Source organism: Plecotus auritus (genome assembly GCF_963455305.1).
Source record: "Plecotus auritus genome assembly, chromosome: 2".
NCBI lineage: Eukaryota > Metazoa > Chordata > Mammalia > Chiroptera > Vespertilionidae > Plecotus > Plecotus auritus.
In genome coordinates, this window is record NC_137771.1 from 66,873,953 (window position 1) to 67,162,310 (window position 288,358).

The 288,358-nt window shown below is 41.1% G+C and overlaps 2 protein-coding genes and 1 pseudogene across 4 annotated transcripts; 1 reads left to right on the plus strand and 2 right to left on the minus strand.

Moving 5' to 3' along the window:
• Nucleotides 1–15,021: 15,021 nt before the first annotated feature.
• Nucleotides 15,022–53,562, minus strand: SELENOF (selenoprotein F). The gene is made up of 5 exons (XM_080658361.1): nt 53,174–53,562; nt 45,981–46,148; nt 24,559–24,622; nt 16,756–16,805; nt 15,022–15,893 (listed from the first exon to the last, which is right to left on the minus strand). Exons 1-5 carry the CDS (start codon nt 53,246–53,248, stop codon nt 15,762–15,764), a joined length of 489 nt encoding a protein of 162 aa, XP_080514487.1. The 5' UTR covers nt 53,249–53,562; the 3' UTR covers nt 15,022–15,761.
• A 224-nt stretch (nt 53,563–53,786) lies between these two features.
• On the plus strand, nt 53,787–221,075 carry HS2ST1 (heparan sulfate 2-O-sulfotransferase 1). 2 transcript variants are annotated; one of them, XM_080658359.1, is made up of 7 exons: nt 53,787–54,327; nt 184,343–184,581; nt 195,693–195,778; nt 205,244–205,382; nt 216,947–217,044; nt 218,833–218,990; nt 219,946–221,075. In XM_080658359.1, the coding sequence occupies exons 1-7, from the start codon at nt 54,204–54,206 to the stop codon at nt 220,173–220,175; spliced, it is 1,074 nt and encodes a 357-aa protein (XP_080514485.1). In that variant the 5' UTR covers nt 53,787–54,203; the 3' UTR covers nt 220,176–221,075. The 2 variants fall into 2 exon arrangements, with proteins under 2 accessions (XP_080514485.1, XP_080514486.1); XM_080658360.1 differs by having other exon boundaries at nt 219,949–221,075.
• Nucleotides 131,207–145,601, minus strand: LOC308242582 (E3 ubiquitin-protein ligase RNF212B-like; annotated as a pseudogene). The gene is made up of 2 exons: nt 145,521–145,601; nt 131,207–132,066 (listed from the first exon to the last, which is right to left on the minus strand). The product of its transcript is annotated as an E3 ubiquitin-protein ligase RNF212B-like (transcript).
• Nucleotides 221,076–288,358: the final 67,283 nt, after the last annotated feature.

The window sequence follows — 288,358 nt, forward strand, 5'->3', positions numbered from 1 at the left end:
CTACAATTGAACCTTTGTAGCCTGGAGTGGAGCCAAGCCTTCTGCTTGCTCAGTGGCGGCAGCCATTTCTGTTGGGATTTATGTATCTTCTATAATTGAAACTTTGTAGCCTTAAGCGGAGGCCTGGGCCGGCCAGGGTGTGCGGAAAGCTTGGTTTCCTCCAACCATAGCCTCCTGCTCTTTCCAGCTCCATGGCTGCCCCCATTTCTGTTTGGGTTTATGTATCTTCTATCATGGAAACTTTGTAGCCTTGAGTGGAGGCCTAGGCCGGCAAGGGCAGGCGGAAAGCTTGGCTTCCTCCATCGCCAGGGAAACCCAAGCCTCCCTCCTGCTTTCTGTGGCCGTAGCCATCTTGGTTGGGTTTATTTGCATATTCGCTCCTGATTGGCTGGTGGGCGTGGCTGGTGGGCATGGCTGGTGGGTGTAGCGGAGTGATGGCTAATTTGCATATTACTCTTTTATTAGATAGGACTAGAGGCCTGGTGCACAAAATTCGTGCATGGGGGTGTGTGTCGCTCAACCCAGCCTGCACCCTCTCCAATCTGGGACCCCTCGAGGGATGTCCGACTGCCCGTTTGGGACCGAATCCTGTGGAATTGGGCCCAAACGAGCATTCGGACATCCCTCTCACAATCCAGGACTGCTGGCTCCCAACTGCTTGCCTGCCTGCCTTCCTGATTGCCCCTAACCACTTCTGCTTGCCAGCCTGATCACCCCCTAACCACTCCCCTGCCAGCCTGATTGATGCCTAACTGCTCCCCTGCCAGCCTGTTTGCCCCTAACGGCCCTCCCCTGTAGGCCTGGTCCCCCCCAACTGCTCTCCCCTGCAGGCCTGGGTCCCCCCCAACTGCCCTTCCCTGCAGGCCCGGTCACCCCCAACTTCCCTCCTCTGCCGGCCTGGTCACCCCTAACTGCCCTCCCCTGCAGGCTTGATCTCCCCCAACTGCCCTCCCTTGCAGGCCTGGTCCCTCCCAACTGCCCTCCCCTGCTGGCCATCTTGTGGTGGCCATCTTGTGTCCACATGGGGGCAGGATCTTTGACCACATGGGGGCAACCAACTTGTGTGTTGGAGTGATGGTCAATCTGCATATTACTCTTTTATTAGATAGAATAGAAGCCTGGTGCATGGGTGGGGGCCAGCTGGTTTGCCCTGAAGGGTGTCCCAGATCAGGGTTGGGGTTCCCTTGGGGCATGGGGGGGCTTGGGCGAGGGGCCTGTGGTAGTTTGCAGGCGACCCAAACAGAGGCCCTGGTATCTGGGATTTATTTATCTTCTACAATTGAAACTTTGTAGCCTGGAGCAGAGCCAAGCCTCCTGCTCACTCAGTGGTGGCAGCCATTTCTGTTGGGATTAATTTATCTTCTATAACTGAATCTTTGTATCCTGGCATGGAGGCCTGGGCTGGCCAGGGTGTGCGGAAAGCTTGGCTTCCTCCATCGCTGGGGAAACCCAAGCCTCCCTCCTGCTCTCTCTGTGGCTGCAGCCATCTTGGTTGGGTTAATTTGCATACTTGCTCCTGATTGGCTGGTGGGCGTGGCTGGTGGGCATGGGTTATGGGTGTAGTGGAGTGATGGTTAATTTGCATATTACTCTTTTATTAGATAGGATACTAGAGGCCTAATGCACAAAATTTGTGCAGGGGAGGGGAGAACCTCAGCCTGATTTGCGAGCGGTCTCACAAATCAGGACCGCTTGGAGGATGTCTGATTGCAGGTTTAGGCCCTCTCACAATCTGGGATCCCTCACTCCTAACCACCCACTTGCTTGCTCCTTACCACTTGGTTTGCTGATCCTTAGTGCTGCTGTATAGGTGGGAGAGGCTCCCACCACCACCACTACACTTGCCAGCCATGAGCCCGGCTTCTGGCTGAGTGGCGCACCCGCTGTGGGAGCTCACTGACCACCAGGAGGCCGCTCCTGTGTTGAGCGTCTGCTCGCTGGTGGTCAGTGCACATCATAGTGAGCAGTCATTCTGGTCATTCCCCTGTAAGGGTCGCTGGGCTTTTATTATATGTGCCTCGCCAGCACAGTCAAGGGTTCGGCAAGCCTGAGGGGTCCCGGCAAAGGATAAAGAAAAGACAAAGAGAATAAGCTGGGTCTAGAGGATCTTCTGTGCCTGGCTGAGACCACAGAAAAGATCCAGACTGAAAGCTGAGCCTTTATTTTATAGTCGAGGTAAACAAGGTAATTTACAATGTTCTTTAAGTTTCACTTGTTTTGGCAGCACTTGCTGCATCTCCCACAGCCCATTAGCTACCCAGGAAAGATCTAGGGAGCGTCATAAGATCAAGCTTAATTATGCTAAGAGGTCTGTGCCCTCTAAGCCAGCCGTGGGCAAACTATGGCCCACAGGCCGGATCTGGCCCGTTCGGCTGTTCTATCCCGCCCGCGGAGCCTAAAGAGCGGAGGGTTCTCTTGCTCTCCCCTCCGCTCCTTTACTTTGAATTTATATTAGTTCACACAAACACTTCATCCATGCTTTTGTTCCGGCCCTCCGGTCCAGTTTAAGAACCCATTGTGGCCCTCGAGTCAAAAAGTTTGCCCACCCCTGCTCTAAGCTGATACTTGTTTTTGGCTTTGCCAACAGGTCAGTCTGAGGCTTAACCCTATAACCACTCCCTACAATTATATAGATAGATGATGTTCCCTCTTGAGTTCTGCTCAGGTGTCAGATGTAACAGTGTAGGTAATTGCTGGGCGGGTGACGAGAAAGAGACCCTCAGGATGCATGCAGTAATACTTCTAAGTTAGAGAAATAGAAAAGGGCCCTTTGAAACATGTAAGATATAAATGAGGTGCCTTCTACTTAGTAAAATGTTGTTTGCCGCATGTTAAAAAACAAATATAAGTGAGCCACTAGGGAAGCCTGCTTTACAGATTAAAAGTAAACCAGGTTGGATGACTTACCCAAGGAACTGGAACTAAGTCAGAAACGATTGCTGTTTATTATGCAGAGTTCCGCCTATCCTTGAAGTCCTGGACAGGAAGACCTGGTTTCTGAGAACAGCCTGTCACTAAACAGCTATACAGCCCAATCCAATTGATGAAAGGGTTTTGGTCAAGATAGTGTTTTAAAATGTTCACTTGCATATGGAGTATGCATTCTATCTTTGCCAGAGTTCTTATCACTCATTGTTAATTTAGATATGACCTTCAGGTTACCTGCTTGGCCTGGCCCCTGATGCTATTTGAATTTCTGACACTTGACAGAGAGAGAAGGGGCAATAAGGGACAACTTGAATATCTGTGGGGTAGGCAGAGGAAAAGTAACTGATGAAGGATAGAAGAGAACTAGCAAAAAGTGGTGTGCTAGAAGCAAAAGGTATCTCTAACAGATGTGAAACTGATACAGAAAGTTCAAATCGAATGAGATCAAGGGATTAGCAATCAGATTACTGTTCTAAGATGGGAGTGAAACCAGATTATAATTGGATTAAGCAATGCAAGAAATTGAACTAGGATTGATAGCTATATATGATTGAGGCTTGAAATCATCACTGTACTTATATGTTGCTAAAGAAAATAGACTCTGATTCATGAATATTAGCTACAATGTCATACTGACTCTGAGGCTGATGGAAGGACCTTAACTAAGATCATGTATGGGAAGCAACCGATCAATTTTCTCTCCTCTCTCTCTCTGTTTCTTTCTCTCTCTCTCTCTCTCTCTCTCTCTCTCTCTCTCTCTCTCTCTCATCAATAAAGGCACATATCCTCTGGGTGAGGATTAAAAAAAAAAGATCATTTCAGAATATGAAAGAGATGCCAAGTAGAACACAGGTCAATTTCTTGGCACAAGGAAGCATGAGGTCTTCTAGCAGCCACTAATGCATTTTCCTTGATTGCTTAATTTCAGGAAATCTTGACTCACTGCCCCTATCAAGTAAAAAGCAAAGGCTGGTCTCAATTTACAATCCTATAAACCAGCTTTGAGTAGAGCAGAGATTATTCTTGGCAGAAATATATCTGTTCAGTGCCTAATTTAATTTTCAATGTTTTGATATGTGTATGTTTTATTTCCTTTGAGAGAAGACAGGCTTTATTTGGGATGTTCTGGAAGTAGTTAACACTAAATGGGCAAAGTAACACCTCTAGGCTTAATTTTTGAATGGGAAATGGGAATACCATTATAAATCTATATAATCAGACAGACAGCCCTTGATAAATGGCCCAGGTGAAGCTTGGATAAAGAAAAATGAGAAGTTAAAAATGAGGAGTAAGTTTAGAACTAGTTTGCTAAACTAGGGTAATAGTGTTGGGTAATGTAAGAACCAGAATGCTGCTAATAATGTCACTGATAATGTAACCATTAATTTTTTAATTTTTTTATTGATTTGAGAAAGAGAGAGAAACATCAATTCATTGTTTCATCCATTTATGTATTCATTGCTTGATTCTTGCATGTGCCCTGACCATGGATCAAACCCCCAACCTTGGCATATCGGAATGATGGTCTAACCAACTGAGCTACCTGGCCATTTTAATTTTCACAATAATGTGGAGTGTTCAGAGTAGCTATTATTAACCCTGTTTAATCAATGGGGATAACATGAAAAAGAATCTACCTAATAAAAGAGTAACATGCCAATTGACCATACCTTCACAACATCCACCAGCCAATAAGGAGTAAATATGCAAATTAACCCAACAAAGATGGTGGGTTAATTTGCATACACAGGCTGCTCCAGGCCTCTGGGCAGCATGGGAAGGCAGAAAGGCGGCTCTGGCCAGAGCGAAGGTGGTGCCGGCAGCCAGGGAAAGGAAGGCTCATTCTTGCAAAAAAAATCTTTGTGCATTGGGCTTCTAGTAATTAGATAATGTAGCCAAAGTCACAGAGTAGGCTAGTGAAGATCTAGGGTTAAACTCAACTAGAAAGATCAGTGTCACTCCATATCTGTCCTCCAGTGACTTCCTCTTCTCTTTCCTCAGCAATCATGCCAAACCTTTACAAATCCATTACTCAATCCTTTGTCTGCTTTCTCAAATACTGATGAATGACCTTGTCTCCTAAAAAAGCTGAGGTACCTAAAGTTTTTTTAAAAAAATAAATCTTTATTGTTGAAAGTATTATATATGTTAAACTTTCCATATTATCTTCCTGTTATGTTGTCTATGCTCTGGCTCATCATTATCGTTTGCCTTCTAGGATCTCCCTTCTGGTTGAAGCCAAGTCTCACCACATGTGTATTTAACTCACTGCCTCTCTCCCTCATTTTACTCCTTCTTCACTGGCATCTCCTCCATTGTTTATAAACACTCTCAAGTGGCTCTCAGGTTGAAATAAGAACTCCTCCTTTAACTCTCAAATCCAATCTAGCTCTTTCCTGTCTTATTCAAGTTTCTCCAAAAATTTGTCTCTACTTTCCATCTCCCAATTTCTCTTCAACTTACTCCTCTCCTCGCATCCCTGAAACCAGGTTTCTGGCAGTGTTAGGTCAACCATGTCTCCCCAAATTTTTATGTTGAAGTCCTAACCTCTGTGCCTCCAACTGTGATGAGAGCACAGAAGAAACAAAGGTCCAGTGCACCCAAGGTTCATCAGAAAAATCAACGTGGTGCCAAATATGGAGAGAGAGGGCAGAGGGACTACCTTCATAGGTAACTGGCACCTGGGAGTGTGAGACGGAAGCAAATGTGTAGTCTATTCCAAGAGAAGTCATAGGGAGGGGAAACAGAAAAGTCAAATGCCAATGGAAAAATGACAGGGAGTGAGAGAATCCCCCATTGTCAGTCTTCCCCCATCACCCTTGGCTACTCACTGCCAGATCCCATGATTCAGCAAGTCAGATCATAGTGGAAACCTGAAGATGCCACTTGCTTTGCCCTATGTTGATATAGAGCTATCTATACTAATAAAAGGGTAATATGCTAATTAGACTGTGAGAACTCCCCGGAGACCTTCCAGACGTCCTTCTGGACAAAGCCATGGTGACGGGGCTGAGGCAGAGGCGGTTAGGGGCGATTAGGCCAGGAGGGGAGGGCTGTTGGGGGTGAGCAGGCAGAGTGGTTAGGGGCGATCAGGCAGGCAGGCAGGTGAGTGCTTAGGAGCCAGCAGTCCCCGATGGGATTGGGCTTAAACTGGCAGTCAGACATCCCCAGAGGGGTCCCAGATTGGAGAGGGTGCAGGCCAGGCTGAGGGACACCTCCTCCCACCCCATGCACGCATTTTGTGTACCAGGCCACTAGTTGAAAATAACTGAGAACAAGTACTTCAGCATCCTCAAATGCACCCACTTAAGAACTGAGATGTTAGATCATATTTTTTTCTATTTTACAAATAACTATGTAATGTCAGACAGGATAAAATATCTGGCTACATTGAGTATAGATTACACCCATCATTTCTCCCTGTTCTGGCAGGCCAATAACTCCGCCAAAAAAGATTACATTAATTTGACAAGAGGTATTTCTTCCAGAGCTTTGCTAGTAGCTTTCCACTTGTTTGCAAATCAATCACAAAACATATTGTTCCCACTATTGTTCTGCCTTTCAGAAACTTCTGAACCAATTGACATCATTGTTTACATTCAGAAGACGACTTTTTTTCTTTTTTTACATCTGTTAAGTCTTTTCTTATAAACAATGTTAAACAACTCATTTAACAAGCTTTGATGGTATACACTCTATACAGTCAAACATAAACACAACCCCATATGTTACTGCTGATGAAGAAAACACCACCACTTGACAAAGACATTTTGGCTAAGTGGCTATGAGGAGAAACCTGTCAAAATTCTGTTAAAACATAAATTATCAGTCTGACAATCTCTGAACATAAAGAGCCTAGAATAGTCTAGACTTATGTTGATCCTTTTCTTGCTGAAAGGAGTTTTAGGGATAAAATAGGCAGGTTTAGGGGAGTTTTAGGAATAAAGAGGGTCCACGGGGGAGGAAGGCATAGGTGAGGGCTTGGAGCCACCAGAAGGCATACATTCAGAGAGAGAGAGAGAGAGAGAGAGAGAGAGAGAGAGAAAGGTGCTACAGGATAAGGAGAGAGGAAGACATCCATTCATAGAAGATAGGGAAAAGCCACAAATGGGAGAAAGAGGAAACAAACTTTCATAGAGGAAGAGAAATGCCCACAAATGGGAGAAAGAGGAAAAACGATTTTCATAGGAGATGGGCTTTGAAGCTGATACTCTACCAATTGGAAGGCAGTATGAAGAGACAAAAGAACTGCAGCCTTTATAAACCTTAGCAAAAAAGAGCTTGGTGGGTTACCCCCTTAGGGCCCCCGCCCCCACATGGGAGTCTGTACTTGCTTCCAATAAATGTCCACCCCTTTCATCTACCACCTTTTGTTTATGGCTTCATTCTTCGAATCCATCTGGACAAGAACCGAGGAAAGAAATCACCCTTGCATTTTGCTCAGGAAAAGCAGCCAGACTCATTGCAAATCTTTGTAAGTGAAAGTTAATCATTAATGCACAGAATATTGCAAGTGGTATATTAGTCAGCTTCTCTAGAGAAACAGAACCCATAGAATCTATTTTGTTTGTATAGAGATATATAAATATTTAGATAAATACACCTATCATCTATCAATCTATCTGTTATCTATGTATATTAAGAAATATACATGAGATTGTGCATTCTGGGAAGTCTGAAATCTAGGGCAGTACTGCAAGCTGGAAATTCAGGTTGAGTCTGAAATCAATAGGGAAGGCCAGCAGACTGAAAACTCGGGCAAGGTTTCTGTGTTGCACTCTTGAGGCATAAATCCTTTGACTTCAGGAAACCTCAGTCTTTGTTCTTAAGGCCATCAACTGATTGAATGAAATCCACCCATATTATAAAATAATCTGCTTTACTTAGTCTACTTAATATAATTACTAATTGCATCTAAAAAGTACCTTTATCTCAACATCTAGACCAGTGTTTGACTAAACAACTGGGTATCATAACCTCGCTAACTTGACACATCACGAAGGGAATATTAACTATTTAAAACAAATCATTGTACTCATGAATATGTTTATTTATACCAATTACAAATAAGGGGACCATATATACAGAATTACTGACTAGAGAGTGGGAGAGTGGGAAGATGTCCTACATATGCTCTGCTTTAAGGTTAGGAGGGTCTTGCCTACTGGTGTGGCTCAGTGGTTGAGTGTCGACCTATGAACCAGGAGGTCATGGTTCGATTCCCGATCAGGGCACATGCCCGGATTGCAGGCTCGATCCCCAGTGTGGGGTGTGTAGGAGGCAGCCAATCAATGATTCTCTCTCATCATTGATGTTTCTATCTCTCTCCCTCTCTCTTCCTCTCTGAAATCAGATAAAAATATATTTTAAAATATTTTACTAAATAAAAATATATTAAAAAAATAAAATTAGAAAGCTTTTATGTGAAGTGAATTTAGAGATAGATGTTCAGATGTTCACATTGCTTTGAAAATTAACATACAAAACTGACAAAATTGCTTTGCTCTATTAGAAGTCTGATAGGCAAGTTTTTTCCTAATAAAATCACTGGGAATGCCTGATTAACAGATAGACTTAAAGCCACATGTGGCAACTGAGAATTTCTCAAACAGCACTAAAAGCAAATCTGAAGAAAAGTATCCAGTAAGGAAAAAGGGAAATGCACTTAAAAAATGCACTTAAAATGAATATCACTCAAATGCATTGGGCTGCAAATGAATAAGTGTGGAGGTTTCAAAACATCCTATATAATAAAAGCCTAATATGCTAAGTGTCTGGTCATCTGCTCAACCAATCAAAGTGTAATATGCTAATGATATGCTAAGGCCGCTCAACCACTAGCTATGACATGCACTGACCACCAGGGGGCGGAAGCTCTGACTAGTAACTTAGCTTGCTGCTGGTGTCTGGCCGATCGGGATTGAGCAAGATGGGCTGGACATGCCCTGGAGGCCTCCCGCGGCCTCTCCCTGGCTGGCCAACCTCTCATGTCCCTCCCCGGCCCTGATTGTGCACTGGTGGGGTCCCTTGGCCTGGCCTGCACCCTCTTGCAATCCAGGACCTCTCGGGGGATGTTGGAGAGCCAGTTTTGGCCTGATCCCACAGGCCAGGCCGAGGGACCCCGCAGGTGCACAAATTTGTGCACTGGGCCTCTAGTGGCTCTATAATTCTTTTGACACTTCCATTAAATTTATGTCTTCTTCCTCTGAATCTGGACTGTGTGACTGCTTGACCCATAGAATATGGTGGAAGCGATGCTGTGCCATTTCCAGGCGTAGGCCTTAAGAAAGGGGCAGTTTCTATTTCCTGCTTGTTAGGCTGTTTGCTTTTGGAACCTAGTCACCACACTGTAAGGAAGCTTAAGCTGCCTAATGGGAAGGAATTGACAGCTGGTGCCGGTTTGCCAGATGTGTAAATGGTCCATCTTGAATCCACTTGCCCTAGCTGAGTGGGTTCAGCTGACACCTGTAGAGCAGAGGTGAGCTGTCCTCACTGAGCCTTGTCTAAAGTACACAACTGTGAGCAAAATCAATAATCATTGTTTTAAATACTTAAATCATTAAGTTTTGGGGTGGTTTGTTTTGCAGTGATAAAAACGAGACTAGAAGATGCCTGGCTGGGATCTGGGCTGGGCCTGTAGGGTACGTAAGAGCTAGCTGATACTGAGTGGATAGACAAAGTGTAGAGGCAGACAAGATTTCATTCCACATGGGGAAGAGCTGAAGAGTCCTGTATTGTTGGACTAAGATGAAGAGGTAAGATATATGGATTTAAAGGAGATGAGTTAGTCATTCATTGTTCATAGGATCAGGTTAGGTAGAAAAACAGAGTTTGGGCTCTAGGTCAGTATCCAGATGTTCAAGCCAAGAAAGGAGAAATGCAAACACAATTCAGGCCAGGAAAGTAGATTTCAAAATCTGGAATTGCAAATAGGGTGTTCCAGCTGGGTCATATAGTCATTCCTGATGTGGGAAATAAGGCAACAGAAACTAAGGACTTAGGTCTTTAGTCTGAGTATAGGAGGAGGCAAAACCAGTCAGAACACTGGGACTAGTTACAGTGTTGGTGGCAAAAAGGAAGTGTCATAGAGATGGAGTCAAATAGTTTCAAGGCTGGAACTCCACCGCCATTCATGGGAGCTAGAATTGAGATTAGTGCTCAGCTCAAAGATGGGCGAGGAGGAATGCTGGCGTGGTTTGAACTAATAGGCACTTCCGTTAGCTCACGTAACTGAGTGAATATTCTAAAAATCCTTTGAGTATATATACAGATGAACATTGGAATCTCAAAAAATTTAACATTTATACTTAGGCTTGTCTTTTTTGTTCTCAAAGCAAGTTGACTAGTACCTTTAAAAAGCAAATTGTATACTAGAGGGTCCTAAAGAGGTTATTAATAATTAGTGAAAGCACTAGATAAAGCATGTTGTTTACATAGGCATTATTGGATATTTGCTGATTGCTCATGATGTTTAGAGTTGGTCTTATTGGATTTTGTCATTTTGTTTTTTTCCTTTTCTGGTTTTATTCTAAAAGCAATTTAGAATACAGCTAAATTCTTAAGATGGAGTGAACTGGATCCTCCTTGCCTACCTTTCCCAACCCCATTTGCTACCATTCTTCCCTCTGCTTATTAGTTTCCAGACACATTGGCCTCCGTTCAGGTATGTGAAGGGTACTAACCTGACTTGCTACTAAGTCAGGTTCTTGGCACATGTTCTTCCTTCTCAGTGGAAGGCATTTCAATCCACTTTCCCCTAGGTAGCTTCCGTTTAGGTTAAATCTCACATCCTTCAGAGATCCCTAAACTCATTAGTCACCTTTGTAATTATCTTCTAGTAACTTTTTCTTATCATTGCACTTACCATAACTACAATTACATATATGTACTTTTATGTAATGGTTGCCTGTCCCACTAGCATGTGATCACTATCAGATGTGGGGACATTCTAGGTATGGTTTTTATGACTGAAGCTGGGGAAGAGAAAAATGAGTTAAAATTCAGTAAAGTGATAGGAGGCAGAAGAGGCAGGTAAAGTTGAGAATAAAACATGCCATTCAAAGAATTAAAAAAGAATTGCAGTCTGAAGACCACTTAGTGGAGGGCAAAGTGCTTAACACACGTCAATGGGCCCTGATAATAGATGTAAAATGAGTACTCTTAATGAGAGATCAAGAAATTTACACCCTAAGCGGTTTGGCTCAGTGGATAGAGCGTCGGCCTACGGACTGAAGGGTCCCAGGTTCAATTCCTGTCAAGGACATGTACCTTGGTTGTGGGCACATCCCGAGTATGTGCAGGAGGCAGCTAATTGATGTTTCTCTCTCATCGATGTTTCTAACTCTCTATCCCTCTCCCTTCCTCTCTGTAAAAAATCAATAAAATATATTTTTTAAAAAAAGAAATTTAGGATGTGCAGAAATTAGAACCCATGTACATTGGTGGTGGGAATGTAAAATGGTATCTTTGGAAAAGTTTGGCAGTTCCTCAAAGAGTTAAACATAGACAGTATTCCATTTCTAGATATTATATCTAAGAGAAATGAAAACATTTCCACACAAAAACTTGTATATGAATGCGTATTATTCATATTACTCATAATAAAAGTGGAAACTCAAATGTCTACCCAATAATGAGTGAAATGTGGTATATTCATAAAAAAGGAATATTATTCAGCCACAAAAAGGAACGGAGTACTGATACACGTTGGAATATGAACCTTGAAGACACAAAATAAAAGAAGCCAGACACAAAAGGCCACGTTTTGTATGATTTCCTTTAAATGAAATGTTTAGAATATACAAATTCATATGGAAATCAGATTAGTGGTTGTCTAGGACTAGGAGTATAAGGTGTCTAGTGACTGCCAGAGGGTATAGGATTTTTGAGGGGGAGTGATGAAAATGTTCTAAATTTAGACTGTGGTTTTGGTGGCACAACTCTGAATATACTAAACAATTGATTTGAATACTCTGGGTGAATTTTAAATGTCAATTATATCTCCATAAAAAATGTTTTAATATAGTCAATTCTTAGTACTCATGGTAGTGAATTATGTTCTATAAAGTTGCTGCAAACACTGAATTAGCAAATATTGAACCGTTGCTCTTAGGGGAATTATAAGGTTAGTTTCCTGGAAGTCTCTGGTCACAACAGTATTGTCAACTTATTCATACATGCCCTTGTTTTATGTACTTCTATTTAAAGATACTTTATTTAATATATGCTAGAGGCCCAATGCACAAAATTCATGCAAGGGGCTCGGCCCTCACAGCCCCGGCTGCCTCGGGCCTTGCAGCCCCGGCTTCGTCTGGAAGGTCATCCGGACAGTCATTCTGCTGTTCGATCTAATTGGCATATTAGCTCTTTATTATATAGGATTGTTGATTCATTAACATTGAACTCATGGACAATAACACTGTCACTCATTCCTGAACAAAACTTATCTAAACCATGTATCTTTCCGTAAGGCACATCACAGCGTTCTTGCACTTAAAGAACACTAGATAGCATTTTAGCACTAGGCTTGGGGATCATATTAAACAGCTACCTCACTAACAAAAAGCACAAAAATGCCAGAAATGTGGCACTAAATAGACTGAAAAGGTTACCTATAGCATGAGCTGAAACAAGGCAATGTCACCTTGTTTGGACTTGGCTGGGAATGTATGGGTGTGCCTCAGGTACTGCAGTTGTGGGGTTACAATTACATTTTAGTGGTTCAATAGGTGAATATGTAAATATGGAATTCACCAATAAGGATCAGCTATAGTTTAATTTTTCTACCACAAAGGTTTTTTTTAAAAATATATTTTATTGATTTTTTACAGAGAGGAAGGGTGAGGGATAGAGAGTCAGACACATCAATCAGCTGCGTCCTGCACACTCCCTACTGGGTATGTGCCCGCAACCACGGTACATGCCCTTGACCGGAATCGAACCTGGGACCCTTGAGTCCGCAGGCCAACGCTCTATCCACTGAGCCAAACCGGTTAGGACTCCACAAAGGTTTTTAAAAAAGTTTTGAATTTTAAGGTCTAAACTTCAATGTGGTCATAATGCTGAATAGATAAAATGCTGAACTGAAGTATGTTTCAAGAGTGGTTAACAGGAAAGAGTGGTGAAAGGAAAGTTTTAGAGGCTTCACACAATTATTTTTAGTTTAATTTCCTCAGTATTTTTAAACAACCATATTTCATGCTACTGATTCTTGGGCCAAAACTTTGAAAGCAAATGTTTATATTTAATTAGCAAAGGTTTGTTTTGAATTTTTGAGCACAAATGCAGACTCTCCTCCTAGAAAAAGTCCTTTGTCACCACAGAATTTAATTAAAAGGTACTTCAATTTTCAGGTAAAAGAAATACTTACCTACTTGTACTGATATCTGGATTCTGTACTCCTACTTTCCATGTATTTGTAGACATGCTTTCACATACTAGCTACTGCCAATTTTAATTTCCAAAGTTTTGCAGTATTTGCTTTCAAAAGTATTTTCTACACTTTATTAACTTTTAGACTAGCTTTCAAGTCTCCAACCCCCTAAAACAGGAAATGTCAGTTCTTGCTCATAGTTTCTTATAAGAGGCTTTTGCCAAATTCAGAAATTTCGAGATAAATTAACTGTTTTAGGTTATAAGTAACAATTTTGGCAGGGGGAGCACATGTATAAATATCAAGTGACTATTACATACCTATATTTGTGAGCTTGACTAAGTGTAATCTAATGTTAGAATTTGGCTACAAAATGGTACTTTTTGGATCAATACTTATACCCCCTTTTTGGTAATCAAGATTTCTTTAAAAAGCTTTTTGCTGTTCTTTAATTGAAATTGGTGAGAGTTGGAATTGCCTGATTAACTCAAACCTCCCAATTAAAATAGTGAAGCTTGGTAGTTACACATTTATTCAAGAATTTCAAGCTTTAAGATACTGTGGGGTTCTTTAGCCTCTTTTGATCTCTCATAATAAATTGAATAGACATTTTAGGCTTCTCTTCACTTTTTTTTTTTTTTTTAAATTCCAGTGCCAGATACTCATTTAACAAGCTCTTCCTGCCTGCAGACCAGTCCAATTAGTTTTCTATGCCAATCCCATAACTTTTGCAGTTTTATCCCTTCTATCTCACTATTCTTCTGTATGTGGTGGCAACTCCTCTCTCGGTATTTTTCCACTGTCCATGATTGGCTTCATTTCCCTCTTGTTCTGATGTAATAACCACCATTAGATATTAGTGCCAATTTATCCAGTGCCCTGTATTATCAAAGTAACGGCCCTCTCCATTACTGATGATCAAAAGTAGACCATAATCTGTTTGCTAGGACTTCTCATAGTATTTTATTTTGACTTAACAAATTGCCCAGGTTGTATTCATTCTCTTGCTGACTTTAAAGACATACTTCTTAATTTTAAATATAACATGACACAAAATTCTAGTAAAGATTAATAACTGATCTCAGTTAAAAATAAACATTATATAAACATTTTCTAGTAGAGTTGTCTTTAAGGACTTCCAAATATTCTTCACTAAGATGGTTTAATTCAAAATAAAAAATTAAGAAAGTTTCCAGATTATAAGAATTTAATCTGACATTAAAATGACAGAATAGGATTTTTGAACAATTTCTAGTAGGCAGATGAAAAGATGTAAAGTCATTTGGATGAATGTTCTTAGTGAACTACTTTTTATGAAGTGAAGTCACTTTCACCAGATAGAGGGTTAAGGGAAAAAAAAAAAAACATCATTAAAAAAAATTATCATGAAAGAGTTTGAGTCAAACTGACAACATATGCCAGGGAGCAAGATGTCAAATATTCCTGAAACATCATCATTTTTAACAGCTCATAAACATTCTATAATTTGAGATACTTCTTATGCAAGATAAAAATGTGTTCATAAATGAAAGCACTTTGAAAAATAAAATTGCCAGCCAAATATGAAGCACTATTATCCACAATAAGAAGTTATAAGTTTTAAACAGTACAACCATTTTACATTTTGGCTAAAGAAAATAAAGGCTTATATGAAAAGAAAAGTATACAGAGAAAGGTATTATTTTTAAACATGAAAGGACAAATCAGAAGAAAATTTCAAATTCAGATTTTTGAAACTTTTAATTTATATTTTGGTCTTACAAATAATCATCTTTAAATGACTTTTCTGTAAGAATGTAAAGCACAAGAATTTGCTAAATATCAGATCTACACAAATCCTGAAAAAGGTTTTCTGTGTAGTCTTCATTAACGCAAATCTGTGAATATTTCATTCTTACAGTAGATCTTGAATCTGTTTTACAATAACAAAGCCATAAAGTTTTTATGCAGTTCATTCATTATATACTATAGCGATTCTATTATAAGGAAAGCTGGGGAATATAAAAATATGGGAAAATCTGAGGATCAAGCAATCTGTTGAGGCTCGGTCTATCTTATTTGCTTTGTAGTTTACTGTCATTACTTTCAAAGAGCACACAGCGCATGAGGCACAGTGTAATCATCTCCCTTATTAACCTCCCTAATTTAAAAATCTGTAGTTTGTAAAACTGGACCAATTATCATAAACTATCATTTGCATAATTAGCCACAAGTCTATTACAAAGCACTCTGTTAGTGGTACCAACAAATGTAGGAGGCTAGAAATTTATAAAACATGAATTTGTGAAACTTGCCAAGTCCTTAGTTATCCTGTGCTGTGCTGCCACTTCAACTTTTAATTAGATGTTTACTGCCTCACAGTAAAAGATTGATCAAAGGATGGAAGCAAAACTAAATTATTTTCTAGGTGTTCTAACATTTGATAAGGTAACAAAAGGATAGGACAAAATTTAATCAAGATTTATATGCGTTCCAACTTTTCACTCAGAAATTCTTCGACACTGTCTGTGTTCCATTTGAGGATGCTTAGTTCTTCAGCAATGTTCCCATTGTCATCCAAAAGCTTTAGTACAGGGTCTGAACCACGAACATACTACAAAAAAAAAGAGAGATATCATTATTTTACCTGCTTAGAAGGTCGTCTTTGCCTCAACTAAAATCAAAACCAATGCAATCCAGCTTAACTGAATTTAATAGTAATACAAAAAAGCTTTAGACATATCACAACAGGATTCAAAGGAAATCTTTTGGGAAAGAACTGAATAAAATTTCATAAAAGAGGGCAATCTAAAAACTTATAGTTCATCTCTAAAGAGAAAAATTCTTGTTAGTATCAATGTAGTTTATTTGGAATTTAAGCTTATTATTGACTATAACAAATATTTACTGCATACATGATATTCTCTCACTCTCAAAAGAATTTAAAATATAATGGAGGAAGCAGATAAGTTCAAAATAATTAATGAGAGAGAATGACTATAAGAGCAATGCTAAAATAGGCTGTGCATACAAATTATCAGATAGAATTCTGCACTGGACTTTGAATTTTCTTTGGTTTAAGAAACCTAACAATTTTACTGTAATTAGTTTATAATTAAGCTGGATTTCTGAAACTTCCAACCCACTAGTTGGGTCCAATATTTCACCAGAGATCTGTGAGAAATCCTAACTCTGGGTAAATGTGACAACAAACATGACCTCAATCTTCAAGAAAGAAATAAGTTAATGCTGGAAAAAAGGGATTCCATTAAAATCACCTTACCTTGGGAAGTGGGTTGGACAGGAAGAGATTAACCAAAGAACATATATGCATAGCTCATAGACGCAGACAATAATAAGGTGGAGGCTTAGGGTGGGATGGGGACTGGGTGGAAGGGGGCAAAGTGGGGAATATGGGGAACATCTGTAATATTCTCAACAATAAATAAATAAAAAGAAAGAAAAAATCACCTTACCTTGATTTGCAGTCCTCTGAATAGTTTGGGTTTATCACTTCTGACAAAAGCTTAAGAGAAAAGGTAGAAATAAACTCAATAAGTAAAAGATTAGATCCTATATGAAAAAACTAAGGTGATTCAAACAGATATAAAAATGTAAAGACATATCATACACTTTAATGGGAAAAGTACTCTTATAAATTATTAAGAAAATATTTTAAGGTGTTAATTGTTTTAAATTAATTAAAACCCCAAATTCCAATGGGATCCTGAGCCCTTGACAAAATGATAGGTCAGCTAGAAGAGTAAATGTGTGAGGATAGTCACAATTTAGAAAAAATAAAATATGGAAGGAAAATTTGTTCAACTGCTTTTTAATGTAGGATACTGATACCAGAATAGATAAATCTAGAGATACAAATATCTGTAGGAATTTTTTAATACGGTTAAACTATCAAATCAGAGAGAGGGAGGCAGGAAGGGAGACACCGATTATAGGTGTTTGCGTCTGGGGTATGTGAGTGAATTAGTCAATACATACTTTTAAGAAAACTGCCAAACTATTTGAGGAAAAAAAAAAACCATAGAAAAATAGTCGGGTGCCTATATCATATCTTATATCTAAATAAATTTAGATGGATTAACATTTTAAATTTATTCAACAAATATTTATGGAATACCTACTGCATGTTGCACAACAGAGATAAAGCTATATAAAACAGACATCAGGAAAATACATGACCAGGAGAAACCAAGATGGCGGCATAGGTAAACACCTGAAATTGCTGTCTCACACAACAATTTCAAAACTACAACTAAAAGACAAAATGGACATCATCCAGAACCACAGGAAGGCTGACTAAGTGGAAATTCTACAACTAGAAGGGAAGAGAAAAGCACACTGAGACTCAGAGGAGCTGCGGAAGTAAAGTGCAGAGGTACAGAGGCGCACGCACAGAGAGGGCTGGCAACTGAGTACACGGCTGTCTTTTTCAAGTGGGAAGGAGACAAAAGCTCCCGACTGCTCTGAACTCCAGTTCTGGGCGAGACTCTGGGGACCCAGACTCATACGGGGAGAAAATGGACTATCTGGCAGTGGGCGGAACTCGAGGGCGGCTTTCTCTCAGAGGTGCTTGCAGCGATTCCCAAGGGACACTGAGATCTGGGGGCCTCTTAGGGCAGAGCTGAAGGGAAGCCATTGCTGTTTACTCCACCCTGAGACTCCGCCCCATCCAAGCTGTGCGCAGAGGCTTTTGCATATGAATGGCCTGGTCCTTTGAAATCTAAACTTACCTAACAAACTGTAGCTGAGTCAGTGAGACCCAGAACATCCAAAAGAAGGCCCAAGGCCCTGCAGCAGCTTGCATTGCTTCACAGCTGGGCCTCATCTGGGCATCTCCAAAACCCAAACAAAGAGGAATCTGAAGATCTCTCCATAGCTCCTGCTGGGTGGCCTCAGGCAGAGGATAAATTAGCACCTCCTTGGAGATCCAAGAGCCAGTGTACCCAGGGGTCAGAGTAGGACCATCCAGATTACAACTCCTCAGATCCATAAGAGACACACTCAGGGGGCAGACTCAGTGAGCACCAAAGCCCCACTGAACCAACTCTTGCCTCATAAAGGTGTCTCCATCACAGAAGTTCTCCCAGCGTAGACACAGATGATCCTCACAGCCAATTGGCTTGGAGGTCAATTCCTCCCAGTGATACCAACAATAATCAAGGCTTAACTACAACAAGACTGTGCACACAGCCCACAAAGGGGTGCACCAAGAGTGTCCACCTCAGGTAACTGGGGAGGCTGAGCCACTGGGCCCTATAGGACACCTACCACACAAAGCCACTCTATCAACTCAGGGAAGCAACCAAAATGCAGAGACAAAGAAACAAGTCACAAATCACAGAAATGGAGGAAAGCAAACTACTAGATACAGAGTTCAAAACCACGGTTATAAGGTTTTTCAAGAATTTTCTAGAAAAGGCCAATAAATTTAGTGAGACCCTCGAGGATATGAGAAAGGACCAACTAGAAATTAAGCATACACTGACTGAAATAAAAAATAATATACAGAGATCCAACAGCAGACTAGACGATCACAAGAATCAAGTCAAAGATTTGAAATATGAAGAAGCAAAAAACACTCAACTGGGAAAGCAAAAAGGAAAAAGAATCCAAAATTATGAAGATAGTGTAAGGAGCCTCTGGGACAACTTTAAGCGTACCAACATCCGAATTATGGGGGTGCCAGAAGAAGAGAGAGAGCAAGATACTGAAAACCTATTTGAAGAAATAATGACAGAAAAATTCCCCCGCCTGATGAAAGAAATAGACTTACAAGTCCAGGAAGTGCAGAGAACCCCAAACAAAAGGAATCCAAAGAGGACCATCATAATTAAAATGCCAAGAGCAAAAGACAAAGGGAGAATATTAAAAGCAACAAGAGAAAAACAGTTACCTACAAGGGAGCACCCATACGATTGTCAGTTGATTTCTCAACAGAAACTATGCAGGCAAGACGGGAGTGGCAAGAAATATACAAAGAGATGAATAGCAAGAACCTACAACCAAGATTACTCTACCCAGCAAAGCTATCATTCAGAATTGAAGGGCAGATAAAGAGCTTCACAGACAAGAAAAAGCTAAAGGAGTTCATCACCGCCAAACCAGTTTTATATGAAATGCTGAAAGGTATTCTTTAAGAAGAGGAAGAAGAAGAAAAAGGTAAAGATAAAAATTATGAACAACAAATACATATCTATCAACAAGTGAATCTAAAAATCAAGTGCATAAAAAATCTGATGAACAGAATAAACTGGTGAATATAATAGAATCAGGGGCATAGAAAGGGAGTGGATTGATAATTCTCAGGGGGAAAGTGGTGTGGGTGGTGCAGAAAGAGACTGGACAAAAATCGTATACCTATGGATGAGGACAGTGGTGTGGGGGGGGTAAGGGCAGAGGGTGGGGTGGGAACCAGGTGGAGGGGAGCTCTGGGGTGAAAAAAGAGGAACAATTGTAATAATCTGAACAATAAAGACTTATTAAAAAAATAAAACAGACATCATTTCTGATCTTAAGGATTTTACATTCTGGAGGGAAAGAAAGAAAATGAACAAGTAATCACATAACAAATACATTTAGTTAAAAAAAAAAAAAAGAGAGAGAGGTTAAGAATACTCTCCACAGAATTTAATACAGACAACTTGAATATGGAATACAAAATTCTTCTCCTAAGCATGACATTAAAAGAGATACTCTATAGATATGCCTACATAAAAGTGGAAATTTCAAGACAGTAAAACAGCATCATTAACAAAATAAAAAGTGAAACAACATATGGTAGAAAAATCATCTCTACCATATAATTTATAAAAGTGCTCTTGTAAATTATTAAAAAAAATACTAGGCAGAAAAATGAACTAAGGACAGGAATATGTCATGTGCAAATAGGTAGATGGTAAACAAATATTTGAAATAAATGTCCAGCCTAATAATCAAAGAAGTGTCAAGTAAAACAATGAGATACCTTTATGTAGAGCGACAAAAATGAAAAAGAAAATTTAAGGTTAGAGAGAAGAATTTTGCTGGGGATTAGTTGTGGGAAAAATATGAATGGACACATCCTTCCTGAAGATTATTTAGCCAAATTAATCAAAAGTCTTAAAGTGTACATACTCTTTAAATCTGCAAGTCCCCTTCTAGGAATTTCTTTACTCTAAAGATATAATTACATGATGATGCAAAAATATGTTATAAAGCCTAAGCGACTGGCCGGTAGCTATGATGCGCACTGACCACGGGGGCAGGGGGAGAAGGGAGGAAAGGGCGGGGGTGCGCAGACGCACAATGCAGAAGCTGCCCCCTGGTGGTCAGTGAGAGCTGCTCAACTAATAGATGGGGGCCAGATGCCAGGCTGATGGCTGGCGAGCGCTGCTGCGGTGGCACAAGCCTCTCCTGCGGACACTCGCCCTGCATGCCCAAGAGTGGCTGCGACAGCAGGTGCAATGGGGCCAGGATGAGCAGGAGCAGTGTGGTGCCCAGCCCAGCCTCGGGATCCTCACTGGTGCACGGATTGCACCAGGCCTCTAGTGTTATATAAAGTACTGCTAACCAAGTCTGGAAATTTGGAAATTATCTAAATGTGTAAAGGCTATTGGTTAACTAAATTAGTATGAACCACACTATTGAATGCATCAAATTATTAAAAATTACATTAATCTACTAGTGGCCTGATGTACGAATTCGTGCACATTGAAAGGAAATCAATTAGAAGAAATATTTTAATATCACTATTCTCCCTTTCTCTATAATAGAATGTCAACCAAATTCATGATCAACAATGACAGATGGAAACACATGTGTGCGACTGGAGCCAGCGAGAGCTTTATATGCATTGCGCATGCGCAAGTCAACTTAGCCTTTTATTTTTTATTTTTTAAAAAATATATTTTATTGATTTTTTACAGAGAGGAAGGGAGAGGGATAGAGAGTTAGAAACATCGATGAGAGAGAAACATCAATCAGCTGCCTCCTGCATACTCCCTACTGGGTATGTGCCTGGCTATAAAGCAAGTCGTGTTTCTGGGCTAAAGAAACCAAGGTACATGCCCTTGACTGGAATCAAACCTGGGATCCTTGAGTCCGCAGGCCAATGCTCTAGCCAAACCAGTTAGGGCTAGCCTTTTTATATATATATATATATATATATATATATATAGAATAAACTTGCTTAATTAGACCTGCTTTTTGATGTAGCTAAACTTTTTCCAGCCCAGTGAAGCACCCCAACTTCTCTTTCAGGTAATTGTCAACACAGCAGTAAATATCAACATGAAGCAGATTACTGTTGTAGAGCACACAGGGAGTTCAAAGGATAAAATATTTAACTGCAGCAGTGTTTGACTATATTCTGTGCAGTGACAAAACCTGAAGTCATTTTCAAGGTCCACCATTTCTTACTTCTTTTCAGCCAGGTCAAGTTTCTAAGCTTTCTAAATCTCTGTTTTCCGGCTAATGAAAAGAAAATAGGATTCCACCGAGTCTCCTGTCTACCTACTCCAGGACTTCTGTGAGGATCAAATGAAATGAGGCATGCGAAAATGATTCATATACATTTGGTTACAATGTAAAATGTTCACACCTGGCTATAAAGCAAGTCGTGTTCCTGGGCTAAAGAAACTCTAAGGAGGCTAGTCACTAGGGAGAGGAAGCCAGGCGTTGCTACATGATGTCACTACCTGGATGGACACTTAGCATATTAGCCTTTTATATATATAGATACTAGTGATATAGAAGGAAACACAAATATAAAAAGCAGATTATAGATCAATTTGTTTCCTATGGTTGTTAAAAAAGATGGATAAATATTATTTTTATACATTTATGTTCATATTTACATATAGTTATCCATAAATATAGTCAGAGGGATAGTGAAAATGCAGCATTTACAAAGGAAAAAAAAGCCCAGAAGCACTAAGTAAAATCTTTATAAAAATTAAGTGAGAAAATATAAAATACTTAGCACAATAAATGTAACAAAAAATGCTTACTATTATTTTAATAGGAGGGGTCATATCTAAAGTATATGGTTTGGGAAGTTTTAAATGGATAATTTTCCTTTTTGGGGTTTTTGTTAATCTACATTTTAGCAATATTTTAAGTAATGATTATGTCTAATAGTCTAAGTTAAAAAGTTTAGAATACATCTTTCTAAAATAAAAACAAATGAGATGTTTCACTTGGATATCTGATAGTTCCTAATACCAGTTCTATTACCATTTACATCATTCTTTCAGAACTTATTTTTTAAACTGAGAATTAACTAGCAATAGTGCTATATACATGTTCCATTATGAAAGTCTTTATATACTTGCATTTAGGACAATACAAAATTTAATAAATGGGTTTTCTTTTTCTTTAAAGGTTTTTTGGACTTGTACGAAAATAGTTTATATCCCATCTAAATTTCCCCTACAAAATTTAGTTCAAAATAAAACTGATTGTTATTCTGGCTTATTATAATATCTTCTCTATTAATTTTATCCTTTAGAATTTGTCCAAATACTCTGCAGACTCCTGAATCCGCAAGCAAAACTGATATTATGAAATGCTGTTGCATTTTCACTATCCCTCTGACTATATGCATAGCTGTGCAAAACACCATTAGATCCACAGTATGTTCCCTACTATATAAGAAACCTCTCGGGTGAAAAAGGATTATTCTTATATCTGCTGTATCCATCTATAACAGAGCCTCGCACATGTAATAACTCATTCATTCAACAGATTTTGAACAGGCTGAAATGCATGAACAAATTTAAAAGAAATATTAAGAAGAGTCACTAAATGACTATTTTCATCAGTTCTCTAAGCATAGATTCATAAGCCTTCTAATTTTGAATGAAGAGAGTATCTGTTAAATGCCCTGTAGTAGCAAATCACATTTTACAGGCAGTAAATTAACCATTTAACAGATATTTGAGTACTTATTACATACACATTGCACTAGGTGGTGAACAGGGCTCCAATTTAAAAACAGAACCTAGCTGCCATTTCTAAACAAGCCTCTCATGCAAATCAGGGTTAAGGGAGAAGCCTGCATTAAGCTGCCTGCCTGAACTGCCTGCTTGCAGTTTTCCCATCAACTGAGCCCACCCTTATAAAGGAGTTCCTGGAATCCTATTTTAACCAATAGGACTGAGACTTTCCCTGCTCAATCAGAGCTATTCAGCTATATCTCCACCAGCATCTTCACTGACCAGAGTGGTTCCATTCTGACCAATCGGCACAGTGCCTTTTGGACCAATCAAACCATGAGGGCTTGGAGTTTTCATTTGCATGAATATGGTCCAGTCAGGCACCAGGGGAGGCACTACTCTCTCTATAAGTCAGCTCCCCTTTGGCTCAGAGAACGAAGACTGTTTCCCTGGCTGGAGCTGAAACACTAAAGACCTTTTGCTGGAGCAGAGCAGATAGAGTGGAGTGGACCAGAGAAGGGCAGAGTAGAGTAGAGCTGTCTGTATCAAAATTGAGTTGTTTGCTCTGAACAAAGTTTTCTTCTTCACTGCACCCCAAACTGGGATTCCTTTTGGCACTGTACTGGTACCAACAACCATATTGATTGATACCTCAGAAAAGTTCAGTTTAATAAAACTGATTTTCAAGTGACATACAGGAACAGAATAGAAAAAGCCTTAGCCCAAGTATTTTTGGAGCTGCAAAGCTCCTCTATTGTTTGCTTATTCAACCAAAAGAATAAATACACTTTTATAATTATCCTTTCATATATTTCTCCTTAAAATTTCCTGTGGACACATACAGCATGTATTACTTCCTCTCTTCTGCACCTCAGGTTTTATGGTAATTAATTCTATTCTTGACAATTTGTCATTTAGGACAGGTCTAGTCTCACTAATGTAATTGTTCCTTAGGAGTTTTACATAAATCAATTTACATTTAAAATATACTCCAATGAAATGCTATTTAAAGGGATGACATTTACATCTGGTAAAAAAAAAAAAAAGTTCTTGTAAAATTTATACTTGGTAAACGAAAGACTCCTTTGAAAAAAATAACCATGTCATCATGTCTTGTATTTAAATCTAAATTTCATATATTATGCTTACTTAAAGTAACCTAGTATTCAACAATTACTATAAAACTTTACCTCTATGAAGAAAATTGTGGTAGAAATTCATAACCTATTGAGAAAGTATCATCCTAAAAGTTTTTATTTGTGGGACTATTTAATAAAATTATTCTTGTGAAATGCTGATTTTAAATTATTAAACTGAGAATTTACTAGAGTTAATTTTACATACCTTGGACTTGTGGGAACCTCCCCAATTTTCATCCACAGACTTCAAGAATAGCTCCTGCGTATAGCTACAAAAGAAAAAAAAACAAACACACAGAAAATTTAAAAAACTGCTATAAATTTTAAAATGTAGTTCTAAAATATAACAGTTAAGCAGACATATAGATCATACAAATGTTAAAGTTGGATAGAACTATCTAGTTCCAGTCCAACAGAAAAGGAAACAGAGGCCCAAGACATTAAATGGTAGTAGTTTAAGTCCTATTTGGAGTATTATAAACCTAGCCAAAAAGAAGAAGATATGGAGACTTGACAATGAAATGAATAGTAAGATGTTCTAGAAAGTTCTTCACATACTCTCAAAAGATTTCCTACAGTTTTTTAGGATGCTAAATTGAACACAGGCATGTATTCACCTATCCACATAAATACTTAATGAGAATATATTGTGGTTGCTTTTAAAATTAAGTGATCATTGTGTTAAATTTAAACAAAACAAAAAACACATATCTTTAAAATGTAAATACAGTATGTACTATGTAAAGATACTATAGGAAAATCAGTAAAATCTCATTATAAAAAAAGTAAATATTTTCCCTTTAGGAATTTAAGTTGACATGAATTCAGTGGTAAATATTGCTTTTGTAGCTATAGAACCTGCACTCTCTTTATAGTAAAAGCTCATTATAAAAAGCTCAAACACAAACACAAATATTTTATTGCAATTAACTCAGTTGAAATGGATTCAATGATAAACTTTCTCTCTCTCCCTCTCCCTCTCTCCCTCTCTCTCCCTCCCTTCCTTCCTTCCTTCCTTCCTTCCTTCCTTCCTTCCTTCCTTCCTTCCTTCCTTCCTTCCTTCCTTCCTTCCTTCCTTCCTTTCTTTCTTTCTTCTATTTTTGTAGCCATAGAGCCTGCCCATTCTTTTTGTAGGGACTTGGGAATGCTGTGATTCTGAGAAGGCAGGCAGTGATAAGAAAATGCTATAATCAGCATTATGCTAAGCGAAATAAGCCAGTCAGAGAAAGATAAATATCACATGATCTCTCTCAGATGTGGGATATAATGATCAACATAATTTGATGAACAAGAATAGATCCAGAGACAAATGGTGGTGGTGGTGGGGGGCGGTTAGAAAGCAACCAAAGGACTTGTATGCATGCAGATTAGCATAACCAATGGACACAGACACTGGGGTGGTGGGGGCTTGCCCAGGATGGGAATGCCCGGGGGGTGGTGGTTAATCGGGGAAAAAGGAGACATATGTAAAACTTTAGACAATAATAATAATAATAATAATAATAATAATAATAATAATAGAAAACGCTATAATCATTTTATGTATTCTTAGCATTTAGACTTTTTTAAAAAATTGTACACTCAAGAGCTAAAGATAGATTTTAACTTTTAAATTCTAAAATAGCATGAATCACGTGAACATTAATGGTTATTTTTGGTACTTTGAAAAATATAGAAAAGCAGAGTAGAAATTTAAAAATTATGCTAATTCTACCTATCAGAAACATAGTGACTTTTTCACATTTTGGTGTTTCTGGGCTGTATCAGTATATTCTTAAGATTTTTAAGGCTCTAAAATACTTTTGAGAATCTGATGGAATTATGTTTTAATTCAGGCTATTCATGGACTCTCTGGAATCACTGATGGATCTCAGATTGAAAACTGTGAGGATCTCTAAGATTCTTTGTACCAGCAAAAATTTAAGATTAGGCTGACCTAATTCTATAAAATAAGTTGCTTTTGAGTAAGAGTTGGTGAATCTTCATTAGACCAGTCTCCCCAACCACAAATATCTTTAAAAATATCAGGCCATATTACCAAAAAGTTCATAAGATGTTCAACAAATCACTAATCATTAGAGAAATGCAGATTAAAATCACAATGAGATACCACTTCATATTTATTAGGATGGCTATTATAAAAAACAAACAAAACAGAAAACAAGTGATGGCGAGGATGTGGATAATTTTGAACCCTTGTGAATTGCTGCAGAAATGTAAAGTGGTGTGGTCACGATGAAAAATAGAATGGTAATTCCTTAAAAAAAAAAAAAAAAAAAAAAAAAGAATTGTATGATCCAGGAATTCTACTTCTAGGTATATACCTAAAAGAACTGAAAGCAGAGGTGTGAACAGATATTTGTATACCAATTATTCACAATAGCCAAAAGGTGAAGCCAACCTAAATGTCTAAGACAGATAAAATGTTATTACACATACTAGAGGCCCGGTGCACGAAATTCGTGAATGGGGGGGAGGTGTCCCTCAGCCCAGCCTGCACCCTCTCCAATCTGGGACCCCTCGAGGGATGTCTGACTGCCCTTAAACGGGCAGTCAGACATCCCTCTCACAATCCAGGACTGCTGGCTCCCAACTGCTCGCCTGCCTGCCTTCCTGATTGCCCATAACCGCTTCTGCCTGCCAGCCAGATCACCCCTTAACCACTCCCATGCCAGCCTGATTGATGCCTAACTGCTCCCTTGCCAGCCTGTTTTCCCCTAACTGCCCTCCCCTGCAGGCCTGGTCACCCCTAACTGCCCTCCCCTGCAGGCCTGGTCACCCCCAATTGCTCTCCCCTGCAGGCCTGGGTCCCTCCCAACTTCCCTCCTCTGCTGGCTTGGTCACCCCTAACTGCCCTCCCCTGCAGGCTTGATTGCCCCCAACTGCCCTCCCTTGCAGGCCTGGACCCTCCCAACTGCCCTCCCTTGCAGGCCTGGTCCCTCCCAACTGCCCTCCCCTGCTGGCCATCTTGTGTCCACATGGGGGCAGGATCTTTGACCACATGGGGGCAGCCATCTTGTGTGTTGGAGTGATGGTCAATCTGCATATTACTCTTTTAGTAGATAGGATAGAGGCCTGCTGCACGGGTGGGGGCCAGGTGGTTTGCCCTGAAGGGTGTCCCGGATCAGGGTGGGGGTTCCCTTGGGGCATGGGGCGGCCTGGGCGAGGGGCCTGTGGTGGTTTGCAGGCCAGCCACGCCCCCCCCCCCCAAGTGACCCAAGCAGAGGCCCTGGTATCTGGGGTTTATTTATCTTCTACAATTGAAACTTTGTAGCCTGGAGTAGAGCCAAGCCTTTTGCTTGCTCCGTGGCGGCAGCCATTTCTTTTGGGATTTATGTATCTTCTATAATTGAAACTTTGTAGCCTTAAGCGGAGGCCTGGGCTGGCCAGGGTGTGCGGAAAGCTTGGCTTCCTCCATCACTGGGGGCAACCCTAGCCTCCTGCTCTTTCCAGCTCCGTGGCTGCCGCCATTTCTGTTTGGGTTTATGCATCTTCTATCATTGAAACTTTGTAGCCTTGAGTGGAGGCCTAGGCCGGCAAGGGCAGGTGGAAAGCTTGGCTTCCTCCATTGCTGGGGAAACCCAAGCCTCCCTTCTGCTCTCTGTGGCCGTAGCCATCTTGGTTGGGTTTATTTGCATATTTGCTCCTGATTGGCTGGTGGGCATGGCTTGTGGGTGTAGCAGAGTGATGGTTAATTTGAATATTACTCTTTTATTAGATAGGATAATGAAATATTATTCAGCCTTAAGAAGGAAGGAAATTATGACACATACTCTAACATGGATGAATCTTGAAGACATTAAGCTATGTGAAATAAAGCAGTTACAAAAGGATAAGTACTATATAGGTAATTCCACTTCTATGAGGTTGTCAAATTCAGAGACAGAAAGTAGAATTGTGGTTGCCAGGGACTGGGGGAAGGAAGAACAAAGTGGAGGGTGTTACTGTTTAATGAGTATAGCGTTTCAGTTTGGGAAGATGAAAAAGTCCTGTTGATAGACGGTTAAGATATTGCACAACAATGTGAATATATTTAATGTCACGGAATTGTACACTTAAAAATGGTTAAAATGGTGAATTTTGTTGTGTGTACTAGTATTTTATCAGAATTAATTTAAGAAAATAAAAAAAATAAGCCATTTAAAAATTTGGTTATTATATTTATCTTTTATTTGCAAGTTTGTAACCCCTTGTAATCTCTAGTGGAGATTCTATTACCTTATATAACAGCATTTCTCTACACCACTATTTTCCAATATTCTTCATATCATCACAAGGGAAAATGGCAACAACCGTATGGAGATTGGGATAAAAGGAGGAGGCTGTTATAGCTGGGGTTTCTGCTCACTTAGTTCCTCCCCATTTGGTTGTCTGAGGACTGAAGGACTCAGTATCCTAGCATACCTGTAACCCAGGCATGGAAAGCACTTATCTACATCATAAAACACCAAATGATTAAATACAAATACTAGAAACACAATCTCAAATGAACAGCAGCTCAGATGTGACCTTCAGGAAAACTATCATTGGTCTTCTACTCTCAATTGCGGAATTTTCGCAGAGTTCTTGTCCTCATCATTATGAACTATAAATAGTCTATAACTTCACTGTGGACAGGAAATGTCTTATTTATCATAATTCCCCCAGACCTGGATACAAAGCTGCTCAATGTATGTGTGCTGAATGGAATTATTCATATAACAGAATTAAACGTTTCTTTTTTCATCATGTAACTTTCAAAATATTTCAAGTTCCTTTGACACACTTTGTAGATTGTGCTTAGTTACAGTCTGGGTAAACAAAAAGAAAATGTAACTCAAAGCTGCATAACATTATTCAAGTCAAATACTAAAAAAATTAATTTGTGATGCTAAATTGGCATTTTACTTATGAATTTGTAGTGTTCATACAAAAACATTTGTTTTTCATGATGAATAAATAAATTAACTACAAATTATGGTAAGTTTTCAATGCCTTATAAAGTACTCATAGGCATCTTTGATATCACACGAATTCACACAAAAGGAAATAAAAACTATGTATAATAGGAATTCTCAAGGGCATAAAGTATGAAAGGAGTACAAAAGGCTAAAACTTTCAACTCCTTGACTTTCACCCTTATCATTTTTACCTGTTTTGAAAAGAAAAAAAAAATTTAGAGAGGGAGCAGATGGCTGGGAGGGGGAGAGAAAAACATTGATATGAGAGAGATACATCGATTGGTTGCTTCTCACACATGCCCCGACTGGGGATTGAACCCGAAACCTAGGAATGTGCCCTGACTGGGAACTGAGCCTGAGACCTTCCAGTGCATAGGACAACACCCAACTAACTGAGCCATACCAGCCAGGGCTCATTTTTACCTTTTTAACTAACATCACTGGCATACAAAAATGCTTACCTTCAAACATTTATGCAAAAAATACCAATAGAAGATAAATCAAAGAAGCAAGTTATAAAACTTTTATATAGAAAGCTTATATTTTTTATAGCAAGTTGGTGGGCCTCTTTTCTATATGCATTAGAGAAGCCTTATTTGTATAGAAAATCTAACTCTAGGCACTATAGGTTATTAGTCCATTGGGCTTCTATAGTACTAGCCAAATAATTTAAATGGAACTACACAGACACCTTTAGAAAAATACAAAAATGATACCCAAGTAACAACTTTTCCTTTTGGAGTCTATACCTATTTCCATATTACTTGCAATTGCTAGGTTTTCATGAACTTCTAATAGAATCCTCTAGGTCAGTGGTTCTCAACCTTCCTAATGCCGCGACCCTTTAATACAGTTCCTCATGTTGTGGTGACCCCCAACCATAAAATTATTTTCGTTGCTACTTCATAACTGTAATTTTGCTACTGTTATGAATCGTAATGTAAATATCTGTGTTTTCCGATGGTCTTAGGCTCTACAGCAGCGGTTCTCAACCTGTGGGTCGCAGCCCACAGGTTGAGAACTGCTAGCAGGGTCGCCAAAGACCATCGGAAAACACAGGTATTTACATTACGATTCATAACAGTAGCAAAATTACAGTTATGAAGTAGCAACGAAAATAATTTTATGGTTGGGGGTCACCACAACATGAGGAACTGTATTAAAGGGTCGCGTCATTAGGAAGGTTGAGAACCACTGCTCTAGGCTGTAAGTAGAAATATCTAACTATTGCAGCTCTATGATTCATTTATCTTATTTGTAACATGACTTTTATATGTATTAATATCCTCTCATTTAAAAATAAGTGATTTTTATTATTCTTAAACTAAATTTCAACTTTGTGGTTAGCTCATTTTCCCCCGATTTAAATATACTTTCAGTACAATAAAGATTTATTTGTATGTATATCAATTTTAGATTCTGTACATTTCATATATTTTCATTGTAGAAAGATTTTCCTGATAAATTACTGTTGGAATATAATAACTCCTCCTCCAGTAAGAGCTTATAATGAGGTTTTCATATACAGGAAAAAAGCCAAGAAAATATTTTGTGGTGGTAACTTTTCTGTAAGTAAAGTTTAACTGTGTTGCTACAAAATAGTTCAGATTAACAGCAAGACAAAAAAATGGCCTATGCTATTTCTCATATTGCTAGATTCCAAAATAAGTTAATTCATAACACTGAACAAAGGGAACACTTGTGAATTATGTACATTTTCTGAATTAAAAAAAATGTTGCATTTAATTTTTACTGCTGTCATCACATCGCCAACACAAATCTATATACCTGGTCCAAGTCAGAAATATTCTACTTTCCAACACTAAGCATCTAAAGACCAGTCAGCCATTCAACCAATCAAAGTGTGATATGCTAACGAAATGCTAAGGCTGCTCAACTGCTCACTATGACATGCACTGACCACCGGGGGTCAGACAGTCGACCAGTCACTATGACATGGACTGACCACCAGAGGCAGACAGTCGACTGGTTGACCAGTCGCTATGACGTGCACTGACCAACAGGGGGCAGATGCTCCAAAAGGTAGGTTAACTTGCTGCTGGGGTCTAGCCGATTGGGACTGAGTGAGACGGGCCGGACATGCTCTGGAGTCCTCCCATGGTCCCTCCCCAGCTGGCCAACCTACTGTGTCTTGGCCCCAATCATGCACCAGTGGGGTCCCTCAGCCTGGCCTGCGTCCTCTCGCAATCCAGGACCCCTTGGAGGATGTTGGGAGAGTTGGTTTTGGCCTGATCCCACAGGCCAGGCCAAGGGATCCCACTGGTGCATGAATTCGTGCACTGGGCCTCTAGTTTAATATACTTGTGTTGGTGATGATATCCGTGACTCTAAAGAAACGTGACAGTAAGAAAATCTTGAAATAAACTAAGTCAAACTAAATATCAAAATTTTCATATAGCATGGTACTGTTACATTAACAAGGAGGCCATTACACTGGGTTGGTTCTAAGGCATTAGCAGCCTATGTAAGCAAACCAAAACCTAAGCCTGTAAAATGCTTCAAAGTTAAGAAAACCAAAACCTAAGACAATCAGATACAGCCAACTAGTCTTTCCCAAATAAGGCAACTGCTTAAGCTATAGACAATCAAATAATTTCCTTGCTTTGCTTCTGCATTTTCTCTATAACGAAAGTCTTGCCCCTAACTTCTGTTGGTGGGATGCTTCTACCATTTCTATCTGAAGCTGCTGGAATTGAGTTGATTTCTGCTCAAACTATTAAAATTTTTAATATGCCCCAGGTTTATCTTTTATCAGTACAGGGAAAGGATCTCAAGTTATAAAATAAAATGTGTATATAGTCTAATTCTGGCTCCACCATTTATAAGCATGTCCCCTTGGATAAGTCACTCTCGTTGAGCTTCAGTTTACCGTTTGAACAAAATATATTCACTATCTCCTGGAGCAGCTATAAGGAGTTAACAAAAAAGCAAAAATCCTGGATTTTTTAGATGCTCAATAAGTAACAATAGCTATTATGATAATACTTTTATACTGATGGTTAAGTTTAACCATTTTCATAGTTAATAGTTTTTTCTGTTCTGGGACTATGCAGGGCTGTCATCCATTATTCTTCTGTAATCAGAATGGCCACTCCAAAAATTTCTCAAGCTTTCAAATTCAAATTATGTTAGAGCAGTGTTTTCAACCTTGACTGTACACTTGAATTAGTTGGAAAGATTTTGAAAATTACTGATCCCTGGAACCTACCCCAGTCCAATTAATTTAGTATATTTGTTGGTGAGATCCAGCCATCAGTATTTTAATTCGTGTTACTTCTTTAAAAACTACCCAAGTGATTGCAATGGGCAGCCAGGGATGAGAGTAGAATCATTGCCTTGGACTATAGTCAATTATTATGAGGCAAAAATTACAAAACAATCAAACAGTAGGCTTTTGCTCAACAGACTAAACAAATTCTAAAAGGTAAATCAGGTAAGGATTGCTTTGTAAATTAAAAGTTAACTTCCTTAATTTTTTTTAATGTTATTGGACATGCATTTATTTAAAATATCCTAAATATTTACAAAAGTAAATAAAGTATCACTTCTGTTTTTCAAGTGTCAAAGTCAACTACTTCTTCACAGTGTATAGGTTCACAATAAGAAGGCATGCATACAACCATATACACAGATTTTGCATAGGAATGGTTCTAAATATACATGTAAAGAACCTAACACTGAAGTATTATGCCTTACTAGCCACTCCATAGTGCCAGATGTGCCACTATACAGAAACAGATGTAAATGGACAAGCATTATCTAACATACAAATTAGTGCTCATTATCCAAGATGACATCTTCATGAGGGATGCCCAGTTTAATGTTTCTAGACAAGATAGTAATTCTTAGTCTATGTAAATCATTAGTTCAGCAGCCTTATTCATTGAAAATACACAGTGAACTTAAAATATTTTTCAATAAATTAAAAAACTTTCTTAATTGTTAAATCTTTTTATTAGTCCTTAGATTTCTTTAAATTGTAAAGTACCCTGGAAAGATCATTTATATTATTCAAATAAAACTGAATTAGTGAGATCTCTGTTTGGGGATGAGTAAAATAATGGTGGCATCTCTATGTTTCCTTTTAATATTCTTTCACTTCTACATAGTGAGGTGTTAACATACATTTAAGGATTAACAGTTTGTAAAGCTTTCAGACAGTAATTGTATCTTCTCATTATTAGGAAATAAAAGTTTATTTCTAACACTAAGTACAGTTTTATAGTTCTAAAGCAGGGGTGGGCAAACTTTTTGACTCGAGGGCCACAATGGGTTCTTAAACTGGACCGGAGGGCCGGAACAAAAGCATGGATGGAGTGTTTGTGTGAACTAATATAAATTCAAAGTAAAGGAGCGGAGGGGAGAGCAAGAGAACCCTCCGCTCTTTCGGTTCCGCGGGCCGTAGTTTGCCCACGGCTGTTCTAAAGAAAAATAGCCCTAGCCAGCTTGGCTCAGTGGATAGAGCATCAGCCCGTGGACTGAAGGGTCCCAGGTTCGATTCCAGCCAAGGGCACATGCCTGGGTTGCAGGCTTGATCCCCAGTAGGGGGTGTGCAGGAAGCAGCCGATCAACGATTCTCTCTCATCATTGATGTTTCTATCTCTCTCTCCCTCTCCCTTCCTCTCTGAAATCAATAAAGAAATATTTAAAAAAAAAAATAAAGAAAAATAAGCAGAAAAGCTTTAAAAATTTTAGTATTCAACCATAATTTAATACTTGATTTCTCGGTTGTCAACCTGAAATTTCCAGTGTTCCAAAATTGGTTTTCAAGTCTTCTGTGTTTTTCATTTTCTTGTTTCAAATATATCAATAATATAGTTTAGTGTTTAGGAGATTTCCATAATAGGTTAGTCGTTTTGCCTGAAAATAAAGTTTAAACAAGGTAACACGGGACTTAGTTTAGTAGCACCCTTCCCCCTTGTTTTTTGTTGTTGTTGTTGTTTTGTTTAATTTTTTTTTGGTTTTTGATGGGATAAATTGCTGAATGAATCTGTATGAGTCATCCTCTCATCTTTAAGCTATTATTCTTTTTTTTTTATATATTTTATTGATTTTTTACAGAGAGGAAGGGAGAGGGATAGAGAGTTAGAAACATCAATGAGAGAGAAACATCGATCAGCTGCCTCCTGCACACCCCACACTGGGGACGTGCCCGCAACCAAGGTACATGCCCTTGACCGGAATCGAACCCGGGACCCCTCAGTCCGCAGGCCGACGCTCTATCCACTGAGCCAAACCGGTTTTGGCTAAGCTATTATTCTATCGTTTTCCAAGGTCTGTGCACTGTTCAACCAATAGTTATTATTTCCCAATACACAAAACTTCAAGGATTGAATAACAAGGGGTGTTCTATAATAAACAATTTTTACGACACACACTCCCTTATAATTAAAAGGCAGTTGAAAGGTTCTGCCCTTTGACTGAAATCAGATGTGCCTAAACTATAAACTAAGTGCATATAAAAGTATTTTTACTTACTGCTCTTTCTCAGTAGTATTTTTAATCTAACACTTGATAACAGATTTCAGAGGGTTAAGAAAGTTTTAGAAAAGAAAAACTTAAAAGTGTTTTTTTTTTTTTTTTTTTTAACTCCACAAATTGAGAAGAGATTTCTTTTATTTGAATTTTGGAACATCTTGGTCTCATTCACAGAATACCACTAGAAGCCTAGGCTACAGATCCCCAAATTATACCATAACTGGTTCTGGAAAATAGCCCAATAGTTCAGGTATTTGCCATAGGGCTTTTTCTTTCTTTCTTTTTTCACTTAAAAATCTACTTTACAGATAATACTAAAACATAATAAAAGTATTCTCAATAATTATTATAATTCACTAGAGGCCCGGTGCATGAAATTTGTGCACGGGGGGGGGGGGGGGGTGTCCTTAAGACCAGCCTGCATCCTCTCCAATCTGGGACCCCTTGAGGGATGTCTGACGGCCCATTTAGGCCCGATCCCACCGGACTGCTGGCTCCCAACCGCTTGCCTGCCTCTGCCTGATTGCCCCTAACCACTTCTGCCTGCCAGCCTGATCACCCCCTAACCACTCTCCTGCCAGCCTGATCGACACCTAACTGCTCCCTGGCCAACCCAATTGCCCCTAACTGCCCTCCCCTGCCATCCTGGTCACCCCTAACTGCCCTTCCCTGCCAGTCTGGTCGCCCCTAACTGTCCTCCCCTGCAGGCCTGGTCTCCCCCAACTGCCCTCCCCTGCTGGCCTGGTCACCCCTAACTGCCCTCCCCTGCTGGCCTGGTCGCCCTCAACTGCCCTCCCCTGCAGGCCTGGCCCCCCAACTGCACTCCCCTGTAGGCCTGGTCCACCCCAACTGCCCTCTCCTGCTGGCCTGGGTCCCCCCACCCCCCAACTGTCATCCCCTGCAGGCCTGGTCACTCCCAACTGCCTTCCTCAGATGGCCCGGTTACCCCTAACTGCCCTCCCTGCTGGCCTGATCGCCCACAACTGCCCTTGCTTCAGGCCTGGTCCCCCACAACTGCCCTCCCCTGCAGGACTGGTCCCCCCCCCCAACTGCCCTCCCCTGCAGTCCTGGTCACCCCCAAGTACCCTCCCCTGCAGGCCTGACACCCCCAACTGCACTCCCCTGCAGTCCTGGTCACCCCCAAGTGCCCTCCCCTGCTGACCTGATCTCCCCCAACAGCCCTCCTCTGCTGGCCTGGTCACCCCTAACCACCCACAACTGCCCTCCCTGCTTGCCTGATCACTCAAAACTGCCCTCCCCTTCAGGCCTGGTACCCCCCAACTGCCCTCCCCTGCAGGCCTGGGTCCCCCGCAACTGTCCTCCATTGCTGGCCTGGTCTCCCCTAACTGCCCTCCTCTGCTGGCCTGGTCACCCCTAACTGCCCACAACTGCCCTCCCCTGCAGGCCATCTTGTGGTGGCCATCTTGTGTCCACATGGGGGCAGCAATCTTTGACCACATGGGGGCGGCTATCTTGTGTCTTGGAGTGATGGTCAATTTGCATATTACTCTTTTATTAGATAGGATTAGATTTAAATAAATGGACCTAAATACATAGGGCATAAAATAATTTTAAGAATATAGTCAGATCCTCTCCACTTCTTATCCTGTTACCTAGTCGGAGTTAGACTAATGCTAATTGGCCAGTTTTATATAGTAGCATTCCCATTTTCTAAGTGTATCATATTCTGCCTTCACATATACCTGCACTCTAAGCAAGCCAGAGAGTACAGAGGTAATATTATCATGTGGATAGTGCAGTGGAAGTTTATCCCTTTCTCTCCTTTTATAAGAGTTTTTGAAGAGTTCCATTTTCATCTCAGCTTCCTTGCTTACTAGCTTTGTGACTTCTAGCCAGCAAATCATTCCAGGATTTTCAGTTGTGTTGTAATAATTACATTATCTCATATTTCAGTGTTTCTTTTACCTTGGATATGTGTTATCTACTTAATCCTCACAATGAACTATAATGTAAATACTATTATCTATCTATATAATGTAAAAGGCTAATATGCAAAGTGTCCCCTCAGGAGTTTGATCGCTTGCTATGACATGCACTAACCACCAGGGGGTGCTGGCTAGCAACCAGAAGGCCCCGATCGGCCCTGATCACCGGCCAGGCCTAGGGACCCTACCTGTTCATGAATTTCGTGCACCAGGACTCTAGTTCCTATATAACAGAAGAGAAAACTAGGGTATAATCTGCCCAAAGTTACCCAACAATTGGGTGCCACAACTTGGCTTTATCTCAGGTCTATTTGACTTTAGAGCCCCAAGCTATTAAACCTCTACACTATTTTGCCTCTCATCTTGAAAATGTTAATAGTAACTGTAAAAAAATGAATGAGTTAAATGGAAAACACCAGATTGGCTCTCTGAAGGTCAGCATTTATAGTTCATTTTGTTAACCTAATTCCTTCACTACTTCCTATTTAAAATTATCAGATACTTTTTTGGGGGGTGGGGGGGTCACTGGGGAAAAAAGGGAGGGGGAACATCTGTAAAAAATAAAAAAATTTTTTAAAATAAGTCATGTAACTTTTCTCAATTCTGGTAAAAGAATCAAAACATTTACTTACTTTCAGTTTACTTGGAAATTCTGTAGCCAATTTAAGAGTAATTTAGAAGTCAGCTTAAATAGCATTATTCAAGATAGTAGCAAATTTTAAGCTTTAGCCTATCAGAAATAGAATGCTATTAGTGTATAAAACATAGAATGAAATGAAAGTTAAGCTAACTATGCATGAAATTGTAGCCACTAAAGAAATTTCACAGTTGTTAAAATAGCTGCACTTTATTTTATTGTCTGTAGTATCAATACATGAACTGATTTCTTCAAAGGAAACTAAATATAAATGTCTTCAACAGATTATTCTAATTATAATATAAAAACATTCTCAAAGAAGCTTTTTTTATCTAAATAATGTTTGGCAACAGTTCAAATTCAGTTTAAAAATCACTAAGGCTCCTGAGTAGCAACAATAGTAAATAGTGACACAAATATTTACTTAATAATAGCCACTAACATTCATTAAGTGCTTATTATATGAAGGTGCTGTTCCAAGCACATTATATAAATTAATTTATGTAACCCTTATAACAACTCTGTAAGGTAAATACCATTATTATTCCCATTTCATAGTTGAGTCTACTGTAAATATATGTATCATATATTTGTGTAACAAGTTTTAAAGTTTGTTTTGTACAGTTATTTATTTAATTGAACTGAAAATATTATTTAAATATTTTGTTTTCTAAGTGTGACATTTAATCTGGCTTTTTAAAAAAAATGTATTTTTATTGATTTCAGAAAGGAAGGGAGAGGGAGAGGGAGATAGAAACATCAATGATGAGAGAGAATCATCGATCGACTGCCTCCTGCACACCCCACCCTGGGGATCAAGCCCACAACCCAGGCATGTACCCTTGACCAGAATCAAACCCAGGACCCTTCAGTCTGCAGGCGGATGCTCTATCCACTAAGCCAAACCAGCTAGGGCATCTGGCTTTAATATGAACAATATGTAGTCAATTTTTTTAGGTATTTACAAATTAGGACCAGCTTCTATCTAAGCATATTAAAACATTCTGTCACATTTGCATATTATATTTAACAAGGACATAAACCCTTAAAGTAATTCATTATTTATCCTTAGGTTATTTTACAACTACATTTTCTAGACATACCTACCTCAGAGCCAAAATAAACTTCCCACACTAAATATATCTTCTTAGTAGAGGCTCTGAGAATGCCAAAATAAGAATAGTCATATTCCTTGAAAAGTAGAAGAAATAGGGAAAATGGACTACTAGAATGTACTTAGCAGCATATTCTCTTGAGCTAAAACCTAATATCCAGTGTTATAAAGGTAACCACTAAAAGAATAAGAAATAAAAGTTGGAAGAATGGAAGAATGAATAAATCTCTTAAAGTTGATATATTGAGAACTATAGATATAACTATGTTAATCATTATGGAAGTGACCAACAAAAGAAGTAATAATAAACTGTTTAAAATTTATTAAGTGGGGGATGGGAGGCAGAGGAAAAATTTTACTTATTTTATACCCTTCTGTACTTTTTTTTTTTAGTTGTTATTATTTACAGATGCATTGATTTCTTTAAAGAATTCAGTGGAAAAAAAGATGGAAAATTGTATGTTTTTCATCATCATAATAAAAAAAAGAATTCAGTGAGATGTGTACTGTAAACACAAAAGATTCCTGTGCTATGAAAACACACAGAAGGTCCCTGGCCAGTGTAGCTCATTGGTTGGAGCATCCTCCCTTATACCAGAAAGTGGCGGGTTTGGTTCCAGTCGGGGCACATACCTGGGCTGCTGATTTTATCCCTGGTCAGTACGGGAGGCAACCCATCAATGTTTCTTTCTCTCTCTCTTCCTTTCTCTCTGCCTCCCTCCCTCCCTCTTCATCCTCTCTCCCTCCCCTTTCCTCTCTTTAAAGTCAATTAAAAGAAAACACAGAAAGAAGGTTATAACCATTTTACAGGTCAGGTAAATATTACCACCTGTCTATATAGAAGTTGATGCCTATGATAAGTTAGAAAAATAACAGGGGAATGATCATAAGGTCATCTCTGGCAGAAGAAAAAGTTGATGAAAAGGCAGTCATGAGAAAGATGGCCATCTAAGATAAATCAGATAACTTGATTATGATGAGAGATGGTGACTACTAAGTAGGACCTATGTACCTTGCTCAATAAATTTGAACTCTATCCTATAGGCAGCGAAGAAAATTAAAGAATTTTAAAAACAATGAACTGGCATCAGATTCAGAATTTAATAACTTTAGTTGTGGGTGTAAACCATAGTTGATAGGGCAGAGGGGAATACTGTTGCTGGAAAAATAATATATAGCAGGATATAGGGGCTTAAGCCAACATATTGGCAGTAAAGATGGAGAAGGAACAGTTCTAAAAAAGATTTAGGCAAAAAATAAAACTTAAAGGATTTATTTACTTAACTGGATTGGAGGGGGAAGGGATGAGTGAGAATGCTTGCCAGTGTTCTTACTTGAGAAACCTATCACCCCAACACAAGAAAGCTATAATGGACTTCAACTAATTACAAGGTAGCCCCTTAAGGCAGTGGTGGATGGGAGAAGGGGCCGCAACAGAGGGTAACTTTTCTTTTTTAAAATTCTTTATTGTTTAAAGTATTACATAAGTTTCCTTTTTCCCCCTTTGACCTCTACCCAGCTGCCCCCACTCCCCAGCACATGCCCTCACCCCTCTACTGTCTGTGTCCATTGGTTATGCTCATATACATGCATACAAGTCCTTTGGTTGATCTCTTACCCTCTCGCCCCCACCTTCCCTCATAGTCTAAACTTTTTTAAAAATGTATTATTATTGATTTCAGAGAACAAGGGAGAGGAAGAGAGAGATAGAAACATCAGTGATAAGAGAGAATCATTGATCGGCTGCCTCCTGCACGCCCCCCTACTGGGGATCAAGCCCTCAATCTGGGCATGTGCCCTGACCAGGAATCTAACCATGACCTCAACCACTGAACAACACTGGCCGGGCCAGAGGGTAACTTTTAATAAAGCACACTTCTTAGCAACAAACTGCCTTTGCAGTTTACATTTTGAAGAAATGTGTTAAAAGTTTTAATTTAGAAGGCCATGAATTCTAAAATTGATAGTATACTTATCAAACAGTAGGCAAAAAACAAAAATGTGTGTAATGGCCTAGTCTTTTGTTCAAATTTTATATTGTTGCTCTTAAATTTTGAATAATACTGTTAAGGGTTTTGGATTATTATAGGCTTGTTTTTGTATCTGTTCTTTTTTGTTTAATCCTCTCCTGAGGACATGTTCATTGATTCTGAGAGAGAGAGAAAGAGAAAAACATCCCTGTGAGAAACATCAGTCGGTTGCCTCCCCCACACACCCTGACTGGGCCTGGAGATCAAACCCAAAACCCAGGCATGTGCCTTGGCAGGGAATCAAACCCTTTTCCTTTCGGTGTACAGGACAACATTCCAACCAAATGAGCCACACTGGCCAGGGCTGTATCTGTTCTTAAACTTAGAATATCTTAAGTGATTATTATCTGTAAAGATGATCATAATTGCCTCTTCTTATGACAAATTTTTCTCTTTTTTTTGGTTAACGGTTTAGTCAGAGTCTCTAGTCCCGTGACCTTTTCCTCTTTTCATTTTTCCCTTGTGGATGATGTTGACAGTGTTTTGTCTAAGTCAGTGGTCGGCAAACTCATTAGTCAACAGAGCCAAATATCAACAGTACAACGATTGAAATTTCTTTTGAGAGCCAAATTTTTTAAACTTCTTCTAACGCCACTTCTTCAAAATAGACTTGCCTAGGCTGTGGTATTTTGTGGAAGAGCCACACTCAAGAGGCCAAAGAGCCGCATGTGGCTCGCAAGCCGCAGTTTGCCAACCACTGGTCTAAGTGGTTGGGAATAATCCAGTGTTGGTAACATTTTTAAAATTTTTATTTTTTATTTTTTTAAAGAGAGAGAATGAATGACAGAGAGAGAAACATCAATTTGTTGTTCCATTTATTTTGTGAATTCATTGGTTGCTTCTTATAAGTGCCCTGACTGGGAGTCAAATCTGCAACCTTGGTGTATCAGGACAACGAACGCTCGTCTAACCAAATGAGCTACCCATGAGGGTCAATTTTTTTCACTAATGGAGTGGTAATAGCAACACTAACACAAATGTGTTCTCCTTTGAAAAGCAGCTTTTGCTACCATATATAGAACCTTCATGTTCCGTTGATGAGTCTGTTGAAAGTTTGGATGTTGAACCATATTTTGTCTGGATCTCAGTTTTTCAAATTAACAGGAAATAGGTTGTATTTTTTTAAAACACTTAGGAGCAAAAAAAAAAAAAAAATTAATTTTTTTTGATTAAATACTCCATACTAAACAGTATGCCATTTTCTAAAATATTTTTACTTATTATGAAGAGGCCTAGTGGTTTTATTAAAAACAGCTAGAGGCCCGGTGCACGAAATTCGTGCACGGGGGTGTGTGTCCCTCAGCACCCTCTCCAATCTGGGACCCCTCAAGGGATGTCCGACTGCCCGTTTAGGCCCGATGGGATCAGGCCTAAACGGGCAGTCGGACATCCCTCTCACAATCCAGGACTGCTGTCTCCCAACTGATTGCCTGCTTGCCTTCCTGATTGCCCCTAACCGCTTCTGCCTGCCAGCCTGATCACCCTCTAACCACTCCCCTGACAGCCTGATTGATGCCTAACTGCTCCGCTGCCAGCCTGATTGCCCCTAACTGCCCTCCACTGCAGGCCTGGTCACCCCTAACTGCCCTCCCTGAAGGCCTGGTCACCCATAACTGCCCTCCCCTGCAGGCCTGGTCCCCCCAAACTGCTCTCCCCTGCAGGCCTGGGTTCCCCCCAACTTCCCTCCTCTGCTGGCCTGGTCACCCCTAACTGCCCTCCCCTGCAGGCTTGATCACCCCCAACTGCCCTCCCTTGCAGGCCTGGTCCCTCCCAACTGCCCTCCCCTGCTGGCCTGATGGTCCACAACTGCCCTCCCTTGCAGACCTGGTCCCTCCCAACAGCCCTCCCCTGCTGGCCATCTTGTGGTGGCCATCTTGTGTCCACATGGGGGCAGCCATTTTGTGTGTTGGAGTGATGGTCAATTTGCATATTACTCTTTTATTAGATAGGATAGAGGCCTGCTGCACAGGTGGGAGCCAGCTGGTTTGCCCTGAAGGGTGTCCCAGATCAGGGTGGGGGTTCCCTTGGGGCATGGGGCGGCCTGGGCGAGGAGCCTGTGGTGGTTTTGCAGGCTGACCATGCCCCCCCGGTGACCCAAGCAGAGGCTCTGGGATCTGGGATTTACTTATCTACTATAATTGAAACTTTGTAGCCTTGAGTGTAGGCCTGGGCTGACCAGGGTGGCAGGGAAGCTTGGCTTCCTCCATTGCCAGGGAAACCCAAGCCTCCTGCTTGCTGCAGCTCCATGGCCGCATCCATCTTGGTTGGGTTAATTTGCATACTCACTCCTGATTGGCTGGTGGGCGTGGCTTGTTGGTGTAGTGTAGATATGGTCAATTTGCATATTACTCTTTTATTAGATAGGATTTACTATGATATTTAAGCTTAGACTCATTTTTACCAAATCTTTGGATAATTTGACCTAGTGATGTGTCAAGTTATTTCCTTCAATTGTATATTTCCTAAGTATCTGCAGAATTGAATGCATTGTTCCCAAGTGATGAAGTGGATTATTCATACTTGCACCTGAAGTATGTATAAAGATATGTCTTTATCTGTGGGTTGTTTTGTTTCTAGCTGAAAATCTAATCAAACATCCTCAACTCTACTGATGAAATTGTTTTAGGTGCATGTACAAATTCTATTCCATTTCACAGAACTGAAAGAAACCTTTTTTTTTTATTCCTCAGATTTTAGAGTTTGAATGTTCTAATTTAGAATGGAGTAATGTCAAAAAAAGATTTTTTTAAATTTTATTTTATTTTTGTACATTTTCATTGAGCTTTCTTAGTGGAACAGTGATTATATGTTCATGGAACGATTCCCCCAGTGTATTCTTATCTTCCTTAGAGCCTAATTTGAGTTAGGTAAATGTTACCTTGATTATTTTGTATAGCTTTCTCTATCTTAAGGCAAAAACTAAAGATACAAAAAGGAATAGCATTTTAATAATGTAATAGAATAAGTTTTCAACTTAAGGAACTTCCTTAGGTACTATAATAATAAAAGCATGATATGCAAATCAACCAGAACAGTAGAACGACCATTTACATGACCATGCTATGACACGCGCTGGCACCAAGCCAGCCAAGGTGGGTGCAATGCGATTGGTCATTGGGCTCCGCCATCACCCCGCAGAGGGAGGCCCAGGCCACCGGCTGGTGGGGCGATCGATCGAGGGAAAAGGGTGGGGCATGGCGGCGGACACAGGCAGCATCAGGCCAAGAAGCCCAGGTGCCAGCAGCTGGAGGGAAGCCCGGGTCCTGGGTGCTGGAGGGAAGCTGGTGCCGGCAGCCAGGGGAAGGAAGGCCTACCCTTGAACGAATTTCGTGCATCGGGCCTCTAGTAGTGATACATTGCTTTATATTTTTTGAGTTGAGTAGATTTATTTTTTTTGAGAGTTCAGCAGACAGCACCTAAAAATGAATCTCAGGGGTATAATATAGAATTCTATTTTCTAACTTGGTTTGCTAAAAGATAAAACTTAAATATATTTGCCTAATCCTCCATATTCATTCATTATTCCTATGTAAGAATGCCCTTAGAGTGTGTATGGATGTGTCAACAGGTACACCATTTGCCTTATATATCTGCTGCTTCAGTGACTTAAAGTGAAATCTTGACAAAAGCTTGCTATTAGATCACAAAAGAATTATTACCCTAATCATTTGTCCTTGTGTAATTATAGCATATTGTTTCCAGCACTCCAGGCATGTTTTAAAACATCAGAAAATATGGAATGATTTGATGATGAATAATGAATTAAAACTTAAAACATCATTAAAAAAAAAACACAAAAAACTTAAAACATCAGAAGATCACTAACCATGTGGCTTTGGTGAAAACATTTTCCCTGAAAATTAACTGGCCAAATTTTGCTAAAAATCTGCATGTTTGAGAGGAGTAATACTGATTTTGAGAAATTACACTGAATAAAATTAATGTTTAAAGAGTGACTCACTTGTATATTTGAGTGTAACATAATTGTCTTTCATTTAAGTCTAACTATACTCAGCTTTTGTCATGTTAGAGTTATATTTCCTTATTTTTAAGTTCCTACATTTTATTCAAGGGCAAGCCTTCAGTAGACCTATAAAATAGTTACCCCTCAGATCTGAATTCTGATCAGTAGTTAAAATTTTCCTTTTGTTTCACCTATTAGAGCATTTTCTTCATATTGCAACTTGTGCCTGGAAATACTAGCAATGTGTGTGTAAATTAACAGATCATATTCTTTATTAACCAGATTAAAAATTGTAATTTCTTTTCTATAATTTTGTGCCAGGTAATGGGTGTTTTGTTTTCATCCAAAATTTCATTATAAAACTGATTTTTGAATAAAAGCATTCTGATCAATTATTTCTTTGACTTAAATGTGGCCATCTTTTGGAAAGAATGCGGAGCTTCAGGATCCATGCTATAATAATTCTGCTCCCCCTCTGCAAGACAACATTATAGCATGGGGTCTTGGCATGTAATCGTACTTTTCCTTCCTGTTTGTTTTGATCTAATGGGACAGGAAAGAAATCCATTTGAGTTTCTAAAACTACAAAATGTATAAGCCGAAGACTTCTTTATATACACTGAGTGGCCATATTATTATGACCACCCCATCAGTACTTCGTTGGGCCACCTTTTGCCGTCAATACTGCAGCGATTCTTCTTGGCATTGACTCCACGAGATGTTGAAAGGTGATGCGAGGAATCTGACATGATGCCTGATGAATAGCACTGTTCAGTTCTGTGAGATTTGATGGTTGTGGAACCAGCTGCCTGATGGCTCTTTTAACTTCGTCCCACAAATGCTCAATTGGATTGAGATCTGGTGATTGTGGGGGCCACCTAAGCAAGGTAAAGTCTCCCTCATGTTCTTGAAACCACTCCTGCACAATACGAGCACCGTGGCATGGCACATTGTCTTATTGGAAGAAGCCATTTCCTTTGGGATACGCCATCAACATGATAGGATGAACTTGATCAGCAACGATACTTAGGTATGTTGTGCTATTCAGACGTTGTTCCACACGAATTAAAGGGCCCAAGTCATGTCAGGAAAACATGCCCAAACCATAACACTGCCCCCACCAACTTGAAAGGTTGTACTCATGCATGTTGGGTGCATGCTTTCATGCTGTTTCCGCAAAATTCTCACTGCCATCTGCATGATGCAACTGGAAATGTGATTCATTGGACCACATGACTTTTTTCCAATGCTCGACTGTTTAACCTTGTGTTCCTGTGCGAATTGGAGACGTTTTATCTTGGTAACTGCAGACAGCAAAGGTGTTCGAACAGGCCTTCGGCTTCCATATCCCATACGATGCACTGTATGGCTAATTTGCCTACAAACGTCAGATGGTCATAATAATTTGGCCACTCAGTGTATAATTTAAGCTGATGTAGTATTTTACCTTATCTTAACTAAAACATCTAATGGGAGAGAGATACTAGAAAACAATACCTTTTTGGTTTCAAATTGTGCTTCTTCCTGACAGCATCCTCTACAGTCAGGATCCAGCTGAAGCAGGTTGAACTGTCCAAGAAGATCACAGGAGCTGCAGAGCAAGTTGCTGGAGAAGCCTAACTCTCTGCAAGCCTCTGATGAAAACTCTGCCCCGAAGGCAGACATCTGAAAATAAAAAATAGAAATAAAACTTAATTCCATATTTACATTATAAAGTTTCCCAAAAGAGAGAAACCAGGATTGTCAAAATCTAACACACTGGAGATAAGTTACTCCATCATAACCTTATATGAGTCTTTGTTCCCCCCTACTCATCCCCATATAACTTTTTTTTTCTTAAAAATGTGTCATCAGTCACATTTAGCTAAAATATGGATTAAAAGATATATTATCTCTTTAGATATGTATGTTGCATATAATATCTTTTATTAAATATTCAAGTTTTTAAAAACTAATTTCCATTAACTAATCCCTCTACCTGTGCTTCAGATTCTAGCCTTTGCCATCTTCATAGGGACTTAATTTTACCAGTAATGATAATTCTTTGGTGTATTCAAGCCCTACATTCTAATTGTTCTCCCCACATTCCACCATTCCTACAATGTTACTCTAGTCTGGTTTCTGATTTTACCACTCCACTAAACTTGCCCACAATCACTAATTCAAAACTGTTCTCCTCCAGTTGCCCCTTCCATGGGCTTGTCCCCCTCCTCCTTCCTCTTCTATGCATTTCTTAAATGTTATTGTTTGCCATTTCTATTTTCGGTTCTCTCTTTGGTGTATATACTTTCACAAGCAACTTTTTCTCCCCATGGCTTTAAATACTGATTTACTGAAAACTCCCAAGTCTTTTTCTTGAATGGCAAGCTTCCAACGCCAACAGCCTACTTGATGTCTCATTTAGATGTTGCAAAGGCACTGCAAATTAAAAAACTCCAACAGTGAAAAAACAAACAAAAAAACAAAGCAACCCCTCCCCCCAAATATCCAACAGTGAAACTTACCCTTTTCTCCTTAAATCTATTCCTACCCAATGTAATTCAGTAAAAATGGTACCATTTTCCCTGACCAGGAAGTTGACCAGGTCAGTCATTCCAGACTGCACACTTTTCACCATTCTTACAACCAATTAGTTGACAAGTTTTGGTAATTTTGTTTCTTATAGAGCTCTCAAATCTTTTCCTGCCTCAGTGGCTTTTAAATGGTCACTGGCAGTTGTACCTCTAATTACTTCTCCAATCCCATTACACTTTTCAGCTATAATGAATTCCTCAAATGAATAATCATGCTATCGTACTACTTGATTTTATTCTTACATTTATTGAGCACCTACTGACAGGTGGCATGAATATACAAAATATGTAATATAAGTCTGACAACATCTTGATTTAAATCCAGCACAGAGCAACCTTACTTTTTAGTTTCTGAATAGAAATCTCACAGAGATTTGACGAGGGAAAGAGAAAAAGCACAGAGTGGGTACTTAATGTTAGCATTATTCCCACCTTCCACTGTGAAAGTACACTTAATAACTACAAATCAGTATTTATGGGTTGATTAAAGCATTGTTCTCTGCACCGAAGGGTTGTGAGTTCGATTCCGAGTCAGGGTGAGTCCTGGAGGCAGCCAATTGATTCTCTCCTCTCTCTCTCTCTCTCTCTCTCTCTCTTTCTCCCTTCCTCTTTCTGTAGAATCAATGAAAAACATATCCACGAGTGAGGGTAAAAAAAAACCTACTTATGTTTTAATCATTGTTTAGACATAGGATAGAGGATAAGTATATGGGAGATACAATGTATCTTGAGTTTCATGAGTGAAAATTTTTTTCTGGTTCTTCTACCATTGGTTTGGCAAATTCAAGCTTTGAATCTGAGGACATTAGAACATATTTTTAAGCACTTCAAGATAAACACTAAATGCTAAAATTACAGAAGAGGAGTTCAAAATTATGCCTATTCATTTTTTATTACCAAAAAGTAACTAAACAGCATTTAAATGTGCACATTAAGGTCAAATATTAAATTTTAAAATAAGTAGCCACACCTGTAAAAAAGACGTAGATTCTAAGGATAAGGTAGGATAACCCTGATTGGGTTAACCATTTAACCAGTTAACAGCCATGATATTTTGAATTTAATTAAAAAAAGGTCCGCCGCTTGCGTCTATAGATGCTTATGGCATACAAATGGTTACCAGTTTAACTTTCCCCAATTCAAAGTAGGACTGACATGCTAAGAGACTCCATTCTCTCCTCCATGCATTGTACATTGCTACTGGCCTTTACTCTATGAAAAATAATAGGCTTCTCACATTATTTCAAAAAGATTGCAAATTTGAGACTAAATAAATGAACCCCATGAAAATGAATGCAAGAAACATCAAGCTCTTATACCACTTACTAAGCACTTCACATCATCATTTTATTTAATCTTAACTACCCTAAGAAGAAGGTATTATCTCCATTTTACAGAGAAGTAAACAGAGGCTTAGGACAGTTAAAGTAATTTGTCTAAGACAGTGGTCGGCAAACTGCAGCTCGCAAGCCACATGCGGCTCTCTGGCCCCTTGAGTGTGGCTCTTCCACAAAATACCACGGCCTGGGCGAATCTATTTTTTTTTATATATATTTTATTGATTTTTTTTTATAGAGAGGAAGGGAGAGGGATAGAGAGTTAGAAACATCGATGAGAGAGAAACATCGATCAGTTGCCTCCTGCACACCTCCCACTGGGGATGTGCCCGCAACCAAGGTACATGCCCTTGACCGGAATCGAACCCGGGACCCTTCAGTCCGCAGGCCGACGCTCTATCCACTGAGCCAAACCGATCAGGGCTGGGCGAATCTATTTTGAAGAAGTGGCATTAGAAGAAGTTTAAGTTTAAAAAATTTGGCTCTCAAAAGAAATTTCAGTCGTTGTACTGTTGATATTTGGCTCTGTTGACTAATGAGTTTGCCGACCACTGGTCTAAGACAACACCGCAAACAATAGGTGGCAGCATCAAGATTCTAATCCTGGCCTGCCTGCAAAACCCTTAACCACTGTTATTAACTACTATGATTCCCAGAATCCATGATGCACCATTATTGTATGGACCACTAAGAATAACAGCAGCCCTGACCGGTTTGGCTCAGTGGATAGAGCGTCGGCCTGCGGACTGAAAGGTCCCAGGTTCGATTCCGGTCAAAGGCATGTACCTTGGTTGCGGGCACATCCCCAATAGGAGGTGTGCAAGAGGCAGCTGATCGATGTTTCTCTCCCATCGATGTTTCTAACTCTCTATCCCTCTTCCTTCCTCTCTGTAACAAATCAATAAAATATATTAAAAAAAAAAAAAGAATAACAGCAAAAATGCTGACAATTATAACTGTGTTACCCACTGAAATAAGACTGATCCAGATGTTAACTTTTGAAGAAAAGGAGTGGGGGAACCAATGACACACAGTATCATCTATACTGCTGTCAGTAAGTGCCTTTCTGAATGTAGAAAATTATATATGAGCTGAATGAAGAATTGAATACCACTTAGTTCTGGGGCACTCTAGAAACAGATCCCTTAGGCCATACTAAAATATTACTTTTCTATTGCTTAATCATACTCAGAATGTATTTTCATATTAAATCACTTTCTATTCTCTCAGTTGTTACCTCATTGAAATGCTGATAACCACGACTGCTTTAAATTAGAGCTATTCAGAGGCATAGACAGTGATAAAAACTCAACTTGTCTAGTGGAAGGACTCAGAGGTGTGAATTAAAGTAGGAACTAAATTCTCTATTCATTTCATTAGCTCAACCTCAAGGAGCTGAGATATTCTTATTCTCTTTTTATTCAATGTCAGGTTAACAGATATTTGGTTCATTTTTATTACTGAAAACTACTTATTCCACCTGGTCTTTTTCACTCCCTCAGGCTAAATGTGAAATGCAGTTTTTCTAACCTCTGTTTTTCAACAATCCTCCACACACACCTCCCTTTTCATTTTCAAGGATTTTATTGCCGTCTTTTCTTAAAAACACTAGTCATTAAAGAAGAGACAGGAATAAATCTTAGGGAAGTCAAAACAGTTCAACAAGGGGGGACTGCTCAGGACTCCCTTTGTATTTTCAGAGTCATTTTGTATTTGTAGGAGTCGGGGATCATTACCACTCTACACAAACTACAGATATCCTGATGACTTTAATAGCAAGGAACAAATAACTAGGAAGCTAGTCATACTTCAGAGGGATTTAAATGAACAAGTACATGTAAGGCACTATATAAAACAGTCCCTGTATTCCCTTCAGCTGCATTCTAATTACCATGGGAGCAGAGAGAGTGGAGTACAGACACATACACAGAGCCATATGGTGCAGTTAAGATTGGGGGTCTGTGTAATACAGCATAAAGTTTGATGATAGAGGAAAGAGTACTGTATATCTGCTTTTGCAAATCTGGAAATGGATGATAAGTTAAGTCTTGTATTTTTTAAACACCTTACTTTAGGCTTGGTCACGGAGAACACCTCTACATTTTTGCACTCCCCAAAGAGGTAAACACTGGGAATTAAGTCTAGATAGACAAGTATCAGGTCAACAGGCCTTGTTAAGGAAAGTGAAGGAGGACAGACCATCTTAAAAACAATCTGGGTACATGCCTATGCCTTTCCCTTTCTCTCCCTTTACCTCTATAACTTATTTCCTAAGCCCATTTATTTTAGGAATTACTTTTTCTACCTCTAATTTACCCAATAAATGTTCTCTTCCAAAAAAAAAAAAAAAAAAAAGCAGCAGAGAGCCATAGAAGAATTTTAATAAGGAAAGCTAAGTTCCAGAAAGATGACTTTGGATGCATTGTGGAGACTGGATTGAAAAGGGAGGAAAGAGATGAGGAGACCAGTTAAGGAAGCTGGTGTGGTAATTCCAGGCAAGCAGAGATGGTGGCTTGAATTTAGGTAGTACCTAAGTGGAGAATAGATTAAGTGGATTGGCTTGGAGATTTTTAAGGGTTTGATGACTAACTGGATTCAGAGAGTGAGAGAAGAAATTAAAAAAAAAAATATATATTTTTATTGATTTCAGAGAGGAAGGGAGAAGGAGAGAGAAACATCAATGATGAGAGAGAATCATGAATCAGCTGCCTCCTGCATGCCCCCTACTGGGGATCAAGCCCACAACCTGGTCATGTGCCCTGACCAGGAATCGAACTGTGACCTCCTGGTTCATAGGTCCACGCTCAACCACTGAGGCACCCAGGCCAGGCAAGAGAATAATTTAAAATGAGTAATTTCTGGTTTAGGCTATTGGGAAGCCAAAGCCAACCATTTAAATTCTGATAATTCAAAGGGTGAACCAAAAGGCTATTTCTAAGGAGGGAGATGATGGTAGCCTGAATAAGGGGTTAAGAAAAAGTGGATGGATTTGAGAGAAATTTAGTAAGTAAAACCAATTACACCCAAGTTTCTGGCTTAAATTCTGTGTGGATGATCACTGTGGTAGATTGTTTAATGGGCATAAATTCCTTTTATCCTGGTATGTACCCTTCTCTGCAATGTGATTATGTCACTCCTCGCATGTAGAGATGGAGTCTATTTCCCCATCCTTGAAATCTAGATGGCTCTTGTGACTTGCTTTGACAAATATTGGGACTTGAAGTGATTTCCAAGGTTAGGCTTTAGGGCGCATTGCAGCTTTTGCTCTTTAGGAGTGCTGCCCTGAGACCACCAGGAAAAGAAGTGGTCTGGCCTCCTGGAGGATGAGAGGTGACATGGAGGAGAACCAAGTGGCCTCAGCTGACAGTAAGCCCAACTAAAAATGAAGCCATCTCAGATCTTTCAGTCCAGCTGACCTACTAGCACAGGACAGCTGCATAAATGAGGCCAGAGGAAATCAACAAAGGAACTGCTCAGAATCATGAGAAATCATTACTTTAAGCCATTAAGTTTTGAGATGATTATACAGCCATAGATAATGAAACAGTCAGAGATAGGAAAATAAAGAGAAGGCAACTTGGAATGTTATTGAACTGAAATCGCCTAACATTTGCAAAAAAAAAAAAAAAGTCTTGAGTAGAAAGTTTAGAGTGGGGTTCACCCGGTAATTTCTAAGGCACCAAAAACCTGAATAATGAGTATTGTAATGCTAACTACAAAAGGAAATAATTCACCTCTACCTATGGTTGCAAAAGCAAACAGGCAGGATCCTCAAACCCCTTGGTAAAAGAAAGGCAGAGGCATTTACTGAGGCCTTCGATTGGCCCTAATTCCTCCAGGTCTCCTAGGAAAAAACTCAGCAGGCTCATAAGAATACTTGAAGAATTAAGCTGATAAAAGAAATGGGTGATCGCAGCACAGTGCCTATTAAAAAAGTTTTACTCACACAGCAAAACACGGATTGCAAACTTTTTAAGAGGAATTAACCAATATTAAGTTGTTCGTGGTGAATAGGAAAATGAGTAAAAACTAGCCTTTCCTTAAAGATTAAGAACGCATCTGTTCTGTTGAAGAAAAATGAAGTTAAAAAAAAACAAACCTTGGGTAATACTACCCGATTTTAAACGAGATTAACACTATCATTTTAGAAAATCCATTTAAAAAATAAGTTATGCTTTAGTATAGAGTAGCTGCTTTTATTGCAACAATGTTGTTTAAAACCACACACACACACACACACACACACACACACACACCACCCCTGAAGTGCATCCAGGTATGTGAATGTCAGAGAACGGAGATAAAGGCTGTCTATGAATTAAGGGAACACTGAAAATTGAGAGAAAGAAGCAAATAGGAAGTAGTACACCCTGTACCAAAGACTTTCGGGCTTTTCTCTTAAGATTTGGGAACCTTGTCATAAAGAACGGTTTTATTTCCTCCCGTTAAAAAGCAATTTCCATTGCTTTCCAAGATTCATTGCCATTCTCCCCGTTGGTGTGATCTACAGATTGTTTTTAGCAGGAACTCTGCAAGAGAAGATAAATACTCAAGATAGTCTGAAGCCAGGAGAAAGAACCGTTAGGAACCCCGAGCCGGGAAGGATAAGCATCAAATGAGGAAACAGCCACGTCGCACTCCGGCCGCAGCAGTGGCTAAGGAAACCCGGTCCTTCCACCCTTTTCAAGTGTGACTCCCAAACGTGAACCAAGGACCCGTCTTCCTCAGCGCAGCCCCTCCCACTCGCTAGGGGGCTGCCGTGGAGGCGATCTCCACTCACCGCTTGAAGCACAGCCGCCAACAGCAACCTCAGCCCAAACGCCGGCCCAAGCCATCCACTTGGTCCAGCCGCCATCGCTACCACCTCCCTCGGTCTCCGGCTGCCCAAAGGTCCCCTCAGCCAGGGGAGTCCACTCCAGAGCCTGACTTAAAACAGGCTGTTTAAGAGCGGTTGCCATCAAATCTGTCAATCTGCAGAGAGGATTACCCGAGGGCATAGGGAAGCTTAAAGGTGATCAAATATCTTTACATTTGATATACATATAAAATCGTGGGTCCTTTCGATAACCCATATCAGGCACTTTCCTAAACTCCCCAAATCTGTGCTTCTCTAAGGGTTCCTTCGTTTCATTCACGACATTGCCTAATCAGCCAAGAAGCTCCGCCCTCGTCAGTTTCGGCCAGCCCTCCTTCTCCAAATCTACCCAATCGAATGCCGCTTTGCTTGACGCCTATCGCAAAGGAAACCAACCGTAACATGAACCGAGAGCGAAGCGCTGGGGTTCTGCGGTCCAATAAGCACAACCGAGCGGGAGCAGAGGGTGGAGCCTCTGGTTGCCAAGCAGCGTACGTGGGTGCGTGCGCCTGGTGGCGGCGGGGGGTGGGCAGGGGGCGGGGCCGGGGGCGGCGCAGCCGCAGCCGCAGCGCTGGCGGAGGAGCGCGCGGCCGCGAGCAAAGGAGGGAGGGAAGGAAGGAAGGGAGCAAGGGGCAGGCAGGCGCGGGGATCGGTGACTGAGGCAGTAGAGGGAGGCGAGAGCTCGGCAGCCGCTTCGCGCTGTGTTGCAGCGCGGGCTTTTGGAGGGGGCAGCCGTCGAGTCGTCCGAGAAGAAGCGGGCACCGGCGGCGTTGGTGCTGGCGCCTGGGGGCGGGGGACTGGGAGGCAGAGAGGGGGGTCGCTGCGGTGGTGCTCTCGCTGTCGCGCTCTCCTTGCCTTTTTGCCGGCTCGGTGGGCTCCTCCCGGCGTCTTCCTTGCCTCCGGGGCTGTGCTCCCCGCCCCCCGCGGTATGTCTTGATCCCGAGCAGCGGGTTTCATGGGGCTCCTCAGGATTATGATGCCGCCCAAGTTGCAGCTGCTGGCGGTGGTGGCCTTCGCGGTGGCGATGCTCTTCTTGGAGAACCAGATCCAGAAACTGGAGGAGTCCCGATCGAAGCTAGGTGAGGAGCAGAGCCACTCCGGGCTGAATGTGTGGTGTGGAAGGGGGGCCGGGCCAGGGAGGCGTTGCAACCCGAGCAAGCGGGCGTTCGCCTAACCTGGGGTCTGGTTTGGCGGCTAGAGGCTGAAAAGGGTTGCAGTGAGAGCTGGGGACATCGAGAGCACAAGCTCCAAGAATAGTGTGAATAAAGCTTGAGTGCTGTGCTGGGCTCTCGAGGTCACGGGACAGAGGTAGCGAGGTCGGGCTTCCTAGAGCCAAAACCTTACCCCAAAGTAGGCATTCCACGGGGAGACAGCAAGACAAATCCTAACTCGGTGGGGACAGAAACGTGCAGCCTGTGTGTTCTCTTAGAAGTCGTCCAGAAAGCCTGGGCAATGTCAGGCGAGGGGTACTCTAATTTGAGATGTGGGCACCTGGATACAGAATCTTGAGGATGGGGAGGTACACTTGGGGATAGATGCGCAGAAATGGAGGGAGATATTGGGCGTGATGGTGAGTAAAAGAAATGCACTGTCGTGAGTTGCACTCTTGTGCTGGGGGCAGCAAGGGACCACACAACTGACGGGAGAAATAAGCTGTCCAGGTAGGACAGGAAAGCAAATAAAGCGCTTCAACGAGAGATACTGAAACGAGGCATCCTGGCTTTTAAATTGATTTTTAGTAGTGCCAAACTGATTAATATTTTGGGCTTAAGATAGGAATATGTATCTGTACATTGCCTCGTGGCAATGTTTATGACTTTAGAGGAGGGGACGCTGAATTACTGAGATTTAAGTTCATGAAGGGAAAAGCAGGATTATGCAAAAAGTTAATCATATAGTTAAGTACCTTACGGAGCTAACAGTGCTTACTTTAATGGGTGAGGAGGTCTGAAATACAAAAAGTTGGACAGTAAAGTGAAAGACCAGAAAAATACACAGATTTAATAAGTACTTTCAGAGTAGAAGGGAACTTTGGCATTTGGGAGGAGCACGGAATGGGCAGGGGTTGTTAAAAGAATGTGAGGTACATTTTGATTTAAAAATGTACTTGGCACTTAAAAATCAGCTCAAGAGGCCATACTTTGAATATGGAAAAGTAATATGAAGTGTCTTATGCATACATTTTCACCTCAGTGTCGTTTTAAATACTTTTTGAGAAGCAAGCAATAAAATACCAGCAGCAGTATAATTTAGACTTAGAAGTAGATGCTGCTGTGGGTGATGATTAGTATTTGAGACAAATGTATCAGGAAATAATTGTAATATTGTCAATAGTAGCTGACTATTTGTTGTTTTGGTAGAATTTGCAAAAAGCCTTGGAGATATTATAAAGAGCAGTCTATCAAAGAGCATCAAATCCAATTGAAGTGCAACTAAAGTTGAAGAGGAGTTAAGGATAATTCCAGTCCTCAACTCAAGGGTAAAACTTACCCTTTACAGTTTTGAAGAGATATCGAGTTTATTTACTGTGATTTTATTAATGAATCCTGTATGATGGGAAAATATTCACTTTAAGTATTGAATGTTGGTCAATACACTTTTTCTTTTGTTTGGATCCGTTTAGCAGCATCCACGGTCATATTCTGGCCTCATTAATGATCCAGCTTTACAGAAAAAAAAATGACTTAGAGAAATTGGACACGTTAAATTAAAGTTTGTATTTATTCTTTGTTGAATGGCTATATTCTTGGACACATTACAGTGGGTTAGGATAACTTCAAGTTTTTATTTTCTCTCCTTGCCTAACATTTTTTTCATAATACCTGAAAGTGGTTTTCATAGACACAACCTGAATGATTTTAAAAAGAGAGTTATCTGAAGATGTAGCGATCCACAGCTAGAAAATAATGTGGTGGGTTGTTTTGTTTTTTTGTGTGATTTTTTTTTTTTTTTTTTTGACAAGAAAGAAAATTTTAGCTTGGCCAGCATGGCTCAGTGGTTGACTGTCAACTTATGAACCAGGAGGTCACAGTTCAATTCCCTGTCAGGGAACATGCCCAGGTTGTGGGCTTGATTCCTAATGTGGGATGTGCAGGAGGCAGCTGATCAATGTTTCTATCTCACGCTCTCCCTTCCTCTCTGAAATCAATACAATATAATTTTAAAAAAAGAGAGAAAATTTAAATTCCAATAAATATGGATCAAACGAAATCATTCTAAAAAAGTGAGCCAAATACAAGACACTTGAATTTATACTCCAGAGATGCAAAAATAAGGCAAATAAAATGTATTGCTTTATATCAGTAATCTTTTAATTTAAAAAGTCTTATAAAAGGCAGTACTAAAACAGATGTTGCCAGTTAGTAATCTTCCTTAGGAAAGGAAGGCAGAAGAAGGCATAGTTTGACAACCAGACTCAGTGCTAGGCATGTATATATGTGATATTTTTATTTAATCTTTCAAGAACACTATAGAAAGCCATTTTTATAAATGCAGGAACAGTCTGAAAGATTATATAACTTGACCACATAGCTAGTAAGTATTAGAACCAGTGTTGGAACACAGGTTATATCTGATTTCAAATCAAGTGTGTTCCTTTAATTATACCAGGCTGCTTCGGACTTTATATTAACACTAGTGGCCCAGTGCATGAAATTCATGCACATTAAAAGGGAATTAATTAGAGGAAATATTTTAATATTGCTATTTGTCCTTTCTCTATAATAGAAGTGTCAGAGATGAAAGAAAATTAGTAAAATGCATATGAAAATCTTCCTTCTGTCAGAGTCTAGGGCACGCTGTGGGACCCAGAGTCAAGTCCCCGCCCACCCGTGCGTGCCTCGAAATTGTGCCAGACCCAAACCTGGCCAGCCCCACCCCCATTGGGTGAGACCCACACCTGGCCGGCCCCACCCCCGTCAAGCCCTGTTGGGTGGGGGAGGCGCAGCCTCAGGTCCCCTGTCAAGCCCCGCCAGGTGGGGGGCACAGCCTCAGGTCCCCGGGCCCAGGGCGAAGGGTGCGGCCTGAGGTCTCCCGGCCTAGCACTGGGGTGGGTGGCGCACCTTGAGGTACCCCATCAAGCCCTGCTGGGTGGGGGGGCGCGGCCTGAGGTACCCCGTCAAGCTCTGCTGGGCGCGGGGCGCGTCCTGAGGTCCCCCAGCTTGGGCCGGGGCGGGGGGGGGGTGCAGCCTCAGGTCCCCTGCCCTGGCCGATCTCCTTGCAGCCTCAGGTCCCTGCTGATTGCTCCTTAAGGCTTGTTAAAGGAACTCAGCCACTGCTGTGGGTGCAGCCATCTTTTGTTACAGAAACCCTGCCTCCGCTGTGGGTATAGCCATCTTGTGTTACAGAAACCCCGCCTCCGCTGTGGGTGCCGCCACCTTTGTGATGGCGTGATGATCAATTTGCATATTTGCTCTTTATTAGATAGGATCATACTAAGATTTAGCAATTTGAATAGAATTTTTAAAATGTAATATCATGTTAATTGCATTTATTGTGAAGAATGAATATAATTTTGAGAAAATCCAATTTCTGACACAAAGGAATTGGTTTAGTGTAATGTCTGGCTCTTGTTTATATCTGTATAATGAACATAATTATATTACCCAATGAAGCAACTGAAATAGCTTATTTCTGCTACAGGAAAAAAAATGTGTGGTGTTTTTCTGTAAGTGTAAAATCACAATATTAAAAAGCATTTTTATTTTGGCATTAGAAAAACTATTAAACACTTTTGCTCTTAAAAGTAGTTTTTATTATTTATCTTTTCTGTTGTGTTGTAAAAGATTCCAAAAGATTGTGTTGTCTGGTAGTGCTTTATGTACTTTGATTTAAGAGTATTTTGTTGGCGAAACCCTAACAGAGCAATAAATGTGCTCAAAACTTAGCTGTATTCATTGACTACTTGGAAAATTAACTATATAAACAGGAATTCATTAAAAAAAAACAATATCACATAATATAGGTCTGGTTTTTTTTTTAACAAATATGGGGTTATGGTATACATGTTACCCTATACTTTGCTTTTTTTTCAGTTAATACCATAGACAGCTTTCCAGGTCCGTATATACAAGTTTGACTTACTCATTTTGATAACTGTATAATATTGCATGTATCATAAATTATTAAGCCGTTATGCCAATAATGACCATTAAGCCCCCAGCCTATTTTTGCTTTTTTATAATTTCTTTTCTTGGTATAATAAACAATGTAACAAGAAACATCCTTATATGTCCATTTAACTCCTTGTGTGTTGATATCATTTTCACTAGGATAAATTCTCCTGTTTATGGGATTGCTGGGACAGGATATATGCATTTTATAATATAAGAGATTTTAAAATTTACTTTCCAAAAAACTAGTTTTCCAAAGGTTACAGTAATCGACACTGCTAAAACACATTCACAAACACTGAATTCTGTAAGCGTTTAATTTTTGTCAGTCTGAAGCTGTGAAATATGTTGTTCCATTAATTTACATTTCCTCAACTTCTCTAGGCTAAATGTTGTTTAGTTGTTAGCTCATTTTCATTTTTCTATTGGGTAGTTTATCTTACCAATTTTTAGGTTTTTGTTTTAAGTATTATAATTAGTAATCTTTTATCTGTCATATGTTTTACATCTGTTTTTTCCAAGTCTGTCATTTGCCCTTTGACTTAATGGTGCATTTTGCTTATAAAGAAATTACAATTACACAGTTTCTTATTCTTGTTTAAGAAGACTTCCCCCAATCGAGATTATGTACATTCTCTATATTTTGTTATTGTATTTTATAATTTTTAGTTTTTTACATTTAGCTCATTAAAGCATTCATATGTTTATAGAGATTTATTGTAATATCTCAATGAATAGCCAATTATGGCAAATATTATGTTAATAATCCATTTTTCTCACTATATGTTATAGCTCTTTTATTTATATACTAGTGGCCCAGTGCACGAAATTCGTGCATGGGGGGGTGTCCCTCAGCCCAGCCTGCACACTCTCCAATCTGAGAGCCCTTGGGGCATGTCCGACAGCCAGTTTAGGCCCTATCCCAAACTGGCAGTCGGACATCCCTCTAGCAATCCGGGACCGCTGGCTCCTAACCGCTCACCTGTGTGCCTGCCTGATCTCCCCATACCACTCTGCCTGCTGGCCTGATCACCCCTAAATGCCCCCTCCCCCGCCGGCCTGCTCACCCCCAACTGCCCCCTCCACCGGCCAGCTCGCCCCCACTGCCCCCCCCTCGCCGGCCTGCTCTCCACCAACTGCCCCTACTGCCAGCCTGCTAGCCCCCAACTGTCCCCCCCTGCCTGCCTATCGCCCCTAACCGCCTCTGCCTCGGCCCCACCACCATGGCTTTGTCCAGAAGGACTTCCGGAAGGTCTCCCGATCTAATTAGCGTATTACCCTTTTATTAGTATAAATTACGTTTTTGTATGTTCTTGGATCAGTTTTGGACTCCATTCTTTTCCACTAATCAGTATTATTTAAACGTTATGGACCCATTAGTAGGTTTCAAGGCATCCATGAATTTCCCAAAATTATTTGCATAGCTTTCATCAGATTTGCAAAGAAGTATGAGATCCTGTTAATGGTAAGAATCACTGATTTGTAATAGATAGTTCATATTTAATGGAGTATGTGTTTTGTTTGTTTATAATAGTAGCATATTACAACATGAAACTTCTGAGTTACATTTTGGATATAAACATATAAATTAAGAAAAAATTTCTTTGGTTGTTACACTGAAAAAAACTTCAGTTTATTAAAATGTTTACTTAATTTTCCTAATGAGATATGGAGGATGACATGGAGTCCAAATGAAAAGTTATGTAGTTTACTACTTAGTTGTTTACTTAGAACTGTGTGTGTCAGAAATTGTTGCTTTATTTTTTACAAAGGAGTCCTTTCTGAATCTCAAGAACACACCTGTTGCTAATGCTGACTGTGGAGCAGTGCAATGAAACTTTGTTACCCAAATGTTAGAATTATATGCTTGATAATTTTTATTTTCTATAGGGCCTAAGAATTTAAGATAATATTTGTTGTTCATATGCTTAAAATACCACTACATAAGTTTATAAATGCTTTAGGTTATGATATTTTCAATAAGGGCAGTAATTCAGAATGGATTACGTAGTCATTTTTATTGGTGAAGTTTGTTACTCACTGTTCTTAAGAACTGCTAAATTAATGAACTAATAATTCCAGGGCCAAGGTTGGACTGCTCTTTGGAATTGGGTAGTTTTTACAAGTGCTTGAAACCATACAACACCTTTAAAATGTTCCCAAGAATGCTAGATTTCTCTACTTCTGAAATTGTTTGAAAACCTCACAGAAGTGACTGTTTAGAGCAGTGGTTCTCAACCTTCAGTTCCTCATGTTGTGGTGACCCCCAACCATAAAATTATTTTCGTTGCTACTTCACAACTGTAATTTTGCTACTGTTAATGAATTGTAATGTATATATCTGTGTTTTCTGATGGTCTTGGGCTCTACAGCAGCGGTTCTCAACCTGTGGGTCCCACAGGCTGAGAACCACTAGCAGGGTCGCCTAAGACCATCGGAAAACACAGATATTTACATTACGATTCATTAACAGTAGCAAAATTACAGTTGTGAAGTAGCAACGAAAATAATTTTATGGTTGGGGTCACCACAACATGAGGAACTGTATTAAAGGGTCGCGGCATTAGAAAGATTCAGAAGTGTAACAACCATGGAATGCAGTTATTCTAGAATTGCTCATTGGTGCCTAACTTATGAGTCCTAAATACAATGTCTAGTGCCCTGGAGTAGTCGCCTGAAACAGTTGATCATTTTGGGATGATTTTCCTCTGCACGAGTGATTCAGGGTCTTTGGGTACCTTCTGTATATAGTTCTGCCATCCCCCCAGACTTCAGAGTTCTCTGCTGTCAGCCAGAGAAGAAACAAGACAGGGTGAAGGGTGAGCAAGTCCCCCTCTCTAAACTTCTTTGGTCTCTTTTATTCTCCGTTTATTGACATGGACTAATCACCATCTACATGCGAGGGTGGAGGCTGGGAAATAGGGTTTTTAGCTGACAGTCATTTACCAATTAAAATTGGATACTATGGAAAGGGGGAGCATATACATATTTGAATTTTCTGAATCCTTTTGGATATATATATATATATATATATATATATATATATATATATATATATATATAAAGTCTAAGTGACCTGCTGACCAGCTGGTAGCTGTGACACGCACTGACCACCAGGGGGCAGACGCTCAACGCAGGAGCGGAAACCACAGGCATGGAAACATGGAACAGACTGAGGAATCTCAGAGGGAAGGGGAGGGGAGAGGACAGGAAGAGATTAACCAAAGATCTTATATGCATACTAGAGGCCCAAATGCACAGATTCATGCACTGGTAGGGTCCCTCGGCCTGGCCTGCGGGGATTGGGCCGAAACCAGCTCTCTGACATCCCCTGAGGTGGTCCCAGATTGCAAGAGGGTGCAGGCCAGGCCAGGGGACTGGGCCTCTAGTATTTTATAAAAGATAGTTAGGCTTGTTTTATGACTCAGAATATAAACTGTTGGTAAATGTTCTGTGTGAATGTGAAAAATGTATATTCTATTGTTATTGGGGGGAGTGTGTGGTAAATGTCAATGAGGTTCTGTTGGTTGGGAAAATTGTTTTGGTTCTTTCTGCCTACTTGTTCCTTTAATTATAGAGAGAGCAGTTTTGAAGTCTCTGGTGATAATAGTGGATTTATCTATTTCTCCTTGAAGTTCTGTTGTTCTTTGCTTCATGTATTTTGAAGTACTGTTCATGAACGTTTAGGACTAGCATGTCTTCTTGGTTAATTCATCCCTTTTTCATTATGAGACCCTCTTCATTCTTGGTAATATTCTTTGCTCTGAAACTTGGTCTGATACTAATATAACCATTTTTGACTAGCATCAGCATAGGGTATCTTATCTCATTTTAAAAATATTAACTTGTTTGTATTTTTTAATTTAAAGTAGATTTCTTATAGGCAATATGTATTCGGAGCTTCCATTTAATTTTACAATTTCCCTTGGAAATAGGGGTACTTAGAACATTTTCTTTTTTGAATGTAAGCAGAGTTTATTGGAGCTGTGAAATTACAATGTATACACAAAACTAGAATTCAGAAACACTTTACAGTTATTATCTACATTTTCATTTGTTCATACAACAGTTCTCTTGCTATTGAAGCAAAATGAAAAAAAAAATAAAATGAGAAAAATCTTCCTCCTATCCTATATAATAAAGAGGTAATATGCAAATTAACTCTCATGCCCTCACAAGATGACTGCCTACAACCAGGCCGGCAGGGGGGTTAGTGAGGGACGACCAAATGACTGAACAAGCAGGCTGTGTGGGGCGACCAGGCCAGCAGGGGGGTTAGTGAGGGACGACCAAACGATTGAACAAGCAGGCTGCATGGGGCAACCAGGCTAGCAGGGGGGTTAGTGAGGGATGACCAAATGACTGAACAGCAGGCTGCATGGGGCGACCAGGCTGGCGGGGGGTTATTGAGGGGCCACCAAGCCGGCAGGGGGGGTAGTTGGGGGCAACCAGGATGGAAGGGGAGGGGAGTTGGGGGCAATTAGGCTGGCAAGGGGGGTAGTGAGGGGCGACTAGGCTGGCGGGGGAGAAGTTGGTGGGGGACCAGGCTGGCAGGGGGGGCAGTTAGGGGCAACCAGGCCGGCGGGGGGGGGGGGGAGTTGGGGGTAGCTGGCCGGCAGCGGGGGGCAGTTAGGGGTGACCAGGCTGGCAGGGGGGCAGTTAGGGGCGACTAGGCAGGCAGGCAGGTGAGCGATTAGGAGCCAGTGGTCCAGGATTGTGAGAGGGATGTCCGACTGCCAGTTTAGGCCCGATCCCCGGCAGTCGGATATCCCCCAAGGGGTCCCGGATTGGAGAGGGTGCAGGCTGGGCTGAGGGGACCCCCCTCCCCCATGCATGAATTTTGTGCACCGGGCCCCTAGTTCAAGTCATAGAAGAATTTTAAAAAGATTGGTGCTAATTTCACTGATTGTTGTGCAAAATTCTACATAAATTACAGGAAGAAAATAAAGTCACAGTTCATCCTTCATCTCATACAAGCATTTAATGTAATTATTGATATGGTTAGGTTTATATATGAGTTTTTTAAAATATATTTTTATTGATTTCAGAGAGAAGAGAGAGAGAGAGAAACATTTTATTGATTTCAGAGAGAAAGGGAGAGTGTGAGAGAGATAGAAACATCAATGATGAGAGAGAATCATTGATCTGCTGCCTCCTACACTCCCACAATGGGGATCGAGCCTGCAACCCGGGCATATGCCCTGACTGGGAATCTAACCATGACCTCCTGGTTCATAGGTTGATGCTCAACCACTGAGCCACGCTGGCTGGGATATACATATATACTAATATATATATGTTATACTTGAACTACTTTTAAGATTGTCACTAGGTTTTAAGTAATTTAATTACAATGGGCCTTGCTGTAGTTTTTTTATGTCTCGTGTGTTTTGGTTTGGTCGAATTTCTTAGACTTGTGGTTTTATAGTTTTCATTAACTTTGGAATATTTTGGCAATTTTTGCTCAAAAATTTTTATGTATCTTCCTCTCCTTTGGGAACTCAATTTCTAAGGTATGATATAAAGGGACAATATCTTAAGTATTCAATGATAAGACATGTAATATTTTGAATATAGGGAGGAATGTTGGAGCTTTGGGTTAATTGAGTTGTTGGATTAAAGTAAAATCAGTAGAATCCTCCTTCAGACTTGTAATTGACTGTTGGTTATGTTCAGTCCATGTCAAACTGAAACTAGTTTAGCCATCAGTTTTGACACAGATGCTTGATCTAATAGGACTAAGAAATTTGTGGTTATTTTGTATTTGGATTTAGGAAGCTGCCTCTAATTGCCAGTCTTTAAAAATATTTCACCATAGTTTTATTGCTTTTTAACAAAATACACCCATTTCTTTAATAAAGTTTTATTGCTTTTTAACAAAACACACCCATCTTAATTGTTGCGTGTTCCTGGTGTGTTACATACTGCTAACAGAAAATCAACTTAGCTCAGTAGATTCCTCCATAGAAGAGCTGATTAGAAAGACTGGCTAAACATGATCTTAAGGTATATTTTGATAGACAGTTTCTTTGTTTTGTTAAATAGGATAGAATAAAAAGCATTCACTATTGTCCTCTAGAATAAATTTATCTTCCCTTCATTTTTTGAAGGTTAAAAAAAAAAAAAAAGCAGCCTGGCTGGTTTGGCTCAGTGGATAGAGCGTCAGCCTGTGGACCGAAGGGTCCCAGGTTCGATTCTGGTCAAGGACACATGCCTGGGTTGCAGGCTCGGTCCAACATGCAGGAGGCAGCCAATCAATGATTCCCTCTCATCACTGATGTTTCTATTTCTCTCTTCCTCTCCCTTCCTCTCTGAAATCAATAAAAATATATTTAAAAAAAAAAAGCAAACAAACTTCTGTGATATTTTAGTGTCTCAAAATAGGTTTCTCAGTGAGGAGAATTAGGGCTGTGTGTGATTTTTGCTCCTGAACCTGGGCATTATTAGTGGTAGTCTCTGACTAGACATGAGCCTGTTCAGGAATGTCTGTTGATGAGATGCCATTGTGTACCCTTTTCCTGTTGTCCTAGGTTGGAACTCTGACTAATTAAACCTGTGACTAGTTATAGACTAGTTCTTCCTCATGACTACTTTGACTTCCCTCGGGTCTTTTATTTACTTGTTTAGAATATTTTCCTTCTTTACCCATGTTTCTTATATGGTATTTTGCTTTTCCCACCAAGGGCACTCCATCATAACTTCTAAAAATTCCTCAGAAAGTTATTGGGAAAATCAAATGATCTTCAAAAGATAATGAATATGAAAATGTAAACTATAAAAACTACAATTATAAGTTGTTGATAGTGATAATAATGTATCTGCTTTCTCTTTGGTGGTGTTGCCTTTTTGGTTTAATGGAGTTTAGAGTTTGCATTTCTTGCTGCTTTCCCCAGTGCCTCACCTCGTAGGATCACACTTGTCTGATAATTGTTCAGGTAAATCAAATGATGTTACATGAGTTATAGATTTGACATTATGATAGCTATTTCTTTCCTTTCTTAGGAAAGAGTAAAAGTCACTGGTGATGAATATTATTATTTGCTCCTAAAGATAGAGATCTATTTACTTTTATGTAAATTATCAAAAAGCTCTGGCTTTTTATTTTTATTGACTAGAGGCCCAGCACGCGAAATTGTGTGAGACCCAGAGTCTTGCCTGCCGCCGCGGGACCCATAGTCCCTCCCACTGCCACCGTGGTACCCAGAGTCCCTCCCGCCGCCGCCACGGGACCCATCAATGCACCTCCTGGTGACCAGTCATTTGGTCGTTCCAGCGTTACAGCCACTGGCCTTTTATAATATAGATTTTAGAGAGGAAGGCAGCAGGAGACAGAGATAGAAACATCAATGGTGAGAGAGGATTTTAAGGGCTGCCTCCTGCACACCCCCTACTGGGGATTGAGCTCTCAATCTAGGTATGTGCTCTGACCCTGACCCGGAATCATGCCATGACCTCCTGGTTCATATGTCGGTGCTCAATCACTGAGCCACACCAGTGGCTTTTTAACATGCCTGAACTTTCTTCACTCTTTCCAACTAATCTTTGCCAACTTGGCATTTTAAGGATAGACTTTTATAAAATGCAAATTAAGTTTGAATTGTGATGGGGAATTTCTGTGCATATGCATACATGTGTAAAATAACTCCTTAGCTTCTAAATATTTTTTAAAGCACTGGCGATAGTCAAATTAGTGAGGAAAGAGGAACCCAAGCTTATTTCTATACTATGGAAAAAGTTTTATGTGTTAGTTCCTTTACTGTCAGTTTTCCCACAATGATTCATTGTCATATTCTCAAACAGAGGGGGAAAAATATGTTCTGTGTCCTTCATTTTAATTTATGAATTTCAACTTTAAATAAATTTAAACTATATAGAATAGGTTGTACTTTTACAATTATTCCTAGAATTGTAAGTATCCCAAAGAATCTTTGGGACACAGGTTCAAAGGCTTTTAAATCAGGTTAACAGTTATTTGCCATTCTGCAATCACAAAATTTGGTAGGCCAGAATGATAGAGACTATGTTGTGATCACCTCTTTCATCATATATTATTGCTACTTCTTTATTTCCTGCAGTATAGCATTATTCTTAACTACTGGTCAACCTGTGAAGTTGATATACACAGTTTCATGAATAGAGCAGTGATTTGATTTGCATATTACAATAATTTTTTATGTTTGTGGGTAACTCTTGGTTTTTCTAATTAGCAATGAAAACATTTTTAATGAGATGCGGATTTGTTGGGAGCTCCATTTACTTTTATTTCAATGGTGCCTTCAAGACTTTTCTTAATTCATTTCTTAGTGATTTTACTGATCCAGAATTGAGGATGACAGAATTAAAGAACTCCATGAATCTTTGACCCATCCTTCCTTTATCCTCATATGAAGTATTAGTACCCCATAACTGGAGACTATGTCTTAATTTTCATTTGGGTTACACAGATTTAAGCATATGTTAGTAGGCCTTGAAGAATTACCATCTAGAAGAAAATTATCAAGAGAACCTATAATTTCCTACGTAGATTTTATTCTGAATTTATAATAAAACTAGAGGCCCGGTGCACGAGATTCATGTACTGGGTGTGTGTGGGGGGGCATCCCTCAGCCCAGCCTGCACCCCAAGCTGGCGGTAGGACATCCTTAGTGCTGCCCCTGAGGCGGGAGAGGCTCCCACCACCTCCACTGCGCTCGCCATGAGCCCGGCTTCTGGCTGAGCGGCGCTCCCGCTATGGGAGCACACTGACCACCAGGAGCAGCTTCTGCATTGAGCATCTGCCCCCTGGTGGTCAGTGCGCGTCATAGCGACCAGTCGTTCTGCCGTTGGGTTGATTTTCATATTAGCTTTTTATTGTATATGATTGGGAGAATGGGCTTTATTTTGCTTAATTTTGTTGTCTATTTAAGCAATGTCTTAGGACACCATTCTCTTCCACTGTCCTCCACCTTGAATTATCAGTTTAATTTGAAAACTTTTACCTGCCTGCCTAATTGAGTATGCAAGATTTTGTATGTTCTTACATGTCTACTTAGGTGCATGTAGTAACATTGGCTCTTATAGGAGAAATGCTAAAAGAGATGAGGCAAAGAGGTAAGGAAGAGAGCTTTTTCAGACATTAAAATAAATGATTAAAGTAAAGCTTACAGTATGTTGAATGAATGCTTTGGAATGACCAGTTAATGGGGGAAAATAATGTTCTTTGAGATAAGAGGTAGTTCTAAAATTTACTTAGTGAAAATAGTAGGTTATTTTATAGTCTCCAAAAATGGAGTTCTATGTGATGTGTGTTATAGCCGGTTTTCTTACTTTTTTTTTTTTTTTAAATATATTTTATTGATTTTTTACAGAGAGGAAGGGAGAGGGATAGAGAGTTAGAAACATCGATGAGAGAGAAACATCGATCAGCTGCCTCCTGCACACCCCCTACTGGGGATGTGCCCGCAACCAAGGTACATGCCCTGGACTGGATTCGAACCTGGGACCCTTCAGTCTGCAGGCCGACGCTCCATCCACTGAGCCAAACCGGTCAGGGCAGAATTTTTACTTACTTAAATGGTGGTCATTGTAGTTAAAAGTTTCCAGTTGATTTCCTAATTTGAATTATACATTTTTTCATGTTTATCATGCATTTTAATCCTGTCTTTCCTGAAAAATTGTTGAGATTTACAATGTACCTCTAATATGGAATGCATGAAAAAGGCAGAATGAGGTAGGAAAAGAGTTAAATATTTGTGTAGATATTAAATAATTGCCATCTTAAAATTTTTAGCCCATTTTCTTTTCTTTTAGTGGGCATTGAGGTATTAAAACACTAAAGAGATGGCTATAGATTACCTTTCCAACTGCAATGAAAAATAACACTTCAAGTTCTGAGATAAATTTTGGAGTGATAGCGTATTTGTTGTCTTTTATTTATGGAGCCAGGGAAAGCACATTCCATACTTGCATTTTGGTCCAGAATAAAAGTGAAGTGGGAAAGTCTTGTTAATTTAAATTTAACATGAAATCTAAAATAAAATTGCCGAAGCTTAAATATAGTTTTGAGGAAAGCTGTTGCTTTTATTTTTTTTTCTTCTTCTACCATTGCTCTGGTTGTTTATGGTATAGTACATAAAATTCACAAAGTTAATGTAATGTACCCATTTATTTTATAGTCAAAGCAGTAACAGCCTAAATCTTGCCTGGTGATTTAAAAAATTCCTGAATAAATAAAGTGATGCACAAAAGTCATATAACATTTTATTTTAGGCCATGATCAAACATATTCACTTATGATTATAAAATTAAAATTACTGATTTAATCAATAGTAATAGCTGTCAGTCTTTTCCACTTTCTGTATAGAACAGCATTAGTAATAGAAAATAAGAAGGATAGGTATTAAAAGCACATGCACTGTCAGACATATGAATTGGGAGTTGTTTTAAAGGGAGGAGATAGAAGAAGGCAGGAAAAGTGCAACAATCTAGTTTAAGTTTATATTCTTTCAGTGCTCCTGAGAATAGTTATAACATAATTATAGTGTGCTCATAAAATATGGGACAAAAATATATTATTTGTCAAAGTAGTTGCCTTAAAAAGTTATACATTACAAATTCAGTTGCACCCTGTCCAGTTTTGCTAAGTGGTTAGCGTCAACCCTCAGACTGAAGGGTTGCAGGTTTCATTCGGTCAAGGGCACAAGAGGCTCAGTCCCTGGCCTCGATATATTCTATAATTTTTATAGTAACTTGTATGTTTCAGAACATTTTGAATTGGACTACAATGAAAGATTCCAATCCAGAATGAATTTGACTTTATTCTGCTTTCTTCCTGGTTTTCATCCAGAGCTGATCTAGCTTTTGTAAGGGTTCAAGCTTTTATAATTAAGGCGTCCTTTTAAAGAATATAAAATCATGTCTAATACTTTTGGAAGGTCCCATGCCAACTGTATGGCCCTAAAAGTTGAATTTTACTAGCTTCACATTATAAATCTACCCCTGATTTTATCCTTCTGATGCCTCAAGATACTCAGTGTCCCAGGGGGAATATTCTCTTCAATGTGCTGAATCTTTTTTACCTTAAAACAAATTATCTGTACTTATCTCTCCATCTATATATTTCTTTCTATATATCTACATTCTAGCCCTCTTAATGTGAATACTTGGTTTGGGAAACATTTAGATGAAGTTATAAAACATGGCTAATACTGAAGATAACTGCTTGGGTCTGGGAAGCAGATAATTGATACCGCCCCCCGAATTCTGTACCAGTTGAGTAAATATATAAGGGAATCAGATGGAGATCACAATTTTGGTTGGGTAAAGCTTAATTGGAAAAATTGGCTTAGATGTGTACCCACAATGGCCCTCCCAATACTTTATCTCTGATTAAGATTTATCTAATCAGCCACTGCACTGGACAACTGGAGGCCTCTTTACAGAGCCAGAATGTGGTCTTTTAAGTGTACAGCACAGAGCAGCAGAATTTTGGGCATCTGCAGATAAGACTGGCTGTAAATGAGAAAGAGTCTATGAGACCCTGAACAAAGCATGCCTGGTTTCATCTCCCAAATTCACTAGTCAGAGAAGTCAACCCTTTACTCTCCCACTCCCCAAACTGTGGATGATTAAAAAACCAACAAAACCCAATATATTAAGACTATTAATTATTTGTCATAAATTTTTCTAGAGAGTAGCTAGCTTTTCAATTTGGTTTATGGTATTTTTATGTGTGCTGTAGATTTTGATTTTGATACAGTCAAAATCAGTTATCCTTTAGGCTTTTTTCCTTTGGTAAAATACATATTTAAGTAAAGATACACACACACACACACACACAATTTTATAATGGTATTTTACCTTCATTTATTTCTGTAAGGGCATTCCTTTCTTTATATAAATCTAGTTTCTGACATGTATCACTTTCATATCTGTGAAGAATTTAACATTTCTTGCAGGGCAGGTCTATTAGTACGGATGATAAGTTCCCTCAATTTTTGTTTTTCCTGGAAAATCTTGACTTGTCCTTCACCTTTGTAGGGTCATTTTGCAGGATACAGAATTCTAGGTTGGAGGTATTTTTTTCTTTCAACACTTTTTTTTCTTTCCACACTATTTCCCTTCAGTGTCTTCTTCTTTGTACTGTTTCTGAAGCAAAGTCCTATGCAATTCTTAAGGTTGTTCCTCTTACATAAGATATTTTTCCCTCTGGCTTCTTTCAAGACTTTCTCTTTCATTGATTTTCTGTAGCTTTAATATGATATGCCTAAGTGTAGTTTTTTTCCAGTGGGTATCCTGCTTGATCGTCTCTGTTCTTCATGGATCTGTGGTTTGGTGTCTCTCATTTATTTTGAAATATTCTTAGCCATTATTGCTTTAGACATTTCTTCAGTTCTTTTCTCCTGATATTCCCATTATACATGTATACACATGCTATATCTTTTGTAATTGTCCCACAGTTCTTGGATAGTCTCTGGGGTTTTTTTGTTTTGTTTTGTTTTAAATTATTTTTCCTTCTTGCTTTTCAGTTTGGGAAGTTTCTATGGACATATCTTAGAGCTCACTGATTTTTTTCTCCATTGTGTCCATTCTACTGATGAAATCAAAGGCATTTCTGTTACAGTGTTACTGATTTTTGTCATTTTCTTTTGATTCTTTCTTAGGGTTTCCATGTCTATGCTTACATTGCTTACATTATCCACCTATTTTTGCATGGTGTCCACTTTTTCCATCAAAGCCCTTAGCATATTAATCATAGTTTTTGAATTCTCAGTGTGGTAATTGTGAAAATCTTTGTCATATATGAGTCTGATTCTCATGCTTGCTTTGTCTCTTCAGAAGAGACATGGGGATTTTTTTTTTTTTCATTTTAGCATAGATTGTAATTATTTTGTTGATAGTTGGACATGATGTGTTGAGTAAATGGAACTCGGCAAATAGGTCTTTAGTGAGGGTTTTATGTTATCTGGTTAGGGGCTAGGCTGTGTTTGCGGATTGTTGTAACTGTGGTGTCAGAGGCTAAAATTACCTGTAGTGTGCTTGTTGTCTTTCAGTTTCCTTAGCTAGTTCCTGGGGCTCATAGTTTTTTCAGCTGTACCCTCTTGTTATATAGGAGACTTATTGATAGTAGGTAAGATGTGGAGGAAGAGGAAGCATTCTATAATCCTACTAGAGGCCCAGTGCATGAAATTCTGGATGGGTAGGGTCCCTAGCAGCTGCAGGCTGTCAGTTGGGGCCTTCCTTTGTTCTGCACCACCCCCTGCTGGTCAGCGCACATCATAGCGAGTGATAGAACTCCCAGTCAGTCGAACTCCCGAGGGGACACTTTGCATATTAGGCTTTTATATATATAGATATATAGATGATTAGCTCTCTGTCTTTTAGTGAGCCTGTGTCCCATGGCTGTGACTTTCCTGAGTCCTTCTTAGTCCCCTTCCCCCACAACACTTACTTAGGTGAGACAGGAAGGATAGAGAGGACCAAAGTTAGGTATTTCCTTAACCAGATTGGTTAACCTTTGGGAAAACAATTTCCTTTGAGGGCAGGACTTGGCTATGGAAAACAGAGAGAGCTCCCGGCTATTTCAAAATGGTTACTTCCTCCCATTCCCACACCTCTTTGTTGGAAGTATGAGGGGATTTTCTCAGATCTTCTTAGTGTGAACCTGTTGGTACATCTGAATATAAAACCCAGGAAAGTCTCCCTCCCCAAGACTGCCCATTTTCTGAGCTAGTCCACACTTAGCTTTCAGTAATTCATCAATTATAGTTTAAGTGGTCTTAGGGGCACTGGAGTCAACTGTGAATTTTTGCTTCTTGTAAGCTGTGATTCCCTGTATTCGCCCATCACTCCAGTTCTCAGGCTAGCAGTTTTTCTTAGACCTCAGTTCTCTGATGGATTTGTTAATTTTCAGTTCAGCTTTTTTCTTATTGTGAGGATGGTAACAATGACCTCTATATTCTTACATTAAGACCAGAAACCCTTAATAATATTTTATAAGTTGTCACATAATTTTATTGTTACTTTTATTTTTCAGTTCATCTGGAATTTAGGTTTGTAGGGATATTGGTAATAGGGTATGTTCTGGGCCATCCTGTTGCACTGCTTTGTCTAACAATTCTTGTGTTAGGATTACACTAACTTTCAATTCTTATAGTGTTACTAGAGGCCTGGTGCATGAAATTTGTGCACTCGGTCGGCGGGGGGCGGGGGAAGGTGGTCCCTCAGCCTGGCCTGTACCCTCTTGTAATCCGGGGGCCTACAGTACCTAAGACAGTAGTTCTTAAATTCTAAAAGATTTTCAAGTGCTTTTGTTGAAATTTTTAGGAACATACTCTCATTTACTATTATTTTTGTTTCTTCCTATACCATATTGTATTGCATTGGCTAGATTTCAAAATTATACTTATTTTCTGCTGGATTTTTACATTGGGCTTCACTGGTAAGAGGAAAATTAGCTACAAGTGTGTGTGTGTGTGTGTGTGTGTGTGTGTGTCCTATATAATAAAAGCCCAATATGCTAAGTTTCCGGTCATCCATTCAATCAATCAAAGCATAATATGCTAATGGTATGCTAAGGCCGCTCAACCACTCGCTATGATGTTCACTGACCATCAGAGGGCAGGCAGGCGACTGGTTGACCAGTTGCTATGACGTGCACTGACCACCAGGGGCAGGTGCTCCAATGGTAGGTTAGCTTGCTGCTGGGGTCCAGCTGATCGGGACTGAATGAGACGGGCTGGACACGCCCTGGAGCCCTCCCCTGGTCCCTCCCTGGCTGGCCAAACTCCCGCATCCCTCCCTGGCCCTGATCGTGCACAGGTGGGGTCCCTTGGCCTGGCCTGCACCCTCTCACAATTTGCGACCCCTTGGGGGATGTCAGAGAGCCGGTTTCGGCCCGATCTCGCAGGCCACGCCAGGCCAAATTCGTGCACTGGGCCTCTAGTATATATATATATTATACATAGACGTATATATGTATGTGTGTGTATGTGTATATATATTCATATTTGACTTCTCTAATTTATGGTATCAAAATTAATCATTGACATGTAATGAGTGTTTTTACCATGTTTTGGGAATTTTAGTCAGTATAAATGAATCATCTCACTTAATCTCCACAACCTCCTAAGACAGTTGTCAGTGTTATCTCTTTTTATAGATGAGTGGTAAATTGTCTTAGGCTAAATAATTTGCTTGCTTAAGGTCACATAGCTTAGGAAGTAGCTCAAACCTAAGTTTTTAAAATTTTGCATTTTGCATTTAACCTTTCTTTTATATTACCTCCTATAGCAGTGCTGCGACCCTTTAATACAGTTCCTCATGTTGTGGTGACCCCCAACCATAAAATTATTTTTGTTGCTACTTCATAACTGTAATTTTGCTACTGTTATGAATCGTAATGTAAATATCTGTGTTTTCCGATGGTCTTAGGCGACCCTGTGGGTTGACCCACAAGTTGAGAACTGCAACAAAAATAATTTTATGGTTGGGGGTCACCACAACATGAGGAACTGTATTGAAGGGTCGCGGCATTGGAAAGGTTGAGAACCACTGTCCTATAGCAATAGAAAAGATGAACTTTAAGCTACTCAGATGAATTTGATTCTAGGGTGTGCATTTATACCAAGGAAGTGTCACTCTAGAATTGAATAGATTAATACCATAAAATTCAGATTGAACTTTTTTGCAAACTGATATTTCATTGTTTAAGTAGACTTATCAAAACTGTATGTTTGTTTTTAAAGGAGGCAATATTAAGCCTGCTCTTACCTCCCTTTCTCTCTTCTTTTCACGGGTATTTATTAGGAGTTATAGTCACTATTGAATATCTAAATGTGTCAAAAATTTTTAAGTGAGATATATATGGAATTAATTGTGGGGGTACAAAGAAGTTAATATTTGATTGTGAAGAACAATGTATAGTTAGCTTTTTGAAGAACTTCAGGTGTTAACTCCTCTGTAGTTTAAGTTTAGTATTCATTCTTTCTTATTTCTGATGACTTTCATGACTTTAAGATGATGTCAGTTTTACTGTGACTTAAAGAGAATGAATAATAAAATAATAGAATATTTTATTTGAAAGGAGTCTTGAAGGATATTTTACTTAGGTTCCCTCCCAACGTAGGAATATTTTCCTCTCTGACAGTTTTTAGCATGCTATTTGTGGAGAAAGGGTTCATTTTTTATTCCTAGCCACAGTCTTTCATGGTTTTCTTAACTCGGCATTACTCTTATATATTTCTTGTCAGATTTCCTTTCCTTCTATCTTGGGTATATATATCCCTTTCAAATCTGAGCCAATCAATTTTAGTATTGTTATATTGTTTACTTTGGGTATCTTTATCTTCTGCATTGGTACCTTCTCTTCCACCTGTCTTACACTTATTTCAGTAACTTAAGTAAAAACTATAAATCCACACTTACACTTTAGATATTAACTATGTAGTAATTCCTTTAAAATGTTATTTTATTTTTGTCATTGTCCTTTGTTACATGTGAATTCAAACTGTTGCAGAATTTACCAGGCGACTGAAAAACACACAACAGGTACTCAGAAGATTCAGGAAAAACCCTTTATTTGCAGATGTACTAGTATGGTGACTCAGGGGAGTCCGTTTCCAAAGCCTGAGTGGTGAATATGGATGAAGCTTTCCCTTTATACCCTTAGTTTCTTTGTCCTCCAAATATGGATCAGGCTTCTGGACTTTTCGTGGGCTTTGCAGCGCCCCCCTCCCGCCCCCACGAGTTGGGATGGGGGAAGTAAGATTTCACTCAGAGGCTTGGCCTGTCTGGTGCCAGTGCTGCCAACCCCCCTCGGGGGATTATGTATGGTTCATGGTTTATGGCCTCTGTAAAATGGGAGAATTCCGGAAACAGGTTCTACAAGGCAGGATAGGCATCACAGATAAGAATGGAGTTAACTATGAGCTAGCAAGAGTGTGCATCAGAATGCAGGTTACAGGCACAGATTCAGATAGCTAGTCCCCCCCAAATGTCTTATTTTCCCTTTTAAAACAACAATCATTCTCTGATATCTAATTAGATGACTTGTTAAATGTTTTTAGCTTTGATGCCTTGCTCTGTGAAGTTACTGTAACATTAATACTCTGAAATCCTCTGGAAGGAAAGATAAGGTTGATTTCTTCTGGTCAAAAGAAAGATGCATTGGTAGAACGGTATATAAAGTATATTCTGTTTTATGTTTGAAGATGGATTGTATCTAGAGACATATTTTTTCAGGAGTTCTGTTCTAAGTTAATGAGAAGTTGGGCGGGCTTATTTTCTTTCAGAAGTAAACAGCCTGAAAATTTGAAATTAAAGTGTACATAGACTTTTCTGTATGAGAATGGAGTTATTTTCTAGACTCAATTAAAGCATTGTTGCTTAATATTTTAATTAGAATCTTCTTTCCCAATACTTAACATATCAATCACTTTTAATTAAGTTGCTATGAATAGTTCCTTCTGCCCATTCATCTTCAGCTTTTTTATTCTCTTCCCAATTGAGGTTTCTATATTGGTTCTCTTTGACAGTGTTTTTTTAGGGCTGGGGAAACAAGGACTTCCTGCATAGCTTTTGTGATAGCCCAGTTATGAAAAACAGTGGGATAAATGTTCACATGTTTTAACTTTCTTTTATCGCCTGGGGTGGGGCGGATTAGTTTAAAAAAAACACACAAACCCAAAATGGTGAATGTTGGCAAGTGTTCACTTATTTCTTTGGTCTCATTCACCTTGGCTCAGTTCAGTAACTGCTTATGAGTAAGCTTTTCACAGTCTTAGAAATAAGGCGTTGAGAATAATGTGTGGGTTGGATTAGTATCCACCTCACAGAGGTGTTGGATGGATTAATTGATTCTTAGAGAGCCTAGGAAATGTCAAAACAGTATAAATGCAAGCTACTATTATGATAAAGTAAAAGCTGCTTTTAAGAAAAAAAGTAATTCAAGCTGGTAGGAGAAACTTCCTTTAAGGGAAAGACTGGATTTGAGTTTCTATATGGTCTTTCATTAGTACTTGAACACATGTATAACTTAAGTGTGTTTTTTTTAAATAAATATAGTTGTAAAGTGTTTATGCAAAGGAATTCAATTTAAATTTCTTGCCATATAAAATGTGTAGGAGGGCTCTTAAAGTTTGCTTTAAAACTTGATCTTTTCTTATTGATAGGATGAACAATTTTCATTATCATTTGGACATTTATTTCCATTAAGGACAAGAATTAAATGTAAGTATTTAGGAAAAATAAATGTTTCTTCTCACACTTATTTCAGGCTACAGACTAGTTGCAGCTACCAGTATGTACAATAATCAGTTATAAAAAGGTGTTTCCATTCCTTCCAGTTCTGTGGCCTATCTCTTTTACCTCATCAGTTTGCTTTTGTGGTGGGAAATTTAATTTGTTTGAGCTGAAGAATGTCAGGATGACTTAGAGAATAGTTAGGTTGTGTTGTCCCACAATAAAAGCAGACTACTTAATTTTTTTTACTCCATATCATGTATGTGTTTATGTTTTCTCTTCGTGGAATACTGACTCAGATTTATACTGTTAGGATCTTTAGAGCCAGGGTTCTCAATCTTAGTTATTGTTGGCATCACCTCTGAAGCTTTCAAAAATGCTGTGTCTGGATCCCATGTTCTAAACATTGATTTGGGGTGTGGCTGGGGCCTCAGTTCCCTACGTGATTCATTTGTGCAGCTAAGGTTGAAATCCTTGGTTATAGAGATTTAGACTGAACCTACACAGATCAAATGCACATTAACATTTTCTTATTAGCTCCTGAAATTTATGGTGATAGTTACAAGAGTAATATATCGTGAGTATTTTAAATTATGTTTTTTAGTTTACCATGGTCACTATAAAACAAGCATCGTTAATGATACTATATTTTAAAGTTTTGTTTTTTTTTTTACCAAATTTGTTCAGAAGACCAATTATTAAAAGGCTTAATAATTCACTGTCTTTAATGGTGAGCTGTTATTTTCTTCAAAATATAAAAAATTACGGGGCGGGGGCGGTGAGTGGAGGTGGAGAAGCGTATAGAGGAAATAAATGGTGATGGGGAAAAAATAAAGCAAAGAAAAAAATATAAGAAATAACAATGTGGGTACAGAAATACTATTTTTTTGGTTAGCTACATCACATATAATTCAGGGGCTGAATAAAGTATCATCCATTTCCTACTGAAAATATTTTCTTCACAAGATGTTTTACAAATCCATTTGCATTCTAGTCATTTTTCTCCACATTCTTAAAACTGGACCAGAGATTTTTGAAGTTGCATATGCAAATATTATTAAAATAGATTCATTACTCTAATAATTACTATTTACAAAGCTGCATGTTCAATAGCTTCTTTAGGTGACATCACATGTTATTCTTAAATTCAGAAGGCTGTGGTGGGAAGTTCAATTAGATTTAAACTGATATTTAATGTTCTAAGAGTAATTGATGTCACTTGGAGAAAGGCTGGTTACTATATGTATTTCAGCATAATTGGGTATGAAAAATTAAACCAAAATTCTCATGACTTAAGAATACATTGTAAGTTAAAAAAGCTGCTCACATACCAACCGAGAACACATGTATAACTTAAGTGTGTTTTTTTTAAATAAACACACTTGTGGCCCAAGTGTCTGTAATAAGCTGTAGAACTGAAAAAGAAAAAAAAAAAGATATTAAGGATAATTTTTAGAAGCATCTCCATGGACAGTTGACTGATCCAGGCTGATTCTTGGCAAAATCATAATCATCGTTTGTATTTGGTGCAGGCGAGTGTTTGGAATCTTTCCTACTCAGTCTCTAGTGCTATGACACTGTTCCTCTCATTTACCTTCTAGAAAGTACCCGGATTTGCCTTCCAATGATATGTATAATATTTCTAAACTATTTTTTTTCTCCTCTTGACCAAAATTTTTCTTTGCCATAGAGCTTTCATTGTGAGTAGGATGTGGGGCTTGGTGAGTTGAGAGACTGACAAAGCAATTTATACCATATCTTCCCTAACCATATACTTACCATATAGCTTGAGGTGTCATTAAATATTAATATTCCACATTTATAATAACACAGATACATCAAAGCCTCTGGTACTTCTCACTGGACTCACTTTCACCCTTTCACAGGTAACTGTTGTTTATCTTTTCCAGGAATTTTTTCACGAACCAAATCAATCTCTTAAGTAATAAATAAAAATGAGTGAAATTGGGGAAGGAAGTGTTTATGAACAGAAACTTGATACACCACTTAGAGGTATGAGAAGTAATAAAACCAATTCTGCATCTAGGTTTTTTTCATCCTCCTATATCTGAATGTTCAGTAATGATTGTTCAAAGACTTTCCTGTTAAAAATTGTTAAAAGCTTCCAAACCTAGGCTATAAGGGGACACAAAGGATCAATTCTACTTTGTTAAAATCTATTAAGGTGGGTCAAAATGTGATTATGGTTTGTTGACAAGGAACCATTGGATGAACAGGATTCAGTGTTTATGGGACTAGGTTGTGGGCAGGAACAGTGAACAGTGCCAGCACCACCGAAACCAGCCAACTCTTTTATCTTTTAGTAATCCTCTGTCAAATAAGAGATCAATCTCTTTAAATTTTAGATAATGAATAGAATTCAGCTAGACTTTAATTTACAATGCACAGCTAAAATAGGTTATTGTTGATTAGATTACTGTGGTTCTTGATGCTATTTGGTTCACATGAAAAGTGCTTAAGTAATGCCAAAGAGGGTGGAACAAAGATTGTAAGTCATAAATCTTTTTAGAGTAAAAAATAGAAATAAAATTATTTCAGAAATAATGAAATATTTTGTATTATTTCTAAGAAAAATCAAGTGTTTGGGGGACTGTTCTTCTGGGGCATTACTTTAGTTATTTATCTGTGGAAAATGAAAAAGGATTTATGAATGGGGTGGACACAGAGAATTCCTACTTAAAGCTGAGGCAATGAGTAACCTGCTTTCCTCTCCACTCCTACCCACCTCCCCCATCTCTCTAAGAAGAAATAAGCTTTCCTTCATTGATAAGGTAAGGTAAGGTGTTAGTGTCATACTCAGTATATTTTAAGCAACAACAAAACAACCTTTTTCTTACTCCACTCTTCTGCCTTCAAAATTAGTTTCCCTCTGTCAGTGACTCCTTAATATTTCCCTATCTCTTAGGCTTGAAAACTCTAAGAGTCATCCTGGATTCTTTTTTTCTTTATATATAGTCAATCACCAGACTCTCTAGGTTCTACCTTTTGTTTCTTCTAGGCTTCTTTTAAGTTCTTAGTTTATTAATCCTCTCATGAAAAATCTGTACAGTCACCACAGATAAAGTCACGGAAGGATCTTTACTCCTATTGTCCAGTCTCCAGCTCGCTTTTTGGCAGCATGAACCTTGGCCTTTGCCGGACCCCTCACTTTCTTTGTTCTGTTCTTGCCTTCCTTTCTATTTTTTTGAGGTCTTCTTCTCATGCGGCCATGTTTTGCAAGTCTGTGTTTGTGTTCATTTTTCTTTGTATAATCCAAGGAATCATAAATCATGCAAAGCCAGTTGTGTTGTCACCACCAAAGTGGGTTCTGAATCCAAACACAAAGATGACATCTGGTGTGGCCTTATACATTTTGTCTAGTTTTTCCTGAATTTCTGTCTTAGGTACTGTTGTCTTCCCAGGGTGAAGGACATCAATGACCACATATTTCCACTGAAGTAGTCTGTTGGTCATGAACTTCCTGGACAGTTACTGTATCAGTGAAGCTAAGCTTTACATTTTGTAACAAGCATGAGATATTGAAGGTTTCTTCCAGCTTTAAAATACTATGATGACCTTTAAGATCTAAAATTAAATGTAATGTTAAAGTCTTGTTGAAGAACTATAAACAATAAATTTTTAACAAAAAGTACTGATCAGATTCATCAAACTAAAAAGATTCTAGCCCGGCTGGTGTGGCTCAGTGGTTGAATGTCAATCTATGAATCAGGAGGTCAGAGTTTGATTCCTGGTCAGGGCACATGCCCAGGTTCTAGGCCTGATCCCCAGTGTGGGGGCATGCAGAAAGCAGCCGATCAATGATTCTCTCTCATCATTGATGTTCCTGTCTCTCTCTCCCTCTCCTTTCCTCTCTGAAATGAATAAAAATATAAAAAATAAAAATAAGATCTTATTAGATTCTAAAAATTCAGAAAAATACATTAAGAACTTTGTATTTAGTGTAGTCTTAGTATTAATATTACATATGCATCACTGAATATTAATGTGGTTTAAATGTGCAGGTCTTTCTGAAGAAAGAACTTTGGGTTCTTAGTGAAGAAAGAAGAGAAAATTTATCATCTTATCAACCAGTATCTGGGCAAGTGGGATCCTTCAGCTCCTGAACCTGGTCCCCAAAGATAAAAATTTTAATTCCTAATTTTATTTCTGAAGTCTTCTTAGAAAGGATTCAGAAGTTACCTTCAAAGATTTTCTGTTATTTATTTCCTTTGGGGATCATAAATTGTGAAGAGAGACTCTATAGCTTGGTCTCACGCAAATACTGTAAAATTAAGAAAAAATTATTTGATAGTGGAAAAAGATGTCTGGGAGAGTGGATAAGCATAAACAAAGTTTTGAGGACAGATAGCTTTTGAGGTAAAGTGAGAGGTAAGTTTGAGTATATAAATTAGAAAATATTAAGTGCCAGAATGATATAAAAGTATTTGACCTAATGATTTAAAAAATGAAGTTTAGTGAAAATTGACATGTTTTTCTAAATGACATCTTGATATTTAGGTGTGTGTTTTTTTTTGTTTTTTTGTTTTTTTGTTTTTTTTTTTAATGGTGAAAAGCATAATTGCTTGAAGGCTAGACAGGGTATGGTGAGCCTTCAAATGTTAAAAGGCTTTATTTTTTTCCCCTACAACCATTAACTCAAAAATAGTCATGAAACAACAACTGTGTATATTGGACATTCTGCTATCTTTGTGTTGCTTTCAGTATAAGTTTAGCTTCGAAAATGAAGATTTATTCCTTTGGCCTATTTCCAGCATTCACACTGCTAGTTTCCACTTTCTATGAAGCCAGCACCTGTTATCTCTTATAGCCTTCTAAATTTTTATGTAAGTTAATAATTTGTTTCCCTTGAGCACCAGCTGCAAGCACCAGGGGTCTGACTAACTTTCTGAAAGGAGTACATATTTGAAGTTCTCTTGAGGGAGAATGAATTTGATCAAGAATTTTAAGAATGGGGGAGAAACCAAGATGGCGGCATAGGTAAACACCTAAACTGCTGCCTCGCACAACAGTTTCAAAACTACAACTAAAAGACAGAACGGACACCATCCAGAACCACAGGAAAGCTGGCTGAGTGAAAATTCTACAACTAGAAGGAAAGAGAAAAGCTCACAGAGAATTGGAGGTACGGCAAAGGGTCTTTGTGCGCGCAGAGAGGAAGGGCAGCTGAGAGCCTGGCTGACTTTCTCTGGCGGAAGGGGGAAGGAAGCCCCCGACCGCACTGAACCCCAGTTCTGACTGCACTGAACCCCAGTTCCAGGCGAGCCCCTGGGGACCCACGCTCTTGTGGGGGGAGTCTGGACTCTTGGGCGGAGACTCGGGAGCCGGGGAAGGCGGAGGACTGAAGGCACGCACGTGCGCGCAAGGGCAAGGCTGACGGGAAGCCAAGACTGAGACTCCACCCCATCCAAGCTGAGCACAGAGGCTATTGCAATTTGGCAAGTCTAATCCTATAAGGCTGTCTCCAGCACCGAACTTCTCCCAGCATAGACACAGCTGATCCTTACAGCCAACTGGCCTGGAGGTCAATTCTTCCCAGTGATACCAACAACAATAAAGACTTAATTACAACAAGGCTGTACACACAGTCCACAAAGGGGTGCACCAAGAGTGTCCACCTCAGGTTAACTGGGGAGGCAGACCCACTGGGCCATATTGGAAACCTAGCACACAAATCTACCATACCAACTCAGGGAAGCAGTGAAAATGCGGCGTCAAAGAATCAGATCACAAACGAAAGAAATGGAGGAAAACAAACGACTGGATATAGAATTCAAAACCACGGTTATAAAGCTTTTTAAGAATATCCTAGAAAAGGCCAATAAATATAAAGAGACCCTTGAAGATATGAAAAAGGACCAACTAGAAATTAAACATACACTGACTGAAATAAAAAATACTATACAGAGACCCAAAAACAGACAAGAGGAACACAAAAATCAAGTCAAAGAATTGAAATACAAAGAAGCAAAAAACACTCAACCGAAAAAGCAAAAAGCAAAAAAAAAAAAAATCCAAAAAGTTGAAGATAATGTAAGAAGACTCTGGGACAACTTCAAGCGTACCAACATCAGAATTATGGGGGTGCCAGGAGAAGAGAGAGAGCAAGATACTGAAAACCTATTTGAAGAAATAATGACCGAAAACTTCTAGTCACATTTCAAGTGCTTAATAGCTGCACGTGGCTAGTAGCAACTGTTGATGGGGTAGAACATTTTCATTGTTGCCGTGTTATATTAGACAATGCTGCTCTATGGTAGTGGTTTTCAGTATTTATCCCCCAATTAGTAGAAACCGTTAGTCGTGAAATTTTAAACTAAAAGGTAGTAAGATGCAGAGATGTTCTTCAGGAGACCCACAAATCACTCTACTTAACCTTCCCATGGCCCTCAGAACATAGGGCCTTTATATCCAAAGTTGGGAAGTGGCCATTACTTTTCTTTTAAACCAACTAATAATTATAGAAAGAATTATAGCAATAGCAAAATCTATAAATAGGATAAGCACCACAGAAATATTTGATTGAGATAGATGCTGAAACCATTGAGTGAAAGATTTTAAATAGGATATGGAGAAATTTTATCCAAATGATCAAACAACTTTATAGGATGAGCTAATATTATTTTTCTTGATGTGATGTATCACAAAGAATAGTACAACTTCACTTAAGTTGTACTTCTGCCAGTTTAAAAAAAAAATTTAATCTAGACACAACCAAAGTCAGATAGGAAATCTGCAAAACATTTGGCTTGGAACCTTAAAAAATACAGGTATCTTGAAAGACTAAGTAAATAGTCAAGAAAATTAAAAGAGACTAAAGAGACATGGCAATTAACTGTTTTGTGCTAGTTTCTTCATTGGGTCTTAGATTGGAGGTGAAACATATAAATGACATTGCTGGAATGGTTGAAGAAATTGAGAACGGATGGTATAAATAACAACAGCAACAACAACAACAATAGATTTTCTGAGTGTGATCATTGTATTGTGACTATAGAGGAAAATATCCAGGCTCTTCGGTCGGCACATGCTGATATATTTAAGGAGACAAATGTCAGGATGCTGCAAGTAACTTTCACGTGGTTCAATCCAAAAAAACCCCATACCCTCTGTGTGTATGTGTGTGTGTGTGTGTGTGTGCGCGCGTGCGCGTGCGCGCGTATATGTGTGTGTGTGTGTGTGTGAAGAGAGAAAGCAAATGTGGCAAACTGTTAACAGTAAGTCAGTCTAGGTCCCCCCCCCTTTTTTTTTGTAATGTCTAAGATTTTTTCACTCCCCTCCAAGAACCAGTTTTGCCCCACTGAAATGGAATGAGCTAGATGCAGGATGTAAGGGTTTTATTGTAGTTTCTTTCAACTTTCTTTGAACTTTGAAAATTTCCAAAAATAAAAAGTTGGAGTAAAAGATGTGACTCCTTATTCCATCGTCCTAGTAGACAATTCCAGGAAATACCCCTTCATCTTTTCTTCTATATGACTGCAGTGGAATGGATTTGTCAAGTTTCTGTAGCCCTTTCAAAAGAAGATGTTGAGCTGAACCTTGGATAAGGAGTTGTATGTAAGTGACTGAACCAACTACCGTAGTAGGAGGACAGGAATTTCAGACAAAGGAAACAACATAATAAAAGCATTTTAGTAGTTTACTAGTATATGTTTTAATATTTATTTCATCCAGACTTTATTCACAGTGGATTATTCAGATTCATTCTTTCCTTTTATGGCAAATTGGAATGCATATTAAAAATATTTGCATATATCAGTTCTCTTAATAGCACTTGTCACTGATAGATGCTCTGAGTATCTCAGCAGGTAGTTGCCTGTGTCTGCCTTTAAAAAATTTTTTTATTGTTGACAGCATTACAGATGTCCCTCATTTTCTCCCCCTTTGCCTCCATCCACACAGCTCCTGCACCACCCTAGGCCCTCACCACTCTATTGTCTATGTCCATGGGCTATGCATATATGCATCTAAGTTCTTTGATTAATCTCCTTCCATCATCCCCTCCCCTATGAGATCCTTCAGTCTGTTCCATGCATCCATGCCTCTGGACCTGTTTTGTTCGTCACTTTATTTTGTTCATTAGATTCCACATTTAAGTGAGGTCATGTTTTATTTGTCTTTCTCAGACTGGGTTATTTCTCTTAGCATAATAATCTCTAGGTTCATCCATGCTGTTGCAAAGGATAAGAGATCCTTCTTTTTGTTAATCCTCACCTAAGGATATTTTTTCCATTGATATTTTAGAGAGAGTGGAAGAGAAGGAGAGAGAAAGAGAGATACACACACATTGATGGGAGAGAGACACATCTATTGGTTGCCTCCTGTAGGCACCCCAACTGTGGCAGGGATTAATCCTGTAATTCAGGTATGTGCCCTTGACCGGGAAGTAAATCCCAGACCCTTTGGTGCATGGGTCAACCCTAACCACTAAGCCACATTGGTCAGGGGGAGAGACTTTTAAAAAAAATACATATATATATTTTTATTTCAGAGAGGAAGAAAGAGAGAAATATCAGTGATGAGAGAAAATCATCAATTGGCTGCCTCCTGCACACCGCACACTGGGGATTGAGCCTGCAACCCAGACATGTTCCCTGACTGGGAATCGAACCGTGACCTCCTGGTTCATAGGTCAGTGCTCAACCATTGAGCCATGCTGGCTGGATGAGAGCCTTATTTTTTACAGCTGCATAATATTCCATTGTGGAAATGGACCACAGCTTTTTAATACACTCACCTACCGATGGGCGCTTGGGTTGTTTCCAGATCCTTGGTATTGTAAATAACGTTGCTATGAACATAGGAGTGCATATATTCTTTCTGATTCTGGATTCTTAGGTTATATTCCCAGGAGTAGGATTTACTGGGTCAAATGGCAGTTCCATTTTTAATTGTTTGTCTTCTTGGTGTTGAGTTGTATGAGTTCTTTATATATTTTGGAAGTTAACCCCTTATCAGATGTATCATTGGCGAATATGTTCTCCCATACAGTGGGTTCCCTTTTCATTTTGAAGATGATTTCTTTTGCTGTTCAGAAGATTTTTAGTTTGATGTAGTCCCATTTGCTTGTTTTTTCCCTTTGTTTTTTCTTTCCCTAGGAGATGTATGAGTGAAAATTCTGCTATGTGAGGTGTCTGAGATTTTACAGCCTATGTTTTCTTCTAGGCTTTTTATGGTTTCATGACTTATATTTAAATATTTTTTTATCCATTTTGAGTTTATTCTTGCGTATGGTGTCAGTTGGTGGTCTAGTTTCATTTTTTTTGCATGTACCTATCTAATTTTCCCAACACCATTTATTGAAGAGACTGTCTTTATTTCATTGTATGCTCTTGCCTTCTTTGTCAGATATTAATTGACCATAATGGCATAGGTTGATTTCTGGGGTCTCCGTTCTGTTCCATTGATCTTTATGCCCGTTCTTGTGCCAGTGCCAGGCTGTTTTGATTACAATGGCTTTTTACTATAGTTTGATACCCAGTATTGTGATCCCTCCAACTTGTTTCTTTTTTTTCAAGATGGTGTGGCTATGCAGGGTCCGTTTGGGTTCCACATAAATTTTTGGAGTATTTGTTCTAGATCTGTGGATATTTTAATGATGATAATTTTTCTAGTACATGAACACAGTATATGCTTCCACTTGTTTGTATTTTCCTCTATTTCCTTTTCAATGTTCTGTAGTTTTTAAAGTACATGTCTTTTATTTCCTTGGTTAAGTTTATTCCTAGGTATCTATTTTTTTTGTTGTTGTTGCAATAGTGAATAGGATTTTTGGTTTATTTAGTTTCTCTTTCTGAGATTTCATTATTGGTGTATAAAAATGCCATTGATTTCTGGATGTTAATTTTGTATACTGCTACTTTGCTGATTTCATTATTAAATCTAGTAATTTTTTGGTGGTGCCTTTAGAGTTTTCTATGTACAGTATCATGTCATATGTGAATAATGAGAGTTTTACTTCCTCCTTTCCAATTTAAATGCCTTTTATCTCTTCTTGTCTGATTGCTGTGGCTTGGACTTCCAGTACCATGTTGGATAATAGTAGTAAAAGCTGACAACCTTTCTTGTTCCTCTTAAGGGAAATGCTTTTCGTTTTTGCCCATTGAATATGATGTTGACTGTAGGTTTGTCATATATGGCCTTTGTTATGTTAATCCTTCCATTCCCATTTTACTGAGACTTTTTATCAAAAATGGGTCCTGGATTTTGTTGAATGCTTTTTCTGCATCTATTGATATGATCATGAGATTTTTATCCTTCATTTTGTTTATGTGGGGTAAATCACATTTACTCATTTGCGAATATTGTACCAGCCTTGCATCCCTAGAATAAATCCCACTTGCTCATGGTTTATGGTCTTTTTAATATTTTGTTGAGAATATTAGTATCTATGTTCATCAGGGATTTTCTTTCTTTGTAATATCTGTATCTGGTTTTGGAATTAGGATAATGTTAGTGTCATAAAAAAAAAAGAGCATGGAAATCTTTCTTCCTCTTGAATTTTCTGGAATAGTTTGAGGAGAATAGGTGTTAGTTCTTCTTTGAATGTTTGGCAAAACTCAAGTCGTCCAGTCCAGGACTTTTGTTTGCTGGGTGTTTTCTGATTACTGCCTCAGTTTAATTAGTTGCTACCAGTCTTTTCAAGTTTTCTTATTCTTCCTACGTTTTGGAAGGTTGTATATTTCTAGGAATTTGTCCATTTTTCTCAGGTTGTCCAATTTGTTGGCATGTAGTTGTTCATACTGTTTCTGCCTTTTTAACATTTTAGTGAGCACTTAGAGTAAGCTATATCTAGCAAGTAAGATTTTAAGTTTCTTGAATTGGAATTTTAAGATAAAAAACATTTATTTGACATAATGTCACCATGCACAATATAAATACATTGCTTATAGGCTTATCAAATTATTTAATTACACATTATTCAACTAATTTTAAATATACTATATACTATAAACAACCAGCTTGAATTTCATTTTTCTCTCTAGGGAACTGATGATAATTCACTAGTCAGGATTGGCTATATCAAAGTTCCAGCCTATTTTGTTCTGCTTTCTTCTCCTATATGTTACAAGGGCATTTTTAGATTTTCACTGTGATCATCTCAGTGGAAAACAAAATAGATGAAAGAGGAGAAAGTTTTAGGATCAGGGTAAAATATATAAATTAGAATAGAGTGTGAAGACTATAGGGACAGTGAGATGAGTGTATATATATATATATATATATATATATATATATATATACACACATATATATGTGTCTATCTATCTATCTATCTATCATCTATCTATCATCTATCTATCTATCTATCTATCTATCTATCTATCTATATGCTATCTTAGAGTCCTTAATCATTTACCAAGGTTGAGCTGAAAAGTTTTTTTTGTTTGAGTTGTAATTTACCTACAGTAAAATGTGTAAATGCTAGGTGTACAGCTTAATTAATTTGAGCTTGGAACTTGGTATTGAATAATGTAGTGGGTTTCACAAAGCTGTTTTCTTACAGTATCCTCAGTGTAAGCTGAGGGAGTTAAGGATGGGGAGCTAAATAATAGTCTTTATCCAAAAATATACCTATAGTATATCAAGAAATGGTTGACTGGTATAGCCTTCAAATAAAAGTTCTATCTATCTATCTATCTACTTATACACACATACATATAAATTTCATATATAACATACATTTATAAATTATATATGTGTAAATATGTTTATTGTATATATATATTACATATATATAGTATATATATACATATATACATATACATATACATATATATATATATATATATATATATATATATATATATATATATTACTAGAGGCCTGGTGCACAGGATTTGTGCACTGGTGGGGGGCATAACCTGTGGGGATCAGCCCACTGTGGGAGTGCTGCTGATCCTGGTCAGCCGAGTGGCTGTGGACCCGCCCTCTGAGTGGCTGCTCCTGCTGTGGGAGCGCTGCTCATCCCAGTCAGCTGATCAGCGCTCGCACTGTGGGATTGCACTGACCACCAGGGGGCAGCTCCTGCGTTGAGTGTCTGCCCCCTGGTGGTCAGTGCGCATCATAGCGATTGGTCGACTGGTCATTCTGCCATTCGGTCACTAGGCTTTTATTATATAGGATATGTGTGTATATTACATGTGCACATATATAATTTTGTTAAATCTCTTTTCTTGATAAAATGTGGGCAGAGAAGGCTTGAACAGCAGTTATTTGGGGTTATCAACTAGGAGTTGACCTATTGCCTTAAGGAATAAATATGTAAGTGATAATTTCCTGTTCTGAAAATTCAGGATTTAAAAAACATTTTCCTTTTGAATCCAAGGTGTTCCACATTCAGAGGAAAGTAGGCCAACAGAGAACCTGCAGGTAAAGCCAGAGTTTTCTGAAGGAACATTTCTATGTTAGATTCAATGCTGAAAAGGAATCAGTTAAGTCCTCAAAGTTCTTTGAAACATAACATGGCCTACATAATTTTAACTGAAAGGTAATTTTAAACAAATATTCTCAACTGGCCATGTGACTGTAGAAAAATATCAGTAATGTTCTCATTAAAATTGGTTCTGAGTAATGTGAACCTGCTCCAAAGGACCTGATGGATGGTAAAAGGAACTTTCCCCCTTTCAGATTATCACCCTGTGATGCCTTTACTTTCAGTCAGTTTCTGTGATCTGACTTTTTGTTCAGCTCTTGAGTTGTGATTTTAAAAAGGAAAACCTATAGTTTGATAGAAAGGATTGGCTTCTTTAAAGGGTGACACTAAGATTTTCCTACCAGGAAAAATGTCTCCTTACTCTATGGTGCTTGATACATCTCCATTGTAAATTATCATTCATTTAGAAAGATTCACACTGCTACATGATTTTCTCTCTTTAGACTTTGATTAACATTTTCCTGTTAATTATATACAGATTTATGCTAGTGGAAGTTAAGAAATTTGGGTGTGTATTCAGAAACTATAAAATAGAACTTCTCATTACTGAATCTTTGGATGGTAAAAATGCATTGTATTTAACATTGAAATCATTTACAGTTTTGTCATTTGAAATTACAGATGGTAATGTGTAAAGATCTGCCACATTTTGCTCCCTATCCTTGGATTCAAATATTAACCTAAATTAGCAAGAGAGTTCTGGACTTAAATTATCAGTATGCACAGAGTGAATTTTAGGTAATTAGCAAATTTCTGAACATTATGGTCTAAGTCTTTAAAATAAATTTTGTCATCTTAAAAAGCAGTGACAAATTATTTAAAAATATATGCAATTTACTTAAGTTCTTTACATACAGTAGGCTATTTAATTTGATAATTTAGTCCTTATAAGAACATTTGAAGGGCAAATAATCATGCCGTTTTACAGAGGAGGAAACATAGCTCCCATAGGAAAAATGGCCCAGAGTCACACTTGTAGGAAGTGATGGAAGTAAGATTTAAGCCTGGGCAGTCTTACTTTTAACCACTATGTTATGCTTCTCAAAATGTATGGAATAAACAGTTTTGTGTCATGTTACCTCCCATTATGCTCCTAAAACTGAAGTTTCAAGGTTTTTGCTCTTTCATTCCCTTTACTTCTCTTTTTTGCTTTCTAACTCCCCACTTCTTTTGTATGTGTGTGTTAAAATAATAATAAAATCTAGAGGAAATAGAAGAAATGTTGAGTTAAATACACTTAGGTTAAAATACCAAATCTATATATACTAGCTGTGTTACCGTGGGCAAGGTACTTAATTTGAGGTCTTTTTAAAGAAATTGTATTAAGGGACTAATAAAGGAATTAATATCTCATAAGTTTGTTAAAAAGATTACCAAATCTATGTATACTAGCTGTGTTACTGTGGGCAAGGTACTTAATTTGAGGGTTTTTTTTTTAAAAAGAAATTGTATTGAGGGACTAATAAAGGAATTAATATCTCATAAGTTTGTTAAAAAGATTATAAAGATAATATTTTTAAAGTATTAGAACCAATGCCTTGAAGATATTAGGAGTTTAAAAATATTCAACCACTATTGCCTCCTCATTTCTGCCTGAAAAGCTAAATGTTTTATTTTTTTTAATGCTCTTGATTTAATTAAACATTTAAGGAAAAATTTACCAATTATCTATAATCTCTTCTAGAAAAGAGAAGCAGAGGGAATACTTCCTTACTTATTCTATGATGCTAGCATTCCCTAATCAAACCAGAGACAATGTAAGAAAGGAAAACTATAGATTAGTATCTCTTATGAATATACATGCAAAAATCCTCAATATTTGCAAATTGAATTGAAAAATGTATAAAAAGAATTATATAGTAAGACCAAGTGTGATTTATTCTGGGTATGCAAGGCTGGCTCAGCATTTATAAAAACAGTGTAATCCATTACTATTAACAGGCAAATTAAGAAAAAATTATATGATCATATCAATAGACACAGAAACAGCATTGGACAACAATCTAACTCCCATATATGATAAAAACTCTGGAAAATAAGAATAAGGGAAACTTCTTCAACTTGTTAAAGTACATCTACAAAAAAACTAGAGCTAAAATTATACTTATTGGTGAGAAAGTAGATGCTTTCCTATTAAGATCAGGAAAAAAGACAATGATTTCCCCTTTGATTACTTCTATTCTACATCATCCTGGAACTCTGGGCTAATAAAATAGAACAAGAAAAGGAAATAAAAGATACACAAATTGGAAAGGAAAAAATAAACCTTTGCTTATAAATGACATGATGATTTATGTAGAAAATCCCAAAGAATCAATAAAAAGTCTTCTGGAACTAATAAGTTCTTGCAGTGAGGTTGCAAGATACAAAGTTAATGTACAGAAGTCCATTGTTTTCCTATAAAGTGGTAATGAACAACTGAAATTTTATATTAAAAGCATAATGCCATTTACATTTGCATAAAATTAAATAGATATAAATCTAGTAGTTGGAATTTGAAATTTGAAATCGAAGTGTGAACACCACTTATATTAGCACCAAAAAATTTAAAATCCTTGATATAAATCTAACAACTTGTGTAAAAGATGTATGTATATTAGGAAAATAACAAAATTTTGATGAAAAAAATCAAAGGAGATTTAAGTAAACAGAAAGATATTCAATGTTCAAGGATGGGAAGACTCAATATGGTTTAGATGTCATTTCTTTCCAACTTAATTTATCGATTCAAGGTAATCGATTCAAGGTAATCCTAATATAAAGAGCTAGGTGGCATCATGACCAAACGGGCGACCAGTCACCATGAAGTGCATGGAGCACCTCTTGGTCCCCCCTCTCCCCCAGTCCCCGAGCCTCTCACCATTGGGGGGGCTGGTGGTGGGGCAGGACTGGGGACTGTTGAGCAGCAGTGGCGGGCTGCTTCGCGGGGTGGCTGTCAGCTTAGCGGAGCAGTCACCCAGGCGGCAGTGAGTTTCGCGAAGCAGTCGCAGGGTGGGGGGAGCCTCGCGGAGCAGTCGAGGGGCCACTAGCATCGTGGAGCGTCCCGGGCCGGGGAGCTTCACGTAGCATCACAGGGCAGCAGAGGCCATGTGATGGAGGCCAGGCTAGGGCTAGGGACTCTAACCGTGCACAATTTCATGCGCGCTGGGCCTCTAGTCTCAATATAAATCCCAGGAAGTTATTTTGTGTATATTGACAAACTGATTCTAAGTTTATGTGGAGAGGTAAAAGATCAGAAATAGTCAACATAGTATCAAAGAAGAACAAAGTCAGAGGACTGATACTACTGGACTCTAAGACTTACTCTGAAATGACAGTAATTAAGACAGTGTGGTATTGATGAAAAAAACAAAACTTGTAGATCAGTGAAACAAAATAGCCCAGAAATATACCCATATAAATATAGTCAACTGATCTTTGACAAAGGAGCCACAGCAGTTCAATGGGAAAGCATAGTCTTTCCAACATATGGTGCTGGAACAAGAGGATTCTCATGCCCCCCCCCCCAAAAAAAAAAAAAAAAAAACCCACAAGAATCTACACAGAGATTTTACATCTTTCACAAAAATTATCTCAATGTGGTAATGTTAAAACTATATAAGTTAACATGGGAGAAAATCTAGATAATCATAGGTTTGACACTGAATTTTTAGACACAATGCCAAAAACAATCTGTGAAAGAAAAAAAAATTGATAAGTTGGACTGCACTAAAATGAAAACCTAATGCTCTGTAAAAGACACTGTTAAGAGATTAAAAAGACAAGACACAGACTGGGAGAAATTTTTGAAAAAAACATGTTAAAGAACTGGTATCCAAAATATACTACAAACCCATAAAACTCAACAATAAGAAGACAATCTAATTTTAAAAATGAGCAAATTATCTGAATGGACACCTCACTGAAGAAGACATAAAGATGGCAAATAAGCATATGAAAAGATGCTCAATATATATGGCATTAGAGAATTTAAAAAACAATGGGATATCACCGTACACCTGTTAGAATGGTAAAAATCTAAAACACTGACAGGGTAAAAATCCAAAACACTGACAACACCAAATGCTGAGGAACTTTCATTCATTCCTGGTGGGAATGCTATAAATGGTACAGCCATTTTAAAGGACACTTTGTCAGTTTCTTACAAAATTAAATTTATTCTTATCATATGATCTAGCAATCTCTTTGGTATTTACCCAAAAGAGTTGAAAACTTAATGTCCATAATAAAACTCTGCACATGAATGTTTGTAACACATCATTGCCAAAAGTTTGGAGTAAACAAGATGTTCTTCTATAGGTGAATGGATAAAACTCACTGGTACAGTCTATACAATGGAGCATTACTCACCATAAAGAGAAGTAAGCTCTCAAATCATGAAAAGACATGGAGGAACCTCAAATGCATAAAATCTTTTAATTAAAAACACTCTCTCAACTATCTATAATAATAAAAGGGTAGCCCTAACCAATTTGGCTCAGTGGATAGAGCATTGGCCTGCAGACTGAAGGGTCCCAGGTTCCATTCCGGTCAAGGGCATGTATCTGCGTTGCAGGCACATCTCCAGTAGGGGGTGTGCAGGAGGCAGCTGATTGATGTTTCTCTCTTATCAATGTTTCTAACTCTCTATCCTTCTCCCTTCCTCTCTGTAAAAAATTAATAAAATATTTTTTAAAATAATAAAAGTAATATGCTAATTAGACCAGACATCTTCCAGACGTCATTACGGATGTCCTTCCTGATGAAGCCGGGGCCAGAGGGAAGCCATCCCGGGTCCTGGGTGCCTGTGGGTGGCCCGGGGGAAGCCAGCCCGGGTCCTGGGTGCCTGTGGGTGGCCCGGGGGAAGCCAGCATGGGTCCCGGGTTCCTGCTGGCAGCAGGAGGAGGGAAGCCCAGGTCCCGTGTGCCAGAGGGAAGCCGGTCTTGGCAGCCGGGGGAAGGAAAGCCTACTCTTGCATGAATTTTTGTGCATCGGGCCTCTAGTATAAGCAATAAAACGAACTATAGGTACACCCAACAAGGTAGACAAGACTTACAAATGTTGAGTGTAAGAAAATAGGCTAAAGAATTCATACAGTATGATGAAATTGTACTGTGCTCTTTAAGGATGGGGAGGCAGATGATAAAAATACAAAGAAAAGCTAGGAAATGATTACTAAAAATCAGGATAATTTCTATGTGGAAAAGGGACAATCCAGAAAGAACACTTGGGAGGTTTCTGGGGTACTGGAAGAGTTCTGTTTCCTTCCCATTTTGGTGGTGGGTTGTGTAGGTGTTTATAACTTTAAATTGTGCATATAGTTTTTCTTAAAATATATATTTATTGAAATGAAATTTACATAGTATATAATTAATCATACAATTTAGTCATATTTATGTATTTATAATATTGTGCAACTAACAGTTCTCTCTAGTTTCAATATTTATCACCCCATATCCATTAGGTGATCACTCTTCATTCTCCCCTTAACCATAGTCCTCTTGTAACCTTGAATCTGATTTTTGTCTCTATGGAATTACCCATTCTGAATATATGATAAAAGGAATCATATACTAGGTGTACCAGTTAATAATGAGGATTTTTTCAATAGATGGAGTTACACATATATTGATATATATGAGATTTGATATGTATGCTATTTTGTTGTACTGACAGCAAGCGTCAAAACTTCATATGTCAAATTTGCTGAAGGTGTTAACATCATAGATATTTTTACGCTTAAAAATGTCGAATTTCGTGCCAAAAAAAGAGCATTTGCGGGAAGTTTTAATTCATTATTTTGAAGAAAAGTGCGGCTGAAAGTTATTGTATACTTCGGGAAGCTTATGGTGAACATGCTCCATCTCAAGATACTTGTGAATGCTGCTTTAAATGCGTTAAAAGTGATGATTTCGATATGAAAGACAAAGAACGTCCAGGTCAACCAAAAAAGTTTGAAGACCAACAATTACAAGCATTATTGGATGAAGATGCGTGTCAAACTCAAAAAACAACTTGCAGAAAGATTAAATGTTGCTCAGCAAACAATTTCTGATCGTTTACAAGCAATGGGAAAGATTTTAAAAGAAGGAAAATGGGTGCCACATCAACTAAACAGAAGACAAATGGAAAACTGAAAAGACATCAGTAAAATGTTGCTTCAATGGCACAATAGAAAGTCTTTTTTGCATTGAATTGTGACTGGTGATGAAAAGTGGATTTATTTTGAGAATCCCAAGCCCACAAAATCATGGGTTGATCCAGGTCAACCATCAATATTGACTGCAAGGCCAAATCGCTTGGGAAAGAAGACAATGCTCTGCATTTGGTGGGATCAGGAAGGTGTGGTGTATTATGAGCTTATAAAACCAGGTAAAACTGTTAATACTGATCGCTACCGACAACAAATAATCAGTTTGAACCATGCTTTGATTGTAAAACAACCAGAATGGGCCAGAAGACATGGCAAAAAGAATTTTGCTTCATGATAACGCACCATCACACACTTCAAAACCAGTTAAAGACACGTTAAAATATCTTGCCTGGGAAGTATTAACCCACCACCATATTCACCAGACCTTGCTCCTTCAGATTACCACTTGTTCTGATCGATGGCACACACACTTTCTGAGCAGCACTTCAAAACGTACAAAGAAGGGAAAATTGGGTCTCTGAATGGTTTGCCTCAAAACAAGAAAAGTTCTATTGGGACGGTATCCATATATTACCTAAAGATGGGAGAAACGTGTAGCTAGAGATGGACATTACTTTGAATAAAGCATTTTTGATGTTTCTCTTGAAATTATCGTGTTTTCTTTGATCACAAAATCTGTATTAACCGGTACACCTAGTAGTATGTGACCTTTTCTGTCTGACTTCTTTCACTTAGCATAATGTTTCTGAGATTTATCCAAGTTGTGGCATAAATTAGCGCTTTGTTCCTTTATATAACTGAATCATGTTCCATTATGTGTACATACCACAATTTGTTTATCCATTTTTCCATTGAGAAATATCTGGGTTTCCACCTTTTGGGAATTATGAATAATTCTGCTATAAACATTCTCTACATTTTTATGTAATGTATTAACTATAATGTGTGTAAGATATATATCACAATGAAAAGAGAAGGAAAAACGATCTCTTTGGGACAATATTTATTATCAGCAATGGCATTGTGCTAAATTTTGGGAGATACAAAGATGAGTTACGTATGGTTCTTACTCCTAAGAAATAAATCTATAATAATAAAAGTGTAATATGCTAGTTAGACCGGACAGCCGAACGACCTTCTGGATGTCCTTCCTGACAAAGCCATGGCGGCGGGGGCTGAGGCAGAGGCGGTTAGGGGCGATCAGGCAGGCAGGCAAGCAGTTAGGGGCAATCAGGCAGGTGAGCAGTTAGGGGCAATCAGGCAGAGGTGGTTAGGGGCGATCAGGCAGGCAGGCGAGCGATTAGGGGCGATCAGGCAGGATTGGGTCTAAACCAGCAGTCGAACATCCCTGAGGGGTCCCGGATTGCAAGAGGGTGCAGGCCAGGGTGAGGGACTCTGCCGCCCCCATGCATGAATTTCATGCACTGGGCCTCTAGTCTATACTAATAAAAGGGTAATGTGCTAATTAGACCGGGTCAACCGGACATCTTCCAGATGTCCAACTTCCTTCTGGACAGTTAGGGAGCAGCCAGGCCGGCAGGGGACCAGTTAGGGGGTGATCAGGCCAGCAAGCAGAGGCAATTAGGGGTTATCAGGCAGGCAGACAGAGGGGTTAGGGGCAATCAGGCAGGCAGGCAGGCGAGCAGTTAGTAGCCAGCGGTCCCGGATTGCAAGAGGGATGTCTGACTACCAGTTTAGGCCCCATCCTGCAGGGATCATGCCTAAACCGGTAGCCGGACATCCCCCGAGGGGTCCTGGATTGGATAGTTTGCAGGCCAGGCTGAGGGACCCCCATCCCCTCATGCACGAATTTTGTGCATCAGGCTTCTAGTATATATATAAAAGCCAAGCTACTGGAATGACTAGAATGACCAGAATGGCCAGTCTCTGCGATGCGCACTGACAATCGCCTGATCGGGGCCCCAATCGCCCCCCTCCCCAACCTCCCGTGGCCCCTCCTGGCCTGGCCCCCTATCGTCCCCCCCATATCCCAATCAGGGGTGGGGCCAGCCGGCCAACTGCCTGTAGCCCCTTCCCCCCCGCTGGCCTGGCCCTGAACAGCCCCTATGGGGCAGGTCAGCCAGACCCCACGTGTGCACAAATTTGTGCACTGGGCCTCTAGTTTAATCATAATTCAGCATGCAGAATTTTATTATGGTATTACAAAAGCAGTCAATTAGCAGTGCACTTTTTAAAGGGCCTCAACATAGAGTTAGGATATGATTGGTTAGAATATTAAGCTCACCTGGGTGCTGTGGTCAGCTAGGCACTTGTGATTACAAGTGAAACTCTCTGATTGATTTCTTCTCTAACAAGGCTGTGATTCCCCTCTACTCCACAGCCCCTAGGAAAAGGTAGTGATGTAGAAAGAGGTGGTTTTGTTGTATTTTATTTTTGAATAAACTAAAAGGTAGAAGCCAAAATTTTAGCTTAAAACAAAAATTCCTGAGACACTTTGGGTATCTTTCTGTATTTTCTGTCAAAAAGTCAGAAAAATTGGGTTAATTGAATATTAAAGCTAAAATATTTTCAAAATACTCTAACAAAATAATTCTTTGTAATTAAAAAAAAAAAAAGGAACAAAAAATGAACAAGGGACTGTTGGTTTGGTGCCAGTAAAGGTATACTTGTTGAGTTCCATTGTTTTTATTATGTGGTTAATAGCAGAGATATTAGTTGTAAAGGTATATTGTCTTAATATATAAAGAATGACAGAAAGTGTTATGTGCTTAGAGCTGTTTTTTTTAGTAGTCATGATGGATTTGTATTGGTATATTCACACTAGATCCCTTTTGAACATCATGTATTTGTAGTATTACTGATAGTGCTTACTGTCATCTGATAGTAAAGGGTAGATGACTATGGGTCATATTTTAATTGATTTCTTTAATCTAAGTGTCATTTCAAAAAGGATTTTACACATTTTTCAGTGATGCAATAAGACAAAGGAAATAGCTAAGGAAATCAAGATGACTGGAAAATGAGCACAAGCAAGATGGATCATTAATGATAATATTAATACACAGAGACTATTAAAAGTTTTGAGTTTCCTAATGGCTTTCAAAAAGAGGGATTAGTCTGTAAAATAAGAGATGTGGTTTTTTATCTTTTTGCCAAGATACATAGAGTTTATAAATAGTTTTAGATAAGTGCCTGAATTGGAACATCTAGTTTTTTATTTTTTTCAAGCATTCTGTAGAAGAGGAAAAGAAGTCATAAATCCATTGGTAAAGGTAGTAAGTTCTGTAGTTTCAGTTTTAATATTTATTGTGGATCACTGTGACATCTCATATTGGTTCTTTACATTATGCTGTTCAATATTTTTTAGGCTGTTTTATGCTAAAGCTGTATTTTTGTGAATTCCAGAACCCCATCTCGAGAGTCACACTACCTCACTAGTTCAGCCAGGATTATTGTTGTGGAAGCTGGAGGAAGGCTTCAGGAAACTGTTCTAAATTCTGCCTTCTTATTTTGGAGAATTACCTTCTGCTTGCTTGTGACTCTAATCTTAGGCTCTTCATCCATTGAGTGGTCTTTTTTTGTAGCAGGCACTTCTTTGACATTCACCAGCTCTCTCCTTTCCTTCAACTCAGTCTGATAGCATATCTCTCTGCTTTGTTTCTTACCATTCACGAACTCCCACTTGAGGCATGGCATTTCTCCCAGAACACACAAATCTCCACGGGTCTTTCCCTGAGGACAGTTCCTTACTTAGCACGTTATTTTTCCATTTGTGGCCTTCCACAATGGTTCCTTGCTGCCCTCTTCTGGCTGTGACAGTAGAGGGTCATTAATCATATTTTAGTTTTTAATCCTTAGAATTCTAGTAACATCTTGGATAGACCAGTGGTTTTCAAGCCTCATTGCACATTTGAGTGACTTTGGAAGATTTTAAAGAAACTACCAGTGACTGGGCTCCACTTGAGGATTCTGATATAATTGGTGTGGGGGTATGGTTTTTTTTGTTTTGTTTTGTTTTTTATTAACTCCTTAGGTGACTCAAATCTCTAGCCGGTGATTAAAATAACCATCAGGACACATGACCCTTGGAATCGTATAGAGCTTGAACTACTTAGATATAGTCCTCATATTATTAGGTATCAAAAATAACATTAAAGAATATAGGACTATTTCTACCCTCTTCAGGAAAGTTTAGACAAGGATATAATATGAATAAGTGATTAAATATAAGGTCTATATAATACCTATTAATACCAGAAGAGATTTTTGGGTATGTTCTGTACAATCATTTGCCTGTTTGTTTTTAGATTCATTTTTCTATTTTCACTTCCTTCTTTCTATCTCAGAGGCTGAGCCCATAGGCTTCTGCCTGGAATTTGTCATTGGAAGACACTCATGCTAATGAGTATGGGAGGATACTCATACTAAAATTATTTCTTAGTTGCATTAGATACCTGATGGGAAATATATCTTTATCATGAACTATTTAAATAACATTTGTTGTTAAATAACACTTGTAATCATATTTTAAATAATACTTCTTGTTCATTATTTTTTAAGAATATTGTTATAACTGCTTTTCATTTTACATTTTAACCCATGGTACAAATCTCTCTTACTAAACTTTAATTTGGATTATTAAAAAATAGAATGTATTCCTTTCTTTAGAGATTAAGGATTAGAAGTCTGGTGCACAGGGAGTTACTTAAACAGGACCTCTATTTTCCTTTTGAAAGGAAAATTATACTAAACTATATTGGCTTACTTGTTAGAGCATATTAACTGAGAATTTATCTAACTGATTCTCTTGATTAAAGAAAAACTATGAGGGATCTTGGGGATATAATACTAACTAGTTCATTAATATATGACCATTTCACTGTATTTCTTTTGCTGTGGGATTTATTTATTCAGATATAGGCTTTTCATGATATCCAAAACATATATAAGTATTTGGTAACAGAGTTATTGAAGTTTTGACAAAAACATAATGGGCTGTAGTTGTTGTCATCTTTGGAATACTTATTTCTCCAAGTGTTTGAAACATAAATGTTTCCTAACCTCTTCTATTTCCCTCCTTTATGAACTGTTTAAAAGTTTTAGTTTGATTTAATAAATTTCATGTTGCTAGATTTTAAAATTTAACCATTTGTAAGCTTTTTTAATTAAATTCAAAATATCATGGCAGTTAACTGGTTAAGATATCAAATCATATATTTGGAAGTTTAATTTCAACCCTGTTAAAATAAATGTAAACTAATTTTATTTCTTGTTTGCATGAAGACATTAATATGAAGTCATTACTACTATTCAACTGAGTAGTGTAGAAAACTGGATCTTTTGCTGAAGGAGTGGAATAAAGTTATTTTCATCAAATTTTTATTTGTACCAGTTCAGTGTAAGTAAGGTGTTCCAAATATATGATTTCCTTTAAGTAGAAACATCTATTTCTCCTTTTGTTCTTTATTTGCCCCATGACATCATCATTCCACTTCCCTTCATGATTATAAACTTCTGTCCTCCAATCACATAGCTTCAACTTATTCCAAAAGTAGGCATATACTTCCTAGGTACTACCAGAACCTACATATCCAACCCCATTTCCTAATCCAGTTCATAGGATGTTTCTAAGGAGAAAAGAGACTCTTGGTACATGAGCAACTGAGAAAAAGATTTCCTGATATTGAAACTCTAAAACATTTTCCCTTAGGAAAAAATTAGTACTTTATCATTGCAACTTACAATTCTCAGGTGAAATAAGTTTTTATGGAGTGGACTGGGAATCTGATCTATCTACCATAAGTAACTTAATTTCTTTGCATTTTAAGATCTAAACAGCAAGTTTACAGATGAGCTTTTAAAATGTTTCCTTTGAAGATGTATTATTATCGTTTTCAGCTTTTTATAAAAAACTAGAGGACTGGTGCATGAAATTCATGCACGGCGGGCGGTGGGGGGGGGGGGGGGGAGGTCCCTCAGCCCAGCCTGCATTCTCTCGCAATCCAGGACATCCCTCTCACAATCCAGGACCGCTGGCTCCTAACCACTCGCCTGCCTGCCTGCCTCATCGCCCCTAACCACTCTACCTGCCTGCCTGATCGCCCCTAAACCCTCTGCCTGCCTGCCTGATGCCCCTTACTGCTTGCCTGCCTGCCTGATCACCCCTAACTGCCTCTGTCTGCCTGCCTGATCACCCCTAACCACTTGCCTGATTGCTCCTAACCCCTCTGCCTGCCTGCCTGCCTGCCTGATTGCCCCTAACTGCTCACCTGCCTGCCTGTTTGTTTGCCCCTAACCACTCTGCATGCCTTCCTAATCACCCCTAACCACTTGCCTGATTGCCCCTAACCCCTCTGCCTGCCTTCCTGCCTGATTGCCCCTAACTGCTTGCCTGCCTGCCTGGTCGTCCCTAACCATTTTGCATGCCTGCCTGATTGCCCCTAACTGCTCACCTGCCTGCCTGATCACCCCTAACCGCCTCTGCCTCGGCCCCCACCGCTGTGGCTTCATTGGAAGCACATCTGGAATGATGTCCAGAAGGTCGTTTGGCTGTCCGGTCTAATTAGCATATTATGCCTTTATCATTATAGAATATTATAGATACTGTGTTTGGGGGTGGAGAGAGATGGACCACAGATCCTTATATCTTGTGTGCTTTTGGGAGTTTGGTATAATTTGGGATTTTTAATTCTTTAATCTTTTTTATGTAGTTGTTTTGAACTAAGATGATGGAACTTAAAAGATTTTTTTTTTCACTTCTGGAACTGATACATCTTTCTCTACCTCCTTCACCTTCATTTCCCTTCCTTTCTCTCTTTTTTTTACTTTCATATACCCCAGCCTGATTTCTTTACAGGCATACCTTGGAGATATTGCAGGTTTGGTTCCAGACCACCACAATAATGTGAGTCAATCTTTTAGATGGTGGAGGGTCTTGCTTTCAATTTGTAAAAGATGCAATATTTGTGAACTACAATAAAGTGCAATATGCCTGTGTTTTTTTTTTTCTTGACTTCTGGACAATATATAGCCATTATCTCTTCAAATATTGACTCTGCCTCATAATCTCTTTTTATTCCTTTGAACTTCTTTTAAATTCATACTAGAGGTCTGATGCATGAAATTCATGCACTGGGGGTAGGAGGGGGTAGGTCCCTCAGCCTGGCCTGTGCCCTCTCCCAGTCCAGGAGTCCTCGGGGGGATGTCTGCCTGATGGCTTAGGACATCCTTAGTGCTGAGAGGCAGGAGAGTCTCCCGCCACTGCTGCTGTGCTCGCCAGCTGTGAGCCTGGCTTCTGGCTGAGTGGTGCTCCCCCTGTGGGAGTGTACTGACCATCAGGGGGCAGCTCCTGCATTGAGCATCTGCCCCCTGGTGATCAGTGCGCATCATAGCAACCGGTCGTTTTGCCATTCGGTTGATTTGCATATTAGCCTTTTATTATATAGAATTACTCTGTTTTCTCTCTATCTCATTTGTAATTTCATTATTATCTGTCTCTGCTTCTTTCAGCATAGTTTCTTTTGACCTTTTAGGTCAGTAACTCTTCAGATGTATTTAATTTACTGTTTAATTCATCCATCAAATTCTTCACTTTAGTTATTATGTTTTTTCATTGTAGAATTTCTAGTTCTTTTCAAATCTGCTTAGCTGCTTTTTAGAGTTTTCCAGTTTTCTGCCAAGTTTTCCAGTATTTTCAAAAAACTCCTAGCATAGTTGTTTTACAATTAGTGACAGACAATTCCAATATCTGGAGTCCTGGTAGGCTGTTTTGGGTGCTTTTTTTTTCACTCCCTGTTGTTGGTCCTTGTTAGGTAGTCTTGTCTTCTTTGGCTGTATATTGGGCTTTGTGTTTAAAAATTATTTATAGAGATCATTTGAAGCCTTGGACGTTATTACTTTCCTCCAGGGAGGGTTTTCCTGTTTCCTCAGGTCAAGCACCTGGAGGTTTTAGCAATTACAATAACCTTCAGTTTGGGAACTTGAGATTTCCTAGGCAGGTAGACGACTTAAAGCCAGGCAGGCTGCTGCAGTCTGTACAAGGAGTATTTTCTTTCTGATTCACCTGGTTACTTTTCAGGTGCAGCCCTTTGTAGTCCTAGTCCAAGGTACTGACCCCTTTTCTAAAGTGCTCTTTCAGAATTTAAGTTTTTCTGAAGTCAGGTTCAGGGGCATTCCATTTTAAATTTATACCAACAATCAGCCAGCACCCCCAAAAGGAACTCCAGCATCTCAGCTTGCTCTTATCCAAAGGATAGAGCTCTGATCTTTGACCTTAGAATAGCTGCTTCATGGACCTTACCACCTTACTACTACTTTTAATCTCATGACCTTGGTTGGTTCTAATACTTGATCCCAAAGTCTTATTTTTCCAGAGTTTCCCTTACCTAACCTGTTTACTAATATGATTCTCAGTTACTGGCAGAAACTGCTGAAAATTCATGTAAATTATCTCCCCTGACCCTCAAACCCTCACTATTTAAAGCCATGATGATCAACCCTGTTTCTACCTTGAATTACCCGAAGAATTAAGAAATATATGTATGCCTAAGTCTCATTCTCAGAGATTCTGGTATAATTGGACCAGGATAAGGATGGCTGTTAAACTGGAACTCTGGGGTTGGGGCCTTGGTATTGGTATGTTTTAAAAGCTTTCCAGGTAACTCTTTAATATTTATCCAAGATTAATAACCATTGTTGACCATATCGAAGTTCTATGAAAAATCTATATATTATCTTTTTGTTTTGTTTTGAGTGAACATATGGAGTAAGTGTCACAAGTTAAGATTAAAAACAAAACAAAAGCTCTTCAAAAGTACTGACTGTATAAGATATAGCCCAATCCAATCAAGATAGTAACCTACTTTTTTGCAATGTTATTTACATATTCTACTGGTTAAAAGCATTGGTCCTGGAACTACATGGGTTCAAATCTTGGTTTGTTCCCTCTCTAGCCATTTAATTTAGGGTGAGATATTTTATCACTTCGACTCTCAAATGGAGAACTTAAATTATCACCCTTATTGAGTTGTAGATTAAGTGAATTAATATATATAAAGCATAGAATAGTGCCAGGAAATTAGTAATCATTTAAAAATTGTTAACCATGATGATTTTGTTGTTAGTGGTGATGAGAGTCATTAATTGCTATTTTACCCAGTCCTCCACTATTAAGACATTTTATAGTATTTCCAGTTTTCAATATAAGTAATGCTATGATAAACAGCCATTTACATACTTTTTAATAAATCTCTTCAGTTCTTAGAAGTGATATTAGTTTATCAATTTTATTTGAAAAATTAGGGTTAAAAGGAGTTAGGACCACCTCCCATGAGGATTAATCTGTTAGGTTGAGTGGTTACTGTTAATCCAGGTTTGAGCTTTATATGGGGACAGCTAATTGGTCCTTTAAAAAATGCCACAACAGTGTCCTTATGTAAAAGTAAAAAATTCCGCTTATTTTGTCAACTAAAAAAGTAACACTAGCTGATATTGAGGACTATGTCCAAACACAGTTCCAAGCAGTTTGCATGAATTATCACATCAATATTTACAACAAACCTTTGAGGTGCTTACAGATGAAGAAACTGAGACATAGGGAAGCTAAATAATTTACTCTAGGTTATATAGCTAATACAAGGTCAACCAGAACCTGAAGGCAATTTGATTTCAAATTTTATGCTCCAAAATCCTAAGTATAAAGGGCTATTTCTCTTACCTTACAATAAATTTACTTTGTCATCCTACAAGGAATATATATATTTAGAGAGGAAAGGAGAGAGAGAGAGATAGAAACATCAATGATGAGAGAATCATTGATCTGCTGCCTCCTGTACACCCCACACTGGAGATCGAGCCCACAACCTGGGCATATGTCCTGACCAGAAATCAAACTGTGATCTCCTGGTTCATAGGTCCACGCTCAACCACTGAGCCATGCCAGCTGGGCAAGGGTTCTTTCTTAAAAGTCTGCATAAACAAAGTTACATTAATTATTCATCTTTAAAATTGCCTTTCAGGTTTAAAATTTTATTTCCTAATTCTGTACCCAGTTGCAAGTGTCTACGTAGGTTTTTCTGAAACCTCAATTAGGATTTCTTTAAGGATTAAATTTTGTCTGTGCCTTTTCTTTCTGAAACAAATATTTAACTTGTCTAATGGAGATCATTTCTCTAATTTTAACTTGTTGAAGTAGCTTTATAAACAATTGTGCATGTGTACAAAGATGTGTGGGTTGAGGGGAGCTTGCAGCTGCAAATTATTCCATCTCAGTTAATTTCATATAATTTTTCTCAATTTGAAGTTTAGAATGATTTAATGGTTTTCTTTGCTAAAGGCTATAATTTTATACTAATCTACACTAATAAAAGAGTAAGATACAAATAGACTGTACCTTCATGACGCCCACCAGCCAATCATGAGTGAGTATGCAAATTAACCCAACAAAGATGGTGGGTTAATTTGCATACACAGGCGCTGAGCGGCCAGGGACGTGGTGGGACACTTGCGCCATGGCGACGATGCAGGTGTTCTGCACCGCCCCAGCCGCTCAGGGCCCCTGGGCAGCGTGGGAAGGCGGAAAGGTGGCTGTGGCCAGAGTGAAGGCGGTGCCGGCAGTCAAGGGAAGGAAGACCCATTCTTGCATGAATCTTCGTGCATTGGGCCTCTAGTATATTATAAAACATTATAAACAGGTACTTGTATAGGTATTACCAAAATTTAGAATTATGATTCAATGAAGTAGAGGACTAATTTTATAAATTTATAAACACAATTTAATAAATGGTTCTTTTCTTAGTTATCTTTTTATAGAAATATCAATGATGAGAGAGAATCATTGGTCGGTTGCCTCCTGCATGTCCCCACTGGGGATCAAGCCCGCAACCTGGGCATGTGCCCTTGACCGGAATTGAACCTGGGACCCTTCAGTCCACAGGCCCACGCTCTATCCACTGAGTCAGACCAGCTAGGGCTCCACTAATGCCCTTATAAATTCATGATCCAATTTGATTTAGTTGCTATTTCATATTTATTCTCCTGCAGTCTGTAATAGTTCTTCAGACATTCTTTGTCTTTTATGACCCTGATGATAGACTGCTTAAAGGCAAGGGTAGAGCTTTTGACTCACAGGTGGTTGGTGTTTAGTAAAATTTTGTTGATTTCAAGATGACCTTGAACTGTGCTGGATAAATCACAAATGTGTGTTCTATTTAAATCTGAAGTAAAAAACCAAGATTGGTTTTTTACCTCAGATTTAGGTTCATTTTAAGGCACTCTATATTTCATACTCTCTGTCAAATAATATGTTACTCATTTAAATGTAACTGATGGCATTAAGTAAATCTATCTATAGTCTTTATATATATGTGTACATATATGTATTTAAAAGCATATTGATAGAGAAGTCTTATACATTTTGTTCTCAATTATATTCCATTTGGAACCTAATAATTTTAAGTGGGGTACAAGGGCTAATACCTAAAAATATAATCTTTTACCAGCAGGCTATACATTTTGACCAAATCCTTTGGAGGATTTAAATAGTTCTCATGAGATCCAGCTTTACAAACCCAAACTTAAAATGCTGAGGCAAATGTATCTTGAAGATTTTTTAAATCCGAATTTTCTAGAATAAAACCAATATACACTTTTATTAAGTACCTGATAAAGATTAGTCTCAAATGCTGCAATTTAGATATCTGTAGTGAAGCATAGTTTGGAAAGGTACATTTTCAGCTTCTGTTTCTGTTCAGTATCGGATACTGTTACACATTATATTCTAAGTTAGAAACCTTCATGGTGATAGATTTTGATTGAGAACTTGTCAGTCATTACAGCAGCTGCTTGAGACCACATTTATATTTAAATAGGAGAAAGTGATCTGTTTAGAATTTTAAAAGTTGTTGCCATGGCAAAGTAACTTGCTATCTCATCTTTTATCTTTGCCATTGAGCTGATCTGGCTGCTTATTCCCATGAGTGGGAAGGATGACCTGTATGCTGTTGGAAAGCTTTCATTAGGACAATGCTGAATGCCTCTTAATGAAATATAAGTTAGAGAGACTGAAGCTTTCTGAAACCATTGGCTTTGGTTAGGTATAATTAGAATTGATTCTTCTCAATTAAAAACAGACAAGATAAAGCAAGAACATTTTTAAATAAGAAAAATAGCCTAATTTAACATTAATTTTGGCTATTCTATGAATAATATCTAAATTATATGTTATTAAAAGAATTTTCTTTTATTTGAATGAGTATTATTTCTAGAGTTTAGATAATGTATAAATTGATCTTCAAAGACAAAATTGTATGTCCTTGTTTTTAAAAGAACATAACAGTGCCTCCTGTGCCCACAGCCCCTTATTTTCCCACTTCTGTAGAAAACCATACTATCTAATAAAAGAGTAATATGCAAATTAACCATCACTCTGCTACACCCACCAGCCACGCCCACCAGCCAACCAGGAGCAAGTATGCAAATTAACCCAACCAAGATGGCTGCAGCCACAGAGCGAGCAGGAGGCTTGGATTTCCCGGGTAATGAAGGAAGCCAAGCTTTCAGCACACCCTGGAAGGCCTAGGCCTCCACTCAAGGCTACAAAGTTTCAATTATAGAAGATAAATAAATCCCAGATCCCAGGGCCTCTGCTTGGGTCGCCAGGGGGCGTGGCTGGCCTGCAAACCACCACAGGCCCCTTGTCCAGGCTGCCCCACTCCCCAAGGGGACCCCATCCTGATCTGGGACACCCTTCAGGGCAAACCAGCTGGCCCCCACCCATGCACCAGGCCTCTATCCTACCTAATAAAAGAGTAATAAGCAAATTGACCATCACTCCAACACACAAGATGACTGCCCCCATGTGGTCAAAGATGACTGCCCCCATATAAACACAAGATGGCCAACAGGGGAGGGCAGTTGGGAGGGACTAGGTCTGCAAGGGAGGGCAGTTGTGGGTGATCAGGCCAGCGGGGGGAGGGGACAGTTGGGGGGGACCCAGGCCTGCAGGGGAGAGCAGTTGGGGGGTACCAGGCCTGCAGGGGAGGGCAGTTAGGGGTGACCAGGCCTGCAGGGGAGGGCAGTTAGGGGCAAACAGGCTGGCAGGGGAGCAATTAGGCATCAATCAGGCTGTCAGGGGAGTGGTTAGGGGGTGATCAGGCTGTCAGGCAGAAGCAGTTAGGGGCAATCAGGAAGGCAGGCAGGCAATCAGTTGGGATCCAGCAGTCCTGGATTGTGAGAGGGATGTCTGACTGCCCGTTTAGGCCCCATCCTACTGGGATGGGGCCTAAACAGGCTGTCAAACATCCTTCGAGAGGTCCCAGATTGGAGAGGGTGCAGGCTGGGCTAAGGGCCCCCCCACCCCCGTGCACAAATTTCATGCCCTGGGCATCTAGTCCTATATAATAAAAGCCCAGCGACCGAACGGCGGAACGACCAGTCGCTATGACGCACTGACCACCAGGGGGCAGACACTCAACGCAGGAGCTTCCCCCCTGGTGGTCAGTGCGCTCCCACAGCGGGAGCAGCCGCTCAGAGGGTGGGTCCACAGCTGCTGAGCTGACCGGAATGAGCGGCATTCCCACAGTGGGCCAATCCCCGCAGGCCACGTCCCCCACCAGTGCACAAATCCCGTGCACCCGGCCTCTAGTGACATCATAATCTGGTTGGTATAAGTGATTTTTGAAGACTAACTGAATATTTTGTTTTACATTAACTTTTTTTTTTAATAGGAAGAATAGTAATTGAACTCTTCTCAGACTAATACTGATCTACTAGTAGTAATTCAGTTCTTCTCAGACTAATATTGATGGCTATTCATTCTAAACTAAAACTTAGTCTTCATTTGATTTTTGTTATCAGAATTACTAGGGAGAATCTTCTTACTGCATGCGTGTGCCTCTGAAAGTAATATTCTTTTATTTGGTAGGCCTTTGTTAGCATATGACTACTTGTTAGTACTATTACTCTCAATTTTTGTGATTTTTGACTCAATATACATGCAGTATCAGAGTTTATTATAAGGCTAACAGACATTTCTTTGATTAATTTGAGGTATTTTGTATCATATTGGCTTGACGGCTTTAAGACATACTATATCTAAGTTAGTATGTAATGTCATGTCCTGAGATAATGCAGCTATTGTGACATTTATTGAGACAGAATTGATTACTTGGTCATCTGAGCATGAGAAAGACCATCTAATAAAATATCAAAAGTCTCGTATTTAAATGAGACTACTCACTACTTAAATAGCCTTTCAAATAGGAAAGGCCTTTAAGAATTTAGAAAATTTTAAGGATTTATCTACTATTATATATCTGGCATGCTCTAGGCAATAAATTATACTTAGCAGTGTCAAAAGGTAGACCAAAGTAAAATGTATCTGCACTAGACAAGTTTTACTCTAAAGGGTAGGAATACCTGATATTAAAGTTTTCTATTCTGTTTTTTAGGCCTAGAGTATCAGTTTTGAAGTCCTTGAGAAATGTTCTTTTCCTTGAAATCTATATCCTTATTCATGTATGGTAAAGAGTCAGACTCACTGTAGTTAAAAAGACTAGCTCTAAATTATCAGATGATAATGTAGTTGAATGTTAATAAATTTCTGGTTGTATAATTTGGTATCTTGTAGAAGATTTGAACATTGAAAATATCTGCTTTGTCATAATTCCATTCTTAACTGAATAATTATATGTGTACAATAATAGAGATGAATTTATTTTTAATTGAGAGTATAATATACTAGAGGCCTGGTGCACGGATTTGCCCTCTCATAATCTGGTACCCCTTGAGGGATGTCGGACTGTGGGGATCAGGCCAAAACCCTCAGTCTGAAATTCCCTGAGGGATGTAGTAGTGCGTGAAGTGGCAGGTGGCCAGGGAGGATCCTGAGCCCTGGCCGGGCACTGCACCGCTTCCGCTCATCCTGGCCCCACTGCGCCTGCCCCTGCCCTTGGTAGCACTGCCGCGGAGGCGGGAGAGGCTCGCACCGCTGTCATTCAGCTGAGTGCTCCCTCTGTGGGAGCGCACTGACTGCCAGGGAGCAGCCCCTGCGTTGAGTGTCTGCCCCTGGTGGTCAGTGCTCATTGGTCGCTTAGGCTTTTATATATATAGATTGATAGTGGTGAAATAGCTATTGAACTGTATCTTATTTCCTTTTAACAGTGCTTTATAAAATCTTTTAACTAAAAAATACTGATTCCTAGGGTTGTTTTTTTAACTAGGAATTTTTATCATTTTTTTATTGTGATAAAATATACATGACAAAAGTTTACCATTTTAACCTTTTAAAATATATGTATATTTTATTGATTTCAGAGAGGAAGGGAAGGGAAAAAGATAGAAGCATCAATGATCAGAATCATTGATTGGCTGCCTCCTGCATGCCCTCTGGGGATCGAGCCTGCAACCCACAACCAGTGTGCCCTCACTGGGAATCAAACCGTAACCTCCTGATTCCTAGGTTGATGCTCAACCACTGAGCCATGCTGGCTGGGCTTTTTAAACCATTTTTAAGTGTACAGTTCAGTGGCATTAAATAGTTGCACATTATGTGCAGCCTATTAAGTATCCTATTTGAATTTTCAGGAAATTAAAAGATGCTGAAAATTCTCTAAATGTTGATATCCATTCATTTTTGTTTTACTCTTTCATTACTAGCATCTGCTAATTATCAGTTAAATACATTTTATATTACATACTAGAGGCCCGGTGCACGAAATTCGTGCATGGGGGTGTGTGTCCCTCAGCCCAGCCTGAACCCTCTCACAATCCAGGACTGCTGGCTCCCAACTGATTGCCTGCTTGCCTTCCTGATTGCCCCTAACCGCTTCTGCCTGCCAGCCTGATCACCCCCTAACCACTCCCCTGACAGCCTGATTGATGCCTAACTGCTCCCCTTCCAGCCTGTTTGCCCCTAACTGCCCTCCCCTGCAGGCCTGGTCACCCCTAACTGCCCTCCCCTGCTAACCTGGTCACCCCTAACTGCTCTCCCCTGCAGGCCTGGGTCCTCCCCCCCTCCCCCAACTGCCCTTCCCTGCAAGCCAGGTTGCCCCCAACTTCCCTCCTCTGCCAGCCTGGTCACCCCTAACTGCCCTCCCCTGCAGGCTTGATCTCCCCCAACTGCCCTCCCTTGCAGGCCTGGTCCCTCCCAACTGCACCCCCCCTGCTGGCCTGATCACCCACAACTGCCCTCCCTTGCAGACCTAGTTTCAACTGCCCTCCCCTGCTGGCCATCTTGTGGTGGCCATCTTGTGTTTATATGGGGGCAGTCATCTTTGACCACATGGGGGAAGCCATCTTGTGTGTTGGAGTGATGGTCAATTTGCATATTACTCTTTTAATAGATAGGAGGATTAGATAGGATAGAGGCCTGGTGCATGGGTGGGGGCCAGCTGGTTTGCCCTGAAGGGTGTCCCGGATCAGGGTGGGGGTTCCCTTGGGGTGTGGGATGGCCTGGGTGAGGGGCCTGTGGTGTTTTGCAGGCTGGCCACACCCCCTGATGACCCAAGCAGAGGCCCTGGGATCTTCTATAATTGAAACTTTGTAGCCTTGAGTGGAGCCAAGCCTCCTGCTTGCTCTGTGGCCACAGCCATTTTTGTTGGGATTTATTTATCTTCTGTAATTGAAACTTTGTACCCTTCAGCGGAGGCCAAGGCAGGCCAGGGCTTCGGAAACTTGGCTTCCTCCATCGCCGGGGGCAACTCAAGTCTCCTGCTCTCTCCAGCTCTGTGGCTGCCACCATTTTTGTTGGGATTTATTTATCTTCTATAATTGAAACTTTGTAGCCTTGAGTGGAGGCCTAGGCCGGCCAGGGTGTGCAGAAAGCTTGGCTTCCTCCATTGCCGGGAAAACCCAAGCCTCCTGCTCTCTCTGTGGCTGCAGCCATCTTGGTTGGGTTAATTTGCATACTCGCTCCTGATTGGCTGGTGGGCATGGCTTGTGGGTGTAGCGGAGGTATGGTCAATTTGCATATTACTCTTATTAGATAGGATAAATTATATTTATATGTGTTATATGGAGCTGCCTATTGAAATGGTTATTGAAAGAGAGGGATAGAGACTCCCTGTCTTGGCTTTGTCCATTAATTAATACTGCAAAGTGGTTTTCTGGTTTATAAATCAGGTGCCTCTGTGTTTATTTAATATGAATTAGTTCTTCAGAATTATTTGTAAATATATGTAAAGCCAGTTCTTGGTTAATATTAAGTCAATAATGTTTTGCTCCAGTGCTGTTCAGATAAAAGTGTTGGAATTTAATTTAAACCTATTCTACAGTGTTGTTTCTGGTGTTTGTGGTCAAGTAGTTTCTAAAAGTATATATATTACTTATTTATTTTTTATTTTTTTATTTTTTGTGATAGCATGGATGGACATGAAGAACATTATGCTAAGTGAAATAAGCTAGTCAGAGAAAGACAAGTACCATATGATTTCACTCAGATGTGGAAGCTAATAGACTAACAAGAAAAATAGACAGACTCAGAGAGAGCAGGATGACAGCTCTCAGGGTGGGTGGAGCTGGGGGAGCGATTGAACAAAAAAGAAAAAAAATGAGAAAGAACTCTTGAACAGGGACAACAGTGTGGTGATTGCTGGGGGGAGGTGGAGGAGGGTATAGGGGGAATAAATGGTGATGGCCGAAGACTTGACTTGGGATGGTGAACACAATACAGTGTATAGGTGATGTGTTGTTATAGACTTGTGCACCTGAAATATATATATTATTAACCAATGTCTTCCCAATAAATTTAATAAAAAGGAAAAATAAATAAATATTCCTAACAGAATAATCGCAATTTCAATCTTGGTACATATTTACAATTGATTTTTTAAACGTGTTTGAGGTTAATTTTCTCAAAAAATGAAAATCCTACATTGTTTGCTTGAGAAAATATCTGATTCTCTGTCTCATATTCTAGGGTGATTTTATCTGTAAGATAAACATATTTTCAAGGCCAAGAGCTTCTAAACTTTTACAGTATTTTACTGCATGCTTGTTCTCCCTCACTTCTACCTTAATTCATACTACTACTAATTTTTTAACAACCATCACCATACATAATGACACATTTTTGTCTTAGGATAACTTTTAAGATCTACTCTCAGCAACTTTCTAATAAACAAAACAGTAGTGTTCACTGTAGTCAACATGCTGTACATTACATCCCCAGGACACTTAATCATTTTATAACGGGAAGTTTGTACCTTTAGGCTACTTTCGCCCATTTCACACGCCCCTACACCTAATAATTTTAAATTATATCAACCATACAAAGGAAACCAATCATTTTTGTTCACCTGGAAAGCAGGAATTGACACCTAGTTTTTTCAAAAGTAACACAAATTCTTCTTTTATAAAATCATCTTAAGTTTATGGCATGTTAAGGTATTTATTACCTGTTTGTAATGCATTAATGAGCTTGGCTTTATTAAAAAAATTTTAAAAAGCCTCCCAGATTTTTCAGAATAGCCCAATTACATGCATTCAAGGATTATTATCTCTGATGTATTTGCTAAATACTATTTAACTTCTACATTTATTTTATTGAAATGATTCATAATATGTGACAAGGTTTATATCACCAGGTGGGTTTTTAATATTTACATGTATATTAAACAAAACAAAAAACCTTTCCTGGACCATGATTGTTACAGTTACCTTAGTTGCATACTTTGTTTACTTCAGGGTTGAATTAGTTCCACTAGTTTGGTATCTGCTAAACATTGTCCTATCTTAAGTACCCTATTGCCCAGCCAATCTTCTGATGCTCTTGCCTGTGGTAAGTATAATAATGGCCACCCAAGAATGTCTATGTCTAAGTCCTTGAAATTTATGAATACTGTATTTTTTTTTTACATGGCAAAGGGAATTCATGTAGTAAATGATTGATTTAAAGCTACCAGCTCACTTTAAAATAGGGAGATTATCTTTGCTTGTCTGGGTGGGCCCAGTGTGGAGAAGGAGGTGAGAGTGTCAATGTCAGAATGAGTTGACATGTGAGAAAGAGTAGACTGGCCATTGTTAGCTTTCAAGATAGAAGATGGGCATGAGACAAGGAACTGGGGGCACCTTCTAGAAGCTGGCAAAGGCAAGAAAATGAGGTATTCTCTGGAGACACCAGGAGAAACGCAGCCCTGCTATCACCTTGATTTTTGCCCAGTGACACCTGTTGTGGACTTCTCATCGTCAGAATTGTAAGAGAATACATTTGTGTTTTAAGCTACTCAATTTATGACATCTGTAGAAAAATAATACACTAACTAACTCTCATGACCTTTACTTTTTGTTTTTCACTCTAGGAGGCCTAGTTAGATACTCTATTCAGCCTAGAACTGCTTTTTTCCCTGCTGACTACAGACCTCTATTATTAGGGTTCTATTGGCCAGGGTACTGAGTTGCAGACAGAAGAATCCACTGTAGCTAGTTTTAGCACAAAGGGATTTTGAAAGGTTTCATAGCATAGAGAATTGTTGGGAGGGCTAAAGAAAGAGGCTGAGCCTTCCAGGAAGGGCTCTCAAAACCACACTGAAGAACTAGACAGGCTAAGGAGCTTCTACCGCTGCTTTGATCTGGAAGCCACAGAATCAGGAAGTTGCTACCACAGCTGCTGGCTCCAGATCATTTTGCCTCTTCCATGACCTAAATCTTACTGTTATCCACATTGCCTCAAACTGTCTGGCTCTGCCATTACCTTTCTCACCTTATCTCCTTTTATTTTGTCCCTATTCATTTTGGTCTAGAAACATTGTCTTCTTGCTGTTCTATATCTTATCAGGCATGTTCCTGCTATAGGGCGTTTATTAACATTTGCTGTGCTTTTTACTGACATAATTTGCCATCTGAAACCCTTTAATTTGATAACTGGATAATTTACTTCCTCACCTTTAACCCTTGGGTTAAAAAAACGCTATTAAAAAAAACCCACAAAAACAAAAAACAAAAAAACACAACAAAAATAAAAACAAAACAAAACAAAACAAAACACTCTTCCAGTAAAAGACCTGACCTACCCTGCTCTCCTGTTCCAAATTGCAATCCTAACCTATCTGAATATATTCAATCCTCTTAGCTTTATTTTTCTTATTATTATTTATCACCCTTTAATATACTATGTAATTTACTCATCTGCCTCATTCCACGAGGGGAATTATTTTTCTTTGTTGATATATCTCTAATGCCTATAACAGTGTCAAAACATTGTGGGTGCTCAGTAAATATTTATTGAAGAAATGAGTACATATTTCCTGAAAATGGTTTGGTTTTTCAAGCATTGGAAAGACTGCATGACCCATTCTGTTATTTTTAGTCTCTTGAGATTCTTTTATTCTAAATAAGAATTCCATTGAATGTGGCTTTAGTAATCTTTAATATCTAGATTAAATGAATATTATTGCAAAGTATCAATAGCTTTCCATGGTGTTCTTTTGTGCTAGAGGAATTACTTTTAATTTTACTACTTTATTTACTGCCATGTGCCATACATATCTAAATCTCTCAATTTAACAGAATATGAGGTCACTTTTCTATCTTTGCACACAGCTTTTCATTATATAAATTCTAGTGTTCATTTATGGTAGAATGGGAATGTTACTAACTTAATTTGTCTAAAAATATAGTAGAGCAGTTGAATATAAATTTCAAAAAGTGCCTTTATTTTTGATTTTGCAAAAGGACCATTATTATTAGATGCAAATTAAAAAATTTATTTGCTTACCTTGGAGGAAAAAAGTAAACAATACTGACATTTATTTCATAGTACACATATGTAGTGAACTCATTGTTTATTCAAAGACTGATTATTCAAATCATAAACTTTTTAAAAAGTAGAACTCTTTCTTATTCTTATTACCTGTCTTTATGTGCTTATTAACATTTCAGAGGTTAGCAGTGAATGGTAGTAAAACATAAATCAGTCTTATAACATACTAGAGGCCTGGTGCATGAATTCATCTATGAGTGGGGTCCGGCCAGCCTGCCCCGATGGGGGCCCATCGGGCGGGGCCAGCGTGAGGGTCTAATGCTGGAAGCTATAGCTTTCCCCCAGCTGGATCTAATTATTTACTTTAAGGATGGCCAAAAGAAAACCCACAATAGAATGTTCTGCATTTCATGTGCCATGAGATGAAGATGTTTATGTGTTGTTTGCAAATGTATATCAAGATGGGTGATGGCCCTTTAATGATTTTTGCATTCTTCCCAGGGCTCTGCCCTCAGTTTCCCAATATGATCTTCATGTCTGTTTGTTTTAAAAGTTTTTCTGTTTTTGAATGTGCCTACCCTTTGCTGTTGCTCCTGGCAGCCTGTGGATCCTCTTCGTCACCCCTTTTAAAGAGAGATTGAAAGCTCACTTAATCTGCAAGGCACTGCAATTTCACAAAATCCCCTCCCAGCCTTTCTACATTCCTCAGCAAAGGGCCCCCATCCCGTTAATGCTCAGGTCACCTTTTTGGCTAACTTGGAAGGTCTCCTGGGACTGCGGGCCATGGAGGGAGAATTCCAGACGTTGGCTACAGAATTAGCAGAGCCCTCTGGAGACTCTGGTCGGGCACAGAAGGGACTGATTATTTTCTTGTGCTTTCACTAAATGTACATGCACCAGGGACCCAGGCAGTGATTTAGGGCTGTTGGGGGCCGATGGGCGGTGGGGCCAGCTGGGGGTGGGGTGGGGGAGGGCAGCTCCCTCTGTGGTTGGTGTGATTCTCTTAATTTGACCTCTACTTTCTGAGACTGAACCTGGGTTTTCCCATCACTCCTTGACTTCATTCATGCACTTTTGATTTGGGCGTGGTAACCTCACTCAGACGTTTAGGGCTCCTGTCTTTGAGCTCCTATGTCAGTTACCGCCTCCTTTCCCCGCCCCTTCCTCCTTCCCACCCACTTCCTCCTGCCAGGTTTACTGAGTCAGTAGGTGACTCAATCTGAATGTTGACTCACTAATCAAATCAGTGGGCATTTATTAATTTGACTCACAAAAAAGCTGGCAACAAAGGTATTGGGGGCCAAGCTGGCCAGGAGGGTGGGGCTGATCAGGGCAATCAGGCTGGTTGGCTGCCGCAGTGCCTGTCATAGCCACCGGTAGTTCTGGTTGTTCTGCTGTAATGGTCTCTGGGCTTTTATATATACAGATAGATTAGCACCTGAAGAAAGTTTGTGATTGCTAAATTAGAAGATAATGGTCATAATTAGAGGGTTTTGTTTATCTGTATTTTAATTTTTCAATTATATTGAACTCTGTTACCATGGATCATGGAGTAGGTTGCAAGAAATTTTTACTTACGCTTTCTCCTTAGTTTCATATTAAAGGTCTCTCAACTCTTTGCCCTTTATACGTATTCTCTCTAAAAGGAACACTGCTTTATCCTAAATATTGCTTGCCTTGTAAGTGATGTTGATTTGTGTAAACCAGAATTAATGGTAGTGAACAGCTTTGCACATTTCTGTAACCTACCCACATCGATAAAAAAGTAAGCATTCACTATCAAGAGCTATTTATTTCCTATACTAGTCAGAAAAGGAAAGAGCACCAACTCTCCTTTCCCTTGTTCCCAACACTGATTACAAGACTAGATAATATTTACCTCAAGATTATTTTCTTTATAGATGTGGCTGATGATGGCTATATTGTTAAGAAATGTTGATCCATGATTTGACTGTATCAAGGCTCTTGTGAGGGATCAGGGTGGATTGCAGCCATAATTTATTCATAAAATAAATATTCAAAATTAATAGACATACTTCATATTACTTGCAGTCCATACACTAACCTTGCTCTCCTTACTTTATTTTCCCAGATAGATATTTTCAAACAGAACTCTGAGAAATTTCACAAAACAGATGTTGTTTTTTAAGAGCAAATACTGTTTACGTGTAACATCTAAGAGTAATTGTTGACCTGTATATATTCTTTCCTTTTCTGTTGAGACATTTCAAGTCATTCTTTTTTTCCTGGAATATTTTCAGGCTACTCACGATGCTCTTCTACTAAGTCTTAAGATTGTGCTCAAGAATATATACTATAGCTGCTGCATAGTAACAGGTATTCATTTGCTTAACATGTAAGAGAAATCACATGATCATTTAGCCAAGCACACACACCTACTTCTTTCAAATTTATAGCATTTTTTCTTTGCCTTTTGTTAACTCCTACAATCTCTCTTTTTGCTTTTTTGGGTCTTTGGCTACTCCGTCACGCTCCCCCCCCCCCCCCCCCCCCCGCCCATTACAATTCAGGTTTCCAGGATGAGAAACACATCCCTTGCTGATCCAAATAAGGGTTGCTCATCTCTCACACTTCAGCTTCATTTGCAGGGGAGATGAAGGTCTAAGTGAAGATCAAAAGCTTTCCTTCTGAGGTCACATCTAGAAGATGGAAAGTAAGATTAAAATAAAAAATCTTTTAAATCTAATTACTGTGATTAGAAGTAAAGGTGATGAAGCATGGTGGCAGGGTTGATAGGAAATGTCATTGTGGCTGTAGTTCAGGACTTTTTTCCTGCCTTACCTATTCCTGTGGGAAGAAGAAATTGTAGGTCAGCTCTAAAGCAAACATTTCGAAAGGCCAGAATGAAAATGCCAACATAACACATCTCAGTAAGTATTTAGTCTCTGCTTTCCTCTCTGTGTTGTGTTTCTTCTATAGGATCGTTTTTTTCTTTCTTCTTCTTTTTTTTTTTTTTTTTTGGTCCTTAACCTCTAGGGAGTTTTTATTTCCTTGTGTGAGAGCTTCCTCCTCCTATGGCTTTTTAGCACTTTAAAAAGTCTCCTTTAAAAAAATATAATTCATTTTGCTATTCCTTTGATTTTTAAAAAATTTATTTTCTCTTTTATGCTCTTTGTTTCCCCCTTATTCCCAGTCTTCCTAGATATGAGTTACTACTCACTTTATTTTGTTCTATAATCAAGTTAATAAATCAATCCTAATTCTCTTGGAGTGGGGAATTCAGAAGGACATGGTCCATTGTCTTAAAGACATTTGCAGTTTATTTTATATCACAAATATATTTTACCTTTTGTTTACACTAAGAAATGTAAGAAAACGAGAATGCAACATAACTCCTATTTTCTGCTCTTTCAAGATTTTGACTCTTAGTGTATAGCGGGCCTACCTTGGCTTCTGAAGCTCTTTGTATTTGCATGTTAATAGGTTTTCTTTTTAATCTGGTGAACAACTTATTTTAAAAAGAACTTGTAATTGTAGTTAAACATGCTTAAGTGTAAATCCCAAGTGTGCCACTTCCTTTCTCAAGAAATTTAACCTTTTTCTTATCTGCAAAATAGAGCTAAAATCTGTGTTATAGAGTTGTTATGTGGATTAAATCAGAAAATGTATAAAAATATCCATCATAGTTTAGCCAGCTCTTTGATGCCTATATTAATGTAATGTCGGGTAGAAAAAATAATTGCCCCTCTACTCTTCAGAGTTTTTAACTGAGGCCTCTATAATAAAAAGCAGATTAATGAGAAAAACAAACAGAAGCTTCTTGACATGTATGCTTCATGTAGACCTAGGGAAAAATGAGTAATTCCCTGGGGTAGCTTAGAATTAAACCTAAATACCATCATCATGAGGGGATGTAGGCCTTTTAGGAGAGAATAATTGGTTTTTAGGAAAGATGAATGGTCTCTTGGAAGTATAGATGGGAGGTATGATAATTTATGACAAAGTTTGTTGTGTGTGGTGTGGACTTACAGTTCCCTCTCCTGTGATACAAGTCAGTAATCCCTGGTTGATGAAACTCCAGGCAAGGGCATTTATGACAGTTGAGTTCCTTTTGGAGGATTTGTCTTTAGGCAGGTGAGGGAAGTTCAGAGAAAGCCTCACCCAGCATCAGCTCTTTTTCAAGTGCCTATAGCTCAAAATAATAACTAAGGCAAAACATATTTAGGGCGTGTCCTGAACTCCTAGTCATAGTTTGGGGTGGCATTCTCGGCTATTCTTGATTATCAAGAGGATAAATTATGTGCAAAATACTCTTAGAAGGAAGATATATTTTAGAAACCAAAATTATTGAATATACCTGCGTTAATGGTGGGGAGTGCTCCTTGTCCCCACCTGGTGGAAGTGGGCTTCTTGCAATGTCACAAGAAAAAGAATTTTCTGAAACTCACACTGGAGAAAGAATGGCACTTATTTGTGTGGGATTATACCCCTGAGTTTCCAAGGTCCCATTTCCCTTCATCATGCCAAGGAAGGAAGTCCAGCTGTGTCTTTAGCAGGGCTAGGGTTAAAGCCATTGCCCAGAGTTTCCATTCCTTGTTGGCACAGTCCAATCCAGCTTCAAGCTAGCTTAGTTTGTGTTTCCAGCTGCAGTCCATCAGTCCATTGCTTTTGTGGTCCACAGGGTTACATGTCTATGGAAGGAACATAGGCAGGAACAAAACCAGAGAAACAGAGAGCCAAGAACCAAGAGAGAGAATTCCTATTTTAGTATTATGTATCCCCAAATTTTCACAAGTCTGTAGTGGCCTCACTTCCTCTGGCCAATCCATGGTTCCCCAGGCTAGACTAACAGGCATCTTCCCTACGTCACTCCTACTTTGCTGGGCATGCTTCCATCTCCTCTTTGGACCCCTTTCCCCAGTGGTCTGCAAGGAATGGACCAGTGGTTCCCTGGGGAGTGTAAAGTTGCAGCTTCCTGGTGAAGCTGCCCAGATGGCCATGCTTATAATGTCTGGCCTCCCTTTTGTTACTTTCCTATCGTATCTAATAAAAGAGTAATATGCAAATTGACCGTCACTCCAACACACAAGATGGCTGCCCCATGTGGACACAAGATGGCTGCCCCCATGTGGACACAAGATGGCCGCCACAAGATGGCCAGCAGGGGAGGGCAGTGGGGAGGAACCAGGCCTGCAAGAGAGGGCAGTTGTGGGCGATCAGGCCAGCAGGGGAGGGCAGTTGGGAGGGACCAGGCCTGCAAGGGAGGGCAGTTGTGGGCAATCAGGCCTGCAGGGGAGGGCAGTTACGGGTGACCAAGCCTGCAGGGGAGGGCAGTTAGGGGTGATGAGGCTGGCAGGGGAGGGCAGTTAGGGGTAATCAGGCTGGCAGGGGAGTGGTTAGGCATCAATCAGGCTGGCAGGGGAGTGGTTAGGGGGTGATCAGGCTGGCAGGCAGAAGCGGTTAGGGCCAATCAGGAAGGCAGGCAGGCGAGCAGTTGGGAGCCAGCAGTCCTGGATTGTGAGAGGGATGTCCGACTGCCCATTTAAATCCCTCGAGGGGTCCCAGATTGGAGAGGGTGCAGACTGGGCTGAGGGACAACCCCCCATGCACGAATTTCGTGCACCGGGTCTCTAGTTATTAATAACTAGCTAATTACAATGGTATTATTAGATTTTAACTATCTAGAAAACTTTCCTATTTTGAGTAACTTATACTCTGAAAGTTACTTGGAGTTTTGTAATAATTTAATTTTATGTTCCTTTATATGTACTGATTTTATTTCAAAAACTGTTTGATCTTCTATGATAAAAGGTCCTGTTGGTAATTTATGCAACCATATTTAGAAATCTAAAACCGACAGGAGTATATGAGGGGTGGGAAATTGGCCCTATATCTACTACACAGGCTTATATATTATTTCGATCAAAATTGTTTTCCCTTTGCAAAAAGATAGCACTGGTATATTTTGCTCCTATTTACATGTCTGTCAGAGCATGCTATTTTAAAGTTTTGTTGTCTTTCTAGATAAGTAAAAATTGGTTATATGCCCTCTTCTTAGGGGCTTATAAATGAAGTTGTATCACTAAGATATGTGTATATGCTTACTCTTTGACTCATTTAGCTTCTATATAGATCATGTCTTTGTATCTTAACAGTATTTAAAAAAAAAAAAAACACAGGTGCCTCGGCTGGTGACTCAGTTGGTTGGATTGTACAACAAATGGCTGCAAATTTGATTCCTGGTCAAGACACATACCTGGGTTGGCGGTTCAATTCTTGGTCGGGGCCCATATGGGAAGCAACTTATTGATGTTTCTCTCTCATGTCCATGTTTCTCTTTCTCTCAAAGCAAAAATGTAAGTTAAAAAACGCAAAACTAGATTGATACATACAGTTTACATATGTAGTGTTTTAAGAAATATGTTAATGCAGGACCTCAGTCCCATTTCTGTGTAAATTACATACTTAAGAAGCATTATTGCACATTTACATAAATTCACATTTGCCAAATTACACCAAGAGGGAAATCTTAATATAATTATTTCATAAATCACATAATTTGATCAACATGATTACATTTTTTTCTGATGCAGTTTGGTAAACTGGTGTTTGTATAGATGCAAAGTAATGTCCACAGAATATGCAGTTTTATACATTTTGATTTTCAGTGTTTTTCAATGGTGTATGTATGTGGTGTGAAGAGAAATTGGATGAGAATGTTTTCTCTTAACTTCATTATAGGCAACAAAATTCCTTTGCTTTGTTACAGCTTACTAGTTCTCATAGTAAAAACAACTCCAAATTGACTGTTAGCTAATTCAAGAGTATTAAAGTGCTTGTGATAAAAGCTGTAATGTAAGATTAAAATTTTTAACCCAAAGATGTCCCTCTACCCTTGGTTGGGATTCAGTTTCTTTAAAAATCTATAATAATAAAAGCATAATATGCTAATTAGACTGGATGTTCTTCTGGACAACCTTCTGGACGAAGCCGGGGCTGCGAAGGAAGCCCGGGTCCCGGGTGTCAGAGGGAAGCCAGTGCCCGCAGCCAGGGGAAGGAAGGCCTACTCTTGCACACATTTTGTGCATCGGGCCTCTAGTATTAAATAAAATTTTCAGAAGGAAAGTGTGAAAATACTGGGACAAGTAAAGCTAATGTTTTAGGATCTGTCTTTTCTTATAAAATGGAAGCTGTATTGTTTATTGAAGAATTAAACCAAAAAGGCATGCTTATTGCTTAACAACTGGTTTGCAGTACTTTCCCCATGTATTTTCAAATAACAGAAAATAAGTTATTTTATTAATTAAGTTTTCTGGAATTTTGTTACATGCGTAAGGGTACTTAGAATAGGAATGTGAATATTTCAAATTTCTAATTATTATTTTCTTTTGACAAAACTTGCTTTGTAGCATTAACAATACTAATTCAGAATAAAGAATAAAGTTAGTTATTGCTTGTATAAAATTTTTTGACATAAATAGTGCTATATGTGTTAAATATAAAAAGTTTCAACTTTATAAAGTTGTAGGGAGTTTTTTTCTCTTATTGTCCTTGAGATGAAAGAGTTCACACCAGCATGGTTATTTAATTGTTGGATTTATTGTTTCTCAACTGGAAAATTAAAACAAAAATTTACAGTTAATTTTATAATTGACCTGTTTGTTTTCAGAAGTATATATTCAAATATAAAAATTTAAATGTATTGTAAACCATTTACCCTAAGCATTAACATATCTGTGTAAATATAGCTACTCTTATTACATGTATAATTACCGTGGTGTTTAAGTGTTCTGATGAGCTTTAATGTACTTACCAGAATATTATCTACAGTCATTTCCATGGTCTGAAACTTGAAAGCTCTTAAAAATACCAACATTACATTTTATTTCTTCCTGCACTTAGCAGTTCCTAGGTAACATAGAGATGACATGAAGAGTAAGATAGAGGGGATTAAATTTGGTCACTTGGAACTGAGCTATTAGAATTGGAGATTTGTCTAAAGAGAGAAATAAAATGAAAGGTCTCTTCCCAGGGCTTACTGGTTTATTTGGAAATCTCAGGTTTGTTATCTAGTTATTGAACTAACATATTCCTTTAACATATATTGGAACAAATACACTATGTCAGAAACTGTGCTAGATAAATTTTGGGGATATACTACTAAACACAATAGACAGTTTTCCTGATTCATTCGAGTTTCATTGGAGTTCCCATTCTATTCAGGGATACCAAAAAATAAGTTAGAGTAGCCAGTGCTATGAAGGAAACAATGGAAGAGAGAGTGTTAAAGAGTGATTGGGGAGCTATTTTATTTTAGATTCAGTGCTCAGGGAAAGTCTGTCTAAAAAGGGGTTCATTAAGATGATGAGAGGACAACAGTGGTGTCTGGTTTCTTAAAATGGAAAGCTAATTATTCAGATAAACTTTTTCACTGAAGTTAAATAATTACCCTATATAATAAAAGGCTAATATGCAAATTGTCACCTCGATCGGGAGTTCAACCAGGGGGCATGGCTGAATGGCCCACTGCCTGTGGCCCCTCCCCCCCCCCAGCCAGCACTGCCCCCGATTGACCTTCCCCCACCCAATTGGGGCCAGGGCTGGCCTACCAACCGCCTTCAGCCCCACACCCTGGCCAGCCCCACCCTCATCGGCCCTCCCACCTCAATTGGGGTTAGGGCTGACCGGCCAACTTCTTATGGCCCCCCCACCCCCCCCAGCTGGCCCAGCCTGGTCAGCCCTGATAAGGCCAGGCCAGCCGGACCCCACCTGTGCATGAATTCATGCACTGGGCCTCTAGTATTAAATAATTGTATTAACTACATTTTTAAATGCTTAAAAATACTTAAGCTCTGAAAAGATAGTCACTTGTTAAATAACAGCCTGTAACCAGATTTGGACTGAAAGAGAGGAATGTTTGAATGCTGAGCAGAATAGGAGAATAAAATGGAAAGATACTTTTTAAAAAAGTAACTGAGAAGTATGACCAGAGACTGCCCTTCATACATATTTCTGTCACAAGTACATGTAGCCCAACTTGGCTGGAGATGGTCTAATCTGATAGTATTCCCCAAAGCAAATGTAAGCTGCTATAGATGAAGCACATTGTCTTACAGTGAACACCTTCAAATACATTTTCAAGCAAGTAGTCAAAGGCATGAGTAAAAACAAGATAATTGAACAAGAATCAGCAAGAATAAACAATTGGAACCCCATGGATTTCAGATATTAAAATTATTAGACACAGACTTAAAACAATTGAGTTTACAAATTATACATGAAAATATCTGCAAAGAAACCATAAAACAACATAGCAGATTTGAAAAGGAACCAGATTAAGTTATTAGAAATGAAAAACCCAATAATAAAGTTACAGAGCTTTCTGGTTCAGGCTGTGCTGATTAGCTTGTATCAAGTGAACCTCCTACTTAATTAAACCTATTAAATAAGTTGGGCTATACATATAAAACAACTAGTTACAGGCCTTGGAGGGCAACCAGTCTAAGCTGGAATTGAGGGGCTATGATTCTCAAGAGTAGGAAAGCTCATAAAGTGATCTCCATATTTATTCTGCTTTTTTCTTGAGGAAATTTTTTGGTTCTCAATGCCAAATAGAGCTCAAGCAGAAAGCAGCAGTTCTACTGGACTAAGGGTCCATATATGTATACTAGGGGCTGTGGGCCGCGAGGCTGCAGTGGGCACAGGGGCGGGTCTTGGCCCATCCTCAGCACCCCCGCCTGGACCTTCCCGCCGTGGCCCCCGGTCCCCTGTCTGCTGGCAGCCCCGCTCCTGCTGCCGCTCCCATGTGCTGGTGTGCTGGCCCCAGTGAATGCGATTGGGGCCAGTGCCAGCAGCGTATGTGAGCGGGGCCAGAGCCGTCAGCAGGTGCGAGTGGTGGCTCCAGTGCCAGATGCACGTGCTAGTGGGGCCAGCGTGGGCAGTGGGTGTGAGAGGCAGCTGCCGGCCCCAATCACCCCTCAGGAGCAGGGGGAGGTGGAGAAGTCCTGAGGGGTCATCAGGGCTGGCAGCTGCCTCTCGCACCCATTGACAGCGCCGAGCGATCGGGGCTAGCACCGGGTGTGGGCAGCGGGTGGAAGTGGGGCTGGTGCCGGCAGCAGGTGCGAGCGCCCAGCAGGACCACAGCGCATGGGAGCAAAGAATTTTCAGTAACCACCAGAGACTCGCCCCAATGACAGCAACCAGCACCCTGCCTTGGTCTGGCGCCCCCACTCACCTGCTCCACTATCCCTTCGCGGCCCATGCCCGCCATGTTCCGCGCACGCCCCCTGATGGTCAGCGCACATCATAGCAACTAGTTGTTTGGTTGTTCTGCCGTTGGGTCTATTTGCATATTAGGGTTTTATATATATAGATAATACATATAACCTCTTCCTCAAGTATAATCTATATATATAAAAAGTTAATATGCTAAGTGTCCCTCCAACCAGTCACTATGACATGCACTGACCACCAGGGTGCAGATGCTCAATGCAAGAGCTGCTGTGACGTGCACTGGCCATTTACAGAGAAATGGTGCCGCAGACCTGGCATCCACAAAGCAACACTTGGCTTCCCCCAAGTGGGACACAGGCCCCACCACCACCCCATAGCAACAGCCCACCAAATCGCAGCTGATGCTGCCGAGCCCGGAAATGTAGCAATTCCCAGCTTCTTCTCCCTAGTGACAGGCCATTTAACAATAAACCGTACTGCAGACCTGGCACCCACAAAGCAACACTCGGCTTCCTCCAAGTGTGACCCAGGCCCCACCACCACCCCAGAATGACACCCCACCAAATCACAGCCATCACTGCCGAGACTCCATGATGCAAAATGTGGCCCACAGCCCAGCCCAGCCCAGCCCAGAAATGATTGCTGTGGGCTACAGGTAATGACATCACATAGCAACGCCCGGCTTCCTCTCCCTAGCAACTAGCCTTCTTGGAGTTTCTTCAGCCCAGGAACATGATTTGCTTTATAACCAGGTGCAAACATTTCACACTTTAACCAAATGTCTGTGAAGCGTTTTCCCATGCCTCATCTCATTTGATCCTCACAGAAGTCCTGGAGTAGGTAGATAGGAGACTCAATGGAATCCTATTTTCTTTTCATTAGCTGGGAAACAGAGATTTAGATAGCTTAGAAACTTGGCCTGACTGAAAAGAAGTAAGAAATGGTGGGCCTTGAAAATGACTTCAGGTTTTCTCACTGCACAGAATATTCTCAAACACTGCTGCAGTTAAATATTTTACCCTTTCTCCCCGCATGATCTACAATAATAATCGGCTTTGTGTTGATATTTACTGCTGTGTTGCTGATGATTACCTGAAAGAGAAGTTGAGGTGCATCACTGGGCTGGAAAAAGTTTAGCTACATCAGAAAGCAGGTCTAATTAAGCAAGTTTATTATATATATATATATATATATATATATATATTAGGCTAAGTTGACCCGTGCATGCGCAATACATATAAAGCTCTCACTGGCACCAATTGCATGCGTGTATTTCCATCTGTAATTAGCAATTGTGAATTTGGTTGACACTTCTATTATAGAGAAAGGGCGAATAGAGATATTAAAATATTTATTCTAATTAATTTCCTTTCAATGTGCACGAATTTGTGCACTGGGCCACTAGTAGTTTAATAACTATCAACCCCAGAGCTGGATTTGGAAACTCATCAGATAATACTGACTTTGAAGCTAAAGAGATGAGCAGAAATTTCATCAACCTTGGGGGATACAAGATCATTCAAGTCAATCAAACACTAGTACATGGCAAACTTAAGCCATTATCTAAAAAATATATACCCACTGATATATTCACCTGTGTATTGTTACTTTGTTTTTAAGAGCTTTTAAAGAGGAAAGAAAAATCTGTTTAAAGAAATTAATAATAGGCCAGATACTGTGATCTTTTATAAAATATAGAAGAGTTAGTCTGTGTCTCAAATGCAACTATTGCTTGAGTTTTTAGAGATTAAACTAAAATAATATATCTTTGGGTCATAACTGTACATTCTATGGACAAAGCAACATATGATCCTTACTAATGTTTCATTTATCTACCTGATTGCTACAGGAGGTCAGAAGTACTGAGAGGTCAAGGTTACCCTTGTGTTGATCTATACATAATACTTGAAGTCATTTTTAAGAATCTAGCTAAGTTTTTAATTTATATTTGTTGAGATATATATAACCAACTTCTTAAGGCGTAGGGAAATTTGATGTAAGCACTAAAATGTCCTTAAGATGGACCAACATAGTTAATACATGACCAAGTACATTCAGTGTTTACAGGAACATACAGCACTCAGGAGCCTGTGTTTTACAGGTCAAGGAATTTTCTACAGAGCTATTGCTGAGAATTATTTTTAAAGTACCTTCTCAAATGTGCTTGTCTAAGTTAATAAGTCTATTGCACTAGAAAGTTTCCAAGCAATAGATAAAGCAAAATAAACAAATTGTTGTTCTCTCAAGTGACATAATATCTCTATTTTATCTACTGTCCACAGTAATTTTACTTCAGAAGCACAAAAGTCCTATTTTCTTCTTAGTGGGAATTACTAGTTTGTTGTTTACAAGATTGATTTTATTATTGGGTCTTAAGTTCTTCAGTTTTTTCAGCTTTCTTTTTACATACATGCTCACACATATATAATGTGGTTTTTTAAAAAAGTGTTCTTCTGATCAGAATTTATATTTACTTTTGCCATGTTTCAGGCATCTTGTATTGAACTTCTCAGTGAAATTCACTAAATGTAATATTTTGCTAACTTCCTTCCTGAAATCAAACTTCATGGCAAGTTTCCAAAAATTTATCTAAAACCTTGCTACTCGCCAAAACCGGTTTGGCTCAGTGGATAGAGCGTCGGCCTGCGGACTGAGAGGTCCCGGGTTCGATTCCGGTCAAGGGCACGTAACTTGGTTGCGGGCACATCCCCAGTAGGAGGTGTGCAGGAGGCAGCTGATCGATGTTTCTCTCTCATCGATGTTTCTAACTCTCTATCCCTCTCCTTTCCTCTCTGTAAAAAAATCAATAAAATATATTAAAAAAAAAAAAATAAAACCTTGCTACTCAAACTTCGGTCCTTGGAATAGAATTCTGTGGCCATCTCTTGGGAGCTTATTAGAAATGTAGAATCTTGGGCCCCACCTAAGACTTAACTAACTCATAATCTTCATTTTAATATACCCAAACAAGTACTATACACATTAAAATTTGAGAAGCACTGATTTAAAAGCCTGCTTCCTAATGCTTATATTTATTCTTAGTGAGAATTACTAGTTTGTTGTTGAAAGAACACTTTCCCTTTAAGAGCCTTCTGAAAAGAATACAAACAATCAAAATTTAAGAGTTGGTACTGCATAACATGGAAACGTTGTTAACTGTAAAACACAGAAACTTAAAAATTAATGTTCACTCCTCCTGTCAGAGGAGTGCATCATACAGCAAATATTATTTATATTCTTTAAAGAAATTTTTACTTGTGTATTGGAGTCACTATCATCTGAAGACAAAATTTTATGTACCAGTTTGATTATGTTCACTGAACTAATTGATACATAGTTTGATATGAGAATATCTATATATATAAAAGCCTAAGTGACTGGCTGACCGGCCTGTAGCTATGACATGCACTGACCACCAGGGGACAGACGCTCAACGCAGGAGCTGCTGTGCAACAGCAACTTTGCAGAGTGCCCTCTCGCACCCCGGAACCCCTTGGGAGATGTCATACTGCTGGTTTCAGCCCAATCCCCACAGGCCACGCTGAGGGACCACACGTGCACCAGGTCTCTAGTAAAAGAATAAATATCCTATTAGCAGTGGTTTCATGGTGAACACCAAGCACCGCCATAAGGGCTTCAAGTTTTTCAAAGAATAATGAGTTAGAACCTACATAGTTCACCCTCTCAACCAATATAGGAATCTACTCCATATTGTTTTTGATAGGCCAGCATCAGACGTCTACTTAAAATATCTAGAAACAGTAACACTAGTAGAAGATCATCAATTTTATTTTTAAGTAACTCATTATTGGCAGATTCCTTGTTGAGCTAAAGATTCCTCTTATTTTCCATTCTGTGGTTTTAATTTTGACCTCTGGAGTGAAAAATTTAAGCCTAATCTAATCTGGCCTTCCACATGATGGCATTTTATATGTTTAAAGAGAGTTATGTTCTTCCAGAAAGCTTTTTTTTTTTTAAATACTTGATACATACATTTTGCTATAAAATTCAAATTTGAAAGGATCATTTGTCATGAATAAATTTTCTTTTTCCCACTTAGAGGCAGAATTCTCTTCTGCATATGGTTACTCTTATTTTTCTTTTTTTCCCTGATTTAGTATACATTTTATTTATTTTTGAAGCAGCAACATATATTGAGGTAAATTAAAAGAACCATAACTTTGCTATGGCTGGGTAGATCAGTTGGTTAGCGTTGTCCTGATACACCAAGGTTACGTGTTCAACCCCCCTAGTCAGGGCACATACACGTATCAGCCAATGCATGCATAAGTAAAACAACAAATTGACGTATCTCTCTCTCTTCCTCAAATCAATAAATAATATTAATAAAAAAGAACAACTTTGAAAGGCAGTAGATCAGTATCACTAGGCAGATTGTTTCCTGTCCCTGCTACAGCACAGGCTCTTGCTCAGAAGATGAGGTGTGTCTGGAAATGCCTTTAAAAATAAATCTAGAGTTCCAGAAAGGGTAATGGCATCTTAGTTTATCTACAAGGTCATTCCCAAGACCTATTTATTTCTGTCAGATGCTTGCTATTTTTACTCCCCCACCACCAATATTTTTGCTTAAGGTCTGCCTGCCTGTGGCCTACCCATTTAATTCTACCCCTTAGAAGAATAAATAATTGATCTCAGTGGTAGTGTTCTTTGCCCATTCCACCATTCTAGAGCTTGCAATACTAGTAGAATTGCAATAGCAATAAAAGGACGTCTTTATTATCTATGTACTTTAGTAAGCTGAACATCTTGTCTTCAACTATTATCAGACAGAAAGGGAAATAAACATTTAATAATAACTAGGCATAGAGGAAACAATAGGCAAACTGAAAAAAAGTATAATAAATTAGGACAGGGTACAGAATTGTTACTTGTTAATATTGGCAATGGGAGAATATATCCAAAACTAGGAAATGAAATCTAGAAGTAAAACATAGTTAATGAGTATATTACCCCCACCCCCAGGATGACAAGAAATGTTTTTATAACGTTTGTTTCAAGTTGTAGGAAATAAGAGAGCTACATGTCTTGTGGAAGAAATGTAATCTTCCTGAAGCACTAGCCTTATATAATACCTAATCCCTTTCTAAGGAAGTAATATAGGGTGTACATAGTAAAGATAGAAAGTACAAAATGAAATCATCCAGGGGTACATTTCCGAAGGCCATCATGCCTAATGGGTTTTGGATGCTAGTCTGTCCTTCAGCAGTATGTATAGATCAGACCTTGAAATGATCAATCTGAGAATGGTCCATGCTTCTCTCCCCCTGGCTAATCCCATCTGCCTTTGTTGGTAGAGAGTCTGCAGGGCTGGTAGCTGAAAACCAGGAAGACTCTCTGGTGCGCTTCTAGACCTGAATTGTTGGGGGTGAGTACTTGTATGTGGCCTGAATCCCCACTATTCAGGGATAGTCTGAAAGAAAAAATCCCCAGTCCAGAGGAGGCAGATGAAGTTCTGTATGATAGGCTGTGAGTGGAAGCTGGTGAAGGGGTTTCAGTATAAGAGTCTCTGGGAGTGCTCCTTCCCTGAACACCTCTGGCTCCTTGTCCCACGCTGCTACTAAAGCCAGCCACTCTATAAGGGATAGATTCCACTGAGGAGGACCAGCTGACCACCTGACTGCTATGCTGACAACTGGGTCTTGGAGTAACTGACTCTGTTGGGGAAGTAATGCCCACTGGTCGAGGTGTGGTTGGCCTGCTTCCTTGGTACCAACTTGGCGATTCCTTCATGATAGCTAGAAATTTCTTTAGTTCTCCATTCTCTCTCCTTAAGACTGACAGCTCTTAGTTCTGGCTGGTCACTGTTTGCCGTGCCTCCTGCATGGCTGCTTCTAACATTGTAATTCTATGCTTATAAAAGGCAATGAAGAGATCTGTTTGTTTTTTCTGGAAACTCCACACCTGAGAGATGTGACTGAAATGCTGCAAAGCTGTCTCCACAGGGTTTTTGAAGTACATCTGCTCCTGAGGTTTCAGATTATCAGAAAGAGCCAGATGCTTGCAGGCAGCTCCACAAACAGAACATTTTTCCTACCCAACCGGCCACCATATCCCAGAAGGCTGCGGATCTCACTGAAATTGTCCAGTTCTCCTCACAAAGTGCTGCAAATGGCGGGCACACTTATTTTTCTTGAGCCTTTCGTGTTCTATGACTTCATAGCCTGAAAACTTTATATTTAATGTATAGTGAATATTAAGGTATAGTCTTTTGAGTATTTACTATATTAAAAACCAAAACTGAGGGAAGTTCTGTGTTTAAGTAGTCAATGATTTTTCACAATTGGCAGTAATAACAACACTGTATAATGACCTCTCTATAGCATTCCTGGATTCAATAATTAAAGATTAAATGAGACTATATTTTTGTTAGCTTCCATTAATGGAGTAAACTAGGGAGAAAAAAAGATTCTAGCAAGATGCAAAGTAGCTATAAAGAGAAGAATCTTAAGAAAAACATAGTAGCAAAATTAATTGGACATAGGCATTAAGAGCAAAGTTCTGTACATTTGTCTCTGATGTTTTTCATATATTGTACAACAGGAGTGAGATAAATATTTTTATACTCTTCCATTACAAATCATTACTTGCTGAGTAGTTGAGTAGTTAGATTGCTTTTTTGGCCTGTTTATAAGGTAGAACTGAGATGCTCCTTAAATGTAATTAGTGAGACAGCACAATGTCAATCCTTGTTCTCCTTTAATCACTTTACCAAAACTTGGTATATTTGGAGGAATTCTCTTTTAGTAAAATAACTTTTTATTATTAGACTAGAGACCCAGTGCATGAAATTCATGCACAGGGGGTGGGTGTCCCTCAGCCCAGCCTGCACCCTCTCCAATCGGGACCCCTAGGGGTATGTCCGACTGCTGGTTTAGGCCCGATGCCTGCGGGATCATGCCTACACTGGCAGTTGGACATCCTCTCGCAATCCCGGACTGCTGGCTCCTAACTGCTCATCTGCCTGCCTGCGTGTTCACCCCTAACCACTCTGACTGCCTGCCTGATGCCCCTAACTGCTCCCTGCCTGCCTGATTGCCCCTAACTGCCTCTACCTGCCTGCCTGATCACCCTAACTGCTCTCTCCTGCTGGCCTGATCCCCCTAACTGCTCTTCCCTGCTGGCCTGATCGCTCTAACTGCTCTCTCCTGCTGGCCTGATTCCCCTAACTGCTCTTCCCTGCTGGCCTGATCCCCCTAACTGCTCTCCCCTGCCGGCCTGATCACCCCTAACTGCCTCTGCCTCGGTCCCACCACCATGGCTTTGTCCAGAAGGACATCTGGAAGATGTCTAATTAGCATATTACCCTTTTATTAGTATAGATTTCTTTTAGGATCCAAATTATTTCAAAAGAGTGGATTTCTATAACCTATTTGGTGAGCACTGGAAGATTGCATTACCTTTGCCTCTAGTTCCATGTAAAGATTATACTTTTAATTGAGTGAAGAGTGAGATGTATTCCTAGAACCATATTATTTTTATATTAAAAAAGGTTTTTTATAGTATTTTTAATATTAGGTAGAGCAGAAGAAATCTTTGTCCAGTCTTTTATGAAAACAGAATTTTAGGTAAATATTTTTATGAAATTATTGAAACATGCCAGCAAGTTTTGTAATAGGCTATTTAGCGCCCCAGGGAGATTTGGGGAAATGTTTGCTGTTTTCTTCATAATGTTTTCCATTATCTTAAAATGCATCACTAATGTCTAGGGATAGTAGTGAATTAATAAAAATTTTAGTATTGACATCATCCACTCAACTTATTTTTTGCAGCTAAAATATCTAGAAGACATTTAGTAATGCTGTGAGCCTTAGGAGTTGCTGAGCTAGTTCACTATTATAGCATTACCCAAACACACAGGGAATCCTTAAATAAAGCCCATCAAAGTAAATAATGCACACAGAGCACTTAGTAGTCAACAGGGGCTGGTTTGCATACATAGGCTATGCCTGCCTACTGATTGATGATGCCTATTACCATGAGATTGTATTTATTAAAAGCAACAGCAGTAATTCTGTGCACAAATGATTAATAGCCAAATGACTATGGGTTTTAATTAATTAGAATGGTCAAGATACATCCTGAATGAAATAGATTGCATTATTATATTACTGACTTATTCTACTTGAAATTATTAAAGTTTAAGATTGCTACTTAAAGTTAAGTCATGTCAGGAATATTCTAAGTAAAGTTTGAATAATTTTAATCAATTCTTCAAATATTAAAAAATTGTGATAAACTGGAATGAATCTCCAAATACTTGCTAACATAAGGTATTGGCTTAATAATGTTATTAGCAATAATTTTTGTTCAGTAGCAGCTGTTGAGTTACAGTTAAAGATAATTCATTATTAACATTGTTATATTATTTTTCTAATCCTTTCATTATATGGTTACGAGTATTTTTGAACTTAAAACTTTTTCATCTATAGTGTAGATTGAGTGAAATAGCAATCTTATATAAGAGAGCATTTTAAAGTGATGCTTTTCAGCTAGTTGTGTAATGCTGTTCATTGCAATGGGAAGAAAGGTCAGATTCTTTTCTAACAATGTAAGAGCTTGTTGCTCAACAAATTCTGTATGGGATGTACCTAAATAATTTAATCTCTCTCCTTCAGCCCCATGATTATACCAGAATCTGATGGAAGTAATTCAGGTTCATCAGAATTTATGAAACTATTTGTTTTGGCTATTCTAGAATACACTTTTATACTGGTATACATACCCTCACATACATACATTCATATAAAATTTTAAGAGACACATATATATGTATGTGCATCTGTCTATCTACTTTAGATTTTGGCTTCCTAGTACATGAATAAAAAGATCTACCAAATATTTAATTTGTAGATCTTGCCAAGATTCCCACAATGATTACCTCAGGTCTCTGGGTATTATAGAAAACCAGAGGCCCAGTACACGAAATTTGTGCACTTGGGGGGGTTCCCTTAGCTCAGCCTTCGCCCTCGCCTAGTCCAGGAACCCTCTGGGGATGTCAGATTGATGGCTTAGCCGCGTCAGTCGGACATCCTTAGTGCTGCCGCAGAGGTGGGAGAGGCTCTCACCACCACCACTGTGCTTGCCATCCGTGCGCCCAGCTTGTGGCTGAGCGGTACTCCCCTTGTGGGAGCACATTGACCACCAGGGGGCAGCTCCTGCACTGAGCATCTGCCCCCTGCTGGTCAGTGTGCATCATAGCAACCTGTCATTCCGCCATTAGGTCCATTTGCATATCAGCCTTTTATTATATAGGGGACACGGAAGGACATGAACTCAAGCACTGTGAGAGATTTATACTAGTACCCATGTACTGCCGTCATAGCAAGACTGGTGAAGTGGGGATAGAAGAAACCACCTCTTATTTAACTTCAAACATATTATTTCCCATTCAAAAAATTTTTTTTTGCCTCAAAATACTTGGCACTCCTCCAACATCTCCAGTGATACACAGTGTTTTTTTTTCATTCTAAGCCTACTTCATGGTACATGGCTTTTCAGTGTTTTCAAACAGTACGTTATAGTGTGACATAGTTTACCATTTATGCACAATGCTAATGCTGCCCCCTGGTGGTCAGTGTGCTCCCACAGGGGGAGCACCGCTCAGCCAGAAGCTGGGCGCACGGATGGCAAGCGCAGTGGTGGCAGTGAGAGCCTTTCCCACCTCTGCGGCAGCACTAAGGATGTCCGACTGACAACACCATTCCTCTCTTGGTACCCATGTCCTTGTCTCTCTTTCATTTAAACACTAGAGGCCCGGTGCATGAAAATTTATGCACGGGAGGCAGAGTCCCTCAGCCCAGCCTGCCCCCTCTCACAGTCCGGGAGCCCTCAGGGGTAGGAGGCGACCCGGTGATCGGGAAGGTGATGCCCCATCACACCTCTGCTACTGCCACTGCCAGCAGCACAAGCCTTGGCTGGCCCTGGTTACCTGAGCCTTGGGCGGCCCTGGGTGGCTGGGCAGCCACCATCTGAGGATTGCCTGCACCTCGGGCTGGCCTTGGGGGGCTGAGGGGACTGGGGGACACTGGAGGCAGGTGTTCTGGTGGGGCTGAGGGGACTGGGTGCCACCATCTTGTGGGTGTGGGCGCCGCCATCTTTGAGGGCATGGCAGTCTATTAGCATATTCCCTCCTTATTGGCTGTGGGTGCCGCCATCTTTGAGGGCGTGACAGTCATTTAGCATATTCCCTCCTTATTGGCTGTGGGCGCCACCATCTTTCCGATGGCGTGAGGGTCAATTAGCATATTCCCTCTTTATTAGATAGGATAATGGCATAGAATTCTCCTTTAATGATGTACATATAATTTTTTGTATATTCTTGTGCATCAATTTTTATTTTTTCTGTGCATCTATTTTTAAAATTGTCAACAATCTCAACTATGTTATCTTTATTTTCAGTAAAATAAAATTGTACAACTTATTCTACCTTAAACTGATTTGTAAAATTAATCTAATAGTCAAAATTGCTTCTTTAAATTGTAGCATGTAACAGTTAAAAAAGGTACTCAGGTTTCTGAATTGTAGAGAAAAGAAAATAATACTTTATTAGAAAGAAAATTTTATTAGGCATTCTTGGGCACTGTTTTAGGTCTAGTCTTCCTGACAAGTGGTTTAAATTGAATGTCTCCTCTATTAAATCTGAGAGAAGTTTGTTTTAAGTCTTTCCTACATAGAATCAACGTATATAGGGTGACTATAAAATAATTAGACAAGATCATCAAGTCTTTCATGGAAATCTGTCTCGTTATTTTTCTTTCACAGCACATTCTCATAGGGCAAAATAAGGTATGACATGTTGGAGGACATATACCATTAGTTTTTGGCTCACATATGAAAATTTGATAATTAAATTATATCTAGCACTTAAGCAAAAATAAAGACTGATTGCTTGTGCCATATATACTAAAGCATTTATATACTAATATTTTGAAATGTAATTGCTGAGCAAGAAATGACATTAAATGCCTTATTTAATTGCATTTACTCCATCATCTGTTATCTAAAAGCTTCAAAACAGTTCCTTGGTGAACTTTCTAAATTCAGTAGTAAGTAACCTTTTAGCCCTGTACATAATTTAATGTTTTGACAAGCTTTTTAAAATGGCAAGTAGGTGAATTTATTAGGAAACAATACAGAATAAAATTTAAAAGACTTTGAATAAGTGAATGACTGTTGATATTCGGCTGGCTATACTTTAAGAAGGTTAGGCAAGCCCCTTTTGTTAAAATCCCTCATAGCTAATTAGGTACTAATTCTATAGTTACCCCAAATGCAAAATTCAAAGGGAGTGTGGGATTAGAAAATTACTGTGTTCAGTATTTCTAATGTCCAGCTGGCTGTTACTTCCTCTGTTGTGTTCAGTGTGTGTTATGTGTTTACCTTTCCCCCATTGCCTTGCCCTATGTGTAATAAAATACGTGCAATTATTGACCTCCTGTCATCTTTGGAAAGCAGAAAAAGAAAAGGTAAGCAGGCTAAAATTAAATGCAGTAGACATATCACAGGGACATCCAAGTAATGGAAGCAACTGGCCTTGGTTTAGTAGTCTCCTGACATTCAACTAGGATAAGACTTATGGACAGAAATAGACATTATATTGAACAGTTGCCATGGATATGCACCGTTGTACTATTTAACATCTGTATATTGAGCACCTTCTCATTTGACATAGGTAAGGTGTATTAGATAACTTTTGTCAAGTTTTGATAGCAAACAACTCCAAATGCCCAGTGGCTTATTTAATTCTCACTTTACATGCATTTTGTGGATCCACTGTGGCTCTGCTCTATGTCTTCTTCCTTCTGAAATCTAGGATGAAGGAGAGGGAAAAAGATTATGAAGTTTATAGGATGGCTCTTCAAATTTCTGCTTGGGACTGGCACTTGTCACTAGTAAAAGCAGGTCAGATGAGCACAGGAAATATATTTCTCAGGAAATATAGGAATAAGCTCAGTAAAGGAGGGCTAGCTGATATTAGGACAGTAATAAAATCTATCACATTAATGTTAACATTGGTCTCATCCTCAACCACTGCCCCTACTTTCACCATTTATGGTAAAGAAGCACAGAATTTTTTTTAGCTTTTATATGATTCTTGATTTTTTTCATAATTGCTATTTACATATGTAGTTGGAAGTAACAGTAAAATTAGTGACACTGGTGAATGTAGAAAGATTAGTTTATAGAGCATATTATGTTTTGCATATTTATACTGGTGACTTCTAAGTTACTACAAAAAAGAAAGTTGACAATAATGTAGAAAAAAAAGATCTTTTATTTGCTATTCTTATTGATAGAGTACCTTTCAGGGGATTAAGGAACCAGTAGAGAAATTTAGGCTAACAAGTTACTTTGCATTTTACACTTTTATATCTGTTAGATTTTTTTGTAAGTAGACTTAAAAAAAGTAGATGTTCTGCTCCTGTATTCATATGGATATAAAGTGCTAAAGCTTTTAAAGTAAGATGTCTTATTTATTGTTTAAAGTGCAATAAAGCCCTGGTCAGGGTGGCTCAGTTTGCTGAGTGTTGTCCCATGCACCTAGAGGTTGCTGTTTTGATTCCCCATCAGGGCACATGCCCGGATTGTAGATTCATTCCCCGGTAGGGGGTGTGCAGGAGGTAGACGATCTATGTTTCTCCCTGTCTAAAATCAATAAAAACATATATAAAAAATAGTTTAAAATGCAATAAAAGCACATAAAAGAGACTTCCATGCTTTCCCTTTAATAAAAGTAGTATACATTTTCTTTTACTGGTAGGCTTTTCTTCTTGTATTGCTCTCTATAAGCCAACCTGCATTCTTACTACTTGGTTATTACTGTAGAAATGCTGTTGTGGTAATGTGAACTAACTTCAGTTATTCAGTATTGTGTTCATTATGTTAATGAAATACTCTGCCTGGTCCTGATCAGAAAAAAGGGTATATTTACATAATGTTAATCAAGCCTTTGATGTTAATATTTGGGAAAGGACTCTAATTTTTTTGGTATATGTATCTGTCACATAAATCAACCAACTGCTTAAAATATGAATCACTGTACCCTAGAATTTGTCAAGCTTAATCGTAAGTCCTATTGCCTTTTCTAAAAAGCATACCTTATGGTACATCTGAATATATTTTGGGTCCTGCTCTATTTGTAAATTTATTTGTCTTTTTAGTATACCTGAATAGTTTTCTACACTCTTTGTTCCATCTCTTCCTGCATCTGGTTTAGACACCTTGAATTTATTTTTTATTTAAATATTATTTTTGAAATTGTTATTATTTTGCATTTATTTGGCTTAAAACCAACTAGTGCATTTTGGAAGGTAGAATCCTTCAAAAGTTCTTTAAAAAGCAAAACCACTCATTAATTCAGCAGACTAGTGACTGATTATAGTCTTTTAGGCCATGGGTTATTCTGAAAAAGACTGATAATAAAGAAACAATTTAAGTGCTATAATGGAGGTTGGTACTTGTTATTTTATATATTATAAAACCAGGTTTCATTTTAGTTGTTAATCTGTTTTTGAGATTTGGTAACATTATATGGTTTTACACTGTTGCGTGGGCTTCTTGAGACCTACCCCTGAGAGACTACAGTGGTTTTCTCTTATCTGTGGTTTCACCTTCCAAGGTTTCAGTTACCTGCAGTCAACCTCAGTCTGAAAATATTAAATGGAAATTTTCAGATCTGATTAAAAAAATAAATTTTAAATTGCATGCCATTCTGAGTTGCATGATGGAATCTTGCTCTATCCAGCTCATTCATGCGCAGGGTGTGAATTATCCCCTTGTCCAGCTTATCCAGGCTGTATATGCTCCCTGCCTGTTAGTAGCCTTCTTGGTTATCAGATTAACTGTTTCAGTATCACTGTACTGTGTTCAAGTAACTCTTACTTTACTTAATGTCCCCAAAGTACAAGAGTAGTGATGCTGACAATTCGAATATGCCAAAAAGGAGTGGTAAAGTGTATGTATAGGAAAATACATATTATATATGGGGTTCAGGCATCCACTAGGGATTTTAGAATATATCACCCACGGATAAGGTATGACTACTGTACCTCATTAAGATGTTACCAACACCAGTACATCATCATTTTCAGTACATTTCCATCCCCAATGTAAATGGAAAACATGCTTTCTTTATTCACACAGATTAATGTGAGTGTTGAACTGAAGTCATCGTATTTGAACAAAGTCCAACAAAGCCTAAAAGGGTACTCCTTCCATATCTAGTAATTGGGACTTGATATTGATGTATTTCAGATTATCCAGACTCTTCTCCTGCCCATCTTTCATTAAAACAGAAACTGTGCTTATGCTTCTTAAAATTAGTCTTTCAGGCAGTTTCCTAAGGTTAGAGAAGAAAGTTGGCTTCAGGATATATCAGGTATAGACAAACAAAATTGGGGTAGTCAGAATAAACCTTAATAAGCCACATTGTAAATAGATAGTGCTTTTTTTCTCCAAATGCTTGATGGTATTAGTTTAAAAGTTACAACACATTTCAAATGTTATGATTATAATAATAAATATTGCATTTAGTTGCTAGAGTAATTGAAACACAATTTTTGGTTTACTTGATGCAGTCTTTTTTTCTAAAATTAAATCACTAAAACCAGCTCTCATTTTGCATCACTGCAGAATATCATCCAGTTAATACAAAATACTTGTGGAAATTAAAAAATTTTGAATAATTAGCTTTACTTTTTAAACATTCTTTTACAACATTTATTTATAGCTTCTCTGAATGCATAGAGAATTTGAGGCAACCTACTGGGATAAAAAAGGCAATCTAGACTAGAAAAAAATATATTATTTAGAGTAAGAAATAGAAAGGAAGGGAAAGACTGGACTCATCATGTTAATTCAGAAGCTATAGTTTAAAATTATAGATAGCTTTTAAGAAAATAAAAGTCTAAAAATTTTAAAAATAGCTTTTATATTAATGTTAAATGTTATGTAATGTACATGGTTGGGGCAAAAGTGGGTTTACAGTTGTTTGCATGGAAAATAATAAAATAATTAATAAATAATAATACAAGAACAAACTTTCGTGTACTCACAACTATTTATTTTTGCCCCACCCTGTATTAACATTATTATTAAGATGCTGAATTTTCTGCTTAGAATTAAAAACATATCATTAACAAATATTTGTCATCTAATAAATGCAAGGGACTTTGGATTCTAGGATATGGAGTTAGAAAATGATATAATGACAGGATTTTTCTTAGTGCCTGTCTAATGTTATGTTCTTAGTGTTATGCTAGTTACTTTGTGTAGGGAGGATTGGTATAGAAGATTGATACTATATAAGAAAAAATAATGAAAATACTAGATAAATCTTAGTTTAACTAGAATAAAATGTACTAAAATGGATAAGTTTCACCTTTACTATTAAGTAAACAGAAAATAACTATAATTGTATTAACATTTTATATGTTCCTAAAGCTATCTAGATGACTGAGATGATCTGTGTCATAAAAAAAATGAAATTCACATATAACAGTAGAAATTACCAATATATGAATGGTGCTATATGAATATCCTATATAATAAAAGCCTAATATGCTAAGAGTCCAGTTGTCTGGTTGGCCATTCAACCAATCAAAGTATAATATGCTAATGATATGCTAAGGCCACTCAACTGCTCACTATGACATGCACTGACCATCAGGGGGCAGACAGTCAATTGGTCAACCAGTCGCTATGATGTGCACTGACCATCAGGGGGCAGACGCTCTGACTGGTAGGTTAGCTTGCTGCTGGGGTCCGGCCAATCGGGACTGAGCGAGACAGGCTGGACACACCCTGGAGCCCTTTTGCGGTCCCTCCCCAGCTGGCCAACCTCCTGTGTCCCTCCCCAGCCCCAATTGTGCACTATTGGGGTCCCTTGGCCTGGCCTGTGCCCTCTCGCAATCTGGGCTGAGGGACACCCCCCCCCCGAGTGCATGAATTTTGTGCACTGGGCCTCTAGTCCTATATAATAAAACCCTAATATGCAAATTGACTGAACGGTGGAATGACCAGTAGCTATGACGCTCACTGATCACCAGGAGACAGATGCTCAATGCAGGAGCTGCTCCCTGGTGGTCAGTGCGCTCCCACAGGGGGAGCACTGCTCAGCCAGAAGCTGGGTTCACAGCTGGCGGCGAGTGCAGTGGCAGTGGCAGGAGCCTCTCCTGCCTCCACAGCAGCACTAAGGACCCCTTAGGGGATGTCCGCCTGTTGGCTTTGGCAGGGATCGGGCCTAAGCCAGCAGGTGGACATCCCCTGAGGGGTCCCAGACTGCAAGAGGGCACAGGCCAAGCTGAGGCACCCGCCCCAGTGCACGAATGTCGTGCACCGGGCCTCTAGTAATATAATATAAATTACTAAACTATTAGCAATATGTAACTATATAACTATAAATAACATATCTCTGATTTTATAGTTTATAGTGTACTTTTATGTGCATTGTCTGATTTAAGAGAATGTTGAATTTAGGATAGAATTTGATAGTTTTGTGTATGGTCCCGAGTTACTTATTTCTCTTTCTTACTGAGAGAACACATGCCAACACTTGTGCTGATATTCTCAAGCTTGATGATAGACTACACTCTTCTCAATAAATCAAATTCCTTAGTAATTCTTGGCTCAGATACTTGAAGTAATACTTGTTTCTAAGAATTCCACAGAAAACTTTGACTCTTACTTAAATAAGCATCCAGGATTTGGGATATCAGTTCCTATCTCATGCCTTCCCCCACCTTCACCCCTGCTTTATTTATGGTGTATTTATTTGTGGGTACTGCCCAGTGAAAACGAGCCACAAGCTCCTCTCAAGTGTACAACCCTATCAATCAGAATAGATTTCTTTCCCAGTTCCTCTCTGCTCAGATTTTAAGTATGGTTCCTTGAGCTTATATATTCTAACTTACCCTTAATAGTTGCTTGGCAAAGTGTTCATTCAGTTAGTATTCCACTTTGGAAGTTGTGTCTGCTTACAATTTTTCTCTTTGGTAAAATTACACATTTCATTTCTAGCAACCTGAACCACCTGTGACGGGCAGAGCTATAGCAAGCTCTTTGCTTTTTCTCAAGATAGTCTATAGAACTCCAATAGACACATCATCAACATTGTAAATTTTTTGGGGGGGAGGGGTGTTGATAAAAAACACACAACATGAAAGCTCTACCCTCTTAAAACTTTTAAGTGTACAGCACAATGTCTATAAGTACAAGGTTGTATTTCTGAAACTTTATCTTAAAAGTATCTTAACTGAATCTCTGTACCTTGTTGCTGTGTTGAACAGCAAATCTCCATTTCCTCCTGCCTACAATCCCTGGCAATCACTATTCTACTTTCTGCTTCTATGAGTTTGTTTACTTCAGATACCTCATGTAACTGGAATCATGCAGTATTTGCTCCTCTGTGACTGACTTATTTCATTTTGCATTATGTCCTCCAGGTTCATTCATGTTGTTGCAAATGACAGGATTTCCTTCTTTTTTACTTTATTTTTTAATCCTCACCTGAGGATATTTTCCATTGATTTTTAGAGAGACTGGAAGGTGGTGGCAAGGCGGGGTGAGAAAGAGAAACATTGATGTGAGAGAGACATCTTGTTTGCTTGCCTCCTGCATGCACCCCAACCAGGGTGGGAGATTGAACCTGCAAACAAGGTATGTGCCCTTGACCAGAATCGACCCTAGGACCCTTCAATTTGCAGGCTGACACTTTATCCATTGTGCCACACTGGCCGGGCTGATTTCTTTCTTTTTTTAAGTTAAATGATACTTAGTTTTATGTACATACCACACTTTCTTTATCCATTCATCAATCAAAAGACATTTAGGTTGTTTCTGCATTTTGGCTGTTGGGAATCATACTGCAGTGAACACAGGAGTGCAAATATCTCTTCAAGATCCTGATTTCAATTATTTTGTATAAATACCTGGAAGTAGGATTGTTGGACCATATGAAACTTCTACATTTAATTTGAGGAACCTCCATACTATTTGTTCCCATAGAAACTGCATCATTTTATATTCTCATGAACAGTGCACAGGTTTCCAATTTCTCCACGTTTTCGCCGTTATTTGTTTTTTTTTTATAATAGCCATTCTAACAGGTGTAAGGTAATATCTGATTGTGGTTTTGATTTATGTTTCCTATTTGATAAGTGATGCTGAACATCTTTTCTGATATCCGTATGCCTTTTGTCTGCTTTTTTTGACAAGTTGTTAGCCATTTTTAATTGATTTGTATTTTTGCTATTAAGTTATGAGATACTTTATATATTTTTTTTATATTGACCCCTTAACAGGCATATATTTTCTTGCAAATATTTTCTTCCTTTTCATAGGTTGTCTTCCCACTTTAATTGTTTCATTTACTGTGTAAAAGCTTTTTAGTTTGATGTAGTCTTGCTTGTCTATTTTTGTTTTTGTTGTCTGCGCTGTTGGTGTCATATTCAGGAAGTCCCTGCCAAGACCAATGTCATGAAGCTTTTTTCCCCTGTTTTCTTTTAGGAGTTGTATAGTTTCAGGTTTCACATTTAAATCTTTAATCCATTTTGAGTTGATTTTGGTGTATGGTGTAAGATAAGGGTCTAATTTCATTCTTTTGCATGTGGATTTTAGTTTTCCCAGCACGATTTGTTAAAGACACTGTTCTTTCCCCATTATGTAGTCCTGGCAACCTTGTTGAAGATCATTTTACTGTACATGCCTGGGTTTATTTCTGGGCTCTCTATTCTGTTTAATTGGTTTATATGTCTGTCTTTAGGCCAGTACCATACTGTTCTAAGTAGTTCTGTAAGATGTTTTAAAATCAGGAAGTATGAGGCCTCCAGCTTTATTATTCTTTCTCAAAATTGTTTTGGCTATTTTGGATCCTTTGTGATTCCATATGAATTTTAGGATTTCTTTTTCTATTGGTATTTTGATAGGAATTGCATTGAATCTATAGATCACTGTAGGTAGTATGGATTACAACAGTATTGTCTTCCTGTTCATGAACATGGGATATCCTTCCATTTATTTGTATCTTCTTTAATTTCCTTCAACAATATTTTGTTGTTTTCCGTGTATAAGTCTTTTGCCTCCTTGTTTAAGAGTTGGATGAGACAAAAACTGGTCCTTCAGGTGATCCTTTTGAAAAGACAGAACCTTCAATGCATGCTTCATCCCTTTCGTCCCACAGTGAGGGAGAAGTTTCAACTCAGGGTGATCTCCTGGTGCTAATCTGACCTGGCTTGAAGGAGGGACCGAGTTGGATACAGTGAAATTTTCTTCTTACCAATCTCACTGTGGCTGTTCTTGGTTTTTTGCTCTCCTGGCGTATTGCAACTTCTTATCTGGAATCTGGAAATCTTAGAAGGTATTTTTGTCCTAATGTTATTAAATTGCTGCTTCCAGGGGGAAGTGAGGGCTGGGGCTTATTATTCTACCAACTTGTTAATGTCACTTCAGCATTGTACTCTTCCATCCAAGTACTAACCAGGCCTTACCTGTTTAGCTTCCGAGATCAGATGGGTGCTTTCCGGGTGGTATGGCCATAGACTCCAATATTCTACTCTTAATGTTAACATTGCCAGTGGGGGTAGGATCCTTACAATATCTCAAGAAAAAGAATTTTCTGAGACTAGCACAGGAGGACGAGTGATTTTAATTTGCGTGGAATTACATCCCTTGGTTTGCAAAGTCCCATTTCCCTTAATCCAATCCTGGATGATGTGCAGCTGGGCATTCAGTAGAGCTAGAAGCAGAGCCGGTATCCAAAGTTTCCATTCCGCGGTGGAGCTGGGCATTAGGCTAGTTGCAGTCCACTAGTCCATTGTGTTTGGGGTCCACATGGCCATGTGCCATGTGAGCAAATGCAGGAGCGAGAGAGCCCTGCCATCCTGGAGTCTAATGCGGGCAAGCAAGAGAGCCAGGAGAGGGAACTCCTGTGTTTAGGAGATTAAATATCTCACATCTTCCTGTGCTTGCAGTAGCTACGCCTACTCTGGCCAGTGTTCCTATGTGTGACTGACAAGTACCTTCCCTATGTGACCCAGACTTGACTGCGCACGTGTCTATTCTCCACCCTGCTCAGTCCCTTATCCCAGCGATCTGTGGGGAACAAACCTGGGGAGTGTTAAACTGCAGCTTCCTGGCAGAGCTGCACAAATGGCATGCCCATAGTATTTGGCCTTCCCTGTGCTCCTTTCCAGTTAGTCATAAGTAGGTTAAATTAAAACGGTATCATCTATATCGGCGGTTGCTAACCTTTTGGACCTTCCGGACCACCAGTGGTCCACGGACCACCGGTTGGTGACTGCTGATCTATGTAATAAAAGCCTAAGTGACCATTACGGCAGAATGACCAGAGTGACTGGTCACTATGACAGGCATTGACCACCAGGGGGCAGACACTCAACACAAGAGCTGCCCCCTGATGGTCAATGAGCTCCCACAGGGGTAGCGCTGCTCAGCCAGAAGCTGGGCTCACAGTTGGCGAGCGCAGCTGGCCTCTGCGGCAGTGCTAGGGAGCAACGAGCTGAGCGGTAAGGAGCAGTAAGCAGGTGGGCAGTAAGGAGTGAGGGGTCCCGGACTGCGAGAGGGATGTCCGACTGCCGACTCAGGCCCGATACCCCCGGGGATCGGGCCTGAGCCGGCAGTCAGACATCCCCAAAGGGGTCCCGGACTGTAATAGGGCGCAGGCCAGGCTGAGGGAACCCCCCCCCCCCACAGTGCACAAATTTCGTGCACTGTGCCTCTAGTTAACATGTTAAGCGCCCAGCCTGTTTTGTCTTCCAGATGGAAAGTATAGTGTCAGTCACCAGTGACAGACTGGGCGCTTAACGTGTTAATACTATAAACAATGGGCACTAATCAAGAACCTACTATATGCTGGGCTCCAGATTAGAAATTTTGGTTATAAACATGGACTAAATATGCTTGTTATCCTTAAGGAGCACCTCTATTTCAAAAGACAGACATAAATAGTAAATAAACTATAAAATATCTTCTGCTATCATGTAGATGGAAACAAATTGCTGTAACTTAATGTAGAGGAAGATTGTCTTCAAGGAAGGCAGGATTTGAGCTGAACTTTGAAGATTTAATAGGAGGTTTAGGACATTCCAGGAAGAAGGAAGAGTAGAGTGGAGGGAGCCATACAATACTATGTTAAACAGGGAATAGGGAGAAATCCACTGAGTGTAAGGAAATGGGGATGGATACTGAAAAGGATTCTTTGGGGCTTGATTACTAAGAGCTTTGTTTGTCAACTGAAGGAGTTTGGATTTATGGCATCAAGTTTTTAAAAAATAACTTTCCCCCTCTCTCCTATTATAAAATTTTATCTCCTTTGTGGAATATGAACAAAAATTAAGAGTTGCTGCAATTAGGGGAACCAGTTGCAACATCCAAGTTAAGGAAGAAAATAAGTAAGACTGTGGTAGTGGCCTTGTAGATGAAAGATAGGATCTGACAAAAGTTTCAAGGATGAAGCCAATAATTAATAACCAAGTGAAAGTAAAAAGCAAGAGAGATGATAAAAAGGTGATTTATAGAGCCATAGAAGATTACTAGAGACAGAAAAATGGAGGATAAGAAAACAACACAGTAATAAATGGAGATTTTAAGAAATTGGAGATAAAAGCATTAGAAAAAACTAATTTCTATTGTTTACTCTTAATTCTTAAGTTTTGTATGTCTTTAAAATGAAAGAAAACAGAACAAAGCGAACTGTGAATTAGTATTTGAACCAGACTGAATTGAATTATGTGCCTGCTAAGCCCAAAAGCATTTGTTATACTATAATGCCATCCTGCCTGGCTCTGCTCTTTAATATTTCTTCAATACATCTATCTGTATTTTACTCCCCACAGTATTATTGCATCCAAGACAGTAGATGTGATGAGATACAGAAATAGTTCCTAACTTTCAAAAAAAGCTTCGTTCTGTAAAATGTATTTGTAACTCATAAATTGTTTTCATGTGGAAACTGCATTTAACTAACAATATCTATTCACCTGGAAAATTAACTGCTGTTGCTATTAATTATACAGGAAAATTGGATGGAGAGAAAGCAGAAACTTTTATTTGAGGCTTCTATCTCCGCACTGTTTCTTACCAGCTTTGCCATCTTGAACAAATTTCTAAACGTCTTCATGGTACAATTTCCTCATCTGTAAGGATAGTCCCAAACTTGTAGCATTGTTGTTAAGATTATTTGTTGTTGTTAATCCTCACCCAAGGATATTTTTCCATTTATTTTTAGAGAGAGTGGAAGGGAGGGAGGGAGGGAGAAAAAGAAACATCGATGTGAGAGAGACACATCGTTTGGTTGCCTCCTGCAGGTGTTTGGGCCAGCACTCTAACCACTGAGCACACTGGCCAGTGGTTAAGATTTTTGAGGAAATTTTTAGGCAGGATAGTGTCCTGGTGATAACTAAGTGAGATTTAAAAATTTACCCTGCCTGAAAATATATTAGGATGTGGCAATATTTGACACCTTATAATCTAAGTATTTTCAGACGACTTTGAGTCTGTTATAGAGAAATATTAATGAACAGAAAATCACCATAAATCTAAAATAGAGATCCTGAACTCCATTTTGTCACAACAGGATACCAGTTTTATTATGTCCTTGCTCAGCTGGTTATTAACATTTACTTTTTACCAAAATTGAATCCACAATATTCTCAATACCATTTAAAAGGTTTAATTCTATAAACTTGTTTTCTTCCCTTTTCATTTGTCAGTTCACTCATCAATAATAGAATTAGGGCATTGTGTATTGTATTTTATAGGACAGCCATCTGTCTTATCTAGAAAATTCAGCACAACTTAAATTTTAATGTCATATTAAGCACCTCTATTAGCATAGACAATAATTTTTTTTATTTAATAGTAATGTAGTCCAAAACCTAAGGTAGTTTGTCAACATGACAGATTTAGGTCTCAGGTATGTACTTTGAGGAATTGATGCTGTAACTTTCTTCATTATACGTGATTTTGGAGATGCAAGTAGCAAATGTAGTACATATGAATTTATTTTCACTTTTTAGTGGCTCAGGAAGGTTATGTTGAATTCTTGCTTAATTCATTTTTGTGTGTGTGTGTCTACATAGTAACATATAATTATCAAAGTGTTCCTTCAGTATATATGTAATGCATTTATTTATAACTATTTGATTCACAACTCTTGTTTTTGTTTCTTTGTTTGTTTTTAAATATATTTTTATTGATTTCCAAGAAGAAGGGAGGGAGAGAGAGAAACATTAACCACTGATTGTCTGCCTCCTGCACACCCCGCTACTGGGAATCAAGCCCTCAACTCGGGCAAGTGCCCTGATCGAGACCTCCTAGGTCATAGGTCGACGCTCAACCACTTAGCCAGCCTGTCTGGGCTACTTTGACTCTTTTTAAGAGTTGGTAAAACGACCTGGTAAGGGTCTGGCTCTGTTGCCTTTTAAGAAAGGGTATGTGTTGGTATAAAGATCGTGGAGATTTTTGACTAGCAGTTTAGTTTCTTTCATGTCCCCATTTCCCTCCCCCCAGGTTTACTTCGTTTTTGGGGGAGGATGTCAACTTTTATCACATATTTTTTTTAGGTATGTGTTCATTTCATATGGTATATTGTATGTAAGAGTCTGGAATTTAAGAGAGAAGTTAGCCGAGTGATGAAGATGTAGTCATCAACATGGGAATGAATAATGTTTCCAGGCCAAGGCTCTAAAATTAGGAGTGATGGGAACCAAAACAAAATTTGTGTCTAGCAGCCTCCCTTTCTATTTTTTAAAAATTACCATTTTCTTCACTTTTACAATATACTATAGTTGAACTATTTTAACCAATATGTTATGCCCACTTGGTAAGAAGAAATGTTCTAAATGTTATTAGCTACTTACACTTGGCAATGCTTGGCAGGCATGGTGGCAAAGGGAATGGAGGGGTAGTCATTAGGCCTCAAGTCTCAGTAAGAGTAGACTTGGCCAAAATAGCTATTTACATGGTAACTATATATAAGGGGCATGTATTTGTTTTGTTTTTGTTTTATTTTACAAGTGTGCCCTTTTCTCAGGCTTGGTCTAACTTTCTAGGGAAACAGGCCCCAAATCAGAATTTTCAAATTTTGTACTTTATTAATCTGTTCCCCTCCAATGAGTCTTAATTAAATAAGAACGTTTGTTCCTACATTATTAAATTAGGGAAACTGGTTCAAGAGATGAATTTTATCTAAGATTTTTCTATCCTGGACTCATTCACTTACATGTCTTTACTTTTAGTTTTCAAAGTAAAATATGTACTAATTTGGAATTCTAGCCTAATGTTCCACTCATCAATTTATTACCTCTCAACTCCATATTCGCCCTTCATTGGCTGCTCTGGAGTCTGGAGTAATTGATGGGAATCCTGTAAGTGGCTTTTCTTAAGCTAGTAGCTCTAGTGTCGAGTTTTGTCAGTAGAGCAGTCCCACTGAAAGAGGAAGGGACCTTCTTTCACAGTCCTGGAGTGCTGTGGTTCCTGGCAGCTTCCCTGGTTCCTGCAGTGCACAGTGGTCAGCAGTACCTGACAATCAGTAGCTTTCTCTGCACCCTGGACCTCCCTCACCTCCACCCACCAGGTGGTTTTGTAGCAGAGTACTTCCAGTGTCTGCCTTCTGCAGTGTATGGCAGCCAGCAGCTTCTTTCAGTGACTTCATATTGGAGTGCTTCCCATAAGATACCTCCCTATGAATGGCTTTCCTTAACACCCTAGGGCCTAGAGGATATATTTTCAGCAAGTTCTGCTGGTATGGCACCCAGCAACTTCTTTCTCTACCATTTAGTGAGCCATAGTATGACCTAACCAACAATACCTGGATCATAGCCAGACATGGGATATGGGGTTCTTTCTTAGTCACTATTTCAGTTCTAGGGATAGTGGTTGCTGCTAATATCTGCCATTTATATATTTTTTAGTTCTCTTTACTTATTAGTTGCCAATCTCTCATTACTTTAATACTCTGTTTAGTTAATAATTCCTTATATTAAGTTTTTCCTGTTTAAATTGCTGGGTAGTTTCTATTTCCCGATTGGACCTTCACTGAAATACTTGATGTTTGGAAAATGCATGGAGTCTACAGAATAAATTACACATATAATTTACTAATTTAGATGCTTCTTTAGATTCCATTTTTTAACACGAGTGGAATATATTTTACCATAATGTTAGTTTTGATTTTCAAACTATGAGTTAAAAACTCACAATTTTAGATATATGCATCAGCAATGTCTTCTTATGTCATGTGGTTAATAGATTAGACATCATTTACTAATGAGTTAAAAAAGTTACCTCCATGCCCTGCCCAGTTTGGCTCAGTGGTTAAATTGTCAGCCCTCGGACTGAAGAGTCGTGGGCTCGATCCCAGTCAGGGGCACTTACCTCCATTGCAGGCTCTCTCCCTGGCCCTGGTCAGGGCACATGCTAGAGGCAACCAATTGATGTGTCTCTCTCACATTGATGTTTCTCTCTCTCTTCTCCCTCCTCTCTCCTTCCTCCCCTCCACTCCCTTTAAAAAAATCAATTGAAGAAATACCTTAAGTTGAGGGTTAAAAAACAAACACCTCCCCTCCCATTTAGGATAATCTTTTTCCCTACCCCAGATACTGGCTAGGAAACTAGTTAAAAGGGGTAAATTAAGGGATTTAGTGGCAAGTGTTTACCTGAAGATTTCCATTGATTTGCAAAATTGCTTTGCAATATTTAATATTTTGCATAAATTAATTAATATCCTTAGTAATTTCATGAAGTGGGCGGCAGGAATCATCACCCATTTTCTATAAGAAGAAATTAAGACTGTAAAGTTCAAAGGGTATTCCTTAATAACCTTGGTTGTTTCTTAACCTTTAAATGGTAAGTTCACTAGAATATATGTCATTTGATTAGTTAGAACTATTATGCACAATACTAGACATATTTGCTGTAGATATCTTACATATCATGCCTTCTCTCAGCCCTGTCCCCACACATCACAATCTTTACTAATTTTGTGAGGTTGTCACTTTAATATATTTTTTTCTCCTGAAAGCCACAGTATATTAAATCGAAGGCATTTATATTCCTATGTCACATTAGCATCACTTTAGCTTACCAGATAGTATTTTGAATTTAGTTGATTGCAAATGTTGATTTCTCCTTTTTCAGTTTGTAAAACTCTATGACAGGAAATCTGTAGCTAAATATCACTTTATGATTTCCATCTGTTCAAGTACAATAGTGTTTATGGCACAGTCCAGATTGCAGTGTGATAGAAATATCCTATTACAGCAGATAGAATTTAAAATGATCATTGTATATTCTAATGAGAAGACATTTTTAAACAAGTACTTCACTTAATTTCAAAGTAGAGTAACTGAGTACTACAATTTGATGACAGCATCTGTTTTACAGTGTGTGTTTGTGCTGTAGACAATAAAAATTTTTTCTGACTCCCATAGAAATTGATTAGTTTTGCTTATATGTATACTAATAATGGAAGCAGAGCAGGTGGGGAGATTGTATAAGTCATTTTAAATATCCTTTAATTTTTTTTCCTACTACCATTGAGTATATCTTTCATTATTTTGTGTGACTTAACTCTGGGAGTGGGATGGGGTTGTTATTTTCAGTTTTTTAAAAATTATTATGTGGCAATATAATTTTTGCTAAATTTTATTCTTAGGGACATGCTGACATTAATTATCCTTATCACATGGACCTCTAGCCATTTCAAATCTCTTTGGCTCTAAAGTTAAGGGGTAGAAGAGTAGGAGAAAGGAGTTAAAAATGATGGTCCCTGAAGTGTTATAAAGTGTTGAGTTATTTCCCATGTTGTGTGTTTGTCTCTGTTACAAATGCATCTCGGAATTCAGCTGCTCTCTGGTCATTTACTTATCTGTTTTCTACTCTAGATGCAGTACTAAAGTGAATCAGGAAAACCACACTTCCTTCCATCAAGGCTCTACTGCATTCTTAATCACAAAGTCATACTGTGTTTCCTGAATTTCAAACAGATTTGAGATATATGTATGTCTTAATTTTTAAAAATATATATTTTTATTGATTTCAGAGAGGAAGGGAGAGGGAGAGAAAGATAGAAATGTCATTGATGAGAGAGAATCATTGATTGGCTGCCTCCTGCACACCCCACACTGGGGATCGAGCCCCCAATCTGGGAATCAAACCCTGACCTCCTGGTTCATAGTTCATTGCTCAACCACTGAGACATGTTGGCTGTGCATTTGGTCTTAATTTGATTAATTGTTCTTATTGTTCCTTTTCTTTGGGTCTGTATTTTGCTAGGGCTGCCATAACGAAGTACACAGATTGGTTGGCTTTAATAATAGAAATTTATTTTCTTACTGTTCTGGAGGCTAGAAGTCTGAGATCAAAGTATTGGCAGGATTGGTTTTTTTCTGAGGCCTCTCATCTTGGCTTGTACATGGCTGTTTTCTCCCTCTGTTTTCACATAGCACTGGTCTGTCCTGAACTCCTCTTATAAAGACATCAGTCAAATTGGATAGGGGCCCACCCCCATGACTTTATTTTAATCTTCAAATACAGTCCCATTCCAAGGTACTGGATATTAGGACTTTAGCATATGAATTTGAAGACTGTTAAGGGACAACTCTTCTGCTTTCTATAAGTCTACTACATTGCAAATACCAGACGTTTGAGTTTTACTACAACAACCAATTTTCTAACCTCCAGACACCAACTGGATGTTGTAAAATTCAATTATGACACTAATTTATCTGGAGTTAACATCAGAACCCACAGGTTAAGGACTCTATCCCACTAGTTAACTCCCTCCCACCCCATGTCAATTGCAAGTTCAGGTTGTCACCTGTGCTTCTGACACACCAGCTATAAATTAGAGATTCCCACAACCCCTCCTCAGGTTAGATAATTTGCTAGAATAACTCACAGAACTCAGAAAAGGTTTACCTAATAGATTACTGATTTATTATAAAAGGACAATTCAGGAACAGCCAGATGGAAGAGATGCATAGGACAAGGTATGGGGAAAGGGATTTGGAACTTCCATGCCCTCTCCAGGTGAAACTGAACCCAAGTTCAACTGCCTGCTGCAGTGGAAGCCAAACTTGTGAGACAGGTGCTGGTGAGAAGGAAAGTGGTTCAAGTGCCAGCAACTTGAGAAGATGGGGACTCATGTCCTCAAAAACCCATCTTAACTAATCAGTGCAGGCAGAGGCTTTTATAAAGAGGAAGAGGGAAGCCCGGCCAGCATGGCTCAGTGGTTAAGCGTGGACCTATGAACCAGGAGGTCACGGTTCGATTCCCGGTCAGGGCACATGCCCGGGTTGTGGGCTCGATCCCCAGTAGGGGGCATGCAGGAGGCAGCCGATCCATGATTCTCTCTCATCATTTATGTTTTTTTCTCTCTCCCTCTCCTTTCCTCTCTGAAATCAATAAAGAAATATAAAAATAATAATAATTTAAAAAAAAGAGGGAGAGGAAAAGTAGGAGGAAGATATCAGGGGAGGGGCTGTGGACATGTAGGTGGTGTCCTTGCTGGTCCTGATAGGGATTTTCATGGTCAGTGTCCTTGAGTTGGCCATCTGGATTCCTGTGTCTGGGCAGTCAATGTTAGCCAGGGCTTTGAAGGTCAGGCTGCTCCTTAGGTTCACACAGGAACTGAAACTGCTGACTCTAGTAAAGTATACTTAGAAAAAAAAGTTTTAACATGTAAGCTCTAATTTTGAGAGAACAATATCAGGTTAGAGTAACAAGCTGGGTTTAATATCCATCAAGATTAATATGAATTGCTTTATTAGTACATTCTTATTTTAATTCTATTCTACCAGGTGTACTGGTAAATAATGCGGATTTTTTTCAATAGATGGAGTTACCCATATGTTGATATATATGCGATTTGATATGTATGCTATTTTGTTGTATTGACAGCAAGCTTCAAAACTTCATATGTCAAATTTGCTGAAGGTGTTAACATCATAGATATTTTTACACTTAAAAATGTCGAATTTCATGCCAAAAAAAGAGCATTTGCAGGAAGTTTTAATTTGTTACTTTATTTTGAATAAAAGTGCTGCTGAAAGTTATCGTATACTTCAGGAAGCTTATGGAGAACATACTCCATCTCAAGGTACTTGTGAACGCTGGTTTAAATGTTTGTTTGTTTTTAAAGTGCATCTGTCTTTTTTTTTATTTTTTTATTGATTAAGGTATTACATATGTGTCCTTATTCCCTCACTACCCCCCACCCCCTACTCATGCCCCCACCCCCCTGTTGTCTGTGTCCATTGATTAGGCTTATATGCATGCATATAAGTCCTTTGGTTGATCTCTCCCCCTTATCCCCACCGTCCCCTACCTTCCCTGTTTTAAAAGTAATGATTTCAATGTGAAAGACAAAGAACATCCAGGTCAACCAAAAAAGTTTGAAGACCAACAATTACAAGCATTATTGGATGAAGATGCATGTCAAACTCAAAAACAACTTGCAAAAGGATTAAATGTTGCTCAGCAAACATTTCCAATAGTTTACAAGCAATGGGAAAGATTTTAAAGGAAGGAAAATGGGTGCCACATCAACTGAATAAAAGACAAATGGAAAACGGAAAAGTCATCTGTAAAATGTTGCTTCAACAGCATGAAAGAAAGCCTTTTTTGCATCGAATTGTGACTGGCGATAAAAAGTGGATTTATTTTGAGAATCCCAAATGCACAAAATCATGGGTTGATCCAGGTCAACCATTACCATCTACTGCAAGGCCAAATCGCTTCGGAAAGAAGACTGTGCTCTGCGTTTGGTGGGATCAGGAAGGTGTGGTGTATTATGAGCTTCTAAAACCAGGTGAAACCATTAATACTGATAGCTACCAACAACAAATCATTTGAACCACGTTCAATAATTTGAACGACCAGAATGTGCCAGAAGACACAGCAAAGTAATTTTGCTTTATGATAATGCACCATCATACACTTCAAAACCAGTTAAAGACATGTTAAAAGATCTTGCCTGGGAAGTATTAACCCATCTACCGTATTCACCAGACCTTGCTCCTTCAGATTACCACTTGTTCCGAATGATGGCACACGCACTTTCTGAGCAGCACTTCAAAACGTACGAAGAAGTGGAAAATTAGGTCTCTGAATGGTTTGCTTCAAAACAAGAAAAGTTCTATTGGGACAGTATCCGCAAATTACCTGAAAGATGGGGGAAATGTGTAGCTAGCGATGGACATTACTTTGAATAAAGCACTTTTGATTTTTCTCTTGAAATTATCGTGTTTTCTTTGATTACAAAATCTGCATTATTAACCGGTACACCTAGTAAAGTTAGTTAGACTAATATAAATAGTATAATAGGGCATTCATTCCCCGTTACACAGGTATGCCATCCTCCCAGAACTTGGTTGTGTTCATCAGCAGCTTTCCAAAACCCCTTTGGTTATGGGTTTTGTTTGTTTGTTTGTTTGTTTTTTAATCTGCATTTTGAAGATTTGGTTGATCAAATCACTGGCCACTGATGACCGACTCAACCTTCAAATCTCTCTCCTTTGTCCTAGTGGAGAGGGGCTAGGCTGAAACTTGGAACCTTCTAATCACATGGTTGGTTCCCATGATAACCAACCCTCATCCTGAGGCTGCCTAGCTGATTTCTAAAAGTCACTTCATTAACATAAATTTAGATGTGATTACAAGGGGCTTGTTATGAGAATAACATAAGACAAATTTTTGCTTTATGGTTCTGCAGCTATTTCAGAAACAGAGGATAAAAGACCAAATATAACAAAAAATGTTCCTTTCATTCTTTTCACTTAGGAAATTACAGTGGTTTTAGGAGCTTTGGCCAGGAGGTGGGTTAAAAACCAAATACATATATTTGGATAAATACATTTCAGCCTATAATGAGATGTTTAGCCTTATCAACTGTTTTAAGGGTTATTCTATAAAGATACATTGAGTCCTTTCCCTCTACCTTTACTGTCTTTGTATCCTAAGTACACCTCCCCTCCCATTTAGGATAATCTTTTTCCCTACCCCAGATACTGGCTAGGAAACTAGTTAAAAGGGGTAAATTAAGGGATTTAGTGGCAAGTGTTTACCTGAAGATTTCCATTGATTTGTCTTTAGTATCATGTCTTTCATTACATACTAGTACAAATGATATAGGGAGATGCAGGCCAAGCCCACCAGCCCTCCCGCATACTTGTTTTGAGTTTGCAAGAGGTACACAGTTTATACCTTGTTCATGGACCACATGATATTCATTCCTCCTCTTAGCCAATAATTGCATTTCCTACAAAGGTTTCATCTTCTTCAATGAATCCCTTTTTGGGATAAAATGAAGAATGGTACATAGCCTTTTAAGTTAGGGTACTCAGCTTGTTTGTCAAATTCATACCTTTCAAACAGAAATTAAGTAAAGCTTACCAGGTAATTGGTAATTGACAATATTATTTTCATACAGATGTTGATATCACAGATTCACCATCTCTGACTGTATTTCAACAAAAAGTTTTGTTCTCATTTATTTTATGCCAATTAGAAAATGATGTACTGCTTCTTATACTATATGGTGTTCAAGATCACAGAACGGTTCGGGGTGACAGTTTTGTACTTTGAGATAATTTACTGGTATATGAATGAAGGGACGAGGTATGCTGTTTTGGCACAGGATTTCCAAATTATTTTGAGAGATTAGAAAGGAAAAGTAGTAGAATGGCTGAAGTTACTAGGTCTATTTTGATAGAGGTAATTTTAATTTGACAAACAATTGACTAGTTTTATTAAGTGGAAAAATTGATATTTTTATTTTTTAAAGATAAATTTTCTTCATATTAAAAACACAAAATGCAAATTAAACCTAAATTACATTTTAAAACCTATCTTATTTAGAAGATTTAAAATATTTACAACAAACTGTTTCAATGGGAAAACAAACATCCTCATACGTTGTTATTAGACACAGAGGAAGGGGGAGGAGCGGGAGAGAAACATTGGTGTGAGAGAGAAACATCCATCAGTTGCCTCCTGTACATGCCCTGACTGGCGATCAAACCCATAACCTATCAACTGAGCCACTCAGCCAGGGCAAGAATAGTTAGGTATTTTTGAAGGAAGTAGTTTTTTTTCCTGATACTGGTATTCATACCAGATGTGCTAATCTGATTAAGACACACAGCTATGTTATAATTATAGATGTTCATTAAATTTTGGTTACTTACACAGTTTCCAGTGAAGCCTTTGTTTATTGGTCTTTGCTTTCACTGAGATATGTTCTTGTCTTCTAATGAGGAATACTTGTAGTTGTTTTGAAAGCATGCTTTAGCACACAGCTTTTATAAAAATATGGTAGGACCATACTTTCAAAACACCATTTCTTTTGCATAAGGGCAGGCATTGAGGGGAATTATGTGAATTGGTCACACACAGCACTATAGTGATTTTTGGACATTAAGTAAATGTTAGTAAATTGTCTTAATACCTTTATTTCAGGAGCTGAGGTTTTACATTATTAAAACAAATATCCTAAGCAAGCATTTTATAAAATTATTCAAAATCTATAGTTTGGTTGCAGTTTTTGTTAAATAAGGACTATCTTATTAAATAAAAAAGAATACTGGCAAAGTTTCATAGAAGTTCTTTTTGACGTATTCTTTCTTGTCATCAATTATGAGGTTTAAATTGTCTGCCCTACCTTCACTGGCATTTCAGGGATGGAGTTCAGGGGATATTTAGCAGCGTTAGATGTGTGAAGTCTGCACTGCAACCTCTGGATGAATGGCAACATAAAACTGTGGTCTTTGATTACCAGCTTAACAGAAAAAGATAATAGTTGTATGAAGATCAGAAAACTCTTAATTGCAATGTTTTTAAATGTAATGAAACCCACTTCTTAATGTGTTTATTTTTAATATTGAAATTAAAGTCAACTTGATTTTCTGATTTACATTAATCATAATGAACCCTCCACAACAATGTTATATACATTTGAAATTTGTATAGAATTACTTTTCTTTATATTTTTTAGCAGCCATGAAAATGAGGACGATCAATTAATTCTAGTTGAGAGCAGTATAGATTTTTGGTTATGGAATACTGCTGGAATGCCATGTCAATTTTCAAGCACTGTGTAAGCAGTGTTATTAACTCATTAACCCTTCTCTCCAGTTGGAATTCTAACTAGCATTTATTCTTGTGTGCGGCTTCCACACACTATTTAGTGTCCACTTTCTTTTATCAGCAAGTGCAATTGCATAATTAAATTATTGTGGTTTTATATTGTAGCTTACTCAACATCTTGGAGATTTGTAAGATAAGCACTAAAATTGAATTACTTTACTACTGAACAGTGGGAGGGAAGGATACAGTAGACAACATGTTTGAACATTATAGGAAAAAGGTATGATTTTTGAAACCTGAATGAGAACTAGGATATAGAACTTTAAGATCATTCTCTCTCAACTAGAATCGTATCCTAGAGGTTGATAAAAATAGGTGCTAATATGATTAGAAAAACCATTTTTAATACAATAGCATGATTTTATACTGAGAAAATGAAAATAAAAAGATCCCGTTTTGTAATATAATCCACATGGCTGAACTTTAATAACTGGTAGAGATGAAAGTTATATATCATTAATTGAGAAGGATGGTAGGTTTTTAGGTTGTTTTTTTTTTAATGATTATCAGAGTAGGATATAAGTTTTTAAAATGTTAAGAAATAATTGCCTTAGCCTGGCTAGTGTGGCTCAATGGTTGAGCATTGACCTATGGACCAAGAAGTTGGGGTTCGATTCCTAGTCAGGGCACTTGCCCAAGTTGTGGGCTTGATCCCCAATAATGGGGGGGGAGAGGCATGCAGGAGGCAGCTGGTCAATGATTGTCTCTCATCATTGATGTCTCTATTTCTCTCTCCCTCTCCCTTCCTCGCTGAAATAAATAAAAATATTTTTTTAAAAAAATACTGCTTTAGATACCTGGATGTATTGTGGCATTAACTGTTACCTCCCTCGCACTTTTTAGGTCTAAGATTCCTTTGAAGGATCAAACAATAGAGGATAACAATCAAGAATAACTACTTTCAGTAGATCATTCAGATGTCTCTACTAGATAAGTGATTTTCCTGTCAGGAGAACTTTAAATTGAAACTCCCAGCTGAGGTAATATGAGCAGTGATTTCTAAAAAGTGAATCAGGGAAGCTCAGAGCCCCACACAGGTGTGTCTGGGCCAACTATGAGAGCCAGGGTAAAAGCCTATGGGCTCGAATCTCCCTCAGGTCATGGCACTTCCACATTTTTATTTGTCTATTTTATTTATTTATAAAAGACTTTATTAGGGGAAGAAATAATTCCACTGTCTTTTTTTTTTAATAAATCTTTATTCAGATTATTACAATTATTTCTCCTTTTTCCCCCCATAGCTCCCCTCCACCCATTTCCCACCCCACCTTCTGCCCTTACCTCCCCCCCACTGTCCTCATCCATAGGTGTATGATTTTTGTCCAGTCTCTTCATGAACCCCCATACCCCTTTCCCCCTGAGAATTATCAGTCCACTCCCTTTCTATGCCCCTGATTCTATTGTATTCACCAGATTATTCTGTCCCTCAGGTTTTTAATTCACTTGATTTTTAGGTTCACTTGTTGATAGATATGTATTTGTTGTTCATAATTTTTATCTTTACTTTTTTCTTCTTCTTCTTTAAGAATACCTTTCAGCATTTCATATAATACTGGTTTGGTGGTGATGAACTCCTTTAGCTTTTTCTTATCTGTGAAACTCTTTATCTGCCCTTCAATTCTGAATGATAGCTTTGCTGGGTAGAGTAATCTTGGTTGTAGGTACTTGCTATTCATCACATTGAAAATTTCTTGCCACTCCTGTCTGGCCTGCATAGTTTCTGTTGAGAAGTCAGCTGACAGTCGTATGGGTGCTCCCTTGTAGGTAACTAACTGTTTTTCTCTTGCTGCTTTTAATATTCTCTCTTTGTCTTTTGCTCTTGGCATTTTAATTATGATGTGTCTTGGTGTGGTCCTCTTTGGATTCCTTTTGTTTGGGGTTCTGTGGGCTTCCTGGACTTGTAAGTCTATTTCTTTCACCAGGTGGGGGAAGTTTTCTGTCATTGTTTCTTCAAATAGGTTTTCAGTATCTTGCTCTCTCTCTTCTTCTGGCACCCCCATAATTCTGATGTTGGTACGCTTGAAGTTGTCCCAGAGTCTTCTTACATTATCTTCAACTTTTTGGATTTTTTTTTTTTTGCTTTTTGCTTTTTCGGTTGAGTGTTTTTTGCTTCTTTGTATTTCAATTCTTTGACTTGATTTTTGTGTTCCTCTTGTCTGTTTTTGGGTCTCTGTATAATATTTTTTATTTCAGTCAGTGTATGTTTAATTTCTAGTTGGTCCTTTTTCATATCTTCGAGGGTCTCGTTATATTTATCGGCCTTTTCTAGGATATTCTTAAAAAGCCTTATAATGGTGGTTTTGAATTCTATATCCAGTCGTTTGTTTTCCTCCATTTCTTTCGTTTGTGATCTGATTCTTTTGACACCGCATTTTCACTGCTTCCCTGAGTTGGTAAGGTAGATTTGTGTGCTAGGTTTCCAATATGGCCCAGTGGGTCTGCCTCCCCAGTTAACCTGAGGTGGACACTCTTGGTGCACCCCTTTGTGGACTGTGTGTACAGCCTTGTTGTAATTAAGTCTTAATTGTTGTTGGTATCACTGGGAAGAATTGACCTCCAGGCCAGTTGGCTGTAAGGATCAGCTGTGTCTATGCTGGGAGAAGTTCGGTGCTGGAGACAGCCTTATAGGATTAGACTTGCCAAATTGCAATAGCCTCTGTGCTCAGCTTGGATGGGGTGGAGTCTCAGTCTTGGCTTCCCGTCAGCCTTGCCCTTGCGTGCACGTGCGTGCCTTCAGACCTCTGCCTTCCTGGCTCCCGAGTCTCCGCTCGAGAGTCCAGACTCCCCCCACAAGAGCGTGGGTCCCCAGGGGCTCGCCCGGAACTGGGGTTCACTGCAGTCAGAACTGGGGTTCAGTGCGGTCGGGGGCTTCCTTCCCCCTTCCACCAGAGAAAGTCAGCCAGGCTTTCAGCCGCCCTTCCTCTCTGCGCGCACAAAGACCCTTTGCCGTACCTCCAATTCTCTGTGAGCTTTTCTCTTTCCTTCTAGTTGTAGAATTTTCACTCAGCCAGCTTTCCTGTGGTTCTGGATGGTGTCCATTCTGTCTTTTAGTTGTAGTTTTGAAATTGTTGTGCGAGGCAGCAGTTTAGGTGTTTACCTATGCCGCCATCTTGGTTTCTCTCCTCCACTGTCTTTAAAATGTAATATGAATACCCATCGTAGAGCATTCTCACAAATAATACCACTTTTCCTGTCATGGTTGGCATACTCACTTCGGGAAAAAAAAAATTTTTTTAAGAGCTTATGCTCTCTATTCTTACACAAGAAACTGACAACATTGTGTTATTTACCATCTTGTAAATAAAGTGTGGAAAAATTAGAAAGTGAATTAGAACCTTACATTTTGAATATTTAAACAGTGGACATCTACTATATATTGGGTATACACACATATACACACTTTTGCAGAGTTTGATTCTGAGAGGATAGCAACATATTTTTAAAAGAATTTCTAAATAGCAGGTACTTTGAGTGGAACAGCCTGTGACTGATAATGGCTTTCTTTCCCTAGGGCTAAAGGCAATACTGGCCCATTATTTTTAGATTGGTTGATTGAAGAGGATTATAGGGGCGGGAAACTAGTTTAAAAACAGGAAAGCTGATATATATATATATCCTATATAATAAAAGTCTAATATGCTAAGCGTCCAGTCGTCTGGTCATCCATTCAACCAATCAAAGCGTAATATGCTAATGATATGCTAAGGATGCTCAACTGCTCGCTATGATGTGCATTGACCACCAGGGGGCAGACAGTCAACCGGTTGACCAGTTGCTATGATGTGCACTCACCACCAGGGGGCAGACGCTCCAACCAGTAGATTAGCTTGTTGCTGTGGTCTGGCCGATCGGGACTGAGCAAGATGGGCTGGACACATCCTGGAGCCCTCTCACAGTCCCTCCCCGGCTGGCCAACCTCCCGCGTCCCTCCCCGGCCCTGATTGTGCACCGGTGGGGTCCCTCGGCCTGGCCTGTGCCCTATGGCAATCCAGGACCTCTCGAGGGATGTCAGAGAGCCGGTTTCGGCCCAATCCTGCAGGCCAGGCCAGGGACCCCACTGGAGCACGAATTCGTGCACTGGGCCTCTAATATATATATATATATGCATACATACACTAGAGGCCAGGTGCACGAAATTTGTGCACTCGCGGGGGTCCCTCAGCCTGGCCTGTGCCCTCTTGCAGTCCAGAAGCCCTTAGGTGATGTCCAACTGCTGGCTTAGGGAGTGGGCCTAAGCTGGCAGTCAGACATCCTTACCGCTGCTGCAAAGGTGGGAGAGGCTCCCGCCACCGCTGTTGCGATTGCCAGCAGTGAGCCCAGCTCAGGGCTTCTGGCTGAGCGGCACTCCCCCTGTGGGAGTGCACTGACCACCTGCATTGAGCGTCTGCCCCCTGGTGATCAGTGTGCATCATAGTGATTGGTTGTTCCACTGTTTGGTCGATTTGCATATTAGCCTTTTATTATATAGGAGATATATATATATATATATATATATATATATATATATATATATATAAAGTTTACTGCCGCCATTCTTTTATTATTTTTCTGCTGAAAAAAATGTATCTTCTATAAAGTGCTGGAGTTTCGTGTGTTTTTTTTTTAACCTTTATTGAATTTAGAGACTATTATATGCAAAGGTAACAAAAAACTTGCCCTAGAAATATATGGATATCCTTATTTTGGGCATGAGAAACAAACCTTCCCAAGTGTTTTCTTTTAGATTGAATTCATTGTTGTGGGGATGGTGGTGCAGGGGGTACTTGGTTGTTGTTTTTGTTTGTGTTTTGTTCTGATGGTGAAAGAATGTGATGATATTTGCAGGAAGTTGATCAAAAACATGGCTTGCCTGTGAAATAATAAATTATCCAAGGAGTTTCTGACCCAGATTTTCTACCTGAATTTGTTCTATAACTTCCTTGACATCTGATACAAAATTATGGGTTACAGTGCTCTTTACATCTAATTCATACCTATCCCTAGGCCACCTCAACTCTAGGGTCTCTAGGGTTCTCATATACAGAGTTACAATGGGCACATGGTGGTTTAAAGTTGATGGGGAATTTTTGTAACTCTTACTGCAAGCCATGTTGCAGTTTTGCCACACTAATTTTAAAGACTTTTCTTTTGTCACTGCTTTGCACTGGAACATACATATAATCTCTCATTTGCTGCCTAGTTAAATCTTAAAGGAGCTTTCTAGACCTTTTTTAATCTTGTCCCATTATTTGTATCCCCTGAATAAATATTTTCAAGAATATTGCAAAATATTTAACTTAGTAATATCCATTTTGGGATTTTTCTTGAGTAACAAACTAATGTATTTGTACCATAAGGAAGGTATGATTAATCCTTCAGGTAACCTAAATTTAACCATGTAATGCTTTCCTTATACTTTATTATATCTTACATGAATAATAAGGAAGCAAAAGTTTCACAAATGTTTCTTTTTTTCCAAAACCCTGAATATAGAATGGTGCTGTAATAATTGTATCTAATCTTATGCACAGGGTATAGTGGAAAGCCCTTATCTTCAGGGGATACTTCCCAAGACCCCCAGTGGATGCTTGAAATGGTGGATAGTACTAAACCCTATGTATACTATGTTTTTTCCTATACACACACACACACACACACACTTGATAGTTTCTCTTTGGCATATTCCAATTGTCAGCATCACTACTTTTGTATTTTGAGCCATTATTACAGTAAGGGTAACTTGATCACAAATAATTAACTGTGATACCCCAACAGTTCATCTGATAACCAAGGTGGCTACTCACTTGACTACGGAGTAAGAAGCATATATAGTGTGGATATGCTAGACCAGTGGTCAGCAAACTGCGGCTCATGAGCCACATGTGGCTCTTCGGCCCCTTGAGTGTGGCTCTTCCACAAAATACCACAGCCTGGGCGAGTCTATTTTGAAGAAGTGGTGTTAGAAGAAGTTTAAGTTTAAAAAATTTGGCTCTCAAAAGAAATTTCAATCGTTGTACTGTTGATATTTGGCTCTGTTGACTAATGAGTTTGCCAACCACTGTGCTAGACAAAGGTCTGATTCACATCTCAGATAGGACAGAGCATGGATTTCATCATGCTACTCAGAATGGAATGCAATTTAAAACTTTGTTATTTCTGAAAGTTTCCATTTAATATTTGGGGAACTGGAAGTGTGGAAAGAAAATCGTGGCTAAGGGGGATTACTGTACTGAAAGTCAGTTCCTTCACTCCCGAGTCTCGTACACTAAGAATAAGTTAATTGGTTCTCTAAGCCTCAAAGTTCTCATCTGCAAAATGGAATGGGCCTAGATCCGCAGAAATACTTATGCCCTCACCCTAAACAAGACCAATTAAATCAGACTCTCTGAAGTGAAGCCCAATTGTTCACATTTTCTAAAGTTTCCAAGATGGTTCTCATGTGGATTCAGGGTTGAGAACCACTGATCTATAAGACAGTACTTGCCATTCTACAAACTTTATTACAAGTCCACAAGGACTGTAGAGCTTCTGCCAGAATGCAAATCAGCTAACGCATTATTGTGCTACTTAGTTTGGCTAATTTTTTTTTTAGTAGCAAGACTTTATTGATTTAGCAAGTAATGAATTTAATTTACACTCATGTACAGAGTCCTTATTTGGTCTTAAAGGAGCACTTTGGCACTTATCTTTCCTAGTTCTTAAATTCTGTGACTGAATACTTAATATTCAGTTGTTTAAAATGTGCTGAAGTCACTATTGCATTATTAATTAAAATTATAATAAACTTGCCAAAACCGGTTTGGCTCAGTGGATAGAGCGTCGGCCTGCGGACTGAAGGGTCCCAGGTTCGATTCCGGTCAAGGGCATGTACCTTGGTTGCGGGCACATCCCCAGTGGGAGGTGTGCAGGAGGCAGCTGATCGATGTTTCTCTCTCATCGATGTTTCTAGCTCTCTATCCCTCTCCCTTCCTCTCTGTAAAATATCAATAAAATATATTTAAAAAAAATTATAATAAACTAAAGAATGTTATTTAGATAATAGAAATGGCCAAGTTTGAAAAGTTAAAAATACAAATGTTGGGTGACAGTTGCTTTAAAGAACAGATGAAAAAGTTTAAGTGTCAGTCTTTCAAAATTGAAAATGTAAAGAAAAGGAAAATGTTTCACCCAGCTGGTGTGTTTGAGCATCAACCTATGAACCAGGAGATCACTGTTCAATTCCTGGTCAGGGCAAATGTCTAGATTGTGAGCTCGATCCCCAGTAGGGGCCGTGAAGGAGGCAGCCGACCAATGATTCTCTCTCATTGTTGTTGTTTCTATTTCTCTCTTCCTCTCCCTTCCTCTCTGAAATCAATAAAAATATATTTTTTAAAGGGAAAACATTTCACTCTACCACCATGATATTATAATTAAAACTAGAGGCCTGGTGCATGAAATTTTATGCACTGGAGGGGGCGTCCCTCAGCCCGGCCTGACCCCTCTCACAGTCCGGGAGCCCTCAGGGGTAGAAGGCAACCTGGCGATCAGGGGAAGGTGACGCCCCCATCACACCTCTGCTGCTGCCACTGCTGGCAGCGCAAGCCTTGGCTGGTCCTGGTTACCTGAGCCTTGGGCAGCCCTGCGTGGCTGGGCAGCCACCATCCAAGGCTTGCCTGCACCTCGGGCCAGCCCTGGGCGGCTGGGAGGTTGAGGGGACTAGGGGACTCAGGAGGCAGGTGCACAGAGCGGCTGGACCTGCCTGAGGATGGGCCCGGCAGTGCCGTGTGCCTGCCACCCTGGCAGGGCTGAGGAGACTGGGCGCCACCATCTTGTGACTGTGGGCGCCACCATCTTTGAGGGCGTGGCAGTCAATTAGCATATTCCCTCCTTGTTGGCTGTGGGTGCCGCCATCTTTGCAATGGCGTGATGGTCAATTAGCATATTCCCTCTTTATTAGACAGGATATTTTATGTCATAATATACTTCTCAGTGCACCATTCTTTCTTCTTATCACAAGAGATAATTGAATTACACATAGTTAATTATTAACAATTATTACAAGGTAGTTTTAAAACTGTGACATATTTAATAAGACTCCAGTAATGATAGCTAAAGAAAATTAAGAAAATAATGGCTCTTAAATATATCAGTTAATCAATAAATATTATTCTGCAAGTAACTCATATCAAAAGAATTGTTCATGAGTGGACTGAGAGTACCAGGCTCATGAGAAAGTTTTGAGTTTATAGAAAATCATTTAAAATTGATAGTATGATGTGAACCGTATAAATCATAAACTCCTTTGTATTTAATGACTAGTGGCCCGGTGCACCAAATTCATGCACATTAAAAGGGGGACCCAGAGTCAAGTCCCCGCCCACCCACATGCACCTCAAAATCACGTGAGACCCAGACCCGGCCGCGCCCCCCTCCATTGGGCTAGATCCAGACCCGGCCAGTCCCACCCTTGTCAAGCTCTGCCGGGCAGGGGCCGTAGCCTCAGGTCCCCTGGCCCGGTGCCAGGATGGGGGGGCGTGGCCTGAGGTCCCCCAGATGGGGTGGGGGACGTACCTTGAGGTCCCCCATCAAGCCCCGCCAGGTGGGGAGCATGGCCTGAGGTCCCCTGTCAAGCCCCGCCAGGCGGGGGGGCGTGGCCTCAGGTCCCCTGGCCTGGCTCTGGGGCGGGGGTCATGGCCTGAGGTTCCCCAGCCTGGCACTGGGGCAGGGTCAAGGCCTGAGGTTCCCCAGCCTGACACCAGGGCGGGAGGCATGGCCTGATGTCCCCTGTCAAGCCCTGCCAGGTTGGGGGAGCGGCCTGAGGTCCCCTGTCAAGCCCCACAGGGGCAGGGGAGGGTGTAGCCTCAGGTCCCTGCTGATTGCTCATTAAGGCTCCTTAAGGGAACTTGGCCTCAGCTGTGGGTGCATCCATCTTTGTGACGGAGTGATGGTCAATTAGCATATTTCCTCTTTATTAGATAGGATAGTAGTATTATAAATAGTTTTGGTTTAAAATTTATCTATTTGGAGTAAATGGTATGTTAGTTCTCTTCCCCAGCTCTGCATAATTTTATATGTTAAAGGTAAAAAATAGATCTTAATATTAAAATGCTAATTTAATTGAAGATCTAATGTGAACCACTAACTTCCAATCTTACGGTCAATATATTTCTGTTATTGATACATTTAATACTTTTTATGTTGATTCATTTGTAAATTAGTGGAGGAAATTACTTAATTGTTTATCTCAGAGCCAATATTTCTAGATTGTCATAGATTATTCTAGATTGGCAGTGGCAGCTCTTTACTGTGGAGTTAACTTTCAAACTAATCAGGATACTCTTTTCCACTGTCCAGTTTACTATTTACCTACTCTAATTTTTTTGTTTTTAATAATAATTCATTTTGCTTTGCTTTTCCCTTTACTATTTTTTCCCCACAATTATTTTGGCAGTGAAAGTAGTCCCAATAACAGATATTCTTGCCCTAAACAGCTATTGAATAGATGTATATGGAAGACCAGTGTAATTAAGTTTTGATTAGGCTCCAGATTAACTTCTATAGATTTTCTGGATGAACAACTGGTTCAGTTTGACCATATGTAGTTACTGCCCTTTATAAAAATAATTTTCTTCCTTTCATCTGACTCATTCCCAGTCTTTGGTTTTCCTAATCCATTTAGTGTGTTGTAAACCCAATCTTTTCATCACGATGAGCCTCTGGATTGAAAAATCTATATATATAAAACCCTAATATACAAATAGACTGAAGGGTGGAACAACCAAACAACTGGCCGCTATGATGTGTGCTGACCACCAGGGGGTGCGCGTGAACATGGTGGGTGTTGGCAGCAGGCAGCAGAGTGCAGAACATGGCGGGCATCGGCTATGGCAGGATGGTGGAGCAGGTGAGCGGGAGCACCAGACCAAGGCGGGGCGCTGGTTGCTGTCATGGGGTGAGCCTCTGGTGGTTACTGAAAATTCTTTGCTCCTGTGTGCTGTGGTCCTGTCCAGTGCTCGCACCTGCTGTCAGAGCTAGCCCCACTCACACCCACTGCCAGCGCTGGGGCTGCCGCTCACACCCAATGCTAGCGCCTGGTGCCGGCCCCAATCACTTGGCACTGTCAGCGGGTGCAAGCGGCAGCTGCCAGCCCTGATCTTCCCTGAGGGCTTCTCCACCTCCCCCTGTTCCTGAGGGGCGATTGGGGCAGCAGCTGCTGCTTGCACCTGCTGACAGTGGCGCCGGCCCCACTTGCACCTGCGGCTGGCGCGGGCCCCAATCGCTCTGCGCCGTCAGTGGGTGCGAAAGGGGCTGGCACCGTCAGCTTATGGGAGCAGCGGCAGCGGGAGTGGGGCTGCCAGCAGGCAGGGGACTGGGGGCTGTGGTGGGAGGGGCTGGGTGAGGGTTCAGAGGATGGGCTGAGAACCGCCCCTGTGGCACCGCAGCCTTGTGGCCCACAGTTCCTTTTAAGATGTATGAATTCGTGTACTGGGCCCCTAATAATAATTATAAATGTCATTGTTTAAATATTTTAATAAATTGTGGAAGCTGAGATTATATGTATTTTTTAATTATTAGGGCTGTTTTCAAGTTGTATATATTACTAGAATAGCAAAATGAATTCTTATATATTTATCAACTCATACAATCTTATTTTATCTATACTTCCCTCCCCCTCCCACTGTAGCCTATCTCAGACATCATACATTTTATCCATTTCCTCAAGGGGATTATTGACACAATTGACAAACTGGAATGGATGAAGTCCAAGAATCCTGTTGTGTTTTCAGAAGTAATTGGTAATGAAGAATCTTTGTTAGAAGGAATGAATTTTCTATGGGAGTTCAAAAACTGTGTCAATGATAACTACATTACTAAGACTCTGCAGTGTATGACATGCTTTCACAGCAGCTCCACAGTAAAACTCTGAAATTGTCATCTTTCTGTGATTCTTGATTGCAAATTTTTATTTGAAATGGTAAAAGTTTTTACTTACATAATGCCAGTTCTGTTTTAAGTGAAAAAATTCCTTATAATCTATAATAATAAAAGCATAATATGCTAATTAGGCAGAGGCAGTTAGGGGCAATCAGGCAGGCAGGCGAGCAGTTAGGGGCAATCAGGCAGGCAGGGGAGCGGTTAGGGGCGATCAGGCAGGCAGGCGAGTGGTTAGGGGCAATCAGGCAGGCAGATGAGCAGTTAAGGGCTATCAGGCAATCAGGCAGGCAGGTAGTGGTTAGGAGCCAGCAGTCCCAGATTGCGCATGGGATGTTGATGGGTCCTGGGTTGCGAGAGGGTGCGGGCTAGGCTGAGGGACCCCCTACTTCTGTGCACGAATTTCGTGCACCGGGCCTCTAATGAATAATAATAAGTACCACAGTGAGCAATTATGAGTTTAATAGAGACACAGGAGTTGGAAAAATATTGGTTTTACTTGTTTCTCAGTTGAGACATAGTACACCTTAGCTGTGTTAAATTGAGAGGACGTGCTCTCTTGCATTGCCCACCAAATATACCTAAACTCATAAGCCTTTTTCTTCAAATCGTGTTAGTTTCCTGATGAAAAAGCCTATATGTTAGTATTTACAGAACATCAAGGTGATAAATGTATTATTGGAGATTATGTATTTCCATAGTCTTCACTAAATAGTTTATATTTAGCTGTATTTTGTAAAACTGTATATTAGGGAATATGTTAAATGAAATTCTGTGTAAAAGGTGTCTGATTCATAGGAATTTCCTTCCCAGCTTTTTTAAAACCTTTAGACCATATGAAAAAATTAAATGACTACAATGCTTACTAAAAGCATTTCTAACACCCATCTCCTTTTATGGTGATCATTTAAAATGAAGGCGATAAGAGTCATGTTATTCTATTCTTTCTCTTTTTCACCCTTTTAAGATTAGATTTTGCTTGTGAAGAATGGACACATTTGTGTAAAGGGATGCATATAACAGATCTTTCTAATAGAGTACCATTTCATTAATTTGCCTTTTAACTCAAAATATACTATAATACAAAGACGTGATTAGAAAGGCAAGAACATCATAACATTTTAAGTTCTGTTTTGTGGGGAAGAGAGGCTGATGGGAAGGAATAATAACTTAGGTCTATATCCTTACAATTAATTCTATTTCCTAGTGATGATTTTGGGTAGACAGTAAGCAATTTTATAAATTTAAGAACTGTTAAACTTTTAAGTCAGCATTGTGAGGACTAGTCCAGTGATCGGCAAACTCATTAGTCAACAGAGCCAAATATCAATAGTACAACGATTGAAATTTCTTTTGAGAGCCTAATTTTTTAAACTTAAACTTCTTCTAACACCACTTCTTCAAAATAGACTCACCCAGGCCATGGTATTTTGTGGAAGAGCCACACTCAAGGGGCCAAAGAGCCACATGTGGCTCATGAGCCGCAGTTTGCCGACCACTGGACTAGTCTATAGGATTATTTTATAGGTGGCTTTAAGTTAAACCTTGAGATTGAACCAGTTTTAGAGACCACATAAACCTATTTAAAGTACCTTTTACATAACTGATTTAATAACCAATAAAATTATATTCTAGCTTTATTGAAAGCAGAACAGTTACTGGATTTATTATTATTTTTCCTATCTCGAAGAACCAACTAGTGGAGATTTGGTACCTACTACATTATAATGCAGTCAGAAGTGAAAGTAAACAAAGATTTTGTTGTTACAGTCCTGTCTTATATTCTGCATAGTCTTTGCCCTGCTGTGAGTATAGTCATTGGGGACCAAAGTGACATCTTTCTTGTTGAAAAATCACACCAATGTGCATGTTATTATGTGCATTAATAATGATTCTTAAATAGGACTTTACTAAATGCATCAAGTCTTTGCTTCTATTATTAGCTTTGGTATTTATCAACAAATGGGTATATGTAGCCACAAAATGCATGTATAGATATATATGTATTGTATTTTAGCTGGGTGACTATATTTGTGCCTTAATGTATTCTGTGAGAATAAATTTTCTTCAGGTTCCAAAGATATTTTTAAAAAGTTGGAGATAACTGAAAGTGCCCTTGTATTCTGAATCTCAGAGCAATTAAGATAAAATGCTTTAAATTTTTTGTAGAGCCATTAAAAGTTGGGCTTAGAACAAATCTTTGGTAAATAATCAATAGTCCAAAACAGCAGGAGAAGGGCTCTGTAATATTTAATCATAATAGCATTATTCAGTCACAGAATTTTGAAATTTGACATTACTTTTGTTACAGGGAACTGGAAAATAGAGTCCATTAAGTAAATAACAGTTATAGTTGGTATCCACATTTTTGGATATTACATCTCTACTTGTTCTTAGCTTTCTAGTTGACACCATTACCATTTCTGTCATCTTTATTATATTTATTATATTGATTTCCTAAAATGCAAACATAGGAAAGCAGCAGATAACACACCAGGCATGAAATGTCAGGATGTATTTCTGTCTTAACACATAAGTGATGGATATTTTTGAAACTCCTTTTAGAACTCCACATAGGTAATTGTTTTCACTGTTTTCCTTTGAAGTGGAAAGTGCTTTGATAATTGCCACAGGTTGCTTTTTGAGTTAGCAGCAATTTTCTGGTTGTTTTAGTCTTTCTGAGAGGCTGCTATTATCGATTTGAATATACAGAGGTAATGAGAATAAAGGGGAGAAATAATAGGACAGGTCTTTAAAAAACGTAGCAGTTATTTATGGAGTACTCATCAGGAATTCAACTTTTAGCTCTTCTCATTCCATATTATCTTTAATTCCTACTTTTCAACTCAAGAAGAGAAATGAATGACTCTCTTTGTACCTCAGTATAAACATCAATATGTATTTGTGGCTTCTGTAATTTTAAAAGCCTATGCCAGATGCAGCTATTTGAAATAATGTTTTCAATAGTGTGAGAGAAATAGCATGTTTATAAAGTTAAGGAGAAAAGGCAAGATATAACAGTGTTTATGTCATGATTACTGTTTAATAAAAGCATAGGGGCAGAAACAGTAAGGAAATGTCCCGAGATATGTACCGTGGTTATATTTGGATGGTAAGCTATGTTATTTTTTCTATTCCTTCTGGTTTTGTGAGTCCATCTATTTCTGGAGTGTATTTAGCTTTTACAGTAGGAAAAAAATGAATTCAAAAGACTCTAGGAACTCTTTTTATTCAATAGTATTAATCCCCTATTTTTTTGTTTGATGAATGTGGGAATTGAACCTTAAATATTTTAAGTCAGAATATATATGTGCATTCATTCATGCACATGTCAAAAATATAAAAGAATTTTTTTTCTTTGAGTATGGGTCTACTTATAGGAGTTCACATTACTTTTGTTTCATAAAGCACATTAATAGTACTTAGTCTGTATTTTCCTCTTTGGGTTTCCTTAAAACATAACAAAAATAATTTAAGACCTTTACAAAGCAATTTAGATCTTAAGATTTTTCTTCCTCAAGTTTTTGCAATTATCTTGTCAATATCTGACTTAAGACCAATTTTTACTGGTCTTCCCTGAGTACCCAGTTTGAATTTCAACACAGACATCTTACTTTTTGCACTCATGTATCATTGACATACAATTACAATATTAGATATAACTGTTGTAAACTATTTGGGAACAAACAGTTAACCAAAAGGTGAACTTCATGAAACTAACAACTTTGTTTTCTTAACTGTATATATTTAAACAGTATATATGCTTTTTTGTGGGGAGGTTGGATCTGGCTTTTCTCACCCAGCATGAAAGTGGACATTTTTTCCTTACTTCCATCTTAGGATAAAAAGATCCAGTCTTTCAATAAAGAGTGATGTTAACTGTAGATTTTTCAAAGATAATTCTCTTACCAGTTTGGAGAAGCTCTGTTACTAGTTTGCTGTGATTTTTATCATGAATGGATGTGGATTATGTCAAATGCTTTCTCTGCATGTATTAAGATGATTGTATGTTTTTTTTTTAGCTTGTTAACATAGTAAATTGCATTGACTTTTGAATGTTAAACCAACCTTGCATAACCAAAGGATTACCAAGTCCCAAGACTTCCAAGTCTTCCAAAAGAAACTGCTAAGTCTCCCAACTCCCAAGACTTTCAAATTTATGATTCTGTTTAAAAACTGTATCAATAGGAGCCATTACAAAGCATATTAGAACAACACTGGAACTTGTCTAATACATTTCTGTTAACTCTGGTTTATGACCCTGTTGGTATCATTCGCCATTTCATCCATAACTAACATATTATAGAAGAATTCTCTGTAGCATGCCTAGCCACTGTGGCTCGGAGATTGAGCATCCATTTATGAATCAGGAGGTCATGGTTCGATTCCTGGTCAGGGCACATGCCTGGGTTACAGGCTCAATCCCCAGTAGGTAGCGGGCAGGAGGCAGCCCATCAATGATTCTTTCTTGTCATTGATGATTCTATCTCTCTCCCTTCCTCTCTGAAATCAATAAATATATATTTTTAAAAATTAAAAATAAAAAGAATTCTGTGTGGCATAATTTCTCAACTTCAGAGGCCATTTTATTTCTAATGGAGTCCCAGTTTGTTTCTCAAATTTGGCTTTTCTTTTTTCTTTCTCTTTCTGTTTACTTTCTTTTCTTTTTCTCTTTTTTTTCTTTTCTTCTCCCCTCCCCTCCCCTCCCCTCCCCTCCCTTTCCTTCCTTCCTTCCTTCCTTCCTTCCTTCCTTCCTTCCTTCCTTCCTTCCTTCCTTTTTTTTGTAGCCTAAGATAAACTGGAACTAATAAGTCTAAGTAAAACAAAGTCTAAGTAACTGTGTTCCTAAATTTTAAGGATAATTAAAATTTAGAACAAGGATACTTGATGGAATTTCCTAAAATTATTTAAAATTTTTAATCCCTATATATAATTATAAAATTGATATTTGCCCATTAAGAGTAAATGATCTATACTCCCCAGTGAAACTGGAGAAAGTGGGAAGTCAGGAGTCTGTGTTTTAACAAATCTGCAAGTCATTCTGATGCATGCTCAAGTTGAAAACCACTGCTCTAGAATATGATGTATTTTAAGCTCTAGTGAAATAATGGCCAGTTTTCAGCATCGCTAATTCTAATTTTCAAACAGCTGCTGCATTAGGTTTTAGTTAATGATCTCCAAACCCAGCTGGAGCTGAGTCCTAGTTACTCCTATTCTTTTTACTTGCTAGTCAGTGGAGTACCAGGTGCAGTTGTTGAAGTGTGAAAATAATTCAGCTTTGTAGACAGTATTGGCATTTCATTCTTGACTTTGAAAATGCTTTCCTCTTTTTGGTATGGTATTTATTTCAACAATCAAAGCACATCTATTTCAATGGCAGTTTGAACTTCTGCTAAAAGTTAAGGAAATTTCTGAATCTTCTTACCAGTTTAATATCAAAATTAATATTTTAGCTGGATTACAAAGCTTATATATAATTAGTCCCTCATTGTATTTTTCCTTCAGTAAATTTTTTTAGTTTCCATTAAAAAAATTTTTGTCTCTTCTCTGACTAATTTTCTTTTCACCTTCTTCACCTCTGCCACATTATCATATCTTTATTTTTACTTTTAGAATTCCTAGCAGAGATTTATTTTATTAAATGTATTGTATAGTGATAAGGCCCAAATATATGTTTTGTGAATTACAAAACTCATCAAGCCCTCAAGAAAGTATTCCAAAGGCATATCAGTAAAATGTGAAGCAAGAATATGTGTCTCATAACTGCTGTATATGTTGAAATCAGTGGTTGGCAAACTCATTAGTCAACAGAGCCAAATATCAACAGTACAACGATTGAAATTTCTTTTGAGAGCCAAAAACCGACTTCTGTGCATGGGCCACGAAGTTTCAATCGCACTGTACATGCACGTCCGCACGTGGTATTTTGTGGAAGAGCCACACTCAAGGGGCCAAAGAGCCGCATGTGGCTTGCGAGCCACAGTTTGCTGACCACTGGTTGAAATGAACTAAATATGGATAGTTAAAAGTGGACAATATGATCAAAAACAAAATATTTATTAGTAGGTAAGCACATGATTTAGCACTAATGTTACAGGATTGTTTTTGTTGTACATAGGTGTTATAAGTAGACAGTGTGCTAAAAGAGGTCAAAGTCTATTGTTCTCCAAAGTCTGCTTTGATGTTTATTTTTAACTAAGAGGCCTGGTGCACGGCTTTGTGCACTGGTGGGGTTCCTTGGCCTGGCCTGTGGGGATCCGGCCGAAACCAGCTCTCTGACATCCTCCACGGGGTCCCAGATTGAGAGAGGGTGGTTCTTGGGTGACGCACCCTGGAATTGGGCTCCCTCCTCTCTGGTTCTGGGTGCGTCACCCGAGAACCACACCTACCAAGTCACCGCAACTCTGCAGCTCCTGTGTTGAGCGTCTGCCCCCTGGTGGTCAGTGCACATCATAGCTATTGGCTGGTTGGTAGGTCGGCCGGTCAGCCAGTTGCTTAGGCTTTCATATATATATATATATATAGATTCTATACTTTGCCTTCATGATTTCATTCACTTCTTTGATATTAGTTGCTGACTCCTAAATTTTTATCTTTACTTCAGAACTTTCTCCTGAGATATGTCTTCAGCACCCTACATATTATTACCTGGATGTTCTATGGGCACCTGAAACTCACTGTGTCCAAAAACTGATAATACCAGTTTTCCTTGCACTAACCCTGTGAGTGTGTATGGAACCTATTTTTCCCTTGGTCTTGACCCCATATGTTCACCCAGGACTTCATTCTCAATTAAAATGCCATTCTGATATTTCTGAAAATCTTCCAGAGATTTTTCACATGTGTTTCAAAAAGAAAAAGAATTTCCTCTACCTCCAAGCATCTACTTGGTCACATTTTTGGCCCCTGGGCACCCTCGCCCACATACATTTCTCAGATAGACACTGCCCATTTTCTCTGTGATTTCTCCTTGCTTACCATCCTTACTTGTGAGTAACCTCATAATTGTTCATGATAAAAATGCTTTCATGAACAATTATAAACTTTAAGCAGTTTATTTTAAGACCATGCTGTCCTAGGAGTCATTTTTCTAGGAGTATTTATCTGGGGTCACCCCTTTACCCCACCTTGCATGGTTGGGCCCTAAGAGGAAGACCTGAAATGCATAAGTCAACCTTTTTGAAGAGGGGGGCTCATGGTTTTCATCACATTCTCAAAGGCGTTCATGACCCCAAAAATGATTATGAGCCACTAATGCCTATTTTTGCTGTGTTCCATTATGCATACATACATGGTTTAAATCTCTTACAAACAACCTTAGCTTATTATCTACATAAGTCTTAAAATTAATATGCCAATGTCTATGTTTTCTTCCTGTAATTATAGATATTAAAATTTGATCATTTTTTCTTAATGTTCTTTGCCTTTCTTCACCTATTATCTAACTCTGTATACTTTTTACTTTAACATGCAGAAATTTCAGTATTTGAAGGCAAGGCAATTTATTGCTCTTTCCTTTTATTGTTTCTTTTATTCCTCTAATCCTAAACTGTTATCCATAGTACAGAAATACTACACTTTTTGGAACATTTGTGAACTGTTTATTTTCTGCTGAGACAATTGCAAAATTTATCTTTGGTGGAGTGAGGAAGTTTTATATTCATGGGCCTTTAACTTATACAAAACACATAGCTTATTCCTCTCTGTAAATTATTTAATACATTGAACATTTAATTAAATGTTCAAAGAAAAAAGGTGTTACCCAAAACAATAATCTTAAAAGTTATAAAAAATTAGTCATCAAAAGATACACTGTAGTTTAAAAAATCTCTTCAGTTTTTCTGTAATCTGATACATACATACATACACATATATGCATATCTATACTAATAAAAGGGTAATATGCTAATTAGACCAGGAGACCTTCCAGATGTCCTTCCGGACAAAGCCATGGTGGCGGGCCAAGGCAGAGGCGGTTAGGGGCAATCAGGCCAGGAGGGGAGGGCAGTGGGGGTGAGCAGGCCAGCCGGGGGGGGGCAGTTGGGGGCGATCAGGCCGGCGGGGGGCCAGTTGAGGGCAAGAAGGCTGGTGGGGGGCAGTTGGGGGCGAGCAGGTCAGCAGGCAGAGTGGTTAGGGGCGATCAAGCAGGCAGGCATGTGAGCGGTTAGGAGCCAGCGGACCCAGATTGGAGAGGGTGCAGGCCGGGCTGAGGGACACCCCCTCCCCCGTGCACGAATTTCATGTACCGGGCCACTAGTATACACACACACACACACACACACACACATATATACATATACATATATCTTTGTGACTTTAATGCTGTGTAGAATTTAGGTTGGTCTATTTAGTGCAATGTTTTATGCTTAGTTTGATCATTATATTCTTTCATTACATGAGGCCTTTAATGCACTATCAATGAAGAAATAGGTATTTATTGCTAGTATGAGTGGTCTTTTAAAAGACTTGAATTTGTTGATCATCTGCCACATGGAAAAATTGATTAAGTTAAGGTATGTGTCACTTTCAACAAGGAGCCCAGAAGACCTAGAAGACCTAGAATTGCCATGGAGTTCAGAGCAGGTACATTAGTGCTAGTGTGGCCTGGCCTGCCTGTAATTTCATGACTTTCAGACTGCACCTCATGTTGTTTATACACTATACATTTTGTGGTGGTTCTGAAATAGGTCGTATAGCAGTATTTATAATTCATAAATCAAACATGATAAAACATTACCACTACAAAATACATCTTAACTGTTTTAAATATACAGCCTACTTTCTCAAAGTGCACTACAAGCGTGCTGTAATAAGGCTTCCCCATTGATTTAAGAGAGTCTCAGAAGAAGCTGTATTAAGTAGATGCAGAACATCTTTGGGGAAAAACATTAGAACTATCAAGTACTTAGTAAGTAAAGAATATGTCTATATTACAAGCAATCTTAGTAGTTTTAAGTATTGTCACAAAAGAAAAGAGTAGTTTAGCATTAATAGTAGTTCCTGTTATTGTTCAACCAGCTGAGATTTGATTTTATAAACATATTTCTAGCAAAAATTCTCTTAATTTTCCAAACTATTTTAATCTTTTATGTTGTTTTAGGCATTACACTGTGGTAGTAATTATTATGTTTGTTTAAGCAGTAAAAATACTTGAAAAATAGAAAATTCATATATGTGTAATTTAAATGAGGAAAGCAGTGACTCCATATTTGTACCTTTCATATTTTAAGAATTTTTTAAAAATTGTCTGAAATATACAGTTCATGTAATTTAATACACAGAACGAACCAAAGACAGTGATTACTTTTGAAAACATGTTAGTTTCATGGTTCAGGTGGAGTTTCAGCACCTTACAATACAAAAATTCCACAGACTAAGTAATAACTTCTTTAAAAAATATTTTTAATTAGTTAATTTTCAAGTAATTTTTGGGTCTAAAATGTTTAAGTGGAAGAATAATTACAGACTTTTAATATTGCAGTTTTTCTGTAATCATTATGTTTTCTATAGGTCAAATGGATATCCATTTGTGAAATAACATAAAATATGCTTTTCTAAATACTTAATTTCAGAAAAACTAGTGAAAGTAAACTAGCATTGTTGATAGTAGTCAAATCTTAATTTTAAAGGCAGCTTCAGGCATATCTGGGCTGCTGGAGAAAGCCCTCACACCTCTGTCAGCACTTGAATGACAGCAGCATGTTTCATTTCTCTCAGTAGAAAAAGGAGGGTGTGTAGACATAACAATACCTTAATAGTTTGGGCTATGATGACAGTTTGAAGTTGTTTGGAAGATTTTTTAAAAATTATTTAATATAATAATGTACATAGGCTCTCATAAACACTTGCTCAGTTTAATTTGAGACAATTTCCAAATCCTTTGTAGATGCATATAGCATCATATGCTACTTTGATTTATAGCTTCATTTGGAAAGCCCTGTCAATATGAAAAATATTATGTTTTCTAAAATGTGGTATGTGCTTCTTAAGTCTGTCCTGTTTCTTTTTCTTTCTATTGCTGCTTTCTGTGGATGATCTTTTTCTACTTGCTCCTTAAGAGTTGGTATTTCCTTAGATTCTATCCTAAGCATCTCTTCCCATACTACATAATCTAGATTATTAGGCAATTTCATTCATTCCCATGGTTTTCCCAGATGTCTTCTACTAGGAAGCATCTCTTCCCATACTACATAATCTAGATTATTAGGCAATTTCATTCATTCCCATGGTTTTCCCAGATGTCTTCTACTCAGCTCTCAGCCTATCTGTCCACTTACCTACATAACATCAGGATGTCCAACAGTATGTTCAACATTAAGCTCATTGTTCTCCTCACATTTCCACCCAAGTGTCCCAAGTGGGGGGAGGGAAATGATACATATATATGCATATACATCTAGAATATAGGTGCTTTTCTTCCTGTTTTGCAAAGCCCACTGCTGAGAGGCCTGGAACTTTAATTTATACAAAATTAGTTCAAGTCTTCTAAATGTGAATCATCAGCTCTCTGTAACATGGTGACCTTATTTTCTGAACCAAAATTTAAGATTTGTGGTCCAACAGTATTGGAAGCCTGAATTTGTTACTATAATTATGGCACATTGCTTTTTCATGTCACTTTATTAATTCATAGGCATTATGGCAGACAGACACTAATAACAATACATATATAATGTAAAGTTGCAATTATAATAAGTAAAAGACATAGTATGAGGTACACTGTGCATACATACATGCCAGTGTGAAATTTGACCTAGTTAGGAAGAGCAGGTAATGTTTTCCTTGCAAGTGATGATTGAATTCAATGTGAAGGTTGAGGAATTCATCAGGCAGGATTGGGATAGAGAGAGAATGGAAAAGTGTTTAATTTAAGGAAGGTGCGATAGCTTACACAAAGATCTGGTGATAGTAGGTGCATACTATGTGTGAGCAGCTATTTCTGTGCAAAGAAATTTGCAATCTTGTTAGAGATTTTCTTCCTTCATTTCTTCCTTCCCTCTTTCTTGCTCTCTTATTCTAAAAAATATTTGAAACTGAAATCTCTATTAAATTGGGAGTAGTAGAAAACAAAATGTAATTGCTTTTAAACTATGTGATTGACAGGGATTTGAATTAGAGGAACCATGGGGTTTCAGGAATAAACATAGCCAGGACTTATCTATAATGCAACACCAAAAAGAAAAAGGTTTTGTGATGGTGTTGCTTCCACTCTTGTTACCTAAAAATCAAAACCAGCTCATATAATCTGTGGAGAGTGACTATAGCGTTTAGACAGGTTCAAGCCTCAGACTAATGAGAGGGCATGATCCTCTCATGGCAAAGCCACGTGCAAGTCCCAGCACAATTATAGCCAAAGGCTATAGTTGTAAGCTTGACCTTATGGTCCGAACCTGTGGTCCCAGGAGGCTAAGCGGTGTGGACTAGATAGAGTTCAGGTGCATGTAATTGAGTAAAATTCGAAACCCGCGAGAGCATTGTAAACATCTTGACTACACTCTTTGTCTTGTGGAAATATGGCTATAAAATTAAAGACTCAGCTTACAGGCCATGGCACGGTCTCTCTAATCATAGGGCAGCATCCCACCTAGCCCCAGCTTTATTCTCTTGTCTGTCTTCTTTAATCCTTCACTGCCCCCCTGAGGTTCACCCATGGCTGTGCAGGAGGGGCACATATGGTGCCCGAACAGGGACCTGAGTACGGGGGAAATTATGATTGTGGGGTAAAAGGATGCTCCCGTGAAGCATGTGCAGAAAGCGAAAGTAGGGTAGGGAGCAAGGTTTGGTAGCAGCTAGGTGTAAAATATGGGAAATTCAGGATCTCAGGAAAGGGATCTCTAAAACAATGCTCAATGAAGCATTCTTAAATTTCTTAAGTTTTGTCTAAGGACTGTCTGCTGTGGACTGTGGTTGATGACCTTAATATGAGTTTTGACTGTTCGATATTTTTGTTTGGGGAAGTAACTTTTATTTGGGAAATGCTCTGATACAGAAGTGGGCCTAGATTGTAAGCTCTTGCAGCAGTTGCGTTGTTCCTGGGCTTTGGTTATCTCTGAGTTTTGAGTTGCTTTGCTCTTTCTTGTGTGACCTGATAGCTCCCTGGAACTTTGGGTCTGTGTGGGACGCCAAACTTGGAGTTAGAGGTCTCCAGCTCTGCAGGACCGAGGGCTGCTCACTTCTGGGAGAGGACTCCATGCAGCAGCAGCTACTGTCCAAATCTGAGGACTATAAAGAAAAATCAGACCCTCCAGAAGGAAATCCAGCCTCGCATCGACGACATCTTCACATCGATAGCATCTTCGAGAGGAGCCAGAGCATCGTCACTGGCAGCAGCAGCCTGAATGCCAAGGCCATCCCACAGAGGCTCACCGACCTGCGGCCGCTGTGGGGCCTCCTCATTGAGGAGACGGAGAAGCGGCACCAGTGGCTGGAGGAGGTGCAGGGGACCTAGAGAAGCTCCTTGTCCCTCCGTTCAAAAGACTGAGAGTTTCCCCGGTGATTGTGATGCAAAAGAAGAAGATAACGAAGGCTACACAAGGGACCGAGGTGCCAACACGGGGTCAGCTGAAGAAGTTAGCAACTGAAGCCCAGCAGATGGTAGAAAAACCAGAAGTGGAAGCTACTCCCTCAACCATGTTTCTGGCTATGCTAGCATTGGTGAGCTGCCAGTTTTCTGTAAAGTCTTACGCAGCCAAATCTAAGAACTCTGAGTAAAATATACTCCAGAAGCAAAAGAAACTTTCATTTTGTAGAAATAGCCCTGAAAATGTTAACATGTCTGTAGTTTGGTTTCTCTTATTGCTGTGTTGCATTGGCATTGTTTTGTTAATGTTTTGTTAACAGCCAGAAGTTCTTGATGTTTTGGTTATGCTGCATAATTTGCCTAGAGCTTTTGATGATGTAAATGAAATTGTTTAAAAACAGAAAAGAAAAAAAGTGGGGGGTGGGGGAGGGGGAGATGTGGAGAGTGGCTACAGTGTTTGGACAGGTTCAAGCCTTGGACTAATGAGGGGGCACGATCCTCTCATGGCAAAGCCACGTGCAAGTCCCAGCACAATTATAGCCAAAGGCTATAGTTGTAAGCTTGACCTTATGGTCCAAACCTGTGGTCCCAGGAGGCTGAGTGATGTGGACTTGATAGAGTTCAGGTGCATGTAATTGAGTAAGATTCGAAACCCGCGAGAGCATTGTAAACATCTTGACCATGCTCTTTGCTTTGTGGAAATCTGGCTATAAAATTAAAGACGCAGCTTGCAGGCCATGGCATGGTCTCTCTAATCAGAGGGCAGCATCCCACCTAGCCCCAGCTTTATTCTCTTGTCTATCTTTTCTAATCCTTCTCCCCACCCCTCCAGGTTCACCCATGGCCGTACTGACACGGCACAATAATCACTGCCCTGATACCTTTTGATAAACCAGGGAATAACTAAATCCCAAATAGTAAATTTCAAAATCTTTGCTTACATTTTAAGTGATGTATTTTTTAAGTGCATTTTTTACTATGAAATTTAGTATTCCATGTAATCTGTCTCTGTGTGTTTGAGAATTAGGGCAAGCTATGGAAATTCTATTAGACTATAAAGTGACTTTTGAACTACACTGAAGCACTCTCTGGTCTGTGGTATTCTTTTGTTCTGTTTTATATGTATACTAGAGGTCCGGTGCACAAATTTGTGTACCAGTGGGGTCCCTCGGCTTGGCCTGCGGGATTGGGCCGAAATTGGCTCTCTGACATCCCCCGATGGGTCCTGGATTGTGAGAGGGTGCAGGCCAGGCCGATGGACCCCACCTGTGCACGATCGGGGCTAGGGAGGGACGCGGGAGGTTGGCCAGCTGGGGAGGGACCATGGGAGAGCTCCAGGGCGTGTCCGGCCCATCTTGCTCAGTCTCAATCGGCCAGACCGCAGCAGCAAGCTAACCTACCGGTCGGAGCATCTGCCCCACGGTGGTCAGTGCATGTCATAGCGACGTTCAACCGGGCAACTGTCTGCCCCCTGGTGGTCAGTGCACGTCTTAGCGAGCGGTTGAACGGCTGACCAGACGACCAGACACTTAGCATATTAGGCTTTTATTATATAAGATGTATCATCCTTCAAAGGTAGTTCTGATGTTTGGCCCTCAAAACATTTCTTCATCTGCTCTTACCCAATTTTTGGAAAAGAGCATTATATTCCAGGTGTAGGAAATTATTTTCAGTGTTTTATAACTTACTTATAGTCTCTTTAAAAACTGAGTTCCTCTCTGTTTTTCTTTGCAGAAAGGGCTATTGCAAGACATGAAGTCCGAGAGATTGAGCAACGTCATACAATGGATGGCCCTCGGCAAGATGCAGCTTTAGATGAGGAAGACGACATGGTGATCATTTATAACAGAGTTCCCAAAACCGCAAGCACCTCTTTTACCAATATTGCCTATGACCTGTGTGCAAAGAATAAATACCATGTTCTTCATATCAACACTACCAAAAATAATCCAGTGATGTCACTACAAGATCAGGTAAGCACAACTTAAGGAATGCATGTTGTATCTCAAGGGACAAACCATTTTAAGGGATATGTGTGCTGATTGCAATGAATTGTAATCTGTTGGGGGAAGGGATCAACCACATTTTTTAAAAAAATATATTTTATTGATATTTTACAGAGAGGAAGGGAGAGGGATAGAGAGCTAGAAACATCAATGAGAGAGAAACATCGATCAGCTGCCTCCTGCACACCTCCCACTGGGGATGTGCCTGCAACCAAGGTACATGCCCTTGACCGGAATTGAACCCAGGACCCTTCAGTCCGCAGGCCAACGCTCTATCCACTGAGCCAAACCGGTTTCGGCCAACCACATTCTTTTGTAATTTTACTTTCTTCACATTTCCTTGCATATAGTCTGTATTCAGATATATGTGAAATAAATGAATTAATAGCTTGAATTTTCTAAGATAAAATTGATGCTCTTCAATATGGTATTCTTTTTAAAATATACAATATTGTTAGCAAGATATTGTGCAATAAAAAACATTGTATTTTTTTCAACTTATGATACGGAAATCTTTATGTGATGAAAACCTGTATTCTGTATTGCTCAATTTTGTGAATTTCATATTGTCTTTACTAGTAATTTATGTAATACTAAAGGCACGGTGCACAAAATTTGTGCATTAGGTTGGGGGTGGGTCCCTCAGCCCAGATTGCGAGAGGGTGCAGGCCAGGCCAAGGGACCCCACTGGTGCACGATTGGGGCTGGGGAGGGACGCGGGAGGTTGGCCAGCCAGGTAGGGACTGCAGGAGGGCTCCAGGGCTTATCCGGCCCGACTCACTCGGTCCCGATTGGCCAGACCCCAGCAACAAGCTAACCTACCTTGTCAGAGCATCTGCCCCCTGGTGGTCAGGGCATATCACAGCGAGTGGTTGAGTGGCCTTAGCATATCATTAGCATATTACGCTTCGATTGGTTGAACAGATGACTGGACTACCAGACACTTAGCATATTAGGCTTTTATTATATAGGATTAGTTATAAACGTCTGCAAAACAGGGATTGTGGCTTATATTCTAACACAATCTTGCCTTTTAAGTTGTCAGGAAACTTTAGATAAACAGATGGATAGATAATTTTTTGGAATAGTTTTAACAAAAGTGGAGGAAATTATCTCATGAGATTTATTCATCTCTTTATCAGTAATAGCACATATTTTCTCCACTCCTGGAGTTCTAATTCTAATTATAGATAAACTAGAGGCCTGGTGCATGAATTCATGCACGGGTGGGGTCCCTCGGCCTGGCCAGCGATCAGGGCCGATTGAGAGGGCCAGCCGGCCATGGGGAGGGGCCACGGGAGGTTGGCCAGCCCTGGGAGGTTGGCTGTGGGAGCACACTGACCACCAGGGGGCAGCTTCTGTGTTGAGCATCTGCACCCCTGGTGGTCAGTGCGCATCATAGCAACCAGTCAACTGGTCGTTCAGTCGTTAGGTTGCTTAGGCTTTTATATATATAGATAAAAGTTATTCCTACAAGTATTGAAGAAAATGGGTATTGGGTTCCATGTGAAGAAAATATAATATTTGAAATACTATCCAGGATTAAACACCATATTGGGGTAGCCTTATTAGAAAGGTATTTGTGACACTTACATAGTTAGAATGTTTCTATTTGAAAATATCTGAACTTGTTTTATTAGTTGCAGAATTGACTTTGTTATCCTAATATTTAGCATTTCTATAATCCTTACTCTGATGCAAGAGAATAACATTGACACCCAAAGTTAATGTTTGCTTTCTTGCTAGAGAGCTGTTTGTAAAAGTCAATAGTATATGGCCGTGGTCGGCAAACTGTGGCTCGTGATCCACATGCGGCTCTTGGCCCCTTGAGTGTGGCTCTTCCACAAAATACCACGGCCTGGGTGAGTCTATTTTGAAGAAGTGGCATTAGAAAATGTTTAAGTTTAAAAAATTTGGCTCTCAAAAGAAATTTCAATCGTTGTACTGTTGATATTTGGCTCTGTTGACTAATGAGTTTGCCGACCACTGGTATATGGAATATCATTTGTCCATGTAATTCTTGTCTTTCTGCAGCATCCTCAATTACTCTTTTTCATAGAACCAAAAATCTACATCTGTCAGCCAAACCAAATAACTCCTCTATAAATTGGAAGGAACATGAGCTTATTTAGTTAAGTGGGTCATAAAAACTATTCATTATGTAATATTGTATATCTAAAGGCAAGTATACTAAATAATCAGTTTTTATACAGCATGTGGTATATTTTAAATCTATTTGCATGATTGCTTTTATGAATGTATCTTGGTTTAAAAGGAACATTTCTTAATGCTCATATAATTTTAGATTTCTTCAGTAGTATTTTTTAGGAAGATAAAGTTAGCTTGCTTGTTCAATTTTTAGAATTGTTTTGTGTCCAGCATTACAGAGTTCTCTGGCAGCTATGAGATGTCTGACAATGCATCTACCATTTTTTCAGGAAATATAAATCTACAGAAGCTTACCACATATGACATTTATAGGCATCATCTAGTGATACATTTTGCCAGTTGCATCTGATTGAGATAAAACTTCTGTTTTCCTTTCAATAGCTTGTTAGTGATAGAGAAGAAAAAAAAGAAAAAGCACCCAGCAGAAGAGAAGCATAAACACTATCTTAAAAGCAATTGGATTACATAGTGACCAACTCTTAAAATATGTTTGTGTGGGGAGAGTAGAGGAATAGTCTTAATCATTAGCCGCATACTTCAAAATGGCAGCTGGTAGCTGAGAACCTGCTCTTAATTAGGAATGGCATATACACCAAATGTTCTCTAATGCACCATATCTAAATTACTTACTGGTCTCTGGCTCTGTATAGAAACAGTTGTTCAAACAAGTTACAGTTATTGCTTCCCTCTCCTGGGCATGACATATTACGTAGCATTTTTATTTCACATTCAATCTAGTAAACTTTATTTAAATGTAAACTTCTAAATTATACTAGATGCTTTGAAAATATCTTTTAAGTATTCTCTGACCCCTATTTTGCATAACATAATTTGATTTTCATCCCATATTTTTGTTCTTGTGTACTGTCTTCAACTGCTTTATTATTCAAATAGGAATTAAATTCTCTTCTTTCTTCTCTGAGAAATAGTTTCTAATCAATATTTGACTGAAGTGAGACTTAAAAGATTAGATTTTTATTAAATATGCCATTGTTTCAATCTTTCATTTAAAGCACAGTTTACTCATAAATATAGGTGACCACTCTCTTTATTCCATCCCCTTCTAACCTCAGCAGTTCAGTCTGCTTAATGCCTGCAGTTAGCCCTAGCTCTTTCCCAGATTTATTTTGTACATAATGTACTAGGTATTGTGCTAAACTGCTTACATGTGTAATTATTTCTCTCAAAAATGTTAGAGGCAAAGCCCAAATATTTTTAGTCTAGTATAAAATTATTAAATGTTTGAAACAGTTCTTAACTCTCCTTTTAAGTTTTCATTCATTGACTATGTAACATATGGAGAGATTATGCTAAGGCTTGGAATAAAAAGCAAGGGCATATCTTTCAGGGAACTTATTTATAACTAGAGGCCCGGTGCATGAAATTCATGCACAGCGGAGGGGCGGGTGTCTCTCAGCCCATCCGGCACCCTGTCCAATCTGGGACCCCTCTAGGGATGTCAAACTGCCCGTTTAGGCCCGATTTCCCCTAACTGCCCTCCCCTGCCGGCCTGGTCACCCCTAACTGTCCTCCCCTGCAGGCATGGTACCCCCCAACTGCCCTCCTCTGCTGTCCTGGTCACCCCTAACTGCTCTCCCCTGCCGGCCTAGTTTCCCCCAACTGCCCTCCCCTGCAGGCCTGGTTGCCCCCAACTGCCCTCCCCTGCAGGCCTTGTTTCTCCCAACTGCCCTCCCCTGCAGGCCTTGTTTCTCCCAACTGCCCTCCCTTGTAGGCCTGATCACCCCCAACTGCCCTACCCTGCTGGCTATCTTGTGGTGGCCATCTTGTGTCCACATGGGGGCGGCCATCTTTGACCACATGGGGACAGCCATCTTGTGTGTTGGAGTGATGGTCAATTTGCATATTACATCTTTATTATATAGGATTTACTTGAGAATGTAAAACATAGACACAGAAAATATGAGGACTGTTCAAAGAAAACATCAATATATGGTGTTCTCACCTAAAGGTTTAACCAAAAATATGTCTCACCCAAATGTTTAACCTGTATCTTATCTTGAGGTAACAGGTCCGTGTTGTAGAATATTTTCTAGAACAACTGTTCTGAATTCTTCTAAAAATGTCAGTGTCGTGACAACCAAAAAAAGTCAGGGTTGTTGGGGGTGGGATGGAATAATCTTCTCTACACTAGAGGAGACTAAGGAGACATGAAAACCGAAAGTAATGTGTGATCTGTGATTGGATCCTTGATCAAAGGTGCCTGCCATTTGCTTTCAGACAGTTCAGGAAAAATTGTGTGTGTGTGTGTGTGTGTGTGTGTGTATCTTTATCTATATCTATATCTATATCTATATCTATATCTATATCTATATCTATATCTATATCTAACTATATATAGGTTCTTTCAACTTTTCTGTAGATAAGGAATTTTTCAAAATTAAGAAGTTGGGATAAAATAAGAGAAAGTAAGAATGAGGAGACTAAAAGATAAACATTTGAAAACATAAGGCATGAGAATACTAAGTAAAAAGAATAAGGCAGACTCAGTCAAGAGAGGTATGTTTTTGAGATGGGCTTTACTCAGTTAATAGACAGGAATTGGCAGGAGACAAGTACTCAATCACTTGTTCTAATTGTTTACTCTGCTATCATGAAAATACCTCTACATTAAAGAACATATTGTCTTTAAAGTAACAATGTCAAATTGTAAGTGGTACCTGTCTTTTATGATATTTCTTAATTCTTTTCTGTTCTCATATATTTAGGTCTGTGACTGTATTTTACCCCTTTCTGTAAGACATTGAAAATATATAGAATTTGCATTCTGTGTAGGACAACATAGTAATTTTTTGTTCTTTTAATTCACCATTTAGCCAACTTCTGTTCATTTGCATTGGATCTTATGGCTTGATATTAGTTGTACATACTGCTTTTTCAGCACAGCACTTTAGATGAGTGCTTCTCAATCTATAATGTATATCTAATCACCGATTAAAATGCAGATTCTGATTCAGAAGGACTAAGATGCAGCCTGATATTCTGAGTTTCTAAAAAGCTTCTGTTGCGTTGAAACCTCCTTAGAAGGTAATCTGAAACCAGCCTCCATACGTGGAGGGCAGGGAGAGACCGAAGGCCTTAACTGCGTTTAGTCATGTACAGCCCAGATAGTCTCATCACCACATTCTGTCTCAAGGCTGTGTCCTTGGGCAGCTTCTAACACAGGGAAGGCAAGCAGAGCATGCACTCCAAGCACAGGAGAGGGAGTGGGAGCTTCCACTTGACCCTGTCCAGCTTGTGGGCCAAACCAGCAGTCATGTCTTTTTGATGACCTTCCCCAACAGCTTCTGCTGATGTCAAAACCAGTGCTTTGGGCCTTGAACCATAGTTGGAATAGCAAAGTTATAGAACATGATTCTCAGTGGGGTTATGGGAACATGTGTATTATAATCTTCTCAGGTGCGGTACTTATATTCATATTTCTACCTCCCCAACAAAATCCAAATTCCTTACCTAGACCAATGAGCCCTTTTTGGCCAAGTCCTTCTCTGCTCTCACCTCTTATTTACCAGCCACACTGGCTTTTTGGTTCATTGAATGTGCCAAGACATTTCCATTTAAAGGCCTCTGCACTTACCATTTCTTCTTAGAATGACTTCTGACTTCTCATGATTTGTCTCATGCTATCCATTTAAGGTTTAAATGGCATTCTCTTAGTAAAACCCTACTTAGTCACCATACATATAACATGTTTGTTTTATATATATAAAATGCCTCTCCCAAGTTATTGTGTACCATCAATTTTTCTGTATTGTTCTTATTATTTGCTGATTTATTTGTTTATTGTCTTGTCTTTTCCTGTTATAATATAGGAACTTGTCTGTCTTATTCAGCACTACTGTATATCTCCATGCTTGAGAACAGTGCCTGAGGCCTAGTAGACATTGCATAACTTTCTTTGTTAAATGAATGAACAAATGAACCAGCTATAATTCTGAAAGTCATTCTTAGCTGAGCATGATACCATGATGATAATTACTGCAGAGTGAGCCCCTTTGATTGAGGGTAATAATATAATCTAACCTTAATTCAGGTGATTTAGAACACCCCGGCTCATTACCACCTTCCCACAAAAAAAAGGTTGAATAACAGTTTTGAACTTTAGTGAAAATACTGTATGCAGTTGTTGCTGACCTTTCTTATATTTTTATCCAACAATTACTCAGTTTTCTTCTTTGTATATAAAACTTATCTAGTTTAGTCTCATAAAACTACCCACGCTGTACAAGGAATCTTTATTTTAAGTATATAAATGAGTAGGAGTTCAGTATATAGTAATTACCCAAGTTAGTAGTATTCATTAAATAGGTAGTTATTAAAAAGTTGAAATTTGGCCAGGATGTTCAGAATGGCATTTTTAGTTTTAGATAGTGTAAACAAGTTCTTTTGTGATCACAGATAATCATAATGTTGAGATTAATCTTGTTAAGAATAGGTCTAGATACACTATTAGCCAGATGGTGCTTTCTCAGCTTTTTCCTGCAGTACTGGTTCAGTAGCAAATTCAACTAGCAAATAAATCACAGCACTGCTCCCCACGTTGCTTGTGTTTTCCCTGAAGGTCTTCTCTGATTACTTGCTAGCCTGACTCTGCTTCAGTTATAAAATCTGACAAAAATCACAGTTTGGTGGCTATCATCAACAAATCAACAAACGACAAGTGCTGGCGGGGAACTGGAGAAAAAGGAACCCACATGCACTGCTGGTGGGAATGCAGACTGGTGCAGCCACTGTGGAAAACAGTATGGAGTTTGCTAAAAAAATTAAAAATGAAACTCCCCTTTGACCCAGTGATTCCCACTTCTAGGAATATATCCCAAGAAACTAGAAACACCAGTCAGAAAGGATATATGCACCCCTACGTTCATAGCAGCACAATTTACAATAGCTAAGATTTGGAAACAGCATAAGTGCCCATCAGCAGATGAGTGGATTAAAAACTGTGGTACATCTACACAATGGAATACTACACTGCTATAAAAAAAAGAAGGAACTTTTACCATTTGCAACAGCAGGGATGGAACTGGAGAGCATTATGCTAAGGGAAATAAGCCAGTTGGAGAAAGATAAATACCACATGATCTCACTTATATGTGGGATATAATGATCAACATAAACTAATGAACAAAAATAGATCCAGAGACAAATGGCAGGCGGGGAGGGCGGTTAGAGAGCAATCAAAGGACTTGTATGCATGCATATTAGCATAACCAATGGACACAGACACTGGGGTGGTGGGAGCTTGCCCTCGGGGGTGGGAGTGGCCGGGGGGCGGGATCAATTGGGAAAAAAAGAGACATATGTAATACTTTAAACAAACAAACAAACAAAAATCACAGTTTGGGATCTGCTCCAGGCTAGGCATGAAAACATCTCTTTTCATCTATTATATCTAACTACTGCTGCTGAAACATCCTTCTTGATAGCCTATTGGGGCTTAATCAAAAGGAACAATAACAGCTTGTAATTATTGGAATCGAGAGTCTAGGTCAGTAGGTCAGCAAACTCATTAGTCAACAGAGTGGCAAACTGCGGCTCGCGAGCCAAATGTGGCTCACGAGCCGCAGTTTGCCGACCACTGGCCTATTTCAATCAGAGTATGGAAATTCTCTTTGAATAAAGTCACTGTGGTGACTGTTTTTTCTCCCCAAGCCAGTTGTCAGTGTCTTCAGTCTCCTTAACTTCATTTGATGCTTTTAGTTTTGCTCCTTTTTGTCTATCACTTGACCTTCATTAGTGCCAAGTACAATAAGAATCCACTAAAAACAAAGTAGAAGCTTGTTCACCTACTCTCCATTTCCCTTCACTCCTCTGTGCTCTAGAGCTTTATCTAAAGGTCTTGGGTAGAATGCTGCACTGTAGAGAGAAAAAAACAAAAACAAAACAGAAGAAATACTGAAAGACAAGGTAAGTGGTGTAGGAGAGGTGAGGAGGCAGAAAGTGATGGAGCAGGAACTGAAACTAGACTAATTAAAGGTGAAGAAGGAGAGACAGGGAAAATTCAGGAGAAATACGATAAATATTTAACACTAGAGTCCCGGGGCACGAAATTCTTGCACAGGGAGGGGAGGGTCCCTCAGCCCAGGCTGCACCCTCTCGTAGTCTGGGAGCCCTCGGGGGTTGTCCTACTGACAGCAGTTGGACATCCTAGCGCTGCCACGTAGGTGGAAGAGGCTCCCACCACCGCCGCTGCACTCACCAGCCGTGAGCCCAGCTTCCGGCTGAGCTGTGAGAGCATACTGACCACCAGGGGGCAGCTCCTGCATTGAGTGCCCTCTGGTGGTCAATGCACATCATAGCAACTGGTTGGTCCACTGTCGGGCCAAAACCGGCTCTCCAACATACCTGGAGGGGTCCCGGATTGCGAGAGGGTGCAGGCCAGTCCAAGGGACCCTGCCGGTGCATGATCGGAGCCAGGGAGGGATGCAGGAGGTTGGCCAGCCGGGCAGGACCGCGGGAGGGCTCCAGGGCGTGTCTGGCCTGTCTCACTCAGTTCTGATCGGCTGGACCCCAGCAGCAAGCTAACCTACCAGTTGGAGCATCTGCCCCCTGGTGGTCAGTGCACGTCATAGTGACTGGTTAACCACTCGACTGTCTGCCCCCTGGAGGTCAGTGCACATCATAGCGACTGGTCGGTTGGTTGACTGTCTGCCCCCTGGTGGTCAGTACACATTATAGCAACTGGTCGACCAGTCGACTGTCTGCCCCCTGATGGTCAGTGCACGTGATAGTGAGCGGTTGAGCAGCCTTAGCATATCATTATCATATTATGCTTTCATTGGTTGAACAGCCAACCAGATGACCGGACACTTAGCATATTAGGCTTTTATTATATAGGGTGGTTAAAAGGAGGAGTGGCTAAATGCTTTGAAAAGAAAAATTGAAAATACTGTTCTTCGAAGAGGGTTATTTAGTTGGTTATGACCTTGGAGGCCACTTTGGAAGAAGAGGTTAGAATGGTACAGACTTGCTGTAGTATGTAAATACTCAGACTATTCTCCCGATCAGTCTGAAGAGCCGCTTTAACCTTATTGACATCATTTGTTTGCTTAGCACTTTTTTCTTTCCTATAGAGGGGAGGTAAATCTCAGCTCAGCATCTTTTGAATTATTGCAAATTGTAAGTTAGCCACAGTTTTATTCATGATACTTTAACATATCGCCTTAGTTGAATGTTGATGAAATGGAAAAAATACATATGTATCAAGTATGTAGCCTTCAATATTCTTTTAGCTGGGGATTAAAGAAAGATTCGGAGTCTTTTGGAGATTTTAGCAATGGGTGTTGTTAAAAGTCTCAACAATAACCCACCTGAATTTACCTCAGAATGCAGTTGGGAAATAAAACGCAAAGTCCTACATAGATAGTTAAACCATGTCTCTTAGTTTTGACTGGCAATTTTTAGCAACCCCTGAGTTTACCCAAGACAATAGAAAGGGCAAGAATAAGTCAGTGGTCACTGTTGAAAAATGGTTGTCCAGTATGAGAGTAGTGAACAGGGTGGTTTGGAAATTGATATTGTAGTGAATGTACTGAGGAAAATAAGCAATTGAGAGAGAGATCAACAGAGCTTTGAGTTTTTGGAGGTCAAGGAGTTTTAATGATTGGATTTGAGGGGTTTCCTTAGTGGGTAAAACTTGACATTCTCCAATGTCCAAGTTTTAAATCAGAATCACGATATGAAGGATGACTACTCTCTTTTCCTTTCAAATCCTTCTGGTTGTTTTGTTGTTGTTTTAATGCCTTGTATAAATTGGACAGTTAAATTAAGGAAATTAGCCAGTAGTGTAGAGTTACCTGTGACCTCTTGCTGCATGGGACAACACTCAATCCACTTACCCATACCGGCTGGGCAAATTTTTAATATATTTGCAAGGGCTTTTTCATATTGACTAATCTTTTGTATACTTTTAATTCTATTAAATTAAAGGAGTAATTAGCTTTTTAAAAATTTTATTTTACCTATATCACATCTCTAATTTTATCTTTTTTATCAACAAACTTATGATATCTGCTCTTAACTCTTTAAAGTCTTCTGATAATTACTGTGTTTTCTTTAATCATTTTGATTTAGCAATTTTTTTAATTTATTGAGTTGTTAATAAAAATTTTTAGGAATAACAGGTCTCTAAGAGAAAACAGATTTGCCTAGAATTTTCCTATACTACAGTGCTGCCTGCTTCATCATGTTGTAAGAAATAAGGCAAGCCCCCAAATTTAGGGGCCTTGGTAGAACACAAAACATACTCGGGAACCAGGCAGCAAGGCAAATGTCTTTACTCCTGCAGGAGGGTGTGCACCCACATGGTCTGGAAGCACTTGCACACTGAGCAGGCAGTCTGCTTGGCTTTTTAATCCTGATGCCCATGACCTGTTCCTCACTCTTGATTGGAGCTCAGGCCCACAGTCTTTCATGATTGGCTAATTCAAAGGGAGGGGTTGGCCTTTGCCATTTCAAAATGGCGGCCCCCAGGGGAGCTGCAAGTCATGCGGCCAACATGGTGGCTACCAAGTCACATGAGCCCAAATGGCATCTGTGTGAACTGTTTTTTGACAGAAAAGATGATTTGTTCTCACAATGTGTGTTTGTACAACCTTCCCTCACTCCATGTGAATGTCTGGAGTGTACAGCATTGTGAATGATTGCATTGTGTGATGCATTTTTCGGGTCTTCTTTCCCTCTTTTCTGACTGTGGTGATAGCTCTCTTGGTGATGAATTAGTAGTTGCTGATCACACTATACTTTTCTTAGAAAGCTGTGTTTTAAGCTCTGTAATTGTCCAACTACAATTGTGATTGGTTTTAAATGCCTACATGGAAAGTAGTTTGCTACTTTCACTGAACTTCATTTTCTTTAAATTACACGTAAGTAATGAGTGTGTCCTGTTTTAGGTACGCTTTGTGAAGAATATCACTTCCTGGAAAGAGATGAAACCCGGATTTTATCATGGACACATTTCTTATTTGGACTTTGCAAAGTAAGTTATACCTAAAATGACACGCCAAAGAATACTTTGTACTTTAGCAACCTAAAAAGGAATAAATTCATTAAATTGTTAGGATTTCGACTGAAAAAAAAAAGTACTGGCTTGCCTTTGCCACTTTTAGTTATGTAATTTAAATATACCTTCTAGTGTTATACTGCCCTCTAGTGTTCATAAATTGATAATTGTGAATATTAATTTCAGAAATTCGAGGTAGATTAAATTTAGGTAATACTCTTTAAAGTTATTTATCATCATTACAGTTAGGTTTCTTGTACAACCAAATAAAACTATTTTAGGAAACCCCAAGTTTTAACCTTCAGGCTTACCATTGGCTGAGAACGAGAAAGCAGAGAAGCCACCACTCAGTGAATGGTGCCCAGTGCTTCTGCTGCTCAGCCAGGACCAGTGAGTGTGCACATTCCCTGGGGCTGCCTCGTTTTAGCTTAAAATTATGATGTGTTCTAAAGAGACTTTTTAGCCAAAACCGGTTTGGCTCAGTGGATAGAGCGTCGGCCTGCGAACTGAAGGGTCCCGGGTTCGATTCCGGTCAGGGGCATGTACCTTGGTTGCGGGCACATCCCCAGTGGGAGGTGTGCAGGAGGCAGCTGATCGATGTTTCTCTCTCATCGATGTTTCTAACTCTCTATCCCTCTCCCTTCCTCTCTGTAAAATATCAATAAAATATATTTTTAAAAAAAAAAGAGACTTTTTAAAATATAGTGATTTTCCTTTATTTTTCTTTATAGTTAAGTGGCTGAAATTGGAGATAAATAACATTCATTTTCCATATTTTTTTAGAAGAATGGGATCAGGTATTTCTATCATAATTCTCTCAAGAAAATTTTATAAAACTACAGTCATACTTACAGCATCCAAGCTCTATGTGGCTCCCAGTGGAGTCTGTGCTATGTTAAGTACTAATCAGAAAACTGGTTGAAAGGAATATTCTAAACACAGGCAGCTTGTGAATCCATTTGAATACTTTTTAGTATTTACCATTATAGTAACACCCGAAATCCAAGTCTTTTCCCTTATGAGACCCTGCACCAACGTTAAACACATTAAAAATATATTTAAAAAACTATTTAAGCTTAGACATGTTCACTCAGTCTTTTCATTAGCAGTTATGATTTCAAAGTAATACATTTGTCAACTTTAAAGAGCATTCTGTATAAAATTTGAAAATTAAATTGATATCCAACTGTCAATTTAATTTCTTAAAATTTAAAAGAAAAAGTAGAATGAAATGTTATTGATTCAGATTGATAATAAATCTTAACTTTTTTGAAAAGCATGTAAATAAAAAGGAATCTTCCAAATATTACATACACAAAACAATATATTCTTATTTCTAGTTGTTCTCACTGCATTCAAGATCTTCAATAAAATTATAGCTTTAAAGTTATACATTTTTTTCTTTTTTTGAATTTATTGGGGCGACACTGATTAACAAAATTATACAGGTGCACAATTCTACAACACATCATCTGTACACTGTATTGTGTGTTCACCATCCCAAGTCAAGTCTCCATCCATCACTATTTATCCCCCCATACCTTCTTTTACCTCCTCCTTTCTCCTTCCCTCATAGACGTGCATTTTTCTATAAATAATTCATATTGCAATATTGAGAACATTTTATAGGCAGCTTTAAAATAAACTAATTATTTTTTCTTTGCAGAGGCATTGAACCAATTTCATAAACTTTATTCATATGCATATTCCCCCTCAGGGCTGCATTATCCTTCAATTGAATGTTTGTTACCCTTTCACCTAAATGATTTATTTTTTCTACATTCAGAGCTTGGTTTCTAATATTTGAGATTTTCATTATTAAAAGAATGTATTGCGTACTTTTGCTTTTGGCAAAAGTCTTGTACTTAGAACGAAGCTCTGATATATGTTGGAGTTCTTGCAGTTGAAAAAGTATAAAGCTTCTTGAAAAAATTACTTATTTATAAATACAAACATGAACATTTAGGGTTTGAATATTTTCATAATGGGCTTCATGTTATTGGAAGTGAAAAGTATTGTGAGAATTTTTAATAGACTTTTATAAGATTTTAAACAAATACCTAAAAAATAACTAGAGAAAATATATTTTTATATATGTAGTCAGGAACTATTGTAGATATAACTAGTATCTTTTAAAGTAATTTTTAGTTTGATAGTCATACTCACCATGAATGAGTAAAGAAGGAGAAAGAAATATCATCATACCAATTTTTAAAATACTTTATTCTTCAAAATATATTTTTGACTGGCATAGTACTTTGTGGACTCCATTAAAATAATTTCCTTCAGGAGTAAATGGTCCAATTTGGCGAAATAAATAGTTAATCACATAGCTTTTCAATTGCCTTAGCAGAGATGCTAAAAAGAGTATAAACCCAGGAAACTCAGGAAATAAGATAGAGAAATAAAAAATGAGTAGTGCTTTCTCATTTAGACTGATTACTAGGAAGCACACATTTTATTTGCAGGCCTGTTTCTGCTCAAGCCAGGTTTCAGTTATATTTATCTGGCTTTATTCAGAACTTTAGAATAATAACAAAAATATCTTCTTGTTACATATTTATATTCCTTTCCTAACTACTCCTTTCTCTCCTAATGCTATTCTTTAAATTTTTTTTTAATTTATTGATTTTTAGAGAGAGAGGAACATTGATTTGTTGTTCCACCTTTTTATGCATTCATTGGTTGTTCCTTGTATGTGCCTTGACTGGGGATCCAACCCACAACCTTGGGTATTGGGGATGATGCTCTAACCAATTGAGCTACTCAGGCAGGGCTCCTAATCTCATTCTTTAAAAAAAAAACAAAAAAAAAAACCCTCATGCAAAGACATGTTTTATTGATTTTAGAGAGAGAAGAAGGGAGAGGGAGAAAGAGAGAGAGAAACATCAATGTGAGAGAAAAACATTGATCAGTTGCCTCCTGTATGCACCCGGACTGGAGATCAAGCCCGCAACCTGGGTATGTGCCCTGACTGGGAAATGAACCCATGACCCTTGGGTGCAGGAGACAATGCTCCAGCCAACTGAGCCACTCCAGCCAGGGCTAATCCTTTTCCTGATTTTTTTTTTAAGCACATTTTGTCATTCTTTTTTAAAAAATATTTTTTTATTGATTTCAGAGATGAAAGGAGAAAGAGAGGGAGAGGGAGGGAGAAACATCAATGATGAGAGAGAATCACTGATTGGCTGTTTCCTGCATCATCCACACTGGGGATTGAGCCCGCAACCCGGTCATGTGCCCTGATCAAGAATCAAACTGTGACCTTCGGTTCATAGGTTGATGCTAAATACTAAGCCACGCCAGCCAGGCTCCTTTTAACTACTCTTGACGTGCTCACTCATCTATCCATGGAAACCTTCAATTCAGATAATAGCTTATAACTTAAACTTCTCTTCTTACTAAAATCTTTTCCCAAAGGCACTAAAATGCATATGACTATACTAACCAATTTCACATTTTTACCTTACTTCTGTCTATTACAAACAGTGTCTTACACACAGCTGGCATTTTTTTTAAATTTCTTTATTGATTAAGGTATCACATATTTGTCCTCATCCCCCCATTCCCATCCCCACGCATGCCCCCACCCCCCTGTTGTCTGTGACCACTGGTTAGGCTTATATGCATGCATACAAGTCCTTTGGTTGATCTCTTCCCCTTACCCCCACCCTCCCCTACCTTCCCTCTGAGGTTTGACAGTCTGATCGATGCTTCCCTATCTCCGGGTCTGTTTTTGTTCATCAGTTTATATTGTTCATTATTTCCCATAGATGAGTGAGATCATGTGATACTAGAAATACACTTAGAACCGAAAATGAGACTAGCAATAATGGTTATGCTGAGAGGCAAATGAATCAGTCTGTAGTGAATTTCTTTCTGGGCCAACAGTTCTTTTGAGTCCCAATTTCAATGTCAAACAGTTCCTTATGTGTACATGTCAGCAATGATATTTCAGTTCTGGATGGTGGACAAATGGTGGTAATGCAGGTCCAACCCTCTCTGGTTTGGTTCTGGGCAACCTGCAGCGACGCACAGCTGCTGACTGCTAGTATGGCAAGGCATCGTCCACGTCTTACATCTCTGGACTGTTTCTCTTCTGTCTTCATGGCTGGAGCAGTCCTGTCAATTCCTCTCTGTTGCAGGAATCCACATGGTCTTGGAGTTTTTTTCTGAAAATATACAAACATATTCTCGACCAAAAGTTAATAAAGGAATCTTTTCTATAAATTTGACTTGGGATCCTTTTTCATTTTTTGCCCCAAACGATTTTCCTTTGGCTTGTTTTGACACCATGTGTGTTTTTCATGGGTGTCTTGCTATTAGCATTACTAATGAAAGTTAATTTTCTAAAGTAAAAATTTTCTAGATGTAATTAACTTACAGGATATTTTTCCTTACATGATATTCTTCTATTATCCCCCCTTTTTTATTTAAATATTAGGAGGCTTTTGGAAATTTTATAATGTAGTCTTGATAGCTTTTAACTTTTAATTTTTTGTACTAAAATATGACTGCTTTAGGTTCATTACATGTTATGCAATTTTACCATGAGATGAACTACCAATAAAAATTTTAGTTAACACTTTAGGAACAGCTTTTTGTCCAGTACCATTAATTTTTCTAGAATATTTGCTTATTTCAATTAGCCAATTTAAATTAGTCTGAGAACTTGACTATTATTTTACTGTCAAATTTAATACTCTAACAACAATCTTAGTTTACCCTGTAAATATTAGTGGAAAGGATTATTTGCCTTCTTGAGTAGGCCCTGAGCATTCCTGGTGCTAGGCTGGATTTAGGCTGATATCAAAAACCCACTTCCCCACACCATGGGTACAAGACAACTCAAACAAGTCTTGTTGTAGTGAGAGGGCAGCTGCTGTCGGCCAAGTCTCTGTCTGTTACCTGGGTCCTGATTTGAGCTGGGCATGGGAAGCGAAGCAGCCATGGGGCCAGGAGAACTCCCTCAGAAGGGGTGAGGTTTCAGGCCCCTGCAAAGTTGGGGGGGTGAGGGTCTGTGCCCCACCTCTGTTGACCCCCAAGTTCTCAGAAATGAGTAGCATATATTTTGAAATGTTGGCCACAACAAGGTTAGCTAACACATTCTTCACCTCACTTCAAATAGTTACCGTTTTGTTGTTATTGTTGTTAGAACATTTAACATTGACTCTCATAGCAACTTTCAAGTATTGTAACAGTGGAATTTTAACCCATCCCACCATTCTTTTGACATTGTTTCTGCAAATGTTGACCAATTAATATATAGCTTATAGATAAACAACATGTTTGTATAGGAATTCTAGGAACTAACTTCAAAAGATACAGACTCTGGCCTTCAGTCATCCCAGTTCTGGGAAATTTGCTGACCTTCAACTGTTAACCAGGTGACAAAAACCAGGATGACACACACCAGACCATTGTTTGACCAGTTTCGAGATCCTTATCGGAATGGACTGTGTTGGTTTGCATGTAGAGAAGTTTTCAACCTCCTCCCCTAGATCTCTTTGTTCTGTTTCCCTCTCCCTCCTTATAAAAACCTCTGCTTGAACTGAGATGTTGAGATGGGCTTTAGGACAAGAGTCCCCTTTCTTCTCAAGTTGCCTGCACTTGAATAAACCACTTTCCTTCCAAAGTTTGGCTTTTCTTTTGGCAGGTAGCTGAACCTGGGTCTCAGTTACAATATTATCTATATATATATAAGCAACTGAACGACCAAACGACTGGTTGACCAGTTGACCGGTCGCTATGACGCACACTGACCACCAGGGGGCAGACGCTCAATGCAGGGAGTGCAGCTCAGCTGACCAACCTGTTCTGGAGGCCCACCAGCCCAGCAGCAGCCACTCACTCCTTCAGTAGTCCTGCAGGTCCAATCTCCAGAGAATGGGCCAGTCACCGATGGACTGGCGCCGCTGGCACAATCCCGACAGCACTGCCGGCCTCCTGGAAGTCGGCCTCGGGCACCATGGTCACTTCTCCTCCCTAGATGCTTCACAAGGAAGAAACGATATTAAAGCGGCCGCTATGTGGTTCCCGACAACCAGTGCGAACGTCAGTGGGACGGATCTGGATCCCTGGCTGGCAAGGGCATCCCACTGCCTACCTGGAGGGCCAGTCGCGTCCCGGGCCCCTCCCCCACCCCCATCAGGAGGGGCACCAGACACAGGGCCCGCAGGCTACCCTGAAGGACCCTACCCATGCACCAAGCCTCTAGTTAACTATAGGTGTTATGCTGTACTTTAGGTCCCATATCGTGACACTTCTCTGCTAACTCAGTCAAAACTGCATCTTGATTCTTATAATGGCCTACAAGACCAACATGATCTGCTCTTCCCTGCCCCACCCTCACCTCTCTATTCTCATGCTCGGTTAATATCCCCTTCCGATTCTGCTGCACCCAGATTGATCTTTCTAATCCTCAAAAATGCCTGGCACTTAGCTGCTTCAGGGCCTTCATACTTGGAAGTCTCATGTTCCTAGAACACTTTCCTGCAGTTATCTGCATGGCTCCCTTTCATCACATAACATCAGTGATGCCTTTCTGAAAAACACAATTTTGAATTATCCTCTCCCCACCTCTCCTGGCAGCCCGTATCCCTTTCACTTCATTATTTTTCTCCTTGTACTTTTTGCCATCTGACATATTTGCTTATTTGTTTATATTCTGTCTCTTCCAGGTAGAATGTTAGCATCAGAGGACAAGGAATTTTTTTTACTGCTATATCCCTAGTATTAGAATAATGCATGGAATATATAAGGTACATTTAAAAAGCATTTTTGTGTGAATTAATGTAATAGGAAAATAAGGATGGCATTCTAGTTAAGAAAGACAATGAGCAGAAGCATGAAGAAGAAATAGGAATCAGTATAATAAGAAATAATAATGGGGGGTAAGAAGAGGCAGGCCTAACTCTTAACAGATCGATGGTCTCTTATCCTATATAATAAAAGCCTAATATGCTAAGTGTTCTGTCATCCTGTTGTCCATTCAACCAATCAAAGCATAATATGCTAATGAGATGCTAAGGCTGCTCAATTGCTCACTATGATGTGCTCTGACCACCAGGGGGCAGACAGTCGACCTGTCTACCAGTCACTGTGATGTGCACTGACCACCAGGGGTCAGATGCTCCGACAGGTAGGTTAGCTTGCTGCTGGGGTCCGGCCAATCAGGACTGAGTCAGGCCAGACATGCCCTGGAGCCCTCCTGCAGTCCCTCCCCTGCTGGCCAACCTCCTATGTCCCTCCCCAGCCCCAGTCATACACCAGTGGGGTCCTTTGGCCTGGCCTGTGCCCTCTCGCAATCCGGGACCCCTCAGGGCATGTTGGAAAGCTGGTTTTGGCCTGATCCAGTAGGCCAGGCCAAGGGACCCCACTGGTGCACGAATTCATGCATCGGGCCTCTAGTTTGAAAATAAAGTTAGATCAATAAGGTGCTACCTAAGACAAAAGTCAAACAGATATTATTAATAGCTAGGCAAAGGAGTTTGGGTATGATGTCAATATAAACCATAGAGTTGTTTCAGGTTTCCAAGAAGAGTGATCTAACAAATGGTGTTTTAGGAATATCAGCTGAGAATTGGTATGGTAGGTAGATTGAAAGGGAGAGAGACTGGATGTAAGAAAACCAACTAGGTTATTGCAGTAATCTAAGCAAGAGACCTAGGGAGAGGGCAGCAGTGAAGAGAAAGGGAGTCATCAAGGAAGAAAAGTTAAAATTGGTGAGAAAGCCTACAAAAGAGAAGATTAGAAGGACTTGATAACTGCACTAAATGAAGAATAAAGGAAAGTGAAGAGTCAAGATAACAATTAAGGTTTCAAGACTGGGACACATGAGGATATTATAATAGGGAGCCAGCTGGACAATTCTAGGTTCTACAAAGGTTGCTAACATAAAAGCCTTGTGTTCCTTCAACTTATTCCATGAGGAAATAATGCTAAAAACATAATACCTTTCACTTCTATTTTATCTTTAAAATCAGCAGCAGTAGGAAGCAGACTCAAATGGTCGCACTTGTGTGGACTTATGCTGCATCCATTCATAACATTTATCTAGTACTAGGGGCCTGGTGCATGAAATTTGTGCACTGGTGGGGGTGGGGGTCCCTCAGCCCAGCCTGCCCCCTCTCACATACTGGGAGCCCTCAGGGGATGTCCTACAGTCTGGCCTCCCTTTGTGGGAGGCGACCGGGCTGATCAGGGGAAGGCACCAGCCCCATCACCCCGCTGCTGCAGCCACTGCCAGTCACTGCAGCCACCAAGGTGTTTTCATCAACACGAACTCCAGTCCCTTCACCATGAAAAAATGACAACTTTCTTTAGGCATTTTCAAGATGTGTCTTTCATAGGATATGACATTTCTTTCTTTCTTTTTTTTTTTATCCTCACCTGAGGGTGTTTCCATTGATTTTTAGAGAATATGGAAGAGAAAGGGAAAGACAGAGAGAAACATCAAAGTGGGAGGAATACTTTGATTGGTTGCCTCCTGCATGAGCCCTGACCTGGGCCCCAGCCAGGGAGGAGCCTGCAACCTGGGTACATGCCCTTGATCAGAATTGAACCTGGACCCTGCGGTCAGAAAGCCTAGGCATTATCCACTGAACCAAACGGGCTAGGGCAGGATATGACATTTCTTAGCCCTCCAGCTGCGGACCTTCGTTTTTTTCTCCAGGAGTGTGGTGGAAAAGCCTTAGATCACCTTTTTGGATTCTTATACCCAAGTTACTAAGAATATTACCAGTGGCATACAGGGAGCTTAGCCAATGAGCGGTCAGAAAAGGTGTAGTTCACACCTATTGCCTCCGATCTCTGGCTCCACCCCTGCCAAGGCCTAAAGCCTCAGGGCCTGGGCAGGGGACCCCCAGCTCCCTCTGATCGCTGGCTCAACCCCTGCCCAGGCCCCAAGCCTCGGGCAGGAGCCCCCTGGCTCAGGCCCTTCCCAGGTTGCTCAGGACCCATGCAAGGCCTACCTTGAGTGATGGGGTGCTGAGAAAGTTCCCAGGACCCAGGCTGCTGTGCACCTATGTATGCAAATTAACCTCCTTCTTTGTTGGGTTAATTTGCATACTCACTCTGATTGGCTGTGGGCGTAGCGGAGGTACGGTCAATTTACATGTTTGCCTATTATTAGGTATGATGGTGGTCCAGAAAAGAGAAATCATTGCTGCAATAAAATTAAAATGTTTTATGTAACTTCGTCTGTAAAATTTTAAATTATTTTTTATTTAATTTTTCCTTTCCTTTATTTTCAGCAACAATTTTTAAATTCTTATTTACTTTATTGTAACAAATCATTAAAATATTTTTAATCTCCACATATTTATATTAATTCATGTTCTTTTTTTCATATGAAATCAATACTTTAAACGTATAATTTCAGCACACTCCTAAATACAATAATAATTTTGATTTCACCTTTTAAATTTTGTTCTATTTCAGATTTGGTGTGAAAAAGAAGCCAATTTACATTAATGTCATAAGGGATCCTATTGAGAGGCTAGTTTCTTACTATTACTTTCTGAGATTTGGAGATGATTATAGACCAGGGTTAAGAAGACGAAAACAAGGAGACAAAAAGGTAATATTTTAGTCTTAAGACTTCTGTAAAGATAATTGTTTATAAAATGCAACGAACAGTGCGCTTTTAAAGTTTATTGATGCTAAATATTTGATATAATAGAACAGTTAACATCTGACAATTTTTCTATTTGCTTATTGTAGAAAATTTGAAAAAAGCCCAAAAGTATAAAGAAGCAAAAGTAAAACTACTTTATAGTTGATACTTTGGAGTACACATAATGTTTTTGTCATTACAGAAATAGTTTACTTACGTTCCAAGGCTGAATATTTGTTTTATTATATACTCTATGTATTCACAATATTTTATGAGACCATTCTAGTTATTCATTAATATGATGTATTTGTGTATGTACTTTGGTTCTCTTAGTCTTTATGATCATCAGTTTAGGGACACTATTTTGCTAAAGCAGCTTTTTTTTTTTTTTTTTTTAAACAAGGAGAGAATTATGGCTTAGCGTTCTTACTTAGCAGGTTCAGTATTGGGTTATGTCGTATTTATGTGCATCCTCCAGGGGAAAACCAGGCTTGTTTTTCTAAAAAAAAAAAAAACAGATTGATTTGTCAATTTTTCTGGTGGATCACCTTTACCGGAACCTCATTGCTCATAGGATTGGCCAAGGCATAGGAGACATAGTATGACATAACCTGACACCTGCCTTATTTTCTTTCAGGCATCCAGCACTTCAGCCACATGAAATATCACTGTCCTCCAGACTTATCACTTTTTATTTTCCTACATGTGTTGTTCCTTATATTTACGATGTCTTTCCTTCAATCTGGAAAATTCTTTGTCCACCTTTAAAGTCCAGCTCAAATGTTACCTCTTCCATGGTCTTTCCTGGTGCCCTAGGCAGTTAGTCATGTCCCTTTCAAGCCTCCCAGAGAATTCCATTCAGATATCTTTTTTAAGCATTTGTTTTGTGATATTTGAATTATCCTATCTAATAAAAGAGTAATATGCAAATTGACCATCACTCCAACACACAAGATGGCCGCCCCCACGTAGGCACAAGATGGCCAGCAGGGTAGGGCAGTTGTGGGCGATAAGGCCTGCAGGGGAGGGCAGTTGGGAGGGACCAGGCCTGCAAGGGAGGGCAGTTGGGGGTGATCAGGCCTGCAGGGGAGAGCAGTTAGGGGCAACCAGGCTGGCAGGGGAGGGCATTTAGGGGTGACCAGGCTGGCAGGGGAGAGCAGTTAGGGGTGACCGGTGCTGGCAGGGGAGGGCAGTTGGGGGGGACCAGGCCTGCAGGGGAGGGCAGTTAGGGGTGACCAGGCTGGCAAGGGAGGGCTGGCAGGGGAGTTGTTAGGGGGTGATCAGGCTGGCAGGCAGAAGCAGTTAGGGGAAATCAGCCAGGCAGGCAGGCGAGCAGTTGGGAGCTACCAGTCCTGGATTGTGAGAGGGATGTCCGACTGCCCAGATTGGAGAGGGTGCAGACTGGGCTGAGGGACACACCCCTCTCCCCGTGCACGAATTTTGTGCACCGGGCCTCTAGTTTGTTTACATATATGTCCTCTCCAAAAGGTTGTGAACTTCCCAAAGCAGAGGCTCTACTTAATTCATCTTTGTTCCCCTGGTATTTAGTATAGTGTCTAGTTCATCTGTGTATACTTAACAACTGGTTGAGTGAGTGAATTCAGTATCTTTTTGTACTCAAGTGTTACACAGTAGTGATGCTAGATATCCTATATTATAAAAGGCCAGAGGCCATAAGCGTCACGATCAGAACGACTGCTCAACCAGTTGCCATGAGGTGGCATTGACCACCTCTCAGTCCCTCCCCGCCGCCCACTAGCGGGGGCGGGGCGGGACTAGAGACTGGCAGGCTCCAATGGATCAGCGATGGTGAACAGGGGAATCAGGGTGGGTGGCAGGAAGACTGGGCTGGCTGTCAGGCTGTTGGGGTCACCAGTTCATCCCCAGCTGCTCAGGGGCTCAGGCCTGCGGGAAAGCAGGCGCTGGCGGCTTCACCTCCATACGCATGTGCTGGGCTGGCCACTGATGGAACACGCTGCCCACTCAGGGCCACTCACGCCGGGATGGGTAGGTCATGGGTGCGCCCCGCAGCTTCTGTCAGTGCCTCAAGCCCCAGAGGCAGAGGCAGTGGCAGCAGTGCCCATGTGAGTGGCCCCGAGCAGGCAGTGCGTTTCATCAGCGGCCGGCCCGGCGCACGCACATGGAGGTGAAGCTGCCAGCGCCCACTTTCCCACAGGCCTGAGCCCCGAGCAGCCGGGGATGAACTGGTGATCCCAGTGGCCTGACAGCCTGGCAGTGGAGGCAACATTCAGCCTGGGGACTGGCGAATGGACAGAAGATGGCCCTGATGGCAGGAGGCTAGGCCTAGGGACCCTACCCGCATGATTTCATGTGCTGGGCCTCTAGTCTATAATAATAAAAGGGTAATATGCTAATTAGATTGGACGTCCTTCCAGATGTCATTCTAGATGTCCTTCCGGATGAAGCCAGGGCTGGAGGGAAGCTGCCTGGGTCCCGGGTGCCTGCTGGCAGGGTGGAGCGAAGCAAGATGCCCGGGTCCTGGGTGCCTGCTGGCAGGGCCGGAAGGAAGCCCGGGTCCCAGGTGCCGGAGGGATGCTGGTGCTGGCAGCCAGGGGAAGGAAGGCCTACTCTTGCATGAGTTTAATATAATAGAACAATTAACATCCAACAATTTTTTTCCAAGTTAGATGTGCCCTTAGTGTGTCACATGAGGAGGCAATATTTTTTGTTTTATTTTACTTTTTTATGTTTCTAGAAATTACTGTTTCTTTCCTTAGTCTCAAAACTAATCCAAACACAGATAGCTGACCAAAACATTATTTTTAGTGTTTACCGATATCTTTGCATTACTTAATCTCCTAAAAAGGTATACTTATGTTATTATAAGTATAAAATTTTATAAACTCTATTAATATAACTCTTAACCCAGTACTTTAGAACGTATCGATAGTTATTTCAAATTCATTTCAATGCATTTCTTTTTTTAAAACCCTATCATTTACATTAATTTTTACTCAGTACATGTTTCCATTTCCTTCCTTCCACCAAAGCAATTTTAATGTTGGTAAGGCAAAGATTCACAGTCACGTGGGTTCCTACATCTACCATTTGTCATTGTCAGCTGTGGATACCATGGTTTTGTGGTTTGGAGAATTAGATAATAATAACACTTAGTAATGAAACAACAATAATAATAGCTCACATTTATTGAGTGTTTTTTGTGTATCAAGCACTATTTTAAATTGTGTGTGTGTGTGTGTGTGTGTGTGTGAAGTAGCCTGTACAATAATTCTATGGGATATTTGCTGTTATTGTCTCCATTTTACGGAGGCACAAAGGGTTAACCTCGCTCAGTGTTAGCTGGAATTTAAACCCAGTTGCTCTAACTCCAAAGCTCACAGTTTTAACCCCTCTATGCCCTTTAAAATGGAGGGAGGAAATGCAACATGCTACTCAACTTTTCTTTTTGTAAGAGATATTCCAAAGTTGCATATTCAGTACTCAGACGCAGATATTTTTTAACATAATTTCTCTTTCATATTTGAACATTTTAGGTAGATATGCCCTTTTAACCATTCTTCACCCTGATGGTGACAAGGCTTGGTTTGTTTGTTTTTTAATTGTCACTATAAAATACCTACTTATTTAGATGTAATAGTAGTAATATCAGCAAAATACTATTGCATTACCTTAATTCTCATGAAGACAAGCCATCTACAAATGCTTTATGAAAGTGGAAAATTCCTTTGTTTTGTGATTGACAGATGGGCCTTTTCAGTCTTATATTGAGACATACACAGTTTTATTAATTTGGCTTATTCCTCATGACATAAATGTTGGTAACATTCCGGGACCCAATGATGTTTTATTGCAAATAATTCCTTAATATTAAGTCATTAATAAATTCATATCTGTGACGTTAATAAGACTGCGTGGCATATACAGTCAAACCTTGGTTCTCTTCTCGAATGTTTCCTATCTGGAACAATTCGGTTCTCAACCAAGCTGTTCACAGAAAAAATATGTCTGGGTTGTAGAACAAAACTTCAGTTTTCTAACCTGACAACCCTCTTCATACTGATACCTCAGCATGACAAAAAAGTCTGTCTCTCAGACCACATACAAAGAAGAGAATGCTCTTGTTGCTGGTGAAATCAAAGATTAACACAATTGTAAAACATAGAGAGGCCATCAAAAGGGCTAATGTTGCCCTTGCTAGTTTGGCTCAGTGGATAGAGTGTTGGCCCTCAGACTAAAGGGTCTCTGGTTCCATTCTGACCAAGGGCACATACCTGGGTTGTGGCCCCAATCCGCAGCCCTGGTGGGGGTGCATGCGGGAGGCAACCAATCAATGTATTGTTCTCTATCTCTCCCCTCCCTTCCACTTTCTCTAAAAATCAATGGAAAAATATCCTCGGGTGAGGATTTTTAAAAAAGTGCTAATGTTGCTAAGGGTGTGAAAGAAACAATGATCACAGGCAGTTGAAGAGGTAGAAAAACTGTTGTTGATTTGGATAAACAAAAAGCAGTTAGCTGGGTGACAGCATTTCGGAGGCAGTGATACGTGAACAAGCAAAGATGCTACATGCTGACCTGAAAGACATCCCAGGACCTACTACTGAAAGTGATTCATTTAAGGCTAGTAGGGGATGGTTGATAAATGTAAGGGGGAAAAAAGTGCTTATTTATAGATTAAACAGTACATAGGACATGTACTATCTATATTATAAAAGGCCTGTGGCCATCATGCCCTAATGCAGAACAGCCAAACAACTGGTCACCAGGAGGTCTATGGAGCACCTCTCACGGGCTGGGACTCGCGGCTCGCGTGGCGAGGCACAGCTTGTGTGGGGCTGGCAGGGCTCTCACAGGACTGGCAGGGCTCAAGCAAGGCTGGCGGGGCTCATGCAGGGCTGGCGGGGCTCACACGGGACTGGGAGGGCTCAAGCAAGGCTGGTGGGGCTCATGCAGGGCTGGCAGGGCTCGAGCGGGGCTGGGAGGGCTCACACGGGACTGGCAGGGCTCACATGGGACTGGCAGGGCTCGAGCGGGGCTGGCGGGGCTTGAGCGGGGCTGGCGGGGCTCGCATGGGGCTGGCGGGGCTCGAGCAAGGCTGGCAGGGCTCACACGGGACTGGCGGGGCTGGCAGGGCTCGCATGGGGCTGGCGGGGCTCGAGCAAGGCTGGCAGGGCTCACACGGGACTGGCGGGGCTGGCGGGGTTCGCATGGGGCTGGCAGGGCTCGAGCGGGGCTGGTGGGGCTCACACGGGACTGGCGGGGCTCATGCAGGGCTGGCGGGGCTTGAGTGGGGCTGGGAGGGCTCACACGGGACTGGCAGGGCTCGAGCGGGGCTGGCGGGGCTTGAGCGGGGCTGGCGGGGCTCACATGGGGCTGGCGGGGCCCTCGGCTTGTGCAGGATGGGCTTGGGGGACTGCAGCTCACACAGGGCGGGTCTGAGGTTCCGCCAGTGCGGTGGGTCTGGGTCTTGTGCAATTTTGCACGCTGGGCCTCTAGTATATAAGAGAGGTTAAAATGGAATCATTTGGCCCTAGCCGATTTGGCTCAGTGGATAGAGCATCAGCCTGCGGACTGAAAGGTCCCGGGTTCGATTCAGGTCAAGGGCAGATGCCTGGGTTGTGCACTTGATCCCCAATAGGGGGTGTGCAGGAGGCAGCCAATCAATGATTCTCTCTCATCATTGATGTTTCTATCTCTCTCTCCCTGTCCCTTCCTCTCTGAAGTCAATAAAAATATGTTAAATAAAATGGAATCATTTGAAGGGCTGGAACAAATTAATTAAATTTACATTATTTTTAATGAGAAAAAAAGATTCCATTTTCAAATTATTTATTGAACAGCTTTCCAGAATTAATTTAGAGAACTGAGATTCCACTATAACATTTTTGAAAAGGCAGGGTTAATGTTTTGAAAATAGAAGATAAATGGGGATTAAAAGGTGGTAAAGATACTAGAGGCCCAGTGCATGAAATTTGTGCACATGGGGGGAGGTGGGGTCCCTCAGCCCAGCCTGTACCCTCTTGCAGTCCGGGAGCCCTCGGGGAATGTCCAATTGCTGGCTTAGGCCTGCAGTCGGACATTCTTAGCGCTGCCATGGAGGCGGGAGATGCTCCCACCACCACCGCTGCACTTGCCAGCCGTGAGCCCAGCTTCTGGCTGAGTGGCACTCCCCCTGTGGGAGCACACTGACCACCAGGGGCAGCTCCTGTGAGCGTCTGCCCCCTGGTGGTCAGTGCACATCATAGCAACCATTCGTTTCGCCATTGGGCCGAAACTGGCTCTCTGACATCCCCTGAGGGGTCCTGGATTGTGAGAGGGCACAGACCAGGCCAAGGGACTCACTGGTGCATGATTGATGCCGGGGAGGGACGCGGGAAGTTGGCCAGCCGGGGAGGGACTGTGGGAGGGCTCCAGAGCATGTCCGGCCCGTCTCGCTCAGTCCCGATCAACTGGACCCCAGCAGCAAGCTAACCTACCAGTTGAAGTGTCTGCCCCCTGGTGGTCAGTGCACGTCATAGCAAGCAGTTGAGTGGCCTTAGTTTATAATTACCATATTATGCTTTGATTGGTTGAACATCTGACTGGACAACCGGACACAGCATATTAGGCTTTTATTATATAGGATAGGAAATACCTTGCAGTGGTTTCATTTCCATGAAATTGTATATTGTTTGTACCTCAAGTAACAGTTTGAAGCACATTAAATAGTAGTTCAGCACTCAAGCATTGAAGAACTATATAGGCAAATCAGCATTCCTAAAACTCAGAACTCCTTTTACTCTTAAAAAAGTTATTTAGGACTACCAAAGAACTTTTGTTTATGTAGGGTTATATCTACTGATATTTACCAATATCAGTAAATTCACCAACAAATGAGAACTTTAAAAAATATTAATTAAAAAATAACAGTAGGGAACTCATAATATGATAACCTAAATATTTTCATGCAAATAACCATTTTCAAAAAGTGTCAAAAGTGTGGCATCTTACATTTTTGCAAATTAAAAAAATTATCTAGCTTAATATAAAGAGCTGGACTTTTATATCACTGCTAAAACAGTCAGTTTAATTTAACCAGTTCTTTTGGTTGAAGTGTATAAAGAAAATCCAGCTTGTCCTGGCCAGTGTTGCTTAGTTGGTTGAGTGTAGTCCCATGCACTGAAAGGTCACCAGTTTGATTCCCGGTTAGGGCACATATGCAGGTTGTGGGTTTCATCCCAGGTTGGGGTACATGCGGGAGGCAACCCGATCTCTCTCTCTCTCTCTCTCTCTCTCTCTCTCTCTCTCTTTCTCTGTCCTCACTTTCTCTCTCTCTCTAAAATCAATAAAAACATTAAAAAAGGAAGAAGATCAAGCTTTACACAGATAATGTAATTGGAAAGGGAAGGATTTCAATAACCTTTTCAGAAAATCACAGATATCCCTCTTTAATACTACAGTGAAACTTGACAAGTAGTAGCTTCTTGACGTTGCTCAAGTGTAGAATCTGAAGCCACAGCAGTGAACCATTATGCTCTGCTACATTAGCATCCATTGATATATTTACACTTTGAATAGATTTTTAACTGAGCATAATTTTGTAACATCATGTGGATGTTATGTGGATTTTCCAAATGCTGACACATTTTATTATACAATATCAAAAATTTACACTGATTAGTCTCACCACTGATCTCATCAGTAAAGTCTTTAAGTATTGCAAAACAGTCAAGCTCAAGTAATGGTTTGTCAAGTATTCCAAAATTTTATTTTTTTGCTTGACAGTTTATATCACTGGCTACCACAGGATTTCTCAACCTCACCACTGTTGTTGTTTTGGGTGATAATTCTTTGTGTGGGTAACTGCCTATAATTGTAGGATATTTGCCAGCATCTCTGACCTCTACCCAGTAACATCCTTCCTACACACACCCCCGTTGTGAGAACTAAAAATGCCTTCCAACATTGCCAGTGTTACCTGACAGCCAAAACAGCTCCAGTTGAGAACCACTGGGCTGGCTACTAACACTGTCAGGTGTTTGATTTCAAGTGACAGGCAGGCAGATTTCAAGTGACAGGCAGGCACACTTTGTTCATTTTGAGAAAATGTCTGCCAGTTACCTAAGTTTGAATAACCATAGTTTGTCTCCACGCCCTTCTTAATGGCTTCCAAGTAATATTAACTGCACCGGTAAATCTCATCACTCACATTTTCTAAGTGTGTAATTATTTATTTTTATGATTTTAACTTTGTTCTGCCCTATCAATTATTAAACACTTTTTGTTAATTATTTTGTTAACAGAATATCAAGGGGGTGTATACTTATGGAAAGAGTAAGTAGTTATGTGCTCTAAGTAACAGTCTAAAAAAGAGTCAGGTTATGTGAAGAAGTACTCATTGGTCCCAGAGATCCCAGTTCCTGCCCCAATTTGCTTTTTGTATTTCTTTAAATTAACTAGGCTTGTCAACAGCTATAGGAATTATAATGAATTTAAAATATACTATCTAATAATTTATATATGCTAATTTACATAATAAATATATAGTAAATAAGGTTGAAAGGAGGCCATACTTAGCACTACCTGATCTTACCATTGCCTGCAGAATACTGCCTCCATAGTCCTCAGCAGTTCACCACTCCCTGGCAATTGTTTGCTTAGCGAACATGCATTTTACTATGCTGTCTTACAAAGGCATTTAAGAACTTACTGTTTGCTTAAAAAGTATTTTATATGTAAAAGGCACCACAAGAAAGCAATATAATATCTTTGCAGTTGACATATTGACAGGTTCAGTAGCTTTTCATTGTAGATCAGTTTTCTCTAACTCAGTAAAAGGTGTGTAATCCAGAGTTAGCCTTGGCCTGTCTTCTTCCCAGGTTTCTGGTTGGACCTTAGGTGGTTTCTTCCTCTAGAAAGAGAAAACAGAAGGAAGATTCCGTTGTAATGGAGTTGAAGAAAGATAAAATTGGACATTATTTTTAGTCATGTATGAGTAAGTGGAGGTATCCACTAGAAATCGTATTTGAACCTCAAAATGTAAGTCTGAACTAAATCATAGATTTGAGAGTCACCAACATTAGGTGGGAGTTGAAACAAAGGGATTGAATAAAATTGCACTTGGAGACATATAGAGTATGAAAAGAGGACCAGGTGAAAAAGGAAGAAGAAAAAGAGAGGATGCAGATATGTAGCTCAGGGAGTGCCCACATTTAAAGAGCAGGCAGGTAAAGAGCAGCATAGCAAGGAGACTAATGTCAGAGAGTCAGAAGACAAACCTGGCAAGTCCTTGAAATGGCTAGGAAAATAATTTCAATTACAAAGAGGTTAGTGGAATGAGGATTCAGATCTGTCCCTTTGATTTGTCAATGGCAAGTCCATCAGGGATGTCAGAGAAAGGAGTTCAGGTGGAATCCAAAACGTTGGGAAGCCACTGAGAGGTAAGTTAGGACTGACCCCGAGGAAGGACTACTCTTGAAATAGAAGTTTGGCTTTGAAAGAAACAAAAAAAATCAGGAAATGTTTCTTTAAGATGACAGACACTTGGCATATTAATATATCTGAAGTCAGCAAGGGGTGATAATACAAAGAACTGGAGAGAAATTGATGGAGCAAGGGTCTCAGAAGGGGGTGAGAATGGTGTTCAAAGAAAGGAAAAGCAAAAGTCTCTTTCACGCTGAGGGCAGTAGGGGGCTACAGATGCAGATAAACTTTTATCTAAGCAGGAAATTGAGGGAGCTCACACTTAGTTTCAGTTTTCTATATAAAGTAAGAAGCAAAAGCATTTGCAGAAGAGGGTGCAATGTACATATAATTGCCATTACCATCAAGCATCAAATTTTGTTTATTTTAACCTTCAATTAGAGGAGTTAAATTTCTAAACGAATAATCTAAATGGCCTCAAAATATTTTTATACTTATTTTTTCTAGTTTTTTTATTTTTTATTTTCTGAATATATTTTTATTGATTTCAGAGAGGAAGGGAGAGGGAGAGAGAGATAGAAACATCAATGATGAAAATCATTGATTGGCTGCCTCCTGCACGCCCCCTACGGGGGATGGAGCCCCCAACCCCAGGCATGTGCCCCTGACCAGAATCGAACTCAGGACCTTCAGTCCACAGGCTGACCCTCTATCCACTGAGCCAAACTCGCAGGGCATATTTTTCTGCTTTTATATTGTACTAGAGGCCCAGTGCATGAAATTCGTGCACTCGGGGGTTCCCTCACCCTGGCCTGTGCCCTCTCACAGTCCAGGAGCCCTCGGGATATGTCCAACTGAAAACTTAGGCCTGCTCCCTGTGGCAGTCAGACATCCTTAGTGCTGCTGCGGAGGCGGGAGAGGCTCCTGCCCACCACCGCTGCGCTCGCCAGGCATGAGCCTGGCTTCTGGCTGAGCGGTGCTCCCCCTGTGGAGCGGGGGGGCCAGCTCCTGCTTTAAGCATCTGCACCCTGGTGGTCAGTGCGCGTCATAGCGACAGGTCATTCTGCCATTCGGTCAATTTGTATATTACCCTTTTATTATATAGGATAATAAAACATTTGGTAGGTGAATGAGTTAGAGTAGATGCTAAGCTTCTAAAACAAAGAAACCTGGCCGAAACCGGTTTGGCTCAGTGGATAGAGCGTCGGCCTGCGGACTGAAGTGGTCCCGGGTTCGATTCCGGTCGAGGGCATGTACCTTGGCTGCGGGCACATCCCCAGTGGGAGGTGTGCAGGAGGCAGCTGATCGATGTTTCTCTCTCATCGATGTTTCTAACTCTCTATCCCTCTCCCTTCCTCTCTGTAAAAAATCAATAAAATATATTTAAAAAAATAAATAAATAAATAAAACAAAGAAACCTGGATCTAGAAACTCAGGAGCCTGGACTCTGACTAGGACTCATTCTACTCCATCTACTTCCTTTCAGAAATAATGGGTGGTATTTGTAGATGTCTCATTGCAGCATCCACAGCTCCCGAGTTTATTCCCTGGTATCTCAATATTATAGCATTTCAGATAGATAAAGGCTACTGTTAAAATGCCTGTGACAGACAGCGAGTACTCACAAAATTGGAATTGAGAAATTTTAGATACGTAAGCTGCGAGTCTCTTTTCCTTTTAATTACTTCAGTCAGGTGCACTTGCAGAGGAGGGTATGCAGGTTGTAAGTATCTAAGGTCACTTCTGCTTTGTACAATGAAGAGACTTAAGTGTAGCCCTACTTTATGTTCTTTTCAAATGATTATTTCATAAATGATTATAAAGAAATGATAGTATCTTTAGCCTTGTTTTCATTTAGTAAGAGGTTAGAAAGTATAAATATACAAACTTAACATAAACCAGTACTTATTTTTAAGGAGAGTTTTTTATCTGGGTGTTTTCCATTCATATAGTAACATAACTCATACAAACACTGGCATAGACAGAGGCGTGAGAAAAATCCATGTTTAACTTTCCTCAGTTATGTGGAAACAACCTCAGGTATGTGTTCATAACCTGCCTATCCCTTTAATTCAGTATCTCAGTGAATGGGAACCCACATTGACTTGGGTTTATGGCTCATATGTGCTGCTGTGTCTTCGTTCCAGACGTTTGATGAATGTGTAGCGGAGGGCGGCTCAGACTGTGCTCCAGAGAAGCTCTGGCTTCAAATCCCGTTCTTCTGCGGCCACAGCTCGGAATGCTGGTAGGGAGATCATGCTAGCTTACATTTTAAACCTCCTCATTTCTCTATAATCAGTATTTCACCAATGTGAATGTGTTAGTCAAGGCTAAGGTATAAGGAATTAATGAAAGTCCAGACTAAAAATAACATGTGATTAAGTAATACTTCATCTTGTGATTACCTTTAAGTGCATTCGAAAGATTCTTCATGTATAAACATCCTTGCACCGTTTCCTCCGATGCTGGTTTGTTTTTTTAAAATGTTTTGTTTGTTTTTAGTGTTACATGTTTTGCTGTATTCCAGCAGAGCTCTTAACTAGAGGTCAGAGATCATTTCATAAACCTCATTTCCCCCCAAGCTTACTCTTTTGGCCATTCATGTTAGATCAAGTAGGACTTTTGTCCCACTGGGTAAATTATTCACCTGGTTTCACTGTTAAACTGATTTTGACTTGGAGAGACAGTTATGGTTGTGGTTTAGTCTGCCAATAAACATGAGGTGGGAAATAAAGATATTTTATCTTTTATAAAGAGTTTATTTCCTCGGGATGTGCTGAGTTTTCAGTTTTTAAAAATAATGGTATGCCTTCATTTGATCTAATCAATAATTTTAATAGAAAAAGTTGAAAAAACAGGAACACATTGAAAGTATCTTTCTTAAAACCACAATGAGGTTCAAGGAACACCTTCTGTTCTTTTCTTCATTGTTTGAAATATATTATTTGGTTACTGTGAAATTAAAAGTCCTACACAATAGATTATATCAAAGTATAATAATAGCTTAATCAGAATTGAAGGCATAGGAAGAATGTCTTAGTTTTTAATCATTTTTGTAGAACAGGGGATCGGTAAATTGCAACTTGAAGACCAAATTTGACTCATCACCTGTTTTTAGAAAGTTTTATTGGAACACAGCCACATTCATTTGTTTACTTACTGTCTATGGTTGTTTTCATGCTGCAAGAGCAGAATTAAGTAACTGTGAACCAAGACCATATGGCCTGCACAACCCAAGGTATTTCTTCTCTGGCCTTTTATAGAAAGTTTGTCAACCTCCACCTTCAAACAATAAAGAGTATTGCTCTGTTGGGAGTTATCGAGGAGATTTTAATTGAGCTTCTTAAGTATGTTTTACAAATTCATAGGACCTCCCAGTTCTATGAATCTGTAAAACATACTTAATAAGCTCAATTAACTCATTTATTCTTCCCTACACCTCACCACAACTTTTTAATGGCTGAGAAGACAAAGTTAGAGAGGTAAAGTCACCAGCTGAAAAGTATAGTTTACTTAGAGCCAACCCTATTAAGAGCCATTAGCTGACGATGTGAAAAATAAAAGGTTCCTGGCAGACCATTTCTTATCTTACTTCTGTTCCTCAGAAATGATGGAAAAACCTATGCTCGCAAATTAAATTAAGATAAACACTAAACACAGAGTGCTTAGACCTTACTAGGCAGCTTTTAAAATGAACAAAGTTACTTTAATTTTAAAAAATTAAGTGCACACTAAATCAAATAAGAGAAATATATGTGTTGTGTATACATTCTTTTTAGCTGCCTTCAAACTAAATTTTGATAATATTAAACTTACTGTAAAGTCTGAGTTCTCACTGCATAGTTGAGCAGAAACTGGGGATAGAGGCAAAGAAAATTAAAAACGTGTGCCTCTTAAAGGACATTAATAAAAGTGCTAAGGCTTTGGATGGACATGTGTTTATCTATTTTGTCTATAATATACAGTGGCAAAGGCATCAAATATACTTAGCAGATTGAACAACCAGGTTCTTAATTTCTTTTATCGGTTTTAGGAATGTGGGAAGCAGGTGGGCTATGGATCAAGCCAAGTATAACCTAATTAATGAATACTTTCTGGTGGGAGTTACTGAAGAGCTTGAAGATTTTATCATGTTATTGGAAGCAGCTTTGCCCAGGTTCTTCAGGGGTGCTACAGACCTCTACCGTACAGGTATATAAATGATGGGTTTCTTTCTAAAGCTGTCCTTAACTCTCTTCGTTTGCAAATTGAGAAATCTGTGTGATTTGAAGTTTCTTAAGGAACTTGTCTGTACTCAAGGTAAATTACCTGTTTCTCCTCAATATTTTCAATACAAAACAATTCCTGGCACACAGATGGTGTCCAGTAAATATTTTTGGAATGAATGAACATCTATTAGGTGATCATTAGAAGGCATTGTAGGAATAGTGGAAAGATACAAACTACAGAAGCAATCTCAGAAATGTGTAATATTTTATAATCCGATACCAAACATTATGCCTGTGTTCCACCCTCAGACCTACTAATGCCCTTTAGAGTAGAGGCAGGACAGTTGAGGGCGGTCACTTTCATGATGATCATCATCTGCTGTGACTGTTACAGCCCTCCTGAGAGGTGCTTCAGCAGCCTCGGCAGTAGTTCCCGTCTGAAAGTGACTGTCCAGTCTCCCTTGGGTGGTTTTGTGTCTTTGTTCGTTGTTATTTTGCCATTCTCTGATAAGATATAGTCAGAGGACATCTTTTTCTAAGATATACCTATGTCCTAGTTTCTAACAAATAATTCTATGGGGTAACGGTAATGAGAAATTAGTATTAAAGTTGAAATAGGTATTTTACCCTCTTTTCAAAATTGAACTAGTCCTAGCACTTGAGAGTGCGGCATATATTGTGACAGCCTTCTGTGATGGACAGTCCTTGCTTTTACTGTGTGACAGCTCATTAAGTCTTTTACCGGCTAAGGATTTACATTAAAAGGAATAAATCAGTTTCAGTAGGATGAGGGCACTGGCTTTTGCACCGGTGATAATAATACAAAACAGTTGTTGCCTGTCCTGCCCTGTTAACTTAAACCATCTCTTCAAACGAAGAGGCATTGATCTTTTGTGTGTTCTCAGAATTATTTACCTTTTCTTTTTTTCCTTTATAAGTAGGAAAGAAATCTCATCTTAGGAAAACCACAGAGAAGAAACTCCCCACTAAACAAACCATTGCAAAACTACAGCAGTCTGACATTTGGAAAATGGAGAATGAGTTCTATGAATTTGCACTAGAGCAGTTCCAATTCATCAGAGCCCACGCTGTCCGAGAAAAAGATGGAGACCTCTACATCCTCACACAAAACTTTTTCTATGAAAAGATTTACCCTAAATCAAACTGAGTACAAGGTGTGACTATTTGATTTTTCAACTAAAACTTTGACCGTGTCTTCACCTTTGTTCTCAGGTCCACAGTTCATATTGAGCCGAGTTAGGAAACAAACAAAAAGATCAAGGGAAGTAGATGCTAGCTGGTATGTCAGTGGTTGAAGAAGTTTAAGCCTTTTTTTTTTTTTCCCCTAGTTAAATTTTGGTGGGAGTTATAACCTCCTGCCTGGGAAAAATCTATGTATCACTTAAACACTTAGCAGTTCTAATCAAAAGGCTAAATACAATTTTAGAAAAAATTCTGATACTCTGTTTTTTGATAAAGCTTTTCATCCAACTAACCATGAATGAAGACCCGTCCATTTGCTCCTCTGCCTTCACCTGATGGGTTGGTTACGCGACTGCACTGAGCAGCGTTGCTGATGTGGGCAGTGTGCGCTTCGTTCCTGTGAGTCACGTCTCATGAAACGTGTTGGAATGCTTGATCCTGTTGGCTGGGAAGTGTCTCTGCTATAGTTGGAATTGCCCATATTTATGTAGGTCATGTTCATTTCCCTTAAAAAATAATAGTCATTAGTGTTAAAAACCAATTCAAACTATTACTAATACTGTAAAGAGAGTCAAAGCCGTGTTTCTCATTCCTGTCTCTCCAGTATCTAAGGTTGGGGAGACACTGCAGAGAACGTTGAAATTTTAGTTAAGGCTTCCACACATTAATTAATATATAAAAAAAGTAAGTTTAGTATTTGTTTCTCTGGGTTATCTGTAAAGCTATCAACAGGTACTGGTGACTCCATATTATAACTCCATTTAGTGAGCTGTGGTATGGGTAGGGTTTTCCTACTTCTGTACTTTTACTTGTAAACTATTTTTACTACGGTGCTTTATAATGTGTTTTAAAGCATTGCATTTACAAAAAAAAAAAGGAAAATGCTGTAAATATTGCATATTTTATGTATTTGGACCAAAAGGTTAAAAGTAATTAGACAAAAGTGGTTTTGCACCAATTTTATTTTGTCAAGTAAAACCATCAGACCTACTGTTCTTATATTTCTCATTTAACTTTAAGGTATCACTGAAATTAACCCTAATAACCTTTCAATTTTGATACACAGTACATTGTTCAGAGTTGGGGGCAGTAGTTATAAGTGAAAGAGTCCTGGACAAGGAGTCAGAAAACTTGATTTCTGGTCCTGGCTCTGCCACTTTTCAGCTGTGTGATCTTGGGTGAGTCACTTAACCTCTCTTTGCCTCAATGTCCTCATCTCGAAATGAGAGTCGTAATACCTGCTGTACCTACCTCGCAGGGGTGTTGTGAGGATTAAATGAGATGGCATGTGAAAGCACTTTGAAATTGTAAAAGTGCTATATAAATGTAAGGTATTATGGAAACATCTTTAACATATAGTTTCATACTGTTCATTTTTAAAAAAGAAAGGGAAAGTCCACTTACAAGCTGGTTGAAAAAAAATTAATCTTGATATAAGTTTGTGTTTGATAAATATCTTCTCAGTGTTTTATCTCCACTGTTCCAACTATTGAAATATGAAACACCTGTGCATTCTTAATAATTCATGAGCAGCTGCTTGAGTTCAGGAGGTGCCCTGTTTGAAAAAGTCTTCAGTAGTTGACTCCGGGCAGGGAAAATTTGTTCTTCAAGTTCAGAAGAGTTTTTCTGTTCTTATTTTACATTATCATTCAGAAGTGGTAGCTATTTTATACCTCTAGTTTTTAAGGTATATTTTGCAGAGTTTCATTTTCCTGGGCGTTCTTTACCTTCTTCACCTTCTTAGAGTGACAGAGATAAAGAAATTTAGAAACATTTTTCTAAAAGAATAATCTTTACTATGTATAGTTTAAATAAATATTCCCAAACAAGGCCTCAACAAACTATGTAAGGATTGTAGGCAGGTTGCTTTCAAGGTTATTAATTACATGGGAGGCCAGGAGCGAGCACTACTTATCAAAAAACATTTACTAACAAATTTAAAGAAGGGGAAGTTAACAGGATCATTTTCATACCCTTTCCCCCCAGTAATAGGAAAATATTAAGAGAACATTGACAGGCATACGTTTCTTATTTGGCTTTCTTTATTTTTGTGTGTATTAATGTTTACAGATATTTGTTAAAAATATATACAAATTATTTCCTTGCCCCAAAGGAAAGCACCATTTCCAGGTGGGGTGTTTGACATTTACCTGCTAAGGAGCCCCAGTGTGTCGGTCATTCTTGGAGCACATGCTGCGAGCTCCCTGATGTGCGTTAACTCTTCATTTGACCAGAGTTGCAGGTAGTGCACTAGGTCAGGGAGTCAGTAAGCTTTCTCTATAAAGGTCCAGAGAGTAAATTTTTGAGGTTTTGCAGGCCATGTGGTCTCTGTCACAACTACTCAACTCTGCCAGTTAGCACAAAAGCACCCATAGACAATACATAAACAAATGAGATGGCTATTTTCCAATAAAACATTATTATAAAAACAGGTGACATGCCCAGGGGTTGTAGTTTACCAACCCCCAAAATAGGTCGTTATTTATGGAGAAATCATTTTTGAATCTGTACTCTAGTGGCCTAAAAGAATTTATATACTTTGAAAAGCTCCTCACTTATATCCAAAGAATAGCTTTCTGATTCAGGCAGCCTCTCCCACAGATGCATAAACTTTTATGACTTCGATTGCTTCCAGGTGGGCATGTTTTCCTCCCCAGTTTAACATTCAGCATAGGGGCTTATTCTGTCATCTTTTAGGGTGGGTTAGGGTTATCTTTCCTGGAGACCGAGAAGGGGTCAGATTTAATTCCATCTGGTCCAGTATAGCCCCAGGAGTCTGATAAGCGCAGAGTCCTTATAATACTTAACTTTATAGCAAATATATAGAACCACTGAGACAATAATGTATTTTTTTAAAATGGCAAATGTGGTTTTCTTTTTTTAGCCTTTGTGCTTTTTCAGTATTTTGATCATAGGGAAAATTTTTTTTAACAATGCAAAAGCAAATCAACCAGTTTGAATTTTAAAAGATAATGTTATGTGTGTGTATATATATCTATCTATATATGTTTGTTTCCCAAAAGAGGAAAAAGTACCTTTTTGTTCAACTTGTATCAACTCCTGTTTTCTAAATGCTGTGAAATGGCAACTGTTGATAAATTATTGTGACTGTTTTAATGTAATGGAGAGGATATATTTTTATTTTACCCAGCTTTAATCTGTAAAGTATCACTTAAATATATCCGATAGCAACACTTAAGATATTGCATGGGGATTACTTTACTTTTCTATCATCCATACTCATTTGTGCATCTTTGAACATATTGGGTACTTCTGAATTCCTGATGATTGGGTTTAAATTTTTGAAAATTGGAGAACTTGAACTTACTGACTTTTAAAGTTTAAATTTTATTTTCTATTCTTAAAACTCAGTTAATGTCTACAATTTGAAATCTACTGTTGTTCTTTCTCTATATATGTCCTATTGAAAATTCCTAAAATTGTTAGTGCCATCAGTGATTTACAAACAGTATTTTGATATTGCAGATGATTTGCTCATTGTATTTGCATAGTTAGAAAGAAAATAGTTTGTAGACAATGATTCTCTCTTTTTCTAATAAAATGAAATAAAAATTCTAAAAGCACTAGAGAATTGAACTAAAGGCTGGTTCCCAAATGCATAGCTGGTATTTTAATTTATATTTAGATTCTACAAAGAGAGCATCTGTGTAAACCCTGGTATTTGGGTTTTCCCAGGGATCATTGTCAAACACACATCTATGGTCCTCGAATCCTTAATTCTGAGAAGCACCCGGTACTGTAACCTTTTAGGAAGTTTGTCTTTAAGAGAGGTGCAGGTGGTGCTTCTAATTTACGATTTGAAAACTTGCCTCTTCATAAATTATAGCTATTTAGTTTGAGAGGAAGCGGGGCCGTTGTGTTAAATTTTGCATCCACTTACCCTGTGCAGAGTTGCTGTCTGCTGCCAGCTAAGCTGCTGCTCAGGCAGCCTTCGGAGGGGAAGGCCACCCTGTTTCAGCTGCACTGCCAATTCAGCGCCTCTGGAGTGGAGCTTGCTTTCTGATTTCCTGGAGTGGGAATTTGAGAGATTGAAGTGGGTGCTCAGTTAGTCAGATTTATCCTATAATTTAAGTTCATGCAGCTTTGTGACCTTTGCAGTACTATTTATAAAAGGGCCCCATGGCAATGCTCTCTTTGAAACACACCACTGGGTAAGCCTGTGATTTAGACACAGGTGCTGTCTGTCTGATTTCACAGAAGCTTCTGTAGTTTTCTATTGAGAGGTCTGTGAGCATCTCTAAAGCAGTGTCGAATGTAATTTTGAGAAACAGGGATTGTGTATTTTGATTTTTAGTTTATAAATACGCAGACAGCTGAATAGTGCCTTTCCTCCCTCACAATCCATGTTGGAAGATGCTCACTCCTTGCTTTCTCTGCTCTCTCCCCCTGCCTTCCTCCTTCCCCCATTCAGTTGATTCATTTATGCAATACTGCTTCCAACGTGAAACCATTTTGTCACATCTGCTGGAGAGATAATCACTCCTTTTCCTTAACATTCTGCCAGCTTTCTGTTGTTGAAGTGTTTCAGTTGATTACCTGACGCAAAAGCTATAAAATAAACACTCGGCGGGAAGGGGAAAGCGTTTTGGTGTCCTGTTTTAATATTGTCCTCGGTAGCCTGGATGCTGGTGGACCTTTTCCAAGTGGGTCAGTGTCATCAGCCTCATTCTCAGAGATCACTGCCACCAGAGAGGCATTGGCATTGTGTTTGACAGTCTTTTACCCAGAGGGGTATGCCTGTGCTGCTGCTTGCTTTGTACTTCATCACCGGTATTGAAGTTCCAGGTAGGAAATTTACAAGGTAGACTGGGGATATACACTCACTTAGAAGAAAAAAGAAAGTAAGGAAAGGGCTAACAACGTAGAATAAAAAGGAAATTTGAAAGAAAAAAGTCTGATTTCTATTGCATAGTTTTGGACATTGTCCATAATGTTTCTTTGAGAATATACATTTCTCATGATAACGTTTTTTCACCCTTAAAGGAGAAACTCTCAATTACGTAGATTCCCAATTCCCAGCTATAGGCTCATTGTTTGAGCAAGTAATTGATTCTTTTTATATGATACTAGAGGCCTGATGCACGAAGGTTTGTGCAAGAATGGGCCTTCCTTTCCCTGGATGCCGGCACCATCTTCTCTCCCGCCAGAGCGGCCTTTTCGCTTTGGCCTGGAGCCACCTTTCCGCCTTCCCACGCTGCCCAGAGGCCTGGAGCGGCTGGGGCAGTGTTGAAGGCCTGTGTCATCGCCATGGCGATGACGCAAGTGTCCCGCCCCACCCCCAGCAGCTCGGGTGTCTGGGTATGCAAATTAACCCACCATCTTTGTTGGGTTAATTTGCATACTCACTAATGATTGGCTGGTGGGCAGCACGAAGGTACAGTCAATTTGCATCTTATTCTTTTATTAGCGTAGACTAGAGGCCTGGTGCACGAATTCATGCATGGGAGGAGTCCTGCTGGCCCGCCCTGATGGGGGCCCATTGGGCTGGGCCAGCAGGGGGAGGGGCTGTGGGTGGTTGGCAGCCAGCCCCGCCCCTGATTGGGGTGTTGGGGGCCAATGGGGGGGTAATCAGGGCCTGGATCAGGCTGGTTGGCTGCTGCAGTGCACATCATAGCAAATGGTTGTTCTGGTCGTTCTGCTGTTCCGGTTGCTGGGCTTATATATATATAGATTGGGTTGAATTAAATACCAGTTCAGTGATAAGTTTTCTAAACAGAGAATTTGGTCTGTAGCCAGAGAGGCAGAACAGAGTACATGAATTTGAGATTAAATAGACCTACTGTGACTTGTAATTGGAGAGAGCAGGATTGCTGGAAATGTTGGGTGCAATAGATGCAGACCGCTGGCCCAGGCAGACTTAATAACGGATAGCTTTTGAATGCTATGTTGGAATAGCGTTAGGAAGCTGACCTGTCCTTCAGACCCTGCGAAGTACTGGTGTTTCATCTTATACAAGATGTTTTTATAAATATTTGTGAATGCCACTGGATTTTACTTTTTTACTGGCAACCTGTTATCTGATGCCTCCTTACTTATGTGTCTGTAGCTTAGACGTTCTTGGTTCTGATACCTGCTGTTGTTTCCACCTACAGATTTCCTAAGCGAAATGGGGTGGAGGTGCTGGTGATTGTTCTAAAGGAGCCAGGACTTGCTTACTCCAGAAGTAGCTGTAATATAGCAGCATGGGCTGCCAAGTGGTGCACGTGTAAAACTCAGGAAACCTGGAGTAAAATGATTTGCATTCTTTTACCAGAAAGGCAACTATCCATACTTGGTAGGAAAAGACGACATTTGAAGGTGGTGGGTTCAATTCCCAGTCAGGGCACATACCTAGGTTGTGGCTTTGATCCCCCCATTGGGGTGCATATGGGAGGCAAACAGTCGATGTTTCTCCCATTCCTCCCTCTCAAATAAATAAAAACATATCTAGGGTGAGGATTAAAAAAGAAAAGAGTTTTAAGTTAGTTGATCATGTTAGAATTCCAGGTTCTTAGACTATCTGAAAAATAAAGTTAGTTTACAGTGATTGTTGCCTAAACCCGCACATTTTTACTGTACTATTATCATCAACTTTTCTTTTTAATTCTCATCCAAGGACATTTTTCCCCATTGATTTCAGAGAGAGTGGAAGGAAGTAGGAGAGGAGAGAGGGAGGGAGGATGGGAGGGAGGGAGGGAGGGAGGAGGAAAGAGAGAGAGAGAGAGAGAGAGAGAGAGAGAGAGAGAGAGAGAGACATTGGTGTGAGAGATAAACATCAATCGGTTGCCTCCCTCACACTCCCTGACCAGGGACACGAATCAAACCTGCAACCCAGGTTATGTGCCCTGGCCTGGAATCAAACCTGAGATGCTCTAACCCACAGGACGATGCTCTAACCCACTGAGCCACACTGATGGGGCACCAGCTTTTTTTTTTTTTTTTTTTTTTTTTTTTTTTTTTTTTTTTAAGCAGCAGTTGAAATACCTGAATTTTCTTCCAGTAATAATGGAAAAATGCAAATTTCAGGTCACTGTCCACTCATTTTTCTCTGGAGGAATTCCCCCCACCGTTACCTTGCCTTGTCTTCATTACATCTCATCCCACATTTGTCACCGCAGAGCACAAGTGTGGCTCCTTGCAACAAAACAACAAAGCAGCATCCTATATAATAAAAGGCTAATATGCAAACCGACTGAACGACAGAACAGTCAGTCACTATGATGCTCACTGACCACTAGGGGGCAGACGCTCAACGCAGGAGCTGCCCGCTGGAGGTCAGTGCGCATCCACTGGGGGAGCACACTCAGTCAGAAGTTCGGCTCATGGCTGGCGAACACAGTGTCGGTGGCAGGAGCTTCTCCTGCCTCCGCGGCAGTGCTAAGGACCCTGCGCAGGGAGCGGGCCTAAGCCAGCAGGCGGACATCCCCTGAGGGGGTCCCAGACTGCAAGAGGGTGTAGGCTGGGCTGAGGGACCTCTTCCCCCCTAGTGCACGATGTCGTGCACTGGGCCTCTAGTTTACAATAAAATTTACTTCAAAATGCACACTTTCCCCCTTTCTATTCCAGGAATAACCAGTTAAGCAAACAAGAAAAATTTTTTATAAAGTCACTATTCTCTTTTCGGTTTGTTATATTCTTATAGCATGAGACTAAATAGATAAGAAAATTTCAAGGAGCTGTTTAAGGTATAATGGACTTCTAGATTAGATATATAGCACTTAACATCAGTGAGGAAGGTAAACAACAGGAAAAATGTAGGAGGGATTTGTTTTTGTCTTTGCCTTTCACCTATTTCATTCTATGAGAGAATAAAGTCCCTTGACTAGATTTGGTTTGAAAACAGTGACTGTGGGATTCATGAAAAGATAATCCCTAAGAGCCTGGTCGGTGGGCTCTGTGGTTGAGTGAACTCAAGAACCAAGAGGTCACAGGTTTGACCCCTGAGGGAGTCTGGTGGGGGCAGCTAATCAATGATGTTTCTCTCTTAACGATGTTTCTATCCCTCTCTCTTCCTCTCTCTCTAAAAATTAATACAAACATATTTAAAAAAATAAAAGATAATCCCTAAGAGTTGGCTGATTGTTATTCTTTTCTTCTCACCTTTTGGCCATGTATTTATCAAAACCAGATCATCACAACCCTCTTTTTGGAAAAACTTGATATCCTTGCTTTTTACCTTAAAAATTGAGATCTCAGACATTTTACTCTCTCATATTCCCATGTGATTTAGTGCTGCCTCCTTTCCCCTACAGTTCTTCACTATGTACTATTACTCCAGAGGTTCTCACAGCTAGACCACTGAAAGTCACTTTTGAAAGACCTAATTGCAAGGCATAGAGAGATCTAGGAGAGGCTGTAAAGGAAGAGGCCCTTTATATGGCAGTTAGAATATGGGCTCTGGAGTGCTATAGCTTTCTGATTTCGAGCAAATTAACCTTCCTAAGTTTCTGTTTCCTCATCTGTAAAATGGGAATAACACAAATATCAACAGTTAGTTTGAGGATTGAGATAAGCAGTATATTTGAGCTTACTTTAGTACTTAGTGTCTGTTCTTGAAGTACTAATGAAATACTATACCCCCTATGATAAATATGAAAGAAAAAGGTGAGGAATTAACTATTTGGGCATACTGTGTGGACGTGTATATCCACTCAGTAATCCATGGACATGTGTCAGGCATGAGGAACATGAAAGATGAACAGGAGGCATGGCCTCTCTTGGTTGATAAGAGATGAAGAAATACAAACCATTGTTCAAAAAGCCCCACCTTACTGATAAACCACCTCTTTTGTTGTAAGGAGTAATAACCATAAGCACCCTGGGACCTTTTAATTCACTTAATCTCTTAGTTTTAACATTAAAATAAGCACCAACCTCGCCTTGTAATCATGTTCTAGGAACCTAGGACCCATTCATTTGCTCTAGAATGTAAACCTCCATAACCATCTGTCTCCTAGGCTTAATCCCATGACAAGTGAGTGTCCTCTCACTTCTCTAGACACCTGATTGGGTTCAGAGGTTAAATGATAAGGTTTTCTCGGAGAGGTGCTGTTGACATCAGATGTCATTTTTAATGCTATTTCAATTCCAAAGTCATTGAAACCCGAAGCTTTACACACAGTCCCAATTTTACAAATGAGTTGTGTTCTCGGAATTCATTATAAATTGTTTGAAATCCATGTAGAACCAGTATTATATGTGTGGGCCCAACCCATAAAAGTTAAAGATAAATATGCATGGATTATCCCTTCATTAGAGCAGAGGAATCTCAGGGTTGTGTCCTCCTGAGGATTATGTGCTCCCCACGGAGATTTTTCCGTCTTGAATCCTAAGCTAAGTAGTTTGTATTTTAATTTGTGTGTGGTGGGGTTGTAAGCAGAGGATGAGGTGGTCTCTGAGTTTTTCAAAGATAATTGCAGCAGCGGGGAGAATGGACTCAGACTGAACACGGGAATCGGCAAACCTCTGAGGAGGAGGCCACTGTGGTTCTCAAGGGAAGTTGGGATAAAGTTGGGGAGAAGCAGATGGATCTCAGGGCCAGAAGCCCCAGTAGTCAGTCCCTCGGGCCCTTGGCGGAAACTTGACATCAAAGAAGCTCTGACACTTAGACACCTAGTTTGTGATTAAAAAAAAAAAGATTGTGCCTTCTGAAAGGACCAAATCAAAGCTCTAATTTGCATCTAATTCTGTGTTAAAATCTGGCCAAGGGTATACCTACAGTCCCCAAGTCCCCAGGCTTCTAAACTTTGGTTTTCTTTCACACATGTCAACCAATTTGACCTAAATCTGGGTATTTCATGTAGCAGCCCTGGAGATTTATTAAAGTGCTTGTGCCAATACCATTTTCCTGATTCTGGGAGCCCCCGTTCTCTTCCAGCCGTGTGGCTTAAACAACAGTGCCCACCTGTTACTCATGAATTATATCTGTATTTTTTTTTTCCTTGAAGCACGAGCCCAAACCAAGGCTCAGTCCATAGCTCACGGGGCTTAATAACATGTCAGGTCATGAGGTAAAAAACAATGTAGAAAGGCTTTAGTCTTATGTGTTAGAAACTGATGTTTTCAGCATCTCCCAAAACTGACTGGCATAAGTCCACCTTTCCCGGGTAGCAGTGATTGCGTGTGGAGTGGGCAGCACCTCTCTGAAGATGCCCGTCTGGAAATAAGTGATGTTCTATTCAACCACGAGTAACCAGATAGGTGTTTTGTTTTGTTTTGTTTTGTTTTTCCCTTTAAAAAGAATTTACATTCTCCACAGGATTGGTAATCAGCTCCCTTGGCATAGCGTGGTTATCTGATCAGATGCTCATGCTCATCAACAGTGAAGACGCAGAAGGTTGGTTCATTCCTGTGTTTATAAAGGAGGGGATGGACTGGCTTTAGGCTTCCTTTTCTTGCTCTTTCTCACTCTTGTCCTCTCTTGTCTTCATCTCATATGAGGGCTCTTGAAATAAAGCCTTAGATAAGAACAATGTTTAAGAAGTGGGCCAGTTATATTTTGCCTCTATGCCTACCATGCTAAAGCTCCCTCCTTGATCATTTAAACACGGATCCAAACCCCGATGGAATCAGATGCCTCTTCCTGCCGTCAGACAGTCTGTAGTGTTTGATACGGATCTTCCGAGTGGACAAGATGGAATTAGATTGGCCTCTCTGGGAGCCAACACTGTTCGTTTTGTAGGAAAGTTATCCCGGAGGCCTGAGGACTGCCAAGAGCAAAGTGCAAACAGAGCCCAGCCTTTCCTCTTATCAAGATCCACAGTTGGCTCCACACTGGGCGGCCGGGCTCCGTGGTAAAAGGATTGAATAATGAATTGGAGCAGAAGCCAAGAAGGAGGTCCCCGCCACCCACCACGGGAATATAAGTTTCATGCATTGTAACTTTATTACCATTTTTTGTTCTAATGTATGACAGAGACAGAAATCTCTGGCATGGAGTCAATGGCTATTTTTAGTTTGGGGGTGTTTCTTAATATAAGTTAACTAGAGGCCCGATGCACAAAATTCATGCAAGGGGCTTGTCCCTCGCAGCCCCTCGCAGCCCTGGCTTCATCTGGAAGGTCGTCCGGATGGTTGTTCTACTATTCGGTCTAATTAGCATATTAGCTCTTTATTATATAGGATATTTATCGAGCCCCATTATGTGCCAGGCACTCCACTACAGACCTCTCCATGTACTATGAACTTTAACCCCTTAGAATAATCCTCAGGTTCAATCCTTTACAATTGTATAGAATGCTGTACTTTTCAAGGCTCTTTCACACTTGCCATCTCATTCGATTCTCACTCAGAAGGTGATGTCTTATCCTCATGTTACAGTTGAGGAAGCTGACAGGAAGGTAGGCTAACCCAGACCTCGCAATCCTAGTCCACCAACTCGAACCCCCTGCCTGCCGTGTTCCTGCCTCTCCCAGTGAACAAGGGCTAGACCAACAGTTGCAATGAATGGTTAATAAAGTGCAGTCCTGACTGGCCCAATAGCATCAGTATCACCCGGGAACTGGTTGAAAAGCCAGTTCGTAGGCCTCAGCCTCTAGGTAGGGCCAGCCTTCTGTTAAGCCCTCCAGGTGGCTCTGACACAGCCTTCAAGAACCACCGGACCGAAGCCCCAGTGTACAGAAGAGGTGACAAGCTCAGCCAGGTTAAGTGAGCCATCTAGGGCTTCGCAACCGAAATCGTGAGCCCAGATCTGAACCCAGGAGAGCCTGCCTCCAGCACTGTTTTCTACCATGGGCTCCTTACTGTCGTCTCTTAGATTTTCCGTTCTTGGTAAGTTCCTCTCTGAAATACCTTTGGGGAAGAGGCGAGGCCGGTACGAAGGAAAGGTCTCTGGATGTACTCTTCCGAGGGAGGCGTGAATTCTGCCCCTGCTAATGCTTCCTGGGCAAGAAGACTTGGAGGTGGACCTCACTATGGCTCCTGGGATGCCCATGGCAGGGACATTCGGGAACACAGCTGTGGGTCCAAAATGTCTCCAGAGTGAGCACATTTCACCCAGAACTTCTCCAGGCCCATGTGCCGTGGGCACGCCTGATATCTTATTGCGCTGGATTTAATGCCGAGAGGGCTCCTTGCTCTCCGCCTGGGCAGTCTCTGGAGCTCTGGGGGGAGGCACTGCCAGATGCCGCAGCTGCTGGGACATCCTCTGCCGCCTCCCTGGCAGGGCTGCCCCAGCTGAGATGTATAGCCTGTGGTCACGTGGACTCTTCCAGCTGTGTGGCTTAAACAACAGTGCCCACCTGTTTCTCATGAATCCCATCTGTATCTTTTTTTCGACTTGAAGCAAGAGCCCAAACAAACCAAGGCTCAGTCCATAGCTCCAGGGGCTTCCAGGGAAATCAGAACTGACCCCCTCCTGCACGGCGAGGCCTCCCTGACACGGGCTCTGGAGATAACGAAGGAGCAGCCGGAGCCTTTGAGTGCGTGCGGTGCATTCTCAACATATTGTTTGTGAAGGAGATAAACTGTTGCCATGTATAGAGCACGTTCTATTCGCTGGCACTACTAGTATGCTAAGTGCTTTGCATTTGTTATCTCATTTCATCCTCTTAACCTCCCAGGAAGGTAGTATTAGCCCCGTTTTACAGATGAGGAAAATGAGGCTCGCACAGGTCCACTTTCCCACAGTCACAGCTGGAAAGTGGCAAAGGCAGGATTCAGGTCCATGTCTGACTGCAGATTTCCAGCTGCTAATCATTGTCTGACATAAGCTCTGACAGCTGTGATGGGCAGGGGAGAGGGTTTGTTTTGAAAGCCTTGCCACATGTCTATTTCAGCCTCTTTCACACAGAGCTTGGCAGCAGGAGAAGTGAGACCCTGAGCTGTGGCACTCATCCATCTGGGCTACAGCTGTGGCTGTAACTCCGCAGGGCCTCCCTCCATCGGGAAGGATTCCTGTTGGAAGTTGGGAGGGGCATGCTTAGGCCTTTAAATTTTTTTTTAGTGCTTCCTCCTATTCTTATTTCTTACTTCATTCTCAGGTCGATACACCAATAAACGGTAGTTTGTTACTGTCTGAAGAGTAACCAGATCCCCAGCTTCCATGTTTGGAAAAATCACTGTAGGTGCCTTGGGTCTGTTTATCAATATGCCTGAGAGTCGGTGCAGGCCAAGTCCCAGGCCTTATCTTCCCCAGGATCAGCCACGGTATCTTTCGAATTCTCCCAAGGCTCTTTGATTCTAGCGGGGTCTCCAGGTGCAAACCTTGCCCTTGCACCACAGCCACCATGGCAGGCGGTGGTCCAGCCTGCTCTGGGACGGTGGGAGGTGCTGAGCAGCTTATGTCTCCTCCCAGGCACCGCGTGGAGCAGACGTGGCCCAGATGGAGCGTGAGAACCCAGCAAAGTCTAGATGTCACCCGGTATCCCTGCCCCTCCTTCCTGTCTTCCCCTCGTTGCCCTCTGTAGCTTACTGTCCACACGCTCTCCCTCCATGCACTGTGGGACCTTCTGCAAAGTGGCTTTAAAGCTACCAGGATGAGCGAGCCCAGGCTCCCCCAGGTGGAGGGCCAAGCTGAGTTTCTGCAGTATGTCCAAGGCCTGAAGCCAAAGGGATAAAACCTCTGCCTGTGGGAGCCCAGCATCCTCCTGCCCCCAGAGACCTCCCTTCACAGGTGGCACCTGCTCTGCATTCTCCCCATCCCCAGACCAACTCATCCCTCCCCCCCCCCCCCGCACCGGGCCCCCGACATTCCCTTTGTGTGGAGGGAGGTTTCCCAGCTCTCCCTGGCTGACAGATCAGACCCATCTGAGTCAGACTGAGACTCCCATTTAGTCAGGCCTCAGGAGTCCGGGTGGCCCAGGCCTCATGCCAAACCCACTACTGCTAATAGCAATAGGATTATAATGGCTTTTGTCGTTAAATTTCCTTTCTTCCAGGATCCCCAGATCTTTAACAAATGCAGGAATTATGCTGCAAGCCAAAAAATAGAAACTGAGGGAAAATATACACCTTTTTTCAATCCTCCTCCTCCATGGCCTTGTGTAGTTATTTGAAGGGTGGATATTAAAGATTTATGAACTTTGGTGGGCAGGTATGGATGAGAGAGGGCACCTGAGGCTCTCTTCCTGCCTCAGACCCCACCAGCTGTCACCATCTTCCCTTTCTCTGGTTCTGTAGCTCAAAGACCTTGGAACTCCTCCATTGGCATGAGTCTAATAAAGGAGTCTTAGAAGAAGAGGTGAAGTTCAGTGTCATTATGTTGGCCTGTCATGCCCCCAGAGGCATCGCTGAGCCCAGTTGTTGTTGTGGCTTAGGACAGACAGCAAGAATGACTTACAACAGATGCCTTAGACTCTAAGGCTTAGAGGATTGTCAGCTTAAAAGGCAAGAGTTCAACTTCGGCCACACATCCCCATCCTCAGCACCCGGGAAGGTATCAGATGGTGAAGAGAAATACAGACTCACTCCTCTGCCTGGCAGTGGTGGGCACAGGCCGGGAGGCCAGCCAGTGGTGGCTTCGGCCAGGACCTTCCTTTTACTCAAGGCTCCAGCCGTTTCATTTGATAAAAGGGAGAGAGGGTTACACTTGGAGTCAGGCAACATAGCTTCCAGTTCTGATTGCCCCCTTTCTCACCAGGGGTTTGGGCAGTGTACAAAAAATTTTGTTTTCTTTCTGTTAGAGGAGAAAATACTGTCTTACTTTACATATCAAGATTTGATATTGTGACTCAAACTCGTTCTTCACACCAATGACAGAATTGTCTCCCCATCCCAAGAGAATTTGCTCCCTCCCTCAAAAAGTCTCAGTGGTGCCCAACGGCGTGGCTCAGTGGTTGAGCATCAACCTATGAACCAGGAGCAACGGTTCAATTCCTGGTCAGGGCACATGCCTAGGTTGCAGGCTGGATCCCCAGTGTGGGTGTGCAGGAGGCAGCTGATCAATGATTCTCTCATCATTGATGCTTCTCTATCTCTCCCTCTCCCTCTCCCTTCCTCTCTGAAATCAATAAAAATATGTATTTTTTAAAAAGTCTTAGTGGCTTTCTACCACTGTGGGAAGGAGTTTCTACTCCTTTAATGAAGCATTTAGACCTTCTGTGATATGTCCCTCGGTCCCCTTTTAGCCTTGTTTACTACTATAGTTCTCTAGGAACCTGGGCACACCAGACTATTCATATATACTTTCATGCCTTTGCCCATTTTATTCTGCCAATTCTCAATAGAAATGCTTCTCATCTTTCAAGGCCTGGTTCTGGCAGCCTCCCTCTGGGACAGTTTCTTTAATCCCGAGAGTCAGAATCCATTGTTCCTGCCACTACACCCACAAAGCCCATTCCTCATGCCTATGTTCAATAATTTCGACATATGAAGCACATGCTTGTGGAATGAGACAGGCTTGGAATTAAGCCCTAGCTCCTCATTCACCTGCCATGTGACTTTTGGGAAATCACTAATCTTTTCAATTTCCTTGTGCTACAAAAAGTAAAACCAAAGTCCACTTTACAGTGTTGGGAGAATTGAATGAGGTCATATTTATAAGCTTGGGAGAAGAAATTTGTGGGAGTGAGCTGAAGGTATCCATGTTTCCTAAGGTTGCATTCCAGGTGTTGTCAATACCTGTCACCTCCACTAGGGGGCAAGCTCCGGGTCAAGGCCCGAGTCAGCTGTCTTGGCACTTACCCCGCCCAACTCCCAAACCTCTTGTGACCTTCAGTAAACATTTAAAAACATAGTAAGCACTTAATTTACCTGTTTCTCGCTTTCTCTATCTGTACACTAGTGACAAAGAATGGCCTAAAAACAAACAAACAAAAGCATATTCTGGGCTTTAAAGAAAACTTCCCAGAGCACTGCTCCCAGGACAGAGCCTTTGTTAATTGGAAAATAAATCGCTCTCATCTGAGCACCGCCTCCTTTCCTAGGGCCCCCTGCGAGGCAGTGGCTGTTTGGGAGACAGTTACACCTCCTTTGAGGATAATGACTGCCCCAAACTCTTTTGGAAGAATGTTGGGAAGATAAATGAGATAATCCACATGACAGCTCTTTGAGCTCTTCTGAAAAAGATATCCTTGAAATAATAGGAGACAGGTGTGCCTTGCTTTGGTTTGTGAGTTTGGAGGATTTTATGAAAATCTGCACCTACAAAACAGACAAATTAAGGGGTGAAAATTAGCATCACAAACAGCCTCTTGGCTTGACAAAAAGATTCACAGCAGGATCCCTTTAAATAGCCAGCTCCCCTAGTGCATTTAAAATATGACTCAATTTATAAAGAATTTGATTTACATATACCCAGTCAGGAACAGTCTACCGCAGAAGGGGAGGCATATATGTTTTTTATAATAAAGATTGATAACTGTGGGGTTTTTAAAATATAAAATCTTTCTTTCTTCTCATGATCTTTAATCATGCAGTTAACACTTCCACTGCGAGGCAGCAGCTCTGAGCCCGCACAGATGCTGCTGTGGAGGTTGGGCCGAAGCTCGGAGCACACCCCCGGGAGGGGGCAGGCAAGACAGGGCTCTGCTCAGTGCCTCGGACTGAAATAGATAAATAACTGGCTTGAGATGGCATCTCAGTGCAACACACTGTTCCTAATTGGGTTAAAGCATTTCCAACTTTATATAAGATTAAAAATCAGCAAGCTGTGAATCCCCAAAGGCAGAGAAAGTAAAAATGAGCCTTATTGAGAAGAGGGACCACATACAGTATAACAGACATAGAAACCACCCGGTATAAGTGACCACCTCGAGTAAATGTTCTCTTTGGGACTTTTTAGGTAGGGGGGGGTGTGTCCTGTCTGTGGGTGCACATATGCCAGCCACCACTTGGCAGGGTTGAGGGGAGTGTGTTAATCAGAATCATGATCTCCCAAAGATATCCACGTCCTAATCCCTAGAACCCGAGAATGTTGTGTTCCTTGACAAGGGAGCATTAAGATTGCAGGTTTAATTAATTCCCAATCAGCTGACCTTAGAAAGGGAAATTATCCTGGATTATCCAGGTGGGCCCAGGGTCCTTAAAAGATGGAAGAGGAAGAAAAACTAGCACCAGGCAGTGTGGTGTGAGAAAGACTACCGGCCATTGCTGGCTTTGAAGATGGAAGGGGCTGTGAGCCAAGGAATATGGGCAGCCTCAGGAAGCTGAAAAAGGTAAGAAAACAGATATCAGAAAGGAACACAGCCCTGACGACACCGTTATTTAATCGAGAGAGATCCATTTTGGACTTCTCACCGGGAGAATCTTTAATAAATCTATGTTGTTATAAGTCACTAAGTTTGTGGTAATTGTTCCAGCAGCCGTAGAAATGTAAGGAGGGATGGGGACAGGGTGGTTACTGTAGCTTCACTGGACATTCCGTGCTAATGAGACCCGTGTAAAATCTCTGGGTGCTTTCGTGAACATGGATGCAACCTCGCATTCAACTGCTACAAGTCCCGTAGGCCGGGTACCACAGTCAAGGCAAGAGGCAAGATGCAGGGCAAAGTAGAAACACGTGGGGTGGCCTTGGAACCATCCTGTGTGCCACATAAGCGGGGAAAAACCTGGAATTTCCTCTCTCTCTGTTAACTTCCCGTTTGCAGGCCAGCCTCTCAAAGCCACGGGCACATATATGAAGAGTTCCAAGTTGCTCCCTTCCCCACAGTTCTGTCTTTAGGCCCCTCCTCTGACTTCAGCATCTTTCTTCCAAGCAGAGCCCTGGTCCAGCACACTAACCGTCTCCTGTCTCGGCCCCTCCCTTTCTCCTCTCCCAGCGCAGGTGGTGAGCCGGCTGGCCTGACGGCCACAGCCTGGACCCTATTTCTATGGCAAGGGAACCGGAGCACATGCTGTCTTTGAAATCTGCCCGACTCCTGAGGCGGCTGCACTTTCCTGCCTCTGTGCCTGCCTCTGGCTCCGGCAGGTGCCCTTGGGCTCTGCTCTTACAGTGGGCCTCTGACCTCTGACCGCTGGGTTTGGGGCAGGTAGGGTGGGGAAGGAAGTTCAACTCAGAGGAGAAAGAGCTGAAAGACTTACCTGGTTGTAAGTGCAGCTGCATTCTTCAACCCAGCTTTTTCCAGCAATAGAGCCAATGGTTTCATCCCTCAACTGGCCCTAAACCTTTGCGATAGAGGGTGCAATTGATTGGCCCCAATGGTTATCATGAGTCGAGTCTCTTGATAGTCAAGGTTCTGGATTCCCCAATCCTCTCTGGTGAGAGAGATAAAAGTGTGGACCTCTGATCCTTTACCAACTGTGTGATTTGTGGCAGACTTCCTTCTCCGCACTCCGGCCTCTTCATCTCTACAGTATGGATGACAGTAGTACCTACCTCATGGGGTTATTGTAAGGACTACATTAGATGATCCTATGAGTCCTCAGGATTGTCACTGTTTATAATAACAGGAGGGAGGGCAGCTACAATTATTATTTTTATTAGGGATGGTGAAGGGGACCCTTTCAGTTGTAGTTTCAACTGAACTCCTTAAGATGATGAGTGCCAATTCTTCCATTTTTCATGGTGAGATGCTGGCCACCAAAGCAGGATGTGGCTCAGAACTGGTTCCCAATGACTCGCTGACCATCAGAAGGTTCAGAGGCCAAAAGAGTGGAAGAGATTGGGAAGAAAATTTCTTTCAAAAGAAATGTTTTGTGCCCTGGCTGGGATGGCTCAGTTGGTGAGGCATCGTCCCATGCACCAGGGGTTGCTGATTCGATTCCTGGTCAGGGAATGTGTCTGGGTTGCAGGCTCCATCCCTGGTGGGGGACGTGCAGGAGGCAGCTGATAACGTTTCTCTCTCACATTGATGTTTCTCTTCCTCTCCTTTCCTCTCTCTATAAAAATATAAAAATAATAACAACAAAAGCAATGTTTTGTGTTCTGTGCTCCTCCCTCCATCCCTAACAGCACCCCACCCCCAGCAGAGTTCCTGACAACCTGAGGGGTCCCATGAGAGGGTGGCCAGGAGTGTCTTCCAGGCCTAAGAGGATTTCTGGAGGGGCAGTGGGGCCCCAGAGAGACCCTATGAGGGTGCAGGAGTGATCTCAGACTTCCTGAGGCAGGAGGGGATGAATGTGAGCCACTCGGTGGACGAGGACGCATCACCTGGTTAGCAGATGAGAGAACCCAGGCAGGGGGATCGCCCAGGCCAAGTCAGCTGTAAATAGGGTGTCTCCAGGTTGGGTTTGCCCCTGTCAGTCCTAGTCGGTATCTATTGTTCTGGTGTAATTAGACAGGAAATGACAAGAGTCGGCCCTAGCCAGTTTGGCTCAGTGGATAGAGTTTTGACCCTCAGACTGAAGGGTCCCAGATTTGATTCTGGTCAAGGGCACGTGCCTTGGTTGCAGGCTCAATCAGGGTGTGTACAGGAGGCAACCAATCGATGTGTCTCTTTCACACCGATATTTCTCTCTGTCTCTCCCCCTCCCTTCCACTCTCTCTAAAAACCAATGGAAAAAATATTCTTGGGTGAGGATTAACAACAACCAACAAAAGAAATGACAGGATCTCCCTCCACCAAGATCAGAGGCAACCACATGCATCCAGGGCAGCCCTGGGCCCTCCTCCACTCAGCCCCTCTCACTCTCAAAGAGCCCGTGGCCAGTGACCGACTCCATGAGAAGCAGGAATATGGGAACGAGAAATAGAAACGCTGAGCTCACCCCTCATCTCCTGCTTCCCACCTTTACCTCTGGAACCTCCTGCCTGAAGCAGGCCCACGCTGCAGGATGGGCGCCGTGAGCTGGCATTTTCGATTGTTACCTGGAGCTGGACATGTTGCTTCCTGAACTGGGTCCGTTCCTATGATTAGAAGTGACCAGAAGACGCAATTATCTCGCCTGAGAGGATAAGCTCCTGTTGACCTGAGATGTCACAGGGGTGCAAGGGAACACTGGCCCCCAGGGCCGGCTACAACGAGAAGTGGGGGAGGACCAGGCAAAAGGACTTTCTGATGCCCGTCTTCATCTTTGATTGTTAAAGACTGGCTATGTTAATGCTATTGTCATCCCCCAGCTTTTAGTTCTGGCTCCCTGGACACCCAGGTGAGTGACCAGTCTTTCTACCCAGAGCTCTGGCCTCCAGTCATTGTTCAACTTCATATCTGGTGAACTGCCCAGGATCTCGTGCAAACTTCCGGGAATTATCCTGAACCGCAAATTCAAGGCCTTGACCAGAGGCTGCAGTTGCCGGATGTCCTCCTCAACAAGGCCAGCAGAGGAAGCAGCGAGGAAAGGGAAGAGTTAAACAAAACAAAACAGAACACAAAACGACAATCCCGCCTGTAGAGATACACTGCTCCTTCCCCCGGTTTTAATAAGCACAATTATAGAGGTTACCCAAACACTCACCTTTGGAGTCTCTATAGTCACAAGGTTATGTAGGGAAGGGGAAGTTAGGATTACACAAAAATATTTGCTCATCAACATCCCTCATCTCGCCCTTCTCCCGCCCATGCCTCGAATCCCTCTGGATCACCGTGGAGTACTATAAACACCTGACAGGACAAAGGTAACTATGCAAATCTATTTCAAAGTCAGGTTCGAACACTTGCAAAAAAAAAAAAAACCAAGGTGGATTTCATGGTGTTGAGGAGAATGGAGTAGAATTGCTCAAACCAGCAAGGTGTTAAAAATAGGGGTGTGGTGAAGGTGTGCCAGTTAACAATGGGAAAATTAAAAAATCGTCAGAGATAGTAAGCCCAGAGGCACTTCAAAGAGAAAAGTGTATATAAAAAACAATTATGACCCTGGCCAGTTTTGCTCATTGGTTAGAGCATCGGCCCATGGAATGAAGGGTCTCAGGTTCAATTCTGGTCAAGGGCATGTACCTGGGTTGCAGGCTGGATCCCCAGCCTGAGTGTGGGAAGATAGATGTTTCCCTTTCTCTCTCCCTCTCCCTCCTCCCTACCTCCCTTCCATTAAAAATCAATGGGAAAAAATATTCTCAGGCGAGGATTAACAAAAAATCAAATAAACAAAGAAAAAACAATTATGATAAGCCTTTGGGAACATTCACAAAGCTCCTACATGCGATTACAGAAATGTCTCTTCATATGATTGGCTGTAAGCATAAAAGGATGTACTAGCAATGCTATTATACAAATATTTTGAAATTTTTTTTCTAAAATAAATGATTCATTTCTTTGTTCAGTCTAAAAATTAATGCATATTTGTAATAACGTAAATTGTGTTAAATAGATTTTAAAAGCTTAATTTCAGTTTTGAGTTTCATTTTCCAAGTTCAGGCCCAATCAAACCATTTTTCCCCTCTTATCCTATATAACAAAAGCCTAATATGCCAAGTGTCCAGTCATCCAGTCGTCCATTCAACCAATCAAAACGTAATATGCTAATGATATGCTAAAGCCACTCAACCGCTCACTATGACATGCACTGACCACCAGGGGGCAGACACTCCGACTGGTAGGTTAGCTTGCTGCTGGGGTCCAGCCAAATGGGACTGAGTGAGATGGGCTGGACATGCCCTGGAGCCCTCCCATGGTCCCTCCCCGGCTGGCTAACCTCCCATGTCCCTCCCCGGCCCTGATCATGCACTGGTGGGGTCCTTCACCCTCTTGCAATCCTGGACCCCTCAGGGGGATGTCAGAGAGCTGATTTTGGCCCGATGGCAGAATGACTGGTTGCTATGATGTGCACTGACCACCAGGGGGCAGACACTCAATGCAGGAGCTACCCCCTGGTGGTCATTGCACTCCCACAGGGGGAGTGCCGCTCAGCCAGAAGCTGGGCTCACAGCTGGTGAGTGCAGTGCCGGTGGCGGGAGCCTCTCCCACCTCCACAGTAGTGCTAAGGATGTCCAACTGAAGGAGAGGGCCTAAGCCATCAGTCGGACATCCCCTGAGGGCTTCTGGACTGCAAGAAGGAGCAGGCCAGGCTGAAGGGACCCTCCCTGAGTGTACGAATTTCATGCACCGGGCCTCTAGTTTACTATAAAACTCTCTCTTAAGAAGGTTCCTATTAAGTGGACATCCCAGAATTATTAACCAATGAAGACTTTCTGCTCCTGACATCCCAGTATGACTACATCCTTCCCATGTGGAGCACTTCACCAGGTCAGGACCAGAGGAGGCAAGTGACTGACACCGCATAGAGAGCCACTAAGGGACCCCCCCCACCTCCAAAGGAAGAAAGTTTCTGTCCCCAAAACAAATCCAGCTTCTTCCTTTAGGGACAGAGCATGCCAATTTCTGTGCATTTTGGAGTGGCCAGTTTGTCCCTACTGTCAGCCACCAACATGTGGAATTATCAAAACCACATCTCAGAGATTCCCCACTATAGGAGCAAGAATTTTTTAGGCGGCAACTCCTCCCCCCAATAATTGTATATCCCCTATATTGTTTTTTAAAAATATATTTTTTATTGATTTCAAAGAGGAAGGGAAAAGGAGAGAGAGAGAGAGAGAGAGAGAGAGAGAGAGAGACAGAGACAGAGACAGAGACATCGATGATGAGAGAGAATCATTGATCGGCCGCCTCCTGCATGCCCCCCACCAGGGACTGAGACTGTAACCTGGGCATGTGCCCTGACCGAGAATTGAAAGGTAACCTCCTGGTTCATAGGCTGACACTCAAGCACTGAGCCACGCTGGCTGGGCTCCCCTATATTGTTTTAGTTTTATTTGCGATTTCTAAGCCTGGAAACCAAACTCCTGTGCTGTTCAGTGGAATAGCAGGAGCTGGTCTTCCCTACCAGAGGCACCTGCACGGCCTCCCATCCCTGGCCTGTCCAGCCTTAACCCTGAGGGCCTCCGAGGGCAGGAGGGAGAGTCCAGCTTGAGGAAGCGACAGGGCAGGAGCGGCCGGCTTCTCAGGGAGCCTGAGACAGACCTGTCTGGGCCCTCGCTCTAACCTGCCTTACTGTGGAGTGTTCTCTGGGCCTTCCAGGCCTTCTCTGAGGGTGGGCTCGGGGGGGGCAAGGGTGGACAGAGGTTGTCTCCCAACCGTCTCTGGACCTCACTGTCCTACATCGTGCTCAGTGGCATGGGATCCCATGAGGAGAGAAGCAGTGAACGGGGATTGTCCACGTGCTCCCTTCACAATCCCTGTGTCCTTCAGCTGAAATCTGCTCTCTCCCCACCCCTCCCACCACCTCAGCCTTTCCTTGAAGATTCAGATCAAGTTTTCTTTCTTCCTGGGGGTGGAGGGAGGTGAGGGAAGCGTCGACTGCCTCCTGGAGGTCAGGGTATGCCCCGAGCTGTCTGAAGGACAGGCTACCTCTGACGCACTTTGTGGCCTCACCCACGCAAGGAAAGGGCAAGAATCGCAGGCCACAGCACACAGATGTAAGAAACATTACCTTTTGTTAAGTCAATGTCATTTCCATTTTAAGTCTCTATTCTGCTTTAGTGGCTGCCAATTTCAGTTACTGCTGGATAGCTGTTCTTTCCCTGGGGACACTGTCCCATTCTAGATGGCTCATGAGCGCCCTAGCAGCATGGAGGCTGGGGGAGTGGAGAAAGGGGTCTCTGACCCAGGTCCTCCATCCACACCAGCCTCTCAGGTCTGTATCATCCATCCCAGGCTGGGCCACTGGGCCACTGACCCACGCAGGCTGTTTGGAGGAGGGCCAGGGGCTTCGGTCTCCTCCCACACTCTTCCTGGCTGTGGAAACTGGGGGGCTGTCACAGGCCTCCACCCAGGCTTCCCGGGACTCGCTTCCACTCTGAGCTCCCACTCGTGCCGGGCCCAGCGCCTCTGCTAACTGGCTCCCCTAGGAGCCCAGGAAAGATGGCAGAGGTGTCCTTGCTCTTCAGTCCCCCAGGCCCTTTGGTTGCTCCCTCACCCCGCTCCGCCCTCCAGGGGACCCTGCAGTGTGCGTGGGGGAGGTGGCGGCAGTAGGATTTTGTCAGGGACCCCCCCCCCCCTCCACTTCAGAATCTTCTCATTTTCCTTCTGCTCTTACGGTCTCTGAGCCAGTCTGGGGACCTGATCTCATCCCAAAGCGAGATCCATCAAATCTTTTGTGTCTTCACTTTTGAGTCTCAAAACCTAAACATTTGGGTCCTGAGTGCCCTGGTTCCACGGGACAACCTTCCCCTGAGACAGTCATGCCTCGTGGCCCTCTGCCACACGTGGAAGAGTCACCATGCAACAGAGACACCGGTGGACTTACCACCGTGTTGCCCTCATGCACACACGCTCGCTGTGCGAAGACAGACCCACGCTGGGGAAGATCCTGTGCTCCAGGAATCGGCAATGACAGGCTGAAGGCTGGGAACAGTCCGTTTGGTTGCAAGTCTAAGCGTGTAGGTGTGTCTCCTTGGCCCGACTCGACAGGTAGATGTTTTCTCCCTCTTGTGAGTGCCGTTGCTGGCAGGTTCCGCTTTCCGTGGACGTTCGTCTGGAAAAGAATCTCAGCTGGTTGTGAGTCGTTAAGTTTACTAAACAAATAAATCTCTTAAAACCCATGCACTTAAACGCTTGTGGTTGTGTGGGGTATTATCTGTGTCAGGGATGGGCAGAGTTGAAGGCATTTGGGGGCAATCTACTTTCTTTAAATCTTCTCCAAACGGTTTAGGTTTGGCCAAACCTGACTTGCATTTGCCAAACCCCCGTGCCTGTAATTTGTAAACCCCTGTGTATTTTCAGGGAAATGGAGCCCATATGTTCCTGATTGATTTACACTTAACTCATCGCAGCCTTGTTTTGCTAGTGCTGTTTGATGTCCAAAGGGCCTCAGCGCCTGTTTACCTCTGTCTAAGCGGCTTTCCCCCCGAGACTTGGGAAGATCTGTTTTGCCAAGAGTAAATTAAGTTGAACACTGCACTGCCCCTCCCCGCCCCCCCTCCCGCCCCCACATTTGGATCAGACCCGGGTTGAATATGAAATGAAAATCTGAGGAAGTCGCACGGGCCTTTGAAGTTGACCAAACACTCTGCACCCCCGCACTTCCCTGGGAGGAATCGGAGCCCAAGCCTCGCCACTGGGGACTGTGACCAGTAACACCAGCACAGAACCAGCCCCCAGCCCCGGCCAACCCTGCAGCCTGGCCTACTTGGTCCCCAAAGGCACTGGCTCTCAGCTGCAACCAGCCACCACCCTCCCTCAAGGTCCCTTCCATCCGGCCGAAGTCCATCCACGCTTCTTCGGGAGGCGCAGAATGGGCTGGCTATACAGGGACTGCATGCTCTCAGCCCTCTGGACCCGTGATAACCATCTTGTAGAGCAAGACTGTGGTTTTAAAACAAAACAAACAGAAAAAATCCTCAGCTAACGCCTCAGATCACAGAACCTTCATTTTAGACCGTTTCCATTTGCCTTGCAAATGAGTCCAAAATCACCCAGCCACAAACATGCAAAGCCATCGCGCCCACTGCCAGAAGGAGCAGGCCGGGCAGACGGAACGAGGCCGGCCCCCTGTGCTCCGCCGCGCTGGACGTGGGAGAAGGTGTTGCTGGAACACGGAGGGCAGCCCACAGTGCTGGAAACAGGGTAACTAGACCTGGAGACACACTCACTGCAACTCTATGACTCATCGCCGAGGGAAGTGGTGCCTTATTTGGAGGAAATGCCTTGATGGGCATCCGGTCGTGTTCAAGCAAAGCCTCGTGGGATGGAGGTGTTTGAGACGGCAGAGGGGTAGGTGCCTGTAAAATACCTTAACGGTGTCTTCTCTGTGTGTGAGCCGCACCGCTGAGATGACCGCACTGACTTGGACGCCAGCCTGAGAGGTTTCTCTCTCTCGTTGGACCCTGAAAGTGCTAGGGAACCTAGATGCCAGTGAAGGCACCCAGTGCAAGCATTTCACTGGGGGAAAGTAGGCTGGTCCCTGAAATGGGCTGTAAACCGGGGGCTAAGGACAAAGATAGCTCGGACACCCTGTCTTCGGGGTGTTGGCTTTTTGTTTCTATTTTGCAATCTCTAAGCTTTCAGAGAATCTTGATCAGTATGATAGGTTGGTCTGATCATATTCTGGGGAAATTGGAGAGGGGCCTGTGTCGATGATACGGGGGAGCCAGCAACGTGTGGGGAAGCCAGAGGAGACTTAGGGGGCGTGGAGCCTGGTCCAGGGCAATGTGACAGGTGACACACGGGCCTGACCTCTGGAACGGGAACGCATTCCTCGGGATTCTCAGAGACGCCTGGGGTGGGACGGACACACTGTGAATGGCTTTCCTGCCGCCTCCTGGCACAGGTGCCGAGTGAGGGAAGAGTTCAGCCTTGACAGCTGGGGACCTTGGGGACATCAGCCTCACATCAGTGTTAACCTGCTGATAGTCAAGTGGCAACATGGCGAGTCTCACTTAAACTGGGCACTGGTCCTTCACGCTGGGGCCCGGGCGGGGGGACAGGCAGGGCAGGCTGTGTCCCACGGCCGCGGGAGCAGATGGCCTCTCCTGCCTCCTTTGCTCAGGGGGCTGATCAGGGCACCACTGGTCTCTTTTTCTGTGACGACTGGCTCCATCCTGAAGGCAGTGTATTTCCTTATAGCCTGGTGTACAAACACCTTCAATATCTATGTCCTTCGGACTCCACTTAGCACTTTCTAAGGTGCTGTGCGTCCCCGGATGGGCCAGCCACTCTGACCAGGGTGTGTGGGAAGTTTGGGTGAGTTGGGGTTTGCAGGTGAGTGTATAACTTGAATGAGGAAAGGCTTAGACTTCTTTAAAACCACGTATTTTTATTGATTTCAGAGAGGAAGGGAGAGGGATAGAGAGAGATAGAAACATTAATGATGAGAGAATCATTGATTGGCTGCCTCCTGCAGGCCCCCCACTGGGGATCAAGCCCGCAACCTGGACATGTGCCCTTGACCGGAATCAAACCTGGAACCCTTCAGTCAGTAGGCCGATGCTCTAGCCACTGAGCCAGACCAGCTAGGGCTAGACATCTTCTTTAAAGCTAATGCTACCAAGCTAGGGGCTGAGTTGTTTTTCTTGGAGTCGTTTTCCCACCTGGGCAAGTCCATTAGGCCCTGAGGGGTCTACTCGTTTGGGTCACCCTGTGCTGGCCTCTTAGCCTGGCCCCGTGCTGGCTGGGGTCCTCAGGACTTCTCCTTCACAACCTTTCCCGCCTTCAAACCCATTGTGTCACCTTGTCTGCCTCCAAGGAGGTAGCGTGGAGGACTGGTCCACACAGGCTGTAAGCATTGAGGACGGGAGCTGCAGTCAGGAGCCTTCAAACCCACTCCCACCTCTCTCCCGGGGCATGGCTTTGGGCCACTTCACCTCTCCGAGACTCCATCTTTTCCTCTGTAAGTGGGCACTATAATCCCCTTCCTTCTGGGTTATATTTAGATTAAGAGAGGAAACCACACACTTAGTAACGTGTTGTTATTACAATAATTATCATGGGAGACACAGATTATTGTGCACTATCATCTGAATCCCTGGATGGAGAGTGCCCAAGCCCTTTGGCATTAACTATATCCTTCCCCTCTTGACCTAATGTTTAAAAATCTCAGAAAGTTAGTGCTGATCCTTGAAAAGTCATCTGGACCACTGGTTCCTGGACCTGCTGCACCGCAGAGCCACCTGCTGAGTTTTCAAAGCCTTGGAGCACCCTGGCCAGCGTGGCTCAGCAGGTAGGGCATTGTCCTATGCACTGAAAGGTTGCTGGTTCTCGGTGGGGGCACATGCCCAGCTGCCGGCTCCACCCCAGTGCGGGAAGGGTGTGCAGGAGACAGCCCAATGGATGTTTCTCCTCTTCACTTCCTCTCTCTCTAAAGATCAATGAAAAAATCTTTTTTATAAAAAAAGGCATTTGTCGGGGTGCCGAGGAATCTGCATTTTAAGTTGTTTTCCTGGAGGTTTGGCTTGTGCATGGATGGGGTTGGAGTGAGCCTTTGTCTAGCCCCTCTCTCCGCCACTCGGCAAGAACCCCTTTCTGCCGTTCCAGGCAGCCAGAAGCTACAGACTTGAACAAGCAGGGCGCCTCCCTCAGGGGGGCCCTTCCCGTGTCTGATATCCTTTCATTGCTCCGTTTCCCCTACTGCATTCTCCGCTTGTTTCTCCGAAGATCTTGAATAGCTTGTGATTACCATCCAGTCAATTTCTTTGCCTCCCATCTGGTTACTATCCCGTCCTCTCCTCTGGGAGGCGGCTCCGTCATTTGTCTCTCCTTGTTATTCTCCGAGGCCAGGGTTTTACTAGACTCTCACTCCAGCTCTCCTGTTCTTCCCCACGCTTTCTCCTGTCTGGAGTTTGGGTTTATTTTTCTTCCTGCCTAACTACTTCTAATATACTAAGTCAATAAACAGATTCTCTGTGGTTACATATGGCAAACGGCTGAAATTTACAGTTGAGAGTAAAATTTCCTCACTTGAGGGGAAAAAAAATCATTTCACAGATTTAGAAAGTGGTCATTCTGATCTCCAGGGCAAATAAAAGTGTTTTATAACCTTCCACAAAAGCTTACGCCTTGATTAAATTTTTATTATGAATTATTAATTAAACCAAGGAAACACAGAGGCCTAAACCTTTGCTTAAATTTGCTCCAGATTGAGACACACACCAAACATGGCAAGAAACCCTGAAAGGGAGGTTTAATAATGAGTCACACACATAAAACTATCTGTGCCCTGTCATCTGCCCAAGGCTCCAAACCAGCCATGGCAATGAGCCCCTGTGCCCGGGCCTGCGTGGAGGCCAGCCACGGGCCTGGAGGAAACCGGACCTCCTCAGCTCGCTCCTCTGGGTTATGTGTTGGGTTTCCTGGGGCATGGTGACTTTGGAGACACAGGCGATTCATTGGACGCGCGTGGAGAGTGGTAGGAAGCAGAATAGAAAAGCAGCCTGGCCTCTTGCAAACTGAGCCGGAGGTCAGGAGAAGTGGGTCACTGTGCTCCCTGCTGAGTGACTCAGCCAGGGCCACCAAACACAGTGGGGCAGGTGGGCCGACAGGGGCAGGCGGTGCAGAAAGCAGCTCGTGTGCTCCTGACCGAGTCCTGCTCCCGCTGTGGAGGTGCGTCCACTAAGGGGAAGGAGCACCTTTTTCTGATTTGAACAAGGGAGTCATGTGCGGGTCAAGACTTACCCAGAGGCTGAATGTGTCTGAACGGGGTGGGCAGGAGGGATGGGCCTGCTCTCTTCCAGAAGGGGCCTGTTTTTCTTAGAATACAGAGGGGTAGTTTGGGCAGGTGGTGGCCTAACATTCAACCAACAGATGCAGGGGATGCAGATACAAAAAGGACCCTGTCTTCAAAGAGCTCACCGTAACTTGGGGAAGCAGAGGACTACGACACAGTGGTGACATCTGATACAAGACACCTATGCACGTGGGGGCTCCCTCCCCGCCCCCCCCCTCACCCCCAAGATGGAATCGGACAGGAGAGACTCAGGGAAGCTTTCCTGAGCATGATGTCTAAACGAGTCTTGGAAAGTGGAAAGGGGTTTGGAAGGAGGGTGTGGAGAGTTGGAAGGACTGAAGGCAAAGGGAAGTGCATGATCAAAGGGATGCAGGGTGGAGAGGGTCTGTATGACTAGAAGAAAGAGATGCTCTCAGAGAAGAAGATGGGGAGATCCTGGGGAGGCTCCCCACCATATGTGGTTGTGGTTCAAGACATTTTCAAATATGAGCATCTATTCAAATGGGAAAGAAGAGTTGTTGCCCCTCCCCTTCCCCCAATGGCCGGGACTGGAGGGCTTGGGCAGCAATCCCAAGTCCCAGCACAGTGCTCAGCACTTGACATGTTTCAAGGCCAGTTTCGTCCCCTTCACCACTTCTTCCCGTCCAATCCTTTTCAAAATAAAAAGACGTATATGTATGTGTCTTTTAGAACATTCAGAAAGGAATGAACCAAAATGTGAAGTGAAGGGTAATGACCTGGCTCTTTGGCAATGGGCAACACCCCGTGATTTTGTGTCCCCGCTTTTGAGTTGGCTTCTAAGAGTGTATTGCTGTTGAGCTCCCCACATTATTCCCTCCAGAGAAGGAAAGGCGAGCGCTCTGCCCAGTAAGCAAAAGTTGTCTTCTCTGATTACCGTTAGGGGCTCATAACCACTCCGCGTGAATATCTGGGCTTCTGGTCACGCCTACAGATTCTGCTTGGACACCATGTGGCTTTTATTGGCTCTTATTTCTGTTGAATTCACTCCTCGTGGAAAATGGCATGTTGACAATACTGTTTCCTAGCATGACATCACATCAGTAAGTTTGAAGACGATGCTTAATAAGAACCCTGTAAAGAGAAGAGAAGAGGTAGAAAGAATGGAAAGATGCTGTTTCCTCCCTAATGTCTGCTGTGAATCACTGCTCCGCGGGAAGGCAGAGAACCGAGGCACCCAGGTACAGCACCCGGCTCAGGGGCCAGGGGAGCAGGGGCGGGGCTGCCTCGGCATATCTTAGCCTCCTCCCTTCGCTTGGGCCTGAGGCTGGGCAGAGAGGAGTGGAGAGCTGTGGGGCTGGTCTGAAGGGTGGGTGGACTGGTTAGCCATTGCCGGCATCTAGTTTTATAATCTACTACTAGTATACTGAATAAATCCACCAGAAAGTTGCACCCACTCAATTAAGCAGCACCTATACATGCTTCTTGCGAGGCCAGCACCCAGGAGAGGCACTGAAGGAAGTGGACATTCTGTCACCGCCACGGCACTGCCTCAACCCACTGGGACTTCTCCTTCCAGAAAAAGGGGGGACTCTTTCCCCGCTTCTTCTACAGCCAAAGGGAAACTCAGGCGCAGGAGTCCTAGTTTACCTGGGGTTTCTTTAGGGAGAGAAGGCCCTTGGAAAAACAGTACTTTATTCCTTTCTTTTAAAAGTTTTTGTTTTTTCTCTTCCCGGAATACAGTTCAATTATGAGTTCCCGAAGGGCTCCTGAAGTTGTTGTTTTGTTGTTGTTTTTTGTGTGTTTTTTTAAAGAGACCAGGGCTTCAGGGCAGCTGAAGAGGACTTGTGGTTGCTGCCCGCTGAGTCCATTCCTTCCTAATGGGAGCCCCTGCTGCAGGGCTGGAGCCTGAGGGAGGGGGTGCGCCCAAGGGGGGAAGGGGCTGGCTCAGCATCTGACCCCAAGTGACCTCGTCTGAGGAAGACTCCTGCTATCTCCCAGTAGAATGTGTGGAAGCGGAAAGAAGACTCTGCTGATGGGGAGGAGGGAAATGACAACAAGTGGCCTCACTTCTTGAGAACAGATGGCAAATAAAAGGTGTCCCCAACCCTGAGAAGTGCTCAGAGGTCCCCCCAGCAGGGCTGCTGACGAGGGAGGTGGGAGGCGATGCTCTGCCTGTGCGCCTCAGCGCCTGCGAGAGCCAGCTGCTGCCAGTCAGAGGCCTTTGGGGAAGGAGGGGTGTAACCAGGGAACCAGAGAGGTGTGGCTGGAGGAGAGGAGTGTAGGCTGGGCAGGGAACTGAGGAAGAATGTAAGGGAGGAAAGGAAGATGGTCCTTCAGGGAGATCTGCGGCCTCTTTGAAATCCCAAAGCATACTAGCTGGTTTGATTCAGGTTCATGAGATGGTTCAATCGGGCCTTCCAGATTATTTAGCTTCAAGCCCTGAGTTTAGAGTTGAGGAAACTGAGGAAGTTTTCACTTGCTTTTGGCCACAGGGGGAGTTCGTGGCCCAGCACGGTCTGAAGTCCGAACTGCAGTTCCTGGTCTTATCTTCGCTGGGACTTTTGACATTCTTTGCCGCCCAGGGGTAGAGGAAGAACCTACGAGAAAAACATTGACTTCAGAGTTAAGAGAACTTGGCTTCGGGGTCTAATTGCCCAGTTCCCATCTTGCTAACATTTCCCCAAGCTTTCCAGGCAAAGGCAGCGTCCCACCCCCTCGCTCTCAAGCTGGTGCCTGGGAGGGTTAGCAGGAAGAGAGGGCTCCAAGCCCACTCGGAGCCCTTCGGTGTCTCTGTCCCTTCCTTCTCTGGGAGGGAGGTGGCAGTTACTGGGCAGCATGACCCTTGGGGAGGAGATAAACTGCCCCAGATAGGAAGGGTTTATCTTTGACGTTATTGCAAATGTGCCTGACTCCTTAATCTAGTTCTGTCCAGAGCTGAACTGGTAACTAGATAAACTGTTGGCTGCCCGATTTCATCTATTTATCAAGTCCAAACAATTATCAGAAGGCAATTATCCCCTGGGAGGCCAGTGGCTCAGGAGATAAGCACGGCCCCGCTGGTCTGGTTTCTGCCACTGGTCCATGAGTCGTCACTCCATGCCCTGTGCGGGCTTTCTCCTCTTTCCCCACCGTCCTAAATTTCAAAAGAGGTTTGATGTTTCAACACGTCTGTTTTGGTGTTCTTTGGCCCATAACTGAAGAGAAAATCCAATGTTGTTGTTGTGTTTTTTTTTTTATATAAATAGGTGGATAAATCCTTTTTAAAGGCCTTTTGTTATCACCATGGGGTTTGTGAGCACTAAAAGTGGGTTTTAAGGGACCAGGGAGACCTCAAACTAGAATTTGCTGTATCTTGGAAGGGGCCAAGTGACCACGTGGCACAGCCCCTTCACACTGCACCCCAAGAAGCCCAAACACAGAAGGGTTCAATCTCTTGCGAAAGCAATGTGCTTTGTAGAGTTGGGCAGACGTGGGTACGAAGCTTGGCTTTGACTCTGTCCTGCTGTCTGGCCATGGGTAATCTCCTGGAGGCCCTGCTTCCGCAGTCTCATGTGGAGATAGCAGCCCAGACCTGGCAGCGTTGTTGTGAGAGCTAACAACTGTTTGCCCCAGGTCAAGGTCACACAGATAATTGGGGGCAGGCAGTATCCTGGCTCCCAGATCTCTATTCTTCCCATTATACTGTGGAATCTTCTTCTCTGGAGGTCTTCAATTTACCATTAAATAACAAGTAAAGATTCTTCTTTGTCCTACCCAATGTTCTAGTTTGGTGTTTCTCAGACGTGTCCCCTCCAGATGTTCTGAGGCTCAGTTCTGCTTGGGACTCAAGTTTATACAATGACAGCATCTATATTTTTTCTGGATGAGTTAATAATTGACGTGCCATTGTATTTAGGAAAAACCAGACATCACCTCATGGATGTCTCATTGAGAAAGAGAGTCACTTATTCCACTCATTTTGGTAATTTCTATTTAGGTTTGGTGGCTGCAGGAACAGGGGTCTTGGGAGGCATTCTGCCCAGGGAAGGATGCTACTGGTCCACAGGATGACAGCCCCATTCCAAGGTCGGGGGCCTGAGGGTGAGGTCCCAGGACTGGTTTCCAGTGATCTCAGCCTGTCTTTGCCGCCTTTGCCAGCGCTTTGTCTGCGCCTCGGACACTAGGTGGCGCCACAGGAACATCCACGCGGCCCCAGGCAGGCTCGCCGCGGAATTGTTGGGCTTTCACGCAGGGTCAGGGTTCCCGCGGGGCACCTCTTGCCAACCTGTCCTCCCTTAAAACGCATGGCTCCTCTCGGGGGAAGGCCTGGTGCTGTCCTGCCCGGCGACGAAAGTCGTGACCCATTTGGTGTTAGGTTTTTCCAATTCAACATTTTAGACGCCAAAGGGCTAATTGTGTTTGACCCTCGTCACTGGCTGCCCTGGCTCCGGACCCCTGTGTTATTAACTGTTCATTGGCTTTGAACGGCAGCGTTACAAGGCTTTGGGGGTGCGAAAAATATCCCCCTTTTTTTTATTTTTAAAAGACTGCAGACGTGATATAATTCGGCTTACGTGATGGGCGCCTCGGAGTTGGCCTAGAGAGGCTGCGGGTGAGGGGGGTGCGGGGCGGGGGGCACCGTGAGGTGGGAGGGAGTGCAGGTGCCTGCGGCGAAGGTCCCCCAAGCTCTCCAGCCCTGGCGTCCGTGGACCGGCCTTTCCTCCCGCCGCGAGCGCCCCCTGGGGGCGGGCCTGGAGCCGGCACCGGGCACCTCCACCCGCAACCAGGGGCCGCCTCCACTTTTCTGTTTCCCTCTCGGGATCCCTAGAGGTTCCCAATTGTCTCTCAAATGGCAATACAGCGTCCCCACTTCAAAGTCAATCGCCGTCCCCTCTCGTCCCCGTGTGTGTCACCATTTACACCCCGCCCATTACCGAGGCCCCACTGGGCTCTCAGGTCCCTGCTCCCCCACCAACTTCCCAGCTCCTTACTCAGAAGGAGGACTCCTCTCTGGTCTTGACGCGCCAGGCACTGGTTTAGGCCCCATACGGGATTCCTCTCATAGCCAGGCTTCCCTCCACTTCCAGATTCAGGAGAATCAGGAATTTAGCCACATTTGGTCCCTTTTCTTCTTTCTTAGTGCTGAGTACACACTTCAGGTATTCTTTTCCTGTTTACCAGGGCGGTCAGGTCTGGAAGTGATTTGAGAATAAGGGCAGTTTCTCTTTCTGCCCCAGAAGTTTACAATGCCCTAGTTCAGACCCGGGAAGTTGATGGAAATTTCAACTACATTAGCCTCAGCTGTGAGGTCAAAGAGGCACTAAGGCAGAGTGTGAAGAGCTTGCAGAAGAAAAAGGGGGAGAGGGGGTTAGGAAGGAGTACAGAAACCAGGGGCCCGTGTTTGCAGGCCTTGTGGTGTCTGAGAACTCTGGGACTGTGGGGTAAGTTGCTTAACTTCTTGAGCCTCAGTTCCCTGTTCTGTACAATGGGAACACTACCGCTACCTCGTAGGGGTGTGGTGAGGATTATGAACTGTTGCATGTGAGGTGCCCTCCTGGCAAATAACAAAGGCTAATATATGACAGCTGTTAGCAGTGATGCAATCAAAGCCACTGCTCTGGTCTTTCACCAAGCTGATTTTACAGACAGCCAAAGTCCTTGCTTTTCTCACTGTTCTTGGGACCAGGAGAAACTTTCCCCGAATTATTAGTGTTTCCTTTGTTTCAGGGCTATAATGTCCTCTCTTCCATAGGAAGGGAGAGAGGGTAAACGGCTTATTTTCTTCTCCTAGGACTCTTGAGGAAGAATTCATGATGTATCTAAGACACTGGGGATAAACGATGTAGTGTGACAGGGTGGAGTGGGGTATGTCAGCTTCCTCCCTGTATCCCAGGGATTTCACACCGGCCCCTTCCTTTCATGAAATATTCTGGGACACCAAGTATTGCTGTACCATCTCATTAGAATGGGCCTGTGAGTTGCAGCAAGACCATCTCTTTGCTTTTGGTGAAAGTCGGTAGAGTTTGTAAAGATTTCTCAGTATGAGACTGTGTAAACCATCCCTTTGACTAAACATCAAACCAGGCATTCCTTTACCTTTGAACACCTCTTGCTGCCAAAAATACAAAGAAAAGCCCTATTGAAATTTCTGGTTTTGTTCCGCAGAGATGCTCCATGTGCTGTTAGAGAAAGACTACCCTCTTTTTTCTTCTTCCAGTTTTTTTTTGAGATATATTGACATACAACTTTGTATTAGTTGAAGGTGTGTTACCCTCATTTTAAGTGTTTAGAATAATAACACAGTCAACACCTCACATTTGAGGAATGCTGTCTGTTTTTATCTTATGGATACTACCAGAGGCCTGGTGCACAGATTCGTGCACCGGTGGGGCCCCTCGTGCACCGGTGGCCTGTGCCCTCTCACAATCCGGGACCCCTTGGGGGATGTCAGAGATCTGGTTTTGGCCCGATCCCTGCAGGCCAGGCCAAGGGACTCCACATGCACCAGGCCTCTAGTATGCATATAAGATCTTTGGTTAATCTCTTCCTGCCCTCCCCCTCTCCCCTCCCCCCTTGCCTCTGAGATTCATCACTCTGTTCCATGTTTCCATGCCTATGTGTTGAGCGTCTGCCTCCTGGTGTTCAGTGTGCATCATAGCTACTGGCCAAATGGTCTCTTAGGCTTTTATATATATATAGTGGGGTTGACAAGCACATATCTTCTTCTGCTCTGTAGATGAGGACACTGGGACACCGGTCTATGGTGTTACCACTCCACAACAGCACCCACAGAGCTCCAGGGAGCTCTGACAATATCACCAGCCCTGCGGTAGGTCACCTTGTCATTCCAGGGGCAGAGCAAATGGACTTGGATTCCTGCTGTGATCCCGCCTGAGAGGAAACTAACCTTTCCTCCAGCTGGGGACCCTGAACCCTACCACAGCTCTGAGGACTGTCCACCGCAGTGAGCAGAAGAGGCCAGACTTGCTGCTTCTGTCTCAGTGCTCTTGACCCTGTGGTCCTTGGCCCACGGCAGGGAACTGAGCTCGTCTGTTAATAACTGCTATGAAAGTGACTGATACACCTAGGCTTCCTCTAGTGCGAATGACTCCATTTATTAATGCTCTTCAAAAGAGGCTCCTTTGCTTGCCAGCAGCCTTAAACAGTCATTCATTAATACTAGCTTAATTATTTAAAAAAGACGGCCTAATTAAAAGCTATCCATTCCTCCTATGTGTGTGTTTATACATAGAACTGTGTATATATAATGTATATATGTATATGTGTGTGTGTGTGTGTGAGTGTGTGTGTGTGTGTGTGTGTGTGTGTGTGTGCACTAAGCAATTTAATTGCATGGTACAAATTGTTGGGAAAAATATCCAGGAGCCAGCCCCTTCCTGTTGCTAGATTCAGAGTAGAGACCCACGCCCCTCTCCCCCCGAGGGTGTGGCACTGGTGGCTTCTCAGTGACCCCACAATGGAAGTGGGAGCTGCACAGGGCCCTCCCCCAGCCTCGGTGCCAGCAGCCTTGGAAGAGGCAGGTTCTGACCTCTGCTCTAGGCTATTGGGGTGTCCCTTTCCCTTCCCAAAGGTGTCGAGACACTTGAGCGGGGGATGCTAAAGGAAGTGTCCTTGGCAAAGGAGACATGGATTGAGCTTTTGTTTCTGGAGCTGGCTGTATAGCTTTCCCAACGAGCAAATATGTTCTCCTTAAGGAAACAAAGCAAAACACCAATTCATCTGGAATTTGTTCATTTGTTTTAAACACAAACAAACAAAAGGAGAGGGTAGAAGTGGCTATTTCTGTACGGACTATTTCGAATGCAAGTTACTCCATTGCGTGGGGTGTTTGGATGGTGCTCCTCACCACAGGGCTAGTTCCCACCATATTCCGTAAGGCTTTTTTTCTTTCCAAAATTCCCAGCGTTCCTTTAAGGCCCTTTTAACTGCGGGTTTTGTTTATTCTCCCAGCTATCGGCATTTAAAAGAAGACAAGTATTTTTCTGGACTGTGAATCCCCGCAGGCCAGCGTCCACCTGCACACCTGAAGCCAACGTGTCCAATTGAATTTCTCTGTAACCCGTACCCCCTTCAGAGACCTGCCCCCTCCGTCTTCCAAGCTGGAAGTAGAGAACTTAAGCTAGGCAAATGTAATTTTAAGAATTGCTAATGATGCTAGAAATCTGCAATGCAATTAGCATCATTGGATTTGGCGCGCCTCCGAAGGCACAAAACTCCTTGTCACACCGCAGTGGCAGCAGCACGCGCCTCCGCGCCTGCCTGGGCCCGGGTCGGCTGGCAGCCGCTTCCCAGCAAGCAGTGATCATTTGGTTAAGCTTCCTCTCTTTCTCTCTCAGATACTGACTTCTTTGTCTCTTTTCTGGGTTGCAGAAGGATGGCTATTTTCCGATGGTTAAGTCCTTAGAACCGGATGAAGTCACAGTTTTCTAGGTCCTTCGGGCCCTACTTTGTGGACTCATTTTGCTCTGTTGGGTTCCATTGCCCCAGTTCACCGGCGCTCCTTCTGTCCCAGAGTCCCCGTCACTCTGGAGCTGTTAATTGGCACCTCAGCACTCACCGTAAGATATACTTCCTGTTTTCTTCTCTAACTTCCTTTTCTTTGCCACTCTCTGTGGTTCAGAGGTAGTATGAATAGTTAAACATGGGGATATGAGGAGATCCAGGGGGAGAGAAGGAGCGAGAAAGCAAAAGAAAAAATGAATTATTGGATTCAAAATAAACCTTTACTTTTTCATAAGAAAATTGTTTTTGTTCTCTGGAAAAATAACATGGGCCAGGCATGGAAACTATGTCAGCTGGCTACGAGGGTGCAAAATCCAGAGTTTGATCTCCATGGGTCTGTTCAGGTTTCCACTCTGGGGGTCCTCTCACAGATACAGAGGCCCAAATCAGAAGCTTGTAGAGGGGAGCTATTCTTCCAAGATTCCAAATGTGTCTGTGAGACAACACGTTATGGGGCAAATTGATTTCACCCTCGGCAAACTGGAGATTTTTCAAAGTTATGTCTGCAAAGCCAGCTAATGCAATTCCCCATTAGTGCATTAAAGTGTGCCCTTATTAATCCAAACATAAAGGCAACAAAATAAGCTGTTAAATTTAAAATATAATACATATATAATGAGGAGAATGTGTGAAAGCCTTATTCAAATGAAAATACAGGAGTGTTTGAACTACTGAGGTATCTTTTGTATTAAATTATGAGCATATGTAATAGATTTAATTATTAATTTCCCCATTGTTCTATGCACACAGACAGGGTTCAAGGCACAGTCATTCTCTGGCTTTCAGAGATCTAATTTGTATAATTATTGCCTGAATAAAGCATTGCTCCAATCCCTAGCTCCCTCCCCCCCGCCCCCTTTCTAAATACTATTTCTATGTTGCATTCCAAAAGGGGAGCACCTGCCACTTCTTCAAAGTCAGCTGATCATTTGGAATGATGGACGGCACTGCTGCCGATGACGTCCCCTTTCAAGTCTCTTTGTCTAAGTGAATTATCGTGCATCCTTTTAATTTTATTGAACAAATTACATTTGTCAAGGTCTATCTTTGTAAATAAATGATAACTAGAGACACATGGATGCGTATTTCTGCTGTTCAAGGGCTCTTGTTCCATTTCTGGAAGCCAGATGAACATGGAACAAAGGAGAAACTTTCCTCTAAAAGCAATTATCTTTCTGCATTCCCATCAGTATAATTATATTGCAGGGAATTTTAAGAAGCTGTAGAAGTAGAATTGAATGCTTAAAACTGTGTTTGCTGAATTGCTATGCAAAAGTTGAACAGGCTGTATTGCATCACACTAAATAGTCTAACTCTCTCCTAGCTACATCCCTCTAAATGTAGAGTATACCTGAAGGATGGAGAAGGTGTGCAGAGGGTGGTGAGGAGGTAGGTCACATTTAGGGGTTTGTGTGTTTCTTTAAAGTAACATTTAATGACATTTCTGGAACCAGAGGGCTGTTAGCAAGGTGACTGGGGATGTGTACAATCAAGCTACCCATGTCCAGTCCATTTGGAAAGCTTCTGACCTGCAGATTCCTCTCTGCCTGGAACAGAACCCTGCTAGCTTATTAACTAACCCATTAATGGAGGTGGAGTAAAGAGGGGATTGTTCATCAAATCGCAGGAGCAGTAATTGCATTGCCCCCAAAAGCAAGCAAGCAGCTGGTTTAGAGAGATATTGAATGTGGTTTGTGTGGCTATTGTGTCAATACTTCATGTCAGCAAGGATTATTTCTTTATCATCGGCTCCTCCATACTTTAGTGAAGTACTAGTAAACTGTATCGTCTCATCACTAATGGCTATCAATAGTCTCATCCCTCCCCTTCCCAATTTTCCCTAAACCACCTGGTGGACACTCAGAGGGAAAAAAGCATCGGTGGGAAATAACAATAGAAAGTACCAGAATTGTGAGTTTGTTTAGTGCTGGCTGGTAGGTGTTGAGTTACCAGACAATTGATGGGATAACATTGTGGTCTAGAGATTCTGAAAAACAAAAACAAAAACAAAACAAAACACTTAGAAGCAAGGATAACCTTGTATCTACAAAGCCAGATGGGTAAAAGAGAGATTAAAAGCCAAGAAATAATATTCCCTGTTCACAAGAGACTGTAGGGAGCCATTCAAGGAGCCAGAATCAGGGGCAGCCACTTGGCCTCCTGCATTAAGAAAATGAATCCAGTATTCCCACCTCCAATATCTGCAGTGGGCATTTGGTGATCCGCAGGGCTGGAACCCAAGGGTTTCACAAGTTTGAAGGTAACATGGTCAGAAAGCGGTAAGTCTGTAAAATAGGCTTACAAAGGCGCTTGGGCATCTTTGTTATTTAAAGACTCCTCTCTCTGGAGAAAGTGGCTGATGTGACTGACTTGTTGATTCAGATCATCTCACTTAGCAGGCAGTGAAGGGATTGGGCAGAGTGAGCCAGAATGTCCAGTTTAGTATTAAATTCAGTTGTCCCCAAAAGTGCCAGGCTCTATGCCTCATGCTGGAAATATAGTCACATAAGCCACGATCCCTGTTATCAGGACCAGGTTGCATATGTCTGGTGGAGAGGCCAGGTAGGAACATCAGTGATTATAAGATAGAGTAATTAAGGTCATGACAAGGCTCTCCTGGGAGGGGTTGTGCTGTGGAGCCCAGTGAAGGAGCCATGGAAGGAAGTGGGCTTGAGTGTACACAGTCAAATAAAAGTGGGGGTAGGAGAATGGTAATAGAGGGAAGAATATGAGACATGAAGCTATTAGGCACCTTCAGGAAGCTGCTAATATATCAAGATGGCCAAGGAGGAGGGTGAGGGTGAGCCAGTGGAAGGGGATGAGGCTGAGGAAGTCAGAATGTGGCAGATACGCAAGTATCGGCAGGGTGGGGCGGGGGGGGGGGGGGGGGCGGGGACGGGTAGCTCTAGCCAAGAAGCTTGATTTTTATGCTCTAAGTTATGGGGAAGCATTGCAGGAGTCTTACAGGTAAATGACATGATCAGGGTCATGCTTTAGATGGGTCATACTGGGAGCCAGGGCCCCGTGCAGAATGAAAAGTGGGGCTCTCTACTCACAAACCAAGCAAAATGCTGTTAAAGGTACTATAACATAGAGCTTTTTCCTTTATTCTGCAGTCTCTCAATCTGTCATGGTGGTTTTTAACTTTGCTATTTAATGTCACTTCCACCAGGCACAGGGATACTCATGATGCAAGTGCAGACCCTCACAGAGCTGGGGCTCTGCCCTGAGATGTGGGACATGTGCGGCCCATTCGCTGCTGGACTAATGAGCTGTGTGCCAGCTAGAGGTACAGTGGAGTGAGGCATCTATCCTTCCTAGAGACCTGGTGTCCCAGCCTTTGGCAGACAGGCAACTCACAGGGCTATTGCAAGGTCCATGTTAGGTATCTGGGTCTGGTGTGGGTACAAGTCTTGCTTGTACCAAGTCACCTGCCAAATGCACTGTGGCACTATCAACCTGGAGTGGAGATAGCCACTGCCATGCCCAACCCTAGACACTGTGAGGCATGCTTTCCCAACCCTGACCCTCCCCCACCTGTGCCCAGGCGCCTGCTAGGGGTGGAGTTGGCAGTGGTTACTGGGCTTAGGGAGGAGGGAGGCTGTGCAGGGCCTGTGGTGCCACCGTGCCGGTGAGTGAGTGGCTGGGAACCTGTCCCAGGAAGCAGGAGTTGGTGAAAGGAGTGGCACATGTGAGCCAACGCCCCAAGTTCCCAGTGCATGGCCTATTGTCCCATGGACTTCACTTCTAAAACACTAAATTATTAAGAATTTCAAAATGGCAGCAGAGCATCAAACCTTAAATGTGGGGCCCTGTGCAACTGCAGGATCACTTACCCATGAAGCTTATTGGCAGCAGGGAACTATAGAGGAGCCAGGTACAAGGCAGGGGACTCATTAGGAAGGGAGCTATCTGGGCAATGAGTCATGAGAACTGCAGTTCAGGCAGTGGTGGTGGAAATAGAGAGGAAGTGAGAGGGGCGAGGTTAGGAGCTTGGAGTGAGCAAGGTAGTGGGATAGAGGGTAACTCAGAGTTTGAGTGTAGGCAACTAGTACTTTATGAAATACTTTATTTTATTTTTATTTTTATTTATCTTTATTGTTCAGAGTATTACCCTCATTTCATCCCCTATACCCCACACCCACCCCCCTTTATGAAATACTCTCACACAAATTTTATAATCTAAGCTGCAAGATAGCCCTGTGGGATATATATTTTTGTTACTCTCATTTTACGGGAGGGAAATAGCTCAGAGAAGTAAGGTAATTTACCAGAGTTTGTTCAGTCAGAAGACTTGGCACTCAACCCAAGGCAGTTGATTTCAATTGCACGTTCTGTCCACTATGATATTAGCTCCTCTGCTGCTCTAAATGACTCTGGCCTGGTTGTTCTTGCATTTGTTCATTCATCTGTCCATCCATCCATCCATCCATCCATCCATCCATCCATCCATCCATTGCTTCATTTAGCAAATACTTATTAAGTGACCCCAATGCACTAGTCACCCATCTAGGTGTTGGAGGTACGTTGGTAAAGCAGCCACACACAAGGCCTCTGCTCCCTTGGAGCACACATTCTTGCAGGGCCCAGGCACCAAATTTAATCAGAAAGATTCCCATCGGGCTTTAGGGGCTGGAGGAAGCCATTATTTATTTTTCTCTTCTGTTTCTTGTCCTGGTTTCTAATGAATTAGAGTTTGATTAGCTGCAAAGGAGCAATCATGACAAAAGGGGGAGGATAAAGTGTCCTTTCAACCACCCCTATCCAAAAGCTATGGGTAATCAGAAAAATCAACCCCAGTGCTCATCGTCTCCACCTGGGTTGGCAGAGGTCTGCCCATTCTGTAGAGAAATGATTAGGTTGTTTTATTTTTTCATTAAAAAATACATTATCTGTTTCAAAGAACATTATAAACCTCAGACTAGGACAGTGGTCGGTAAACTCATTAGTCAACAGAGCCAAGTATCAACAGTACAATGATTGAAATTTCTTTTGAGAGCCAAATTTTTTAAACTTAAACTTCTTCTAACGCCACTTCTTCAAAATAGACTTGTCCAGGCCTTGGTATTTTGTGGAAGAGCCACACTCAAGGGGCCAAAGAGTCGTATGTGGTTCGCGAGCCACAGTTTGCTGACCACGGGACTAGGAGACTGGATATTCCCGATGGAGGATAAATTTCAAAGTATTAAAGTGTTTCTGAGCCAACAGCAACGGTTCTGAATACTGTTTAGATGACTCAACAATATGGGTCAGGAAGGCACTTAACTGGCTGAGGACTCAGCCCCTCCCAATGTCTTGCACCACAGAAGGCCTCCAGGAAGGCAAGTGTTGAACGGTGTTAGGATGAACCAGTTTTCTCCCTGGGTACATAGCCCCTGAACTAGAATGGGCGCCAATTGGCACGGGTGCTAGAACGTGGGCATTAGGGGTGTGATGAAATCACAGCAAGTTTGGAAATGGATCCTGTTAAAGGCAATGCTTTATTTGATAGGAAACAACAGTATAAAAAGACGAATCTCTGAGTGAGTAGTCATGGAGAACCCGAATCATCGTTCTTGCAGGAGAACTTCCTGGGCCTGATGATGACTCTGTGGCCTGCCTCGTGTCAGAGATTCTGAGGAAATGTAACATGACAACCTGCGGTTCCAGTAGGCACTTCCCAGTCTCCACATTCCAGAGTGTCTGGCATAGTCCTGCCCTAATAGCCAAAAGAGTGTTGGCAGAGTGAGAAATATAGAAGTTGGCCCTAGACAGTCTGGTCCACAGCAGGCCTGGGAGAGGAGTGAATCAAGAAGTCTGCTTCAAACCAAGAGGCATCGAGTGATCTGAGGGCCATCCCTTTGGCACATCATCATCATTCCAACGTGGCCACCCACTGTGTACAGGAGGCCTCCTTGCTATGTGTTTGCTGTGTGAGGCATGACTCTTCCTGAAGGCATTCCCTTTCCAGCCCAGGGGCATTGCTGTTCTCCCACAGTCCCTCTCCTTAGTCACGGAAGCTTCTCCTGAGTTACCACCTCAACCCATTAAGCTTAAGTGCTTTTCAAAACATTTTCTTATTGGTTGAGTGTTTGTGAAGCGACCTTGGACTCCAACCGGCTTCAAGAGATTTGTGCCTCTCCTATATTCCAGAGGAGCTGAGCCCCAAACCCCGCACATTCCAGCACCAGGCCTCCACCCTTCCCTTTCCTTTCTCTCCAAACAGTGGGATGGCACTCATGGGAAGGTCGGGAGAAATTTTGATTTCAGCCTTTGTATCATTGCCAGGCCAATTTAAAGCGGGACATCATCTCTTCAAAAACATATGTTATGTGGATGGAATCTGCCCACCAGCATCAGGCAATGAGCACATGACTAGATGAGTCAGGAGTGAAGCTTTCTGTGTTGCTCTGTGGAGTGAGAAGCCTAATGGGCCATGATTGGGTCCTTCCCAAGACCCTCCCCAATTTTAAGTTTTTCACCTTCTGTCGGCAGCTAGACACCTGTGTGTGCATTCATGTTGCAATCACGATGCGATAGTTTGGCTATTCCAAGGAAATAATTTTCATTTGTAAACATCTTGTTAAAATTAATTAAATAGGCACACCAATGTTTAATAGTAATATTGTGTAAGAGCTATGAATATTGAGTGAATTTGACCTATTCATGATGCATCTTCAGAGACTCATTTTAGTTTGTGTGTGTGTAAGGGGGTCTGGGGATTACCATCAAACATCAAAAAGTCGAGTATGCAATAGATGCAACAGATAAGGTATTGATTACAATGGAACCATGCCAGATTCTGTTGTGATTTTCTTCCTGTACCTAACATTGGATGTGCAGTAAGTATAAAAACTGATGCATATAATAAACTGGGTAGGTAGATTAAACAAATACTAGAGTAAAGAATTCTATGATAACAAACCACAGTGCATATTCACAACTGGTGAGATAAACTCCATTCATGTAGAGATTTTGATTTCAGCCCCTTATAAGAGAATTGTAAGATAGTGGCAGCATCTAATCTTGAGGTAGGTAGATAGCGGTAAGATGGCCAATGATGAATAATTTTAAAATCAATCTGTGGCTCAGTGTGGTGAGCTTCAAATCACCTTCCTGCTGTGGGCTGTGGGGTGAGGGAAGCCACTGTGGTGAAAGGGATAAAACAGAAGTTGCAACACTCTCAGCATTCCTTGCTCCAAATTGATTCCTGTTCTCTAATTGCTCAGAGACCTAAGATTCGTTTCCCTAAATTTTCCTGAGCTATAGAGGTCCCCATGTTTCCCAAGCTGAGTCCCGCTGCCTTCCTCACTCAGTGGCCCTGCTGCTCCCACTTTCTTCTGGGGGTAGGTGGGAAACCTGGGGGAGGCTGGTGTCTGCCCTCTTGGACATCCCTGGTGACCTGCAGTCCATGATGAAGAGGCCAGTGAAGGGGTGGCTATAGTGTCAGAGCTTCTCCAAGCCCCACAGCTTCAGAGACACTGCAGCAAAGGAGAGAACTGCCATGTGAGGGTTTGAAAGGTCCCTGAGCTGGAGGGTGATGAGAAAATCCAGGTCAGGAGGAGCCAGCAAGGAGGGAAGAGTGGTCCCAGCCACAGCAGGATGAGAGGGGTGGTGCTGGGCTGCAGATGTGTTTCCAGCTCATTGGAATGCAGGGAACCGGTGGGCGAGGCTGTTCGCATTGTGCAAATCAGACACTTTTCTGAAAATTCTCTCCCATGACCCCCTACCCTCATGTGTGGCCTGACCTCTGAACCTAAAATATTCCAACAGTATATTAATGACAGCTAAATAGTCATGGCACAGCATCACGTTTACTTGAGCACTGCCTTTCAGCCATCCCATGGGTTCCCTGTATTTGCAGCAAGTTTTCCTACAGGAACAATGACACATCTGTCTTTACTTTCAGGTCTTCTTTGTGTCATGTCCTTACTCACAAGTGGCAATGATGATGGCAGTGATGATAGCAGGGAACATTTACATAACGCTAAGCACTTCTCAAACATGAACTCATTTCATCTTCAGGAACACCCTCTGGGGTAGGCACCATTATTATCATTCCTATTTTACAGGTGAAGAAACAGAGGTACAGAGTTAAGTAATGTACACTCTCACACTCTGGTTAGTGGTGGAGTCAGGATTCAAATCCATTCTCTCTGGCTCTGCTGTCTGCGCTCATAACCACTTTGCAATAGTGTCCTCCAACTGCTGCTGCTTCTTTTAAAAAATATTTTATTGATTTCAGAGAGGAAGGAAGAGAAAGAGAGAGAGAGAGAGAGAAACATCAATGATGAGAGAGAATCATTGATCGGCTGACTCCTGCATGCCCCCTACTGGGGATCAAGCCTGCAACCCAGGCATGTGCCCTTTACCAGAATTGAACCTGGGATCTTTCAGTCTGCAGGCTGACACTCTATCCACCGAGCCAAACTGGCTAGGGCCTCCAACTGCTTCTCAAATGATATAGGAACCAAAACCATCATTTATAGTGTCCAAAGGTTGTGGAAATTTGTGTCAGCCATAAAGTATTCCCATCCTCGCATGAATGTATCCAAGCATTTACTGACCACCTCTTACCTGCCAGACCACCACACTGGGGATAAGACCAATACAGACATGAGATTACAATCATTTTGGGAAGTCAACAAATTAAACAAGAATCACAGTGATGTGTGACAAGGATTATGCTAGATGAAATATAACATAACAGATGAAGTAAAAAATAATAATAGCTAATATTTATTGGGCATTTTGCTTTGTACTGCTAGGCACTGTTCTCAGTGCTTTTTATGGATTCTCTCATTTAATCTTGACAGCAACCCTATGAGGAAAGTAACCTTTATCCCCACTTTCTAGATGAGAAAATGAGGTGCAGCAAGATCACATAATTGCTCAGTGACCCAGCTATTTAATGGGGGAACCAAGATCATAGGAGAACACCTCTGGAGGGTGAACTTAGCCTGGGGGTTAGAGAGTCCAGTTCCCATCCACTGGTGAGCAGTATACATTGAGATAATAAAGAATGGGAAGACTTTTCTTCATTTGCTCATTCACATGCTCATTCACATTCATTCGCGACCCACAGGTTGAGAACCGCTAGCAGGGTCACCTAAGACCATTGGAAAACACAGATATTTACATTACAATTCATAACAGTAGCAAAATTACAGTTATGAAGTAGCAACGAAAATAATTTTATGGTTGGGGGTCACCACAACATGAGGAACTCTATTAAAGGGTCGCGGCATTAGAAAGGTTGAGAACCACTGATATAGAGTGTTTGCATTTCAGGAGACACAATTCAGTAGCCATACTGTATTAAGTTTTTTTGTTAGTTTTGTTTTTAAAATATATTTTATTGATTTTTCACAGAGAGGAAGGGAGAGGGATAGAGAGTTAGAAACATTGATGAGAGAGAAACATCGATCAGCTGCCTCCTGCACACTCCCTACTGGGGATGTGCCCGCAACCAAGGTACATGCCCTTGACCGGAATGGAACCTGGGACCCTTGAGTCTGCAGGCCGATGCTCTATCCACTGAGCCAAACTGGTTAAGGCCTGTGTTAAGTTTTTAAGGATATAAAAGATAAGAATCGCTCCTTGGTCTCAAATGGATTAGCATTTTAACAGAGGAGTGGAGGCAGGCAAGTTGGCTCATGCTTGTCTGTGCACACAGCGTGATGGAGAGCCTAGGGTGGCCTCGATGAGAGCTGAAGATTTCGCTCACTTTGAGATCTTCAGTAAACTCTAGACCTCAGAACATTAGGAATGAAGGCTCAGAACCCTCATTTTACAGATGGAAGTTGTCATAAAGTAGAGAACTATTTGAAAACTGACAAATTCTGTTAATTCAAGTGTCCCTTTCACAATCTAAGATTGTACAAATCTTAACTTGTAAATTATTGTTGAATTGCTCAATACTTAACATACTGTCAGGAGCTTTGGTAAGCTGAAGGTTTGGGAATACAGTACCATGAAGTCTTCCTAGAATCTATGAGAGGAACTTAAAAGGAAGACAGCCCAGAGAACATGCAGGGGCCGCTCCCAGCACATGGAGTTCAACTGGCAGGAGCTTGGAGGTAACATGAAGGAGAATGGTGGAGCTGGCATTGAGGAGGGTGGCAAGAGAGAGTGCAGAGCCAAATGGGAGCAGGTGGGAGGTTTGGGAAAGAAGAGGAGGAAGAACAGGAGAAATGTTTTTCTAGGTGTAAAACTTTTCCTTATTCATTAACATAGGACTCATGTCTGATGTCAATATCTGCATGAGTGTGCCTTGGGCTTCTCATACGTGGTTGACTTAAGTAAATGGATGTGGAGGTTTAACACCACGTTCATGAAACTGGCAGAGATCAAGGTCCCCAAAACCTCTTACATGGAGCAGAATTTTTATAATCTACTAGAGGCCCGGTGCACGAAATTCGTGCACGGGGGTGTGTGTCCCTCAGCCCAGCCTGCACCCTCTCCAATCTGGGACCCCCTCGAGGGATGTCTGACTGCCCGTTTAGGCCCGATCCCAGCAGTCAAACATCCCTCTCACAATTCAGGACTGCTGGCTCCCAACTGCTCCCCTGCCTGCCTTCCTGATTGCCCCTAACCACTTCTGTCTGCCAGCCTGATCACCTCCTAACTACTCCCCTGCCAGCCTGATTGATGCCTAACTGCTCCCCTGCCAGCCTGTTTGCCCCTAACTGCCCTCCCCTGCAGGCCTGGTCACCCCTAACTGCCTTCCCCTGCAGGCCTGGTCCCCCCCAACTGCTCTCCCCTGAAGGCCTGGGTCCCCCCCAACTGCCCTTCCCTGCAGGCCCGGTCGCCCCCAACTTCCCTCCTCTGATGGCCTGGTCGCCCCCAACTTCCCTCCTCTGCTGGCCTGGTCACCCCTAACTGCCCTTCCCTGCAGGCTTGATCGCGCCCAACTGCCCTCCCTTGCAGGCCTGGTCCCTCCCAACTGCCCTCCCCTGCTGGCCATCTTGTGGTGGCCATCTTGTGTCCACATGGGGGCAGGATCTTTGACCACATAGAGGCAGCCATCTTGTGTGTTGGAGTGATGGTCAATTTGCATATTACTCTTTTATTAGATAGGATAGAGGCCTGGTGCACGGGTGGGGGCCAGCTGGTTTGCCCTGAAGGGTGTCCTGGATCAGGGTGGGGGTTCCCTTGGGGCGTGGGGCAGCCTGGGTGAGGGGTCTGTGGTGGTTTGCAGGCCAGCCACGCCCCCCCCCCCCCCCCCCGGTGACCCAAGCGGAGGCCCTGGTATTTGGGATTTATTTATCTTCTACAATTGAAACTTTGTAGCCTTGAGTGGAGACCAAGGCAGGCCAGAGCTGCGGGAGCTTGGCTTCCTCCATGGCCGGGGGCAACTCAAGCCTCCTGCTTTCTCCAGCTCTGTGGCTGCCGCCATTTTTGTTGGGATTTATTTATTTTCTATAATTGAAACTTTGTAGCCTTAAGTGGAGGCCTGGGCCGGCCAGGGTGTGCGGAAAGCTTGGCTTCCTCCATTGCCGGGGAAACCCAAGCCTCCTGCTGGCTCCGTGGCCGCAGCCATCTTGGTTGGGTTAATTTGCATACTCACTCCTGATTGGCTGGTGGGCATGGCTTGTGGGTGTAGCAGAGTGATGGTTAATTTGCATATTACTCTTTTGTTAGATAGGATGTACTACTCTTTTACACTCTGAGCCTTTCTTCTTCAGGAACCCTCTTTAAACTGGGCCCCTGTTTACTTGCTAGAGTTGGGGGGCAAGGGAGAAAGATGAGTTTATTTCCTTTTAGACAGTGACTGTACCCTGAGCATCATCCATCATGGAGAAGGAAAAAAAAAAAGAGGAAAAAAGTGGGGAGGGGAAGGCAAAAGAACCTGTGGAGGGCACTGCCTGGTAGCTCCAGTTCCTTTGGGCTCCTGCTCTCCTGATTGAGGCTGCTCTAAATGCCATGCTGGCTTATTTATTATGGTTTATCTTTACTATTTAGTGATGGTTTATTTTATTACTTGTCATTCAAATCTGTACATGATCTTTTCCTCATGTTCTTCCTTTGTCACAAGGGCACTGTGGCTTTGATTCCAAGAACAGCCAATGAGCAGCTACCAAGGGCTGATCCTAGAAGTCATCTGTCTCAAGAATGTCATCTTGGCAACACTGTCGTGTCTTTGCCAGTCAGGGAGGAATAGAGTCAGAGGCCCATTACATGCACTTCAGACATAGACCTATTCATATATATAGATTTCAGAAAGGAATGGAGAGGGAGAGATAGAAACATCAACGATGAGAGAGAGTCATGGATCAGCTGCCTCCTGCAGTCCTCATTGAGCCCACAGCCCAGGCATGTGCCCTGACTGGGAATGGAACTGTGACCTCCTAGTTCAGAGGTTGATGCTCAACCACTGAGCCACACTGGCTGGGCAGACAGATATATTCTGAGGGAGGTCAGGACAGGATGGTCTTTTCTGGTGGACTTTGCCTCAAGCCTTGATTACATTCTCTCAAGAGTAGGACATGGAGATTTCCTCAGACTTCCAGAACATTTTAGTGTTATCTGAAGAGTACGTAAGAGCTACTTGCTGTGATAACAATTACACCAGGCTTGGAATCTGAAGACATAGGTCTGAGATCCAGCTCTTTTACTTCCCAGCGACGGCCAAGTTGCCTCCTTCACAGCAGAGTTATAAAGGGCAAAGGAGAAACGTTATGACAACACTTTGTAAGCTGTAAAGTTGTGCAAATATTAGTTTGTTATTGTTACCTAGCAATACTCAGGAATTGTCCTTGTCTGGGTTCCAGTTAAGTAGCCAGGGCCTGTGTAACCCTGGCTTGGCAGGTTCAATTACAACTGAAGGGTGAAATTAGATGACAAAGGTTCTAACACAGGTTTCACTTTGAAAGCTAGAATAACCCTGTGGAGGAACCCTGTACAAGTTTCTTGAACAGCTGCTTTGGTGCTAACTACTAATTCCTTTTCACCAAGGAATGGATGAGAAGCATTGTATTTCATACCACAGATTGTATTTAACTTCTGTCCCCACCCCCACCCCAACATTTGGTTTTGGGTGTTCCTGAAGACATGGCACCCTCAGCAGCTCCTTCTCCTCCCCTGGGCTCAGCCACAGCTGCTTCTCAAGAGTTGCTGCTCCTCAGTGGTCTCTCTGGCCTCTGTCTTCCAAACCTGCTCCCGCTGTCTGCAGGGCTCAGGGCCTGACGCTTTGCTTCCATGTTAGTCCCTGCTCTCCAACTCCTCCCTGGACCCGATGCTTCAGAGTCCTCCAGGCCTTCCAGGACCCTCTCCCTTCGCATTTTCACCACCTGAGAGGGGAGGTAGGAGATGTGGGCTCCACATCCCCATGCTGGGCAGCCTGCCTTCTGCTGGAGCGAATGTTTTCAAGTGTCAGGATGGGAGGGTCTTCTCATGCTCCTTAGCATTTACAAAAGTGTGCTTTCTGATGCACAGGCGCTCCTCTACGTGGCCGCTCCTCGGCTCCTGTGACTCTTCCAGAGCTCACTGGGTGGTCTCTCTGAAGCTCCCGCAGTTACATATCACATTATTCTGAGAACAGGGAGTCACTTCTTTCCGCTTGGGAGGATACCCCGAGTCTCATTAGCCTGGGTGCTTTTCCTATGCTGCACTCACTGCTGGGCCCTGTTCACCTACACTACTGATTTTTTTGCATCTTCCCAAGATAGATTTTCCTATGACCACTTGTGCCTAAAAGCCAGTCTTAAGCCTCCAGATCCTCCCAGACAACTCAACTTGACCCCAAGGATAACTTTCTTACATGCTGGGCTGCATACATTTTCTGGGCTTGCCTCTGTTTTAGATTCCCTTTGTCTCTGCTGAGTCCTGGGGCTTCTGGCCCCATCTCAGGGCTCCCCTCCCCAGCTCCAGTGATTGCTTTGCTCCCAGCATTGGGCACTGGTCTGCTGATCCCGTCTCTAGTCCCCATAGTCGGAGCTGTGAAGGAAGAGCTTCCGGGCAAGATGCCACTTGCAAGCCTGTCTCCCGAAGAACAGCAGACCCGTTTCCTCTCTAGTTGTTCAGAAACCCACCCCTTCTCTCACAGCTGTGTGAAAAGAAGCCAAATGCCCATTCTTAATGTGTAACAACTGAGGCTCATATGCAAACTGCTGTTATCTCAGCAGGAGAGCAATTTGCAACCATTTAAAATCCTTTCACTCTTCTCTCCTCCTCAGTGTAAGGGTGTGCACATACCAGTCCATATTTATTAGTGCAGATGGTGAGAAACTCGTCATTGAAAGGGCTTAGAGCACAGAGGGAAATGGATTTTTGGCCTCACTCTGGCCTTATAAACAAGAAGGCTTGAATGATTTTAGGTTCCTGATTCTTGCCTCAAAAGAGCACAGTTTGCTTCTCTCCAAACACAAGAGGTTGCAAATTGGTAATTCATCTCAACCAAAGGCCACATGATGAGCCATTGTAGATGTATTTTTTTCTTTGTGTGCAAAGGAGGAACCCAACATCTGAGTGTGGGTTCCAGCTGGCATTTGCCTTTCACCATTTGCAGCCCGAAGACACTGTCATGGCCAGCCCTGGGCTCCGTGCCTCCTGCCCCCCCTCCCCCCCCCCCCCCGGCCCCCGCCTCCCCACACACACACTTCCACTTGCTGGGCTATCGCTAAGAGAGAAGTCAGCTCCGCATTTCCATGTGACTTCTTCCTTTTTCATAGCTAAAAAGTAAATCAGTTCTAATAAAAACATTTATACTATATTCTTTATTGTCAGCTAATCCTGCCCAAACTCATTAAATGGCAGTGTGTGGGTTATTTGCTGTCAGTGAAATTACCAAAGGCATTTTTCAGCTGGGGCACCAGGAAAACATATGCTTCAATGCCAACTAAAACAATAATGAGGAAATGTTATGATCAGTCTTGACCAGATGACCCTGCCCGTTTTAGATTAGTTCTTAATTTCAGCACAAGGGTCATCCTGTGAATTCTTACAATAAGTCACCGCTCACCACTCACATGAAAAAGATGTGACTTATTAGAAAACTCACTGTACTCATTGCAGTTAATGAGATGTGGAAAGCTTTGTAATTTGATTTGCTGGGCCATATGCTGTAAAGGGATACTGCTGATTTCATTCCTCCGTATTTAATTTAAGCAGTATGCAATCCCTTCTTCATATGGCTACTTATATAATAAAAATTAACTTGGGGTATAAAAAATACACCATTGTGGGGTTTATTACTTGGTGTGGTTCAGTTTCAAGTGTTTTTCATGGAAACATCTGTAAGTAATGTGTGTAGGTCTAATTTTAAATCCCGCCAAATATTTTCCATTTAACATTTGGTTATACTGACAAGCTTGCTAAGGTGGTTTTCAGAATTGTCGGTAACACATATGTACACTATTCCCAAGGCTATAACCTTTTTAAAAGTAGAAGATAACAGTAATGCAAAACTTGGTTTGTTGACCTTTTTTACATTTCAGTGGATACAAACAGTTCAGAATGTAAGCAGTTCTAGCTCTTAAAGAGCCTGCAGCAGTGTAATCTATTACCCCCTAAAAAACAGTAACCTTGGTTGTGACAATAGTTACCTTGTGTGAGCAAGGACACAGTGCAGGAAGGCTGACTGTGGGAAAGGGACCCTTTAAGACAGGGGCCTGCCCCCCTCTGGAGAGCTAGGGAGGGAGGAAAGGAGGAAGAGGACTGAGAGTCTGAGAAGTGGGCCAATGTTCAGGGAGGTCTGAGCTTCCGGAGAAGTCACGTTCATTCTGTTTTCCCACTCTTAAAAACACACACACAGCAACCCTGGTCTAATGCTTAGGACTATCCAAGGGTCTGGTCAGGAGCTGATCTAGAAAACCACAAAACAGAGCCTTTCCTTTCTTCCCCAGGTGGGGTTCCCAGAGAAAAGAGAGAACCCTGAGCTAAATTTGAACTTCTGATAAACAGCATATATTTTTTTTTTGGTATGAATATGTCCAAAAATATGTCCTGTATTTTTGCCTGCTAAATCCGGACCCCTACCACCAGGGTGGGAGTCGTTTGCTGACTCCTAGTCATGGCCACGGCGTTGTTTTCGTTTCGTTTTGTTTTGTTTTCCTCTGCAGGTTGATTTCCGTGGCTGACCGGTGAAACAGCTTGACCGGGCGGGCGGGACTGCAGCATCCCTAGATGCCCACCTCTGGGCGGTCCATTCCCACCGGGCTCCGCGGAAATGCTGACTCAGCACCGGGGCAGGCACGAGGCGGGGACCCCAGAAACAACTCAGCTGTTTCCATGACGGACTGAGCAATGAGACTGCGTGTGGGAAGAGCAACATGAGGGGGAAGGGCCAGGACAAATGGAGAGGTGCGGAGTGGAAACCCCAGGGGAACTGCTGGTTTTGCTTCAGGGGAATTGAAGGGTGAAACTGGCAGTGCGAAATTTCACTCCGTTGATTCCTGTGAGAACCGAAGTTTGTTTTAACTGACAATGAAAGCCCACGGTGCCTGGGTCCCTGGGACCCGGGAAACCGTGGTGCGGGGCGGGCCCGATGACAGGGCTGGCCACTGGGGGTCAGGATAAGCTTGCAGAGCGCCCTGCTGCGGCCAGAACTTGGGAGGAAAATGCGCACGCCCGGAGGAAGCTGAGGTCTGCCGGAGGCTCTGAGATGCACCCCGAGCAGGCGCCTGGAGACTCCCTCGCAGCCCTGTTTGTAAGGCGAATCTAAGCCCACACACGCATTGCTCGCCTGTCAGGTACTAAATTGCCTTTATGAGAGTCGAGCAGGCTTGCCGATGACAACACTCTGATAACAAAAGAAGCGTGGCCTTGTTGAAGATTTTATGTAAGAGGAAATGATTCATTTGAATTCAGATGGAGTTTTAAAACAAGGCAGAAAGATCCAAGCCCTGGATTTCCTGCCTTGTGGCTTGTTTCGAACGACCTGTTTAAGAAAACAGAGGCAAAAAAAAAAAAAAAAAAAAAAAAAAAGGAAAAACGACCCAAGATAGCCAACCAAGGTTTGATTGCTGTTTGTTGCTGCTTTTTTCTTCACGTCAAGGTCGCCTTCTTGTTAACCCTAGACTTCAGCTGCAGAAAATGAGATTCCCCTCACTGAGGGATTAGCCGTCTAGAGGAGCAAGGGAATGGGAGGTCTTGAGAGACTCGAGATTGACGAGTTTGAAATGTTTGAAAGGAAAATCTTCAGTGGTTTAAGAGCTTCACTAAGACACTTAAAAAGAATCAAAAATGTCCTTATTTAAGAGCTTTGGAGATCCAAAATACAAGTCCCCTTTCTTTTGCCAAGAAGCCCTTTATCCATTCTATGTGTCTTTAATGCTTAATAGAAATGCCGAGGTTCCTCATCGGTCCCTAAACAGGAATCTCACAGCCCACTGCTCCCTCTGGTGATGGTACAGTGCAGAATCAGTGCCTTTCTCAGGACCTGTGGGAGAGCAATGCCTCCTGTCTTTCGACCAGGTCCAGGACTTTGTGTGGGGCTGCTTGGATTGGGAGTGATGTCAAACTGCTGCTTGGTTTAGAGGTGGCCTGTGTATTTTGAACATCCATCCATTCATTCACGCACATATTCAACCAGCATTCATGAAGCACTCACTGCATGTGGTGCAGTGCTAGGTGTGAGGATATAATGTCCTAGTCACACCGAGTCGAGGTCTCACCTTCCAGGAGTTCACAGTCTGGTGGGGAAACAGACACCATGAAGAGAGACAGAGGCTATTCTATTGTAGTGGAAGAGGCACCCATCTTGTCCTCTCTTTTTCATCTAGAAGATGAGAAAAAAATCCAAGTTGTCAACATGGTTTATTAAGCAAGTGGTACCTCAGCAATAACAAAGTCCAGTTTAATTTGGCAATGACAGGAATCCACCCTTGTTGACTGACTCTTCCTTTTTCCAGGGGCCCATCTTCTCTCCCCATGACCCAAACTGCCCTTTGAATCCACATTCTCTGCCTGCAAACCAATAGGGTAATGGGGAGATGAGGGTAGAGAGCAATCTGATCACTCATACCGTCTGACTTGGGGGCCAGCTGTTGGATGGCTTGACGTGGCTTTACTGTGAGAGTGGGGAAACCCACTTTTCCTTCTGGAAAGAGGAGAAGCGAGAAGTTTATTCAATCTTTTCTAGGCAACTTATTTTATTGCATTTTTAATTTTCTCTCTTGCATTAACATGACCCTTTTCACTGGCTTCCCACGCCTGGTGCTTAATTACTTATCATTAGCAATGTACACGGGGGCCTTGCTGCATATTTATAAATGTGATCATTAGTACATGGGAAGACAAAGGCTTCTTTAAGACTGTCATTAGTTATTCTGTTTTCATGGAAATGTTCATTAGGAGAAACTACCCACCTGGTTAAATAATTATAATTAAGAATTGGTAATCTCCTTTGCATTTTTAACTTGATCTTCCGTCTGTTTGTATGAAGCTAAACAAGCTGTATTTGGCCAGTATTCTATCTTTCATTTCCACAAGAATTGTCAACAAATACAGACTCTTTGTTTTTAAACTATAGGTGGTGACTGATGTTGCCGTATGATCGGTGTAATTTGTGTAATGCAGCTGTTCTCTCCAAACCCATTAACCAGCCGTGGAAGGCTGAGTCGGTGAATGGAGCTAAGGATTGCTGGTTGGTTTTACTTTCTGACTCTGTCAGTGCAGATTGAACTCCAGGCTTCTAACCAAAGTTAGCCAAGAGTCACCGTTCACTCCTCAACCACAGAGACACCAGGCTGGGTGGCCACTGGCCACGGTTCCTTTGTCTGTGCCAGGCCAGGCGAGACAAGTGGCAGTTGGATGGCGTGTGTCTGTGTGTGTCAGCATCTGACTCTCTCCCTATTTCTGACGAAGGGTAATCACGGCGGTGTTAGAGCCGTGGCCCTGCCAGTGCCTCGGCAAACAGAGTCCACGAGGAGCCTTCGAATTGCTAGCAAATGTCTTTGAGGCCCATACATGGTTACGTGTCAGCTGAGCCGAAACAAATGAGGTGACAGAAACACAAGAACGGAAGCACAGTCATGCTGCTGCCCACTCCCCTCTGCCCAGACTGGTCCTCGGCGAGCCGCCACCCTGGACTGCTGAGAAGATGCCAGTGATAAACCGCAACTGTGGGAAACGCTGGGTGGGGGCACACGTATCATCTGTAAACAATTAGGCAGCCACTGCTCAGTCAGTGCCGTTTTGAGAAGCTAAGGAAGTCTGCAATCAGTTATATCTCCAATTACCATAAAAATATATTAGCCATTCATTCATTTATTAATGATTCATCAGTTAACCACACATAATGAGCAAATAATTAGCAGTGCTGTACGGTTGCCAAAATTGAAGAAGTGTTGGCATTTCAAAGATGAAAGGTTGCATTTATGCAAAAGTCTGGTGATGATAAAGTTAATACGGAAGATAATTATAAAAGTGGCTGTCCTATATTACAGGCTGAGGTACCACAAAACTTGCCTAATTGAACTGAAATTAATATTCTTCTAGAGCCTGCGTGTTGCCACACACAAACGGCTGGATTTCTCTCAAAGATCTCCCTCCAGTAAGGTGCACTGCACAATACAAGTTAATAAAATGCCAGACAGCTAGACTGTGTTCTTTGTTTGCTTGGTTCAGGGCCTCGTGGAAAACAATAAATTGCATTCATGTCAGCTGAGGCCCATCCCTTTGCTAATTACCGTTTGGTGCTGAAATGACTTCTGTGAAATTGGGAGCATGAGGAAACATACAGCCATACAAGGAGGCTTTTCAGAGTTTTGCAGTCAATGTGAGATAGGCCTCAGGCACACAGATGTTAAAACAGTGAATTCCCCCACAGATTACACTAATGGAAACCCTGTCAGGGTAAGTCAAATCCGGGTCTGTGGTCAAAATCTAATTAAGGTTTCTGTACTTAAAAAGAATATGAATGCCTGGGGGTGGCGATGAATGTATAAGAAACTCACTTGTTTGTAAAATTGTTAGCATGAATAGTAAGTACCGTGGGGCTGTTACCTGCGAAGTAACACCTGTTTTCTGAGTCACTCTCTGCTTTGTGGAATGTGTCAGGACGGGTTATTTCGGAGGTCAGGGAACTCAGCTCAGGCCACAGTGGCCTTCCCTCTGCAGGGCCTGGGACAAGGCATGGCTTGAGGTCACGGGTGAAAATGGATCCTTAGAAGTGGCTTGGAATCCCAGAGGGTGCTTTGCTTTGCCACATAAAAAACCACCCCAGATGATTCTGCCCAACTGCCTGGCGCCACTGAGGAAATAGTTCTTGCTGAGGGTGTGGGGCCAGCCAAGTCTCCCTCGTGGGGAAACAAAGGGTCGCCCGCTCCCAGGGCGCGCCCTCCAGCCCGTGGCGACTGCCTCCCCCAACAGCTGCAGCACAGGCACGACCCTGATTCTAATAGAGGAAATGAATTTATAATGCCGCAGTCTCTTCATTTTCACCATGCACAAATTTCCCCTTAAATACTTAAAAACAACACCCAGAGCTGGATATACCTTAAATTTCGAATAAATGAAATCTTAATCCAGTCTGTTGCTGAGTCTGAGTTGTTATTAAAGAAATAAATTTGAAACAGCAAGTGGTTTGAGAATTTTGAATTTAATTATTTAAATCTACTTAGGGTAACTCTCGTGCGCTATTTCAGTTTCCCAGTGAGAACATGAATTCTGGGAAAGGTATCTCACGAAGGGCCCTGGAAATATTAACTTTCATGTACAACCGTGGGCTCAGCCGTAGACAGACTGTGACGCCCTCCTCCCCCAAAAAGCAGAAGAAAGAAACTCTGAGATTCTTTTTCCTCCCTGTAAATTTCAGCTGAGTGATACAGGACATATTTTTCAAAGAAGGAGGGAAGCCAAGACCTCTTTCTTAGACTTTTCCAGCCCTCTGCACACGCACGGTGTACATGTAATCATCTGAAGCTCCTTAGAGAGCAGTAGGTTTATACAGCCTTTCACTGAGCAAAGTGAGGGAGCAAAGGTAAAGAGAAACGATAACCTGCATAATTGAAATGGCCAACAACTTAATTAGGGTATATTCTGGCCAAGTGTGTGTTCAGGGCCTCATTTTTGACATCTGAGGGAATGGACCTTCCTCAGTGACCGTCCCAAGGGTGGTAGCTCCAGGACAGGGGGGCAGCACATGGGCATTTTCATGCCACTTTGCTTGGAGACATTCTGTTTTTATGATTAGGACCAGGTGTCACCTCTGCCTTCGTCCTGAGAGCAAAGGATACCTCCAGATATCTGCAGTCCAGCTTTTTAATGGCATCCACACTGGGATGTGGGAGGGGCAGAAGGTGCAAGATGCAGGCACAAATTCGTGACTTTATTTGTCTCTCCAGTTCACTAGGATTTTTGTCTGGCACGTGATAGGTTTGTTTTGGACCCCATGAGAAGGGGTTCAATTACCAGACACCTGCAAAGAACCTCTCTGGAGAGTGGCCTCACCCACTCAGTGAGACCCTAAGGCCTGAGTCAGAGCGAAGCCTTGAGCTCAGTTTAGTCCTGTTTTCTGCTGGCCATTTGATAGCAGTCAGGACCTCATTATAATCGGAACTGCCAAATGGAACTTTCCCACACCCAACCCAGACTAACAGGAGAATATTGACTTGGAGTGATTTTTAGGTCCAGAATTCTATTTTTCCGCTCAATATAAAAATTTTCATAGAAGCCAAAATCTTTAAGAAAAAAAGCAAATCTTAATGTGGGGCCCAGCCTTAGCCTCAACCTTGTCTCCAATAAATGCAAAGGGCTACAGGAATTGCATAATTCACAGTGTTCAGAGGGTGAGTGAGTGCTTTATGGTAGAACAGACAGAAGAGCCCAGATGGGGGTTTCTACAGGAAGTGAGGTCCAGGGACTAGCAATGGCTCAGAAGTCAAGAGTGTCTGGGTTTATGTTTTTAATAACTAGAGCGTAGCCGTAGACTTTTACAGCTAATTCTCAGCATATAATTTTTTTTAAAAAAAAATCTATCTACGTTTATGGGCAAACTCCTCTTTTCCAGGGGCAGTGCTGGCCCCTAGGACTTCAGAGAGGTCATGGTCCACTCTTGGAAGGCTCTCATTTCTGCTGGGGCTCCAACAGCATGAATCCAACCCAGGTAGCCACATTTCTGCATTGTTACAATGCCTAGCTTGTAGGAGCCCAATAAATGTTTATGGAATTAATTTATCTGTTAAAAGGAGAGTGTTGTGTTTCTTTCTGTTGTGTGAGTTAGAGAGTTAACATTCACAACTCATTTCAGGTCCCTACATGCTATATAAGTACACATTATTAAATATCATAGTAATAAATTAGGGCCCTAAACAGCCAATTATATTTTCTTATGAAGTTAGTGACATTTAGGTCCTTTTGTTGGGCAGATGGTATTATATTGCACCTGTTGGAAAAGTAGGCATTTTGGGAAGGGACATTCATTCAAAACTATTTATAATATAGCGAAACACTGGGCTTCTTAATATATGTGTTTGTGTTGTTTTCCAAGGAAGTAACACAGCTGACCTAGCCCTAAATTATTATGATTTTCTGCAACACTCTCTTTGAATTGGAACTTCTGAAATCAGAAGACCATGATTTCTTACAGCTCGACTCCATTTCTTCTTCATTTCTGGTTTTCACTTTCACTTTCTGGATTGGCTTTTAACTCTAATTTGTTCTCAGCCTCCTCTCTCCTTGACATGGCTCTCTCCTTTGTGTCTGTCTCTCCTTGGCCCTCTCTCATCCTTTTCTCCATCCTCCTCTCTTTCCCACTCCTGCCAACATGTTCCATTCCTTGGGGGTGTCCCTCACACCACTTGTGAACCCAATTGTACTATGGTCTTTTGGGGTCTCCAGAGCAGCTGTTTGTGACTGGATTTCTAAGCTTCCATAACTCACCCCCTCCTAGTCTACTTCTGGGCAGGAAGCACTGTAGCAGCCAGAATGACTTCCTCATCACCCTGCAAAGGCCATTGTTGCTTCTTGGGCCTTGGCTCTTGTTAATATCCTCCCTAGAAGTTGTCCTCTTCTGTTCCACCTTTCTAAACTTCATGTATCTATGTACCATCTCCTGTTTTTTTCCCTTCTTTATTTCCTTCATTTTTCCCCTCTTCTAAGCGTCTACCACCCACAATTTTGCAAGTGTGTTGTATCTTATAGCTTAGTCTTAACTTCCCATACAAACACTAAGCTTCTTACAGCTACAAGAAGCTCCGGTGCTGATTGTGTGCCAGGCTCGATATGAATATGAAGGTGCACCACATTATTATTTCGTTTAATGTTCATGACAGCACTATGAGGTTGGCATTACTGTTATTTCTATTTTACAGATCAGAAAACCAAGACCCAGAGAGCATACTGGCTTATCTAAGGTCACACAGTTGATAAGAGGTAGAGCTGGATTCTGTTGTCGTCAGTATGCTACACCACCCAATCCCATCAGGATGGAAGGACTTAATCCTTCAGCTTCTAGGAGTGCTGCTGGCCCATAGGCCTTAGCTGTCAGCCCCTCTGCTAATTGCCTTTGCTCAAGTGAACCTCTTCATCCAATGTCACATCCCTTTGCTGGGGAAACCTGTATCCAAAGACTGATTTCCAGGGGGCCATAAAGGTCTGTCTGCCTCCCCTCAGCTTGGGACAATTACTAAGTGCAAACCAGCTTAGAGTTCTCAACCTCTTAGGTTGAGGCCTTTGTCGTCACTACATCAGAGCCCACCTTCTCCCTTGGCCCAGTCATCTTTCCTTCCCTTTGCTTTTCCTCTGAAAATAGTGATTTGAGCAAGAGCATGCATTAATAAACTTCCTGCTCATAAATATCTGATTGAAAGTCAGATTCTCAGAGAACCCAATCTAAATAGTTGGTACCAGAGGTAGTCTGAGAAAGGTGATGCTAAAAAGGGATTCTGGAGCTTGATCACCTGCTAGCTACTGGCCACAAGGACCCCATCTCTAGGGTTAGAGAGAGCAATGAAAGATCCTGGCACAAGGTAGCAGAGGTGAACTGGAACAGTTTGCTGATGGAAGGGACTGCATTAGTGGGTGAATTTGAGAAATACAGAGAAATAGTAGTGATAATAGCAATGGCATTGAATGGCTATTGCTGAGGGCAATTAATGCTTTGGGAAAAAGAGCAATAAGCTAGCAGTTAAAGGCTTGGTGTGAAAACCAGAAGGCCTCACTGATTGGACATAGGGTGAGCCTCATTTCTTCTAGTTAAAGTTGAAGATTAGGGCTAGAACCTAATTATAAGATTAGTGGAGTTTCAGGGAAGATTGAATTCTCATCCTTGGTAGGTGTGCTATGCCAGCCAGGGTTCTGATTGGAGAAGAACAGGATTTTGAGATAAGAGACAGTGACATCTGAGCTGACGCATTGAACATCTTGGGTCTTCAGATTCCCCTGAACTCTTTGAGCCTACAGAGGAGGCCCACTCCACTCTGTTAAAGACTAGCACTATTCCTTTCTTGCTTGAATAAGGTGCAGAGGCCTCTGCCTTGTACAAATGTGTCCCCCTCCCTTCAAGATCTGCCCTTATGTCTCCTCTGTTGGCAGCCAGACTAATAAATAGTATTAAATTACAACATTGGGGAAGTGCTGGGCCTGCTAGGGGAAGAAAGGCACTATGCCTTGAAGGAACTGCAAGATCTAGCCAACAAATACTGGCAGGATCTGGGTCATTATTTAAGGGACTGGGGTCTGAGAGTACTGGATCAAGGTGGGTGGAATATAATGTTATGTTACAGGGAATTTATCTATATGGGAACACTCTTCTGGGATACAGGACATCCGACAAAGGTCCTGGGATGCTGCTACTATTCTGATAGGATGACTCCCAGAAACTTGGATAAAGTAATAGTCCATGTAAAGTAAAGTAGAAATAAATTACTATGACAGTTGGCGGGAGAATGAAAAGTCTCAGAGAAGTGGGCATGAAAGAGTGGAAATATTACAGTAAGGTCAGAAATCCCACTCATTCATTATGCTCAGTGGCAGGGTTCAGAAGACAGACTATGTACATTTTGAAAAGCAGCTCCTGGTATGCTCTGGTAGTCTGCCTATTAGTCATCAAATGATTATGAAGCTAGAACTGTCCATCATAAACTGATTTCTGTCACACCCAACAAGTCATAGGTTGAGTGGGTAAGCCCCGAAATAATCCATTTCAAGATGAAAGGGGTGCACTCAGGACTGGACGTGAGCAGGCCAGAGGGCATAAGTAGACTACCCAATGAGATATCCCAGGCCCCCATGTCATCATCTACCACCTCTTCCTCAGTGCACACCTGTGGCCACATGGGAGTCCCTTATGACCAGTTGATGGAGACTGTAAAAGGCTGAGCTTGGCTCGTAAATGTGTTGACTTGGCATGTGGCTGCAGACAGAAAATGGACTGCTGCTGCATGAAAGCCCTACTCAGTGGTGACCTTGAAGTCAGCAATTAGTAGGAATCCTCCCTATGGGCATGGCTTCAAATGATGTACTTGCTCATTTACTTTGTGAGGAAATACAAACTCATGGTCATTGGCTGAATGATCAGGAGCCAGAAGAAATATGGGAAGACAAGGGGTTCTGAGAAAAAGGTATTCCTGTGGAAATGGGTGTGAAAGTATGACAATCTTTGTATCAAAGGTTAACATCTACTAGAGAACACCGAGCACTGAAAAGGTACTAAATAAACATGAAGATAGCATGGCTAGGCCAGTTGACATCAACTAGCCACTGCCATAGATTAACCGAGCTCTGACACTATAGGTACATAAATGGAGTAGCCATGGGGGATTTGGAAGCTATACATGTATCCACAGCATGGTTCCCACTCACCAAACTAATGCAGCTATTGCTGCTGCCAAATGTCCAATCTGTCTGCAACATAGAACAATGCTTAATATGGCCTTATCCTTTGAGATTGCCAACCAGCCACTTGGTGGCAAGTTGGCTACATTGCTATAAGGGGCAGAATTTATTTTAACTTGAAAAAATAATATTCCAGGGTTTGCCTTTTCTGCCTGCAGAGCCTCAGATGGCACCACCATCTGCATCTCAGGGCTTAGAGTATCCACTGACAGGGATTCCACATCACATCCTGTGACATCAAGTGATCTACTTTATGCCAATGGAGGTGCACCAGAGGGCACATGGCAATGGGATATCCTTACCTCTCTCATATAGTACTACCTAGAAGATGCTGGTCGGCTGGAGTGATGGAATGGCCTCTCGAAGGCAAAGCTGAGGCACCAGCTTAGCACTGTTGTCTGTGAAGATCGGGCACCATCCTCTAGGGTGCAGACTACATTCTAAATCATTGGCCATTATATGGAGCTGTAACCCAATAGGAAGAACACATGAGTCCAGGAGCCAAGGGGTGAAAGTAGTGTGGCTTTGCTTACCATTACTCCCTGTAACCCACTCAGGGAATTTGTACTTCCCTTCTCCCAAACTGGACTTTGCAGGCTTAGAGGTCTTGGTTTCCAAAGGGAGAAAGCTCCCATTGGGGAACACAGCAAAAGTCTAAAAAACTGAAGGAATGAGATAAACTGTAGGCTATGGCTACTGGCTAAGCACTTCAAACTTCATGTGCCAAGGGCCACGATGTAAATAGCAGGATTTGATCCTGACCAAGAAGAGGTAGGACTGCGCTTACATGATGGGAGCAGGGAGACCTATGCTTACCACCCAGGTGAACCACTTGGACATCTTTACATATTCTCTTGCTCAGTTTTCATGGGAAATGGACAAATGTAACAACCACGGCCTGAGAAGAGGCTCAGGGCTCAGGCACCCTCAAGGATGAGGGTTTGGGTCACTCCAGCAGGTAAGCCACCGAGTCAGAAAGTTGAGGATAAAGGGAATCTAAAAAGGTAATGAGAAGAGGGAGATAATGATATGAATTGCAATCCTGAAACCAGCTGCAGATAGAGTTTGCTCTAGTCGTAGGGAATGTGTCTGCAAGGCTGGGGCTGGTGGGGTTGATACTGCTATGCTTAGGGGCTCCACTTTTTTGTCTTTCAGGCTGATATATCAGGTGAGGCTGTTGGATGGCATTTACCATCTCTCCATAGGCCATTTATATTATTTGAAGCCTATTATTCATCTATCAAGCATTTTTTACACTTCTATATCTTAGGCTTTGTTCTTAGCACAAGGAATAAGAAAACAAATGAGAGAAATAAGACATAGTTCTTGCCCTTAAGAAACTCACGGTCAAGTGAAGGAAAAAGATACTTAACCAAACTATTACAAACACTATGGTAAATGGAGTGGTAGAGATGAGAATAGAGAAAAGATGCCTTATTCAATCTGTTGTTCAGAGAGGAATCATGAGAATGCAGTTTCCAGGGGGAGTTGATACCTATGCTTAGTCTTGTAGAATAAAGAAAAGAAGATCAGGGTGCAGTGGAAGAATATTCCAGATACAGCAGAAGTACAGGTGAAAAATAGTGTGGCTGGATGCTGCTGGAGCACAGAGGACAAGGTCCAGTAAAGCAGGGCTCTTCTATTCCATGTGGAGGAGCATCAGCTCTCTCCTGGGGGTGATGTGGATTCAGGGAGGAATGGGGTTCTAATGTGTCCTTCAGTCTTTTTTCTTCTGTCTCCTGCTTGAAGCTCTCTCTCTCAGTTCCCTGAAAGGCAGCTGCCTGATTGTTGTTTGGTCATTAAACATAACACCTTACAAAAGCATTTTGCACAGATAGCAGATCTCAGTTCTGGCAGATAGTAGTGAATCCAACTGGCTGCTGAAAAGACATCCTTGAGGTTGGTCTATAGCACTGGACTTGCTGATGCCTTTTTAGCTTTTCTATATTGCTGAAAATTACCCCATTTCCCCTTAATTATTTAAAACAGCAATGTCCAAAGGGACAGTAAGGAAAGCCAATGATGGATTGTGGGCTAGAGCTCCAGGAGAACATTGGTTTTTGAAATAACCATCTAGAAGCTTCTGGATGTTGTTGAAGCTTGGAAAGACCTTGGTGGTATGGGCCACTTGACTGAGTCAGTAAAACTCACTGATGATCCTTCTGAGGACAGAGAGCCCACACAAGATTACCACCCAATTCTAGTTACGAAACCCAAGATTTCAGCATCCCCAGGAAGCCTAAAGAAAGGCTATGAACGCCAATGATCCGACAGTATTGTAGCCAGGGATGAACTGATAGGTGAAAAAGGAAAAAAAAAAAAGTCAAGGAAAACCATCCTGTATTAGGAAACAAAGGAGAACACGTGAACTACTTTGGCAACAAGTTCCTGACCAAGTTAAAAGTCAGCACTGGATTCCAGGTAGAACCCACCATTCTATGTAGATAAATTCAAATATGAGGTAGAGGTCACCTTTGGTTTCTTGGTTGTTTTATTCCTGAATAACCATACAAAACACAAAATAATGGTTTGAGGGATAATCAGCAATCAGATTAAGAACTATTGCCAGTCTACAAGCATGGAAACCATGCTTATTTGCAGAAGTGTGGTATTGAAAAATTATGTCACCAGAATGTCCCACTTGGGCCAACTGTTCCAAATTAGGGCTCCATAAAAACCTCTAAGAACTGAACAGTTTGTATCCTGGGTTAGCACTTGGTCTTCCCTCATTTCCCATCTAGTCCACACAGATCTAATGCCAAATTTGTTCCAACATAGCCCAAGGTGTCAACCTACATACTACACACAGAGACTCAGAGCCGAATGTCTGTGATGGGCTGCTAGTGAAAATCAAGTTTGAAATTAGACATGATAATTGAGAGATACAGGGTATCCTTTAGAAATTAGATAAAAGTTTAATACAGCTAAGATTGTGTAATACAATCACAAAAGGTGAGGGCTTCAACCGAAACTGTGGGACCATCCTCTTGTGAGTAGCTTTTTTTAAGCAAAACACCTGCTATAAATTGAATGTGGGACAAGCTTTAAAATGTGGTTTCTTTTTAACCTATTAAAACCACTATTAAATTTAATTCAAATGTTGTAGATCTGCATTAAAATGGTCAGATTTCTAAGTGGCTGGAAGAACGGAGAGTTGAAAGTCCTCTGGGGGGTCTTTAGGTTTCTAATCCTGTCTCTGTCCCCTCCTTCACCCAATTGCTGCTCTCTCCTCTGCAAAAGTCCCTTTCAGTCCCTAGCAAATTAGATTTTGTTAAGCCCAGTATAATTTCCATCCTGTTTCCATTAGAAGCCAGGTGGTTCTCACAGCGATTCACTTGGTTGCCCTGCCCAGAAGGGACCAAAGTACAGAACATCAACTGCCAACAATGCTTGTTGAGCTGGACTGAAAGATTGATCAAAAGGGGAAGTGAGTTCTGCTTGGCTCCCAAAAGACATTAGAATGGAAAAAACACAACCACCATGTCTTTTTCTGGAGGAGAGGACAATTTAAACAAAGAGATAACATTGGACCCAGATAGACTTTCAGCCCCAAACCTATGGATCTGTTTTATGAAGGTCTGAGTTATAGAAAAAGAGGCGGAGAGGTGGAGTTTCCGGACCCAGCTTCCAACCTTAGGACCTCGGTTTCCTTACCTGAAGCATGGGAGGGTGATGTAATGATCTCTGAGTTTCCTTTCACCGTGAAAATCTCATGACAAAGAATCACATATGGCCACCCTGGATGGCAATATCGCTACTGTGTGTTTTCTTTAAACTGAGTTTCAAATCCATTCAATATGAAATAGATTAGTAATGGAAACCAGAAACTCTGAAGAGGCCACCCTTATACATAGGGAATTTACTGACTTGCCTTGTGTATTTGTTTATTTCTGCTGACTCCTATGTGGGGGTGGATTCTAGAGAAGTAACATTTATATGAATCCAAGTGGAGAGACAAGTTTTCTCCCTCATCTCCCCTTCCCAAACAATCCAGCTTACTTCATCATCTTGTGTTGACATTTCTTATGAATGCTAATGAGCTCATAAATGCTAATTAATAACTCCATGTGCTTCTATATTTACTGGCAAATATAGGGATCCAGGTGCAGTGTAGACCTGGCCCCAAACACAGTACATCTCTCCACCTCTGAGCTGAGAACATGGGTGGGATGACTCTTGCTGTACTGCCAATGTTGGGGTCCTTCCACACCTCTTAATACGTGCAAGAGCTAGAATTAAACTCATAAAAGCATCATCCTCTGATGTCCCACTGAGAAAACAAATCATAGTCAAATCCAGTACATAGCAACATTGGGTTGGACTCCCAATCTTTGAGGGACGCCGAAGTTCAGTGGCAGTCTGGGAACCCTCCCCAGCCCGGTGTGGAGCCTTTGTTCTTTTACAGGTGTCGCTGTCTCTGTCCCCTCGCCAGGGCGGTGAGCAGGGTCAGGCAGGAGCTCCGCCTGCCAGAAGCCAGGCCTCCCTAGATATGTGCTGCTTTGACTCTGCTGATTGAACTTGTGCTTTGCTTTGGAAGACCCTGAACTTTCCTCAGCAAACAAGATGAGGTCAGACCATGGGTCTGGTAATCACATCACCTGGAACTTATCAAACACTTACCACGCACCAGGCTTTAGCACCGAATGCCACACGACTATACAATTGTGTATATATACATGTGAGCATTTGGTATACTGAGACAGAAGAGTTATGTACCTTGCCAAGGTCAATCAGTAAGTAGCAACGCTGAGATTTGAATGAAGCTGCCTCCCTGAATGAAGCTCTCTCTAGACTGCCCCCTTGGTGCAGCTCCAGGGGCTACTGCAGACTACTCCGGTGCTAGGGGGGTCCTGCTCAGGTGGCTCTGTGATGGCGTGATGGCAGCAGCCTGCTCTCTAGGGGTCTGCCATCCCCTTCTTTTACAAGACCAGTTTCCTTCCAGCCTGGAGAGTTGGGCTA

Bases quoted from the DNA above. Each gene is read 5' to 3' on its own strand.
- HS2ST1 (XM_080658359.1), top strand. From the start codon at position 54,204: ATGGGGCTCCTCAGGATTATGATGCCGCCCAAGTTGCAGCTGCTGGCG. The intron at 205,383-216,946 runs GTAATATTTTAG...TCTTCGTTCCAG, and splicing joins GAAAACAAGGAGACAAAAAG to ACGTTTGATGAATGTGTAGC. The intron at 217,045-218,832 runs GTAGGGAGATCA...TATCGGTTTTAG, and splicing joins GGCCACAGCTCGGAATGCTG to GAATGTGGGAAGCAGGTGGG.